Here is a 277,985-nt window from a genome sequence, read left to right on the forward strand (position 1 = left end):
TGCTTAGAGCCCACATGCCCATTTGCTACTGGCTGACAGTTACTTTTGGACTCATGTTCAGAGTATGCCTCCAGGAGAAAGAAGGAATGGAATTTTACTAAAACCCTTACAGAACACGCCCCATGTCAAAAAGGGTATTTGTGGGAAAGTTGGTGAACGAGCAGTGGGGACATGTAAAACAGAACATGACAATGGAACAGCGAAGTATAAAGGTGAGTCACAGTACAGTTGAATACAGTAGTTCTAATGTGCCTTCCAGCCCACTTCTCCTAGACACTCGTCATCAGCGTACTTGGCTTGTCTGTATTCACGGTGATGCAATGTCCATGTGTCACTGAGGACACCACCCAGTCCAAGCTGAGTTTTCCATAAGCTCTGAGCTTTGACAAAGGTCAAAAAGATATGAGGGAAATACTGCGTACATCAATGTTCTGGTGTGCTGTAAATATTGGAATATGAATCCCAATACATCAACAGACTGTCCTCAGAGCTTGGGAGAGTCCCGCAGCTGGGGCTGGGACAGGAAAAGCTGTCGAGAGGAAACCCATGAGACTGAGCTTTTCCTTAGGCATCTTCCCCTCTCTGCTCTCAGGTGCCTCACACAACGCCAGCCCCCAGGTCTGACAGAGGAGCCTGGGCACAGGAGAGGGAATTAATTTCTCCCATGCCAAAGCTGTGTATATGGGTGCAATGGTGGCTTTTACTTTTGTACATAGCCCCATTTTCAGCTTCTCCCTGACATGCATTGCATATCCATGCATTTCACAGGGAAGGAGTGCCTGAATCTCCAGCAAGAGGAGCAGGTTCTGCTTCCTCAGTACATCCCACTGGATGTACCCCTTTACTACACAGCTGTCAGAGCTGGAGGGCTTTTTAGAGGTCTCCAAAGAACAGCTTGTGCTAACATGACCCTTCGCTGCAATGAAGATTTGGGTCACATGAAGGGACACACTTTTCAGCTCGTTCTCCTTTGCACTCTCTTGAAAGAAAGAAATTCGGTGCACAGTTTACCAGCCTCTCTCCAGCCCTCAATGGAGCTGCACAACACCAAGCATGCATTGTGTTACATGTGTTAAGAGCAATTTGATGCAGGAACATCCTTCAGTATTTCTTGCTTGACATCTATGTGTCATCATATATATTTTGTAAATTATTAAATATGTATTATGTGTAAATGCATACACACAAGTTTACTAGCAACAGCAGAGGCTTGAGCAGACCTGTTTTCTACTAGGCTAGTGTAAATCCCATCCTACCTATGAATTTGTACCATTCCACTCCCTCCTGACTCAATTTAAGGGAGGGTCAGTACTTGTCACAAGCTTATCAAGCTCCGGGTACCAAAAATACATTTAGAATATGGAAGCAGCCACACAAATCACAAGAGCAAGGACTTATAAGCTCAGGTCATAATTGTCTAATGAGTTCAGTAATTGACACAAAAAACTGACCAAGACAAACCTATCTACAATTCCAAATTACTAGATACATCAAAATACAAAATTTGAAAGGTATCAGCACTGCTTACATCCTCCTGAAACTACCAAAACTGCGTGGCCTGATATTCCTATAATTTTCCACAGAAAAATTTGTCATTTCTCTTTTCTATACAGCATGGACTTTGTATGACTCAGGAGATGAAGAGTGAAGGAAACACCTTCCTCGAGTACACGAGAAAGGAGTGCCTTCCATTATGATACTACAGTTTCTATATACACGCTGCTCAAGAGGACAGGATGACACAACATTCAAAACTGGTTCCACCCCGGTTACCAGAGTCTCCAGGATGAAGCATTTATTCCAGGACTAGAATTGTGCCTAATGTTTGACAATGGGTCACTCCTCCCAAATAGATGGCCAGAGGTGGAAAACATGGGTGGCAATGGAAGGGAAGAGCCTCTTTCAGAGCACCTGAATGTGCAAGCCAGCCAGTTTTTCCCTGGGGAAAATGCTTGACTCAATCTGAGTGCTGCTTTCCAGATCAGGTTGGATGCCACTTCCCTGCTAAAAATAATGTGCAGCTTAACTCCTGACATAAAAGCTGGCAATAGTTTAAAAACTCCATGCATAAATGAGTGCAGTTGAACAGAGGGGTCTGGTTAGACTTCAGTGGCACCAGCAATGTTAGTGAGTGGAGGAAGGAAAAGTGCAGGAGTGCTGTGAACACCTGGCAACAACCTGATGGAAGCATCTGCCTTTGAACCACTTGCTGTGAAATAGGATGGCAGGGTGTTGGACGCAATAAAACTTAAAACTTTTTACTGCAAAGCCACGATTCACTGGCTGCAAAAAAAAAAAAGCCACATTGTAGTCAGATAGAGAAGGGGAGAAAGCCAACTAAGACTTATATTCCAGCTACAGGAAACATTTTCCCAGTGCCTGTTACCAAGCCACTGCAAGTGGGAGACATGGGGATCTTCCAGTCCCCCAGGAACAACCACTGTCACTGTCCAGGCTGCTCTGCTAGATCCGCACTTCATACCAAGAACCTGTTCACTTAATTCCTGTTGCATTATGCACCAACTTGAGAAGCCACTCAAAAATTTGTCTTAATAAATACCTGAATAAAACATTTTACAAAGTAAACTAGCATCATTTCCTCAGAAATCATGAGTCTGCTCAGCACTACAGACACTCCAGTTCCTAGGACTGGTCCTCACAAAAAAATCATCCTCTGATCTTCCTAATATAATAACAAATACATATGATTGGCAGTAGTGACAATCATTTCTTGCCATTCTTTATTGAATAAGCTTAAGTGCTATTAAATATTCTCCTATGAAAATAAAAAAAATGTGTGAGTTATCATAAAACATGGCATATGCCATAATTTCAAAATAAAATCTATGGAAAATACTGTCAGGTTTTTGTTCATCTTCATCATATAACTTAATATTTGGTGAAGAGAGCTATTAAATATTAGAGCATTTCTAATTCAGTCTTTCCTGCAGTCTTCCATCATGCAGAGTATGAAATTACAGAATAAATATAAAATCAATCTTTCAATCCCAAAAATAGAGAAGAAATGCATGCCCTGAGGCATAGTCAAACTACCTAACTTCAATAAATAAGTGCTTCTCATCTTGCTGCAACACAAGAGCTTTCTTGGGTTTCTGGATGTGTATCTTTACTGGTCTAAAATGGCTAATTTTTGCATTAGTTAGTTTCTCTACTGTTTCAATTACAGAACTGTCTCACAACATGTAAAAACTTGGACTATGAATATGTTATTCATATCAGCTGACTCATTATGCATTTTTTGTCAGTCCTTGCAAAGTAAGTGTTTTCTAGTATGAAGAAAGATCATGTGTTGTAAAAATGATGATCCAGAGCTGAGACACATATCAACCTATGACCTGAGCCCAGATTATGAAATGTGTCAGCCACCTTAGTAAAATATTAACCGATTTTGTGGGTTGTCATAGTAAAATGAGAGGCTGCCCTGAACGTAACTTCATTTACGGACGTTCAGAAAATTGACATCACAGCTGCAAGGACATATAAAGGACCAGCACAGTGCATTTTCAACTGACTGCAGGAACACTGACAGGAGCATTCTACAGGCTCAATTCCTCTAACAGCACCACAGAAACTGGATTTTGCAAAGTACACCCAGAAGCTTCTTTTTATAAATCAGTTCTGAGAACATCTGAGAGACTTTATCTTCAATTGTGTTTACAATTCCTTTAAAGAAGCATGTGCACGGGAGGCTGTGCCAAGTGCCTGGGAAGCACTCTCATCCCCCTGGCTGTGCTCTGCACCCTTGCTAACATTTTGTTGTTTTTCCCTGGAGGAAAAGTTGAAGAGAGTGCACACATTACAGATGAAGTTTGGTACTTTGGAGGGATCTTGGGATCGGGTGTATTGGTAAGTGTCTAAATTCAGATATTTATATCTTCCCCCCATCCACAGCCATGACTTGCGTTGTTGAATTTTCTCAGGACTGCAAATTCCTCTTGGATAAACAAATAAGTTATAAGCCATCCAAAGGTTTGGCAATAAGTAACTTAAACTAATGATAAGGAAAAAAAACCCAAATACATAGAATTACTATATTTAAAAGAAGATGTAATTTGAATTCATCCCAGTTCAAACTATATTTCTATTATTCATAGATGATCTTCCCTGCCTTGGTATTTTTGGGCCTTCAGAATAATGATTGCTGTGGATGCTGTGGTAATCGGAGCTGTGGAAAGAGGTTTGCGGTAAGTGAAAGGAAACATGGCAAAAAAAGTAAAAGCTGAATTGTTACTGATATACGTATTTTCCTCTCACTGCCATTGCGAGTCTACATAGAGGCTATCTTGAGTGTGGGACAAAAAGCCCTGCCATTTGTTTGAGTGCTGGGAAGTAGAAATAGCAGGCTGTAAAAATTGTATTATGCCTCTGATGTTTTACCTCCTGTACTAGAACAGTATAGCCTCATTGTTTTTTGCTATCAGGATAGCAAAAGGATATCAAGATACTTATAGTCACTATCAGAATTAAAATTTATTGCTGAAAGATCTACATTTTGTTTTGCAGAATACAACAGTCCTCTCCTTAACCATTTTTTGTTGGCAATTTTTAAAATCACTCTGGCAGTTAGGCACTACATTCCCAACTCACTGCAGGCCAACAAAATTAGATGTGTTTAATTAGATTCACAGGAAGATTTTCAGGAAGGAATAGACGTCAGGACATCACCTACTCCAACCTCCTACTTTAAGCAGTGTGGGTGAGGCTCCACTTTGGATTTATAGCTAACTGATTTTCACACTAGAAAAGCTTCCAAAGAATACTTTCAGACACTAATAAATACCTCAAGCATTTTAGTTTAAAAATTAAATTAGAAAAAAAATTATTTCTAGTAGGAAAAGATGTATTTTTGAAATAAATTCTCTTGATCCAGTAGATCATTATAGTTTTTAAATAAAGGAACAGATTTTCCACTGAGAATTAAAAAAAAAAAAGAGAGAAAAACAAATAGGAAAAGATTCATGCCTATGAGGTTGACTGAAGAACTTTCCCTAAATTCTCTCTTTGATGCTGTCTTCACGCAATACCAACAAAACAGGTTGAACCTTGAGAAGGAGGAAATGGAGCCATCTGTTTGTCTTTACAACACTGCATGATCCATTTTCTGCAAGCAGTGAAGAGAAGCTGGTTGAGTTTTGCAGAGCACATACCGCTCCACAGGCAGCCAAGAGCTGCGGGGCGGCTACTGCTCAGCCGGGAGTGACCAGGGCCACAGGCGGTGACCAGGACTGGCCACACGCAGTGACCAGGGCCACAGGCAGTGACCAGGGCCACAGGCAGTGACCAGGGCCGGCCACACGCGGTGACCAGGGCCACAGGTGGTGACCAGAGGCCACAGGCGGTGACCAGAGGCCACAGGCAGTGACCAGGGCCACAGGCAGTGACCAGGGCCACAGGCAGTGACCAGGGCTGGCCACACGCCGTGACCAGGGCCACAGGCAGTGACCAGGGCCACAGGCAGTGACCAGGGCCTCCCTCCCATAGTGACCAGGGCCTCCCACGGTGACCAGGACTGGCCTCAGGCAGTGACCAGGGTTGGCCACACGCAGTGACCAGGGTTGGTCCCAGGCAGTGACCAGGGCCTCCCTCCTGCCGTGACCAGGGCCACTCGCGGTGACCAGGGCCAGCACTGGCTGCGTGGGGGCCAACCTGCAGGTGTGTGGTGCTGCCTGCAAAGCAACCTGCCTTCCCTGCTGACAGCATGCTAGAGTGCAGCTGACTGGCAGTATTGACACTGTCCAGAGTGCCAAGTACACTCTACTCCAAGAGTCCTATGGACCTTATCAGCATCAGCGTGTCTGAGAACCGAATTTGGTATTTTAGCTGAAATCCATTATTAGGATGTCTACTACAAAATTATAATTTTTAAGTTAGCCCTGACAGATATATCAACATAAAAATGCAGGCTAGGACTCAAGACAAGACTCTTGCAATGAGGTCTGAACAAAAAATCACATTGTACTTGATTATATTAGAGGTAATTTCCAACCCAAATGATTCTGTGACATGAAAGTATTGGGTTTTTTTCTTCACCTGTATCACTTTATTCCTACAAAATACATAACCTTAACCTACAAATTGTTATGGCTACAAGTATTTCAGAATTCAAGCAGGGCATTAGTTCTTGCATGATTTTACTTACATATTAGTATAAATGGAAAATTCTGTAACAGAAACCAGAAAAATAAAGACATACTTTCCCATCCACTCCAATTGTAATACTAGGGCTTACACCTGTGAGGAGGTAAAGTATACTAATACGAAACCTAAAGGGAGACTTGGGAAGGAAAACTAATTATTTGGTCCAAATATAACCAAGATACCAAAGCCGACTTGTAAAGGATACTGAAGATTTTTTTAATGCCTTGAGTAGTCCAAGACTTTAGTTCTTGCTTGCAGTGTCCTGAGATGAACGTCTGGCCACAGAGGAGCAGGAGGCCCCAGAGGGGAGCAGTGCCATCTGCTGCCAGGCCCTGCCTTCTCCTCCTCAGGCACACAGGGCCAATGCTGCTAAAGCTTTAAAATACCAATACACATTTTCTATGCAATGAAAACTAATAGGCTTCAGCTGTTCAGGTGTTGACTATTTGACTATTAACAGCTGAATTTAGGGAACATTTCAGGGAACAGCTGAATTTAGGGAACCAAAATAACATTATTTTTCTTTTCATCAGATGTTTTCTTCTATAATATTTGCTGCCGTTGGAGTTGTGGGAGCTGGATACTGCTTTATTTTGTCAGCAGTAGCCCTAAACAAAGGCCCTAAATGTCAAAGTCAAGGAGTCTGGACCTACCCTTTTGAGGCTGGGTAAGACAAGGCAATCAGAAAAAAAGATATACATGTTTTAAGTTTGTGAGATGATTCAAATTCCAAATCCATTGTATAAAAATGAGAATGATATTGTTTGTCTAAATTATACAAGCTCTTACAAGTGTTTGCAGCACACAGCAAGACTTCATAAGGTTCAAGAGCATGGATTTAAAGAAAAGCAAGTACAATGAAAACTACTGAGTTTCAAAGGGGCCTATAAAGAGAAAGGTTATTCTTGGGATGATAAGCAACATATGGGGATAAATTCCACTTTGATGAATAGCAATGACACATTGAGACATCTCTCAGAGTCTTGAAGGAATTGGCTGATGTAATTGCTCCATATTTGAAAAGTCCCGGCAGCCAGGTGGAGCCCCAGGTGTCTGGAAAAGAGGAAACAATACACCCATTCTTTTAAAAGGGTAGAAAGGAGGAGCCTGGGAACCATCAACCTGCCAGTCTCCCCTCTGTGCCTGGGAAGATCACGGATCAGCTCCTCGTAGGAGGTCTGATGATGCACATGGAGGACAGGGAAGTGATTTGTGTCAAGCAGAATGTCTTCACCAAAGGCAAGGCCTGCCTGACCAACCCAGGGGCCTTCTATGGTGAGGTGACTCCATCAGTGGATAATGGAAGAACAGCAGAAGTCATTTATCTGGACACAATCCCCCACAATATCCTGCTCCCCAAACTGGAGAGAGATGGATTTGATGGTGAACTGCTAGATGGAGAAGAAAGTGTTTGGATGGTTGCATCTGGAGGGTGTTGGTCAGTGGCTCAGGATCCTTGGACATCAGTGACAGGAGGTGTCCCTAAGGGACTGGTGTTATTTCATATTTTCACTAATGACACAGATGAAGGGGGCTACCAATGATGATCAGAGGGATGGAACACCTCTTCTATGAAGAAAGGCTGTGAGAATTGGGTTTCTTCAGCCTGGAGAAGAGAAGCTTCAGGGTGATTGTGGCTTTCCAGTACCTGACGGGAGCCTACAAGAAAGATGGAGAGGGACTTTTTATAAGAGCACATAATGACAGGACAAGATAATGGCTTTAAACTAAGAGCAGGTTTAGATCAATTATTAGGAAAAAATTCTTCCCTATGAGGGTAGTGAGGCACTGGCACAGGCTGCCCAGAGAAGTTGTGGATGGCCCATCCCTGGCAGTGTTTGAGGCCAGGTCGGGCAGGGTGTGGAACAACCTAGGACGGTGGAAGGGGTCCCTGACCTTGGCAGGGGGATCAGACTGAGATGATCTTTCAGACCCCTTCCAACCCAAACCATTCTGTGAGTCTACGATTATATTGAAATTTAATGGCATTCAAATAATTACATAATATAATATAATAATATAATATATGTATAATTTTATTTTGGCTATGGCATTTCGAAGCTGCTTGCTCCTCATGCTGTGCAACTCAAAGATGTTCACTTTCATGTATATTTATCACTTAAATCCAGCTATCCCACTGCTGAGACTGAAGTCAAGACAAGTTCAACAAACAACAGGGCACAATGTGCTACTGAAGAGAGCAGGTGTGATCAGAACAGAATGGCAAGGGCTGCAGTAAACTCTCCATTACCTCAGAGCCTTTAATGTAGTCTGCCTCAGTCAAGAGTGACCTGGCAGCATTTCTTACATAATATACAAAAAAAAAAAAAAAAATTACCTGAAAAAAAAAAGAAAGAGAAAAAAAAGAAAAAGAAAAGAAAAAAAAAAAAAAAGAAAATGAGAAGTGTACAGGTAGAGGATTATTTGTTCATAGGCCACTGAGGGCCAGAAACCAACTCCCTTGGTCTCATTCAGAGTCTTTGGAAATATGCTGTTTCAAACATTGTTTTGATTGCAGTCCAGAAATCACTTGACAAAAACACAAGTCAGCACTAAGAATATGCAGATGAAATATAGCCAGTGGTTAAGTAGTTTACAATTAAATCAAAATGTGAAGGTAAAAATTATGGAAGTTATTACCTTTACTTTAGATGAGGCATCTAGAACAGCAAAAGCTGTTATTTTCAGCTCAGTGGACAAGAGGTGACATGCATGATTTCATTATTTGTTTTGATAATTCAGTTGTTTTGATTACAATGTACTCCCTTGTTCTCTACTTTGAGATACTGGATTACCTATCCTGATCACAGTCTCCCACCCACCCCCATACACAAAAAAATGCTGTAATCAAGTAAAAGCAGGAAAAATGCCCCTGACAAAACACTGTAACAGACAAAACCCATTTGGCACATGCTTGGCTAAGATCTTTTCTTTCCAAAACACTAAAAATGGTTCAATTGTATCAAACACATACTTGTCTCCAATTGCTCCCTTTTGATGTCTTGTTTTTTCCAAATCACTTGCTTCAGCTTATCTAGAAACTAAGCTGAAGTCAATTTCTAGACAAGTAGCACCAGTGTGGCAATGGAAATTCACCGAAGTGAGCAGAACCATGTCGCAGCAGTGACAGCCTCTCCGCGGTGAGAGACCCCTTTATGAGTTAATATGCTCTTCTTCCTAACTGTTCTGTTCTCATGCAGGGATTACCTTGGTGACCACGAATTGTGGATAAAGTGTACATCACCTGATAACATTGTCCCGTGGCACCTGACCCTCTTCTCCTTGCTGCTGGTGATGAGTGGGATCCAGGCAGTGCTCTGTGGCATTCAGGTGGTGAATGGCATCTTTGGAACCATCTGTGGCGACTGCAAATGCTGCGGATGTTGTGGGGTGAGCAACTGATGGCTCTCCTTTGTTATTCTGTGTACTGATGACTTACATACACACCTCTGGCTGACAGTCAGAAAAACTAAACTGCCCTTCCTCCAGCTCTGTGATCATGTTTTCTAACATACTGCCAAAACCATGCATTGCTGCCATTAGGAAATAATAAAAGCCTTTGAGAGTCACACCAATAGCAGCCAGGAAATTACCTCCATGTTTTTATTCTTCCAGGGAGAAGGAACTGTCTAATGAACAGGAATATTGCAGACAGCTCTCCTCATCCTGAGAGAATCCCTTCTGCAGCTACTCCACAAAGCAGCCCTCAGATGCACTGGCTCTGGCTAAGATGAGAATGAAGGGCTCCTCCTCCCACCAGTGTTATGAAGCCCTGACTCCCTTTCCAGCCTTCCTGAAATCTCTCATCATGGAATAAAATAAGTGAAATACAACTCTCACATTCATATTTATTTTTGTAAAAGAGCTTCCATTTAAAAAGAGGGTATTCTCAGGCAAAATACAAATTTGTGTTACTATTTCTATTCAGGTCAGTTAAGTAGCTTGTAAATCCCCAAAGTTTCCAATCTACACATGAGCACAAATGCTGTTTATTAATCTTTTTGTACAAGTTCAATTTGGCTGTATTTGGCACAATACTATGAAAGAGAGAGGAAAGACAATGACAGCTAGCTCAAAGGCAAAAATAACTTTTAGAAAGAACTTTTAAAACTTTAAAAGAAAAAGCTACTTCCCAAAGGAATCAAGGAGAAGATAGGAGGGATTGGAGACATTTGAGGGATTCGAATAAACTAATAAGCTTCTTTTAAAAATTCTGAAACAAATTTTCACATACCAGCTTGCCAGGTTGGATGTCTCAATGCTTCTCAATATTGGCCAAATCTGTTCTGAAAATTTTCCTTCTGAAATAATGATCATGTGGTCTGTGCTTTCAGAAAATGTATGTCATGAACTGTGTATTTACACTAGGAGATATCTGAAGAATCTAGAAGTACTTGAAAGCACTGGAAGCTGTTGAGCAATATGCAGAAATGTTAAAAAGTTTGATATAGGTACTGAGAATTATGTTGTACAAGATGATAAATTACAAAAATTACAAAAAAAACCTCTTCAGAAACAGCTCTCTATCCCACCTGTTCTACTGCATTGCCCAGGAACTTGAGAGTACCCCTTATTTCAACACAAACACACACTGTGCAACTATCTCACATCTATTCTTTCATCTGTGGTGAGCAGCTGTCCTGCACCTCATCTCACATTTGCCCTGTTTGATTTTTATGAAGCCTTTGGGAACAAGGAATGTTTCTCATCAGTGTTCAACAAGGGGATGGGTAGCTGCACTGAGTACAGCTTTGATATATCAATAAGCAGAGTACATAAATTTTTGTGGGAGATGGGGTAAGAAATAACAGGCAGCAAGCTATGATACCTAAAACCATAATCAATGAGCTACAGCTTCTAAGAGGCACCCAGCTACGTGATGGCTTTCTAATATGAGCTAATATAGAACTGATACACAAGGCACACACACTTCAACTTGTGATCCAGACTGCATTCACACCTTGGCCTTCAGGCATAGTGAAAAAGGGTAAATGAGCCAGAATCAGCAGCCCAGCTGAACCCACACTTCGGAGTACCACAATCACATTCCAAAATCTATTCAGTTAAACTAACACCTGAGGCTCTCCCTTAGCACTTAATTTCAAGCAAATCACACATCTGCAGTATCAATTCTGCAGTAACTGGAGATCGTTCTGTTTTTACTCAGCAAAGCATCCAGTAAAATGAAGGAGAGGGATTAATCCTAGAACCTCATAACAGAGGATTATGTAAAAAGCCAGTGTTAATTATTGAAAAGAAGGCACAGATAAAGAGAGTGCAGCACTAGGAAGGGACAGAAAGATGGTGGTAAGAAAGAAGGCACAAACAAGGATAACTGAAAGGAACCCTGACCAACTTAAAGACCACACTGTGTTACAGTGTGTAGAATTATGAACATACACTGATACAGAAGTAAAAATAATAGCAGTAAAAAGAAAGAATATTAGTATGCTTTGTAAAAATCTCAGAAATACCCATGCTGGCTGAAGCTTCATTATTCACCCATCAAAACTGTCTGCTGGGTGAACAGGCTGCTGAGAGCATGGCAACTTCAACACTGCATGGCACTGTTTTAGCTGAGAGCTGTCATAAAAGGATACACATTGGATTACAACATGTGGAGCATGAGCATGTGATTTTGCGCCCATGCATTTCAGTGGGACAAAATTAAGGTTAAGCCCCTGCACAGCTGAGCTATATACAGTTAGTCTTTTTTGACTGTCTTCAATAAACAGACTGCAAAAAATGATACATTAACCACAGGACAGGGTCATCTTTCAGGGAATGATGCATTAACTGGAGACTCTTTGCAAAAAGTTCATCTCTAAAGCAGGGAAGTAACACACACAATGTTGAAAAAATAGTTGCTCAGCCCAGAACAAGGGATGTTTTCTCACATCATTCCAGTCTTGAATGTTCATCACCTGTCTCCCATTCAACTTTAACTCCCTCTTCATGGATTGTACATCACTCATAGTATGACCAGTTGCAAGGCAAACAACCTGGAGACATTCCAGCTCTCAGAGGTTGGGAAGGCTGGCTTCTTCCATTATCCTGACATGGGTGGGGTCTTTGCCCCCATAGTTTAATTAAAATGTGTATCGAATATGTATATACATATATGAATAATTGACTATACAATATAAAATTGAATATTTTAATTCAAAATGCATGCCTTTTTCACAGAATAGTATGTCCACACCTTTATTCTAAGCAGTGTTCTACAGTTCCCTGGAAGCCTATACTAAAACCCTCAAACCCACCCCTCCCCTAAAGAAATTATTTTAAAAAAACAATATGCATCCAAAATCTTTTAAGTTCATTTGTATTTTTTCATGTAAAAGATCAAAGGAATAATTAAAAAAAAAAAAAAACAAAACAGAATCAAACACAGGATACAACAGTTTGATCTGACTGCCTCTAGTACAATCTATTGCAAGGTACTAAAAATTAAAAATAAATGCTCACACAAGTCATATAAAAATGAAAAAAGTAAATAAAATAGTTAAAGAACTAGCATATACATGGATGTATGTATTAGGAAACAAGTTTATTTGGACAACCACCCACATTTTTCTGTAATTAAAACAGATTTAAATCCTTCCTTTCCCCCAAACAGTATTTGTTGACAAAAAGTCAAACCCAATCCCTCCCCAAGTTACATTCTAACAGTATTACCAGAATACAAACTGTAATTAACCATGTCCCATTACTTCTGTATCACCAAGACTTACATATGACCCCTCAGGGATGGTCACAGCAAAATTGTCCCCCTGGCACATTGGTTGTATTTATACTACAAGCAGACAGTGTACAATTTAGTACAGTAAATGCTCAAAACCTGAAATAGTACAGTGAAATATTGTCAACAATAAATTTACTTTCATATTACATGTGCTTTGAATACTGAAAAATTCTGCCATAAGCCTGTTTAAAGACCGAAACTTTTTTAAAGATAACTTTGAAGAACAGATTTTATCGTCATTGCACTTCATTGGATACATTATCTCCGTAACAAAAATTAACAGCTGACAGTGTAAAGAATCACTTTTAATTTAACCAAGATTTGTTTCATGACTGAGTAAAGATCTAACCTAAGATTCTGGCAGCTCTTTCAGCCTGAAGTGCTGCTCCACTCAGTACCTTCCTGTTCCAGATCTACGGCTGGTTTACTATGGAAGTAACACAGAAACAGAGTTTATGATTGCTTTATCCTTTTAAGGGATTGCACCAAGACACTCAACCACCAGAAATACAAATAAAAAAGGAATCAAGCTTGCAGCTTCACAGTTATGATAAACACCCGATGTGATTTCACTAGAAAGCTGCATTCGTTTTCCCCATAGACAGAACAGCCTTTGGCTGACAACAATGCATGTGGCTGGGCAGGAATCAGCACCAGCTACCCACAGAGCTGCTAGCCAACCTGCTCAGAATATCTTCTCTTATGACAAGCTTACATGTTAAATGGTGCAGATTTGCCAGCAAATGAACAAACTGCATTCTCTGAAGGTGACCTGTGGATAGGCTCTGCCACCTGGAGCACACCAGCGCGCAGGTCCGAGCTGCTGTGGGTCACTCCAGCACCTGCGGCTGCCGGCTCCTTATGCCAAAAGAGCAGTGCTGGTGACACGGCCTCCAAAGTTGGCCAGAAAATATCCAATTCTTCACAAACATCAGTCATGGTACTAAATAACAAAGCCTTAGGACCATCTCTTTTTCATTTAGGCTAACAACCTGAAGAAATCCTTAAAAGGGAGAGATTAAAACCAATTACAGTAATATTGGTCAGCCCTGCCCGGTCCCTGTTTATTGAAAAGAAGTTTATGGTATCTCAACAGTTAGCAAAACTATCAAGAATAAAAAAAGAAAAACCCAACTAATAACCCCCAAAAGAATAAAAGAAAAACAATGCCCATTCAGCGATTAATTTCTGTGCAGACACAACTTTGCTGTTACACTTCTTTTTCTGTTAGAAAAAACCAAAATGAGAACATTTTTAAAAAGCTACCTTTTACTATGTCATAAAACCTCACAACTGTAGGTCTTTGCCTAATATCTTTTTTTTCAAAATTTTAGTGTGTGTTTTTTATTTTCCTTCCTGTGACACCATGTAAACTTAGAAGCTTATCACAGACATGGTCATTTACATTATTGAGTGCTTCTCTTATGTTTTTCACTGAACACCGGAGATTTATTTGCTATGCACCCCTGTCTGCAGCCATCCTTCCCAGCAGGGATCTACATTTACTAACTCATCATTTATCTTCCAAATCTACTCTGTATTCCCACCACTTCATCGCTGACCTTTTCACCTACCTTCACCCAACCAGATGGAAAAAAGGTCTTTAAGGGTCAATATTCTGATGCATCAGTAATATCTTGCTAAGTGTTATCAGACCTTGCAAACACACATTTACACTTAGTGCTACATCTCTTCTTCTCTTTACATAGCCTGGATTAAGCTTAGAGAAAAGTTATAATGCCTTTCATAAAATTACCTATTCTTCAGTACAAAATGCTTATATCCATTAATTATAAATAAGATAATTTCAAAACATTTAAGAATATTCAGGGCTTCATTTGCATTTCAGGAGAACTGCAGACTTAATGCACTTGATGTCTTCTCAGTCCCAAACCTCTGATAAAGAAGTTTTGTAGGATATATAGCAGGCAAAACCACACAGCACATGCCTCGTGTCCTGCGCACCAGTTATGGTAAATGAAAGACATAAAAACTAAGCAGCTTGACCAGGTGAGTCCCAATGCTGCTTTAGCAGTGCCCTGATAAAGTTCCTGGTTCTTTTTCATGTATAGAACTACATGTATTTTTACATTGTCAGTTATAAATATCACTGAAAACAGTATGAGGAAGGTTTTTCTCCCCCTATGTATGACATTAACAAGTTGTGCCACATTTTCCAGAACTGATTTTAAAAGAATAGTTTTGCACTTAAGATACTTGCCACAGATTTTATACATATAAAAAATTGCTTGTTCATGTGTTAAGTTACAAAACTGTAGTGCTTAATATAATAAACTAAAAAACTAATAATTTTTTAAAAAATGCTTGTTTATAATACATTTCTTTGTTTTTAAAAGGCAACAGTCAGTACCAGCCTGGTTTATTTTGTAACAATATTGTAGTGTAAAAATGTTGCTAAATAATTCTGGTATATTGAGACTAGACGCAATTATTTTCTGAAAACTATACAGTAATTTACTGAAAAAAAGAAACTGCTATAGTAGTGTTTGTGCCTTCACAAATATATAATGGGAATTACTATGCTTGATTGGATCATATTTGAACTGTATTCTATACAGTACAGTTAGTCACTAAGAACTAAAAAAGCTTTTTAAGGCTTAAGTAATTTGATTTTAAAAAAGCTTCTGATAGTATTGTCATAAACATAATAATGAAACTGCTCTCATGTCCTGATCCTTTGCACTTTTTTTGAACCAGGCAAGCTAGGAGTTAGCTTTTCTGACTCACAAAGGCTCTGTGATGTCAGTCAGTACCCAGGAGAGCAGTCAGGGATGTGTACAAACATCAGCCACTTTCTGTCCTAAAAGTGAAGTGTTTCCACCTGGTTTGAAAACGTAAAAAAGTACACAGATGTGTAAAGTGGTATGGGGTTTTTTTAAAGAAATATATATCCATGTATGTATTTTTTATATATATATATAAATGTATTTCATACTTAAATTAGTATCAATCAAATTCAGGCAGATATTAAACTGACCATAAAGACGATGTAACAAAAGTCAATATGGCAGTATGTTGTATCTCTTGAGGACATTCAGATATTCTATGCCTACCCCAAGAGGAAAAATAAATCTGAATTGCACTGTAGGCCCAACAAGCATTGCCTGATTACAGCCAGGTGTGGAAGGGCTCGTTCTTGTTAAGCACTGACTCCACGTCGTTGAGAATCGGGATCAAGTCCTCTGACTCGAGAGTCCCAAGATCAACGTTCGTCCCTGGAAGGCAGTCGAGGAAATCGGGGAAACGTGTTTGCTGTGCATTTATGTTCATTGCTGTCTGTGCTAGAGTTTCTCCTAGGAAAAGTAAAGAAGAACTTTTCAAGTACCAAAGTCTTATTGTGAGTAATTTAAAACAACAGAACTACATAAAAATGTATTCCCCCTTTCCTACAAGCACTCGGGAGCACTCCTACTCCACACAAATGTTATCTCAAAACTGCATTTAGATATAGGGTACATATCCCCCTACCAACACATTTCACACCCTTGCTTTGATCTCAGAAGCACAAAAAGTCCTTTCCAGCAGTGCTCAAAGCACCCAGCTCTGCTCTGCCACTTGGGAAGCACGACAGCTTCAAGTCTGAAGCAGCAAAGGGCCCTCATGCACACCTCCATCCTGTTCCCTGCACCAGGGGCAATGCTGTCCGCAGGAAATAACTGCAAAAAGTGCTTTACAGCAATTTAGATCTGTAATATTATACTTTTTTTCCCCATAAATTAATAAGAACAAGCATGAAAACCTTTAACAGATAAATCTTTCATTCTCTGCATAATACTGTACTTCTAATGACTTCAAAAGGAAGTTTAGGTGAGGAAGTGCTGAGAATTTCACTCTCTGAAAAAACCCTTGATTTCCTAGTAAATTATTTCATTATTTTAAACACCATGGACACTAACATAAAATAAATATGTATCAAAATGTAAGCTAGCTAAATACATTCTGTTTGAAGGCAAATGCAACTTTGCCAATGTAAGCGACTTACAAGCAAGACTGATTTCCCAGAGTTAGAAAATGTATTGATTTGTACATGTAACCCATAACAAGCTTTTTTTGTCCCCCTACCATGGACAATAGTATGAAAACAGAAATTAAGGCTTGCATTTGCCAGGTTTTATTTATTCTGTTTAATATCAGTCTGAGGTAAAAGAGCAGAATCTGGATCTAAGTTAAAGCTGAGAACCTTATGGGCACTAAGCACCTTCAAGGCATTTTCTCCCACAATGTCAGTCTGTTCTCTTGATTAGGAAAGCTGCAGATTATCGTTCAGTCGTGCAATCATAAAACATTACCAGCCATAATAGATGGATTGTACTTTAAGCTAAATCTGAGTATTCTACCTGTATCCATCTCATCTACGTTGCTGAGGAAATCTTCAGGTGTTGTTGGTATACTGTAGCATCCTAATCCCAAGCCACTGTCTGTACTCTGTTCCCTGGAGTGGTACGGCCCACTACAAATTGAAACATGAAAAACACTCAGTAAAGATCCTCTGACAGACACAGTTCCTGAGCACAGTGTCAGAAGAGAACACAGAAATAGATACTGAGTCATTAAGCTTCATCCTGTAACTGCTGGCCACTGATCAGACAACATAATATTTGCATCACATCAGCCCAAATAACAAAGTAATTTAAGCGAGGTCACTCTTAAATTTTGAAATACACATATGCATATATAACTCTCTAGCTGAAATCAGTTCCGACAGCCTAAAAAGCTGAATGTATTTACACGTAGGTAACAGACCTATTCTACCTAGTCTTCTACATGCACTAACAATAGAATTAAAACCACCTGTTACAATTTATTGCTTTTTAAAAAGATTCCTTCTTGAAGCATAAACTGAAAGATTTTGGGCCAGCCACTCAGCCATCCCCTGTTTACAGTAAGTAAAAAAAAAGAAGATGATATAGGGATTATTTTGGAGAGACACCTGTAACAGCCTAGAGAAGGCAACAGAAGCAATTGCCTAATGAAGAAGAATGAACTTGCCTGTTCAAGAAAGGATCTGATCCATTATTTGTGATAGCCCTCATGTCCTGTGTCATGGCAGGGGTGTTCACAGCTGTCTGAACTGGGACCATGTTTTCTGGGTCCATAGGAAGTTGTCTGCAAAGAGCAGCCTCCTGAAAAGACAAATAAATACCAGGGAGGGGTTATTCCAAAACTCAGAAACACTCTAGTCTTGTAACAACATATAACGAACACATAACATATTCACTGAAGGAAAGTAATTCTGAGTGATGTCACTATGAGCATTTGTTTACTCTGATATGAAGAAAACCATGACCGTGTCTTAAAGCACCACAGAATTTAGCTGTCAGTTCTACCATGTCTGGAAGCCATTCAGCTACCACAAAGTACTTAACATGTTACAAGAAAACCACTGGAACCAAAACTGTGATTCAATAACATTTAGAATGAACACTCTGCCTAATAATAAGCATTTGCTTAATGACCTGTCTCATGTCTATTATCTGCAGGATGACAAACAAGCAATCAGAGCCAAAGGAAACTTATTTTGCAACTCTTCCCGAAAGATAAATTCTTCCAGCATTATCTCTGTGAAACACATATGACATCTAGTGGTACAGAGTTCTATACACAGGTTGTCTGACCCCAACTGGATGTTCCAAACAAAAATCCTAAGACCTTAAAATAATAAAGCTATATCTATTTTTACCATAATTAACTCCACTTACTTTTTTTTTAATGAAACAAGCAAAGTAAATATTTAATTTAAATCCTAGTAGAAAACTTCTCTGACTCAATCATTTGTTCTCTCCAGCACAGAAAGGGTTAACAGGTCTTCAAGGCTAGAATATGATGTTTTACTATGTTTTCAATTATTTGTTTCATTGAGGATGAATGGTCTGGTCTCTTTGTGAATAGAGTAGCACATATTGGTGCCCATAAAAGAAATATTTCCTTTATAACAAAATTATCAATATATTCATTGATAAATTACAATTTACTTTAGATGGTGTCAGTATTTAGCAAGTGTTAAGAACCAACATTCTTAAGATTCTTAATAGCTTATGTATACTAGGTTTTTGATTAAATTTGTCAAGTGACAATTTTAATGGTGACATTTCTACTTAGAATTTAATCAGCTGGAGTCTGTGAAAATGTACAAACCTCTTAGAAGGAGAAGGTCGTTTTTTTAGCTGTCTACAGGCAGATATTTTCAGAACTTTTTAAAAAATATAAGAATGACATTTACAGCCACATGAGATTTCGACAGGCCATCCAAAACAAAACATCTGTCAGCTGAAAAGCCTGCAGCACCATAAAGAAAAACTCCCACTATCAGTTACATAATCTAACTTCCTGTCTCCTCTTTGTTGCAAAAAACACCATATTTATTATAGAGCTACTTGACTGACTCTCCCTTGGGGAATGGCTCACCTCCCATGTCTTTATTTCAACATATTGCCTGTTGCTTGTAATATGAACTCCATGTGTACTTTTAAAATGTGGAGGAACAGACTCTTGCACACTGGAGTCAGATTTGGCTGGGGAAGCAGACAGAGCACTGGCTCCACCATACATGACATATGTTCTTCAGCTGTAGGTCATTTGTTCAGAAGTCACATTGCAAGTTTATTACTACTACAGATGTCAGATTCCTTTGCTCCTCTGACATTATTACAGCAATGGTAATGGAGAAATTGATCAACCACACAATACCCAAAGCTTTATGATACCCTACTATGTCCTGTTCTCTATTCTAAGCATGACTACAAGGTTTTTAAGAAGAATATTTGTTAATCTTCTACCCTAGGATGAAAGTCTGGCAAAAAATGGCAGCGCTGTCTCGCAGCCCTGTGAGCAGCAATATCAGTTCAGCCACACCAGCGAGCTCCCAGTCTCTGAGTGTGGGAGGGTGCCTCCTCCTTGGCCAGCAGAGACCATCTCTGGCATTCAGCTCACAAAGGAACAGGTGCCTTTAGTGATCTGCTTGGCACTGTGACGCACATAAACCCAAAGAACACTTTCAAAATAAGTAACGAAATAAACTAAAAAACCCCACAGAATTCTAATATCAAAAAGTCATGTCAAATGCTTCATGAGTGGTTATCTTCAAAACCTTTTAAAGCTTCACAGCATTACAGTGAGCTGAATGATTCACTGCCTCAGAAAACGTAAACCCTTTTTTAGCTGTATGCCTGACAAGCACAGAAATTTCTTGTCAAATTTCCTAGAACTCTTCTTGGCAGAACTGACCTGAGTTCCACCCTTAGTTGCCAAACTCTCATTTCCAGCTGGGGGAGATGAGTGAGAGCATTTTTACAGCGGGTTTACATTGCTAGTAGATGCAATTCCTCAGGGTGGAAAGCAAGAGATGTAGACATTGCCTGTGCCACCAGAAAATCACACCCTCGGCCAGTCTGTGCAGTGGGAGGAGCACAGCACAGGAGCACAGGGGCATTTTTCTCTTCAGGTCGTAGCAGGCCAGTAAAGGTCTATTCTGCGAGGACAAAACAGTGATAAATGTTCCTCTACATGTTGCTCCACTGCTTCTTCAGCCTCTTCTAAGCCTCTGTAACATTCTGTGGACAATTTCTGCAACAGGAGCCCTGGACCAGAAAGAAGCCTCTGAGAAGTATTGCCTTTTTGGGACTATTTGTACCCTCCAAATGTATGCACAAATACAGTGCATAATGGCCCTGGTGCACACAGAGAAGTGCTGGGGCACCTTCTCTGCAGGACCTTTCAGAGATTTCTGACTGACATTACCTCTACCAACTTCCATTTCCAAGAAGCCCTTTAGTAGCAAGCAGATTCTCTCTTGTCCTTTGGAGAGCTGGCAAAACCACATTAGTGTAAAAGAACATTAACTCCTTATAGAATGATAAAACTGAGTAAGGAAACCTTTACGTAGATGCTATCATACTGGTTTTCTGAAACGCTGCCCTTCTGGAATGCACTCAATCTAGAGTTCTAGGGTTTTAGCAACTCCAGGAAGAGGAGGACAAAGAAGGAAAGAAATTCCCTGAGCCCAGAGCTTCCAGAGCTACGACCCCTTCCAGGCTGGGCACGCTGCTCCACCCCAGCAGCTGCTGCAGGAATGGCTGCAGGGAGCAGCAGCTGCTGCTGGGCTGAAAGATTTGTGACCCTCCAAAGAATCCTGGCCCTCGCTCAAATGCTCTGCAGCTCCTCACAGCTGCTGGCAGCAGCATACACCCTTACTCAGCATTTTCCCCTTAGGTTACACTAGAAAAGCAAAAACAGCAAGGGAGGGTCAGGACAGGAGTAACTGTACTTGGACACTGATGATCCAAGAGGATGATTGCACCCTCAGTTGCCAGGATTCAGGATTCTGAGGTTACTGGAAGGAAGTTCACAACACTCTGTTAGGAAGAAGAGATTTTGCATCTTGCTTTCCTCTCTAAGAGTTACACCAGTTGTAAAACTTCAGTAATGCAAAGTGACAGTGTGCTGCTTCATGCAATGTGGAGCTTCAACAAACACTACAAGGGCAGGGTGGTGCTGGGCTCAGTAAGTGGAAGTCTTGACTGAGTATGGCACAGCTGGAGAGTGCTGTGAATGTGTTGGTTTCAAAGTCAGCAAAGCAGCAAAACCCTCCCTTGTGTTAATGGCACAACTGTTCTGAAGACTAATTTGCTCACCTTGAAAAAAGAATAGAGCCAAAGAAAGTAAAAATAGCTAAGCATGTTGTTAGCATGATGACAATCATGACTAAGCTCGTACCAAATACCCTCACTCTCTTCTCACATCCATCTCTGTCATGAGCTCCTCATGGGAAAGGAGAAGCCACACAAAAGACTTGAGAGCACTGCCCATGTCAGAGACTGCCACCTTAATCTTGTGAAAGTTGCTGCTTTGAAAGGTACTTAGAACTGGTAACTGCAGCACTTGCAAGGCCACAAATAAGGATATGTTTCTTGATAAAGTATACTTCTTTTTTTCCATTAAGGAATCTGATTATTATGCCATACAAACACAACACCACTAGTGGACTTGACTGTAACAGGTGAAACACAATTCTTAAAACTTTGTTTTCTTAAGGCAGTATAAAGGACATTACATATCTATTTTGTACAGAATGAGTCATTTTATAGGGCTGAAACTTAAGATATAGAACAGTAAGCAAAACATCCACAAATAACCAACTCTGAAAAGTCTTTAGATCAGAGGTGTTCATGTAAGATGTGAATGTGATTTTATTTGAACTAAAAGGCAAAGGGTGCAAATTAAGAGAGTACAGACTGGAGTCAAGGACAATTCCGTACGTTCTTCCTTTATCTTCAATGAAGTATGAGCAGGGTCTCCTGTGCAAATCAAGTTAAACTGCACATGAATCAGTGTTGCCCTAGTTGCTTATGGACAGACACAGAACAGAATTTGGCCCTTACATGACTACTAAAAAAGACTGGTAAGAAAGATGGCAGGTCAGTAACTTCTGATGGATGGCCATCCTGTGTTCTGTTCAGTGCTAGTTTTGAGAAAAAAAATGAAATTATCTGTTTATATTAGTTTTTTGGTTACCCTTCTGTATAACCATGGTTAGTCTTGGCACACAGTAACAGAGCTACTAAGTGTACTTGTTAAGAATGATGCATTGAACTAAAAGCTCTTGAACAAAGTAAGACTATCTTTGGCGTTACCTGTCGCAGTAACTCCTCCTGGCGCATCCGAATCCGCTCCCTCTCCATCTGGATCCTCTGGAGCCGCAGTTTCTGCTGCTGCTGCTGCTGCTGCTGCTGCGTGGCCAGCGCGGCGGGCAGGGTGAGCAGGGCCGGGGGGCGGCCGGGGGGCGGCAGGGCTGCGCCGGGGGGCAGCGGCGGCGCGCTCAGCACTGCAACGACAGGAGCGCGTGGGGCCGGCTGCAAGCACCGACAGAGCCGTGGCACACACGGAGCCTGTGGCACCGACAGAGCCCGTGGGGCCGACAGAGCCCGTGGGGCCGACAGAGCCCGTGGGGCCGGCTGCAAGCACCGACAGAGCCCGTGGCACCGACAGAGCCCGTGGGGCCGGCTGCAAGCACCGACAGAGCCCGTGGCACCGATGGGAGCCCGTGGCAATGACACAGCCCGTGGCACCCACAGGAGCCCATGGCACTGACAGGAACCCGTGGCACACACAGGAGCGCGTGGGGCCGGCTGCAAGCACCGACAGAGCCCGTGGCACCGATGGGAGCCCGTGGCAATGACACAGCCCGTGGCACCCACAGGAGCCCATGGCACTGACAGGAACCCGTGGCACACACAGGAGCGCGTGGGGCCGGCTGCAAGCACCGACAGAGCCCGTGGCACCGATGGGAGCCCGTGGCACCGACGGGAGCCCGTGGCACACACAGGAGCGCGTGGGGCCGGCTGCAAGCACCGACAGAGCCCGTGGCACCCACGGAGCCCGTGGCACCGACAGAGCCCGTGGGGCCAGCTGCAAGCACCGACGGAGCCCATGGCACCAACAGAGCCTGTGGCACCGACAGAGCCCGTGGCACAGACAGAGCCCGTGGCACACACAGGAGCGCGTGGGGCCGGCTGCAAGCACCGACAGAGCCCGTGGCACCCACGGAGCCCGTGGCACCGACAGAGCCCGTGGGGCCAGCTGCAAGCACCGACGGAGCCCATGGCACCAACAGAGCCTGTGGCACCGACAGAGCCCGTGGCACAGACAGAGCCCGTGGCACACACAGGAGCCCGTGGGGCCGGCTGCAAGCACCGACAGAGCCCGTGGCACCGATGGGAGCTGTGGCACACACAGGAGCCCGTGGCACTGATGGGAGCCCGTGGCAACGACGGCAGCCCGTGGTAACGACGGGAGCCCGTGGCACCGATGGGAGCCCATGGCACCAATGGGAGCCCATGGCACTGACGGGAGCCCGTGGCACACACAGGAGCCCGTGGCACCCACGGGAGCCCGTGGCACCGGCTGCAAGCGCTGACCCACTGCACAGGGCCAGGACACACTGCTCTCTCACAAGAATGCATCCTTAGAATTGCTGCGCTTCAAATGACTGAGACAACTACTCCATCTGGCAAGATCTGCACTAGCAATTGCTTAATAAATGATTTTATATGTTCTGAGTGTATCAAACAGGAATACTTACAATATAATAATACTTATCCTGGTATGTTCAAATATTTACCTAATGAACTAGTAAATAACATTTTTTCAAATTGAAAATTCCTAGAAATGTGTTCCTATAATAGGCAGTAAGCTAGTAAAAATATTTCAATTTAACATTGTCTTTATTGACAGATTTAAATCAATTATTACTGGAAGTAATTTCCAATTAACAACTGAAACCTTTTCTGCTAGAATATGACCCATCAGTCCCCCACCTTTGGTAGGATATTCTAAAGGTAGACAGGGGAAGAACATCATAGATGACAGGGTCAGAAACAGGACCTTTAGTAAGCAAACCTGAGTTATACCCAGGTAAACCCCTTCACTTGCTGACAGAAGGCTGTTGCTGAACAAGTTAATACTGCTTAGATTGCTAATATTTCTTAAATCAGCATCATCTTTTCTGATCAAATTCAGAAACTATAAATCAGAGCAGAATTCTCTGTGAGACAGACATTTTTATTCACAGAACTGCTACAGAAGAAACTAAGTCTGTGTAGCTCTCTGTGTGTCACTCTGGTGCCAACATGTCACAAAGCTAATAGAATGCCCTGTCCCCTCAGACAGCAGGTACCCCTCCTAGCTTACCAAGAAAATTTCTTCCTGCTTATGGTGCTAAGAATAGCACCATAATCCAGCATTGAAATCCTCCAGACAAGCCAGGAGTGAAACACAGTGAATTTTCAACATTTTAACTCCATGGTTTGCTCAGGACCCAGGTTAGATTTATTACTGATGCAGATCAGGACTAGCTGCATGGACCAGGTGAGAATTAGTCCTGGGCTATCACAGGACCAGATGGACCTAAGGGCAGCTTTACTACCTGTAGGTGGTGCAAAGCCCACACTAACAAATCCTTCTGGACATTGTGGAAAGCATGCAGGCAGATCTAAACCATCTTTGCAACCCGCTTCCAGAAGCAGGTGTTCTGGAGAGTACTGCACACTCCAGTGTGTCATCCCACGGGAGGTTTAGATTGCAGATTAGGAAAAATTTCTTTGCCAAAAGGTTTGTCCAGCTCCAGCACAGGCTGATCAGGACAGTGATCCATCCCTTGAGGAATTAAAAAGCTGTGTGGTTGTAGTACTCGAGGGCTTGGGTCAGTGGTGGCCTTGGTAGTGCTGGGTTAATGTCAGACTCAATTACCTCTGAGGGCTTTCCCAACTCAAATGATTAGTTGATTCAAATTCTATCAGATCTGGGCTAGATCTTAATGCAATTTCATATGCAACACTATAGGTAATGTCAGGTAGAGTTTGTCCTGCAACCCTACCTACCTGGGCAAGCCCCAGGACCCCGGCAGAACGAAGCGTGGCAAAGTGTGATGACAGTTATCACAGGACTAAGACTTCTTACTGCTTTACCAATTTTCACGGTGTCAGTTTTTCAAACAACAAGAAAAAAAACTGACTAAACTAAATTGCTTTTCTTAACGGTAGAGTTGCAATGGTATGCATAGGAAAATGGAAAAATATTTTATCTGGAACACTTTTAAGCACGTTTGATAGGTTTCATACTGTCTAGACTTCAAACTAATAGTGCATCCTTAAATACACTGGTAGAATAAAAAGAATCACAACAATGGGCAAATTACCCTTGTGGTATATACTTGAGCTTGGTTTGTGAAAAATATTTTACCTAAGTGCTTCTCCTAGGACTGCTCAACTGAACCAGAACTGAATCCAGGCAGCAAAAGTGGGTTGGTATACAGCTGGTAACTTCTTGTCACTAACGCTCTGAACAAGGCCAGCGAAAGGAAAGTCTTGGGTCAGCCCTAGTGAGCAACTTAACAAACAATGACATTCTGCAAATCTCCGTTCCGTGTGATATAATCATATGGCACATCTGTTGTGATATTTATGAGGTTTTAGTAATTCCTGCTTTAATTTGTATTTCAGCTCTGAATTTGTATTTGAATGGTCTGAGGATCATAATGAAGTTTGGATTAAAAAAGAAAAACCTGCAGTTCCCACTCCCGCCACAGCCCCGCTGTGACCCCGCACACACAGCAGGGTCCCCACAGCTCCTGTCTGCGGAGCCCCTGACCAGCGGCTGGCTGGAGAGGGCAAAAAGTTACCAAATAAAAAACAACCGGTCTTCAGTGAGCTTCAGTTCACTGAGCAGGGTCTGGGACTCCAATGCAACATCTCTAAAGTTCTGCAAAGAAAAATATACTCAAAAGCTCAAATTTACCACTCTGTGGTAAAGGAGACTGGGTCTAAAATGAGAGGAGAAAAGTATCACCACTACAGCAGACAGACTCAGGGTGGCCTTAAATTCAGTTCTCTTGGGGAACTAATTATTTTGCAAAATTAAGTAAGTCTTTCAATAAACAGCCATTATGCAATTATCCAGCCCAAATGAAAGCAAGTAAAAACATGGAGCTAAGTTCCAAACCTGAACTATGCAACCACAGTTCCATTGCAGTTCATGAAATTGCAATTATTTTGTTTACATCAAGTTAGACCTATGCGGTTTTCTTTTTCCAGTTAGAAGAAAAATAAAAGAATTCTTTTATTGCTTTTGTTTGCCTTTAAATTAATAGTGATATCCTAGTGAATTAGGTTTTCTGACATTGTAGGAGACCTTTCTGTGGATGACTTTACTGGATATATACTAGGCAAGGATTATTTTGTGGGAAGAGACATGCAAGTTGCAGAAGCCAAAACATGCAAGTGTCAATCATTTTTGACATATGCATTGAACTGATTGCACCTACTTTTATTATTAACATAATGACATTTTTATTATTTAAGTGTCAGAAGTGCAACTGTGGGTCTTTCTGCTCTGTTTATATGCAGCCCAGACCCAAATTCAGATGAACTAGACAAAGTCAGGTCTCATGCAACACAGTCTGATGAAAAACAAATGTCTACAAAGGTTAAAAAAAACCCCAAAAACTGAAAAACCAGCCATACTACAGTTGAGTTAGTTGTGACACTGTAAAGAAAAAAAGACTGGGCTCCCCTCCTTTTCTCCCTCCACTTTAGCCAACAAAGAACTGCTTGTTTCATTTATTTCCCAGAAAGAAGCATTAGCCTTCTAACAAGGTCAGCAAAAAATGCTGCTTTTCAGTTCTGGTGCATTTTGTTCCAAAAATCTGTAAAGTATTAAAGCAAAAAGTTGCACTATCCCAGCGCACAGAAACTCCTTTATTCAGACTTCTGAGCTGAAAATAGCTATATAGAAATTTCTCATAGTTTTCAACTGTTAAGGCCTGTGACATCCACATTTAACTAATCTTTCCCATCTTCAATGATTTAAGATTTTAAAAATCAATACAAACAATGCGCAGGTGCAACATCAAAGCTATGTTTTAGCAGGAAGTTATTTAAAAGATTGGAGATTTACTCTGCAAGCACTTTTAACAATGAATCACTAACAAAAAGTGATGATGGGAGACAGCTTTAATGCTAATGATTAATTACTGATGACTGTTAGATTTAAAATATTTAATAAATTATTTTTACTTTTGCTTCATGCAGTCTTCAGCTTTTACATTTCATTTCCTTTGAAACTATGGAAATGACCCTCCACTCTTCCACTGGTACTTGTTTGGATTACTGCCCTTGAGGGGAAATGCTTACACCAACAGGAACTTCTTTGTGTCAAAATTAAAAATTACTAGGATTTGAAAAAATGCCAATCTCTCTCTTGAACACATCAACCTTTAGCATTTCAGATTTACTAGATGGTCAGTTGCTGGTTTAAAGGTTTGATTTAATTTACCTGATTTACTTTGATTTAATTTACCTGATACTGAAGTTACTTCCTATTAGACTCTGGACCTCTTAGCCACTGTCCTTAAACATAAATAAACTACTCCATTTGAGATCTGAGAAATCACTTGTTAGAGATTTTAATTGCAAACTACCAAAATCCCCTCATTCTTTTGAGAGCTGCATCACAAACCACTCATTCCCACAGATGAATGTGCAAGTCCTCTATAATACTTTCAGGTCTCAGCAAGTAATCATCAGAAGCAGGTGCCAAGATTATTCACACTGACCACAAATGAATTGTTTGCTTCTTTCAGGATATCCAGTAATTAAAAATGATCTGGAACAGGAAGCCTTTCCACCACGCAGGTGGTATGAGGGTATGGACTACAGAGAGGGAAAAACATATTCCTCTCAGTGTCACACATTTCTAGCCAAGGCAAACAAGACTTGAAAAATCCTGGACATTAGTGAACACACTTCATGGACATTAGGGAACACTAAAATACATATAATTTGGTTTTGAACACTTTGGGAGTTTCTGTGTTCTTATCTCCAGAGACTTCTTTGACATAGTTACCAAAACTGCCTTTTATCATCCCTAAACAATAGTAGCTACACCGCTTTTATCATGGCAGGATATGGAAACTTTGGTTCATGTGTTTATTGTTCCTAGACAGGACTTTGGCATTGTTTTATTGATTGGATTTCCTGGCTGGTTAAAAAAATTGAAAGCAGAGGCAAAGTGCTGTAACTCCCAGTTGTCCAGACCCATTTGAAATATCATTACCAATACAGCTGAAAGATAAATTTCTTAGATTCATGGATGATTTTCTATTAAACAACAAGCATCAGAGGCTCTTCACAATAAAAAATTCTAATCTGTAATACCCAATGTCCTATATCTTAGAGAACCAGAGAACTAATAGTGAAAGCCATCCTGCTTGTATCACTTGGGTCACACCTGCTTGTGGGTCTTGAAAGAGTACATTCTGAGGGTAAGGCTCTCTTCCTCAGAAAGGAAAACCAAAAATTAAATAGTTCTTCACCTGGAGTTTGATACAAGAAGTAAACGTGGTTGAATTCTCAGGATCAATGTATACAATGACCCTAAAAAAATTAACATCAGGTTTTCCAGTGTCTTCTGCCTGAACTGGTTGATTTATAAAATTAAGATAAATATTACCAGCTTCTACCAGAGATGAGTCACGTTATTTTTCTTATGGTCAGTATTTACACATAATCTGCTCAGGTGAAAATGGAGATGTCAAGAATAAACTAAAGTACATGTGGCACCCTTCTCCCTCTGCCAGAAATTCTTCTCCATTCTTGAGTGTGTGCGTGCGTGGGTGTGGGTGTGGATGTGGGACATGTTCTGACACTGCTCCACTCAGTGCTGCTGACAGAATTTTCTTCATGGTGCCAGTCTCCTTCCTGAGGAACATGTGAGAACTGCACCAGGAGCTTCTCCTCTGTCACAAAGGATTTCTACACCTGTGTGCACAAAGTCCCCAAGCTTCTGCTCTGGTCCCAGCATTGACCCTGCTTTCAGCAGAGGCTGGGTTGGAGCCCTTGCAAGGCCCTTTCCCAGCTAAGCTATTCCACGATGGACACGACCATAACTTGTGCAAGGCCTCAGCCGTGTGTGGAAACTCAGCCAGGAGAGAAGGCCTTACCTCAGAACAGGCATCTCCACCTTTGTGAGCTCACAACATTAACACTGATCACCCAGCAACTGTCCCTGCATTCAGTACACCTGAATTAGTCCACTAATGAGGTTCTTATCAAATCTCCTTGAGGATGTGACTAGCAGACAGCTGATAAACCAGTAGCACAGAGACAAAGTAATACAATTTACTCCAGATATAGAGTACAGGAACACTGAAAATGTCAGGAACTGTAACACTATTTATGATTTTTTTCCCTGTAAATGTGCATATTAATGAATTCATTCTGGCAGAACCTAAGAGAATATATATTTATAAGTTGCTATGTCAGTGTACAGAATTAAAAGCGATCCAGGTACATTTTCTGAAGGCAGCCTTATCTGGGCCAACAGATACTAAACATCAACCATCATTGCAGAACAGCCTCAGTCAGCAGGGACCTTGAAAGACCATCCGGTACAAACTCACCTGGAAAACAAGACGCTGCAAGGGAGAAAACAGAGAGGGTAACAGAAGATGGCTCAGCTCTAAGCAGAAGATCCACACGAACACAGCTTGCTCCTGAGCTCCAGACTTGTCACTCCCTCCCTGACAGCCAGGCCATAAGTAACCACAGCATTTAAAACCCTTTCTGCCCATCAATCCCATCTCTGCGCACAGTCTAATGAATCACACAGGTTCTCTTTTGTACCAGAAGGAGTGAAACCAGGCACACCTGTCTGTAATTGCTGCTGCAGGAGTGTCCACTGTGAGGAAAGGCGAAAGGGACAGTGGTGGCCGTGGGGAGCATCAGGGACACCCCACCCGGCTGGACTTTGGCAGCTTGAGTTAGACCAAACACCACTTTTAACCACGGTTAGATAAACTGAAATCCCCCCTATCCACACCCAAACAAACTCAGAGGCCTTTCACAAAGTGGCAGTGCCCAAATCTCTCAAACCAGCAAACTCTGGGCACCCCTTAACACACATTTCTGTCGCTCACACGGGACGTAGAGTAGCTGTGCCTTGCAGCCTGCAACTGCTATTTGCTCCAAGGCCCAAATCCCACACCCAGCTGGGCCACAGCGTGGGCAAGAACTCTTCTGAGGTTTTTTGCAGATAGGACGTTCTTTTTGTATGAGCTTTTTAAGGAACTCACATATAAATGCAAGCTAACTCATGCAGAAAATGTAAATACTATTAGAGGGGCTCATTATTTTATGGAAAAATAAGTTGCAAATTGTTAAATTTGGAAAATATTTAAATAAGACCAGATTGTGTTTACCCACTGAATGAAGAGTACAATCACAAAAGAAATCTGTTTAAAACACTTTGAAGGGAGAAGGATGGAAATAACAATGGTTTTGAGTGTTGCCTAATGTAGAATAGAGAAAGACTACAAAACAAGTAGCATTTAATTAAAAAAATCTTGCAAAAGAAGCTCCTGTAAGGACCTATTTTTTCCTCTAAACGTTGCTACATGTGGTGGAAAGCCACCCTCCACCATCTGTGGAGAGCAGGGAATGCCATGCAGGCAGCAGGGTGGGGGCTCAGGCTGAGGCTGCAGGGTGACCCCAGCCCGGGGATGCAGCTGCCTCGCCTGGCCCTCAGGCACAGGGGACACGCTCTCCTTGCCCAGGGACCTCAGCCTGACAGCCAAAACAGAGATTTGGAGTAACCCCACTTCCACAAACGGCCCTTGATTCTACTGCATTAACTGATTGGCAAGAGATAGGTAATACCTCCTCAACCAGCTGGAAAAGACTCTGTTTTAGAAGGGACGGAAAATTAGGATCTCTGCAGAATCAGCATCACGGTAAATGAAGTTTCTGAAGATGCAAGAAATACACTTTTTCTGCTTGTCTTTAGTCTGACACTGATCACTTGCCCTTTGCTTCCAACAACAAAACATACACTGAAAACATTCCTATTAATGCTGTCCTTTCCTTACATCTACAAATATACATATACAAATCATCTTAGCACAACAATAATGGTAAAATGAATAAGTCTAAATATACGCTAACCCGCAAGAACATGTTTTCAATCTGTGTGACAAACATTCCTTTTCATTCATGAAATCTCACTGAATTTAGCCATGGTGTTTAAATGAGCACAGAAACCTGCCTAGCATATATTACTTTCCTGTAAATTCAACAAGATGCATCAAAGGAAAAAACACCCGATGCCTTTGTTCTATAATATTTAAAAGGCAGTGCTTTAAACGTTAGTGTGAAAACTAATGCTAATGAAGTGTACGCTTACAGCTCATAAATAAGCAACATAAAACCATAGTAAGAGAAAAGCTAGAAAAATACAGCAGATTTTTTGTAGTATGACTACTAACCTCAACCAACTTTCACTATATGCTTTTGTATGCCTCCAACACAGGCATACTATGATTTGGTATCACTTAGTCCCACTCTGTGCTTTGATAAAATGTTTGTAAGTGCCCTTGTACAATTCCCAGCAAATATTGCTGAAAGAAGTTTATAAACCAAAGCAACAAGCTTTACAAAACAAAACATATTTTCCTCCTCTTCATAAGAAGTACAAGGAAAACACATGTGTTAGCAATTGGAAGTGCAGACCAGTGTGCGGACCTGAAATACTTAAATATTTTTCTTTTAAGTGGCACATCTTCAAAAGAAAAACTTTTAGTTCCTACAATACAAAAAAAAAAAAAAGCAAAAAAAAGCACTAAGGCAAAAGACAGAGGCACAGACTTCATTTGTGCAGCACACAGGCCCTGCCTTTTGGCCATGGCCATTTAAAAATAGAGGCATTCTGCTGCAGCACTGGAAACAACAGTCACAGGGATTTTAAACTGCCATGTCAAGTATTCAGGGGCTGCAGTGCTCTCTGCAGATTACTGCAATCTTTCTGTGTAATTCCTCTGTGTGTATTCACATGCATATACACAGTTTCTAGATTAAATCTTGCAAGATATATTTCTTAATAAAATAGTGTCACATTTAGTGTGCCTTTGAAAACCATCAAAATGAGAAAAAAGTCACCAAGACATACTGATGGAACGTTTTCCGGACTAAATAAATATGTACACTGAGCAGATTTTTACATACTATTTCTAGTGGGAAATTCAATCACACATCTGAACCACTACACCAAGAACTGCATATAAACCTACACAAAAAGTAGAACCTCATATTTTACATATATATATATAAATATATATATATATGAAGGGTACTGAATGAAATACAGACTGTATTTAATGGGACAGATTTTGAAGTCTGTGGAAATACCCTTATTGGGCACATGAAATATCTTCAGGAACAGACTTTTCATTAGGTATGGAATTTTATTTCTAATCCTTTGAATCTCAAGAAAGATCCTCCTCTAAAATTCAGTATACATGTGTTTTAGTCCAGGATTTGGCTTTCATTCACTTCCACTAATAAACTGAGGGGAAAAATGTTCTGTACACTGTCCTGATTTAGGGTACTGCTGTTTTTTAACCAGGGACAACGCAACAGATGTTAGCATAAGTGGAGGAGCTGGTATGAACAAAACCCCTGCTGTCCTGTTCTCACCTTTCAGCCATTCCAGCGCTGCTATAAACAGCCTGACCCACGCGCAGCTGTGGTCTGAAGCCACAGCAGAGCAATTGTTGGCTTCACCATGTGCTGCCACGCTCCGCAGATACCCTAGCCTTTCAGATGTCTTTGAAATTTCTTCTGCAGATATCCACTCTCACATTATGGTTTGCTACTGCCCACTGAATCTTGCAATGCGACCAACTCTTACTGCATCTATGCAAGCAAAGCAAAGCAGTTGATGAGACAAAGGTAGAAAAAAGAACTGAAGCTAATTACCTCAGAGGTCCTAGGTGTTTCTTATAAATTTAAGACCAAAGTAAATATTGCACTACTTCTATTGGTGATCATTAGCAGACAAATGTTCAGCGTTTTCTTGTCATGTGAAGACACAGCACTCATGAACCACGCTGCAAGTGGACAATCAAGAAATCATGAGATCAACTTACCAAAAATTAACCAGAACAAGAAACTGCTATGTGTTTTAAAGTCTCCCTTTTTGACATCTTGAGCCTGTAAGCTCATCTTCTTGAGCAGTAGAAAAGTTAAACTCCAGAATTGAAATATTAGGGATTATTTGTAACTCTCAATCATACGTGAAAATGTTTTCTTCCATTTACAAATTTCCTTTAAAATTTTTGAGTTTTAATGCCTTTATTTTCACTAAGTCTTAAATCTGGCAATATCAGATTTATGTAAGTTGACAATTAAATTTACACTTGAAGTGCTAAACAGAAACAGCAAGGGAACCACACCAGTTATAAGAATTTTGTGGGTAATTCATACTGCAAAGACTTTTTAGTAGTTTGCAAGTTGCTTACAGTGCAGAACCCCACTATGCAAAAGCCCCAACATCATAAACAAACTCACAAGCAAACCAGCTACACCTTCTGACCTGAAGAAACGTAGGACTAACTGTGCATAGGGTCTCCAACAGCCTGGACATGACAGGGAGGGCTTGTGGGGGTTTTATACCACCTCAGAACAGAAAAGCACAGACAGAATTTATTTTTCTATGTCTAACACTATGCCAAAAAGCCACGGAGGCTCTAAAATAGATCACAAGATGTTAGAACTTCTCCTCAAACAGTACAAATTCACTTGCTGCCAACTCTACAGAGGGGAAAATTAAGTAAATGAAGGGGAGAACATACTGTTAGGTCAGACAGCAGAATCAGAGCTACCTTCTTGAAGCAAAAATTACTTTGACAAACAAATCAGAAGGTGCGTCTCGTATCTCTTTTGTGTTTTCACCAGAGAGATGCCACCCAGTACTCACTGAGATTTGGCTGAGACATTGCCATGCTCCTCTGCGGTGCTGGCGTGGACGTGGCTGCAGGATGGTGGCTAACGTGACTCAGTGCCTGGTTCATCGGCTTTCGAGGATCTTGCCACGTTGTAATTTTTTCTATGTGACTGAGAAAGAAAAGATACAAGCTTAACATAAAATATCTGGCATGCTGTTTACACAGTTAAGCATAAGGTCATGAAAATCCTATTTGGTTTTCTTATTCCACATCTGCCCTTGTCATCTCACCCTCACCCACTTGAAATTATCTATCATCTGCTTGCTCACTTTTTCTTCTGATCTTCTGCCCCTGCTGTTCTAATTTCTTTTTGCTCTACTGCTGAATAATTACTTTTATTTGAACAACTGAAAAATTCTATTGTCGTACTGAAAATCTGTAGTACACACTCATCTTCAGATTATTGAATTGTCTGAAAGTTGTTTACTCTTGTCCTACCAGTGTTTTTCTAAATACACAATGTATGGCCATTCTTCACTCAGCAATGGTCATTTTCCTGCATATTGAAGAGACAAGTATTTGTCTTGCCAAATCCAACTGCTTTCTTGCTTTCCACATTATGAAAACTATGTCTCCAAGAGTACCAGCAAATATTCCCACTACCAAACCAGGCAGATTACAGCTTTATGACTCATGCGTAATCACCAATTTCTCTGTAAAGGCACTAAGAGTTTTTATTGCAATGTAGTTAACAACATACCTACCATTTCAGTATGCAAACACTCATAGACATGCATTCTCCCGAAAACAGCGGAGTCATGCACAAATCCACATAAATTTTACAGTGAAGTAACAATAACAATGATCCCTGCAAAATATGTTTGGCCACAGAATTCAGTGGTAAAAGAACTATGGTTTAGTTGCAACTGAAAGTTTACACTGAAATGCATCTGTTTTGTAAGAAATTTAACAGGACAAGCATTTTCAGGATGAGCATGTAATTCTACTTGAAACAAGGAAAGAAAAAGGAAGTGTGTTGAAGCAATCAATGGCCTACTGTCTATCAGGGGATTGCCTGGCTTCAAGCCCAACCAGCTAACCAGGTTCTGTCTGCACTGGAGCGAGCTCTCCTCTGTTAGCTCTTTTGTCACAAAGAGGCAAGTCTTTAAGAAGAACATGTCAAGAGGCATAAAAATTTAAACATTCTGTGTCTGGAAAACCATTTTGATTCAACTTTCATAAAAGATCACCCTAAAATTTTTGCTGAGCTCCATCTTACACTTATAATTGCTTTTGCAGAGCCCAGTGGCACGGCCACCACTGCTGTCACCACTCCACACCCAGCTCATCACCAGACCAATTCCACAACCAAGGTTCAGTCTATATTGAGATGCACATCTTGGGTATTACCAAAAATAGTGTGAATTACAGGAAGTTAAAAAAGAAAAGAACCTAGACCATTTTTTAAAGAACAGAAAAATGTGACATCTTTATGCAGTCTGTAGCCATTTTCTTCTCCTAATATTTTGCATTTAATGTACAATTCTCAAATGGAAGATCACACTTTTACATGATTGTTACTCAGCTTCAAACTGCTGAGTCAGTTCCTTTCTTCACAGCTTCTAGAGTATTTGTTATTATTCACAATGCAACCACTCACCATTGCTTCTCTCTAGGATTAAAACATTTAATACATTAAAATTTATTCTCCCGTCACTGTAAATTTTTATTACATTTTAGCTTTTATTCTCTTTACTCTTATATTTCAAGTATAAGAATTCTTGCATACAGTGCATGAAGTCACAGAGCCTCAAACTTTAACAATATCTTGCCTCATCTATAATATTGAAATGCAACTATGTAGATAATTAAAGAACTTCTACGATTTACTTCTATAAGTTTTATAAGATTCTTATTTGAAGCATATTCCAACACATGATGAGGCAGCCCCAAAATCCATACTAAAGTTCTCACTTTCAAGTTTTTCATAAGCAATTTTTGCATCTCTTATTATTATAAATCCTAATATCAGAGCTGGCCATTTCTCAACAAGGTCTTCATTCATAAACCAGCAGAACAGAAAAGCAGAGATGTCCACTTTAGCTTCTGTTTCTGCATCACGAGTGAGACTGATGAGACTGAGTGTATGCAAACAAGAATTTTACATGTTCCAATAAAATCAGGGAAAGTTAAATATTTACAAACTCAATGATAAAAAACCTCAAATGAGACACACAAGAATCTGACAAACAGGACAGAGAACATGCTACCATAACAGCTTCTCCAGCCTGCTCAGATCATGGCATTCCCACACATAAAGTTCTGCAGGGCTCCAATACAACAAAATTGTATCCCAACAGTTGACCCTCATTAAATGAAAATTAAACCAAAGCTCAGATGTAAACAGCTGAGTATTTTACTCAGACTTCAGAATTCTGTTCCACCTGTTGCACCTTAGCCCTTTGTTAAATGCCGCCTGTTTGGGTGTCAGTCTCCTGCTTTGAAATGTCAGCGTTCCTCTGAATTTGTGCTGCTGCTTTGTCCTGCATTTTGTAACTGCGAGGCTCTAATCCCTGACTCCCACCGCAGCCTTGCCAAGACGTCTCAGTGAGTTTGAATCAGCAAGCAGCAGCACTAGGGACACCAATTCTCTTTCTGCTTCTGTGCACTCCAACAACCAATGCATCTCAGTGGGCTCTAGTTTCAGACCTTTCTTTCGTGATTGTTTTGTTTTGTTTTGTTTTTTCTGGTATTAGGAAATTCAGAGCAACTTATCTAAAAAGGTTGTAGGGGAGCTGAGAAAGACAAACTGATTATTCTGTGAGTGCACTATCACCGCAAGTAACACAACCGTGGAGCTCGACCAACAGTGTGGAGCTTTTTCGGGGCACTGTCAGACTGGCCCAGGCACTGTCTATCTACCTGGTAATACTGGGAGCCATATTCCAACAGGGCACTTTACCAAAGGGGCACTGAGCACTGAGGGACACGGGCACTGAGCGTGGGCCGTGCGAGCGAGCACATCAGAGCCAAGCTCTGCCGAGGGGGAGGCGGTGACTCACCCCGCACGGCCCGGCTCTGACTCAGAGCCCGCAGGGACACGCCGCTCACCCTGCCCTGCAGCACCTCCAGCCACCCAAAGCAAACGCTGGGAAATGTGTTTGCATCTCCTGCAGCGCAGCCACGGCATTGCCCAACCTCCTCTTTGTCCCTCTGCTCCCCGTCAACAAAAACAGCGCACAAAGAAAGTGTACTGGAAGGCAGAGGCCATTCACGCTGCTCTGACACTGTGTGATGTGGAAGATACGCCTTTATACAGATGGGAAGGTTTTTAAATTTAAGAAAATTACCTCAGGGACACAACATTTGAGTCTATTGTCTGAGCTTGCTCAGGGTACTGCAGTGCAATTTCTGGTAAAACTACAACCAGAGCCAAGCCCCACACTATTCCAGTAATCACCATCATGCAGGATGCGGCAGCCAAAAGGGAACTGTGTACAAACTCACAGAATATTGGGCATCTGTAAAAGTCTAGTACCATCTACTTCTTAAAAAACTTACCTCTAGTATTCTTTTTTATGTGATCTTTTATTTCTTACAGTCAGAGGTAAAGGAAAATGCAAGATGTGAATGGGAATGATTTTTAGCTTTAGAAACAATTACCGTATGCGCACACCTCCAATTCTCCCAGAAGCTAATGGAATTTGTGAGTATACATGCCACTGCACTGTGAAACCAGCCTAAATGCTTACCAGCAGTAGTTACACTTGTTGGGACATTTAGAGACCTCCAAAGCCACTGCTCACCAGGGAACAGCTCCTCCCTAAGGACGGCAGAGCAGGGGTGCCACTGTCACACCCTCACGGGCCCTTGCCTTTGGCTGGTGAGTTTGGCCAAGAGTAGGACCAGGAATCTCATAAGGGGATCAAGAGGATCAGGAAAATGCTATAATTAGGTGGTACTTCACAGCAGCTCATGGCAGCTGTTGGGGCTGGTGGGAGGACTGGCTGGGGACGCCACAGCAACTGTGGCAGAGCAAACACAGCCTGTCCCGCTCAGCACTGCCCCTGCCTGTCCCACCAAGGTCACCTTGTGCCAGCGCCTGCCAGCCCCGCAGACCTGGCCGTGCCCTTCTGCTACTGCCATCCTGCTCATCCACACGCAGGAGGCATTTACTGTTCGCTAGAAATCAGTTGGTGAGAAACATTTTAGATTACCTCTTATAAAAACACCTGCACATATGCTATGTGCTTTCCTGGATATTGAAAGACAATCTGTGAACGAATGCCCCTTGCAGGGAAAGGCAGGACGTGGTCCAACAACTGCATGAGAATACAGTGTTCTGTCCTCAGATGCCTCCCTCTGCAACGCTGCTTTTCCCCTTCTCTCACCACAGACTGGAAAATTTCAAGAGCGAAGCTCTGCTCTCATTACAACATGAAAAGACTTCATGGGAAGTACAGCACCATGACCTAATGTTACTCATGCACCTGTACATTTGATAACTTTAACTCTTGAGGCAGACTGCAGCCATGCCTGTGATGTAGGAGCTACCTGCAAACACGGAAGAGACAGTCACTTCTCCTACGAGCGCTTGAAAATCCTACAATTTCAGTAGGTCAGCCTGATTTTTATACAGGCTTGTAACTCATTTACAGCTCTTTTAAATTCAAACTTAAGTGGAAATGGGACCGAGTTAAATTATGATCTGAATCACTTCCTGCTAAAGACAATGAGCTTCACGCTGGCATGAGCCCACACAGAAAATGTTTGGAGAAAATTCTTGGTTGGCATCAACAGTTTGCATGCCAGACTGTGCAGACAAAGCATCAATGTCATTAGGTTGGCACTTGTCTCAGACTTTTTTTCAGATTATATTTACATTACCCAAAAAATGTGAGTGGAAAGTTTAGCACAATGAACACAGCTAACTCAGTGCTAGCTTCTCTTCACTCCCTTGCAGTCATGCACTGTAAAACCACAGTTACTTATCTAATCACACGCTTTTTCTGGAGAGCACCTGTCTTACTCACTAAGTGCATTTCACTGTTCAAAGGCTCTGTTTCTGATGCACTATGAAGTATTTTCTTAAACTAACATGCAGCTTCATCCCAAACCTACTGCCAAATTTTCAAACTCTGCTCTACTGACAAGTGTAATAAACTATCTCTAAAAGATAATGAGAAAATCCTCACAGTGAAACTTCATTAGGTTTTGCAAGGCTATCCCCATTCTACAGATCAGGGGTACAAGATATTTAACAGCATTCAGCACTTTCAGGGAGTACTTTGAAACATCTAGCCCCTGAATCTACAAAATATGTATTGCTTTTATGTTCAAAATCCTGCTGGTTGTTTCAGATACATCAACAGAGTGATCTGCCTGAGCCTGCAGCCCCATGTGAAGAAAATGGAGAAAAATATTTGAAAAGAGGAGGACAGGGCCAGGCCACTGCTCTCAACAGTACCCTTTAGCCAGGACAGCATCAGCTGTGAAATGGCTGGGACAGTGTCAGCCAATTCCACAGTCAGCTCTGCTCTTGTGATTTTTGACAGAGAAGGAAAAAATGGGAGAGATTAACAAAAATCTACAGCAGTATTTTCATTTTACACCAAAATCAGACATCAAAAGTCACATGCTGTACTAAGGTTTTAGTGCACCCAGTGTGTCCACAGCTGCTGCAAAGCACTCAAGATGCCCCCACAGACACCTCAAAACAACCAAGGCTCAGCCCAAACAGCTGCCTCAGCAATTTAATTATATGCCAACATTACTCACTGTTAATGAGGAATGGACAAAATTTTGCCTTATTCAAAGCCAAAATGTTAATAATATTTTGCAAAAATCACATACCCAGTATATACATGTGAAACTAAAATACCTATTAGGTGGAAGAGCTTAGAGATGCATGCTCCTGATTCCATTTCTGCTGTTCCACAGTTGGGAAGAATGAGAATATATCATTCCTTACTATATCATCACTAAAAGCACACAAATATAAAATCCAGTATTCCTCAATCACTTTCCTTTAGAGTGCAGAAATTAATAACATTCAATAGTTCAGCCACTTGTTACTGTGGGAGCTCAAGTGATGCTCTGCAGAACTCCAGCTCACAAGTTTGAGCTAATCCAATTCATGGCACTTGCTTTTTAGACACCAGTAATGTTTCATGAAAATTACATGAAGCTTTAACAAAGAGCTCCAATGTAATTATTAAACTGATTGAACCGTGGACTTTGTTCTCCTGTTGCGTATTCATCCTCATCTCTGATCTTGAAGCTGGAACATTACATCTGTATTTGAATATTTATTACACTATGCTAAGTAACTCCTTCAGTGAAGAGAGTTGCTCTTTTCCTAAATTAGTTTCAGCATAATTTGCTGTGAAGAGAACTTTGAGAATGTCCTGCTAAGCTCCCCTGTAACTGACTGATTCCATTGTTGGTGTACATGGAGGCCTTAAAAAACATTAAACTTGTTATACAAATGGAAACAAAACACCCTTTGAGTTCTATTGACAACTTAACCTTTAGAATTTGGATGAAATCCCAATTCTTGAGAGAATGAAAAAGAAGGTATTGAATGAAGCTATTATATAGAACATTCTTAGGGTTTTTTAAAGTATACAGTATATAATAGCATTAATGCATTTGTTTATGTGATGAGTGCCTGTAGCAACTCATATTTAAAGAGACATATTATGATTTTATTAAAACCTTGTTTATTTTATTTAGGGGAATATGTAGCAATTTGAAGACAAAGTGTTCTTTTGTGAGCGATACATGACATTTTCAGATGTGTGCAGTTTCCGAAATTGTTGAACAGGTTATAAAATGAAAGGTTCTATCTGTCCTCTACTTGAGCTACAGGGCTATCACCAGGTCTTGCTGTGAATGTCTCACTTACCAGTATTAAATCCATGTCAAAAGGGACCATATTTATGAACAATCAGGGTTTGCATACATAAAACATAAATTGGTGCTGTCTTGTAACAAGAATGGGAGAAGTGGCCCAACCTAATAAACACTCCTTGACTACCAAGATGGCATTTCTAGACAAACTGTTATTATTTTAACATATTCTGCATTCTAGTAGAAATGAATGCAAAAACAAGAACTCCCCCTTCAACTACGCAGTGCCCTTAAAAGGACACACTGAAAATCTTCCCCAGGCAAGAAAAGATGTAGGATAGAAAAACAACCCAGAGCAAAACAGGACACAAAATACCTTTGAAGTTATAGAAAAAACACCTAACATTATATTCTACTGCACTGGCCAGAGGCAGAGAAATGCATGACTCCACAGAATTTAGTCTCAGAATTCTCCTCTGTAATCAAAATTTTTATTTCAGGTTTTGGTTTCTGAGTCTGTCACAAAATCAATGTTAATGTTTCTGTTAATTGTGCATTTTGGCATGTTCATTAACATAAAAAAATTAAATTCACTAAAAAATAAAAAAAAAATTAAACTAGGTTTTTTCCTAGTACTGGTGCCTTTTTAATCAGAGAATTTAGGGGGTTGAATTAATTTTCATAATACCAATAAGACTCTATTTTGCTATTTAACTAACAACTATGCACTGGTTTTCCTTTGTAATTTGAATAATTACTTGCTAAGAGCTTCAGATCATTGCAATATATTCAAGTGCACGTCTGTAAAAGGTTTTTGTTGCAGAAATAAAACAATTTTCTACTCTGTAAGTTGGCCCATCTGCAATCCTGCCTACCTTCGGATTTTGAAGTCATACAGAAAACAGCATTTCTTCAAAAGAAAACAAAATGCTGTTACCGCAGTCTCTAGAGTTTCTTTCCACAAATGCACAGCAGTTGTTCCAACTTTTTCCTATGACAAGCTCCTGAACTGCTTGGTCAGGATTTCCAAACAATAACACAGACTGGTTTGAGGAATACCTTTGCCAAACAGACAATCCTCCATCACTAGAAACTGAACACTGGCTCAAAATGCACACATTTGTGCACAGCAGTTCCTGGTACTGCAGCTCTCAGTCAGAGATCATTCTCACAACCTCAGCCTTCAGGTCAGTACATTTATTAAGCTCCAAAAAGGCCAAAATAATTTCTGTTCACTGAACTTCACAGACAGCAATACTTATATTTTAATATGAATGCCAATAGCTACAGCACAACAGACATGCAGAGCCAAACTAGATACTAACTTATTTTTTTTTCCTTCCATGACCCAAATCCCTAACTCTTCAGACCAAGATTTATATCTTGTAAATAAGACCTTGGTCTGCCAAAGAGCAAATGCAAAACATAACCAACTAAACATATTGATTAGGCAACAAATTTAATTCAATATATCACTGACCTAACAATTTAGATGAATAAAATTATTTTGGGTCTATATTTATCTGCCCCAATAGTGGTTATGAGGTAGATAGAATTATTTAAAATACCAAGCCGCTCAAATCTCTCAGTATTACAGAAAATAATTTCTAATTGAAATATCATCAGGAACAACTTTGTGACTGGTACCTGTAAACACTGAGGTTTTATTCACTTGCTCATGATTCACAACACTTCTATTTCCATCCAACCACAAATTGTGGTGCTTGGTCCCTGCTATCCTTTTAAGTGTTATATGATGCAGATTAATCACAGAATCATAAGAACCATTGTTTCAAACCCATGTGTTTAAAGTTAAATAAACAGATTTCTTTTCCATGTGCAGTATGTACACAAGGACACGAACACGCGGTTACTTGATGGAGTTGTGGTGCCCAAGCCTTTCTGCAAGGTCTGAAAAAGCTTGCCCTCAGGTCTCTGTGAGCCCCCGGTGACATCCTGACACCTGTCCATTAAACAGCCTGCACAGCTGCCTCTTGCTCCCCTCCAGCCCAGCCCTACACACCCAAAACCTTCACATCTCATTCCTAGAGCAGAAAAAAGGCTCCAGACACCACGGGCAGAGAAAGCGGCTATCAGGTTGCCTCTGGCATTTCCTCCGCAAAATAAACTCAATAGGAAAAAATCTGCTTCACTTAACTGAATGCTGAGGCAACCATGACCTTGAATGCATCAGGACTTATCTTACTTCCTCCATTTGGGCCATTTAATCACTACTGAGAATACAGCAAGGAAAACAGAGGATTCAGGAGATACATAATTCTTAAACAGACAAAAGGTAGAAAAGAATGTTGCCCTCTTTCTAAGTCCTCAGAAGGTGAGGAAAAGGAAATCAATCAACCAAACTCAGCTGCTGGGGCTAAGGGATGTGAAGCATGGCTCTTTCCCTACAAGATTAAGAAATCCATTAGGACTTCTGATACTCAAACACACCCCTCCACTTTCAGGCCTGAAGAAATGTCTGATGGATTCTATGCAAATAATGATAAAACCATTTATCAACATCAGCATCTTCTCTACTGTTCCCTACTGCCCATTTAGAGGGTTCCCTCACAACATGGAAAAAATTCTATGGCTTCAATCTCCTACATGGCATATGCACATTAGAAAATTCCCATTGCTTCTTTCAGCGGAGTCACAAGAAACAAATTAAAACTGGTCAAACTTCTATAAACATCTGTTGGTTTATCTGTTTTTATTACCCTCTTAATTTTGAAGATCAGCTTAGAATATTAAAAAAAAAGGTCTAAAAGAAATGGTTCTTTTCACAGTCAGTATAGCTATCCACTTCTCTCTGTTCACCCAGCTCGGAGTGATGTGCTGCGAGGGCCTCAGAACCTCACTCTAAGAGACAAAAATGGGATCAGGTTATGAATAACTTTTTCAGAAGCTTCTTACAAAACTCTGACTCCAAACATATTGGTTCCAGCTGTTCAGAATTTCAGTATACAAAGGTCAGGAGATGTCCTACTTGGATTATTTTTTTAATTATGATTCATGGTGGAGGTGATTAGCTAGCAGATGAATTTTTCTTGGACGCTATTTCTACCTTCCATATGAGCTGATTAGTTCCCATGGAAGAAAAGGCAGGACAAATAACCACACTAATCGCCAGAGTTCACAAAGTTGACCTTTTACTCAAATCTCAAAACTAATGTGTATCCAGGAAATCCTGCCAGACAGTCACTGTTTGCAAATGGTTGGGAAACGTGATCATTTGCCATGGAAAACAGACGAAAAGCAGGAGCTGGTTAAAAGACCAAGTCTTTTCTCAAACAAAACATTTCCAAAATAAAGAAACGATATCTCAAAACTGACAGTTGACCTGAGCTTAGGAAGGGTGACAGTTCTGCACTGGTGTTCTCTGTACAGGAGAATTTAAAAATGAGACTAGAATTTCAAATACGATTTAGCTGAACATAAGAAATTTATGTAATTTCTGACACTGCAGTAATATTCCAATCAGAGTCTATTTGAAAATAAATATTTTTAAGATTGAAAGGTTGGCAAGCAAGGTTTCCCTTAAGCTCAGAAAAATGTGTAAAAATATCAGATGTTTAGCAATGTAGGTGCATCTTACTAATGGGGTGCAAGGAACACGTGCCTGAGGATTACTGGTATGAGAAGATGGGCACAGGTCACAGGAATACGCTGTGCTGTACTCAAAGGGAATAATGCTGTGAAATGGAGGCAGCACAAATCCCACGTATTATTAGCAAGTCAAATGCAGTCCCTAAATCTATTTATTTAGGAATGCAAGAGAATGACTGATCAGGCAGTGTTTAGCCTAGACATTTAACTGGGCTAACAAATACAATTTTGACTGGGGAGTAGTGTGGAGTGTGTGTGTGTATATGGAGTGGTTGGAGAAAAGTGTTAGCTACCCTCAGAAAAGGTGTGATTTTTTTTTTAATACTAAAATGTTGTATCATAGCTACAAAAAATGCTGACACTGACTGAAAAATTGAATTTAAAAAGCAGTGTCCTAAGTGCTGTAAAATTTCCCAATACATCTTTTAAAATCTGGTACCCAACATCTGGTTTTTAAAATCTAGTAGGAATGAAATATTTCAGACCAGCTTCTTACCTGAAAACGTCTCCCTGTATTTCAACTGGACTTCTTATTAAATAAATGCAGAATTATTTAATAGAAACATATAATATCCTGAGCTGGAAAGGACCCATGAGGATTATCCAAAGGGGAAACTCAAAAGTTAAACCAGCTATCTGAGAGCCATCCAAACACTTTTTGACCAGCAATGGGCTTGGGGGCTCTTGCTGGGAGTTTGTTCCAGTGTCTGACGGCGCTCAGGGCAGAGCTTTGGCCCAGTCTGAGCTCCCCCAACGCAGCTCTCACCAACCCTCGTGTCCTATCCCCAGTGCACCAAAACTGAGCAGCAGGAGTGTGTCGTTCATCAGCCCTGGATTTAAATTGGTAGTAGCCCTTTTCCTGGCACAGTTAGCCCAGATATCTGAGGTTTGGCCTCATACAGAAAAGCTATGTGAACTGAAGAGCAATTATGCATGCCTCATCTATGTTTAAAGAGATCATCCTCTTGCTTTGGATTACTTTAAATAATAAGCATGAAGTGAAAGCACACTTAAATATTTTCAAGATTTATTTAGGCCTAGCAGAGATGATCTGGCAGGTCAAGACTCTTGCATATGCCATCTAGAATTACACTATCAAAGGAATAGTTATTCTAATGTCTCAAAGAAATAATTCAATTGTAAACTGTAAACTCCCAGGAGCTAACATTAAATAATTTTTTTTAAAAGCTGTGGTTTATGTAAAATGGCACATATAAATTAAATCTTAAAAACTGACATAGCTTTGTCTCAAAGACCCTATGATGAAACACCTTTGCAACTTTTCTTTTTGATAAAAAAAACGGAATGACTAGAAAACATTTCCATTCTGCCAGTACCTGAGATGCAAGCCACAACAGGGACCTGCCCAACAGAGCCAGGAAAAATTCAGGTCTGTATCAGATGGAATTCTTGCAGTGATATGTTCTTTCCATATGCCCCCAAGAGGAATTTTAGTTCAGAATTTTCTTCTTCTCTGCTGTTCCTAGTACAGTCATCAAGAAAAAAACACCACTTCAAATAAGAGGGAAGCATTGCTGATGGCTTTGCACTGTGCAGGTCCTTTATAAATAGAGTCAAGATAATCTTTCCACACAGTATTTTACTTATCTGCAGACACCAAAACTGAACTTCACATATTTTCAACAGAGCTGTTTCATTATAGCTCTGAGGAAGTTCATCTCCTATTTGTCAGTGCACAAAATGTGAGAATAACAGAAGTCTTTTAGCTTGACTTTTCCTTAGGATGCATGCCTCTATCATGGGGGACACGAAAGACAAATCTTCAAATTTTCACAATGCTTGTGCTAAGGGAATAATTTTTCAATAATTTCTAATTTCTGTATTTACAGCAACAGTAAAGACTACAGCTCCCAGAGAGAAAAGAACAGTAGCAAAGGTCCAGGGATGGAGGACCAGATTATTCACAGCAAGGTCCAGCCTAGGACCAGGGATACAGCACAGCATCAACACCTCAGCACTGAGTTAATGCTTGGGAACCATGATCCCACTGCAGACATTACTGTGGTGTGGGATTTGTAATGCTCCACTTCCCTTTCAACATGCAGTCATTTTGCTTTTTACGGGCGCAAAATGTCTGTGGATATTTCCAGCTCCCAAGAAGGTCATAATAACAAATCTGCATGCAAATCTGAGAATAATCTGCCTCTAGGATCAATAATTTCTGTAGTAAAAAAACCAAAACAAAACGAAAAAACAACCAACCAAAAAAAAAAAAAAAAAAAGAGCCACGCTTAGTAACCTGATTATGAATATGCAGGGCTTTTCAGTCTATTACAATTAATTGGAACATTTTATCCATTAATCATGTCATTCTATTTAAGAAATATCTCAACCTCATACATGACACAAAGAACTCCCAACTTCAATCTCCCCATCTGGTCTTTTCTCTTGCTTTGAAAAGTAGTTGTGCTGAAAATCTGTCAGACCCAGTGCAGCAATACTGAACAAGAGCACAGAAAACATCACTCACAAAAGTGCAGAGGCTGCTGCGCTGAAACTGCTTTCATCTGAAGTTTTCATATGAGTGAGTGTTTTTTGGGTTTTGGGGTTTTTTTAACAAGATCATCTTAAATTGTTCTTCACATGAGGTCCGGATAGTAGGAGAAAAAACAGTGAAACTCTAATATCCCTCAGAATCTAACAAAGACTTACTTCCAGTTTGCTTCATACCTTTAGAAATTACATTTTAGGTAACAGCATGCATTTCTTTTCCAGTCTGTCTACTTCACAGCTTCCTGTTTTTTCTAGAAAAATGAATCAGGCATTTGTTTCTCTAAGATAAAAAAAGACCACTGAAAATATTGTTCTAGTAGAAGCCTCCTGATAGAAAAAGGAAATGTTCATGAGACAATATCCTCAGTAGAAGGCATGCTTTCAGTAAAGTAAACCAGGCAGTACCACAAAATGACTCAAATAAATGCAAACATATGTCTGTATCTGCAGGAAAAGCAGCACAAAATGGAAACTGACAGTGCTTCTGTGTCTTAACTGCATCCCAGTTTGTTTTATCTGCAAACTTATGCTCTTTTGCCCTTTATTGTCCTACTCTCAGTTACAAGAAAGATCTGTCATGATTGCTAAAAAAATACTGTGCAAAAACCTCAACATTTAGTGAATGCTTTGAGCAGCATTTGACCATAAATACACAGCGTAAACACCAGGATCATTCCAATACCTAAGTTTTAGCAATTATTTGAAAAGAGAATCAGCACAGGAGCTGCTTCCTGGAACGCCCAGCACCTGAAACCACTTCTGCTGCAGCAGAGTGCTCCCTCATTTCCACCCTGCAGTACCAAACAGGGACCTGCAGGGCAGCACAACCCCTCGGCCAGATGTTGGGCAACGGAACATCGTGCCAAATCTCCCAATAATTCACAAGATATATATAACTAAACGGAGTATATGGAATCAAAGTTAGATCTTCCCTTTGTCTTCAAAGAAAGACTAACACAGGAAGAAAATAAACATAATAATGTGAATTATCCAGTCACTGCGGATGACTGTTTAAAATAAGATTTCTTCATATATTTGGTTAACACCAAGAGCTATTTTTTCATTTATGACTTATGGACTAAACTTGCTAAGGTTTTTATAAAGTTACAAATCTCAAACCAGGAGCTGTCCTAGCTTTGAAAAAGTATGTTTTGTAACATATACACCTTTACTGACTAGTGTCACTGCTAAATCTTTAACAAAACCTTAATTTCTTCTACATATCAATAATTTTCAGGAAGTTATAAACAGTCTCACTAGAAATCTCATTTACTCTAGTTATTAAATTTTACATTATCTGCTCCTTTGCAGTAGCATAATTTCATTGATTTTCCATTTCCACAAAGTCTTCCACTAACAGACAAAAAACAAAATGCAAACTATAGAACATAGAATAAAGAAGTAGAGCCCCGCACCACTTCTAATAAAAATTAAATTTTATCTAATATTATAACATACTATTGGTAATGTCAGGGCTGAGAGAGACAGTGATGGCAGCATCTGTGAAAATAACATTCCATGACTGGAAAAGCCTTTATCAAAGGAATGGCTGTCAAAGCATTATACCTTATGTACATTATACATTATACCAGGTACATCCTCTGCAGTGTGAAGGGATGGCAAGAGTCCCTGGCATCACCCCTCCTGCTGGCAAGGCTGCCAGGCCAGTTAGAGCTGCAGTTTGCAGAGACAAACATTTATTCAAAATGAAAATGTGATCCACAATTTCCTCATAAACTTCACTCACATCAAACTTTCAGTTTTGATATGCCAATACAATTCAGCCTGCTTTATATCTTTAGAAATTACATTTTAAGTAACAGTAGGCATTTCCTTTCATCATCTTTTCTTCATCATTCATTTTGCTTCATTTGCAAAAAATATTTTACCCAATCTCTGAAGCAAAAGCACTTATATTTCTGTTTAAACATATACAGTAGAATGAGTAAAAATGAAATGGGAAATGCAGTATCAAAACCAAACGTGAAATCAAAAAAAACCTTCTGTGAAGAATTCCCCCACCAAATTCTGTCTGTCAGCTCCAAAAGGCTAACCTTCCTAACCTTTTCTACATTCCCCACAGAGCTGCACGATGATGCCCACACAGCACAGGTTTACTGCAGCACTCATTTACTGATGCAAAGCCTGCTTTGCTTGAGTCCAGAGACACCCAGTGCAGGTGAGGGCACGGCAGGATGGGCATCCACAGGATGGAACTGCCTGAGTGCTCTGAGACAAACCACACGGAGCACACGCCAAAATAAAAAACGCTGCTTTTCTTCAAGCAGTCTGACTAAGCAGACAATCCAAAGCCTTTCTCATATGGCACTCACTTCTATTCGTGAAGCATTTGAAAATACAGGATTTTAAGAAACTTCTAAAACAACTTTGCCATTTCCACCTTAAGATTACAAAAGGCTGCTTAGGCAAACAAACAAACACCCAACAATTCAGTTTTGTTCTTTTTTTTCTTTCATTATTTTTTAAAAAAGGTGACTTACAGCCCACATTGGTCAGATGATTTTATCAGGTGAAGAGACCTTTGGAAATATGGTCTGAAAATCTAACAAACTCCAGCTGGGTAAGGTGCCTTCCTTGTACATACCTCTATGTGCTCTATCTCCAAAAGCCTTTGGGGAGTTGCTGCAGTTAGTACAAAATACAGCTAGCTTTTGCCAGTGGCAGAAATGTATTCAAAGAGCAATCTGTATTCTTTTCAGGGATTTTGAACTCCTGTTGCTGGCAGCAATCAATCAGGAATCACCAGCAACTGCCTGTGATATTCTGGTGATAAAGTCTGCGTTGATCCATGGGAACACAAAAGGGTGTAAAAGCTTGCATGGTAAGAAACAACATCCGTGAAGCAATATTTTATTACTGCCCACTGCCTGTTTCAATACAGAGAAGTTTTTCACGGCCAAGAACAGATGCTGCAACGAAGCCCAGAAAAGAAGGGCCAGGGAAATTTCGCCATTTCCGAAGAGCCGCAGTCGGCAGCACAACAGGAACCGCGTTTCCTCCAACCCAGGTCAGCTCCCAACCATTCCCACTTCCTGCTGCGCTCACAGAGACAGTGAAAACTAGGAAAATACATCAGTCAAGAAGTTTTAAAAACTTCTTTAAAAGCCCACACAAAATTTAAGCCTCACAGTTCAAGCGCTATCTTCAATAATTGCTTGACGAAGGACTATTACTGCATTTTGTAATGCTTACACCTTTTTTCACCAATCCATCACTGGAAAACAGGAATGTAGAACATTTAATAAAAAACCCAGCAGACAGACAAGGAAAATTGATCACAGGTAGGAAAAAATGATTACTTGAGGCACAAGAAAAAACTCAAAAGTACCATGGAAGCGTCCTGCTAGTCTCTAACCTGGAAGACTGTCAGAGTAATGCATCCAAAAATTATCAGGGACAGAGCAACACCTAATAAACAAAACGGAACATTTTGATCATGCAAACAGAGAGGGGTCAGCAGACATGAGAGAAACAAGTCCCTGCAGGAAAAGCTGTGTCTGAACCTGCAGCTCTGCTGCTGCTGTGCTTGTGCTGTGACTGCTGATGCACATGCTGTGAACCTCGAGGACATGCCAGCAGCCAACTCCTCTTTCACATCTCCCTTTATACTGCATTATTGTCTGGTGACACTCTAAGCAATTATTTCAGTTTTAACACAATATATTCTGCTCAATTCTCTTAGCAAGTCTGTGTCTGTCTGCAGTGCAGCTTCCATCACATTTGCCTTTAAAACAGTCATAGGTAGGGAAAACTGCAGGTCAGTGCAGTGTTCCCAAGTTTTCCATTCTTGAAGAGTTCTCTAGGTCTGGACTTTGAGTTAAAGAAAATAAAAAGATCCACAAACAAACAAGCAAAGAAACAAATAACCCCTAAATATCTCCACCCTACATCATGCTGACTTCTCTCTCCCTAAATGAAGAGGGAAAATGCCACAAGTCTTTATGTTGAAATTCAGCCTACATGACATTTCCTTTGGATTTAATTGCTTTGATACAATTTGTATCTGCCAATCAAGCAAGGCCCCAGAGCACCAAACACTGTGACAAAGAAGCTCTTGTCCTGTAACAGGCCCTGACATCAAAAAGACAGAATGCTCAACTTCAGCCAAAGCATCCAAAAGGAAACAAGCCAAAGCCCAACCACTGACTCTTCCAACACTATCTGAAGGAGTGAACAGCAAAAATCTTCAAAGTCAGACTTTACAGATTCTATATTGTCACGCCTGTTTAAAATTGAACACATCTATAACCTTCAGAAGCAGACATTTCTCCACACTGTCATTTACTAATTATGGAGTAAAGATGGTCAGGCAGACCAGCTTTTAGATATTGACTACAGCAGCTCACAAACATGATAAAAATAAACCTACTATTCTTTTTCTTTCTTTGCGCAACCCAAACCATTTGTAAAGACAAAACCCTTTCAGGTGGGATCAGAGAAAAGGTCTAGTTTTCATGGTAGCATTCGCAATTAACACCTGCATCAATCCTATAGATATCTTTCTAAGAATATGCTAATTGTTACTACTTCCTAATCGTTAATGCATAAAGCAATTGTATTTTCAGCTCATCTAATGAGATTACTGTATGACCGTTATTATCCATTAATGCACAAGTACTCAAGGACTTTGGGTTTAACACTATGCCTAAGGACTAACTTAAGACAAATTTCATTAAACCAATATTTCCATGCACACATTATTAATTCTTTATCTTAAAATTGTACATAAGTCCAATATATCAAATTCTACATGAACACAGTAGTTTGTACAGGACAGCTACCACTGATTCCTTAAATAATTTAGAAATGCATACAGCAAAATTCAAATTCTGCTTCTGGACAGCCCTTTACAAGAATTTTCTTAAATATTTCCTCAAAGGAAATTCTTGTAAATACTTCTAGGGTCAGTGCAGTCTTGCTTAAAGATTTCTTCACTGATGTTTCACTGATACTTTAGGATACAAAATGTAGCTTGTATCCTAACTCAGAAAACTCAACAGGAAGGGGAACTGGATCACATCCTGCAAATCAAATGCATCCCTGAAGCAATTTTATTCCATATCTGCTTCAGTCCTCAGATTTTATTAAGCTCCACATTAACCACCAAATCCTTTAAAGCAGCACTGATGACATGACTTTTAGATTCTGAAAAAAACAGTCTGTTCATCATGGAAAGACACCATCCTGGACCAGAAAATGAATAAATACCAGCCTTTGTCAGAAACTCTGTAGCTGGTTCTACTGCCAGATTCAGAGAGGAGCAGCTCATGGATCCCTGGTAGCTTTTAAATGGAACTCCAACATCATCAACATTAAATCAGCACTTGAGGAGCAATCAAACAGACCCCTACTGCTGTCAATTACAGGCTGAAAATTCCGTTTTGATGTGTGCATTCCAATCTCAGAACTTCTTAAGTGTCTCTAAAATGAGTCATAAATGTGAGCTACGGTTGAATTTCTGACAATTAAACTTCAGTGGTGCATCACAGCTTCTTGCCTGTTAAGAACTCTTTAATGCACTCAATTTTGGATAAAAGCCATTGGCAATAATACATCCTGGTACTGTCTAGCAGATTACAATTTATTTTTAATAAAGTAATAATGGCAAGGGGAAGAGTTCAGGCTCCAAGCCCCACTGGAAACAGGGAACAAAAAAAAATCACTTAAGGTGTGGACTAAATGCTCCAAAAGCACCATGAATGTGTGAAATGTCTCTCTCTGCTGCCAAGGCCAAAGCCAGCAGGGATGCACAGCCTCTTTCTCTATGACAAATGCTGCACAGGACCAAGCACAATGTAAATTACCAAAATAAAATAACAACAGTCTCTACAGAATTAACAGAAATGCTTTTCAAGGAAAGACCATATTAGAAAATCACTTCAGCAGTTCAGCTGTCTTAGTACTATTTGTTTTGTCATTCTCAGGAAAAAAGTTTTTCATTGTACTTGTATTACTTTTTATAGTATTTATGTTACTCTTCTGCTGTCCTGCTGAACACACTTAGTGATACAAAACTGATTCTGTGTTAAATCAAGTTCTATTCCAACAGAAACCAGTAAGAAAAAATCTGAACATTTTGAGTAAATGAAATATTGTAAGTAATTAGCTTCCTTATCCCTGAGCAGAACTTTCTGACAAATATGTCCTGATATGGCAAATGTTTACTGTAACATTTTAAAAATAACAGTGATAAAGATAACAGTGGCAAAAGTTTCACAAATCTGTTTATGAGAGTCTGACCAAGAGGATCTCTACACACATTGAGAAAATATGAAACCCTCAGTCTTCATTTGAAATATGAGACTGCGCCACCTAAACTAAGTTGGTATAAAGCAATTCTTTTTACAGAATATGTATACATGGCCCAGCATGTAGTTCAACATGCAACTGACATTCCCTGCTCACGGCCTAACAGCAGGCAGTAGGCCAGTCTCTACAGAAATGCTTTTTATCACAAATAAATCACACTTACATTTTTTTCCACACAGGCTCACACAGAAAAATGCTTTAGATAACATTGCTGCAAGTGTGCGTTCATTAGCCTGTTTTCCAGCCCCCACTTATGTGGTTTGGTATTTAATTACAGGGTGGAGTGGTCCCCAGGCTACTTATGTTTCTTCCAGTCACAGCCAGAAAATTTCTGCAGGAACTGACATGCAGGACTGCAACTGGTTCAAGTTGTAGCTGGCTCCCCATCAACAAGGTTAGCTCACTGTTCATTGAAACTCACACTAGTACTTCTGTCAAATAATCATTTAAAATATGTTTTAATACAACAAATTGCATTCTAAACTTCAACAGATAATAAAAGCTTTAATAGGACCTATTATGTCCATTTACTTTTAATTGGTTTCTCAATATTTATTTTGCTAATGCCAAGAAGCAAATCTTTATCATTATGCTGGAAAGCAATGGCTTTTTTTTCCCTTGAGTATAGGGAAATGTAACTTTGTATGCCTAGTTTAATCAAATATGACTTTTAGCACATCACCTATTATTTTATTGCACACAGCTTTAAATGCTGCTTCCCATAATCAATCTTAAATTGTATTTTCACCTGAAGAATATTACACCATTTGTAAAATACTATCATTCACATGAGAGCATTTTATTGCTAAATATTACTCCCCAAAGCATTGGGGCATAACAAAATACATTAAAGGTACAAAGAAATGCATTATTCCAATTAATTTTTATATAAACGAGAGAAGTTCTATTGGACAGATAAAACTGGGGAAATAAAACAAATATTAACTTAGGTAAGAAATTACATGCACAATGCATATTATATTTTATATTTAAAAGGATGTTATTAATCTGAGTATTACTGTTGACAGGATTAGGAAAAAAAAATAAAACCACTTGGAGTCTTTTACCTATGCTTTCCATTTACTAAAGGCCTTTTATTTTTGGCCTAAGCAACAAGAATCCATTGACTTGGAAAACTTTGTCTCTAGGTCAGAAATGCATGACAGGAAGGTGAAACCACATGAGCTCATTTTGATACTAGTCAAAAGACATAGAGCATACAAAGATTATATTATGCAATTTTTAGCCAGAGGTATCTGAAAACACTCCCTAGCCAAACCCTAGCAAGAATTTATATTGAATAATTATTTATGAATGGTCTGTTACACTGTTCCTGTCAGTCAGCTACTTCTCTGTAGCTTGTTCTACTGACAAAAATACATGCAAAGTGCAGAGACATGAGGTCTTCTCATTTAGGTGATAAACCAGATTAATAACAAACTTCTAAGTTTGGACCCTGGGACACATGCACACAGTATCATAAACAACGTACAGTGACATACAGAAAAGCATTTACACGCTTTGCTGTTAGCTCCGAGTGTCACAAAAGGCAAAAAATCTAAACTCTGCAGAGTTATTAGAGACTGGGCTCTTGAGTAATCCGTTAGAGATTCCAAACCCACAAGGCAAAGAAATCATTATACAATCAAGTAATTTTTTTTCACTTTTTTTCAACAGTTTTGTCTCTTTTTCCCCTCACACACTGTTTCTATGACATTTATGAGGGCTGAATACCCACACATGGGTGAACATATGTGAACTCAAGATTTTACTCTGCTGAACAAGAAGGTTGTTGTGAGCAAGTAAATGATGTTCTGGAGCTCCGGCAGTTTAACTCCCTCAATATCCTCAGGTAGATGCTTCATCAGTAAATGTTTTATTTCATTAGCAAACATTTTATCTTATTTACCAAGTTAATGCAGTATGACTTAGTTTGCAATGAATCTGTGGCTGACTTACAGAATCTACCAAAATAAGGCACTGCTGCCTTACCACTTACTACAGCTATAACGTATTTTCAGGCCTATTAAACGGCTTTGAATCAAGCGTCAACTGTCATAAATAAAACTCTCTGGCGAAAATGACTGGCCAGAAGAGATATCGGCAGTTGTGTTGGCACACTTGCCAAAGCCTGCCGCTGAACCAGGCGGCTCCCGCGCGTCCCCGCGGACGGGGATGCTTCAGACGCAGCGGCCGGGGCCGGGCCGGGCAGCTCCCACCCACGCACAGCCCCTTCCACCTCCGGCAGCTCACGGGCATGCGGAGCTCTGCTCCCACGTCCCAGAAACTCCCTGAAATAACTGGCTTTCAACTTTTTCCCATAAAAGTTAAGTTTCAGAATCTCGGACGTGTGACCAAGCAGGAAAGAAATTCGTTATCAACAAATACGGCAGGACATCTCCCTGCCTCTCTCCTCCCGCCGGGAAGGGATTTGGCCCCGGAACGCCGCACACAGCCCGGAGCCGAAGGCCACCCCGCCGCCCTCCGGCCAGCCCGCGCCCCGCGATGCCCCGGCCGCTTCCCCGCCGCACTCACTTGAGGAAGTAGCGCTGCCCGGTCTGCGTGAGCGCCATCTCCCAGCCCGGCGGCAGCGGCCGCTCGTCCGTGACATCGCAGGAGCGCTGCCGGAGGTGCCCGTGCTGCGGCGCCGCGCCCGCGCCGGGCAGCGAGGCGGGCGACGAGTGCGAGCGGACGTGCACGGGCGCCAGGCGCGGCGCGGGCCCGCCCGAGTCCGTGCTCGACTGCCGCGAGTGCGAGCCCGAGTCGGGCTCCCTGAAGAAGGACTCGGGCAGGATCTTCTTCCGCCAGGAGCTGGGCCTGGGGTTCATCACCGCGTTGAAAAGCGCCTCCAGCTCCGTGTCCAGGTCCTGCGTGACGTGGATGACCTGCTGGCCCGGCGGCGGGGCCGCGGCCGCGGGGTTCATTGTGCGCCGCTCTGGCCCGGCGGCGGGCGCAGCCGTCCCGGGACGGGCGGTGGCCGGGGCCGGCCCCGCTGCCGGGCCGCCGCCGAGGACGCGCCCTGTGGAGCGGGCGGGCTCGGCGGGAGCAGGGCGGGCTCGGCGGGCGGACGGAGCCTCTGCGCCCCCGCCAGCCGCGCCGGTGTCCCGGGCGGGCGGGCCGGGGCCGAGCCGGGCCGGGGCCGAGCCGGGACGGGGCCGTGCCGGGACGGGGCAGTGCCGGCGGCTGCAGCCCGGCCCCCGCGCCGCCCCGCCCGCAGTTATGCAAGCGCCGCGGAAACTTTGGGCACGGGCCGGCCCCGGAGGCCATGGCGGCCCGCCCCGCCCCGCCCCGCCCCGCCCGCGCCGCGCTCGCCGGGCCGCTCGCACCGGGGCGCCCCTCGGCCGCGCTCGGCTCTGGGCTGCGCTCGGCTCTGGGCCGCGCTCGGCGCCGCTGCCACCCCGCCGGAGCCGCCGTTCCCGCCCGGCCCCAGCGCGTGGTGCCCGGGCAGCCTCCGGAGCGCTCTGTCTCTGCCCAGCTAAGGAGCTTTGCTCCAAAACCATTGTTCAGAAAGTTAATGGGCGATACTAATTTCTGAAAGCAAAATGATGCTTAAATTAGTTCACGTACAAGTTGAATTGCGCGATTTAGCGATGCTATAGCTATGGGGAGGAATTAAGTATTTGTAGTGACATACACAGCAACCATTTCGCTGTGATTTGGATAAGGTTTGGCCTTTTGCTGGCAAGTAGGAGTCCTGTGCAGAGCTGTATGTTACGTCCTTCCAGCTCACTGTCCATAGGGGTAGTTTCAAATGCAGGCATGATGCTTTGTGGGTCTGCTGACTGCCCATTCAGTCATTTGTCTTTGATTTAGCCTATACTAGACATGAGAGCTGTCATCAAAGTGCATACCTGAGGTTTTCTATTATTAATAAATACAATTGTTTTGATCTTGTCTCATTGTTTGGAGCGTTTGGAATAACTTTTGCATAGCAATGTGAGCGAAAATTGTTTAAATTCAGAAGCTGTGTATATAAAGAATAATATTGTTCACATTCCAACACTTAAGTGTTGGTTTCTACAGAGGGAAGCATCCAGTGTTTTTATGACTACACACATAGAGATATCACACATTGGCTAAATGAACACAACTGTATTTTAGCAATGCATTTGTTATTTTATTTCTGTGTATTGGACAGACTCCAGGCTATGCTGATTGATAAGAATACACCCCCCTCAGTAAGCAGAATCTACACTAGAAAAGTCTTAAGTAATGTTTTTCTGAACTTTATTCCTTATTTCTTTAAAATAAGCATAACTTCTCTAAAGTTGCATTTGGCTTCTCTAGTGGAAAATGTGGGCCTGACTGAACCATCCTTGTCCCTCAAATGAATGTTACATATAATGTTGGTTATGTAGATTCTCAGAGTTGGAGTTTAAACCTGTACACAAACCACAGCTAGGTCTGTGAAACAGATCCTGTGCATTTCCTGATGGCTTTGCTTCAACAAATATTCCTTGTCAGTTACATTTCGTCACATTTCCTGTTCATATTTCCATTGGCTTAGCAGATCTCCTCGAGACTTGTTTTATTGTTCTTTGTTTCTATGGGGGTCTGGCGGTTTTGTTGTTTTGAGGGGTTTTGTTTTTGTTTTTTTTTTTTTTATTTTTCCTGACATCTGCTGTGTTTCTGGTCAGGAAACCCAGTATTCCTGAGACTTATGTTTCACTTCCCAAAGAATTTTTGTACCGTTCTTCTACGACTTCGTACTGGTTCCTTGCTGCAACAAGCTCAAAGAGCAGTGCTAATCACAGTACCTGCTCCAGGTATATGCAGACATCACATATTGTTTTTTCTTTCCTGCAATATTCTTATTTAAATCCTTTGCATATGAGATTCTGGGTATGTGTGCATGTGGTTATTGCACAGATAATGATCTGAACACGAGTGATTTTTCATACAGCCTTTAGAAGGGCTTTTTTTGCTTCCAGGCTCTGTTTCTTTGAGTAAAGACAAACCACACACCTGTTCCATTCCTTCCCAGGTGACATGTCCATTCAAGGGAAGGCTTTGACAGCCTCATGCATGGGGCCATCTCATCTATGTTCATTAGACCACTTTCATAAGCATGGCATCTCATGGGTGAGTACATACACATCTGTCCCAAACGTAAGCCACATTTATTACAGTCAGAACTGTCTTCCTCAACAAGATGTGTTTCAGCTGCACTTTTTACTCAATAATACAATTATCTGCTATTGTACCACTTGGTATAGGCTAAAGGATTTTTCTCCAATAATTTGAAAGTGATTAAAACTATAAGAATAAATTTTCATAGTATTGTTGTAATTAGTCTTTGTTTAGAAATACTAACTACCTTCTTTGGACAAAAAAATATGACCACCAGCTTTGAGGGCAAGTGACTCAATACGCTCAAGTCTGTGGAAGACAAGGATACTTCCATCACAATGGGGTTGGAGTAAGTGATAAAGGAACCAAATCACAAGTATGATGTAGAAAGCTCCTTATCATTATTTCTTTGTTCTCATTGCAAGACTTTACATTGTAAAAAAATAAGTCAATAACATTATTTTATCTCAATTTCACATGATGTTCAAATGTTTTTGAATAGTACAGAGATTTTGTGTTCATCTGAAGGATTTATTTTACTCAGAATCCCCAAGGAAAACCCTCCCCCTTCTCAGTTAGCACATGCTTCAGGATATGACCCATGTGTAGACTGCCAGCACTTACTGTGATGCCAATCAGCTCTAGAGCAGCTGGATTTTTTTAAATGTTTACAAGAGAAAAAGGCAAATGTGTTTAGATTCATCAGGCAATAGTGAGATGACACAAAAAGTTTCAAAGATCTCTATTTAAACCTTCTGCTTTGCTGCCCTGAGTTCCAGACTATGGCTGGAGTGAGGAGAGACAGAATGAGGGAAACCACTCACCTATGTATTGGCTAATCTTGTGTTTCACCTGAAAACACAGATCAATTACATAAAAAATACCAGTCAAAAATCCCAAGTAGTAATATTTGATCACATTTAATTACCATGTACTATATATGAAGATGATTGTGTGAAAAAGGTCACCACATATAGATGTGCGAAGCTGGTGGCCAAGGATATTTGACCGGTATATACTGGCTCAAGGTCCTGGCACAGGAAAACAGTTCATCTGATCCAGATGTTTATTTTTCCTCAAAATGTATTTGTGAGCAGTGTTTTGAGTTGTTTTACAAACTGCTTAGCAAGACAGCAGAGAACCAAGGTTATTTCATGTTGCGCACTATTCTTCTGCAGTGGTTCATCTTCATCTCCCCCAACGCCTGCTCCAGCTGCTGGATAAGGTGAAGAAGGGTAGCAGGGTCAGTTTGCAACACCTGGGCAGTTTGATCTTCATTTTGATTAAGATGTAGCTTCATAGTCACAGCAGGCTTGATCTGTTGTCTCAAACTTCTGCTTGCAAGCTGCAGGAGGGGTTCAGTGGAACAGGAACACAAAAATGACCAATGGTTATCAAAGTTTGTTCTTAACAGTTCTCAAGAGCTTTGTAGAACCTGTTCACACTAATGTTCAGAAACCCTTTGCATCTACATTAAAGATACACACAAGCTACTATTGTGTTTTATAATTAATACTAACCCGCTTTAATCTATGCTTTCATAATATTTCTGACAATAAGGTAATAATCTAGACCAAATATGTTTAGTATATGTTAATATTTTAAAAACATCAATAGAACCATGAATTCAATTTTCATCAGGCAACAAGTGCTTTGCATCATTGCATATCCTGTTCATTTCACAGCTGTCCGTCTGTGGGACACTAACAAAGTCATGCCACTTTTAAATACATGAAGTACTGCTGCCTCAATTGTTTTTAGATTGTTTAGTAGGTTTTAATTATGGAAAAAAAATGTGAAGGAAAGGATGGAATACTGAAAACATCAGAGCAGTCACCTGTACATCCAGTCTCCACTCCAGACTGTGGTAGCTGGGAAGCCTTGGTGCCAGCTCTCCAAGAATGCTCCTGATCTCTTTCCTGTTGTCGAGGTACAGCTGGAGCAAGGATTTGTTCAATTCATCTGAGAATCCCAAAACATTAATGGAATCTTGGAAGTCAACCTCAGAAATCTGGAAATAGCAATTTAGGCCAGGTAATCACCATTACTTCCTGAGAACCAAATAAAACTGTAACTAAACATCACTTATGCTATGGTGCAGTTAGTTATTTATTTTCCTGCAGGTATGTCCAAGTACAATTCTACACCTCGGACAAAACAAATATCCAGGTTTTAAGGATCTGCAAATGTTGATGTATTACTGCAGATTTGTATGAGATTCAGAAGCAGTTTTTTTTTAAGAACATTCAACCCCATCACATGTAAGCCTTCACATCAAAGACCAAAACAGCGTGAGGGAGCACCTCAGCTGTGTCACAAGGCACGACATGCTGTGTGAATCCATTTGTGCGGGTGCTGCTGTGCCACTGATAACCAGAGTACACATACCCAGCAGTGATCTGCACATGAGCAGCACACAGCACAGTGCTCAGGCTCCTGGCCCAAGGGCCCGAGAAGCTTCACAGGCCTTTGTGCTTACTGCAGCAGCCTGGCCCAGCACTGGGGAAGCTGTTAGTGAGTCCACAGAAAACACCACTGTACCTCTGCAATGCACCACCCCGCAATAACAGTCTGTAACCAACCACATCCTACCACAGCACCCTGCCACTCAAGACCCCTTGTTTCAAGGAAAGGCTCTGCACCATTTCCATTCCCTCCTCACCTACTCTTGGGAGCAACACTTGCCTGAGTTTCATCAGGCATTCCTTGTCTCTGCACTCCTTCTCCATGTAGTCATTGCTCAAATACTCTACTATATCAATAGTTACTAGTCTTTCTGATGGAAACAGTAATTGTCCAACTACTAATCATTTAGTATCTGCTTATACCCACTCAAACTTTTGGTGCCAAGAGCTGAAAAAGCTCTCAAACCCACCACACTGGACAAAGACAAGGAATGCTGAACAGAGGGCTAGTCTAGCCCACATCCTGTGCAGTAGCTGAACAACAAACTCTTCATTTGAGTTTTATTATTTAGAGTTTATCCTGAAGTAAGCTTCTCTATATGCAATAAATTACACTATTAAAACGTTGTTAAATTTTAGCATCAGACACTGAATACAAATTCCAGAGTCATACATGTAGACACAAGGTTTCAATAAGACAACAGCATGAGACACCTTTTTCTGAAATTAAAATAATACACGTCATTAAATTTGGAGCTATCTTTTCCCCATTCACCAGTATCTTTAGAGGTCTAAGTGTCCAGAAGACATCTCTAGAGTATCCCCAAATTCCTCATGAAAAAGTATACTTGCCATAAGCTTGGAACTCTCAGTAAGAAGATACGCTAGTCCTTCAACCCCGTGCTGAATGATGTCAACGCTCATGTTCAGCTTTCCTTTAAAGAAAGCACAAAGTGCTTTAACTTGCTAACTGTCACAGCAGCGAGACTCAAAGCTGCAAAGTTATCAAATGCTTAATGTGCAAAATATGCTTAGAAAAAGAAGAGGGTGTCACGCCCTTCAAATAATAATGTACAGCATATTAGCACAAAAAACTAAGAAAAACACAAACCAATTTCTTATGGCATGGTCCAGAGAACGGTTTGTGTTGGAAAAGGGGTGTCCGCAGCCCTCCCCACCCCGGGCACGAAGCACCGACCCCCGCGGCGCTGGAGCTCCATGCCGCCAGCCCTTCCCCTCGGCCCCTCTCCGCCGTGCCCCGGGGGCTTGGCAGTCCTTCGTGGCCGGCGCAGAGCCCACCGTGTTCCCGCCCTCCTGCCGCGAAATCACCACGGCCCGGCCGGTGACCCCGCTCCTCACGGCCCGGCCTGCTTTCCCCGCTCCCCAGCCCGCTCCCCGGCCCGCTCCCCCGCTCCTCACGGCCCGGCCTGCTTCCCCCGCTCCCCGGCCTGCTTCCCCCTCTCCCCCCGGCCGCGCTCCCAGTCCCAGTCCCCCCGGTCCCCGCGCTGCCCGGCCGGTCCCTCCGCTCCCCGGCCCGCTCCGCCGCCCCCGGGCCTGCTTTCGCGGCTCCCCCGCTGCCCGCTCCCCGGCCGGTCACCCCGCTCCCCGGCCCGGTCTCCCCGCGGCCCGGCTCTCACTGGCGGCGGACTCGCAGGCCCGCGGTGCCGCTCCCCGCCGCAGCTGCTCCAGCGCCAGGCGCCCCAGCTCGCCGACGGCTGTAAGGACAGAGAGAGAACAGACCCCGCTGCAGCCCCGGACCGGCTCGGTTCCGCCCGCCCGCCCGCGGCCCCGCCGCGGCCCCGCCGCGGCCCCGACCTGCGCCGCCGGCCCGCGGCAAACAGCCCAGGTGAGCCCGGTGCTCCGCCGACAGCACCAGCAGCATCGCCGCGGCTCCGCCACAACCGGGAAGGGGCGGCGCCCCGCAGGCGCCTGCGCGGGGCCGGGGCCGTGGGGACAGCCTGGGACAGCCTGGGCCTGCCGGGACACCCTGGGACCCGCTGGGACAGCCATGCCCCAGATGTGCCCAGCCCATGCCCCACCCGTACACCAGCCCGTGCCCCAGCCGTGCCCCAGATATGCCCCAGATGTGCCCCAGCCCGTGCCCCAGCCATGCCCCAGATGTGCCCCAGCCCGTGCCCCAGATATGCCCTAGATATGCCCCAGCCGTGCCCCAGCCGTACCCCAGATGTGCCCCAGATGTGCCCCAGCCGTGCCTCAGATGTGCGAGGCGCTCCCGGAGGCGCTGCTTTGGCCCCGGAGGCGCTGCGCGCCCCCTGGCGGCGGGGTGGGAGCCACTGCGTAGCCACGCCCCCGGCGGGGCCGAGCCCGCCCCGCCGCCACTGAGTGACAGCCCCCGTGGCCAATGGGCTCTCCCGGGCCACCGCCCGCGACGGAGAGGCGGCAGGCGGGACTTCCGGCGCGGGCGCCGATCGCACGGAACGCGCCATGGCGTCGGCCTAGGCCGCCCGGGGACCGCGGGCCGCAGGTGAGCGCGGGGCGGGTCCCCCGGGCCGCAGGTGAGCATTGGGGCGCGGCCGCTAGGCTCCCTGGGCGCTCCGACCGTGCGGCGGCCGAGCACTTTCGGGCCTGCTGCTCCATTGCGCAGTGCTTATTCGCCTCCACCTTTGGAGTGGCGGGGCGGGGCCCGGTTCCGTGGGCGGCTTAGGCCCTGCCGGGGCTGAGCCCGGCTGGAGCGGCCGCGGTCCCGGGCCTGCCGGGAACTGCGGGAGGGAGATGAGCGACGCGGAGCGGAGGCCTCTAGAGCGCTCCCCGAGCGTGGCGCCTGGCCCGGTGGATGCTCGACCCCTGGTCGCGCGTTCCGTCCCTGCCGGGTGTGTGGGATTGAGGCGGGCTGGGGCTGCTGGTTGGGCTTGCGGGATGATGAGTAGCGTCGAGTCTGACTAGCTGAAAGCCAAGTTCTTAGTAAAAACGTTAAAATTAATTGAGAGGAGTTCTTCCTGCATCTTAACAGGTGTAAATGCGGATCTTACTTCGCGTGCGTCAGTGTCCAGTTTTGTGGTAGGTCTGAGATGGACATTTTGTCAGTAATGATACGATGGCATCAAAATGCGAGAATTCAGATATGGGGAGATTAGAGAACGTGAATGAGAATTACTGTTATTAGCTGTCTAGTTTTTGTTAATCCTCTGCTTATGAAATTTTGGAAGGTGCAGCCCAGTCTACCAAAATATTTGGAATTTGTCACGAAGTTTCTGTATGTTTATATGTTTGTTTTTGTGATTGCTGTAAGATTTACAATCACATTTGGCTTTAAAAGAATGGAATTTAAGTTTGTTTCGTACAAATGTACAAGTTGGTTTTTTTTCAGAAGTGGGAGGGAAAAGCTGTTTTATTGAGAGAGTTAAAATGTAAACATAACCATGTGAATATAGAATTGCTTTGTGTTGTATTATGCTCTGAAACAGATTTTGAGTTGATTGAGGTACAAATATCTAAAAATTTCATATTTAGGTGTAGTTTGTGAAGCCTGACCTGTGAACATTTGCCAAAAGCTGTGAAAATTCCTGTCTGTGTCTCTGAGTTGTGCAATGCGTTTGTGACCTTTATCTTATATGTGCTTGGTGTGTTTACTGCAGGGGCGTTGTGCTGGTCCAGCACACCCCACGTTTTCCCCTCCTCATTTCAGACCCATGACAGAGGGATGCAGCACCTCAGGCACAGTTCGGTTTGTGTGTTCTAGCATGGAGAGTGCAAAGAAATACTCAAAGTTATTTAAGGACAACTTTGTCTATATACACACTGGTAAATCAAGTGTGAAGCGTGGAAGGTTACTGCAGAGTCACGTTGAACTTGTTTTGTTTAGTTTGCACTAGAGCCCTTTTCCACACACCTGCCTTTCTGTGTGCTCTGAGCTGCCTCCCTCAGCTGAGAGGGGCAGGCTTTCCAAGAGCCATGGAATTTCAGCAATTGTAAGGCTTTTTGGCTTGCATCTGAGACGTCAGATCCTGAGCACAGAAGAATTTGTGTGCATGTAGATTGATGGGGAAGAGTGCACTGTATATGCATTTTGTATGTCTTGTGTTTTCTAAGCTTGCTTAATACTCTAGTGCTTTTCTCTGTGCTGGACTTACTGTGTTGGTTAAAGTGCTCTGGTAGCTTCAAGTGTATTGTTGTTTCTGTCACAGTAAAAATGGCTGTGTATTTGAAACAATGGTTCTTTTATCCTCCCAGTTTCACTGATGTTCTCTTTTTTAGGGCAGGCTGATGAGAGAATGCGATAAATCTTAATTTAGTAATAAAAGTTCATTAGTTGTGTAACTCACTACTATTTCTTTCCTGTGAATGTAACTTCATTTCTGTGAACCAGTTGAAAATTTCACAAAGCATTATATGTCTGATGGCCAAGTTGGAATCATGTTGTTAATTAACAACATTAAGAGTTGTTAATGTCATATCAGTTTTGGAGAACAGCGTGACAAAACTTTCAATACTACAGTTGAAAGTATCACTATCAGCTGTTTCCTCCAAATACTACTAATAAATTCTAATTATCTTCATGTTAGCTTAAATCAAGTTTATCTCTCTGGTATTTGCTTTAATTAATGTTGAGAGCCCCACATTATGGGAGAATGCTTTTTGGTTGAAAAATCCATGAAGGGTAGGTCAGAAGGACAGGAATTCTTAGGTTTTTCTTGATTCTGAAAAAGAAAGTAGTAGTAGTAGTAGTGTTGGCTGTGATTTCTCAGTTAAGTCAATAGTTTTCAGAAGAAATAGCTACAGTCAAATTAAAACAAATTCACATGAAAGCAATTGTATAAGACGCCACAGCTTGGAAGTTTTTGACAAAAAATTGTTTCAACTAACATTTTGTATGACTAAATAGAGTTTTTTGAGAAGTACTTTATTAATTACTCCAGTAAAAGAAGTTAGTGGAGATCCAGATGTTCAGATAATTACATTAAGTGCATACTGTGCACTTTTTGCAACTTGTCTGTTAATTAATTTAATTCTTATAGCTATGTTGGACCCAGAAACAGGCCCATTATTTTGTGTTACAGCTATTTTATGTAATTTCGAGTAATTTCTTATTTTGAGGCTGGAAGAATCTCTAGAGACATTCAGACAGCTGTGAACCCTACAATTCTCTTCCATTCAGGAGTGAACGTGGTTACATTTCCCGCTGAACGTAGCACTTCATTGGTGCTTGTTTTGTACTCTGAGTATGAGGTGTAGTGGAGCATGTTTATTTAAATTCTGAATGTGAGGTTTTCTGGCTTGATCATGTTTTGGTGTGAGCTTTTGTAAAGGGAATAAGATACTTTGTGCTTTCTGTATTCTTAAGAGGTTGCTTGCCCACAGTCATGGTGTAGCTAAGCCTGAGAGAAATCTCAAGTTCCTTCAAGTTGGTATCACATTGCTTTTGTAAGTGTATTTTTGGAATCCATACTTTTAGTGGAATGTTTCAAGGTACATCAGGAATTTTGCTGGTTTGGATTTGTGCTAGAAGAAGGGAAGTTTAAAATGAAGTGTCTAAGGATGATTAATGTAATGTGAATGATCATCCCTCTGTACCCCTTGCATTGCTTTGTGGTGCCTGAAGCCTTTTCAAGTCTTGCTCTTACAGTTTTTGTTGTTTATGCATGCTTTCACTCCCATGGAGGGACATGCTTCTAGCAAAAGGAACTTCTAAAATAATCATATAACTTCTAAAATAACCCTGTAACTTTAAGATTACTTGTTTCTCAAAGGTATACATTGAATAATATTTTGCATATTAAGAGTTTTAAGTGACCAAGAGTCCTGTAAAATGACACAGGAAAGTATTTGATGTGTGCCTTGACTCTGATTCTTTTCTTGCAGGTATTGAATAAAATATGCTGTTATCAATAGGAATGCTGATGTTGTCTGCCACTCAGATATACACTATTGTGACTGTGCAGTTGTTTGCCTTCCTGAATCTTTTACCTGTGGAGGCAGATATTTTAGCAGTAAGTATAATAATACTTTTCTACATGGATGAAATATCTATGATACTGAATTCTCTTCAACTGTTCCATTAATGAATCAGTTGATACTATTCTGTAAAAACTTTTTGAAGAAAAAATACACAGAAACAATGCAGATAGATAATCGCTTTATCATGGCACTGACGTGATCATTTTATTGTGAAATTTTAAACTTTTTACTGTAAGCACAATTTCCTTCCCCTCTTTTCTCTGTCACCAAGTCTGAGCTTCCTCTTTTCACAAAAACCTAACTCATTCTTGCTTCTTCCTCTCTTAGAAAAGTTACTTAAAAGAAAACAAACAACTCACATCAACCTCAAAAAAAAAAAAAAAAAGAAAAACAGAGCACTTTGGAAATATAGTTGGGGTTCTTTTCCTATTTAAGCTTTGTGTGTAGTATTCTAAAACAATACTGTATAAAAATGAAGTGTGTTTTATTCTTAGATATTTGGAAGTTGCAGATTTATTATGAGAATATCTTGAAATAAGAAACTAAGAGATGAACTAGATACTAAACTGCTGTACAAAGGAGCCAGTGGAATGCTTAAAAGATGCTCAGAAGAGGGAATGTTTGTATTGTGTCACATGGAATTGCTGGTGCACAGATCACTTACAGTCTTGAGAGATTTCACCATTTAATGATTAACCATTTGTTAGCAAAACTCTGGCCAAAGTTTTTGGTTCCTACCAAGGAAAGAAGTTCTTCTTTTCCCTTCACATTTAGGAGTGGTCTTATGCTTCTATGTTCTCATATAGTTGCAGCCTCGAAGGATCATGTCTATGTAAAGTGCTGTTATGTGAGGATTGGTTATTTTTTTAAAACGGGGTAAAAAGAAATAGGCTTGTGTCAAACTCCTGGCTTAAGCTGGGGCTTGTCAAGTGATTCAAGGGCAAACTGGCAGTAGCCTGAGCTCAGGACATTCTGAAGAAGGTGAATGGAAGGTGGTGCACTGGTGCTCTCTGATGGAAGGCCAGGAGGAGAGATTGTGGGGGCACATTATTTACACAGAATAAAGAAACTTCTTTGAAATTTGGCTCCATTCCTACCTCTTGCCCCTCAAAGTCTGTGGGAAGAAAGCTCTTTCCAAACATTGCTCCTTTGGAAGACTTCAGCTAAATCATGGCAGTGTTTTTCTCTGAACTGTAGTTTGAACTCCCCTGTCCCAGCCTGGCTGGTAGGAAACATCCCTCTGAAACAAACAGGATCCTTACTTGGCTGTTCTGTGTGACAGTTGGATGATATGATGAATAGACAAACATTTCTGACTTACCAAACTGTTTAATAAAACAACCGATGCATGTTCAAGTCTGTTAACTGTAGAGTTCACCACTTTTGCAGGAAACTTTTTTTTAATTAAAAAAATATGCCATAAATACACAGTATTTTTTTCTGTTTGAATTCTGTATTGGTTCGGCATGTTATACAGCCAGAGAAGATGAACTAAGAAAGGGGAAACAAAGCTTGCACTTGCACGTATTTAGGGTCTTTTACAGTATTCCTCTATGTTAAAATTAAAACTCATAGTTATTATAAAACAAAACTAGAGATACTTTTCAGCGACTATTCTGAATGTATAGTAGGGAATTGGGAAGGGATGGCATATGGAGGCTACAGTAAAGCAACTCTTAAAAGTTTGCTTTCCCTGTATGCAGGTGAATTCAGGGCAAAAGACCCACCACTACCATCCAAAGAAAACTCCACATCCACGTGTCCCCGCTCTTCAGATTTTTGCTTGCTTGGTTTGTTTGTAGTTTCTGTTGTGCACATATGATAGTATTTGAATTTTATACAGTAGAAAGAAAGATTTGCCATGTAAATAGTTCAACAAAATATCTATTACTTACTTTCTTGTTTTGACAGCTAGGTAAGAAAAGAATGATGTTAACATGTGAGTAGAAGACAGGTGGAATCAGCAGTTTTGTGATTTCATTGACATAGTCACAAGATGTCCAAGTCTGATAAATACTTTAATCTAAAAAAATACACTGTGATATTTGGTTTGTTTATACTTGTTAACTATTTGTCTTGTTGCAAACCTAATTTTTTTAAAAAAAATTATTTCTCTTAGTATAACCTTGAAAATGGAACCCAGACATTTGATGATCTACCTGCTAGATTTGGCTACAGACTGCCAGCAGAAGGCTTGAAGGTAAAAAAAAACCCATATGTGTGTGTATGTGTATATATATATATATATATATATATAGTGCTTTTTTGAGCTGAGCTAAAGTTTTATTTTCTTCCAGTGTCTGGTATGGAGCTGTGTTTTGGCTTTGTGCTGAACACAGGGTTGATTGTACAGAGGTGATTTTGTTACTCCTGGGCAGTGCCCCCACAGCCAAGGCCTTTTTGCTCCCACCTGCTGCCACGCTGGTGAGGAAGGTGGGAGTGCGGTTATACCCCCACAATCCTTTTTGGCACTTGGTGTGAGGCACAAAGGGTTCGAGATAATGACAGATTTGATTGGGAAGTGCTAGATTGAATTTGAATGTTGAATATGTTTAAAGAGAACTGTATCTGCTGAGCATTTCCTCTGCAAGCTAAAAAAGGTAAAAATTAAAGGAATGTAGTGCCAAGGAAAAATAAAGACAGAAATTATTAATCAACTGCTCAAACAAAACAAATATGCAAAGGATCTGATGTTGTCTGTGAAAAGGCAGATTCTTTTGCAAAGAAGTGAATTTTGGTAATTCACTTTGTCTACTTTAGGAGATTTTGCTGGAATTTTTATCAAATATATTAAAAATAGATAAATAATGGAAATCTTACTAAGAAGTTTGATAGACCACTGTTTTCTGTGCTTTGATGGCAATACTGATACATGATGTCAGTTGCCTTGCACTGGAATCAGCAGAAGACAGACTAAATTCTGTGTGAAACAGTTTTTTGAAAAATCTGTTTGGAAGATTCATTGTCTCCCTACAGTCCGACATTGGGAAGCCCCTTCACCCTGTGAAGGGGTGGCATGGCAAGATAGAGGCGTGTGGCCCTGGTTAATTATGCTGTATAAAGCAACTGTAGCTCAGTTTTTTGGGAAGTTACAGCTGCTGTCTGTTTGCTACTCTTGTTGCATTGCTGAAGCTCAGGGGCTGCCGCTCTGCAGTGGTGCCTGTGGGCTGTGCCCAGTGCTGGGGTCCAGGGCAGGGATTGTGGTCGATCCTGTGCCCTCTACTTACATGGTTTCCCTTCAGTTGCAGTCCACACCCCGTAGCAGGTGAGAAGGTCCCCCCATTCTCCCAGTGCCCCTTAAGGCGTGGGTTACGCTCACGCTCTTTTATTTTACTCTGTATCAATATTTGAGGAAAATGCAGATACACATATACATTTTTGTTACTTATCTGTTGGAGTGTCTTCTTGAAATAGCATCGTGTTCGGTAGGGATGCTGGGCCATGACTTGAAAACTGGTCATAATAATATCAAGAGAAGGCACTAGGAAGTGCTGATCTATTGAATTAGCAGAAAATATGCAGGTGGCTTTTAATTATTTTTTAAATTTTTCTTAATCCCATTTTCATTGACATGGAAAAACGTATAAATATTATACCATATGGAATTGTAAACGTCACCTAGTATTAGAGAACACAGAAGTAAGATGTAAAGGTTTGCAAATGTTAGTGGAACTGGAAAGGGAAAAGTTGTATTGACTTCATGCAAAATGATTAATATGCAAAAACTGTCCAAGATGGATATGGCCATGGGAATACAGGTTAGGCTTTATCAGTATTTTGTGCTGGATTAGAAATTCTGAAGACTTGATGTCTTCTGAAATACAGCCGCAAGAATGTCTTTTACAGCAGGATAATTACTTTTCATGTCTTTAGTGTGGTCAGTACACTCACTTGGAAGACAGGAAGATCTGTAGGTGGACTGAGAGAAACTAACAGAAGAGATGAAAATAAAATGGGAAAGAACTGTGAGAGGTTAAATAAATGCATCTTCCTTAGACAGCAGTGATAAGGCGCATTTTGGTCTTTCTGGGTTCTGCTGAGGTAGTAGCTGTCCAGACATACGGTGACAGTAGTAACTGGTGTGAAGGCTTTTATTCATAACTTTTATCTCTGTAATATAAGATAGAGGAGGTAGAAACTAAATTATTTTAAAATAAACGTCCTATGGTGATGTTAATGCTGTGGACTGGTGTCACAGTTCTGTTGCTTAGAAAAGTACATAAAAGCCAGGTGAATATCCAGTTCAGTTCTAGTCTTCACATTCATGGAAGTAGTTGCTGAGATTATGCATTTTGGTGTGCTGTGCTGAGTTCAGCATCAAGGGGCAAGGTCTCTCTCTCTCTGGCTGCCTGACCTGAGGTGCTCTGCAGTGACAGGAACCGTTTGTTTCCTTTAGAGTCACGTTTGTACAAGTCAGTGTCAGTAAGTTTGTTCATTTTGGATAAAACGTATTTTCTGTTTCACTCTGGCAATTGAAACACTTGTGCATGAGAAAGGAGGTTGTGTCTGGTCATCCAGGCAATTTAGGGCTTGTGGAAAGTTCAGGCTTCTTTACTTTTTTTGCTGTGGCAGTGGCTACATGGAATCAGTCACGTGGCAGTGATTCATCTTGCTGTTCCCTTTGAACAGTGTATGAGGGTTTATGACTGAGTTGTGTTTCCTTTTACAGCTTAGAATTCTTAAACAAAAATTTAGGCAGACCACCTTCCAAGTTCTGGAGGAGAGGAGTTTGTATTGTATTAACCCCATGGAGACCGTGAATAGCCCGTGTGAGCAGGAAGTTGTTTTGTGTTTATTCTGTCTGTAAGCCTGTAGGGCCCCAAAAACTGCCTCTGCAACGTTGTTAATGTTGCAGTGTTGAACGTAACCCCTCTGCAAGGGAAAAAAAAAGGAAAAAAAGCTGGTGATAAGGTGAAAGAGTGGACTGCTCTTTAATTCCATGTTGCCCTTTTAATCCCAAAGGGTAATAAAGTACTGCAAGAATTCCTGTAACTCAGGAATTTCTGTGCAATTTCCCTCAAGCAAGTTTCATTTCCATGCCCAGTGAGTGTTATCATGGGGAGAAGGTATGTTAAAGCTGTGTAGTTGTTTACTGACTATATTGGGAATCAGAGGGTGATTAAGTGACCCAAGTAGTGAGCCAATTTAATACACCAGAAATAGATATAAGGAGCTTTGATTCTGACCTTTTTAACTCTTAGACAGCCCTGTGTCTTAATTAAGACAGATGTCATCACATGTGTAGAAATGGAGTTTTAGAACTGAATACTATACTAAAACTTTCTCTTTGCATTAAGATTTTACTTTTTAAATATGCTATGATATTTGTTATAATAGGATGAAATACTCTTTCAGATGGTCTGATTAAGATTTATTAGTAAGCAAGTTGTAAAAAACTATTTGTCAGATTCTATAGTAAGTGGCAATAGACTGTTGACAGAAGGCCACCATGTCAGCCACCTAAAAACTTAAAGATTGCTTCAAAGTTGGTATTTCCAGAGTTTCCTACTTCTTGAAGCTTTCAGCTATAGCTTATTGAGTGCTCTGTGCTTACCATAGCAAACCAGCTGTTTGGTATGCTAGGTCAGTGCTGGGGTTATATAGATGGAACTTTGCTTGTGTTCTGTTGTTAATTGGCGAGTGCTGAGTTTGTGTTGGTGTTTCTTAGGCCATTGTATTTGTGGTTTCCTGTATTAGTCTCATATGTCCTAGAACAATAGTTACACTATGTTAATGTAGTGTATGCTGTCTTCTTTTTTCTTGAATTACACTGCAGAGTCTGAGTATGATGGGATTAGAAAAACTGTATTTTCTTCTAAACTTTCTAATTATTTACAGATATAATAATTCTGATAAATCAAAATATATAGTCAGGGAAGTAGCAGAAATCTTACTATGGTATAGAACTGAGCTGATAATAACAATTTTTTTAGCTAGTGTATGAAAATGTGCCATTTTCTTTCCATATACTTGACTACTGACCCTTTTGTTAAAAAGAAATGAAACTTCTTTTTCTGCTCCTGTTTTCTAGGGATTTCTAATAAATTCCAAACCAGAGAATGCATGTGAACCTATAGCCCCACCTCCACTGAGAGACAACTCCTCTGGTGCTTTTATTGTGTTAATCCGAAGGCTGGAGTGCAACTTTGATGTAAAGGTAAGATGTGATTTTTCCCCCCACCCTCTGTTTCAAAGAGTTTATTGGTGCTTCAGAAAAAATTCTATAGCTAACAGTGGAATAGATATGGATATGAAGGGAAGGGAGAATTTTATTGTCTCCAGACAGATAAACCAGAGCTCACCAAGTCCAACCAATGGCTTACCTGTGACTAAACACCGCTATGTGAACTACACCAGAGCACTGAGTGCCATGCCCAGGCTTTTGTTAAACACCTCCAGGGATGGAGACTCTACCATCTCCAATGTTTTATCACCCTTTCTGTGAAGAAATTCTTCCTGATGTCCAGCCTGAGTTTCCCTGGCACAGCTTTAGACTATGTCCCCTTGTCTTACTGATGGTTGCCTGGGACAAGAGCCCTGTTCCCACCTGGCTGAACCTTCCTGTTGGAGCTGTAGAGAGTGAGAACATCACCCGTGACCTCCTTTTCTCCAGGCTGAGCCCCCAGGCTCCTTCAGCCACTCCTTGTGCTTTAGACCCTGCCCCAGCTCTATTCCCTTCTCTGGACATGCTCCAGCCACTTGATTTTTAAGGTCATTTCCAACCCTTAACGTTCTCTGATTTTAAAAATGCAAAATTAGAATGATTTCTGTTTGACTGTGGCTTTCTTGAAAATTAATCTGATACAATGAGGCAGCTAAGGATGTCTTAAAGAAAATAGGGATCTTCAGTTTGTTGTTGAGTTTCATGAACTAAAAGGAGATTTCAGCTGTGTTTGCTTTTGCTGCTGTGTGGTAGATTCAGTTATGTGGTGATTGAACCATATAAATTCTACCTAGACTGTAGCTTCCACCTGCAGAGGCAGGTTCACTGCATGTTGTCTGCCTTCACATCAGATTTGGGCATGGCACATAGTCTGTCCTGGGAATCCTGCCACTGTGTGTGCATATGGCTCAGTGGGAAAACAAAGGGGGCAAAAGTCCTCTACTTCTGTCTCATGTTGAAAATGACAAGTGTTACAAGTACAGGTATAAGTTATTTCTTGATTTGTTTATGCATGCACTATGGATATTTTCTGTGGTGATGCAATATTGGCCAAATTCTCAACCATGCATGTATGTTAACATCTCTAAGTGGATTTGCTTTTTTTTTTCAATATTGGAATTTCTCAAGGTGTCTACATTCTGCATCTTCCAGTATCATTGTTCTGCTGTTTGAAATAGTCATTACCAATATGGGAAGATAATTGGTGTTGTTGGGATGAAACCCAAAAGTTTCTCAAGGTGCTCTAAGTGCTTTTTGCAGCTTGTGCCGAGATTTTTATACTGTGATGGATGCAGTAAAAGCAGTATCCAAGATGAACAGTTGTAACTTAGCTATGTTTGTGTTGGTAATATCAGTAAATGTCATTTACATGGACCTTGGGTTTTCCTTGTATTGATGAAAAGGTGAGTCTATATTAAAAATGCAATTGGTACACAGGATGTGAATAGTTTTGTACCTATAGTTATAATTCTGCACTTTTCCGTGAGAGAGCTTCTTATACCTGGGCTTTCAGGTGAGATATTCCACATCTCTAAAGCACAGAAAAGATACTACTCATCTGACTTGATGAACTCTCAAGTGGTGATATCTAGATTACCAAAGTGAGTTAGTGCCTTTATTTTCAATTATGATGAAATATTTTTAACTATTTGTAGAAAGTTTTTAATTCTATTTTATATATGTGTGTATATATATATATATATAGTCTGTGTGCAGACAATATTAAAATGGCTTTCTGAAGAAATTTTTACCTGAGTGTAAAAATTTTTATATGATTTTGCTTTGAAAGGTGACACATGGTTTATAGGTGCAAATTATGTCCATATTAATCACTTTGTGGGAGTGCACCTTATCTCAGAAAGCACAGGCAGGCTACTGTATTTGCAAGCAATAGTCTTTCCAGTAAGCATTTTGTGTGGCTTACAGGTGTTAAATGCCCAGAGAGCCGGATACAAGGCAGCTATAGTTCACAATGTTGATTCTGATGACCTCATAAGCATGGGATCCAACGACAGTAAGTACAGGTATCACTTCTTCTCTCCTGTTTGAATATCATTTCACCCACTGGAAACAGCAGCACCACCAAAAAAGCCACAAGAGCATCAACAACGAAACCACCACCACAAACGAACCAAAACCAAACTAAACAAAAAACCCAGATAAATCCTCTTGCTTTTAAGATATAATAACAGGAAATTTTGTGCAAGAACAAATACATTGACTTGTGCCTTCTCTGAACATTTCTTTTGGTTTTCCTTCAAATTTCAGTTTAAGTGTTCTGGGCTAGATTTATATTACTTATATGGAAAATAGCTGATGTATTCTTAGTTAAGTGGAAAAGTAGAAAATGTGCATTTGGAAGGAAAGCAAACTTTATAATATGACATTTTAGTATTTAGAATCATAGGACCATTTAGGTTGGAAGGGACTTTAGATCATGAAGTTCACCTGTGATAGTCATTCCAGTTTGTTGATGCACTGTTGGATGCATCTTCCTGTTCCTCTGGACAAATGCATTCTAGCATATCACCTGCACTAATTTTCAGTTGGAAAGAGAGTATTTAGAGACCAGTGCACCATTTACCATTCTTGTGTTAGCTGTTCCAATTTTAACCTTCATGAAGTGGATATGTTTAGAACATCTTGAAATCTAGTCACAGTGCTAGGTTTGTTCTATGGTATGTGCTTTGTGTTTCTAGTGCTGTTACTGTTTTCTTTGTGGCATTTCTTTATTTTGTTCAGTTTTCAACCTGTTCAATATGGAACAAGAAAATAAATAAGAGGAAAATAAATTCTTTTCCAGTGGAAATGCCATTGAGTAAAGTGGGAGTGAACTTTGACAAGCTACATGGGAGCTGAGTAGTCTGGGCAGTTATGTGAAAGTGGGTTTAATGAATTTTCAACCCATGTGAATCTTACTTTCAGGTTTCACTGAGTAACCAAAATGTAGAACAAGTTCCCAACACACACAGACCTCATAGAGTGAGCTGACGTTCAGCCACATGTGCTTTTGCCTTGGGGAACCTGACTGCTTTGAGATGGACTAAACTCAGGTTACTTTGAGCTTTAAATGTGAAGTATTAGGGGGCAAATCAATACAATGTGAAGCTGAGGAGAAGGTTTTCTAGAATATGTGACTTATCTTTTGATAACTTTTCCTTTATTTCTGCCTTCACTGGTAGACAGAGAAGACAACAATTCATCCAGTTTCTTGAGACTGAAATATGTGTTGATTTTCTTCTTTCTTCTTTCTGACCTTATCTAGCCACAGTTGTTTCCAGTATGTTTATTTATGTTTGGGGTGAAAAGGAGGGAAGACAGATTAATTAAAACTTATAGAACCAGTTCACAAAATCATGTAAGTTGCCCGAAATTCTGGAAATCAATGGAGCTGTGTGACTTGCTTGAATCTCTGAGGGAAGAATGGTATTCTAATTAAAATTATGATCCTGTTTTGTCAACATATTTTGGTTTTAGGCTGCTTTTATCCCATTAGGAATTTAATTTTTTCTACCTGCAATAAATTCGCTAGAAATTGTGTAGGAAAAATAATAGTACTTATATGAAGTAAAGCTGTAACATGCATGTGCGTTGGGCTGGATGTCACTGTGCTAAAATATCGTTCTGTTGTGATAGTCTCATAATGTTCAGGTCTTGTATCTTGAGTACCCATAGATGTCCATGTAATAATACTTTTACTTTCCTGCTTTTTTTTATGCAGTTGAGATTTTAAAGAAGATTGACATTCCCTCTGTCTTTATTGGTGAGACATCAGCTAATTCTCTTAAAGAGGAGTTTACTTACGAAAAAGGGTAGGTTAACTCACATGCAGCTGTGTTACTCCTTGCATTAGATTGTTGTCTCTTTGGAATATTTATGGCTTTAAAGTAGGATGCTGTGATGACAGAGGTTATAGATGTTTCAGGTGAAGTCTTATGGCTGAGAGCAACCTGTAATGCTTTAGTGAATATTAATTTCGCTGTATGTTTTGATAGTCATGTAACATTTTTTTCATTCTGCTGTCAAAGCAGCTATGAGGTGGTTTTCCTGGTTTCTCTAGGTTTAATTGAGGTCAGTAAATAGTTTTAACTCAAAAAATGTTCTAAGAAACAGTGTTTTATACTTTTATGTAATTATCTTTACATTGTGTGGGTATGGACTGAATTTTGTCTTGCTGTGCACAGGTAGGGTTCCTGTAGGGTTCCTGTGTCTTGTGTGACAATCTTTTTAAAAAAAATTTTATTGTATTTGTTTGTCAGCTTGTTCATTAAGTTGTCATTAATTTAGAAGGTGTTATCTCTTCCTCCCCACAGTGGCCACGTTGTGTTAATCCCAGAGTTCAGTCTTCCTTTGGAGTACTACTTAATCCCTTTCCTAATAATAGTAGGGATCTGTCTTATTCTCATCGTCATATTTATGGTAAGTTTCTTCTTTTAATAATATTTTTTTCTTTCAAATCATCAGGGAGCTGTCACTGAAGTTAAAGGAAGAGTCAAGCTGTGTGTACTGCATATATCTGTACCATGCTTACATGTAATCCTTTAGTTTATCAATAAAACAAACAGGTGCAGGATTTTGTCAAAGGGATATCAGAAGCCTTTTGGATGTTCTCCTTAGCGTGTAACTGCCTGTAGGAATTGTCCTCACTGCACTCTTAACTCCACAAGTGCTTGTTTTTTGGCCCCATTCAGAGTGACCTTGTGCTCTTGTACACTGAGAGCATATCCTGCCTTACCAAACTTAATACTCATTAGTCCCACTGCTCCTGGGTGCAGGGCTCACTGTTTTGTACTGCACTCAGGTGTAGCTATGAGTGTGTGAGCACAGGGCCTCACAGCACAGAGCACTGGTCTCAGCACATGCATTGCTGTAGGGGTTCTCAGCTGGGACATCTCTCCTTGAAATGGGAAGGTAGCATAGTTACATATTTCATGATACTCAGTGTCCCATTTTTTTTTGTAATCTGTGCCAAAATTATTATTTTACCTTCTAAGAAAAAGCAAGTAAAGCATCAACTGTTGTATAAACACTTAAAATATTTTTCTGCATTAGTATTTTTTGCACTGGAAGTTACACATTTCATTGGCAATCCTGGGCATGTTTGGCACAATTGCAATTGTAGCAGCTCTGAAAACAAAGCAGAATGATCACCTAAAGATGAATTTCTTTTTAGCAAAGTTTTTGCTACTGTCTTTTACAGTGTCCTTCTGTGCAAAACCACCCCAGGAAAGCTAATTGTGTACACAGGACGGTGGGTGAACTGTGGGAAGGGTCAGGCTGAGGGAGTTGCAGCAAAGGGCTCACACCTGGCTGGTGGCTGGGCTGCCCTGGTGCTCATCAGGGGTCAGTTTTATGGCCAGTTCTCTGCTGTGTTGTTGTCAGCAACCGAAATACAGAGGAGTTGAATACACACTGAGTAAATATGCCAAGGATACTAAACTAGGAGATACTGATTCCCTTGCATATAGAGAGGTCTTCACAGAGACAGCTCAACAGACTAGAGCACTGGACAATTAATTGGTGCAGTGAAATTGATTTCAGGGAGGTTCCAGATTGGATTTGGTCCTCATTCTTTTCTGATTCTGTCCCTGCTTCTTTAAGACAATCTTGTTTTTAATTAGGAGATTTACATGAGACTCTGATTGCTACTAAGGATCTGCATTACAGCACAAAAACTGCAGTTTGTGCATACAGCTTATTTTTTAGTTGTGGTGAAAGAGCCTGAATGAACAGTTTAGATTCAAATATCCTTTGTTCATTTCTTTGCTTTTCATCATATTTGAAAAAATGTCATATCACAGGTACTAAAATTAGAAATTTAACAGAAATAGCATCCGGGACTATGAAGAAAATGGAAACAAAATTTTTATTACAGTTATTTGGACAGCTTTGTATTACTAGTTATTTAGTTGTTTTTTGTTTTACTGAGTGATCTTAGTATGGCATAGTATAACATGTAACAATAACTCAAAGTAAACCATTTACTCCTCAACCTACTCTTTTAGCTAATATTGAAACAGTTCTGATGAATGTGGGAATAATTCTCTAAAAGACATGTAATAATCTAAATCTGTAAGGAAAACTGTTCAAACTTACTGAATTGTGTTTTGCTCTGCAGTATACTTCCTGCTTTTTACAGGTCTCAGGAGAGGATTGCAGCAATGGCCATTATTTTATGTAGGATACATACCTTTTTGTTTCTCTTTCCTCTCAAAAAAACCCTTGTGTACTCTCAGTTCCAAGTGCCATGTTCATGGAGAACAGCCTTTAGGCTTGTTTGGCTTTATCCTTTTGTTCAGCCAAGGAAAGAAGTTATCCTGTGTTAGCTAGGGTTCCTTTTCGACCAACTTACTGCAAAACTTCATAAATCAAAACTTCTATTGTTCTTTTATTGGTGTAACTTACTGTTCATGTTATCTTGTCTGTTTCCAGATAACAAAATTTGTTCAGGACAGACACAGAGCAAGAAGGAATCGGCTTAGGAAGGATCAGCTTAAGAAACTTCCTGTACATAAGTTTAAGAAAGGCAAGTGGATCATTCTTTGTCTAACTCACTGGATCATATTGTTTTTAACTCTAGAAACCTTGTAAATCAAAGGGGTATTAAGTTTCAGAGATAATTTTGCGTACACTTGAAATAGGTAAAAGAGTTTTGAGTGAAAGCATACAAAACGTTTATGTTGGCCCTGTTCTCACTGAAATAGAGGAGTTCTAACACTTCCTTAATGGGAGCAGAGAAGGCCGTGGCTGAGCATTAAAACATTGCTTAAAAAAAAATCAGTGCAGAAATTGCATGCAAGTTCCCAAGCCCATGTGCATGTCAGGAGGGTGTGCTGCAAGGCCTTTAAAGTGAAACTAATTCTCAATTGCATGGTGTAGGAGATGAATATGATGTGTGTGCCATTTGTCTGGATGAATATGAGGATGGAGACAAGCTCAGGATCCTTCCGTGCTCTCATGGTAAGCAACTGTGTTTTAGGTTTGAATTTAGATTAAAAAGAGCTTTCCAAAACACTGTCCAAAACCTACAGTGCATATGTTTAGTAAGTGATTTATAAATCCCATTTTGCTTATATGCAAGCTAAAAAGCTAGCATTCCCACTTTGCATTTTCCTTGGATATACACATAAAAGAAAATCGGGACTAGATGCTGTCCCCTAAATATCAATATTTATTGTAATACTTTTACATTTAAATAAATAGGCCTTCACTTTCCCCAAGACAAATAAACCACAAAACTTAACTGAGCTCTTGGTGACTTAGAGGTGCAGCTGAAGGGATGGGTCTGTCCTGGAGTCTGCAGCCATGCACTCCACTGCCTGACTGCACTTGGAAGTCAGTTAGTGAAATATTTTCCCTGTCACAGTCTTTCTCGAGTCCAGCCCATTGCAGATGTGTTACAGCTTTCTATACACAGCCAGCACAGCAGGTGACAGGCTGAGCTTTTACAACCTCAGTCATAAAACCAATTTCAGACCAGGCTGACAAACAAGGATTTCTCAGAAGAGAAAGAACAAGTCCATGGTATCTCTCCACGTGGGGGACTGCAGAGGTAACCTAACTTGAACACCACCAGCCCCCAGCACCAGTCGTGTGTAGAACATGTTTCCAGTGTGCTTGACCAGGTACTAAACGTGGTGTTGCTGGCCCATGTAAACACAAGCTCTTTGCCAAGTAAAAGTCTCTCTTACCCAGAAGAGCTGAATTTTTAATACCATAAGTAAGACAAATACTTGTTTTTAAACACAGCCAGTCTAGTTGCAGTGCCAGTTACAGGCCTAATTTAAGATCCACAAGATCATGCAGTAATGTCTTGTAATAATGAAGTGTGTTGATACATGTTGATGTGGAGGTGAGAGGACCATGTGGGGATGATGATGATGGGCATGCCTGCTGCTAATTGGATGGAATTGGTCAAAAATCTTTAAGGTTTGTCATCAGATGTGGCCTGTTGTACTACTGCTCTCATTCACTCAGTAAAAAACACAGGTATTCATTGCATAAACCCAAGTGACTCAGATCCTAAGCCATCAGTGTTTTGAACAGGCTACATGCCAACAAATTTGGCACTAGAATTCTGTGTGAGTTACGTTCTAAAATTCTCCAGTGTTACTGAACAGAAATGGTTTAGCAGATTTCCCTGTCCTTTTCACTATTATAATGATGTCCTTGTATTTTATTTTCTAACAGCATATCACTGCAAGTGTGTGGACCCGTGGCTGACAAAAACAAAAAAAACCTGTCCTGTGTGTAAGCAGAAAGTGGTCCCTTCCCAGGGGGACTCTGACTCGGAGACAGACAGCAGCCAGGAGGAGAATGAAGTGTCTGAGAACACTCCTCTGCTCAGGCCTTTGGCCTCGGTCAGCACACAGTCCTTCGGGGCTCTGTCAGAGTCCCATTCCCATCAGAACATGACCGAGTCCTCGGAGTATGAGGAGGATGACAATGACAATGTTGATAGCAGTGATGCGGAAAATGGGATGAATGAAGAAAGTGTAGTGGTTCAGCTGCAGCCCAGTGAGGACAGGGAGTACAGAGTGGCAAACACTGTCTGAGACTACTGATGACCCATAGGTGTATGAACAAAAGAGTTCTTGAGGCTATTTACAAACCTTTGCATAGGGAATCTCTTTTAATCTGTAATCCATTTGGTTTCTTTGATAGGAGCAGCAGTTCATGTAGTAGTACTCTGGTTAAATCATTACAGGTAGATTATTTTTGATTCAGGTATTCAGTCACACATTCTGTCTTCTCAAAACCAACAGTTAAACTGGACTTCACAATGCTAATGAATAATGTTAATAGTTTATATCAATTGAAATATCGCAGAGACTGTCTCCTGTTGAAATGGGATTTCTCTGGAAGTACTTTTATTTCCATTTTGTAGCTACAACTGGGTCATCCTGAGAGCAATATTTATTATATGTAGATATGTGTTACCCCTTAGGCCCAACAAAAACTGTATTTGCATGTTTGTATAGTTTTCCTAAAAATTGTCACCACTGCTGAAAGGAAAAAGTAGAACAGACCAATATTCTATGTGCTGGTATGTTAAAGCAGAAGAAATTCCTTTTTTATCTCAACGCAGTGATTCCAAATTATCCTTTGGAGTTTGCCATGGTAGCTGAGTTTAAGCAGTTCTATTGGGCAATTCCCAGGATGAGGAAACTTAGAGTATATGTTTAGTTTTGAGCAATTCACAAGGTCAGGTCCACCATAAGCACATTATTATCCCTCCTTGCTGCTACTACCTTGTGTGGTTTCCAGTGAGGAGGTGGGAGCTAGGAGATAACCAAGACAGAGGTTTTGTTCCACACAGAAAAAAAAGTTTAGGGTAAGTAATATATTGATCCTTGGCTCATATACCTCTTACTAAGAGCATTTTATGCTGCATTAGTCTGCTAAACTGTATATAAAAAATTGTTCTTTTCAAATACCTGATTTGAAAACAAGTGCTTACACCAGTCTCACAGAACTCAGTACTTACCAGTGTATCACAAAAAAGGTAGATTCTATATAATACCTCTGTAACTATGTAGAAAGTAAAACCATGCATATACTCAAATGGAGATTTTTTTATATGGCCTTGACTAAGGAAAGCTTGAAAGAATGTTAATAAACATGTTTTCCACTTTAAATATCAAAAGGACTTATTTGAACTTTTGCATCACTTGAGGCCTTGAGTACTCACCTCCATTACTGAGGCTGAAGTGCTTTTGAAGATGTGTAACTTGGAACTATTGGGAGCCCAAGCAGATGCTTCCTGCATCATACTGTGAATCACAGTACAAGGGGTTGCACTGACCAGTGCTATGTGCAGGGGTCTTAGTTCTGCAGACAACCTTCATTTTTGTTCACTTGTAGCTTGAGGAGGAGTTTGGGCTGGCCAGAGTCCGTAGTTTCCCTGGGGGAGTGTGAAGGAGGACCAGGGTGCTCTGAACAATTCCTACCCAGCTGGCAGCACCTGCAGAACCACAGCCCAGTGCCAGAACCCTGGACAAGCGATGGCAGGTGAGGCTCCCACATGGGGTTTCTGACCTTACTCCATGCAGCCACATATTCTGCAGTGCAGATCAGTTTTCTGGGCCTGGCTGAGAGCAGGGAAAGTTTATTTTGCACAATAAGGCACAGCAAAAGGATAATAACAAAAGGATGATTCATCTCCAAACCACTGCTGCCAGCAGCCATGGGGTAATGACAGCCAGTGTAGTGGTATATTTTCACAAGGCAAAATTCCCCTTCACCGTGCATATGTCTAGGTGAGTCCAAATGGGAAAATGATTTCTGAAAATGTAATTACTACGCTGAAATATTTTTCTTAAAATAGGTCCCTGCTGTTGCTGTGAGTGCATATGATTATTCATTATTGTATTCCAGGAACGGTCCCCAAAATCTGAAGAGTTCCAGAACCACAAAGTGACCTAAACTTTTTACTATGCTCTTATGTAATTCTAGTGCCTGCAGTCAGTTGCAGACAGTTATGCTAGGAAAATTCACCAACAAATGCATTTGAAAAAGTAATTTGAACAACACCTAATTCTTAACCAAGCAGAAGGAAACAGGTGACAAAGACCTCAAGAGAGGGAAATTGGTCAGAAAGGAACAATGTCACAGTAAGGAATGTGATGACAAGTGCCTGGTGTGTGCTGCCAGCAGCTGCTCTGCCTCTGGGGTGCTGCTACAGTCAATTCCATCCACTCTGGCCTTACCATAGAATCCACTCTGGGAATACAATATCCTCATTCCTCCTAACTAGGGAGAAACAAGGTTCTGCCGTCAAAAGGTGAGTACAACTTTGTGTTCAGACACTGGGCACGGCTTCATGTGTGTTTTAAGAGGGAAGCAGATTTGCCTCCTCTGTACCAGTTACTACTGAAAGGAATTTGCTCTGTGCTCTGAGTGCGTTGGTCTGCTCCAACTTTGGCCCTGGGAGATCCAGTTCAGACACAGAGCCACTTGGCAGTGGGAGAATATGAACACTATATATAGGAAGGTTTTAGTTAGACCCAGGTCTAGTGCCAAACAGAGGAGCAGGTGCAGCTGACACCAGTTATGAAGGTGTGGGGGGAGGAGGGGAGAACAAAGTCCTGTCCAGAAGCACCTGAGTGGTTTGAGGGCCCAGGAAGGCAGATTCACCTCCCATGATTTGGGTTCAGTGGTCCTCCCATCCCACAAGCTCCAGGGTTCACCATCACATCCCCTTGGGCCGGTATTTGTAGGAGTTCTCAGCAGAAGTAAAAAATACAGATGCAATCCTTGAAGGTAAGGGAGACCTTACATCTGCCCCTTGTCTGGGTGAGGGGAGCACATTCCCACCCTGGCTGACCTGACCTGGGCAGGCCACCGTGCTCCTGTGCCAGGTCCAATGCCACGCTGCCTTCAGCTTGTTTAGGAATGATGTATTGGGCATTCAGAGGGCAGGGGAGCCCCACACCAGAGAGCTGGATAAATGTGGAATTAAGAGATGAGAAATCATCTCCTAATTTAAGATCTGCCCCAAAGACTGCCTGGCTTTTGACAAAAGTCATATTATCACACTACTTATCTTATTACCATATCATACTACTTATATTATCATACTACTGCTGTCCTGCCAAACTTAAAACTGCACTTAGACTTCCTGCTAGTGGAGCCAGTCATGCACTGAAGGGCCTCAGAGCATTTCCTGGGTGTGAGGCAGAAAAATTACCAACAGTCTGATTTTGTTTGGTTGGAATAAATTTATTTCATCTGTCTGTAAACAAGGTGTTTTTAATAGTTATGGCATTTTTTGAAATGCATATTAAATCAGATGAGTTAGACTGTATCCCAGATGTAACAAAGTGCAGGGAAAGAAATGGACAAATCAGCAACAAGAATTTGTTTAAATCTGTACATTATCCACAAGGCCCAACAATAGAAGCAAATACTAGAATGTCCCTAAGGTAGTGCCAGTCAAAAGAAACCCTCAGAGTCAGTTAAAATCCATCTCACAATAGCAACAGTTCATTTTTTTTTTTTAACAATAGTATGGCACAGAATACATATTAAAAAATTCATCACAAGACAGCCAAGTCAGTTATTCCAACCACTACCATCTCCCATTTATTCTTTAGTATACAGAGTTCTGCAGTTCTTGCAATGGACATACAGGTCAGAACAGTGCCTGAACTGAGTTTGGTTACAGACATTTTCAGATGACTCGTGCACAAGGCAGCTCACTCCATCATTTCTGCAGCAAGGGTGTGACAGGCCAGATGAAGATTTTTAAATTTGAAATGGTATTTTGACAGTTTAGCTTACAAACTACCGACCTTCATCCAAACAGTGGCTTCAGAGCAGCCAAACTCTGCACCACTAAGTGATCTGGCAGAAAGACTGAAGCCAGTCATAGCTCCCAGGGTAGCTGAAGGTGGCAGTTTTCCACAATGACATTGCAGTTTCATATTAAAAAACAAAAACACCACCCCCCACCCCCCGACCCCCAAGCTGCAAATTAAAATTGGTCCTATGAGAAACTGAAACCAGACACACTCCAGCTGGTTATACCAGGCTAGCTAATGGCCACAGTGGCAGCCTTGCACAAGTCAACTACAGAACAGGAGCTGGCAAAAAAAAAAAAAAAAGTGCCTGAGCTATTGTAATGATGGAATGTCTGGGGAGTCCTTAGGATGGTGGTTTAAGGTCATGGGAGGAAGTACATCTGTACCCTTTCATAGTTTTGTGATTGCACTTGTTAAGCAGTACAATCTTCAGACAACACCAAGAAAAAGTAAGAGAAGACTTAAGCCTACAGTGAAGTGCAATGACAAAACTAATGTGACATTAATAGCTTTTGAGTGGCAAATTGGTTAAACAAACCAGGCACTATAAAAATGGGTGTAAGCAAACACATGGGTTTAAAAAACAGAAACAAAGAGAGGGACAGAAATGAAGATATGCACACACTTTTTTCCTCCCAACCGTGCTCTGTGAAAGGAAGACTAGTGAGCTGTGACTTGCTCAAAGTGCTGAAGAGGCATTGATCAAATTAGATTGTACAATCGGCACCTTGTTTAGTATCTCAGTTGGTTTAGCTGTCAATATCATACTAATTGCTAAGACAAAGCAGAGCCTACACTTGGCATGTTCCCCTCCCAAGTTTCAAGTTATCATGCATATCATCATCATGGTGGTGCCAGATGGGCTCGGTTACCTACAGTGGTTACAGAGATGAACAAGGGGGAACTGGAGTTATGACAGTAGGAAATGGGTAAATAAAAAAACACAAACTACCATCTACGGTCTGGTAGCACTGAGCACAAGCGGGTGGTGCTGCAGACAACTGCTAGGTGGATGGGGAGAGGCTGCTCAGACATCAGACCTCCTCAGGTATAAAGCCAGTTCATATGCTTTCTTGTCGCGTGTCCCACCATGGACACCTTCCTTTCCCATGACTATAACCAATGCTGGAGTACACAAGGAAACAAAACAGAAATGAAAAGAATTAAAGGGAAAAAAAAAATAACACCTTTCCCCACCAACAAAGGGATACAAAGGAGACACAGGTTCATACCCCATCACCCTGCATTGCTAGTAAAGTTTCCAGAATGTAAGGTTTAAAGCTCACCGCCAGGAAAATTTAATAGCAATCTTCCCCTAATACTTAACAGTCTGCCTAACAACTAGAACCCAGAGTCTCTCAAGTATTTTGCCATTGAGTATGCCTTCTTATTCAATCCGCCTCCATGGACCCCTTCTTTGCCCATTACAAAGACCAAGACTGAAAGAGAAAAGAAAAAAAGTTTTAAAAAGAGTGTGTTAGACATGGAAATAATGCAACTTTTATTCAGTGCAATAAACACCCTCAAATTCAAGATTTAGTATTTGAGTATTAAGCTAATTTAACAGTTTTGTTAAAACACAGATGTAGAAAGGGCTGGGAGAAAGTTACCCTCAGGGATTTTATCTAACTGTGGAGGCATTAAGCCTGAGGAAAATGCCACCAGCTATCAAAACAGCATTACAATGCCTCTCACCATAACTCAGCACCCAGCAAGGAAATCCTGGCAGCAGTTTGAACACCTGTAGGAGCGGGGGTACAGTGCATGTGCAACTGTGGCAAAAGAAAATTCCCAGTATCTGGAACCAGAGTAACTGCCCTGATGCTGGTAAAAACCCCAAAGGGTGAGCTGGGCTGAGACTTTCCATGCAATAACACAGCTATAAACCACACTTTTTACATAAGACAAAACACAGGGACAATTGTCATACTGAGGCTCTCCCCAGTCCCCCAATTCCAGCAAGGTGTTCCAGATTATCTGCTAAAAGGAACACTGGAGGCTCACCAGCAAGAGCCACTGTGAGCTGCCGTGAGATATCCCCCAGCAGGGAGGGGGCACAAGGAACACTGGGCTGCCACAGGCCAGGGACTGTTCACCAAGCTGGGAATGCTGCAGCCAGTCCACCTACACGTGATCGGACACTGGGGCCTCAGGTTGCGCCATGGAAGGTTTAGGTTGGACATTAGGAAAACTTCTTCACCAAAAGGGTTGCCCAGCCCTGGCACAGCTGCCCTGAGCAGTGGGTGAGTCCCCACCCCTGGAGGGATTTAAAAGCCATGTGGTTGTGGCACTTGAGGACATGGGTTAGTGGTGGCCTTGGCAGCACTGGGAGAAGGGGTGGACTCCATGATCTTGGAGGGCTTTTCCAACCTTAATGACTCTATGATTCTATCCCCATAGCAATTTGCTCATAAAAGCTTAAGACAGTTCTCATTGTCATTTCACAAGTCAGAACTCTGCTTGTTTCATTTCAGTGCTGCCAACCCTCTTCCTGCATGCCTGCTCTGGGCTTTAGCCTACAGACATCTGCTCTGCCTCTGGTTTTACACCTATTAGCAAAAGTCTTGTCACTCATGAACCTGTTCTACAGCCAGCCCAAAAATGCTAGCCCAGGTGTTCCCAACATAAGACACACCACTACTGGACATTATTTCATATCCCAGATGAGTGCCTGCCCCATAACAGATTTTACTGGAAGTTAAATGAAGAGCACAAAGGAGCAGGTGTCTGAGAATGAAGCACATTTCTCAGTGGCACCAAACTGGACATGCTTTTTCTGCCTGGACTGACTTTAGCAGGCTCAATAGGAAGTGCAAGAAAAGTTAATGTAGAACTTTTTAGTAGGAGCAGCTCATACATGAGATTCACATCTTTGCAGAATAAACTTTCCATCAAGCAATTTACAATGAGAAAGCTTACAGTCACTGCCTGTTATTAACAGACTCCTTCTGAGCTTCAGGTATGAAGTGATGGAATACCAGCTAAGCCTGCTTGGAGCTGCAGCCTGCTTTTTCCTGCTTGTCACAGACCTGTGAACTACTGCACAGCCTGGTGCTGGGCTGGGATGCAGGTGGGAACAGGGATGAGTGTAATTCTCAGTCAGAACTCAGCTAGAGCACTGCCATCCACTCCCTTGCATCATTTCCCAAAATTAGCCATTAAATACAGGAGTTTGGTTCTCTTAATAGCTGGAGTCTATACTTAGGGTCACATTCCTAATTTAGCTATCTGAAGGTAGAGAAAAGGGTGCTTACCTCGTCCAGCTCTGCCTACAGCAACATTATATGTCGGCTCACCACCTTGACTCTTTGTCCTGATGTCCATTGTGCAGTCACCATCGACATACAGGCTATCTCTGATCACAGAGCACTTCTTTGCACCAAGGGTCAGACCATTGGTGAAGAAACCCTCTCGGTCTTTTCCTACAACCAGATCTATTTCTCCTGGCTGTCAAAGGAAAGAGCTCAGTTAGCACGGAAGGGTATATTGCCGTCATTTCTATTTAGAACCGGTCCCGTCTCGTGTGGAGAGGCCGAGGCCGTGATTTCCCCTCGCTACCCGCAGGAAGTGCTCCAGAACACAGGGCTTTGTTAGGCGCAGTCTGCGCTGCTCCGCGGTGGCTGCGCGCGGGGGAGCCTCAGCCTCAGCGATTGCGGGCCCGAGCCCGTTAAACGGCGCAGGGCGCCTGCCGGAGCCTGACCCCGGGCTGGCGCGGACTCTGTCCGCACCTGTCCCGGGAGATCAGCCCGGGGCCTGCCCGCGCCCGCGGCATCAGCCCGGCTGCGGCCCGCCCGCGGGGCCCGGGCCGCTCCCGCCGCCGCGGCCCCTCCGCCTGCCCTCGGGAAAGGCCCCGGGCCCGGAGCCTGGGGGTGCGGCGCGGGCCCGGCCGCACCGCGGCGGCCGCAAAGTGCAGCGTCACGGCGGGCCCGGCCCCCCGACCGCGGCCCAGGCGGCCCCGCTCCGCCTCGGCCGGGACCGGGCCCGCCGCGCCCGGGGCGGGGCCGCGTGGGCCCGGGGGAGCCGCGCCGGCGGCCGCGCACGGCCCCTCTCTCGGGGCGGCGGGGCCGCGGAGCCGGGCGGGCCGGGGGCGCGGGCGGGCAGGGCGGGGGAGCATCAATGGCAGAGCGCCATCTTGGCGGAGAAAACATGGAGCCGGCGGCGCGGCGGCGTCCGAGCCGCCTTCCTCCGCCGCCCGCCCCGCACCGGGCCCGCCGCCCGCACCCCCCGCACCGGGCCCGCCGCCCGCACCCCCCGCCCCGGGCCAGCCGCCGCCCCCGCCCGCGGGACCGGCCCCGCGCCGCTCCCGACGCGCACAAAAAGGCGGCGCGGGCGGCCGGGCCCGCGCCCCCCGCCCGCAAGGTGCCCCCGTCCCCCGGCCGCGGCCCGTGGGCGCCGCTCCCGGCCCCGCTCCCGCCGGCCCCGCTCACCGTGATGCTCTGGAAGATGCCGCCGGCCGTGGCTGCCCAGACGTACTTGGCGTCGCAGTAGCCCACAATGGCGGCCTCCTGGCAGCACCCATCGCACATCAGGTTGTCCACGTAGCTCTGCCAGCCGGCCATGATCGCGGGGCGGCGGGCGAGGGCGAGCGGGCAGCGGGCGGGCCGGGGGCGCGGGGCGGGCGGCGGTCCCGGCGGTGCGGCGGCGGAGCGGACCGAGCGCTGCGGCGGCGGCGGCGCGGCCCAGCCCAGCCCTGCGCTGCCGCGCCGGGGGCGGGGGGAGGAGGGGCGCGGCCGGCACCGCCCCCGCGGCCGGGGGGAGCGGGCCGGGGGCCGGGGCGGGGCTGCGGCCGCGCCGGCACCGATGCCCGGTGCCCTGTGCCCGGCGCTCGGTGCTCGATGCCCGAGCCCGGGGCCGCTCGGCCGCTGGAGATCGGTGCGGGCAGTCCCGGCACTGCTGCGGGGGCCGGCCCAGCCCGGCTCGGCCCGGTGGAATTGCGGAGCGGGCGGTGCGGGCCCCTCCCCGCGCCCGGCCGGGACCGCGCGGGGCAGAGCCGCGGCGGGGCCGGAGATCCGTGCGGCCGCCGCGATGCCCGCACCGGAGGCCGGCAGCGGCCGGGATCGGTGAGTACCGGCGGTGACGCCGTCCAGCCCGGCCCGGGGCTCAGGGAGAGGCGCTGCGCTGCGTGCTCGGCGGGCGAGCCCGGAGCGGGCACGGCCGGGGGCAGAGCGGTGCCCGCTCCCGTGCACAGACGGAGCGTCCGGCGCCCCGTCCTGCCCGTGCCCGCCGTGCTCTCACGGCCCCTGGCAGTCGCTGCATTTGTGTTGTTTCTATAATCTCAGGTCTGCCTTCGCGCCCCTCGCTTGAGCCCTGCCTGCCTCGCCCGTGCCCTTCATCCTCCCGGACCTCAGGGATGCGTCCCTGTCTCACACACCAGCATCTGCTACGGTTTTTTTCCACAAGGGGTTGTAACTGGTGATTTTGTGGTTTATTGTTCCAGGTTCCACCAAGTCTCTATTGCAATAATTTAGTTCCACATTCTTTACAATACCCGAGGCTGATGCCATTAGTTTGGTGCACTGATACTGGGCCCTGGGCAGGAGGGCTTGGCTGCTCCAAGGCTGTCCTGGGTCGCAGGAGTGTTGACCAGCACCTTAAGGGTGTGTTTCGAGGCAATTGTTCTGTTTTTCGTAACATTGAAACTGGTGGGGGCTCACCTTGCTTTTGAGCAGGGTGAGTTTGATTTATTGGGTGACTGTTGTGATTCTTGGGGCAGTGCAGACTGGGGGGATGTGGCCTGGCTGTCCATGTCAGTAGCTTTGTGGCTATAATTCAAGAAGTTAGATCTCATAGCTGAATATGCCAAGGCACAGTATACAGTAAATGAATCTGCCTTTACCTGACCTTTCCTTTACCTTTCCCTTTACCCTTCTTTACCTTAAGTCCCCAGGTATTTATTATGGATACCCCTACAGCACACTTCAGGTTTTCATTGTCCTTTAACAACCTAGTTCCGTTGTCATTGGATTGAGTGTTGTTTAGTACTAATTGCCTGGATTACTAGATACTTGGAAAAGAGCTCCTTTGTATCTTTTACCTTAACTCCATAAGGGTTTCTTTTCTCTATTTTGTTTTCACAGTGCCTTTACCCCTCTGAATTTGGACAGCCATCATCCATGTATCCCAGAAATATTTTCATGTCACTGTATCTACCAATGAGTTACAGTCCTTAAAGTTGCTTTTAGCTTTTAAAATAGCTAAAGCTTTTTGTGAAGTTTGACTTTTCTTCATAATCCTACCTCCAGAGATTCTTTCCATGGGAAGGAGAAAATGTTGTCTTCTGTCTGAAAGTGCCATTGAGGGTCGCTTCTCTGTTTACTCCTGGTCTGTAGGAGGTCCCAGTTAAACATTCTTACTAGCACAAAATGAAATGTATCCATCTGAAATTAGTGGGAAGCTGATGAGCCCATTATTTTAGAGTTCAACCAAAATATGTTTGATTTTTTGTTGATTGTCTTCAAGTTGCAATAAGGATTCCAAATTGTGTTACTTTAATAAGTTGATTTAATGGATATAGAGACAGACATCTCGTGACCCAGGGGCAGGCCTTGAGGATTTTGGAGCTACTTATTTGCTATGATTGTCCTTTTATTAATCATCATTATCCTTTGATTAATAAGAGGTGGGCTTCTCTTGGACAGCAGGCTGCTTGGTACAAGCATGCAGGTATCTCACACAAGAACCTGTGGGTTTGCAGGACTTTAGCCAAAGGCCCTCTTGCCTGAAGGGATCTCAGCCTCCAACACATTTGTCCATCCCTTGTGCCCAGTGAGCACCTGTGCCCTGCTGAGCGCTTGCAGCCCAGCCTGCAGTGCTGTGTGACAGCGGCAGAGACCCGAGCGGGGCCAGGCTCTGGGGAGGAGCTGCTGCTCCCCAGTGCAGAGCCACGCCAGGCTGCTGATCCAGGGCCTCTGTGACAGGTGTGTCACCTGCGTGTCACAGTCCAGAGCCACACCAGGCTGCTGTGTGCTGGTCCAGGGCCTGGCCTCTGTGACAGGTGTGTCACCTGCGTGTCAGGGACCCGAGCTGGGCCAGGCTCTGGGGAGGAGCTGCTGCTCCCCACATCCAGAGCCACGCCAGGCTCATGTGTGCTGATCCAGCGCTTTGCCTCTGTGACAGGTGTTTCACCTGCATGTCACAGTGCAGGGAGGGCCAGGTAAGATTGCTCCTGCCTCACAGGCAATACTACCTTTTAACAGCTGCACAGACCAGGTGATCAGTGGTGTAAGGGCTGTTTTGGTGTGTGGATTGTGTTAGCCGTACAGGGAATACAGACATCTGTTTTGAATGATTTGAATTGGAAAGACCTGCATGGAAGTCTGGGATCTCCTTAACATAAATGGTTGGATGAGAGTAGAGGATTTCACGGCTTGGTAGCTCAGCTTCTAGTCGTGTTATTTGTGAACTAACTCTAGTAATATATTTAGAAAGTGAAGTCTAAATTGGGTTGCTATTATTTAATGTTTCAAAGCTACCAGGTAGGTTGTATAATTTGCAGATTCAGCAGTCACGAGTCATGTTTCTGAAAATCATGATTCTTTAATTTTATTTTCACTCTTAGGCGCCTCATTTGGTTGTGTGCTATATACAATTGTTACAATACTGTTTGTGTAGGCACTACTGCAGCAGCACCTTTGAGACTGCTGGGTTTAAGAAAATGAGGGTATGCTCTGTATGTTAAAGATTGTAAGAGCAGAGACCTTCAGGGTTGTTGGAGTTGTTTTTTAGGTTTTTTTTTTGCTATAAGAGTTAAGTGGAATTTGAGACATTTCTGAAGCAAAATATTTATATATATATAACAATATCCTTGTTAAAATTGATAGATGTAGTAGGTCATTTTAACATCAGTGCCTAGACTCACATAGGAAGTGGACTGCTTTTAAGCTATAGCCATATAGTAAATAGTTGTGAAATCATAATTTCTTGCATTTTAGTCTCTTCCTACATTTCACCTGATAGTTGTTCTTTCTGGAATTTAATTGCACACTACAGCCACAGTTTGGTAGGATTTTGTGCAGCTTGTAACAATTCCTGGTCTTTTACATCTGTTCAGAACTTTGTCTAAAATTGATGTTGGATCACATCTAAGAAAAAGAATAATTTGGAAGAATTCTAAAGTACTGGCTGTGCTTAACCAGAGTATACTCAGTATTTACAGCTTTGTGAGAAACTTGACTGCTTTTATATTGTTAACAGAAAAACTGAAATTGGCCAAAGACTTGGAGGAGGATTATATTTTGTGAGTAATGTAACTTGGGTTTTTCCGTCAGGCCTTGTAGCTACCAGCACTGCTGCTGTGCTTGGAATGATGAGACAGCCAAAGGCAGGACTTCTCACAATAGGATTGTTTAGGTTGGGAAAGCTCTCTGGGATAATTGATTCCAACCATTATGATGTCACAGGTCTAACTGTCTTTGACCAAATTACTGTTTTTCACCATTTGAGATGACTGTAACCAGCACTTATGTACAGACGGGAGGGCAGTCAAGCAGCAGCAGAGTGCAGCTGGGCTCCCTTGTGGAGAAAGCCTTGCCAGGGGCTGCAGGGCCGTGCCCTGTGGCCGGGCCCTGTGTCTGTGCCCTGTGTCTGTGCCCTGTGGCCGGGCTCTGTGTCTGTGCCCTGTGGCCAGGCCCTGTGGCCGGGCCCTGTATCTGTGCCCTGTGGCCAGGCCCTGTGGCCGGGCCCTGTGGCTGGGCCCTGTGTCCATGCTCTGTGGCCATGCTCTGTGGCCGTGCCCTGTGGCCGGACCCTGTGTCTGTGCCCTGTGGCCGGACCCTGTGTCTGTGCCCTGTGGCCGGGCCCTGTGGCCATGCCCTGTGGCCGTGCCCTGTGGCCGTGCCCTGTGGCCGTGCCCTGTGGCCGTGCCCTGTGGCCGTGCTCTGTGGCCGTGCTCTGTGGCCGTGCTCTGTGGCCGTGCTCTGTGGCCGGGCTCTGTGGCCGGGCTCTGTGGCCGGGCTCTGTGGCCGGGCTCTGTGGCCGGGCTCTGTGGCCATGCTCTGTGGCCGTGCCCTGTGGCCGGACCCTGTGTCTGTGCCCTGTGGCCGGACCCTGTGTCTGTGCCCTGTGGCCGTGCTCTGTGGCCGGGCTCTGTGTCTGTGCCCTGTGGCCAGGCCCTGTGGCCGGGCCCTTTGGCCGGGCTCTGTGGCCGGGCCCTGTGGCCGGGCCCTGTGGCCGGGCTCTGTGGCCGGGCCCTGTGTCTGTGCCCTGTGGCCGGGCCCTGTGTCTGTGCCCTGTGGCCGTGCTCTGTGGCTGTGCTCTGTGGCCGGGCTCTGTGGCCGGGCTCTGTGCGGGCCCTGTGTCTGTGCCCTGTGGCCGGGCCCTGTGTCTGTGCCCTGTGGCCGTGCTCTGTGGCTGTGCTCTGTGGCCGGGCTCTGTGGCCGGGCTCTGTGTCTGTGCCCTGTGGCCATGCCCTGTGGCCGGGCCCTGTGGCCAGGCCCTGTGTCTGTGCCCTGTGGCCGGGCCCTGTGGCTGTGCCCTGTGGCCGTGCTCTGTGGCCGGGCTCTGTGTCTGTGCCCTGTGGCTGTGCCCTGTGGCCGGGCTCTGTGGCCAGGCCCTGTGTCTGTGCCCTGTGGCCGGGCCCTGTGGCTGTGCCCTGTGGCCGGGCTCTGTGGCCGGGCTCTGTGGCCGGGCCCTGTGTCTGTGCCCTGTGGCCGGGCCCTGTGGCTGTGCTCTGTGGCCAGACCCTGTGTCTGTGCCCTGTGGCCGTGCCCTGTGGCCGTGCCCTGTGGCCGGGCCCTGTGGCTGTGCCCTGTGGCTGTGCCCTGTGGCCGTGCCCTGTGGCCGTGCCCTGTGGCCGGGCCCTGTGTCTGTGCCCTGTGGCCGGGCCCTGTGGCTGTGCTCTGTGGCCGGGCTCTGTGGCCAGGCCCTGTGGCCGTGCCCTGTGGCCGGGCCCTGTGGCTGTGCTCTGTGGCCGGACCCTGTGTCTGTGCCCTGTGGCCGTGCTCTGTGGCCGTGCCCTGTGGCCGTGCCCTGTGGCCGTGCCCTGTGGCCGGGCCCTGTGGCTGTGCTCTGTGGCCGGGCCCTGTGGCTGTGCCCTGTGGCCGGACCCTGTGTCTGTGCCCTGTGGCCGTGCTCTGTGGCCGTGCCCTGTGGCCGTGCCTTGTGGCCGTGCCCTGTGGCCGGGCCCTGTGGCTGTGCCCATGCGGCGCTGCCCCGGTGCCTTCCCCTGCTGACCACACCGGGCCCTGGCCTCTGTCTCTGCACCACACGTGCTTGTGGAAGCACAGAGGGAAACACCAATTCACAAGTGCTGCGAGCCTGCGGATTCACTGCTTCTGGCGACAGCCGGGTGCAGTGTGTCAGCCTGGTGAGGGCCAGGCTGGGCCGGGTCCTTCCACGGCTACCCAGGGAGGGGACCTGGCCGAAACCCCAGGAAGCTGCCCAAGACTGGGATGAGTGTTAGCTAGAAACAAATTACGAAAATGACACATTAATGTGTGGAAAATGTGAAACTAGGTTTAAAAAATATGGTAATTCAAAATGCAACAATCATGAAGACCACAGTACAGGGTTTTATTGCACAGCTACTAGAGCTGTGCATGACGAAGGTCCTGTCCCATGTCAGCACAACTGTGGCTGCACTGCAGACAGCCTTGTACAATGGCACTTAAACCATCCAGAAAGTTCTGAAAAAAAGGTGCTTTTCTGGTGTACCTTGCATTGTTTGGATCAATGGTTTAACTCCATGTTAACTCTCCATTATGAGAGTTTCATCTCCTTAGAGGATTTTGGCCTGGTATTGTTTTACCAATAAGATACCTCAGCAAAACCTTTGTTTTCCTATGTAAGACAGTTATGTAAGCAGTTCTGAGAGGGTTCCCTTGCTTATTCTTTATTTAACCATCAAGTTCAAACAGAACAAACCCACAATGTAACTCTGAAAATCAGACGCAGGAGTAGGGATATGGCTATGTCATATAAGAGCATGAAATTGCTTCTGTCTCAGTGGCTTCCAGAAGTACTTAAAATAGGAGGAAGGACATTTCTTTATGATTTACAGACCAGCCAAAGCACTAAAAAAGATGTTTAAAGTCATGGAACTTTGCTCAACTTTAGGATTTTTAAGGTGAATTTTTTATCTTGCTGGTGGTCAACAGAAAAGAAACCTTATTCCTAGAAATTAAAGTACATTGTATATAAATTCTTACTTGGAGAGGTAGTCTGTGGTTCATAGTGGTGTCTTTGGTGAGTCCCTATAGGAGTAACAAGTACAGAATTATGACACAGCTTTCTATGCCTCACAGTTACCAAGCAGTCAGACTTCTCAGTGTGCTTAGATCCTGCAGTATTTTGTTTTGCTTAAAGTCAAGCAAACAGAACCCAAATAGGTGACTGCTAACTGTTCAGTTATTAAATAAAGGGTATGAAACTGTGAAATTCATTAAGTTTGTAGATAGCTTGATGCAGTCTTGAATAGGTGTAATCATACTCAGTCTAAGGTCTTTATGTTATTTTGCCCAAACTTGTGATGACTCATCACATGCCTCTGGCTGTTGCAGTGAGTGAAAGGCTGTGGGGAAGTTAATCTTAAAAGTCAAAACTGAGGCTAAGAAATGCAATAAGAGGGTTGGAGAAGCACAAAGTTAGAGGGAGAGAAAGCAGAAAAGTGGAAAATGAAGCACAGTAAGCACAGGCTCTTGACAGTCATTTTTAAATGGATATTTGTGCAGTGTGGTTTAACAGGGACAGTTAACAATCTTACTGTGGTGTAAAGTCTGAACCTGTGACCTCTGTGCACGCTTCACTGACCATAACAAGAAGTGATAGGAGATGAAAGAGAACATTTAACTTTTCACAGGCTTCATCTGCTTGGTTTTTTCTCTGTCACAGTTGACTGGTAGAACAAATCTATCATTTTCAGAGCTGGTCTGCATGTTTTCACTGTGCTAGCATGCACTAAGAAGAAAACCCAGTTCTGGCTGTTGCGCTGTGTTGTGATGCATGGCAGGAGCACGGAGACCCTGTCCCCTGGGACACCATGCCAGGCAGCAGCTTTGTCCTGCAGAGTCTTGGTGACAGCCCTGACAGACGGTTCTGTTTCTGTAGCTCACAGTCACTGTAGGTGATTGTTTCTGCACCGCTTTCTGCTGCACGTTCAGTCACCCACATGATGCAGCTGGGGAGCTCTGGAGTTTTGTTCAGGGCATTAGTTTCTTCATTCAACTTGCTTTCCCTGGTAAGATCTGTAAATGTGTTTGTCTGTGTGCGGTTTCCACCTCTGATCACAAATGATTTTGCTATTAATGCTTGTTACTTGTTAAAAATCCAAAGAATTTTTGAATCACAGATACATACATTTAACTATGATACACAATTTCTACCTAATACATTCACTGTCTTCAAAAGCATTTAATAATAATTCTGAAGTCTAAAAAGCCATATCTTCCCAGCAAAATTATAGCAGTCTAACCTTATACTAAATTTTTCTTTAGTCACAAAAAACTGGATCCTAGCTATAAGGAGCAGTCAACTTGCTTGATGTTAGCTCGTCAAAGAAGAGTCAGTGTATATTTAATATTTAGAATATTTTGGTGTGAATTTTTGGTAGTTGAAGTACTGCTTAGTTTCATCATGAAGAGAACTATTTCTGCCATAGGTGTAGTGCTTTTCTCTCATTTGCATCCACTCAAATAAATATCACATTTTTGGGGAACAATGTATATGAAAATTGTTCTGCTCAAAGTTGTCTTTGTAATCTTAGAAAAAGTGTATTCAGTCTGAAAGTGAAAGTCTAATACTGTGCAACTGTAGAGCAGCCACTCTGGTACGAGTGAAAGGAAACATGAAGAATATAAAAATGGGAGGAGTGGGGAAAAGTAGAAATGAAGGGGAAAATAGCCTAAGAATGATGCAGTTCCATTTAGAAGGTTTTATCTTCTTTCAAAATAGCTCTCAAGAGACAATAAGTCATTCTGTCTCTCAGCTGAAGTGTTCACTGTGGAAGGTGAGCGTGTGGCAGGCTTGAGGAGCAGAGTCACTGCCCTGGAGCTGGGGCAGCTCCTGCGGCCACACTCGTGAGGCATCCCCAGAGACCTGGGCAGGCTTCAGGAGCTCCTGATGTTGCTGCACCCCCATGCCGTGGGTGGGCAGTGCCCCAGCAGCACTGCTGTGACCACACAGAGAGTGCCTGTGGAGGAAATGTTGGATCCCGGGCAGGGAGCTGTTTTGGAGCAGACAGATGAGTTACTGCTGTCAGCCTTTACACAGCTGTGAGCAGGGCCATGGTGGTGGTACTGTGAAGAAGAAGAGTCCAGTCATGTGCTGTGTAACTCTCCATCCTCAGCTGTGTGTCCTGCTGCCATCCTCATGCATCAGTGGTGCTGGCGTGCCTTGAGCCGCTCACCCGCGCGTTTGTTCCCGCCTGCTTTGCATGGGGCCGTTCCCAGTCTGGGCTCAGGTTATGTGAAGACAAATGTGGGACAGATGCATCTAATACAGTTTGTCCGTACTCTGTGTCCAGTTGGCATAGTACTTTTTAAAGCTTTATGACTCAGGTGGGTTGCATTTAACTAGGACAGTGAAAGGATTCCTTCCATTACAGTCTTCTTTGAAAGTCAAATATAAAATGCGCAATGAAGACCACTGTTCTTGAATGAAGAAACATGACTTCCTCATGTAAAAAAACTTCCAACGTTACTGCTTTGACTGAACCATCTGAACAGCTGTCCTCTGCTACACAAACCTCCTCCTTGTTTTGGGTAAGAATAGTGTGTGCTTATAGGAGCTGGGACATGCAGCATGGCTTTGTTACAGAGCTAGAAACAGGTGCAGTTCTAGCACTTGCCATTGGGAAAAAACACAGAAGAAGAGAGGAAGGGAACATTAGCACCAGCTAGGCTATTCTGTGTGTTGGTGATAGACACCCATTTTATGTGCTACCATTAGTAGGTGTTTGTGGAGGAGATGGTGACTTGCCAACAAGGTCTCAAGCCATGTATTAAACAGCAAGGGCATTTCAGAACCACTGATGGCCTGATTTTGGATAGAGGTTAGCAGGGTGCTGGTTCCCTGGATCCAAAGAGAGGAGCCGTGTGGAAGGTGTTGGTGATGGAGCAGGGCCCCCTCTCCCCGCGGTGGGCTCGTGTTCTGGGTGCCGTGCCATGCCCCTGCTCGGCCAAAGGTACTGCAGCTTTTAGGTGAAGCCTTTGTGTTTCGGGTGCTGTGCCGTGCCCCTGCTAGGCCCAAGGTGAAGCCTTTGTGTTTTGAGTGCTGTGCCGTGCCCCTGCTCGGCCCAAGGCACTGCAACTTTTAGGTGAAGCCTTTGTGTTTCGGATGCTGTGCCATGCCCGTGCTAGGCCCAAGGTGAAGCCTTTGTGTTTCGGGTGCTGTGCCGTGCCCCTGCTAGGCCCAAGGTGAAGCCTTTGTGTTTCGGGTGCCGTGCTAGGCCCAAGGTGAAGCCTTTGTGTTTCGGGTGCCGTGCCGTGCCCCTGCTCGGCCCAAGGCACCGCAGCTTTTAGGTGAAGCCTTTGTAGCCCCAAGAGCCGCCCGCAGTTCCCTCCGGCCGGCCGGTGTGTGACAGCGCTGGCGTGCCGGGCTGGCCGCTGCTCCTCGGCCGGTCCCCGAGAATGGCTGCTGGCTTTGCATTGAAAACCTCCCCGCAACTTCCTGGCCCCTGGCACTAGATGGAGCTTCAATCTACTTGCACTTGGAAGTCTGTTAAGTTCAACGACAAGATAAAAATAGAGAAGAATACATGAAGATATTCATGCCTGCTGCTACACTTACAGCGCCTCTTTCCGTGTTTTTAGCAGAGCGGTGTAAATCATAACTTAAATTTAATCTAAATGAAAATTAAAACGTCGCCACAGAATCTGCTTGTTCTAGTGCGTGCATTATAATCATTAGCACCCTTTAATGTACTCTCAGGTTCACAGTGGAAGTTGCTGTGAGTATATTGGAACTGTGCTGCAGAATTAAGGTAATGCCTGGGCTGGGCTGCATAAAGGTAATACCTTTTCTGAACAAAGTACTTGGTTATATTTCAGGATGTAGTGAGGATGACCACCCTTTCTGTCTGCTGTGTTCTCCTAAAGAAAGCTTTGCTTGTTTTTTTTTTTAATAAATCTGTTATTTGCCTCAAGGATGCCTGTTATGCTTGGTCTGGGGCATTAGAGGAAGGTCTTTTGAAATCTCACACCTAAAGAGCTATTCTGTTATTTGCCATTGCACTATGTCTGTCACTCTGTAGCCTTCCAGAGAAGTGGAGCTTCAATACTTAATAATTTACAAACTGTTCAACCATTTTGGTTCATTTTGATTTCTCTTCAGTGAACAAATGAGGATATGAGCCAAAATCTTTCATCCCTATCACAGCTGAATATTAGTAGGTGAGCAAACAGTCATTTTGTCATGTTGTTCCCCTCTGGCAGGGACAAAACCACTCATTGAATATGAGAGACTGAAGCAGGACATGAGCACTGGACTGCCCTGCAACAACAGGGCAGATGTGCTTCCCAGGGTGTTCAGAAGATCTTTTTATGGTTCTCTGAAGACTGTAGTCGCAGAAACATGGGCACTTGGGAGTTGAGGCAGCTGGCAAACAGGAATGCTGGAGCTCCAAGTCCCTGGAGTGACCAGACCCTTCTGATGGCTGTTGTGAGGAAGAGGACATTTGCCAGAGCAGGAATTGGACTCAAGTGAGTCTGGTCCTGCAGCTTCTGATGGCTGTTTTCTTTGTTTTCCCAGGTCATAAACACCTGTGTTTGATCTGGTTCCAGAATGACGGGCATGAGAACAGCTGCCAGGAGCATGGAAATCCTGTGCTGTGGGTAACTTCCAAACCAGCGTTTTCAGGGAGCTGCCACAGGAGCTGCATGTGGGGCCATGGCGTTGCTGTTAGACACAGGTGATGAGTGGGGGAGCACAGCAGGTCTGCTCCAGTACCCAGGGATGTGCTCCCTTGGGCAGAGACTGCTGCTGGGCCTGGGGGAGCTCTCTTGGGAAGAGGCTGGAGCCAGCAGTGTGGCTCTGTGCACTGCTGGTTCCTGTTCCTAGCCCGAGCAGAGCATGGCTTGGTGACCAGGGCAGGAATTGAGGAGGCACCGTGCAGAGCCCAGGGGGTGGACAGGGCTCTGTGTGTGCCGAGTCCTGCGGCCACTGTCCTTTCCCTCCTCTTGGAGGGGCTCTGTCCTGGTGCACCCCCCTGGTGCAGCCCCAGGACAGAGCCATGGCAGCAGCAGCAGCAGCTGCCCAGTGCTGTGGCAGTGCCCTTGGAGTGCAGCAGCTCCTCAGAACGACAGGGACAGCCACGCTTTTATGAACAGCAAACCAAGTGACCTAATTCAGCTCTCATGGGCAGCCCTCAGCTGCTCCATGGCTGCTGCACTGGAGCTGACTCATCACTTCCAGAGTGGCACAGGTTGGAGCTTTCAGGCCCTAAGGATTTTGCTGATTTGTTATTAATTTTAAATTGATTAAAATGAATTTTTAAAATACCAGGAGACACTTGCCTAAAAAAATGGTTATTAAAAAAATGAAGGAAATAGTTGGTCTGCGGGAGTTAACTGTGTGCTTAACAGCTGCTGGCTCCTGCAGCTGAGGACACCCGTTGCAGCTTGGAGGAGTCTTGTGTCAGCTGTTCTGTCCTGGCAGATTAGCAAGAACAGGATTAATCCATCATTATTATAAAAAACTGAGAACTAGAAACTGTCCTTGCTTATACCCAGCACAACCCCCTGGTGTCCTTGTCCATGGCAGAGTGCTATTACAATATCACCTACACAGCTTTGCCCAGAACTCAAGATCTCCTGGGGATGTACATCCCTGCAGGAGCATCCCATTCCCTGCAGCTCCTCGCATGGTGCCGAGACTCTGTGGGGTGGCTGTGGGTGTCTGTACCAGAACAGGCTGTGTGTGCCCTGCTCGAGCTCCCGGGGAGGGTGCCATAGCCAGGCTGGGCAGGACAGATGGGTGGAGGATCCTTTTTACCACTGTCAGAGGGCAGCTCTAAATAAGCTTCTCCCCTGGGATGTTCTCAGCACTGTGCCCGCCTCTGCCGCGCCAGGGGAACTGCCTTACCCTGTGGAGCAGGGACATTGTTCTCTCCAAAGATTTCCATCTGCTGCAGTGTCACTGCACAAGTCAGGCTTATGCAGAGAGATGAAGCTTTTCCCTTCTGCCTCTCCCCTTGTCCTCAGGTGGGGCAGTGGGTGCAGCCCACCAGCCAGCCAGCAGCCCAGGGCTGCCCACTGCCACTAAGGATCCTTCTGTGCCATGGTGGGCTCCAGAGATGCAGGAACCCCTTCTTGGAGGCTACAGAAACAAGGTCAAAGCTCAGACTCCATAGGGATTTCTCCCTGACAGTTCATCCTGAGGCCACCACCCCTCAGCATTCTTGCCACTGCTCTGGAGGGGCTGCATGGTCAGGATGCCACGCAAGGTCTGGCCTTGGTGTATTGGTAGGGATGGTGCTCTGTTCCAATGAAAGTCAGGGTGAGCTCACGCAGCATAAACAGATTAATTGATGAAGCTTTTGGCCAGTAAATAATCGCCAACAAATGAAAAATAAAAATAATGTGGGTGGGGAGGTGGAAGGCTCCATGGTACTTCAGAGAAGACAGGGCAGGAAGGTGAGAGGTGTGAAGGAGCAGAATATGGAATCTACCTGAAGGCAGTGAAGCAGCAGACATTGTCTGTCAGCCTCTTTTATGTCTGTCTTAAAAAAGAGAGCTGTTCTTTCAGTGAAACCAAAGAATGAAAATTAAAAAGCAAAACAATACAGAACAATAGAAGTCTTCTGCAAAAACAATTTGACACTTCCTATTGATTGAAGTAATGGAGCAGCAAGTTTTACCAACTTGTATAAAAGCACCTTTGGTGTGCTTTAAAAATCCTTGTAAAAGATACAGTGATGTCACTCCTGTGCTGTTCACCTGTCTGTTCTCACCTCCAGATGTCAAAAGCTGAAGTGGTCTAACTTGATGTGCCAAGCTGAGCCTGTTTCTCCTGCCTGTGCCCTGCACCCAGCAGCCATGCTTGCCCGTGGTGCTGCACACACACGGCTGCTGCTGTGGCTCGTGGAACACCCACCTCGTGTCGCATGGGATGGCTGCAGAAGCCCGTCTCTCTCCTGCATCCTCTGAGACCAGGTAGGATGGGTTCCTCCTCGGGGCTGATGTCCCACCTCTGGCAGCAGAGCTCTGTCCTGGGTGGTTCTCACTTGCTGAGCTGTGCTTCCTTTGGCTTCACCTCGGGACTGGTGACCAAAGAGCAGTTTGTGCTGTGTGGCATGTGGACAGATGCTCTGTCATAGAACGTGGAGGCTTTAACAGGTTTCAATTTCTTTCCAACCAGGCTACTTTCCAAATTAGTAAATTATATGAACAAATTCCTTTTTGTGCTCAGACAGAATCAGATTTAGTGTTTAACACAAATTAGAAAATTATGAAGTCGAGTAGGAAGAACACTGGATTACAAAATGTTCTTGCTTCATTCATTTTGCCAGTTATAATTTTAGTTTTAATTATTTATGGCACTCCAAAATGTACTAGTTAATTTACTGTAGCATATTTTGGTACAGTATTAAAATTAGTGACAGGAGAGTTATTGCAACACTTGCTGTTTACCATTTGGTGAGAAATGTACACATTGATTATGCATATATTAGAATGGCTTTAAAGTATGTGTAGCTTCAGCTGGAAGGTTAAGGTGTTTTAGACATGTTTGTTCTTCATATAGTTAAAAATAGTGTCCTCTAAGACCTTATCCTAAAGTAGTACATGAAATCAGTGCCTATTCATGGAAGGAAGGTTCTGGCAATGTGAAAATTCTTTCAGTCTTTGTAGGGCCAGGCCTCATCAAGCTGACATTAAAGAGCACTTCACTGTTCTAGGGGCAATATTCTTATATAAAGTTATTTTATTCCTATTTCTTTTTAGATGAAAGGGTCTAATAAGCCTGCCTTCTCAGTCTGTACAAGCTGTTGCAGAATCTGTTTAAGCACTGCTGCTGTTTATGAGAATACAGGTGTAGGGGGTGGAAAAGTGCAGTCCTTGGGCACATGAAACATAACTTTGAGAAAACAAAATGCTGTCAGGTTCACAAGGAAAACAGACTTGAAAATAAAGCAAATATTTTTTCACACTTGTTTAAGTTTTATCACTCAGCTGTGCTATTTCTAGTAGTTGTAGACATAACATTTTGCAGAAACAAATTTGACAGATCTATTCAGCTGGCAGTACAAAGTTTCCCTGTACTGATACCACATCTTGCCAACAATCCTATCCTGTGGTGAGAATTGTGTTTGGTTACCTACAAGACAACTGGCTGCCTTCATTATGCATTTCCATTTTTTTAGCCAGAGATAAGACATGCCCAACTAGACCAGAAATTAAAACAACCCAACACGTCCTTTCTTGTTTGGTGAAAACGTGGCTCATGTTCTTAGAGCAAAGCAATTATATTCTCTGTATTTTCACAGGTTCTGCTATTTAGTGGTAATAGCTGCTGAGCATCAAAAAACCCACAACAAACAAACCAAACCAAACCAAACCAAGGATACTCTGCCTAGCAAGTGTCCTACCATACTCCCTATTTTACTACTTTTAGCCCCAGGTACTGCTCCTGAAACAAGAGTGATTCACCCCTTGAGCTCTACCCACAGCCAGAGTGAGGGTTGAGTTTTCCTGCTCACCCATAATATGCCTCCTTTCTGTCCCTCTGCCCTTGGAATCAAGCCCCTTACCCCAAAAGCCCAGTGCCCATCATGGGCATGGTGCTTCCCCAAGGAGGCTTGAGAGAGACACAATATGCATTTCCTTAAGTTTACACGGAATCCATGTGCAGGGTAACATTTGGCCCATGGTATGGTATGACACCAACTTGCAAATAATACTGCTTCTAAGCATAAAGGCTTGGGGAAATCAAAATTTTCCTGTTAAGGAGAAATCTGCAACACTTAATTTGCGCAAACCCTTCACCATAAACTTAGGCAGGACTTGGTCAATCCAATTGGGAAGTGCAGAGTCCTGCAGTGGCTGTTGTTTTCTATATTTCTTAAAGAATTTTGTGTGTGTGTATATTGCAGAAAGGCAGAAAAATCACTAAAGGAATTGCTCTTTTTTTTTTCCTTTTTATTTGCTCGTAACGAAATTGAAAGTAAGGAAATCTCACCAGGAGGAACACCCACATGCAGGTACCACATGCCTGCATGCACCTACATTCAATTGATGCAAATAAGCTGAATTTAAAATGTTCTAGAGAACTAAGTAGGGCCAGCTGGAGGATTTCCTGCTGGAGAAAGGAAAAGCCTGCGGAGGCAGTGGGTCGGAATGCTGAGCAGTGACACATTCCTGATGGCTGTAAATAGTGTATGGGAGGAGGGGAATGGGAATATCTTGATTTGGTTACTTGGATTAGTGAACTCTTCCAGTTAATGATTTTTTTTCATTTAGCATTCAAAATGCTTGTGGGGTTTATATTTCTTTACGTCTATTGAAAAATTTACATATACATGTACATGTACATGTACATATACATATACATGTACATATACATATATTTGGGATGAGTTTCAGTAATTATTCATTACAAGAGGCTCCAGAAGTGTCTCTTGAGCACACCAAAGCACCAGAACACACAGAAAAGGGTGTCAGGGTGGCTCTGAGCCAGGTGCCTGATGGCTGTGCAGGGTGTCAGTGTTCCACCTGAGCACACGGCTGCTGCTGCCATTCTCTTTTGACTCCGGCTTGCCCTGTTCTCTCACGCAGCACTGGAGGCAGGGGACAGTGACCAGAGAGGCACAGGGAGCCAGAGCCATGGCATCTGCCCCGTGTGGCTCCCGTGCTCTGCCACCACTGGCTTTCCTGCAGTGCTGACAATGGCAGGTGGCATTTGCTCCATGAAACACCATGTGGATTTGACTGTTTCACAGACTTTTAAAGTTTCTAGTATTTCATTTACCAGGGACTAATAAAAAAAGCTTGTTGGAGTCAAGTAAAAACACATTTAATTCAGTACTTCACTTGCAGTCTAAATCTCACCATACCTCTAATTTTAACTGTAGGCTGAATCATTTTCATCCTACAGCTTTAAAATCAGGGTTGTTCTGCTATGTTGGGAAGTACAATGCTTTTTTTCTCTCTTAGATCTGTCCTGCCAAGCTTCTATCGCTCGGTATTCTTGGATGTAAAAATAACATACAGCCAAGGATGATTTGCACAGTTAGTTTTATTACTGTAAGCAAAATTGAAATGTAAAGGATGCCAGCATACATTATGCAGATTGATTTATAAAAAAATATTAAATGCAAAGTATTAGTCCCGGTGAAATACTTAACCTTGTTCTGACATAATTCCTCAGGGCAGAATCTGCATTGGGTGTGCAGTACAATCATTCCTCAATACTTGTCTCTGGGTTTTGTTCCTCTTTGGCTTTGGCCAAACCTTCTGCTGAAGCTGCAGTGGCTAATGTTTGTCTAATTAAAGCACTGTCTTATTCCCTGTTCTTAAACTACCTGATTTGTTTTACACAAGTCCAAATACTTCCATTTGAGAGAGACTCTTGGCACGACAAATACAGGTGGAATAGTTGTAGCCTGGCAGTGCTATAAACCATGGAGAGAGCAGTGAGGTGAAGCCCTGAAGCAGGTAGGGCTATTCCAAACACCGCATCTGCAACACCCTTGTACCTGTGGGGAGAGAGAGCAGAAACACAAGGGGAGCACCATGGTATGTGTGTGATTGTAGCTCATCAGAAACATTGCTTCCCTGGGTCCCTGGCTTAGGATAAGCATGGCAAGACTAGAAAAACACGGAAAGTGGCACGAATCCAAGACTGAGCAAACTTGGTCTGTTTATGTACAAGATCTGGGTTGATCTAATTTTGCATTTAGAGTTTGGCTTCTTCACATGAATTTGAATTGTAAAGCAGTGACTGGTACTTATTTATTTTTACTTTGAGTTAATTTGAATCTGCATCTCAGCAACAATGTGTGTCTTTGGACAGCACAGAAGACTGTAGTGTTCACTTCTGTAACAGAAGTGTATAGAAATGCTCTAGTGATGTAGAGCTGTTTCACCTCTCAGTATGGAGAAAGTCTCAGTGCTGCCGTTCCACCTGGAAGAGGAGCCCTCCTGCCCTGCCGTGGAGCCAGGCTGCCAGAGAGAGGGCACTGGAAGCAGGGAGAGGAGCCTGGCTCTCTGCTGGGCAGTGGCAATGTTCCTCCCAGGCTGGCCATGTTCCACTTGCAAGCCTTATGTGTGGACTGTGGCCCATAACATCTTTCCTTGTGAAGCTTTGCTTCACTATCAAAAAGGCAGAACAGATTTCTGCTCACTTCCAAGTGTGAGTCAGTTTGCACAACCCCAAACCTCCAGTTTGCCAGGCTAGGTCTGGAGAGCCTCAGCAATAGTCCCTGCTTATGGAGACGGGCCAGCAGCTGTCAGCCCTGTGAGTGGGAACTACTGGTATTTTACATAAGAAAACATAACTTGGTTTTAGTTGGCTTTGTCTTTTCTACCTTTGAGTAGTTTCAACCCCAGTTTACCAGTCTGCTAGGGCAAAGTAAAGCACCTTTCAGTCAGGTGTATGCCCTGATCAGCCTGACATCAGCAGGACCAACAGCAGAGATCTGTGGTGATTATTTGTGCTTCCAGAGGCTGTGGGATCTCCCCAGAGATCAGCCCTGTGGGATGGAGCACTGGACAAACAAAGCAGGCATGTGGGCAACAGGAGGTTCATGGGTGGTTTGTTCACTGACTGAATGCAAGGCTGTGCTGATCAGACTTGTCCTCCAGCAGCTGCATCATCTGGTTGTGCCTTTCTGTCATCAACAAGCAGGTGCTAGCCACAGAAACAGGCTGTGCTTCATTGCCAGCTCCCTAAAAGCTGCCACCTGAAAAGCTAGTTGCATATTTGTAGGCATAGACTTATCTGTTGTTGCAAAAACCATGTGTACAACTGTATCCCCACCCAGCTAGGCAGACACAAGTGTCTGCTGCCCTAGTGACTGCTGCTCTGTTGCATCCCATATTGCCCATGCAGCATTTCCAGCTCTTGCAAACGGACGGTGGTGGAGCATAGAGCAGCATTGACTAATGTCACTTGTCAGGTGCTTCTGAAGGACAAGATGGGGCTCAGTGTTTGGAATACACTCCAAAGGATATCTTCACCTGAATTCCTCCGTGGCTTCAGCACAACAGTAGAAACACCTTAGTAGAAGCATCTCTTCCTATATTGAAGATAAATTTATTAAGAAAAATGTAGACTACAATGAAGTAACACTTAAAAGTATCAAAAAGAAAACAAAGATGGATTCAGTGAATAGTCTATGTCAGAGCAGGGCTTCAAATAGGAGTTCCCTTTGTGCACCACCTCAGTCTGGATGAGGTAGACAGTTTATCCAAATTGAGTTAATCAGGTAACTGATTTGTCAGATTTGTCCAATAAGAGGGACAACTGTGTGACTGATAAAGGGGTGAGATGAGAAGAGGTGTGGCTGTTCAGGGGCAGAGGGGAGAGTGAGTCACTGACATGTGCTCCGTGGTAAATGGAGAGCAAATGCAAGTAAATATTGGCATTCAAAAGCAGTTAATCTGGTCACTTGGACAGTGCCAGTTTGCATCCTTGTCTTCTGAAGTGGTTCATTCTCCTATCTGTAAAATGATTGTGACAGTCCCTGCTCAGTAGCCTTGCTATACCATGTGTTAGCAGTCATGGCTAATGTCACTGTTTGAAGTGACTTGTGGCTGTTGCTTTCCTTGGAATTGCACTATTTCTGCTCAGCAAAGGTACAGCTAACCTAGAATAAAGGAGTGAAATCAGCAAGTGTGAGATTATGTGGTGCACAGGAAGAGGAGGCAGCTCATTCCAATAAAGCATGCAGTGGCATGTTGAGGTGGAGCTGTGAATCCAGGCTGGAGGATGCAATCTAGGATCTGCCTGGGCTTTGAAACTGGATGTGGCAATCGGACGGCAGTCGTGTTCTCAGCTGTTGTGGCTGGCAGTATTTTGAAAAACAGCTTTGACACACACATGCATAACTGATGACAATGGCCTTGTGAATGTAGATACAAAACAACCAGCCCCGACCCCAGAACGCAGCAGGTGGTGACTGGTTTCTCCTTCGGGGAAACTCCCACTTATTGCAGCCTCTTCAGGGAGGCTGAGTTCGGTGTTCCAGGCAGAGCCGTCTTACTGACTCATAGAATTGTTTAGGTTGGAAAATATCTCTAGGATTAAATAGGCGGTTTCCAGGTGTGATTTGTGGTGTGTTCTGACTCTGAAGTATGGATGTGGGGGTAAGATGTGCAAATTGGAGCCTTCTGTCCAAAGCAATGAAATCCTGCTGTGGTGCAGCAGCAGAGCTGATGGCTTCCCGAAGTCACTCTTGGCTGCGGACAGCAGCCGAAGCACTGTGGGGGAGCCGGACAGAGCTGAGAGGGCGCGGGCCGTGGGTGCCTGCTGTCGGCGGGGAGGGAGCGGGCTGGCGGTGCCGCAGCCCCATGCTCTGCCAGCAGAGCCAGGGAAGGCCTGGCCGCAGCTGCCGTGAGCACGGCCCGACCCGCCGGGCCCACCTGGCCGCAGCTGCCCTCAGCGCGGCCCGGACCCGCCGGGCCCACCTGGCCGCAGCTGCCCTGAGCGCGGCCCGGACCCGCCGGGCCCACCTGGCCGCAGCTGCCCTGAGCGCGGCCCGGACCCGCCGGGCCCACCTGGCCGCAGCTGCCCTGAGCGCGGCCCGGACCCGCCGGGCCCACCTGGCCGCAGCTGCCCTGAGCGCGGCCCGACCCGCCGGGCCCACCTGGCCGCAGCTGCCCTGAGCGCGGCCCGGACCCGCCGGGCCCACCTGGCCGCAGCTGCCCTGAGCGCGGCCCGGACCCGCCGGGCCCGCTTCGCCGCAGCTGCCCTGAGCGCGGCCCGGACCCGCCGGGCCCACCTGGCCGCAGCTGCCCTGAGCGCGGCCCGACCCGCCGGGCCCACCTGGCCGCAGCTGCCCTGAGCGCGGCCCGGACCCGCCGGGCCCACCTGGCCGCAGCTGCCCTGAGCGCGGCCCGGACCCGCCGGGCCCGCTTCGCCGCAGCTGCCCTGAGCGCGGCCCGGACCCGCCGGGCCCGCTTCGCCGCAGCTGCCCTCAGCGCGGCCCGGACCCGTCGGGCCCACCTGGCCGCGGCGTGCCCCGGGCAGAGGGGCCTGCGGGCGGCCCCGGGCGTGCCCGTGAGTGCCAGCTGTCCGGCACGGCCGAGATGGCCTCAGTGAAGCTCTGGTGCCTGGCAGCCCGGCTGCCGCCCCGCGGGGCCCCGCGCTCCGGGACGGCCTGGCGGGACTGTGGCAGCGCCGAGCTCCGGGCCGCTGCGGTGAGCGGGGATCTCTCCTGCACGGCTGGGCTGTGTCCTGCGCTGTTACCGGGCGGAGCTGCGGTGAAACATCGCTCTGCACATCGCACATACTGCGACAGGGGCTGTCTTTAACTGTGGGAGTGTTCTGCTGTACACCAGCTCCAGACCAAACAGGGCTCAGCCTCCTCCTCCGCTCATGCAGGGATGTTGGGAGGATGAATCTCATCAGGTGTTGCAGCATCCAGACACCTCACAGGCGTTCGATTACAGTAGTATGTGCCTCATTCAATGCCCAGAGGGATAAAATAACTAAGGAGATGCTACTCTTTTTTTTTTAACACTACCTCTCTTTTATTACATGTGTTAGAGTCTTTGTTCCAAACACAGTCCAAGCTGCCTTTGAAATCAGCGGCGTAACTGCATCCTCATGCACTGCATCATTTCCTTTCTTTTTCATAGAGTCTCGCTGCGTTTCTCCCTTCCCGAAAGCGAGAGCCTGCGGGCGTTGGCGGCGCCGCGGTCTGACAGGAGAGCGGGGAGCGGAGCCGTGCCGGGATTAAGTCACTCTCACAAGGTCACGCGGTGAATCGCTGCTGCTGCCAAGAATAGCGCCCCGAGTCTCTTGGCTCTCTCAAGCCCACCCGCAGCACTCCAGCCTCCTTTCCTCGGTGAGCATGATCTGATTCATAATGCAGCAGCTCTGCTGTGAGGCTGGCTACCTCTGTGATCCTGCTGCGGCTACAGAGAAAAACAGCCAGGCTCAGGCAGCAGCAGAGATTTGCACATGCCTGTAGCAAAAAGTCTAAACCTCAGAAATGGTATTTAGCAGCTTATCTTATCTACAGATAAGCTCATAAAATGTACTGACTGGTTAAAAATAGGTTTTAAAGTTCTTGGCAAACATCTCGGGCTTTTTATTCTTTGTTTTTTGCTGCAGTACAAAAATACCATTTCAATTATTCTTATTAGCTTTTTCTGGTCTTTTTGGAAAAGGACCAAATTATTGATGGGTGTTTTTAGCTTTTAATTATGCCTCAAGTGCTAAACTTATTCCTGCTATTTGTTTGCAATATGTTTAGGCTATGTTTAGGCAAATGCAAATGTAAGTGGTTATTCAGTGCCTTTGGCACTGTGAACAGAATGTACTGAACTCCTGGGGCTTGGTACAAAGCCTCAGCCTCCAGCACTAACAAAGCCTGTGCAGGCAGCAGCTAAAATAGGAGAACTACCTAGGCTTGACAGAGGGGGTTCAGAAGAGCTGGGAAGACCATGAATCATGCGCCTAGCTTTTGTTCTATGGACTGGGTAAACGAAATAAGGGCATTTTTGCCTGTGTCCTGTTAGCTGAGGGTGAGCCTGCACTGCTGGGGCCTGTGGAGCCTTTGCAATGTGCAGCTCAGCAGCAAGGTTCCTCCGGGTGTCCTGACAGTCAGCGTCCCCTGGAGCATCGTGGAGGCTTTCCCTGGCCAGCTGGAAGTGAGCGAGCCTCGGTGCTGCTGCCTGCTGCGTGGGCACTGCCAGCAGCTCAGGATTTCTACACTTGTTTGCCTGTTACCCAATCTATTTCAAGCTGTGACGGAATAAGGATGGCATTTGATTGCAGTACAGTGCACAACTGCTTGGCTTTTGTAACCCGTGTTTTAAATGGGAGGTTTTTCTATGTGTGCTTTTGTCTTCAAATAACTTCAGGCTCATAGGTTTAGGCTTGGTGCTCTCTGCTGGCCTTTGCTGTGGCCTGATGAGACAGCTCACGACTCTCGCTCCAGAGGGTGCTGGGTTACTGAAGTGAGAAGCCCTCAAAGGAAGAGGGTAGTGATGACTGTGGGGCATGTAGAACAGAGCCTCCATCCTGGTCTAGGTCTCATGATGGAAATAAGGATGTCTTTGTAACTCTTTTTTTTGGCTGGGCTTTATTTATGTGTGTCTGTGTCTACAGTGTGTCTGTGTCTCCTGATCTTATGATCCAGAGGTGGCATGCTCTGTAAAGACTTCAGTATCTGGTGCTACAGGATAAATCTCTACTGGCATGGCATTGGTCAGCTGCTTATGCTGAGTCTAACACTGTTTTTTTGTGTTCATGTGCCTCTAACAGCAGAATGAGTGGCCTCCATCTAGCACATAACATCCACCTAAAACTGGTGTTCTGTTGTACCCCAAGTCTGAGACTTCTGCAAGCAGCCTGTCATGCAAACTTGGCCCCACAGTTTTCAGTGGATTAGGTACATTGGTGGTTATAGTGCAGCTTAGTCTCATGTCACTTGTTTCAGTGCTGTGGGGAGTGAGGCAGCAGGCTTGCTGCTTCCTGCAAGTGAGTGCAGACAGGAGATGGATGTTTGCCATCCGGAAGGAAAACCAGGACTGGCATAGCAGGTAGTCAGTCAGTCATGAGAAAAGATTTTAAAAAGCACTTGGTGGAAAGGGGGATGAAGTACAGAGGGGCAGAGAGGCAGTGATCAGTCATAGATGTCTTTTGTCTCCTTACATCATAACCTGAGAAACTCTGGAAAGCAAATGACCAAAGCTGCTGCTTTAGGCTGTCTTTGGGTGAAAAGGAAAGTCATGGGCCATCTCTGCTTTATTCTGAGTGCCTTTCAAGGCCTATGTTGATAGCTGATATCCATAAAACAAACATGCATTGGTTGTCATTTGAAATTAGATTTCTGCACATATATTCTTTTGCTTTCCTGTTTTGATGGCCAATTTTTTAATAAAAACTTTTGATTTTATATTTCCAAGCTGCCCATACAAATCCCAGATTTGGGGCAACTGTGTACCTCATTCATGCACACAAATATCTGATACCTGTGACACCCCAAGACTGGAGCCCTCTCCCAGCCTTGAGAGCCAGAGCCCAGGGGCTGCTGAGCCATTGTGCAGGCTGGTGCTGCATGTGTGTCAGACAATCACCTTCTGCACAAAGCGAAATTTTAGCTGATGAAACCTGCACCTGTGTATAAGGTAGGTCAGAGTGAAATCTGGAATGGCTGGTATGTTAGAGTGAACTACAGTTTCTGCTGTTGGGGCCCCAGGGATAGCTCATTACTGCAACTGCTATTTCCCCAGAAAAACTTCTCTTGAAGTAAAGAGGCAAATTGTAGCAATTTGGCCCAATGCAAGTACATGATGCCCCAAAATCTAACTGTGCAGTCACTAAAGAGAAGGCTGCTTGAGTCAGCTTTCAGTGAAAAGTGTACAAAGAATTTGATCCTTAGAAAATATAGCTAATTCATTTTCTAATTTTAGAGTACAGCTCCTCTACTACAGATGCTATCTGAGGGACAGCTCAGAACCATTGAAGCCAAGGCTAGCATCCTATCTTATCCTGGTTTTACTAAATCAGATTTAGGGCCAATAAGACCCAATGGGTCTTATTCTTACATGTACTTTATTGCTGTGTCCTTTGTGTTGATTTCAGGGTTATGAAGCTTTCTGCAGCAAGATTTGAAGCAGCCAAATTCCAGCTTAGATCAAAGTCCCTAGGATTCACTTGTGATTTCCGGTAAGGCTTCTTTATGGTATTCCTGATTCACATTTTGAAGTCATAAGGTTTTATTGTGTATGAAATGCCATAGGAATGTTCTGTTAACCTTTTAAAAACTTGTTACACTTAGTGTCTTTTCCTTGAGATTTCCAAAACAACCTGTGTTCTGTAAAAGCAATTCCTCACAAAGCTTTGGATGTGTTTTCCATCACTTCCTGAGGGTGTCCTTGATCCAAGCTCTGCTTTGGTGTGAGTGCATGAGAAACTGAGAAACTGATTGCTTTCTGAAGCTCACCTTCATTTTTCCTCTTGTGTTAAGGGCCATAAAGCAGAAAAGTAATTGAAAAATGGGAGCTGAAGCTAGTGCTGCATATGTTCTTGTGAGGGCTGGTTGCCCTTCTTACTCCTTGCCTCTTTACTCAGTTGTTATGTATTTGTATTGAAAATGGAGGGTTTTTGTCTGGCTGAGGCAGGTTGGCTGGTGGCCACCAGTGGCCCAAGGGCTCCTGGCCCTGGACAGGCCACTTGTCCTGTGGCACTTGCAGCAGCTGGCTCTGGGTGACCAGCTTGCTTTACTTAGAAGGCTGAAACATCCATGGGCTGTGACACCATAAACTGAGCAGCTGATTGCTTTGGAGCCTGCAAAGCACAACAGAGGGTTGAGTTTTGTTGCATTTTGAGCCTGTAGAAGGCAAAAGTAACACTCTGGCATTCTTTATTTGTGTGGTCCCAGGATGGAGTATGGCAAGAGCGTTGGTGGGAGCAGACAATGCTTGTGCTGATAGCAGAGGTTGAAGTGTTTCCTGTCATGGAAAAGACGAACAAGCCAGTTCCACTTCAGCTTTCTTTTCTGAGACTTGTGAGTACTGTCAGTGTTGCTGCTATTTTAATACATGAGCTGCTGCCCTGAGTGGGATTGACACCATTGCTGTGCATGGTCACCTGCCCAGAAATGGATGAAGGGAGAAGAGTGCATGAGCCTCCCAGTGCTCCCTCCTCCTGTCTCCTGCCCTTCACAGTTTGCTGTGTTGGGAACTGCTGGAGATACAGCAGGGGCAGGAGAGACCAAGGTGGCAGCAGACAGAGGCTCGTGCCAAAGACAGAGGAAATGCACGAGCCACGGGTAGAGAAGGCCAGGATGCCATCCTCTATTTTTGTCATGGTCAGCCTGTGCCGAGGAAAGAGAAGGCCTCCAGAGGTGTTCCCTGCTATGCCTGGCCACAGTAATCCATAGCTTGAGCAAGGAAAAAGCCATCCTTTCCTCCTGACAGGTGGAAGAACCTGTCCAGTCCCGAAGATATATCCATCCCAGGTGTGTCCCTGCAGTCAGTGCTGCAGGAGTCAAACTCCTGCTCTGGCCAGCTAAAGGAATGGTTTCAAAAGGCCAACAACAAACTCACCTGATGCAGCTCTGGGCTTTTGGAAGCTCATGTTCCCAATCAGACAGGATGTTAAAGCCTTATTCTACAGGCAGATGATGCAGTACCAGTAAGTGAAGTTTCTGAAGGGATAAATTGCCAGCTGAATTCTACTGCTGGAGGCCTTGCACACATGGAAGACAGCAGGTCTATTTGCTGGGAAAACCAATAGGTGCACGACCATCCCTCTGACCAGGAAGCACTGAACATTAAACAGAAGACCATGCAGATTCTTTTTGAGTTTTTATTTTCTTGCTACAGTAGCAGGTAAAGAGGAGTAGATTTTTCTGGAGAATACACCTACAGTGTGTATGCACTCTAGTGCATTTGTCATTGCTATGAGCAATTAGTATCAGGGTTGACTGAACAGCAGCTTGTGTGGATGCACCAGGTGTTTTATGCACAAACTTGGAGAACAAGATATTGATTGATCCTAAGACCTTTTTCCACAGGTGTTCTGAAGGGGGCAGCTGGGACACAAATCTGCTTTGGTGAATCTGAGACACTCGGGTCTCTTTTATTGTCAAAGAGGGAAGATGGCCTAATTAAGCGAGCTGTAGTCATTGTCAACACCCATGATACATCTCCTGAGCCAACAAATACCCCTTGCAGTGGATGTCAGTGGGTACAGAACTGGACTGCCAAGAATCTTCTTAGAATTTCATTTCCTTTTGCTTCCTTGGGAGCAGGATCTTCTCACAGCCACCTTTAGCCAGAATGAACTGCTCTTCTATAGAGTGGTGGATCCTTAACAGGCATGGTTGGTCTGTTTCCACTTGGTTTCACCTGTGCTATCCAGCTTGCTCAGCAGTGATACAGCTTTCTACAGCTTGGTACCTTCAAAGTCTTTTCAAGTATGAGGCAGGTACTTCAGGAAGAGAAGCAGTGATTCAGTGCTCAAGCTGCCCATTCTTTGTACTCAAGCTTGTTCCTGTGTGTGTTTAGACACTCACGCACATCTCTGCAGCATCTTAACATCCTTCTCCTCTTTAGTGTTTTATCTTGCTTCTGCTCTTTGGTGCTCCTTGTCTCTTGCCAGCTCTCTGCTGCAGAGGGGAGGACGCTGAGGGGAGTGCTGTGGGTCAGCCTCATCTGGCATCTGCAGGAGCGCTGTGTGTGTAGTGCTGGGTGCTTCAGGAGAGCCTCTTCTCCTCCCACAGCCCCACCATACATCCATGTTCTTGCTGCTGCCTCCTGCAGCACAGTCCATGCTTTGGCCTTGCCATCCCTGCCTGGACTCCCTTCTGCAGCAGCTGCTGGTGAGTAGCCTGTTTGCTGTCTGGCTGCATCCACGGCCCCGATTCTGTTTTCTCTGTCATTCATTGATGGGTGAATACCTTGTGCAAGCTCCATGCCCGTCTGTCTGGAAATCGTTCTCTGTCTCTGGTTGTGAGTGAGATCTGCGTGTTTGGTTCATCTTCCACTTCCTGGCTCTGATTCTCCTCCTATTCCTGAGCAGTGTGGCTCTGCTACACGCATGAAAATTGTGCAGGGGCCAGGCTGGAGTGAGCCAGGAACATTCATCCCCCAGCACCTTATACTCCTCACAGGTACTTGAAAGAGCCAGTGAAAGTGGCTGGTGTCCTGAGTGTGCAAATGCAGGAGTGTGACAGATGAGCCAGTTGCCCATTTTTTGGTGAGGTGAGTAAAGCAGGTGTATGCAGACAGGCAGGGTTCTACTGAGGAACCCTCCTTTGTGCATGAGGCTGCTCCAATTTGTCCCCAGTGCCACGTTACTGCTTGTGAGCCTCTGCCCTCGGCCTGTGGTGAGAGATGAGCAGCTGGCAGGAAGGTAGCAAGAATGTGCTACCTAAACATAGGTTGCTAATGGCTCTGTTCCAGTCTCCAGATGTGTGGCTGCTCTGGGATGCCGGGAGCTCCCTCTGTGCTGTGGCAGACGATTCCATTATTAGCTTAGTGGCAGCTTTCCATATGCCAACACTCGTGACTGCAGCACTGTTTAATTTTCACTGCTCCAAAGTATTTAATTTGTCAGTTGTTAGCTTCTGCTTTGTAAAGATCAAATGCCAAAGTCCTTACCTAGATTTTTACCCACTTAGGGGTGGGACATGGATTCTGTATGAATCCATGGATTCATACAGATCAGAGGCAGCATAAAGTCTTGAGTTCAGAAATTCAGTCACTTCTAGGCTAATCTGTAGAAACTCCTTGTCTTCATGGATGGGTGTCTAATCTCCCTTCTTCTGTTAATTTCTATTTGGAGAAATGAAAAATCAGTACTGCTAAAACCACTGGCCACTCACATTTTGAAGCTGGACTGTGCAGATGAGGCATGTGGTTGTGAGTGCCTGACTGAAGGTTTTGGCCCCTCTCTGGTGTGGGGAGCTGCTGCTGCTGCTGTGAGCAGATCATCCTGCAATTCACTGCTGGGGGCCTGTCTTCAATTATTGAGTGCCAGAATAGATGTACATTGAGTTACCTTGCTGGCAAATATAATCTCCAGCATCTTGTGTAACTGCAATATTCTCAGTTTTTGTACCGACATAACATGGTCTTCTTCAAAGAATCTAAAACAAGACAAAATATGGTTTCATATATTGCTTGTCTAGCAGTACATGTTTCCAGAGAACAACAGGCTGCACACTGGCTTTGAGGATAGCCTTCCCTGGCAGCATGGATTGCTCTTATATACAGTCAAGTCTGCACTTGGATGTGCAGCAGAATGAAGCAGGATGTGCACGGTGCACTTTTAAACCAACCAACCGAACCAAAAAACCAACCTCTGAAAAATTCAGAAAAAAGAGAGAGCAGTCTAAGCCAGCACAGCTTTATGAGAAGAAAGTCCTGCTTATCAAACCTGATTTCCTTTTATTACCAAGTAACCCACCTAGCTGATCAAGGAGAGTCACTTGATGTAATCTTTTGAGATTTCAGTAAAGCTTTCAATACTGTCTCTCATAACATCCTTCTGGACAAACTGTCCATCTCACTGCTGGATAAACATGTCATGGGATGGGTGAGCAGCTGGCTCACGGTCAGGTGCAGAGCGTGGCATGAGACTGGCACCAGTCCCTTAGTGGAGTTTTGAAGGGCTCCACCCTTGGCCCTGTGCTCTTCAACATCTTCATAAATTACTTGGGTGCAGGACTGGAAGGATACTAAACAAGTTTGCAGACGATAAAAACTGAGAGGAGTTGTTGACTCCCTCAGAGGCAGGGAGGCCTGCAGAAAGACGTCACCAAATTATAGGGCTGGGCAATCACTGTGAAGTTCAGCAAGGGCCAGTGCCAGATTCTGCGCCTGGAATGGGGCACCCCTGGATCTACGGCTGGCTGGGCAATGAGGTGCTGGAGAGCAGCGCCTGGAAAGGGCCCTGGGGTCCTTGTGACAGAAGGTTGAGGATGAGTCAGCAGTGCCCTGGCAGCCGGGAGGGCCAGGCGTGTCTGGGGGCTCCGGCTGGGCAAGGCAGGGATTGCCCTGCTCTGCTCCGAGCTGGGGCAGCCTCACCTCGAGGGCTGGCAACAGCCCTGGACACCACAATACAAAAAAGCATTCGGCTGTTAGTGTCAAAAGGAGGGCAGTGATGCTGAAGGGCTTTGAGGGAAAGCCAGATGAGGACTGCCTGAGGGCTAAGCCTGGAGAAGAGGAGACTGAAGGGAGACCTCATCCCAGTCTACAGCTTCCTCATGAGGAGAGAAAGAGGGGTAGAAGGTGATCTCTTCTCTGTGGTGACCAGTGGCAGAACCTAAAGGAATGGCCTGAAGTTGTCAGAGGAGGTTTAGGTTAGATATTAAAAGAAGTGTGTGGTCAGGCATTGGAACAAGCTTCCCAGAGAAGTGGTCACAGCATCAAGCCTGACAGTTCAAGGAGCATTTAGGCAATACCTTCAGGAACATTGTGTGATGCTGCAAGACTAGGAGTTGGAGTCCACGGCCCTTGTAGGTCCCTTCTAACTCAGCAAATTCTGTGATTCTGTGGATTTTGCTCTCACTGCTCTGAAATGTTCCATTTGTGAGCTGTTGCTGTAGAAGACCTGGCTGACATGTCTTGATGGAGCTGCAGTGGAAGTTCTGGCCAAGTGGTGCATGACTCCAGAGGCACCCGTGCAGCTGTACGGTGTCACTTGCAGGGCACTTGGAGATGGAAGTGGGGAGAGAAAATCAACGTACACATTTATAATTTTTCCCATCTTGCAGAGATGCAAATGGTGGCCAGTGTCCCCTCATCCCTTCTCTGTCCTGCTGTCACACACAAGCTGCAGGCACCCGAGCTGTGAGCCATGGATCCCTTGACCTTTGGTTCCTGTCAAATCCTCTGGGTAAGAAGTCTCCAGTGCTCACAGCCATGACACAAATTTCCATATGTTCTTTCTAAGTATGGCAAGCAAACCTTGCCCTTCCTTATTTTGCAAAAGAAATAAAACTGGTGAATTCCATGTAATCCTGATGTCACAAAGGAAAGAAACATTACCCAATGCCTAAATGGAAGAAAAGGCAGTACTGTGGTTAGTCGAATACCTTTGTTAGTTACAAGTTTGAGAGAATTCCACAAGTCGGCAGGAGCGGTGAGCCGAGCTGCCTGCTGTGTGACCCGCAGGTTTGTCCCTGCAGCAGCAGCAGCGCTGGCAGCGTCTCTGGCGAGAGCAGGGAGACAGGGCTCCATCTACCGCTGTGCGGGGAGAAGGCAAAAACAACCAGGACGGAAAGCCACTGGCTACCGTGAACTGCATGCGCTTTGCTTTTTCTCTTCTTTCTCTTTCTTCTTTTTTTCTTTTCCCCTGTGGTTTCCAGAGCCCTTCACTTCCAATCCAGTTCCCTGACTGGGACATTGTGCAGGTTTGTAGCTGGGAACAGTCCCTGCTTGTTCATCATGTCATGTGAGGCTGGAGAAAACAGCCTGGAAACAAAGTGACTTGTACACACACACAGAATTGGAAGCAGAATCTGAGATGAACGTAGATTTCCAGTCTATCTGACAGGATGGGGTTCATGCTCATGCTCTGTATGTTGAACACAGAGAGTTCTTGGGGGCTGCAGGAACAAGAACAGGATCAAGATAGTGCTCAGTTCTGGGGCTTCTTGCTTGATCTGCCAGTGCTGTGCTTCTGAATCTCCCGTCCTTGTACAGCCAAGACGTTTCTTCTATACTTACCTATGCCCAGGCATTTATATGAGAATGGAGCTCTACATGAGCCTTAGGTCCTCTTCTGCCAAGCGCGGGGATGCAGTGAGGGGTGTGAGCCCTGAACCCAGGCCTGTATGCAAGTTCTGCAAGCAAATTTGGTTCTCAATACTTTCAGCTAAAATCCTACTCTTTGCCTTGCAGATTGCAGCTGAATTGTGGACCAGGTTGTCCAGGGCAGCTGTGGCTGCCCATCCCTGGAAGTGTTCAAGGCCAGGACAGGGCTTGGGGCAGCCTGGGATAGAGGAAGGTGACCCTGCTGATGGTGGGGTTGGGGGACAAGATGGTTTTTAAAGGGGTCTTCCAACACAAACCAGTCTGTGATTCTATATTGAAAACAGAATATTTTCCCCTGCCCTTGATATCTGCAATCACCTGAGTTAACCCCTCTGTGCTGGGTGAGATACTGTTTTATATACCTGGTACTGCCCAGTTTGAATAACTCCTGAAGGATAATGTGTGCAGTGTCGTTCTAGAAAAAAAAAAAAAAAAGGCAGATTTTAGGATGTAGAATACTAGGAAAAGGTGCTAATTTCTATTTGTAAGTGATTTGCTGGTAGTGAGAACCCATCATTATTCAATGCTTGCAATGAACATAGAGAAGTGTCTGGATTCTTAGGCTTCCACAAAAAGTTAACTGGTAGTTCTGCACTGATGGCAGGAAGAGTTTGAGCTTACATTATTTGACTGGGAAAGCTTGTCTCAAGTTATGTGAACAGATGTTTCAGATTTGAGTTCAGCCCGGCAGAAAAGGGATATCAATCTAGTCCTCTGCATTTCCCATCTTTTGCTTGGGAAAAAAAAAATCATAAGTTTCTTTTTTTCCTTTTAACTGGATTTTTCTTTACTGCGAAACCAAAATGCAGACTCTCCTGGAAAGGAGGAGAGATTCACTTTTATCCAACCCAGTACTTAAAGCTTTTAACCTGTTTGCTCAGCTGCCTTGTATTTGTCAGCATTTTCATGTGTGGAACTGCAATTATCTCTGAAAAACATCACAAAGAATTAAACACCCCAAAATCTCCTTTCAGAAGACATGGTCTGCTTTCCACATTTTGGTGCATTACACAGCCAGGCAGCCCTTTGTGTAGTGGCTCGTGTGCTGCAGCAAGAGGAATGTAAAAAAAAAACCAAAAAATCTTCTTCTGACACAGCTGTCAACAATTAAACTGTGTGAGGCTTTGCTCACAGAGGTTAGGGAGAAGCCCAGGGAAATCTGAAAAAGCTTTCAAGAGGAAGCACTGAAAACACATGCCGGAAATCAAGGAATAGATTACAGATGACAAATACACATCTCCACAGACTATCGGGGAAGAATTTGGTTTGACAGTGGCTGTGGAGCCATGGAGCTGTGCTGGATGGGGATGAAGGTGGCAGTGAATGGAAATAATTAAGCCAGATAAGCATGCCCAATACTGACTTTTATGGGAGAATTCATCCATGTATTCAATGGGCAGATCCCACAGATGGCTGGAAGGTGGAGGGCCCTCCGCTCCTGCTGATACTGCTGTGCAGCTTTTATAGCATGCCTGCTGTCTGCAAACCTTGAGGACCTGTTTTGAGGCAGAAGATGGTGTTGTCACCCGCAGCTGGGGACAGGGCATCACAAGGAGCAGCTGGAGTTGGAGGGCAGCTGGAGTTGGAGGGCAGCCCTCATGAGTTGGAGGGCAGCAGGTGGTGGCACTGGAATGACGTGTTGTAACATGCTGGTCCTTGGCACAACCCTGCAGGCCTGGAGGAGATGGGCTCTGCCCTGAGCAGCGGATAAAGAGAGAAGAGGTGAGAGGAGCACATGCAAACATCAGCCTGGGTGCCACAGGGAGGCCCTGCTGCCAGGCATGTGGGCACAGGCTGTCCCACCTCCTCTCTTGGGCACAGTGAACTCCCATGGTTGGGTGTAGCCAGTGACTAAACCTGGCCTCAGCAGCGTCTCAGAGGCCATGAAATCTTTGGGACTGGAGGAAGGTACAGAACACCTGTATGTTCTCCTTGGAGTTGGCACAGCCAGTGCAGCAGAGCTGTCCCCACACTCAGGACAGCCTGGCCTCAGGTGGGAGCTCTCCTGGCAGCAGGGCAGCACAGAAGGCGTTGGTTGATTATAGTCCCTTGTTTACATGGTAGCAGAGTCACGCTGGAGGCATGGTGCAGACCCTGGAAGTTGGCTGCTGTTGCTGCAGCAGTGTTTGTAGCTTAGGCCCTCAGCTTCCCAGGGATTTCAGTGCTGTGTGATGTGGAAGTAGCTCACCCTTTCCTTGGCCACTCCTTTTTTCCACAAAGTGTCTGCTGAATTCTGCCAAATTAATAATTTATTCAGCTCTCTCACACTGCAGCCCGTGGTGATGCAGCCATGAGCAGAGCAGGTTTGAGCAAAGCTGGGAGTTCCCCAGGCCCCAGAGAGGACTGGAATTGTCCCGGTCTCCTGGGGAGAGCGTGAGCTGGTGGGAGATGGGATCTGCAGGGCGCAGTGAGCGGTCTGAAATCACATCTAAAATAGCTGAACCGTGACATTTTCTCTTGACAGCAGTGGTGAAAGGCCACAGACGCTTCCTTTCTGTGACTCAGAAACTTGCAAATCTTCTTTGATTCACACCTTATAAGTAAAATTAGCCTGTGCCTCACTGCTGCCAAGCTCTTTTAAAGCAAAGATACTTGTACAAAGGAATTCAGCAACAGAAATGCAATTCGCTTGTGGATCAGATTATTATTTCTGACTGGAAGCAGTACCAGAAATGCTTGCAAGGATTTCCACTTTGCCTTTGAAAAGATGTCCATATTGTTGGTAGAAAAATAGTTACTTGGGAGGATAATTCACATATGTTAGGGGACAGGGAGGGGAATGAGCCCCATGAGGCTGCTGCAGTGATGAGTACAAGAGTTCAGCTTTGGCTATAACATTCAGTCAGGGATCTTCAGCTGTTGTTATTGGGAATGTTGTGACATGAGCTGCAATTGCTGCTGCTCAGCAGGACATTTCCAGCCCTGGGCCTGAGCTTTCACCCAGCACATGGGTCTTTATGCTGCTTATGCCTTGGCATCCCAGAGAGCTGTCAGACACATTCCTTGCATGTGGGGATTCCTCAGGTGAGACTTAGTGGAGAGAAGGATTTTGTTGATTCTTAAGGCAGCGATTGTTTGTGACACTGATGAATGTGATGTTACCTTGAAATATGAACTCACCATCAGCTGTGAGCATCAGTCAAGAAAAGATCTGGCACTTAAAATCCATGCTGTTCACAGTCTGTGTTTTGCAGCCAGCTGTAACTGAAGCCTCAGTTCCTGTGATGATGCTCCTGGGACAGAGCCCGATGGCATCTGCAGAGTGGGGCATGGAGAACAAGGGACCCCGAGCCACAGAGAGGGACTGCAGCCCCTGTGCCCCTCTCCCCACGGAGAGACAGCAGAACATCGTGGTGCCCTCAGAGCCAGCACAGTGCAGACATCTCCAACAGGTAACTGCCAGGGACAGCCTGGGACAGCGGGAGCTGTGGACTTTAATGCAGAAACTCATTTGCTCATAATCTGTGGGGATGAGTTTTGGAACAAAGCCAAGAGTGCTCTGATCATAGTCGGAAATACTGATATAAATGGTGGAAGGAATGGATGTCTGTAGTATAATATATATAATACACATGCAGACATTTTTCTTCCTGGCACACCAAGAGTTGTAAACCAAATGAGTACTAAAGCAATTTACTTAAGAAAAAGTTAGGCACATTGCACTGGAAATAGGACTGATTGTACTACTTTACCCCAAAATAATATACTTGATATCTTTGGGTGTCAAGTGAAGCCTTTCTAAACAATGACATGTTTTTGTGGCCATCTTGGCCAGGTTTGTTCTTTCTGCTTGATGAACAGTGCACAGAGAAGGGGATCTCCAAGGAGTGAATTTTTTTGCCCTTTGGAAATGTGTGTGAAAGGGACAGCAGCATATGGACTTGGCATGCCCCAGGCATGGCTGTGGGAGCCTGGAACATTTCGTGCCTGCAGCAAGTGTGGGAGAAGGGAGCTGTGTGGTGATGGCAGTGAGTTACCTCTGAGAGCAGGAGCAGGGGGGCCAGCCCTGTCCCAGTGTTCATCACAGCTGACGTGGGGAACAGGCCTCATACCATGCTCCTTCCTTGCCTCATGGGCCGCAGCAGAACCGGGAGCTTCCCTTGAGTTGCCACAGGCAACATCTCGACCAGAGAGTGAAATTGCTGGCCACAGCAAAATCAAGCCAGGTGCTGAAGGAAGGGACAGAAGGTGGGCTGGCTTTGGAAGCACAGCTCTGTCAGCAGTCAGAGCCTTCAGCTGTGAGTGGAGGCAGAAGCATGCCGTGGCTTTTCCGAATGTACCACTGTAAGATGTTTTTATGTATCAGAGACTCCAAATATTGTACAGAACAATGAACTAGAAATGAGACCATAGAACTCTTGCACAAATTGCAGATGAGCACAGGGCAGGTGAGCACAGCACAGCCAGATGGGCACACACAGCACACATACACAGAAAGCCTGAAAGAGGCTGCACATGGCCATATCCTGCACAGCAAGTCTTCAGCACATTCTCTAAGGCAGAGCTTGCAGCTGTAATGGCAGTGTATTTGGTCTCTCATTATGGATTTTGGACAACAACCCATTCAACTTGAAAATAACTTGTACAGTTAAATAGGGTGTGTTTTTCTGTGCTCCAAATGTGTGATGCACCCCAGGGAGGTCCAGTGAAATGTTCATATGCCTTTCAGTAGGTGTTATTGCCCACCTTAACAGAAGATGTTCTGATTCACGTTCAAGGAGTACTGATAGAGGCTTGGGCCTGTGTCCCACTGACACCCTAAGCAGATGCTTTTAGTCCCTCACTTTTTAATGTTGGTATCTCCCTGTTTTTGTTGGAGCAGCAGCAGCAGCACTGGTCTGGCCTCACTGTCACACGTACCTGCACGAAGGTGCGGTGACACGGCGCCATGGCCTCTCCCGTTTCTGCTGAATGGCGTTGTGTCTGTTCTGCACTGGTGATGGTTCCCACACCCTAGCAGTGAATATCACATCCCATTTTTGTGAAATGACACTGATTTGCAGATACACAGTCCCTTCCTAGGGCTATGCCTGCCCCAGTAACTGCTGGGAACCCCACAAGCCCTGGCAGAGGTGGCAGAACTCCCCTGTGTGCAGGGCGGGCCAGGCGCACACAGCGCTTGCTCGTGGAGCAGGGAGAAGCATGAATGGGAGCAGATTTTAGGTTTATTTTAGTCAAGAAAACCCAGGGATGTTAATTACTGAGCTGTCATCAATTTCAGTAACTGCAGAACCCAATTAGCCTCTAATTTTAGTTTCATGCTAATGCCATTGTCAGCTCTTTCCGTAGCACAGGTGAGGCAGTCTTAGATGTGGCTCCACAGTTGCTTTGTGTGGGTGGCTGCTTCCTAGAACCTGACACACAGCAGGGAAATTGGGGCAGCATTTGGAAATGCTTTGAAAGGCCCTGGGGTTTTTATGCAATTTTTTTATTGCTGTCCCACTGCTGCCACACACACGGCTCACGTGGGCACCAGCCCTCATGAGGCACAATTTCCCCTTGGCTGACACCCCACCTGGCAAATGATAAGGCTCAGCACAGTCCTGCTGGGGGTCTGAAGGGGGAAGGCTGCTAATTGCAGGATGCCATAGGCATGCACCCTGTACCTGTAAGCAGCAAGGAAGGACTGGAGTGTTCTCTAGGCAGTGGCCACCTGTGGCTCTCTGGGACACACCAGGAAGGATGGCAGCTCTGTCCCGCTGTGCTGGCCTGGTCTGAGTGCTCTCCTGGACACGTGTGCTGTGCTCCATGCACCCTGCTCTGGGCTGCAGCACCACTGAGCTCAGCCTGCCCAGCATTCCTCGGCACTGGCAGGGGTGGGAGTTCCAGCTGTGGCTGCACTTTGTGGCATTCTTCTGCTTGCAAGTATTTCTGCACAGCTCTGGTCTCCCCATGTTATTCCTCATGGATCTTGTGCTGGTGTAAAAGTGGTGCCTGATGGAATAGCCTGGGCTGTCTGGAAATACCTGGGCACAGCTGGGTTTGCAGCACAGTGAGGAGGTTGGTTCTTTTCTGGAAAATACCAAGCACATAGAAGGGGATAAATGGGAGATGAGTGCCAAGATCTATACCAGGAGCTCAGCACTTTTATCCAATGGAGCCACGGCATGGGAAAAATGTCCATAGGATGTAGAAGTTTATTTAAACATGTATTTAATGTTAATGAGTGGACCCACAGCACAGCTTTCTGAGTTGGAAGCCAGTTGCTGAAGAGCAGCTGAGCTTGATTTGCAGAGAATTGTTGTTCTCCAGTGGATTTGCAGGTGCAACACAGTGACATTTTAACTGTTTGGGCTTCCCTGTTGTGCTCTCAGCCATCCTGGAGGGTACACAAAGGCTGGAGGATGACTGGAACGCCATAACGAAGTTGTCCACAAAGAAGCTCAGTGAGGCTTCAGAAATCTCCACTGGCTCATGCTGCTTGAGAGACATGTCCAAGCTGATGGTCACATATAGGTCCTTATAGCTCCTTTTGAAGGTTTGAATGCTTTGTTTTCCAGCAGAAGAGCTTTTCTGGGTGTTATTTGTGCTGGACTGACCTTCAAATAAAACTGTTACTAAGACCTGACAACACAGTAGGTATGACAGCCCTGTCAAGGAATGGATAATCTCCAGTCTTTAAATACACTTTCTATTTATGTTGACAGTGTAAAGGCATCTCAGGATTTTACCTGCTATCCCAGACTTACACTTCAAATGTGCCACCAAGGAGACTTCTCTGCATATCTCTTTCTATTTCAAAACTTCTAAACTGAAAAATATGAGTTGGCAGATACATCACTGCCTGTTGAAGCTCACAGCAGAAGAATGTTCAAAGGGAAAAGAAAATATTTGGAAAGTATTTTTTTTACTATCATCAAACAGACCTGGAAATTGTATCAACTGAGGGGATATACCAGTTGTTCCTGCAGCCTAATTTTTCATGGTTAGTTTATTTTTCATGTTTATCAGAATGTTTCAGTTCATACCTCAGACACCTCAATCTCTGCAAGTGTCAGGGTTCCCTGGAGGGGCTAGCAGCTCTGTGTGCCCCCAGATCAGCTGGCAGACATCTGCCTTGTGTTAGGAGAAACATGATCTTCCCACTGGCTTGGACCCATGGAAGGGGGTGGGAACACTGTGAAACTGCTGCTTAAACCAACACATAACCCAGCATTTCAGAATAAATAAGCAAAATTAGTTGCCTGCATTTTCTCAGGGAAAAAAAAGGTTGAGCGTTTTCAGGAAAAAATGATGCTTTTCCACACTCCCTTGGAGAAGCTGCTGTGGATGCCAGGTTGGTTGTTAGCCCTGGGCTTGGCTGCTGGGGACTGGGCCACAGAGGGATGGTGGAGACTGCCTTGGTTTTACCATCTGACTCCAGATCTGGCTTCTGGCCTTCTCTGACCCTGCCAGTGCAGTCAGCAGGGCTTGGCTGGAGTTAATTGAATTAAATGGGACACTTGCCAGGGACACCAGTTATCGCCTGCAGTCATTAGCACAAGAAGGGTGTAAGGATTAGCTCTTGTTTGCTGTCTCAGGTGTTAGTGGTGATACCAGCTGACATGTTAAGGTCTTGTCAGCAGCAGCATGTTCTGGAAGAGACAGCAGCCTCTTTAGCTGATAATACCTGTATCATTTCTTTTAAATGCATTCCTCATTGCAGTAATTTTTTTTTAGTCCTTGCTTCGAATAGTTTAATGAGTTTCATTTCATCTCTCATTTCAGGGGATCAGCAAACGTAAAGGACAGGTACACTCCCTTCTGAGTGACAGCACTTCCCACAGCCTCGCTCTCCAGCCCCTGGAGCCTGCTGCAGCAGCCCTGGGAGCCCGGCCATGGTGAGGGGTGAGTGCTGCAGGGGCGTCACTGGGCTGGCTGTTGCTGTGTCACATGAGCTCTGCACTGGGGGAGGAAGGACCTGAGCTTTTGATTTCTGAACGATATTGCCCTGATAAATAAAGAAAAGATTTAAATACTGCAGGAAAGTGTGGAGATTTGCTCTTTGGCATTCTGGATGAGAAATTCTGGTCCTGAAGTCTGTGCAATTACTGAGGCAGCACTGGGCACATGCCCGTGGTTCACCTGCCGTGCTGCCCACATCCCACGTGCCCAGTCCCACCCCTGGCAGTGCCCACCTGCCATGGCCCACGTTCCCCATGTCCCACCCACAGGGGTGCATCCTCTGGGTGGCTCCCCTGGCAGTGAAGCGCTGCTGCTTCCTGGGGCTGGGGAGCACTAATTAACACTAATGAACAGGCAGAACTGGTGATGAGGTGCTGAGCTCAGCCGCCTCTGCCACCCACAGTGTCTGGGCAGTGCAGCCTCCGCGCAGGGGCTCTGGGTGCCGGGCAGCAGAGCAGCCGTCCCTGAGCAGGCAGAGTCCAGCGCCTCTGGGTGCTCACATGGAGCTCGGGGTGAGTGTTCCTGGGCATGGCTGGCAGGGAGGCTCTGCCAGAGCCACGGCAGCCGGCACAGCAAACCTTGGCCTTGGCTCCCGCGGGGATCCATGCTCCCGGAGCCCCCTGCCACAGGCAGGCTGTGGGTGACACTGCCAGTCCCACACAGCCCCCTGAGCTCTGGCTGCTGGGAAAGGCCCGCTTCAAACTCGCTTTGGGCGGTCTTAGAAATTGCTGAACTTTCAAACTAAGTTCTTGTGATTGAATATTTATTGTTGAACTCAGCATGAAATGTAAAACAAAGCCTAAAACTAGGGATGCTTTTGATTTTAGTGTAAATGCTGACAGCATTTTTAATTTATACAGTATTTTAATAGTGAATGCTTAAAATTATTCTGGTGTTTTGTGTCCTCAGCTGTTTTTCTCTCTACTGTGGTTAGCCCTAGAGTGTGCATTGGAATGAGTAACATGCAGAGATCAGAGACTTACAACAAGCTCAGCCTAGAGTGGTTTAAGACACGCAAGTGTAGGATTTTCTGGCAGTGCCAGGGGTCAGAGCTGCTTTATGGTCCCGTTCCACATCAGAAGAACGGTTGAGGCATTCCTTTGTGCTCACAGCACTGTAACAGGGTCAGCTTTCACCTGGCTGGAGCCTGCCAAGATCACTAATTTGAGTCCATTGTGCCATTGGAAAATTGTTCATTTTCATGGATAAGTCAGAATTAATGTTGTGTGGCGGTGGGAGTGCAGGTCAGTGCAGGGTCAGTGAGGCCACTCTGGGGCTGCTGGCCCTGACCTTGGCACAGACTGCCAGGGCCAGTGCTGGTGCCAAGGCACAGCTGCCAATATCTCCTATACTCTGCCGTAGTATCAAGAAATACAAATATACAGGACTTGGGCAAACCTAAAAAAACCACAAAATGCCTTTTGGTCTCTTTTACAGAGTCCCATCAATATTTCTTTCATGTAAATGTCCGTGGGGCTTTATGCCTCCACAGTGAAGCGCATTCCAAACAGTAACTGCAATAACTAGTAAAAAGAATTATAAGGCACGGGGCAGAGCTGGACTCCTGCTCTCCTGCAGCAGAGGCACTGCTGGCTGCAGCTCTGGAGCTTGGCACTGATGCACTTGCACTGCACAACCATCACTTTCTCAAATGGATATGTCACTTACGCTTTCCTTAATTAAAATTTCAGCTATCCCTGCCTCTGTGCACATGCCTCTGTGCACATGTGTCTGCCTGAGCGCTGCCATGTTTGGAGCTGTGTGGTGGCTGCTGTCAGAACCCAGGAATGCAGCCTCAGGAACAGAACCCTGCACAGGCAAATGTGGCAGAACCTGGGCAGTGTCTGCAGCAGCAGTTAGGAATCCGGGACTGGGAGCTGACTGTGCTTGCATTCCCAGGAGGACAAAGCAGGGCCTCGATTGCCAGGTTTGCAATTTTTAAAAAGCCTTTACTTTAATGAATGTGCAGCCTGAGGGTCATTGTTCTTTTTTTGTTCTGGGTTGTTTTTCAGAAAACAAGATCAAGTTAGAAAATTTAAATCTCTGCTAAAATATAAATTTTATCTACAGAAGTCCCTCTATGTGCTTCCATTGTTAGTATAAAACAAATTTATTCACTTCTGTAGTTGAAGTTGCATTACTAAAGAACATAAAGTTTCTTTAGTGTTGCTTGATGGTTTTTGTCTGGTTTAGAATGGAAATTGGGATTGTATTACCATCTTGTGGCTGTAACACTTGTCAGTTCATTTAAATTAATGTTTTAGTTTCTTATTTATTACTGCAAAGTTTATTTGTTTGTTAGGAATAATACCCAGATTTGTGGTGCTGAGAAGGTGAAGCTGCAGCGTGAGCCCCCCTGGAATCCTCGTTGTAGGAGAAACGCACTGGGAGCAGCGTGGACAGGAGGTTCACCAGCACTCTGGAGCTCGCTCTGTCTGTGAGTCTGTTTGTGTGTCTCGTGATTTTCAGCTTGTTTTGCATATCCTGATGCTACTGAAAAGTCAAACTTTTTCAGAAAAGTGTAGAATCTAATGAGCAGTGTGTTTGAAAACCTCAGCCATTCCCAGGACAGGTGAGTGATACAAACGTGGCACAAGCAGGTGGAGATGGGCATCTTGGGAAGAAAACATCAAAGGAATCACAGGGCCAGGGAGCTGGAGATGTGTGCAAAGCCACCCTGCTCTTCCCTCGGTGCCACTGAGCTTCAGTTCACAAAGAAAGCAGCTGGAAAAGTTACCCAGAAATAGATGACCTTTCAAAAGGCCTCTAACATACAATTACCTGATGTTCACTGAAGTGGTTCACGTGCTTCCCACTCTAAATAATTTTCTAGGTTCACCCATGTGTGAAAAGGGGTCTGATTTTATGGAGGAGGGCAATGGAGGAAAGAAACTTCAGAAAGGAGAAAAATATGCCAGGGAATTTTACTGGTTGTTTGCTTCCAGGGAAGAAAAGGGCAAATAGTTGCAGCCACCTCAAAGTCACCTTTTGACTTTGAACTTTAAAAGAAAGGAGCATGGGAGAACTCTGAGGTATTGACAGCACTTGACAGAAGTTGTTCCATGGAGATAGGTAGTAAATTTAGGATCCAGTGGAGTTTGCTTTCTTAGCCAAATGACAAGTTCTTTTTTTCCCTACAGTACAACAGAATTATTACAACCCCTGTTTTCCTTACTGCCTTTTCTTTCCTTCTGCCCTGGGTCATCGGGCACAGGAGATCCTTTGCCTGTATGGCCAGCAGTGCTCACACCAGGGCTGGCCATGCCCCCTCTGCAGAGCTTCAGCTCTGATCCTGGACAAAGCAAGTGAGTTATCTGGGTCTGCAATCTATAGTGGGCTTTAGGCAAAATACTTTTCTAAGGAAATTATTTCTATGGTTGGAACAAAGTGTCTCTCCCCAGCACCTCTCCAGTGGCAGCTGTGCCCAGGTGCACGCAGCAGTCTGGCCTCAATAGTTCAGTGTTCTCTGCACTGCCCTGACCCCCAGCAGCCCAGGGGGAAGGGGGCAGAGACCACCCCCACGTGGGAAAGGAGCAGCATTCAAAAACCCAAACGCTTCTTGAAGCCAGGGAATGGCATTCCCACATATGATGAGAGAGCACACTGGGCAATAGAAACTATGTTTGTATGGAAGAAAATAATTTTAAATAACCTTGGAATGTAAAGATTTTCATGAACAAAAGGTAATGGCAGTCCCCTCCCCCATTCAGACAGACAAGAGCATCAATGTGGCACTTGTAGCACTGAAGCACTTTTCATTTGGTCGAGTATCTGCTTGTGGGGAAAAAAAATCCAAAGCTGAGCTTTGGACCTAAAGCATTAGACTTGCAATTCCACAGAATTATGTGACTTTGGAAATGTTCTATTGTTTTTCAGTATGAGCTCATGAAGCTGGAATGAAATTGTCCTTTCGGGACAAAACAAAATAGATGAAAAATAAATGCTCATGTCAGGTCTGGAGACCAAGGGGGTCCTGAGCCATGGTCTTTAATATGTTTCTTTTCCATCAAGTTCAGGAGCAACTTTGAGCAGGATTTGCTGCAGTTGAGGGAGACAAAAAAAATCATATTAAAAATAAAAGAAGAACCCTGGATAAGGTTTTTCAAAAAGCCATTTATATCTTCTGTAAGACATGCAGATGCAAAAGTGAATGGTGAGTCGGGAGTGCACTCGGGCACACGGTTCCAGCAGCAGCTCCCAGCTGCCTCTGAGTGTGGCTCTGCTGGAAGGCAGGTCAGCCTGAGCTCACAGCAGCATAACTGTGGGATGATCTGGAGCTCCTCATGCTTCTGCCTCCTCCTTTTGGAGGCCACACAGTGTGCACATGCTGTGTCCCTGAATTCATGCCTTTTCTGGCGATTTGTTTGCCTGATCCTTAAATTTCTGTGTTCATCTCCAGGGCCCAGAGCAGAGCCAGGCTGCCAGCAATTGCTGAGACCATGGGCAAGTGCCTTGGCCACCAGGGTGAAAAGAGTGCAGGCACACACAGCTGCACTCCCCATGCTCCAAGGGCAGTGTGCTGAGAGCTAACATGGCAGAGAGACTGAAAGATGTGAGAGTTTCTCCTGGAGCCTGCTTTTAACTCTCCATGGCCCTGTTTGGGAATGGGCTGTAGTCACTGCATGCCTTTAGCTTGAACTTGCACTTCATCAGTCTGGGAGGAAGAATGGAAGAAATGTTCTGAGAGAAAATTCCATTTATGTCTTCTGCCACCTGCTAATGGCATATGTGAGCTGCTGCATGCCAGTAGCTGATGGCAAAGATAACATCAGTGTGGAGAAAATTGTGCAGTGCTGAAAATGAGACTCATGTTCCAGATGACCTGATAGTTCAGTGCCTGCTGGGGCCAGGTGTGGGGCTCTGCTCGCCCACTCTCACACAGACACACGCACAGAGTGATGGCCTTGCTGCAATCCCAGAAATCAATAATTTAGGGCAGGCAAAAGGAGAAAAGCTGAAAAGCTTCTATTCACATCCAGCCCCAAATCAGGCTTTGCTGCATATACCTCCAGCCTAATTAGTGTGAGCCAGGATGAGGGAGGCTGACAGGAGGGAAGAGCTGTCAAAGTGCCCGGTAAAGCTGCTGGGCTGAAAACTGACATAATGGCAGAGTAGACAGTGGGCAGCTCTTCAGGAGTGAACATCCATTGACAGTAGTATCTTTGAGGCACTCAACAGCAAAATCCTTGTTGCTGTTCACCCTGGTGGCACCTGGAGATTTTGCTCAGTGAGGGAATTCATGGTGTTTTGTGTGAACCAAGAGGTAATTGTGAGCAACTACTTAAATAGCCTAGTTATGTTTAGAGAAGGCTGGTTCTGAGAGCAGCTAGGATCTGTGAATAAACATATTGACACAGGTGACCACCTGATCTATGCATTTGGATCTAAAAAAAGCCACTCTGCTAAGTTTGAATACCTCAAAGTAAAGCTGAGCAGACAGCAGACGCCACAGCCGTGCCTGCCCAAAGCAGCAGGGCATGGGGCTCAGCACGTCCTGCCAGCCCGAGGAGCCCTCCTGAGGGGACCAGGGCCTTGACTACCAGCCCTGAAGCGCCCTGTGCACAGAGAAAGGTAAAGGGACTGGGCCCCCTAAATGGGGGTGGACAAGCCCAGAGGCTTACCTTGGTTAATCCTTGGGCAAACATGCTCGGTGCCTGCTGAGTGCAGCAGCTGATCCCACCTGTGCCAGCACTGCCCTGCACAGCTGGCTGGGGCTCCCCGGGGACAGAGGGCACCTGCTCCCAGCCTGGAGTTCCCTGGCAATGGAGAGAGCCCCCTCCCCACCTGGGCATCCCGGGGGCCAGTGGGCCTCCAGCTTGGCTGTGCCCTTAGCAGTCAGAATTTTTGGAAGAGAAAGTCTGTGAGAGAGAAGACAAATGTGAAGCTGTTGAATGTGTTCAGCCCTTCAGCACAGGGGTTGAAGAGTTCACAGTGACAGCTGAGATGAGGCCAGCCTGCTGGTGGGCCCCAAGCTGCCCCTGCCCCACCAGTGAGCACCCAGCTGCCTCAGCCCACTGTTAACCATGGCTAGATTCAGCACAACCTAACAGCACAGAATTATAATGCCCTATGACATGGAAATGGGTCAGAAGCAAACTCTGTGTCTTTCTGTATTAACACAGGTGCCACTGCTGTCTTGGAAGGTTTCACAGCCCTGAGATTTTGCTGCTTATGACTTGAAGCAACCAGCATCACCTCAGGCTATAGGCAGAAAAATTTAATTGAACCACAGTGCCTCTCTGCTAGACAAACTGCAGAAAGATAACTTGCTCCCAGAATGCCAGGGTTGTCTGGCCACCTTCCAAACAATCGCTGCATTCCGTGCTTGAATGCCTATCAGTGAATTTCCAGTACAAAATGTGAAGAGAGACAACTAGAAATCAACATTGGGTGTTTCCTTTACATCTCCCCAGAGGGGAGGGCTGTTGGCATCATATATTCAATCCCTCAGCACCAGCAGACACAGGTCAGTGACAAGACAGGTGAAAGAATAAGGCCTGAGGTCAGTAGGTGCCCGGTACAGCCACTGAAGCTGCCTGCTTCCAGTAGCTGAGGCTGCTGCTCTTGGGGAAACAAAACTCCTGCCTGATGGTAAACATCTTCAGTTGCCATACAGAAGAACTTTAAAAGCCAACCAACAATCACCTAGCCAAGTAGAAAAATATGTCAAATCAATTTAGGGTGGAAAAATATCAAAAATCAAGATGAGATGGACATGGCACGTCTCCTGCCTGGAATTCCTGGGAAGGTCTGTTGGTGGCATGCCTGGTCATTAGTGCTGGTTGGACACAGGGCCAGGAGCGTGCTGTTCACCCAGCAGCCTGATCCCCATCCTTCCTGTGGCTGAAGGAGATGCAGGTGAAGCCTGGGTGGGGCAACTGCCAGCTGTTAGGAAAGATCACTTACGGCCACAGGTCACTTCCCCAGCAAGGTGTACCTTGTTCCAGGAGTGTTAGAGCCCTCCCCAGTGGCGTGGGACCTCCAGGGGGTTGAGAAAACCCTTGGAGCAAATAAGGTGAATGGCACCAAACTTTCTGGGGAATCCATTTTGGTGAATGTTGCCCAGCCATAATTCAGAGCCACTCTTTGCAGTGTGGGCAGGCAGAGCAGTGTTCATGTCAGGATGGTGCAGGTCCCCCTGCTGAAGCTGAAGCCCCTAACAAGGAGAAAGAGAGCCTCAGTTGCAGGGCTCAGCAGGCAGGGTCAGATCCTGCCACAGTTTTGACTCACAACTAGACGCACTCCGTGCTTTGCAAGTTCCAGATCTTAAGCTTTTTGCATTTCAGCTCTGCAAATGCTCGTCAGTGGTTTAGCCACTTTTCATCTGTTAGACTTCTTGGGTTTATCCATGCTCCATCCAGAGTTCCCACCCATTAAACTCTATTTTTACTGCCTTTTCTCACTTTAAGGGGAGGAGGTCACCTTCAGAGAGGCTGGTTCAGAGAACAGTGGTAGTAGCCATGGAGTGCCCTATCTAGTGAAGTCTCAAATTAAAGAGAAGAAGGCTCTGAAAAGCATGATAAAGTCTTTGAAAATTAAGATAATACTAGTGCAGGCCCAAACCTGCTGCTAGTGTGAGATTCAGAAGTGTTGCTGCTGAACAGCAGTTCCATGCCAGGAACCTGCAGCAGCTGCTATGGATGCAGATCCATCCTTCAGCTGATCCTACAGCATGGGTTCTGGACTCCTCCAGTTCTTGGACTCCTTCACCTCTGCATCACCAGGATTTCTTCAGCATGGTCATTAACAGCTCACACATAGCTGCCACACCTTGCAGCACACGCCTCTGCATTCCTCACCCCGCTCCAAGACATGCTTTGTTCATGGACTCAGCTCTCAGAGCTCCCACTCGCCCTGTTATTCACATGGGATCAGGTTATTTGAAGTGCTGGCAAGTTGTGGTCATGATGGGTTTAGCCCCAGCCCTGTCCTTGAAAGAACAGATCCTGTCACCTAACCAGTACTTTTGGGACGTATTTTACCATTTGTATAAAGAAAAAATGTACTGGAAATACTTATCTGTAGTGAGAATCTTTGGACCTCAGTACACATAGAAATCCAGCAGTGTCCGTTGTTTGACGTGCTTTTGTCTGTTCTATAAGCTGTGACCAGAGTTCACCAGCTTTCTCCCAGCCTGTGCTCAGCTTTTAAAGCTTTGCCTGCCGTCTCTCACATTTGCCAGGTCTCCAGTCCCCAGGGATGCAGTGCCTGGGGGGAGCTCTGGTCGACAAGCCCCTCACCCTGGAGGGTGCCTGCACTCTGAACCTGGCACAGGCCAGATGGAAAATGGTCCCATCTCCCCCTTTCTCAGGGATGTTCTTACACAGCACAGCAAATCAAAACCTCAGACCAGCACAACTCTTATTGTTGCTTGTTCTGCAGTCTGGAGGGGAAAAAAGGAGTCCCAGCTCCTATTCTCCACAGTAGTGGTTGGCAGACCAGTGGCTGGTTTCTAGACTTGGCCAAGGGAAAGATCTGAGTCCTTGCTTAATATTAAAAACCTTGGCTTAGGCTGATTTCATTTGCCAGTTTTTTTTAATTCTACTTTCAAATTTTATTTCTTTATTTTCAGTTTAATCCTTTCTTTTTAAGGTTTACATAGCATCATCTGCTTCTCTGATAGCTCTGTCCTTTAGCTAGACTTATGACCTGCACTTTAAAAGTGGACTGTGATCATCACAAAAATCCCTCCTTCTGGTATTTTTGCTAGCATCAGTCCCCAGAACATGGGCCTTAATGAAGGGAACATATTCCCTACTGATGTGCCAGACAAAAGTTCATGGCTTTGTCTTGCTGAAAATGAAGTCTTGATTATTCATGCAGTTCCCAATTAGTCATTCCACACCCTTGAATTATTTCTGACAGATGTGAAATGCCTTGTGCTGAATTCCTACTCCAAGGAACCTTCTGCATGACTGGTTTATCAGTGTATGCAAGCAGACTCATGATTTACAGTGCTTCATCATCATGGCATGTGTAACACTGAACACGATGACTAGGGAAACCAGACCCACCTATTTTGGTCATAGGTTCAGAGCCTCCCAAATCTGCCAGCAGCTGCACAAGGGGCGCTCACACAGGGCTGGTGTGTGCACGGGGAAAGCCAGCGTACACTGAGGATCTCAAGAACGGATTGTCTGAGGGCCTATGAACTCACTCTCAGCGGTGATATGGACACAAGTGCTAACCTGAAGGCCCGTTTCTGTCACTTGTCCCTTTCTGGCTTTGTCTCTGCTGCCAGGAGTGCTCTTCCCGCTGGCTGTGTGCTCGGCCGAGCTGCGTGCCGGGCGTGGGTCCTGTCCCTGGGCCAGCCCTGGGGACGGAGCTGCCCAGCCGGGAGGGGATGCCCAGCCTGTGCCCTGCCCTGCTGCTGGACAGCCCAGGCAGCCGTCCCTGCTGGCCCTGGAAGGGCTGACCTGCTCTCACTGCTGCGTTTCGGCAGCATGCCTGAGCACGTGGCCAGGCCTGGCTCCATATCAGGTTAAAGGCATTACCTATGCAATGGGAGATTTTAGACTGGGATTCCACATTTTTCTCCTGCAGAAGTCTCTGTCACTGCAAAACAAAATAATAGCACCCAAAGCCATGTTAAATCATTGTAGTGATTCCAAAATCCATGGTTCCTCTGGCAATTAAAAAAGCTCCAAGCTCACTCCAGGTCTTACAACTGTGAATTTTGTATTTGCAGTGGTGAAACTCCCCTCTTCTTGTTATCCACAATAACAATAACAATGTGTTATTGTTCCATAATGAATCATTTTTGTGTCATGTTTGACTTGGTTTGGGGATTTAAATTGCATGCCTCACTGAAGGGAATCTGTAATTGAGATACAAATCTGAGCACCTGTGAAAGACTTCAAGTTTTGTGTACATGCCTAAGTATAAATATCTAAATGTATGTTTTACTACTTTAAAGGCATCTACACAGGATGTCAGTGGAGGTTGATCTGTCATCACTCTGTCTTGTCAGCAGAGCCACTGGATTCTGACGGCTGAACAGAGGCCATTAATTAAAACTGCCAGGTTTTGTCAGGCCCTTGACATGCTCCCTAGATAATTCAGTCTTATGCATTTCAAGTGTTTGCAGCAGGAACAAGACAAAATCTTTCAATTTCCCTGCTCCATTCTATGCCTCTCTTTCCAAGAAAGAGGATTTATTCCTGCAGCAATAGCCCTTTGCATTTTGAAGCGAGGGTGTTGGTGTAACTTGGTTCTGCATTGAGAAGTGCGAGGGTTTGTGATGACTCCTCAGAGGGAAGCTCTGCAAAGGTTGTGGCAGTGACTCCCCACCCTCAGGAAGGTTACAGCGGATAATGCCACAAGTTTTGCAAGAATAAAGAGCTTTTTCTTACTGTTCTAAGAAGGTTTTTTGCTAGAATAAGCAAACAAGAATTGGACCTGACTTCAGGTCCCTCTGCTCCCACAGCTATCCTCACTGGGGCTGCAACTGCCCCTGGGGAGATATGGCTCTCAGCCAGTCGTCCTTAAAGGAGAAGTGTTAGTTTTGCATGTAACTGTGACCTATTTTAAAATTTTTGCTATATATACGAATTTACTCTTTATAACAGATCCATGGACCCTTTGGAGTGCATATGATGGAGAGCCAGTGGTCAGCCCTTAGAGTCATGTTTAGAAAACACCATCTTTGTTTGTTTTACATGTTTATAATTGTCTCTGACTATATTATCATTTGTGAATTTCCCCAGTAGCTTTCAAAGTAATGTTGGTTTGTCTTGATAGTAACACTGCTAAAAAGCGCTTAAGATGTCAAATACAAGAGCAGTTGTTTGCTTCTTCTGGCTACTACAACCTACCAGATATGTAAATCATGACCCATATTGCTACAGCTTCTGAAATCAAAGTAAAGCCAAATAATGCATAGCCCAGCATAGACATATTCCCTAATGACACAGAAGTGTGGTGCTCCAGCCCCCCATTTTATGGGAGAAAAGGAGCATGTATGATGAGAGGTCAGTGCCAACTTCTCACTTCCTCAGCAGTGACTGCAGTTGGTGTGGGACAGTCTGCTCCTTCCAGGCGTTGCTCAGAGGTGGATCCTGTTCAGAAACCCCTTCTCTGCCCCCATGGAACAGAGCGCTATGGCACCTTCACATGGAACCATGCTCAACTGGATTGTCACAGATTTGCCTCTGGGGCCAACCTGAGCTGCAGCAGAGCATGGAGAAGACAGTTTCAGGTAAGACAGCAGATGCACTTTGCACACTTGTGAGGGTTGCCGACAGCAGACTTCCATGGGGAAGTCACACCAGTAATGAATGTTCCAAAGGGAATTGGGCTCCCACGCCTGCAGGGAGGCAGCTATGGAGGCAGGTATCTGGTGTCTCAGTGTGCCAGAGGATTTCCCCACAGCTCACCTGGGCTCAGGTGGTGGGCTTAGAGACTCCGTTGCCCATCTCACTGTAGCCTCTGGGGCATTGTCTGCACAAACTAACACAGTAGTCAGGTCCCTTCTCATGGCCTGCCCAGGGAATGAGGACTCTGGGCCTCCCTGGGCCATCTCTGCCCTCAGTCAGCCTGCCTGAGGAGTTTGCTTTGTGCTGCATGGAGCAGTAGCATCTCCCAGGAGCACAGCACGGAGCAGGGTGAGGAGTAAGCATAATGCTGAATTACAAGGTATTGTGAGTAAGAGCATCTGCCAACGTCAGCAGATACATGAGGTCAGCAAGTTTGCATTCCTCCAGGTCAGAGAACAGAACAAGTGTGATCTTATCCCCATGGCAGTGCCCCCACACTGCACTCACTGCTCTGCAGGAAGGGACAGAGAGCAAACTGAGGGAACAAACAGGCACGGGCAGCCTCCAGGTGAGAATGCACACGAGAGCAAGCACACTGTTTTCCCACAGCACGAACAGCCAGGCTCGCAGCATGTACTGCCAAAACCATAAATGTTCCCTTGGGAAACCAGACTGCGTTTATGAGGGACTGTGAGATCTGGTGTCTGCTCACCTGGGGAGGTGAGGGAGGCATTCTCTTTAAAGTGATGGATCCAGTCTGGTGTCCAACCCTGCCACACCATCAGGGAGAGGACAGCATAACAGAGGAATTGCATTTTCCTTCTCCTCACTTGTTATTCTGTGTGGTCATGTATTAATTCTTAAACTCAACTCTTTTAATTATTTTTATAACCCTTACTAAGGTCACTCTGAATATTACTGTAATCCTTATAAATACAAAACCCCCTTTCTCTAGAAATTTTAGCCATCCAGCTAACATGCCCTATGACTTTGAAATCAGTACAGAGAATTTATCAACAGGATTTAAAGTTAAATTAAATTTAGGATGAAAGCTATACCTTACACCCTCAAGGCTTATAAATTTAGTCTTTTCCAAGATATAAGTGCATGTCCCCAAAATGAATATAATTCTGAAAATTTCTTATGTTGTCAGACAGAACCAGACAGTTTTAGAGGCATACATATGTGTGCAAAGAAAAGTTATGGTTACAAAGGCACATCCTGGATTACAGAAAACAAATGTCATATCATACAGAGATTTCCATAAGGGTGGGAATTGCTCAGGATTGGCATAGGTCAAGCATAACTTTAAATGCTATTCCTTGGGCAATATCTAAAGGATCAGACTCTATATTGAACACCTTTTCTCACTGTAAACTACTCAGTATCTAGATAAGTGCTGAATACATAAATAGATTTTTATATTGATGGCAAACCCAAACACCTACAGGTGACTGTAGCTATTGGGTATCAAAGATAGAAGTCAATTTCTGAAGACCTACTTGGATAACACAATTATCCTTTTTGATGCATAAAACTTGAATAGGGCTCTGGGAATTAGCAACATAAAAATAATGTCAGTGATGAATTTAAAATGTTGCCCAAACACGGAATTATAAGGAAGCCTTGGGAGAGGTCTTGTGGTGAGCTTGGATCTTTCCATAGTTTTTAATTCTGACTATTAGATTTTTCATAATCTCCAGTGGTTACTTGGCAACTGCTGTGGGCTATTGGATGACCCATCTGGGCAGCACAGGGCAGGACCCCACAGCTGCACGCGGGGCATCCTGGCTCTGCCCATGCTGCTCCTATTTTATAACTGCAGATCTCAAACAATGAACAATGCTTGATAGTCATCGACCTGATTTCAGAAATGGAGTAACTGTGATGCAATGAGATGAAGAAACTCACTCGATACCATTGAATCAATTGATGTCCATGCAAGGATTAGACACATTTCCTCATTCTTGATGCCATTTGTAACTTACCACAAAAGAACACTAAACCCAGTTCTTATGGCCATTCTCCATGCTTCAACAGACCATGGCATCAAAGGACTAAGCAATAAATCTTCCCTTCTCTCAGTTTGTTTTTTTTTTTAAGAATGACTGTTATGAGAGAAAAGAAGGCTTCAGCAGCTGCAGGAAAGAGCCCTCACAGTGCATTCTTTCACCATGTAGTTCTTCTCACATTCTGCCTTTCTGTTCCCTCACCGTGCTCCTGAAGAACCCTGAGTCCAACCAAGCGTTAATGCCTGCAGTGACATTGCTATGGATCAGATTCTGATCACTTTCATCATTAAACCCTTTTGTTAGTGAGAACCAGCATTCTGCCTAGTGAGATTGCTTATTGACCAGAACGTCACTGCTGTACAGCTTTGGATTTGCAGGTCTCCAAATGTCTTAATGTACCGTGTGCTACTCCCTGCAAACATGACGTTGAAAAAGAGGGATTGTCCTGCAGTCATGATCCTGCCAGAAGCAGCCTGTGAGAAAGCTTTTTCTCTTACAGCTGAGAGGGCCTGTGCCAGTGACCCCTGCAGCAGAGCGTGCCCGCGTGGAACAAGGGCCAGCAGGCATTACCAGGCTGTGGGGTTCATTTTAGTATTTCAGCAAGAGGAGTCTAAAAAGTGTTAAGTCTAATGATTTACAAAGTGAAATCAGGGTTACAGGGATCCTACCTGTGTGCAACTGTCAATGAGTCATAGGAGGAAGCAATCCACAGTCCATATTCCACAGGGAAAAGCCATATGGACTTGTGACTTGGGGTTCTTTGTGCAGAATGCAGGTCCCTGTCAGGTTCCTGTCACTGGCTCTATTTCACATCCCCCAGCTTGTCTTTGGGAGCAAAATGCCAGACGTACGCAGTTGTACCTAAACTGATTTCAGTTGGTGTGCCCTCAGTGGCCCTGCGGTGTCAGACCCCTGCCCGAGTGTGGCTCTGGCTCGCAGCCCTGCAGGGGCTGTGCTGGAGAGCTCTGACCAGAGCTCCGGAGCCCCTGTGGCACCGCTGACCATCCTCCCAGGGCTTGCTCTGAGCCCAGCACGTGCCTGCTGCCACAGGAGTGAGAAAGCAATTCTGATAGGGAAAGACATAAACAGAAAATGTGGGAGGGAACTGAAAGCATCTCTCTTTTCCTTGCACAACTTCAGCTCCAGCTTTCCAAGTTTCTGCTGTTCATCACCTCTTCTACATGCAGAACAGTACCATGTTTCCCTTGTCTGAGAAACACCATGAAGTACAGGCTTGAAAATCCTTTAGTTATTTAACACTCAAAAGCACTTTTTCACCCCATATCCTACATGGTACCAATTCATCTGCAAAAACACAGATACAGAAACAACAGGGTAATGCAACGTGCATTATACACTGCAAGATATGCTCAAGAGAGTTTACACAGGGCACTGCTCAGTGTTCACAGGACTAGGCAGGAGATCAAGAAACCTTCTATTTTAATTTGGGCACTGACTTGCTCTGAAGTTTTGAGTAAAGGGGAATAATTTCCAACTTAGGTTTCAGTTTTACTGTCTGAAAAAAACTAGGAGGTATTATTTATAAAGCTTAGAGAACTTCCACAAAATTTGCTTAAAATCCACCTGTTAATTACATTTCAACAGAAGCTGAGATGTGTCTGTGTACCCTTCACAGAAGCAGCACTTCAGAAACAGTTCATGGTACAGAAGAGATGGCATATTTCTTTTAACAATGGGGTGTTTAAGGCCTGGTTCTGCGAAGTACACTGGAAGAAAACAGGTATTTCCTTATGCATCATGCCCTAGGAAAAGATATTTAAATATGTCTGTGTTCTTAAAAAGAGAAATTTCAAATAAATTCTGTATGTACTAGTATGCTAATATGAACATCATGCCTGCATGCAGAAATTTAACTTTTAAAAAACCACCCCCTTTCTGCTGCTTGTATGTACATTGGTATTACTCAACCTTCAGGTTCTTACAAGGCTCACTGTGAGCCTTCCCACATGCTAAATCTATCCTACTAGGTATTTACTCACCATTATAAAAGTCTTTTACCACATGAATAAACACAGAAATATTTGCCCAGGTTAACTGTGATATTGGGCTATATAGAATAAAACTGCACTGTTCTGTGTTTCAGCACCCTGCTTCCACAGAATTTTTAGTTCTCTGGCTTGTTCTGAGCTCTGTGCAGTCCCAAAGGCCTGGCTGGCGTGAGCCCCTGTGCTGGGCAGGCTCCCCCTGAGTGCCACCCGTGCCTGAGGAGGCACCCCCAGAGCACAGAGCAGGCGCAGCTGCAGGAGCTGCTTGCTCCGCCGGGTGGAGAGAGCAGGCACATGTCCCCCCCAGCCTCCACCTCTGACAGGGATGTTTTCTCAGAGCCCACATCCTCTCCTTCAGCAAACCTGTACACAGCTCTCACCGTGTGCCCACCTGGTTTGCACCGGCTCGGCCACGCCAGCATTCCATCGGTGCTGACAGGGAGGGCTGCTGGCAACGGGCCACACGCGTCACAGCACCCAGCCCACGGCACAGCGTGGGCTCTGTCACACCGTGCGCCCTCCTGGGCAGCGCCGTGCCACCTCTGTCACCCACGGGCCCTGTCCCCCAACTGCTGACCCTGCCCTGGGCATGGGGCCCTGTCCCCCAACTGCTGACCCTGCCCTTGGCACGGGGCACTGTCACCCAACTGCTGACCCTGACCATGGCACGGGGCAATGTCACCCAACTGCTGACCCTGCCCTTGGCACAGGGCCCTGTCCCCCAACTGCTGACCCTGCCCTGGGCATGGGGCCCTGTCCCCCAACTGCTGACCCTGCCCTGGGCACGGGGCAATGTCACCCAACTGCTGACCCTGCCCTTGGCACGGGGCCCTGTCCCCCAACTGCTGACCCTGCCCATTTCATGGGGCACTGTCACCCAACTGCTGACCCTGCCCTGGACACGGGGCCCTGTCCCCCAACTGCTGACCCTGCCCATGGCACGGGGCAATGTCACCAACTGCTGACCCTGCCCTTGGCACAGGGCCCTGTCACCCAACTGCTGACCCTGCCCATTTCATGGGGCACTGTCACCTCACTGCTGACCCTGCCTTTAGCACGGGGCACTGTCCCCCAACTGCTGACCCTTGGCTGGGTGCTGGAGAAGCCTTGATGTTGCGTGAGCAGTGCACCCCTGGTGCCACAGGCAGCGCAGGCACAGACTGATCCTGACCCCACTGCCTGTCTGTGCTCCTGCTGGCCAGCTGCCCTGGCAGGACACGGGTGGGTGTGTGTGGGTGACACCGGGCACTGCACAGGTCAGTGCTGCTGATTCGGGCACCACCACCACCAGATTTCCCCTGAGATATAGCCAAAGCCCAGTGTGCTGTTCCTGTGTCTGGTTTGTACGTGCAGCACTTTGTGCCGATCCCTCCCCACCCTGACCTAAACGAGTTCCCTTCAGGTGCTGTCAGGTCCATGCAAACAACAGCAAGTGTGATTGTGGTTGGACAAACACCCAACAATCCCCCTCTCCTTGTTTTGGAGGGAGTCTCTATGTCCTGACTAGTCCCCACAGAGACCACAGCTTCTCTTCTTGGAGACAATTCCATGTTGAGAGCTTTTAATGACTTTCAGATGTCTTAACAGAATACAAGCCCCTGAAGAGAAAATTCCTAGTCTTAACTTGCAGAATTTATGAGCTGATTTTTATCCATATGGAATTATTTATAGTGCAACTGAGGAAAAAAATCCTCCGAAGGATGATGCTGAGTATATCACCTCTTTGCAATGCATTACAAAAGAGTTCCCACACCATTTAACACCTACAGGACAATTCCACTCATCAAAGTTCTCATGGAGAATCTGTTAGGGCTTGCCATGAAACAGGTAATTAGTTTGGGAATCCTAGTAGTGTAATTTAATTATTGTGGTATTTTTCATTTAACCCAGTAGTTTGTATCACTTCCATCAGTTTACTCTGACAAATGTCAGAACATTCACTTCCCCAAATGTTCTGTTTTCCCTTTTTTCTCAGGCTCCAAAACCTGACCTCTGAAAATGGTTTGAATTTGCAAACCCGATACACACTGAGATCACTTCTTCAGCATTAATGAAGGACAAGTTGTGCCTTTTAATCATGTTTGTAATGGAAATGCTCATTTATAAAATAATAATAACAATACAAAATGCAGGTCCTCATAAACAACTGTTATTTGTCTACCCCAAATGCTTTTAGTTGTGCTTAGCAAGCTCTCCGTTTCTGATGATTCTATTTTTAGTAGATTTCAGCAGAACTACTCATATAAGATTTAAAACAAAATTAACAGCAGAAAAGCGGAGATTTACATGAAGAGAATTTAGGTTTATATTCAACACGTCATTTTAGTGTCTGACAGCAGGACTATTTCAGTAGATGCAGTCACAGACGTTGATAGTAGCTGTACAGTTGGATGAGAAAAGCAAGAATTAGCCACAGAAGTACTATTTTTTGCTATGTATTTTGCATACAGATTCCATGTGGAGACAATCAATCCACTATCTGCTACAAACCCCACATTTCTGCTTTTGTAGCAAAGTTAGAGCTAATCCAGACTGTAAGTTTTCTGAAGCATGTTTATGCAGAAAAGGCCAGGGAACCAGTTTTGGCTGACTGCTGTCTCATGTCCTACATGATGTGGCAGCAATAGAGCTGTCAAAAATTGCTCAGAACGTAAATATGTACATGTTTCCCCACACCTTTATTTATCCAGCTCTGATCTCTGCTTTTGAATTCCTGCTTAGCAGGAAAAGGGGAAAGAGGGCATTGCGCTTCTGGAAGTGAAATGTGAGGGCTGCAGGTGCACATTCCCCCTGGAACCTGAGCATCCCACGGACCCAAGCAGTGGCTCCTTAGCACAGATACCACCACTCCAAACAACCAGGACTCCCTGGGAGCTACATTTAAATAGGCCATCGAAACATCATTATTGTGGAGTTGCAATGGCTTTAATGTCTACTCTGTAGACAAGTATTACATAAGTCCTTTAGGAACTCAGTCCTGAAAATGGATTTATGAGTACAGATCAAATTGTGCCACATAGTACTTATTTAAAATATCTGACAAGCTCTCTGAAGTTTGTCTATGTTCCCTTTTTTGCTTAGACAACATATTAAAAACAAATGCCCTGCCATTATTCATGCTTTTAACACTGAGATGTAATTGATAAAGCTGGTGAAAAGTCTGAAGAATAGTTTATATACAAAGCAAAGTGATTACTTACTGTTCAAAGCTGAAGTTTTCAAGAAAATGAGCAACCTAGATTCTAGGAAATCCAGCAATGAATTATTGAAAAGTCCATTAAAATAAAACCATGCCAAACAGAAATATTTCAGACACACCAAGTCTATCAAAGAGATGTGGATTTTCTCCAATATTGACACTTTACTTAATATGAGTTTGAAATAAATGAGAGAGTATGCTGCTGAACGCCACATGAGCTCTCTGAAACCGTTCACATTTCTGTCTTTACTAGGTTAAATGAAACCTGATCTGGATTCCACTTGATCATAAGACTGGAATGCTGAAAATGCTGTAATCTATTTATACATCAAATTGAAGAAACATTGCATGTCTTTAAATTTCCCTGCATTCCAGTGTATTAGCTAAACAGCAACAGTTTACAAACTGTTTCACGTTCAAACTGAGACAAAGACAGACCAATGCAACTTATTTATCCTAAAGCCAGGATTGATTTCCTGGCTTTAAAACTGTGGCCCAAACCCAGGTCTGCTCTGTGCCTTCCCTAAAAGCCTTGCAGCAGTAATTCATCATTAGTGCCAAAACATGGTGGTTGCCTTATGATGACTTCCAAATCCACAGTTCTTTTTTAGCATCAAGAACAATCCCAAACTACAATCCCAAACCAGATTTGCAGCTCGGATTTTGTCCATACTTCTCTTCCCTCTGCCTCTGAACCACAAATGGTTCAAAATACAGCCGACAGCAAGGCTGAGAACAATTGTGGTAAATAACAGCAGCCAAATCCCACAGATGAAATCCATACAGGGGCTTATTCAGCCCACGAGGTATTGGCAGTAACCCATCCACCAAGAGAACACCTCAGGCCCCCCAGTGGAACGCAGTCTCCACAGAATGCTGTCATTCCCCTCAGTTATTTACAGAATAATTTACAGAACAGCGGTGTTTGACCCATCATTCTGACTGGAGGAGCTGCTCCTATTCAAACACCACAGCTGTGTGCAGCACAAGATCTTCAGAAAAAGTAAAGGTGCCCATCATGAAGAAGAGCCTAATATGCTAAAGGCCTGTCTGTTGATCTGTGCAAATGTGCATTCTAGATTTTAACATCTCTCAGTAAAGAAAGACACACCTGCCACTGACATTTGATGGGTTTTGCCACTGACTTGAAAGGGATCAGGATCAGGCTAAAAACTGATGATGGTATTTCATAACATCTATTCATTTCTACTTGCCCTTTCAATGTGTTTCAATGTGTGAAACAGTGTCCATCTTTCTCACTTGTCATTCCTATGGTTTTTTTTCATTGGTTGTTGGATTTAGTGCTTATTATTTCCCATGTAGAAGACTATGAACACTACAAAGACAAAAAGAGCAATTTGTTTTAGAGTCAGGGGAGAGGAAAATTCTGTGCTCTTTGTCACATGAAACTTTAGGAGCCTGAAGCTAAATACTGCAGTACTATTCATGGTTCTCTGGATAGTTAGTGGCCTTTATAAATGCAAAAATCCCACTTAGACATTCAAATAACTGATTTGCCATTTTCTGTGCCCTTCTTCCCTCCAGCAGTCTGTAACCCGGTATTTGTCTTCCAGGTCTTGTGTCTTACAGCTTGAAATTCAAAAGAACTTGAAATTCAATTTACAATTGCATCTCAGTTGGGATTGAGACTATTTGGGCTACTTTAGAGGAGTCTTAAAAACAAGAATAATTTGAGTCAATGTCTTACTGTCTAGAACCACGAGTTTCATAAAAAGGAAGATGTACAGTTTACAGTAAGGAATTTCTATACTACTGTTTATTTTAAAATTTATAATGGTAATGCAGGATTTGATATGGGTCATCAGAAACAGAGTGCTCTCTTAGAATATCCAGTTTTTAGTAACTCCTAAATTTCTCCTCAAATTTGAAAAGACCCTAGGGAAAAATAAACTGCTTGTCACTTGTTCATTACTGTGCCAGTATGTTACTATTGCTAAGACAGTATCACATGGCCTGACTAAAATTTAGGTCTCAGTACTCAACACACAAAAGAATGGTAAGTGGAGCCCTCAACAGTTCTCTATATCTGCAGATAAGGCAGATGAGAGAGAAAAAAATGAAGATCAAAGAATGAAAAATAACTTGTACAAAGCCATACTGCAGATCAATACCAACTGAGGGGTGAGACTGAAGCTAAAAAACAATCCCCTAAACGTTTCCTACTGACTTCCCCTCAAACAGTCTCAGCCTGGACTCCTGACCCTTGACTAGATGCCCTTTTTGTTAGATCAATGGCATCCTCAGGCTAGATTTTAGTCTCTAACTGTAATCACCTAATGTTATTAAAGGCTGAGATAACTGAACCCATGCGCTCTGGATACTAATAAACTGACTCTTTTTAATATTCCTATCTCTTTCTTTTGAAAAACATCGTAATTTTAAAGTTTATATCAGGGCTTTTCAAAAGCTTAAATGTACACATACACCTATTAATACACATTAATATTAATGTATAATAATATATAATACATATATTGACATACATCTTTATCCAGCCATGCATTCATTTCTGGGTGTGAGCACGTATGGGGCAGTGTGCACTCCATAAGCATTCAGGGGTTTAGTGTGTGCTAGTGCCACACAGACTTCAGCCACCATCAGTGGAAGCACCACCTTTTGACCATTTAAAATTCTAGAAACAAACAGAAGATTGTAGTGCCATTTTCACTGGGTATCTACAACTATCACACTCCAGAATAACTTCTTTTTTAGTCTTCTATCACTTGTGGGGGCATTTCTGCCCTCAGTCCAGAGGCTGTGTGAGAGATACTTTCACATGACTGGTGCATGATCTTTAAATGGCAAAATATGTAAAATCACCCACAGTGAGAACAGGAGAACCACAAGGAAAGCCACTAAGTGTCTCACTGACACCTGTATGGGGATCCTCCTAGTGAAGAGTGTAATGGTGAAGGTGACGGAGAGAGCAGAGGAGAATTACCCAAACCCCTGTCGGGTGACACGGCAGCGGTGAGAAGGAGCCTGCGGCCCTTCCCTGCCTGCTCCATCTGGCCTGTCCAGGTCTGAACAGCCAGCACACGGACACCGGGAGGGTGCCGCTGAGCGGTGCTCGCACACGCAAACAAAAGGCACCTGGGAATTCCTTTTAGCTAACTGTGGCCAATGTTGTTCTTGAAGGAAAAAAGGAATAAGTACATGCTTGACACTTAATGAAAATATCAGTGTATTTGTGCCCAACATACTGGAATATTGTTCAGCACTAATTCAACATCGCAAAAATATTATCAGTGTAACGCTGGCAAGGCCATTGTGTGATTTACTGTGTGGATCTTGGCTAACATGGCTGTGGGCTGTAGCAATTTTCATACTTGATTTTTCAGAAACCTTTCTGGTTTGTTAGTGAATCAGTTCACCTTATTCATTCTTGTTCCTTATCCTTTGACTATTTTACTTTTATTAATCTCCCATTCTCTTTGCTAGACCACACTAGCCCGTTCCTTGTTGCGCTCCTGACGGCGGCGCCCGGCCGGTGCGGGAGCAGCGCGGCCGTCGGAGCGGCGGGGACCGAACCCTGCTGAGGGACCGTGCCCTGCTGAGGGACCGAGCCCTGATGAGGGACCGTGCCCTGCTGAGGGACCGTGCCCTGCTGAGGGACCGAGCCCTGATGAGGGACCGTGCCCTGCTGAGGGACCGCTGGGGTCAGGCCCGGGGCCCGCAGCCCGGAGGGACACGGAGGGGCTGGAGAGCATCCAGGGAGGGGAACGGAGCTGGGAAAGGGGCTGGAACACCAGGAGGGGCTGAGGGAGCTGGCAAGGGGCTCAGCCTGGAGAAAAGGGCGATCAGGGGGGCCCTTGTGGCTCTGCACAGCTCCTGATAGGAGGGTACAGCCGGGGGGGTCGGGCTCTGCTCCAGGGAACAGGGACAGGAGCAGAGGGAACGGCCTCAGGCTGGGCCAGGGCAGGCTCAGGGTAGGCACAAGCAGGAATTTCCCCATGGAAAGGGGAGTAAGGCTTTGGCACTGCCCAGGGAGGTTTGGAGTGCTCATCCCTGAGGTGGCCCAGGAAGGGCTGGACGTGGCACCCAGTGCTCTGGGCTGGGTGACAAGGTGGGCATAGGGCACGGTTCGGTCTCAGCGGTCCGTTCCAGCCGGAATGAGGCCGCGGTGCCGCGGGTCAGGGCCCCGGGCAGCGGGAGCGCTGCCCGGCCCCGCCCGACGAGGGCGCTCTCTCGCGTTCGCCGGCACTCCAGCGGGGCCGCGCACTCTCCGCCGGCCGGGGCTGCGTGCGGCCGGGCGCGACCAACCCCCGGGGGGGAGGGGGGAATTCGGCGTGCGCCGCCATATCCCAACTGTCCCCCGCAGGCCGCACTCCCCCGCCACCCCCGCGCCGCGTTGCGCTGCTTTGCGCCGGGCCGTGACGTCACCCGCCAGGGGCGTGGCCACGTCGCTCCCAGGGTGCAGCGCACAAGTTGAGCCCCATCTTGGGCGAGAGGAGCCGCGGCCCTACCGCGCTCCGGGAGCTCCGGGGCCGGTGCAGCGCAGCGGGTCCGCCCGCCCGCGGCCGCTGAGCGCCGCTCCCCGGGCCGCCGCGGCGCCGGCACCCCGCCCGCGGCGGGGGTTTGCCCGTGGGGCGAGCCCGCGGGCCCGTTGTGAGCAGGATGCGCCTGGCGCTGGTCTCCAGGTAGAGCGCGGAGACAGCGGGGGGGGGGGTGGGACACGGGGCCGCCCGGGCCTCGCCCGGCCAGCGCGGGGCCCCTCGCGCGGGGCGGGCCGCGGGCCCGCTGCTGCGGGCCGCAGGAAGCCGCGGGGCGCTCGGAGCGGCGGCAGGGAGGAGAAGGAGGCCCGGCCGCGGGAAGAGGGCTGCGGAGAGGGAGGAAGAGGAGGAGCCCCGCCGCCCTCCGCCCGCCGCAGGAAGCCGCCGGAGGATGTACGGTAGCGCCGGGGGCCCGGCCGGCACGCCGTGACAGCCCGCCCCAGCGTCCCGCTCGCCTCGCCACGGCCGGCCGAGCCCCTTCCTGCGGAGGAAACATGTCCAAGATGCCGGCCAAGAAGAAGAGCTGCTTCCAGATCACCAGCGTGACCACGGCGCAGGTGGCCAGCAGCATCACCGAGGACACCGAGAGCCTGGATGACCCGGATGAGTCCCGCACCGAGGACGTGTCTTCTGAAATCTTTGATGTTTCCCGAGCCACCGACTACGGCCCCGAGGACGTCTGCGAGCGGAGCTCCTCCGAAGAGACTCTCAACAACGTGGGCGAGGCCGAAACTCCCAGCAGCGTCTCTCCCAATCTCATTTTGGACGGGCAGCTGGCTGTGGCTGCTGCTGGGGTGGCTGCAGGCCCCAACGGGGGGGCTGTGCCCAAAAGTTCGGCTGTGCCCCTGCCAGCTGTTGCTCCTGGCACTGCTGTGGGGGGAGGCAGCAGTGCTCAGGCACCCACTGCCCCCGGGGCCATGTCTCAGACGGCGGCTGCTGCGTGCAGCTCTCGCTTCAGGGTGATCAAGCTGGACCACGGTACTGGGGAGCCCTACAGGCGAGGCCGATGGACGTGTATGGAGTACTATGACCGGGACTCTGATGGTGGTGGTGTTCTGGGCAGGACTGGAGATTGCATTAGGCACAGCAGCACCTTCGAGCAGACTGCTCAAGAGAGGGACAGTGGCCTCGGTGCCACAGGAGGCTCTGTTGTGATCTCGACTGTGCCGGCGTCAGCCCATGGCCCCGATTCTATAGCTGACAGCTCCCTGGCTGCTGTGTCACAGCTGCTTCAGACAGAGAAAATGAACCAGTCCTCTCTACAGCAACCTAATTTTGTCATTGGGCAACAGCCCGTAGGTGGGGCCGTGCCTCAGAGTACTGCTCAGCCTGTGTTTTCTGGGGCTTCGGGAGCAAGTCAGCAGATGATAGTGCCGCAGCAACCACAGCCACAGGTAAATCCACAGGGTGTTTCACAGGCTGGACCCAACGGGAAAGGCATGGCACCGTCAAATGTGACAGTAGGGCAGTCAAGCATTCCTGTGGCCCAGCAGCAGGTGCAGCAGGCAAACATACCAGTGACTCAGCCTCAACAATTTGCTTATTCTCAGTCCCAGATTCCACCAGTGCATCTACTGCCGACGCAGCCCCCTGGGCAGGCTGAATACATGCAGCACATGACAATTATGCAGTCTCAAGGAGCTATTCAGCAGGCTACTACAAGCTCTGCTCCAAGTACTGTGGCCTCCAGCCTTCCTGTGGGGCAGGTGACGGGCCAGAACCCCTCAGCTGTGGGAGCGCCAGTGATGGGGGTGTCAGCGCAGCCCAGCGAAGCAGTCGGGCAGGGATCCGGGCTGCTGCAGAGTGGCCAGGCACCAGCGAGTCAGCCTGCCCTCCCGCAGCAGGGAGGTGTGGTGCAGCCAGGCCTTGGGCATACGGGGGTTGTGCAACAGAAATCTGTGACTCAGCATCCAATGGGGGGAAGCAGTCAAGTGTCGGGAATGCCTGGTGCTCCCCATGCTGTGGTCCCTGGAGTTCCGAGCGTGCCTGCGGTTGTGCCCGGTACAAGTGTGCCTAGTGCGTCCACCACCGCCTCTGCTGCTATGCCAAACGTCCCTGTTACGCTGGTGCAGTCCCAGCTGACGAGCCACCCTTCTGCCAGCAGAAGCACTGGCGCAGTCCAGTCCCAGCACGTCGGACACTCGATGATGCAAGGTGCGCCCAGCGCACCCGCCAGTCTGCCTCAGGCCAGCCTCGGACAGTTTCAGACCCAGGCCCAGTCCTTAGCAGGCCAGATTGATGATACTAGAAGAAAATCGGAACCCCTACCTCAGCCACCACTTTCTCTTATAGCTGAAAATAAACCTCTTGTGAAGCCTCCCATTCCAGACACTCTAGCAAATCCTCTTCAGTTACCTGCAAGTACTCCAATGAACAGTCTTGCCAGCTCTGTTTTTGGCATATCCATTCCTGTTGATGGTGATGAAGACAGGTATGAATTATTTTATAATGCCATAAAAAAGAACTGTGTTTTTAGTGGGGGGGGAGAAGTCAACTTTCAAGTTATTGCCCAGTGTTTTTTGTAAATTCTCATTTTCAGAAGGTCATGCTGAGGTTCACCTGAACTATATTTTTCTTTTAAGAGCACAAACCATAGCTAAGTACTTAGCCCAGTAGTGAATTGTACTTGTTTTTTGCAGGGTGTGAGTGTGATTACTTTTCTCCCAAAATGGGGTACAAAGTATCCTGGAAGCTGCTTAATGCATGAATAATATTACCTCTTCCAAATCAGAAGACCGAAAGCTGCCTTTCTGTAGCCAGTGGCTGAGGCTGTGCGAAGGGCTGTTCTCTCATTTTTCCTGAATGCATTATAAAGCACTTCAATGGCAGTTGGGTTAAAATGACACTGTAATGCAGTGTTAAATCTGTGTGGTGCTGTCTCAGGGCTTTTAACATAGAGTCTTGATTTTTACTCTGCTGTAGAGTTGACACTTTATAGTGTCAGTTAGTAAGGAAAGTACTTGGATTTGTATGTGGATTTGTGTGCAAATCCGTATGCAGGGAAAGCTCTGCAGGGAATGGTCCTTTGTGCTGAGAAAACAGACACTACTTGGGCAAAGATGTGGACACGGTGGGAAGTACAACCTTACAGTGAGTTTTTTTAAGTTGGAAAGTAATTTGGAACTCTAACTTGTAACAGAGGGGTGTGGTGTGAGCAGACTCCGAAGAGGGCCTGAGAGAGGGAGTGGGTGTGTGGCTGCTGTTCCCATGGACACGTCGGACTGCTCTGAAGGCCAAACCACTTGATTGACTTCTTTGAGGGAAAGAAGAATCAAGCCGTGTTTGAGCACTGAATTCAAGTCCCGACATTTGCTGTCAGAATTGCTGCAGTTTGGAGGAAGGGAATACATGTGTGTTACTTGTTTTTAAAAACAGGCATTAGTCCATCATGAGCAGATCTTGTGGTGAATTTCTCTGTAAGTCTTCTCTCACCTTGAGGCAGCACCAGACATGAAGATAATATAGTCAGAGTTGCTTTGAGGATGTTTTAGTGAAGCAGCTGTGTCTGTGGAGTTGGGGTGCGGTGGATGGAGAGAGCACCTCAAAGTGGATGGAGAGTTCGGGCTGCAGGTTTAATGCAGGCCTGTGCTCGCTGGAGCACTGGCTGACGCTGTGTCTGAGAAAGTAACTGCTGTGCTTTTCTGCAAGGAAAAGCTGTGGTTTGGAAACCTGTGCTGCTTTTGAATAAAGGGGTGAAGGACTAACTAAAAGTTTAAAATTTACTCTTAGTTTGCCCACCTTAAGAAGGCTGCTAATCTGGCTGACAAACTGCCTTGTGCAAGTAAGGTTTGATTTCAAGCTGGTGGGTTCTTTTCATAGCTCAGTGTTTTTTGAGAAGACGATTTGTCTGGTGTTTAATCATTCTCTTGATTCAGGAATCAGAAAGAAAGGAATACATTTTGCATTTGTTTTCCATAGCTTCTAATACTTAATATAAATTGTGGCAATGAACATGATTATCTGTGACAACTTAATAACTTCTGTGTAAAGACAGAGAAACACTTATTCTGCTTACTCAAATTACGGGCATGTAACTTTGTGTGGCACTCCAGTGGGTCAGTTCTTGGTACTCTTACCAGAACAGTGATTCTTAAAGTTAATTTTCTAGTTTAGTCCTTGCAGTGGTGCTTTACATGGTGTTCATGTCTAAAGAGACTCTTACAGACACTTTGCCATGAGAACTATGAGTAAGAAATGGAAATGGGGTGTGAATGCAGTGTGCCGTTTTTGGTAGGCCATGCTGTGGTGTTCAGTAGAGAAATGAAAGTCTGGTTATCAGTGGAGGAGTGCCTATGTGTCGTTTGTCAGCTTCTGCACTGGGTGATAAAACTGTGCCGTGTGCTGGGTTGTCAGAAAGCCAGGAGCACATGTACGGTGTGAGAGTCTTTCCCAGCTGGGAAGGTGATTCTGGCAAGCCATGAAAGCTCACCTTAAACAGACCTAGACCTCATACATAACATAGGAGATAGATACAGACACAGTAGATGGGAGTTTATTCTTTGCTTCCCTCAAACAGTAGCCTGATTTGCACTGGCTTCAGACAGAGAAAGGTGAGAATGAAAACCTAGCAGCTTGTTAAGGCTGTTTTACCTTTGGTTTTTATTTGCTTTATTCTCTGAGATGGCTTTATTGTAAAACTGTCTCCTGCTTGTCAGCTGTTCTATTCTTGCTCCTGCTTTTTTCCCCTTTCCAGCCATTTAAATTGTGCTGCCACTCCCATGGGCTTTGCCCAGCTGCCTTATCTACTGGAATCGGTGGTGAAATAGTTAATGAAGACCTTCAAGTGTCATTAATAGGCTGGGGGTTGACACTGATAAAGCTATTAAAGCACAAAGGGAGCTGATACATCATGAGTCATGGTTTGTGCTGGCAGGTCCAGGAAGTTAGCGCACAGCTCAGTTCAGAGAGGTTACTTGGTGGTCATAGAAGTTATAAATCTGTGGAAAGCATTTTTCTCTTTGTCTTTTGTACTATTAATCTGTAACATTCCCCGAAAGGGGGCTCAGTGTGGAGGCAGGTATCCAGGTTTCTTCTGGCACCTGCAGTTATACTTCAGTATTTGCACATACTTGAAGCTTCACAGACTTGTGTAGATCATTCTCCTATAGTCATCTTCTAAAGCAGTGACTCATCAAGGAGTAGTGTATAGCTCTCAATACCCTGGATTTACCTGGAAAGTTACCATTCTGAATATGAAGAGGAACTGTTTTAAAGGTAAAATAGTTAGGATGAAAGTTCTTTGAAAGCAGCATGTTGGTAAAACAGTAAACATGATGTAAAAAGTTGATCAGTACATGTACTTCTGAAATGGTTTTTTTATTACTCCTATCTTATAGTCTGCTGTTTTAAATTGAGCAGCATCTAAGGTTATTAGGGTGGAGGTGATCCAGTATGATATATAAAGAGAACTATGTTTATAGATTGCTTTCTTCCAAGCCATTGCCCAAAGACTTTTAATTTCATGTTCCCATAGCCCAGTACACTTTGCCAGTAGTCCATAAAAACCTGTGGTTTCTTGCATTGCCCTGATAAATAGTGAAGAATCAATTAATTGGAAAATCTTGTCTGTGGGGGAAGAAAGGGTGGATAGGTGGCCCAAAAGAATGAAAAAGAAAAAAGCCTTTGGTGTGTTATACCTTCCTTGAAAAGCAATGCCAGTATTTCAGTTGATGTTTCCAAATTGCTAAGCTCTTAAAAAGAAAAAGTTGTGTGTGAAAGTTATGAAATATTTACCGCATAACACATTTTCCTCTTTAAATGTGGCTGCAAATAAAATAAGCTGCAGCAGTATTAAAGGATGGAGGAACCAGTACTGGTACTGAGGCAGATGCGGGTATTGCTGTGTCAAACAGGGAAAATACTAATTGTGTGAAAAAGCTATTGGAACTAGGTCTCAAAATTGCTCCGACTCTTCTTTTGTTGGACTTCAGCACTAGTAGTAATTATTTTGAAGGGAGGGCAGTTAGAGCACCTGAGAGGATGTTGGTATCAGTGTGTGTCAGGTTCTCCGCTTGCCCTTATGCCCATGTATACACAAATTTGTAATTGACAAGCAGAATATTTCATCTGGCTTAATAACTTTATTTTGGCTCTTGAGGGAAAAGAAATATGTGGCTTCTGTTAAAAGAATGTTACTGAGAAAGCTTGTTCAAACCTCCTACATGTTTGGCAGACTTTTGGGGCAAAATATTACTAGGGCTGTTGGAAAAGGCGCAGAGTATAGATCATTTTCCAGAGATAACTGCCCGGCTTGAACTGTTCCGGCTGTATTCCAGGAACACTAATGAATGGCTGCAATTGTGAGCTGTCAGCTATGGCAGCTGAGCTGTTGAGAACCTGATTGTGCAGGGCTCTCTGCAGCGTGGCTGCGAGCTCAGCTGAATCACGGACTCGTATGGAGCACTAACTGCTGTGGGAACTGTGCTCTTGAGACCATGTTCATCACATGAGACAAAACTGGGCATGGGATCATTTAACTATTGCCCTGCATGCATATTTTATTGTGCTCCTAAAAAAAAAAAGTAAGTTTTCTGCAAGTACCTACCAGTACATGATAGTTGAATTGCATTAGTTTGCAGTGTTAACCCTTTCTTCCCTTGCTCCTAAACTTTACAGAGGCTTGAGCTCTCCTACAGCTGCAGACTTGTTCTCAGCTCTCCTGCTGAAGGCCTGTGTTTGTGAGTGTGTGTGGGAGCAGGTGGGAATGAAGCCTGGAGAGACACGCTCCAGAGCCTGGAGAGCCTTTGGTTTGACGGGCAGTTCGAAAACTGAGCTGGGCCTTCTGGGGTGGCCCCTGCAGCTCATGGCAGCAAACGATGGTTAATGCAAAGGAACTCCAGTTGGTTGTGTTCACTGCTTGCTATACTTTCTATAACAAAAATTACCAAAGGTAACTGCAGCACTGCATGGGTGTCTGCACAGTAGAAAGCCTGTCGTGCTTTGCAGTCACTTTTAGAGTGGTGCAAGATAGCTCAACAAAACTGTCGTTGCTTGTTTGACAGTACTGTTTCCCAGTTTAAACATTCAAATGCCTTTGTTAAGGAGGAGTCAATATATTCTTAAAAATTATGAGGTACATTAAGCGTTTCAGATGAGAGAGCTATTAAAAGGAGGGAATGGGGAAAGTAGTTGAAAGAAATTCACAGTGATACTCTTCAAGTTGTTTCAAAGACTGTAGTGACCAGCCCTGACAGGAGAGGTTCCCTGTACCTCAGACTCACAAGTGCTCTGCTCAGCTGCTGGGGGTTAGTTTTTTCCTCATCTCCTACAAAAGATGTTCCATAGCTGATTTCTGAGTACTGTCTGCATGACAGAAATAACTGCATATGTTTTATGGAATCTATTTTAAACTTCTTGTTAAAAGCTGAATATTGAAGTATTTGGATGTTTTGATAAGGCAGGACTACCAAACTGCTCTCAGACACCAGACGGGCTGAAAGTTCTCAGAGGCTGCATTTTTATGGAAGCTGCTGATAATTTTTATGACTTCAGGTGACACTATAGTAAAGAGGAGTTGCTCCCTGTTACTCTCCTGGATATTTGAGTTATCAGCCTGTTGCGTGTTGAGGCTGTATATTAATTTTCCTGCTTAAAAGCTAGCAATTAGCAGTTTCTCTTGCTCAGGAAAAGTGCAAATCTTGTTTATGCTTTATGTGTCAGCAACGATTCCTTAAACTTTTGTGACACTCCTCCTGCTAAAGTACATCTGGATGGTTCTGTTCAGTTAATCTAGATTGTCAAGCACAGGTGTCTGCTTTTATTCCTATATTTGACAAAGTATAAAGATAGAAATATTTATAGCAACTGCTAAAGCCACACTGAGAAGATTCTCCAGACATAAGAGGTCAGTTGAAGTGCAGAGTAAGGTTGTACTTTCATTCCTCTTGAAAATTGCTCCATCTTTAAACTTCACCTTCATAAATATGAATGTGTATTAAGTGTCAGGAAATGTTTGCCTTATGGGATAGTCTATTTTCACTCAGGCAGGGCAGGTGAATTACTTGGCCGCGTGAAGGACAGCTATACGCTTGTCTTAATTTTCTTTGTCAATCAAGACAAAATTAGTCCAAGAACGTGTATATCTGGTCTCCCTTTGAAGCCATAAAGGATGTATTTGAATTGTGACAGCCTGCTTGAGTGCTTTTGTCAGTGTGGAGAGAAGGTAGGAGCGTTAATCAGCGCCCTGGAGAGGCGTCAGCTGTCAGTGGCACTGACAGCTGGTGGGTTTGTCCGGTACACTGAGGGGCTGCAAGTGGCGTGGGGATGTGGGCACAGCCCCGCAGGTGCGGCCTCGGCCGTGCGGGGGGAAGGAGGGATCCCCTCCCTCCCTCCCTCCACCTGCTGCACTTTGCCCTGGGCAGCCCGGGAGGGCAGAGTCTGACCCGTTTGTCTGGGAGGGGATGGCTGTGGCGGGTGTGTGAGCTTCGGATAGGAGATGGCATACTGCTTGCAGTCAAGTGTCTGAAGCTTTTGCATCTCAAGCAGATGTAATATCCAATAGAGGATAAGGTGGTCAGAAATGAGGGTTAAAAAAACCCTGCTTGCTTCTCCATCAAGTTACTGTGGCTATTTTTGTACGGGTGTGGATGAGAGCTCTTGGGAATGTCTCCTATGTAGAGCGCTCTTTGGTGAGTGCAAGGCCTGTAAATACCTTGACCAACCCTTCAAATGCATTTTTAAAAATACTTTTTCTGTAAACCAAGTGGTGAACACTCACTGACAGCACAGGCTGGCCTGGAACTTGAGTGGTGGAGACTTTGTAAATGTTGTGGGAAGGCAGACAGATTTATAATATACTGTGTAAAAACAAAGTGCCATACATGGCCTAGGATCTAACATCTTTTTTTTAAAGCCAAATGCGTAATTTGAAACATTTGCTCATACATGCATTCCTGACCATTATCACATGAGTAGGACAGGTGGGATTCATCTGAGTCTGCTTGAAGCTGTTTTATCCGCTCATTCCCCCCCCCCTCCCCCCAGATACTGAAATATTTTGTTGTCAAAAAACAGGACCCATTTGTATTTATAGATGACTGAAATAGCTGAAAGTGTCACTGCAACTTAGTGGGGGGGGGGAGAGGGAAATCTCATTTTAGTGCAGTTTTATTTGAGAATGAGTATTCAAGCCCTGTTCCACTATGCAGGGCCAGTTTTCATCAGAAATCATGGGCACCTTTCCCTTTATCACTGTGTTTGAGAAAATCATGTTTTGTGGGCATCACAGGCAGCAGGAGCCTGATCATCTTCAATAACAGGTTCATACATACAAATACATGCATTTTCTTTACCAGCCATGTTGTATAAAAGTCAATAATTTTGAGGAGTTTTGCAGATTTTTTGACCTATAATGCAATACTAGCAAATGTGATTTTTTTTTTTTATTTCAGAAATGCTGAATTTATTATTTTGCTCCCTCCTTTATACGAGCATATCAGGGTCTGCTGGGTAGCAGCACTCAGAGCTTGCTCTCTTGAATGGATGGGGTAATTTGCAGGAGAGTATGATGGCATAGTGATATTCTTTGGCAGGTATCAGTAGATGCTGAAGGGCTCCACTCCTTATGGAGTTCAAGGTGTTTGTTGTGACCATGGGTGTTATTATCAATAAGACTTTGTTTGGTTTTTTGTTTTTTGGGTTTTTTTTAACTTTTCTCAGTTCATTCAAACATGGATAATATTGGTGTGTTTTTCTATGGCTTTTTTTGAAAGCTACTTGATAGAGGCAAGAATCCCTGACTAGACCAGGCAGACTTTCTGCATTGCTGTTATCAGCTTGTAATCTATAAGTTTCTCTCTGAAAATGTGATCTGCTGTAGATTTTTTTTGCCTGGAAGCCAAGCTGTGCATCGTGTGAACTACTTTGTTCTGTATCCTCCCTCCAAGAACTGAAGGTTGATTATGTCCAGTGAGAAGACAAATCGTTAGTACAAAAAATCTTACACTTGTTACATATTTTGATTTAAGAACAGAAGCTCTCAGATTAGTCCTCACACAGTTGGTGAGATGAAGTAATTAAAGTTCAGCCTGACTGGCAGCCTTCACAGAAGAGCCGTGCTCCATTAGCAGGTGCTGTGTTAATTACCTTGTCTGTGGCAGTGCTGTCTGGGACAGGAGGAGCAGGAGAGCCTGAGGATGGAAAGGGTCATCACTGGATCTGGAAATCATAAAGCTGTTGTGATTACAGTTGTGTGCAGCACTCCTGAGCCTTGGGGACCAATCTGTGGGACTCAAGAGAACTGGACTCCAGAGCTTTGAGCTGCAGCTGTTGAAACCAGGAATAACAAGATACTTAGAAATTGTTGTATTCTTTCTCTGATTAGTATTAAATAGTCATACTAGAATTCACTATTTGAACTCTTCAGCAAAGCTGCTTCAGAATTAGTGTAGGGTTATGACCCAGTATAGGTAATAAAGAAACTTTTTTTTTGTTATTTATTAAAATCACATAATTACATCAAGCAAGTAATAACCTTGGTAGGATTTGGAAAATATTCCTGGTATTGTTTTTAAATACTCAAGCCGACTCAGAGCAGGGGAAGCTTGATGCCAGTGTTTCAACAGAGCAGGGAAGTGGTCAGTGAAATGCCTCTGCCAGACTTCATATTCTGTGTATTTGAGGCAGTTGTCTGTGTTTTGTTCTCCTTAGAGACTTCTGATCACTGCAGGAAATTATTTGCCAAAATCTTCTTTTGAGAGCAAGGTGAAGAAGTATGGGCTACTGCTTTTGGTTTATCCAGTGAAGATCAGTTCCCTGCAGTGTGCTTTCTCTATGCTGTTACAATATGTTTGTTTTGTAGTAGCATGTGAAGCCCCTTTAAATCCATTGTGGTATTTGAGAGCCGCTGTCCCAAAAACTGTCATGTGGGTTGGTCATTGAATCAGCCCTTCCTCTTATCTGTAGCTACAATACACCTAAAACTGAGTGTTAAATCTCTGAATTCTTGCTGGCCTTCTGGGTGTGTATAGCAGGTATAATGGCTTTGAGGAACTGCATGAACAGAATATGCAATTAAACACCGCTTGAGATGTTATTTTCCTTAGTTTTGCACTGACTCCCCCACATTTAGTCCCTGCTAGTTTTCCCCTGCAAAGCTTTGTGCTCCAGTTACTGTAGATCGAGTCTTACGAAAGAAAGCTAATTCAAAGTTGCAGCTGCTTTAAATAGAAGGTGCTAAAAATAAAGTGAAACACCTTTTAAAAGGAGATGGAGAAGGATAGAGAAGGAATTATGTTACTAGTGTAAACATAATCTCAAAATGCCATAAACTATGCTGCAAGCTTCTTGATAAATTGTGATCAAGTGATCATCAAATCCCTCTTCCAGATCTCAGATGAACCCTGCCAAGTCCGTAATTTTGAGAGCAGCTGTAATCAGTGTCCATTGCAGGTCATAGTCAGTACCCCAGTAAACAGCCTTTTGTTACCAACAAAAATGTCACGCAAGGTGGCATTAAAAGTGCAACTAATTTTATGACACGGTCACATCTCCTGTGGCTTTCTATATGAGACCTGTTAATTGTTCTCAGAGGGAATTATGGCTGAAGTGAGCTTCTGTAAAGGTCACCCATGTGTGCTTGCTTCTGTCTGGGTTGTGAATATGTGCTTCTGTTCTTCTTTGGTTTTCCTTAGAGGTACTGAGTGTGGATGGTCTGACCTGTTGTTCTCGTGTTCTTCAAAGACAGGTGGTTGGGCCTTTTGAATGTTTTGCGTCATTCCTATTCTCAAATCTAAAGAAAATAACTCAGGTTGTGAGAGAACTGTCTGAATTGATATTGATTTTTTACTGGGAAAAATGTGCTATTTTACTTGTGTTGTTCTTGTTGTTGCCCTCAGTTTCTGAGGTTGGTCAGTAGTTTGAAGACTGGGACTTGTTCGTGGACAATGATGTTACTATTTCTTTCAAAGGAAGTAGCTGGTCAAAAGGCATCTGTGGTCAGGCTGATACACAGTCCAAAGCCAGTATCATTACTTGAACCAAAAGGCATTTATCTGTATACCTGATGATTTGCCAGCTTTCACAGGCATGGTTTCTAGCAAACAGAGCCTTCAAGGATGAAGTTTGTACTTGGCATATTGTCCAGATGATTTGCAGTGGAAGGATACACTTCCAACAGTGACATGAGACTTGGGATGAGGTCTAGGCTTCCCTTTTAAAGGGACAGCTTTATGTCCTGGGCATTCAGAGAACTGAGTAAGGTCTCCTTCTTTAAATTTGGATCAAATTTTCTGTTGTGTGAAAACTGTTCTTAGAAACAAGAGTGTGGGAGTGAGTTGAGAATATTTGCATTCATGAGCTTTTAAAGAACATAAATGCAGTATATGTTGTAGGACTTGTTTAGAGAGACATCGAGGCATTTTTGGCCACTTGAAATACGCTTCAGATGTTTAAGTGTACTAAGCTGGGAATGAAATCAGCCCGTGTACCCTTGGGGATACCTGATCTCTCTCACCAGAGATGGAGGAAGAGAAGTTCTGGAGCACCTTCTGTGGAAGGTGCTTGCTCTTTCTCTGGGTCAGCATCTGGGACATTTCTGTCCTGTGTGGCTCTCAGTTCCTCTGCATCAATCTGCAAGGAGTGGGACTGAGTCCTGCCCTCAGCCCTGGCATTCTGCCCGGAAGGAGACCTAGGCAGTGTGCTTTTCTGGTCCAGGCTGTCCCTGCATTCACTTAGGGCAGTGTCAGCACGACTTGTGGGGCTCCAGCTGTGGCACAGCAGCCGCAGGCTAGGCTTTAGTGCTCCTGTAAGCTGTTTTCTCAGTTGTTCCTTCAAGCAGAAAGGCATTTTAGTTGTTCTCTAGCCTTTCACTGTTTCTTATGGTTAAACTAGATGCCTCAGCAGTCTGAAACTCAGTCATATTAGTTCAGATCTGCATGTGAGGTATCGTTCATGATGCCTCTGTGGATTTACTTTTCCTGTTTAGGTACACACACCCCAATTAATTATTTTTAAAATATATAGCTGTGGAGTAGAAAAAATTCTCTTACTTGTCAGAAGTAATGCAAAAGCAATTTCAACAGTAGGGGTTACAAATAAGAATCTAATAAGGAAAATTTTCCCATATCTTTTCAGATGCTTGCTTAAAAACAGTACACAAATACAGAGCATAGAGTGTATCAGTACAAAAATAAACTATATGGAATACATGCTGTGTGTTATAAACCACTTTTTATACCTAAGAGTAGCAACGTGACTTTATATGCTACAAGTAAATTTATCTTGGAAGTTGAATGACTTTCTATTTACAGCCTCATTCCGAGGAAGGGACTGTACATGCTCCTGACAGCTGCGTTAGAAAGAAGAGCCTGGGCCTGGAGTGCTCTCCTGATCTGCAGATGCCAGTTGTTTTCCACATGTAAAGTCCTATTACACAAATGTCCTTTAGCTATTGTGTTGCTCTTCCTGTAATTATTTGTTGAGTTGTGTGCAGTGCTTCTTAGGAAAATGTGGATATTACCAACATAGAGGATGGTGTTTATCAGTTTCAATCAAGCAACTTCTGTAGCAGGTTTTAAGCTAAATTCCAGACTTGTGTGAATTTTCTTTTATTGAAGGGTACAGTGCTGAAGGTGGGAGGAGTGACAGGCACTTTAAACTCAGACACTTGCTGATCATTGCTGATACACAAATACCACTATCCTTCCAAGATTTTTGGTATACACCTGCCATGAGAATCTAATTACTTCTGATAGTGTTTTGTTATGGTGCTGCCTCTGTGATGTTTTTGTTTTATTTTATGTGATTTTTATTATGCAGTAATTGTATTTCAGTTGAAATATTAGAGTAACTTGAAGACTGTTGTTTTTAGAAATATTCTTGCCGTTAACTTAAAAAAGGGATTGATACCTGTGCTTCCAATGTGATATAAGCATCCTGTTTTAAAACAGATTCTAAAAGGAATTTGAGCTTATGTTTGCATTTCTGAAGATCTTTCAGCAAGGCTGTTGCATTTGTCTCTAGGACTGGTGCAGCTCTGCCCATGTGAAGAAGAGCAGTTGAGGAAGGGAGTTTCTAAGCTTCAGTATATCGCTGCTGCAGCCACTGGCAGCAGAGAAGTGTGTGCTTCATCCAGTATCCACTTCACAACAAATGTTCAGATGAGGCTTTGGAGAAGTAGAATTGTCTAATTCCACTGTCAGTGTAGTTGCCATGGTGGGGCTGAGGCGGGAGGGCCGGGCAGCCTCAGTGTAGGGTTTTCAGTGAGAAGGGGACTGTGCTCTGGGCTTGTGGCTGTGAGAGCACTCTGGGGAGTGCAGGGCAGGGGCTCCAGCAGCCCTTGCCCTCTTGCGCCTCGGCAAGGGCAAGGTGGCTGATAGGTGCTTACAAAGGTACTTGATGTTCCATTTCTCATTTCTAGCTGGATCTGTTTGTCAGTTGTAACTTCATCTGTCATAGTTTGAATGTGGTGTATTGAGCTCTGACTTCCAGGTCCCCTTGAAGGAATCATCTGTTTTGAGTACAAAGCAGGGGGTTAAGTAGGATGGAAACACTGGGCACTGTGTGTAGAGGTTGTCTGGAGCATACCAAAAATGGGAAAGGTGTCTCTTGGGTTTAGGTATGTTTGGCATTAGGGTGGTGGTTAGCTAAACTACACAGTGTTGCCAGCAGGACAGGAGAGGTCTTATTGTTGACCTTACAGTCTCATCTTTGTAAAGGAGCAGCTTGCTATAGCCTGAAAATCCATAGGGCTGGAGAATTACTATTTTGTTTTGGATCCTTGTGTCCTTAATGCAAACTCACAGAAACAGTGGGGCCTTTCAAATATTAGTTTAACCTGTCTGGACAGCTAATTCACTTTGTAATGCAGGTTGAATGAAGTGTGTTGGTATTTTTATTACGTACCCATTTTCAATATGTCTGTCTGATTCTTGGATCTCATAGGAATCCGTCAACTGCATTCTACCAAGCGTTCCATTTCAACAAGTTACACGAGTCAAAGACCACCGGGGATAGGTATGGATGCTTGAGTATGGAATGCATACATGCTGAGGTATGCATGAACCGCTTTGCTCTGTGCAAGTTTCTCATTGTTGTTGTTTGCACACAACTGCTGCCTGTGTTCACAACTCCATATTGGGCTTCTGCAGTTTGAAGAGGTGAAAGCGGTCATGGAAGTGAAGTGTTTGTTCTGAAACATGGAACTAAACTCCAAAATATGACATGACTTTTTTTTCTTCTTCCTTCCATTATGCATGTATCATACATGATGTGTAAGCTCAGAGTTTAATGCTAGTCAGCTCCTAGGCGACCTTTGCCTAAATATTCCGTTTCCTTTTCCAAAAGAGGAAACTTTTTGGCATTGAGTCCTATGTCAGAAAACATATCGTGAAAATACTACATTTAAACACAGTTTTGGCAAAGTTAAGATATATGTGTATATATATATATATACATCTTTAAACCAGGAAAAAAAGCTTTCTGGCTTACTTTCATTCTGCTCAAGTAAAGCTGGATGGGGAACATAGGTGAACTGTGACAAGGACAAAGTAAATCTCCAAGGTTAGCATTGAACTCATGGTGAGAAACTGCAGTGAAGTGCAACAAAGTCTTATCTGGCATGGATAGGACTTGAGAGAGGTGCATTACTAATTCATCAGTAGCTGCAAACTGTTTCTCTCCTGTGCTTTAATGATTTTGAGGGATTTTTTTTTTGTCAGCATTAAGTCAAAGTCCTAGTGATGATGTGATTTAATGCCTTGTGCTGCTCTGGCTTGTCAAAACTTCTGCTTAACAAGCTGTGTAGAATGTAAATTTTGTTTGGCTGTTGAAGTATTGATAACCATTTCGTCACTGTCCTGGCTGTATTTGACTTGAAAGGCTTCTCAACTTGCACAGCTCAACTGAATCCTTTAAAGTTTGCTTGGCAACAGTTTGTATACTGCACAATGATGAAGGTTATAAGTAATGCTTAGTGTTCTGCTCTTTTTTAAAAAATTATTTTGTATTGCTGGGGTGCTGGCATTAAGCTCAGTTTCAAAGCGCATCTTCCTTTTTCAGCAGTAAGTTGGACGAATTTATGTTTTTGCTTCAAGCTCTGGATGATGCCACTTCCCTGTATTTATGGAACAGAGTTGGTATTTAGGTTTCAAGGACTTTGTTATTTCACTGGAACGAACTTCAGGGCTTAGAATACACATTTGGTTTGTAGACCAAAAGGTCACTTTGTGGTCTAGCCTTCAGCTGTTTTCCTATTTTCATGCCTCAACATAAGTCTTAAGATGAGGAAGCTAATTCAAAAGACCCTAAAATCAAATAATTAATTATTAAGATAGAGGATTCACAAATCTGATGTTTATGAACAATGCCTGAAGCAAATGCTGGAAATGCGGGATATAAAACATTAAATTCAGATAGAAGAATGTAAATGGTTACCTTTAAAATAACCTTGCATCTTTGCCAGTGAACTCTTTGTGTAGAAACAAGCATTTGTGAGAACATAGAATGCAATTCATCAGGATAGATACGTGTTTTAAACTTATAATCCATTCAAATTCCAAAGTCTTGGATGGGATTTGGCAGGTTTTGCATTTATACCCCAGTTACTGGATTTTAAGGTCACATTAGGCAGCTTTCCTTCACTGGATGACTGAAACTGAGAGGCTGTCAGCTATAAACTTGCAGTAAAAGCTGGTGGAGGGAGCACCAGGGCCATCAGTGAGCAGTGCAGCTGGTGGTGGGACCCTTGCAGGATGGAGCTGGGCAGGACACAGTGGGGGCTCTAACAAGAACATGGCCTGGGGCTTCGTTTTGGCATCTCTGGTTTGGGAAAGAAAAATTGCTGCTGTGAAAACAAGAAACTTGTGTGACTTGTCCCTTTGTTTGCCCATCACAAAATGTGGAGGTTGACACACTGCAGAGCACCAGGACCATGAGGCTGCTGGCAGTGAGCTCTTAATTACATTTTGCAGTTCTTTCAGAAGTACTTTGTGAACCTGAGGGGCTTGACTTAGGAGACTTCAGGGTAAACAGAAAATCTTTCTGTGTAATTCTAGTATTTTTTTCTAACAAATATGGATTATTCCCCTATGAGTCACTGTCTCCAGGGACCTGCTGAAATCGGCATAGGTAGACACATGATACTGCAATAGAGAGAAAGAGATTGCTGAATTGCTCCAGTGAATAGAAACTATTTTATTTTTCACCAACACGCTGTGGCAGGAAGAGCGCTGGTGGCACTCAGACCAGTAAGTGTCGGGGAGATGCTGTTGTTACTGACACATTAGCAGGGATGTTTTCATGCGCAGTGCTTGCATAGGTGTTGCTGGAGGCACAAGTCTCACGTGTTGGTTTTTTCAGCTGATGTGATTTAAGAAGGGGAATAGTGGCTTCTTGGCATGTCCACGTGAGTCTGGGTGGTTGCTCTTCTGGGCCTGGGTTGTCCTTGCACAGTAAAGGTGCACAGCTTTAGGTGGGTCTGCCTAAAGCACAGACATTATTAGGAATCTTGAATTTAAAGTAGTAGGATTTATGTTTCCATTGCATTTATGTGTGAAGCATTAATCCTTCACAATATAAATTAACTCAAAGTGTGTGTGGGAACTCCTGAGGCAGTGAGTTCACTGCCTCAGGTTGTTGCACATTCTCACATGGCTTTGACAAAGAACAATAATGGAAGTCTGCAATAGTCACACAGATTCTCTTTCCAGGCTGGATAGGTGATTGGACTGCTTGGGATGCTATCATTATAAAATCTCTTTATGGGATGGAGCTAATTAAATAGACATTAACTCTTTCAAGAATAGAAAAGATTTCTCTGGGTAGACTGAATAGCTCACCCAGTGCTAAGACAGTAGCTCATAAATGAGTAAACAATGAGGGGAAGGAATAAATGACCACAGGGCTGGAGCTCCGGCCTGCCCAGTGTGGCAGCACTTCCTGGGCACCTGCCAGCCCAGGCACATAGAAGTTGGTGGCTGTTACCAAGTGTTGCAGGCACAGCAGTGAGGTGATAAGGAGCAGTGTGGCAGCAGGGAGAGCAAAGGATGGCCGCTAGCAAGCAATGGGCTCTGAGAGACTCAGGCAAGCAGGCCCACGGCAAACACAGGAGCTTCCAGGCAATAGCTGCACAGAAGGAACAGCAATCCATTCAGTCTAGAACATCCCAGTCAAATCTATCCTTACCTCAAACCCTTCCAGGCCCATGCTGGGTGCCAAAAAAGGCTGTTTCGGTTTAATCCTGCTGGCACTAAGCCCCGTGCAGCAACTCGCTCAGCTCCCCCTTCTCCCACAATGCGAAAAGTGAGAGAACGTGTCAGCTGAGATAAAGACAATTTAATAGGTAAAGCAAAAGCCGCTGAGATTTTTTTTAAACCATCGAAATGAGGATTTCTCTGACAAAATGGGGTTTTGTCTACCTGGTGTTTAAGGTAGGAAAACACTGGGATTACTCTCCATCTCTGGGAATGACAAACTGTGCTTGGGGCACCTTTGATGTTATTGCTGATTGTAAATCTTGCCATGTACCTTGTGGGCTTCAGTGTGAACTTGGTGTAACAATATAGCATCCTTTTGGGTCGAGCCTCTGTGGTCGTGGCCTTAACTGCGAGGTCCAAGTCAAAATGAAGTGTGCCATGTTCAGTGTATCTGATACTTTGTGGGCTGCAGAAGCTCAGTATGGGATGGGGGTTTTGCTGTTAAAAACAAGTATTACATGCCTAATGCACCCCTTAATCTGCCCTGTGGTACTTGATGTGGAGTTTTTTGCAGTTTTGACAATAGTTGTCAGACTTCTGTAGCTCTTGGAGCAATCAGCAATTGGTCTTTTTTTACAAGAGCTAAATGGTGTCTTTCCTCTTCTGATTCCAGGATTTGCAAGTTGAGGCATTGGCTCTGCAGTGGATAGTGCACTCACAGAATGTGTCAGACTCTCTCTCCACTCAGTCATCCAAAAAGACTTGTTTAAGGGGTATTTTGGATTTCTTCCTGGCCTTTTCATAAGGACTAGATTGTATTTATAAATGCCATTCTGCAGACATGGGATAAAAATATTTTTATGCAAACTGGAATTTGATGTCGAGAGTTTAGGATTTGAGAAAAATATACAAAATTTTAAGATTTGGCAGCGTGTTTGGAGTTTCCCATGAGAGCAGCTGTCACTGGAGGGCTCTGCTCATGAATGTCCCATAGGAGCTGCTTGGTATTGGGAGCACTGTCAGATGAACAAAATCCTGTGGGATTGTGCGACCATAGCATCTAATTCTCATCTGCTTTGAGAAAGTGACATGAAGAATAGTCAGCTGTTTTTATCCTGATTGCAAACTGGGGCACCCGGTGTCAGTGTGGAGCTTCTCCTGGGTGGGTGAGGAGGGGTCTGCGTGGTGCCAGCCTCTGCCTGCTGCAGTTGGGACTGAGGACGTGTACAGGGAGCAGGGCTGGAATCCAGACTCAGCTGCTCTGGGAATGAGGGCAGCAAGAACTTTACGGAGTAGTGTATAAAGCTGCTTAGAGCTTTCAGCACTGTGGGTGTGTGGGGTGTGTATGGTAAAGCAGTGGTTTCCCTGGCTCTTTCCAGTCACACTGCAGGGAGGGACAGCTCCTACACCCACCCAACAGGCAGAGAGCAGCTCAGAGCACAAGGTACACAGAGGAAAGGTGCCTCTGCAGTGTGCCATGCAGCTACAGCTCTTTGGGAGGCTGAGGGAAGGCTGCCTGTCTTTCTCATGAAAGCGACTGCTTGAATGCCTTTACTTAGAGTCATGTAGTGGGGTTTGTTGTTTTAAATAATCACACTACAAAGTAGCTGAAACAGGGATAGAAGAACAAAGTTCCAATCTCAAGTTTGACTAGATGGATCTTGACAAAAGTTGTACGATTATGGTGCAGAGATGGGGAAGGAGATCCCACTGCCAAGTGTGCAGTTTGCTTTAATTGTCCTCCTCTTGTTACCTCTTCAGAGCTGCCTCATCTGATCTGTAGAGTGGTGCCCATGAAGGACTGTGAGAGGACATGGGGTCTTGGGGATTTTGTGGTTCATGAACACAGATACTTCTGACAGTGTTAGATGAGTCTGACATATGTTAACTCAGCATAAAAAGGCATGCTTCCCTTGGCATGAGTTATAAATAGCTTTTATTCTGAGGAGGTTTACCATAGATAGGGTTTGGAACAGGCTTAGAACACAGTAAGAGATTGGAACAATTTTCTTCTGAAATGGATATTCAGTGCTTTTGCTTTGGGTTTCAAGATTGGTTCGGTAGAAATAGAGGCTGTTACTTCCCCAGTCTGCAAACCTGATGCCCTCTGCTTGTAAAAGCCCAGTTCTAGTGCTGATGGTTCTGTGGGAGCCCTTAAAATTAACTTCTCTGGTCAGTATCACTTTTCAGGAGCTGAGCTGTGTTTCGCATCTGTGACTAGTACTGCTGAGCACATTGCCATACTCTTTGTAAAAAGCCTTGAGTGATTTTTTTTCTTAACACTTGGTTTTGGTGAGAGGTGAGTTTTCCAGCATGACTGCAACGCTTGCAGTTTCCCCGTGTTAACTCTACTGAAGGTGGCTGCGCACTGCTGATAGCCATGTGCGTGGCTGGGAGTGTTATCAGCAGCTCTCAGTGGTGGGGCTGTCACAGCCCAGGAGCTCCTGTCTGTGTCAGACCGGGGCTGGGTGGGAAATGGGACCCTGAGACCCGGGCTGGGAGGCTGATGTGGAGGGTGGGGCGGTGGCTGCTGCAGGCTGCAGCCCTGCGTGCCCTGGGGAGAGCCACAGCTCCTCTCTGAAGGGAGAAACCAGCGTCTGTGGGGGAGCAGGGCACCCCCGGCCTGCTGAGATCCAGCTTGGCTTCTGTGCCTCTGGCGTGACTTGGAAACGGACCCTGGCTATTGAGGGCTGCGTTTCTGTCGCACAGGCTGCAGAGATCCCAGTTTGGGATCCTGTTGGCGCAGGAATTAACATCCTCACAGCGTGCTGAGGTGTGCTGGTAGATGCCCTGCACCAGTGTGCCTGTGGAACAAACCTGGCCCTAGCTGTGACCCACGGCCGTGTGTTTGTCAGCTGTCAGACAGGATCCAGGCAGAATTCACTGCAAGCCGGGAAGTGGCTGCAGGCTCAGGGCTCTGGTCCTGCCTTGCCCTCCTGCCGGCTGCTGCCACAGACTGCAGGGGCAGTGCTGTGCCAGGAGCTCCTTACCTGGAAGGTGGACTCTAGTGAGTCCAGAGAACAGATATTAAAACAGGGTGTTTTCTTCATTGCTTTATAAAAACAGTTGGGAAGAAATAATGCTAGTGGTAAGAATCTGATGAATATCCCATGAATTTTTTTTTCCCTCAGTGAAGAAAGCTGGTAAATGAGGCCAGGAATTAAAGCAGTTGATTTAGTGTTTATTCTAATGCATTTTTATGGTTATGGGTGTCATAAGCCCAGTGTGACAAGATATAAACTGAAGGAGCAGTGTTTCTTGTGAGTCACAACTGTGCTGGGCAACTGAATGGGGGTGTGGGAGGGACATGGGACACCCCCCTGTGAGTGTGTACTGGATTCTTGACTCTAATCTTCAGCCTTCCAGTGACAGCATGATCTAGGAGCCCTGCAGGTGCACAGTTTTACCCGAGTGATACAATAACACTCACGGAGTTTTCTCGTTGTATTTACAGTGCCTCTGGTGCAAGTGTTGTTGCCATTGACAACAAAATAGAACAGGCAATGGTAAGTAAAATATAAGTTGTTATTTCTAATAGAATTAATGTGGCTCATCACTGAACATAAGTTTCCTGCTTTATTGTGCTTCTGTGAGGCTGTGATATCCCTCCAGGTGGGTAAGACTGAGAGCATCAATAAAGGATTTTCTGTATCATCTGTGAATGACCACAAACCATTATTGCTTTTACTGTTGGCCTAGAAATGTTTTTCAGTTAATTTTCTTACAAATTGCTGTGAGCAAGGTGATTGAACTTGTAGGAGTGCTGAAAATAGAGTGCATATTACTCTAGCCAAGTTCATTACTAGTTTTTCTGAAGGGTCATCCTTAACACACTGTTCAGCTTCCGTTAGAGCTGTTGGATTTTTGCTTGTGATGGTGTAAAAGCTTTCTTGTTGATTTGGTTCTCACACGCCTCAGTGGCTGGGCCTGCGTTCCACAGACCCATAACCCCAGGTGACAGCATCAGAGCAGGTGCTTTCCTTCTGAGGAGCTGGCGCATCACTCTTCTCCTTGGCTTCCGCAGAACTGAAGTGACTGGAGTGCTGGAGACAAAGCTTTTCATATCAGGCCCACTTCACATAAGGGCTGGGTTGTTTGTGGTCAAAGGCTGATTTATTCATAAATGTTTGGTGATGAGTGCTTTTTTCTCCCAGGCTTACTGCAGTGAAAGCAGTAAGTTCTGGGGCTGGGGTGAAGGAAACTTGTTCTTCCCCGTGGTGTAACCGTCCACTTGTTCTTTGCAGGATCTAGTGAAAAGCCATTTGATGTATGCAGTGAGAGAAGAAGTGGAAGTTCTGAAGGAACAAATAAAAGAATTAGTTGAAAGAAACTCTTTACTTGAACGAGAAAATGCACTGTTGAAATCCCTTTCCAACAACGATCAGTTATCGCAGCTGTCAAGCCAACAGGCCGCCCCCAGCAGCGCGTCGCAGGCGCAGCCCGCGCAGCCGCCGCAGCCCAACGTGTCCTCGGCGTGAGCCGGCCCGTCCGCGCCAGCGCCGGCCCGCCGAGCGAGCAGCCTGCTTGTGTGTGTGTTTGGCCTTGTCAGTATTAGACAATCACCCGCTGCTGCGGCGCAGGCCGTGCCCGCACTGCGCACGGAGCCCGCGCCGGGCCCGGCCGCGCACCCAGCTCTGCCACGGCCCGCGCGCTCTCCGAGGGTCCCATCGCTCCCGGGCTGCTCTGAGCCTCGCTGGCTGGTAAGGAGCAGCAATTCCTCTCCAGAGCCACTGTTCTTTTCATATAAGTAACATTTGCCTATGTTAGTTTCCTTTATTTGTTTTATTTATTACAGGGCTGCTATTTTCATAATGTACATGAACAATGTCACAGAACTTTTGAATTTTTTTTTTTTAATAAACCTCTGTATGGGTAAAATGATAGATGGGATTGCGTTAATAGATACAATGTCTAGGCAATAATTGAACAAAGAATCCTGGCGTATTTCTAACACTAATGGCAATTGACCTTTGGTATTTATTTACGGTAGTAAAGATCCAGCTTGAATGTAAATTTTGTATAGAGTGTAAGTATGAAGACCATAGTGCATCTGTACAGGTAGTCACCAGTCCTTGTGATATAATAAATAAGTGATGGGCTATTTTGATGAAGAAAACTTTGCTCATTTCTGTTTCTACTTTTTAATAGAGAGAAGGGGGCCATGATTCCTCTGCTTTTTGACATTTCGTTTTTGGTTTGGTTTTTTGGGTGGGAATAAAAAGCTGTGAAATTGTTCAACCTACTTTGTAACCAAAGAAGCAAAGCTGTATAATTGAGTTGGTTGTTGGTTTTTTGTTTTGTTGTTTTGGTTTTTTTTTTTTTTAAATTTTATAATGCACATTCTTTATGTATTTTTATTTAGTGTTTTCTCATTCACAACTTTCTTTGCTGTCTCGCATGATCTGCATGACCTGTAATCTTTGAACCACTTCCGTACCTCATGTTTTTATCCAGCACTCTTAGTGTAATATGTACTAGTCTGTGAACAATGTCAATAAAGAGAAAGAACAGCTGGTGTTGGTGGAGCTAAGCTAGTGTGCTAGGCACTAGTTGTTAAAACAAATAAATGAAGTGAGCCATCTTTTGTTCATTTAAAATGGTGTTTTGAATTTCGTATGCAGAAAACGTTTTGTTACATTGCAGATTTAATGTATTTAATAAATGCAACATGCAGATTAAATGCAGTGTATACTGAGTATTTAAATTAAAAATGTACATTTCATAAATACAGTTTCAAAAAAGACCATCATTTGTGTAAACTAATGCAGTGTGTCAAATCGATGTACAAATATATATATATATTTTAACACATTTTCTGAAATTAAACCAGTTTTGTTGAATTTTTTGGCTGTAGATGTTGTTGCAGTGTAATTAAAATCAGTAGCTCTTTTCTGAACAAAATGGAGAAATGTAGTGTCAGTGAGGCAGTAACAGACCAATGCCAGGGTTGCCACTTTTCATGCAGCAGACTGGTTTCTTCCCTTCTAGGAGAAGCATCTTCTGATGCTGTCAGTGGCTGCCTTAGGGGTTTGGGTTCACACTGACAGCTCTGAATAAACATCTGGGCCTGCTCAGTCACTACTGTGAATGTCTGCTTCAGTACTGAAGCCCTGAGCAGCTCTAACTCTGCTCAGGTTTATGTCTAAGGAAGAACCGAGGAAGCATTGGAAACTGCAAGTTTTGGTGTCTTCAGATCTCAAAGACGTGTCCATGTCCTGGAAACAGAGAAGCATCTCCTCCTGGTAAGCATCAGTTCAGCACAGTTCAAACAAAGCCTGTGTTGTGTGCTTATTGAAAAGTTCTTGCTAAAGTAACGCCAAAATGATCTTTCCATTAGCTGTGGATTGGTATTTTCTGCCTGCTGCACCCCTGTGCTGTGAGCACTGCTGGGAGACTTTAGTGCCACAGATTAGAAAGCAAAATATTCCAGTAGCTATGTGCGTTTCCTCTGCAGTGTGATCAGTGGTTCACTCCAGCTGTGCAATGAGGATGATGCTGGTAAAGTAAGAAAAAAGGGACAAATTGGGGATTTCTGGGAGCCAGAGTCCCTCAGGTGAGTAGTTGATTAAAACTTCTTGGAGGATTCTCTGTACCTGTCAGTTCACTTTTGAGTGAAACAGAACAGAGGCACCTTTCTGAAGCTGCCCCAGGTGGTGATTGATTGTTTTCCTGCTGGGAGCAGAGGGAGCAGCTCTGCTCCCCTGGGTGGGAATGCCTGTTCCTCCGTGTGTGAGAGCTGTGGGGCAGCGATGGGTGCATCCTTCGCACCGCGGCGCAGCAGAGGCGCTTTCTTAAAAGCAAGAAGCATTTAGTAAATCTGAAGAAGGGGATGAAACAAAGATTGAACTGATGCTGTTGGAAAGCCTTCGCTTTGCTCCTGTCAGGTTTGCTTTGGGGGTTTGTGTTGAGTTTTCGCGTTGAGATAAGCTGTATTCAGCTGTGGACAGCGGCTCGGCTCGTGAGAGCCCTGTGAACTGTAGGAAAGGGTCAGAGAATGCTGCGGGCTCTTGTCGAGAGGCTGCCTGAGGAAAAGGAGCAGCAGTTCTCACAGGGACACGGCCGCGGTGTCGGCAGGTGTGCGGCTACCAGTGCCGGGGAGCCTCGGCGGCGCTGCTGGGACCGTCCTTGGCCCGGCTCCCGCCGCTGGCCGGGCGCGCTTGGGCCGGCCCGGGGCCGAGCTGGCTGCGGGGGCCGGCTCTCCGCGCCGGGTGCGGGTGCTCTAACACGTGTCTTGAACATTGTTCCATAGCTTTGGTATAAAGGATTCAGCTGCTGTGTTCGCGGCAGCGTGTGCTTTGGCACGGGTGGGGAGCGGGCTGCAGTCGCGGTGTCACAGAACGCTCTGAATGCACTGAAGCTGGGCAGAAGAGGCTCCGAGTTAGGCCCGGCGTCTCAGACCGGACGTGACAGAAGATGAGGGGAAAAGCTACGGAAACAGTGGAGGATGCGGAGGAAATGCTTTCTGAGGAGAGCTTCAAGGCCGCGGCCCTGGCTCAGAGGGGAGCGCTTGCAGGAGGAGGCTGGCACAGCAGTGAGGCGGCTCTGGAGCAGGTTCGGGGTGAGGTGAGCACGGAGCCGCACAGACCCTTCCCTCCTCCCGAACCTTTCCCCGAGCCTTCCCCGGCTGCGGCGGGCGGGTCCGCCCATGGCGCGGCGGGACCTGCGGAGGCCGCGAGGCGGCGCTGTGGAGCGGGGCGGGGCTGTCCCCGCACCGCCCCCGCCCGGTCCTGTTCCCGTTCTCGTTCCCATTCCCGGTCCCGGTCCTGTTCTCGGTCCCGTTCCCGTTCCAGGATCCGCTGCCTCGGCCCGGTTCCCCGTCGCTCGGGCCCTCGCGCCGTCACTGCCAGCGACGCTGCCGCCGCCTGTCCCGGGCTCCCGCCTCGGCGCAGGGGCTGTCCCCGCTCCACGAGGCTGTTCCTGGAGAACGCGGCTCCTGTCGCTGCCGGGCCCCCTCCGCGCTGCGTGTGCGCAGATGGGCGGGACACGGCGCCGGGGACGTGGCTGCGGCGCTTTGTGCAGTGCCAGCAGCTGCGAGAGGCCTGGCAGGACAGCAGGGAGCTCTCAGGGCCTTGGGAAGCAAACCGTGTGCCCCTCCTGATGCGCTGCTGAAGCGCAGTCCTGCAGCCAGCCTTGAGAAGGCTTCACAGGGGAAAAGAAAAAGCAATAATTGAGAGACAAGTGTGTTGCAGGTGGCTGGTGACGTCAGCTGAGCAGGCTCATCTCCGCGGAGGAGCCCGAGCAGCCGCGGCTGTGGCGCGGGTCAGGCAGCGCCTCAGAGCGCCTCAGCTCTCGGGGCCTGGCAACGACAAACTGCATCTCACGAGGGGAAACAGACGGGCATTGCTCTGATGGGTTTCGGAAAGAAACAAGTGTGGTGTTCTGCAGCATTTGTTCCTGGATGTGTGCAGCCAGAGCACAGCTGGGGCCAGAAGGGCCCTGCAGAGATGCCCCCAGCCCCAGCTCTGGCACTGCAGCTGCCCACGGCCCTCGCAATGCAGGCACAGTGCTGCTCGCACCAAAGCAAGGATTCACCGAACTTCCAAGAACCAACTCGTACAACCACCCTGAAGGCTCCCACAGCCCGGGAGCAGCTGCTGCGCTGGCACAGCCGGACCCGGGGCCGCCGTGCCATCCCCGGGAGCAGAGGGGCAGGGGATGACAGGAGGGCGCCTGCCGAGCCCCTGGGGGATGGCCGGGCCCGAGCGAAGGGCAGCGGCAGCTGGGCGTACCCAGAGCCTCGGCAGCCCCGGCTCGGGCCCCTGGTGCCAGCCTGGCCCATGGCACAGAGGCTCCTCCCAGGGAAAAGCCAGTCAATCCCTGCTCGGTGTGAATGGTCGAGCCTCAACAGCCAGCAGAGCCCTGCCTTGCCCACAGCAGAGTGAACACAGCTTGCGTTTGAAAAGAACTTTATTTAAAATCAGCGATGATACAGACTGCCCCCGCTGTCACAGCACAAGGTGTCCCAGCACGAGGTCCCCGTGCCCTGGGCAGCCCCGGCTCACAGCAGTCCAGTGATTCCATATGGAAATACAACGCGTACAGATCTGCTCCTTCACGGCTAACAGGCAATTCAGTAACCTCAACCCATTTTGTTTTCTATGATTTCTAGTGTAACCAGACTTAAAATTTGTCTTCTAAGAAATCTGGAGAAATCTTCCTTTAGCAACAGCGTGCACCAGCTGAGCAATTCCCACCACCTTTGTCACCACGCAGACAGCAGAGCCAGCAGGAGTCAGGGCCATCAGCAGGGAAATATGATCAATAGCAGCATTTTCCACGTGATCTCAAGTTACAGTCGTCTACAGAAGAAGGAACTGTGATCACCAGTAGGGAAGCAGTTAATTATTGAATCCATTGTTAAAAGAAATTGAGTTGAAGGCAGGTTTTACCTTAAATAGGATTAAATATATATTGCAAGACACACCACACTCTGCAGGAGCTGCACATACAGAAGCAGAACCGTGGGCAGGGAGGCAGCGTGTGTCCCCCCCCCGCACCCAATATTCCCACACAACATTGTCAAATTTAAAACTATCGCCACTTGTTGAAAGTTGTCCAAGAAGTATTTACAGCACAGGCAGGGCCGGGAGAGGCTTGGGGAGCCGCAGGTCTGGCCAGGGTGCTCCCGCAGTCCACGGAGCTCCAGTGCTGGTCCTGCCAGAGCAGCTGCTGCCCGGCCGTGCCAGCTCCTCACACCCCTCTACCCCTACACAGACAAGCGTTTGGCGTGGATTAGGACAAAGCTACAGGCGGTGCCGCAGCGTGGGCACGGCGAGCACTGCCCATGCTGCAGTGGGCCCGCCCGGCGCACACGGGAGGATGCACGGCGGGGTCGGAGCGAGAGAGGCTCCTCGGGAACATGCTGCACAGTCGGGCTCCAGCCTCTACAGGAATCCTGGCTTCCAGCGTCAAATAAAGCCATTTCCAGCTATACAGCGAGGGTGGCACTGATCTGGGAACGGTGTTTAAACAGATGCCAGTTCCTACGGACCTACGTCGCGTATAGCTCCACGTATTACAGAGACCAGGCCGGATCTTCAGCGAATAAGTAGGTCCACGATTGTAGATCAACAACAGACTTTTATTGCTTTATACATGTGGTGCTGTTCAAGGCACTGTGGCACGGGCTAGAAAACTCGGAATGACTCGTGAAGGGACCTGGAATGCGACACGGCCGGAGCCGCGCGCCGCTCCTCGGCAGCTGCCGCGGCGGCCGGGGCCGGCGGGCCATGGCCCGACACCGGCCCCTCACATGCCCATCCGGATGCTCTGGATGATCTGGAAGATAGCTGCAAGAGAGCGGAGAGGGGAGCGCTCGCCGGGCAGCGCCAGCAGCGGGCTCGGGGCCCCGAGGGGCAGCGCCCGGCCCGGAGGGGAAGTACCGGGCCCCGAGGGGCAGCGCCCGGCCCGGAGGAGCAGTACCGGGCCCCGAGGGGCAGCACCTGCCCAGGAGGGGCAGTACCGGGCCCGGAGAGGCAATGCCCGGCCCGAGCCGCCGCCGGACCCGTCCGCCCGCGCGCGGCCGCTCACCTGATCCGCAGACCACGAAGATGAAGAGAGCCAACAGCCAGGGCCCGACCGACGCCTTCTCCTCCGGGGCCGTTCTCTGCGAGCACAGCACCGCCGTCAGCGCAGCGCGGCCCGGCCCCGCCACCCCCGCCCATGCCCGCCCGGCTCGGCCCGGCCCCGCGCACCGAGGTCTTGGCGACGTTCCCCCGCTGGGTGATGTTCTTGCTGTGCTTCTCGTTGGCCATGCGGATGCGCTGCTTGGCCACCATGTCCGCGCTCGGCCCGGTCCGGTCCGGCCCGGCCGCCGCTGCCGCGTCAGCACCGCGCGCGCCGCACGCCGGGAGCGCGCCGGGGGCGGGGCCCGCGCGCGCCAACCCGCGCACGCGCCCCGGGCCCCGCCCCGCCCGGTAACGTGGCGCGCGCTGCGGCCGCTTCGCCGCCGCCGCCCCGGAACCGGAAACACCGCTCCGCCCGCGCCCTAAGATGGCGCCGCCCACGCCGCTGCTCGCAGGTGCGTCTGGCCCGGGCCCGGGGCCGGTGCGCGGGAGATGGCAGCCGAGTTGGGGTGGGGTGGCCCGGGGCCCCTCCGGTGCCCCTCCGGTGCCCGTCGGTTTCCGCCGCGCGGTCCTCCCCGGCGTGCGCTGCCGCGGCGTGGCCAAGTCCGGCCCCGGTCGTGGAGTTCTTGGCGGTGCCGGCCCCGGCGCTGGTCAGGGCTCGCTGGGCCAGGGCGAGCAGCGGAGCCCCAGAGGAGGCCCCGGTCCTGCCCCGAGCAGCCGCCCCGCCGCCGGCTCCCTCGCCCCGCGGAGCCCTCGTGGCCCCGTGTCGCGGATTCGTTCTCCGGCCGCGGGTGATTCACTCGCGGGTACCGGGGCGTGCGGGCAGCCGCTGCCGTGTCCGCTGCGCTCCGCGGGCTTTGGCTGCCGCTTCTCGAGAGGCGTGTTCCCTTTCCGTGTCTCACTTTTTAAACTCCCTCAACATAAGGGATGCGTATTGTCCTTTTCTGTATTTGTGAGCTTTAAACACGAGCCCGTTTCCCCGCGCTCGGGCCCGTGGGAGCGGCAGTTGCTCGTGGGATTTTTGGCTGCTCGCTGCCGTCTGTTGTGAGTTTGGATCCTAACGGGGAGCGTGACGGGAGGGCTGGAGAACACGGTCCAGCAGGGCTGCGCTGGTCCTGGGGCACACCTCAGGTGTGTCAGGGGTTCCCTTAGGGTCTCTGGGGGCTGTGCTGTGCGTGAACGCTGTACAGTTGTACTTGGGCGTGAGAAGAGCTGCTCTCCTGTGGGGCTGTGGCTGCCCACCCTGGGGCCCATCCTGCACAGGGATGGCAGCTCCAGGGCCGTGTCCCGGCTGTGCCTGGGAATCTCCTTGTAGCAAGGCTGGGAAACACTGTGCATGGCTCAGGGTTCACAAGTTAGAAAATCACCTGCTTTTCCAATTTCCTGCATTTGAAATGAGTTGTTTGTTTCCCCTGCAGTGAGAGGCTCCGAGGGGCTGTACATGGTGAATGGGCCCCCCAGCTTCACTGAGAGCGTGGCATTCCAAAGGTACTGCTGGCACTGGCACTAAAGAAATTGCTTTCTGAAAAGTGAGGGTAGACTGTGGGATTGAAAAATGTGTGAGTATAAGTGAGTTCAGAACACTGATGGCTTGGAAGGCTTTGCACTTGCCTGAGCTCTTGCTGCCAGGTGGCAGTCCCTGGGCAGGGGGAGCAGGGGCTGCACTGTGACACACGGCTCCTCAGGAGCACAGCAGGAAAGCTCTTGGGTTGGTTTTTGATGAGAAAACCTTAACTGTGGCGCTGTTGGGTACTTATGTACGTTTCTCATTTCTTTAGGGATTCTGGAAAAAATTGCAAAGCTGTTGCTTTTAGCAAAGATGGCTCCCTCTTTGCCTGGTGCAATGGAGAAAAGTGGGTGCATTTTATTATCTTAATGTTTAGCTTGTATGAAATGTAATCAGTTATGCCTTATTTACTCTTGTCTGTGTAAAGATGATTGCTGTTAATGCAAGTGTTTGCATGTACACTTGAAATGGAGTTTATCAGATGAAATATTTTGTGTTCTTGGTGCAGCCACGATGCACCCATTCCCATGCAGTCTGGTATGCTCTCTTTTATTTGGTTGTTTTTTTATTCATGGCTCCCAGTACCTGGTCTCTGGGATTAATCTATTAGTAGAGTGCCCAGAAAATAATGAGTCTATTCACCTTGTGAACATTACAATACAAGGTTCCTTTTTTACAGGTCAGGGTCAGGTGCATTATAGAGTTCACTCTCATATTTAGAGCTTATGTGCTGCATACAAAAATACATATTATGTTTTGACCAGTGGTTTCTGTCAGGCTTGGGTGTCTGGTTTTAAAATGTGCTCTTGGAAAAATTTTGTAAAAACAAGGGGGGCAGGGGAAGCTCTTCCAATTTTGTTCCATTGGCCAAATTTGTAGCAGATCTAGAAGAGTCAAAGACTTGAACAATTCTCTCAGCATTAATTAACTATTGTAAGCATGTTTTATTGAAATAGCATCTTTTGGTTCCAGAGTCAATGTTTTTAATGTCACCAGAGCTGAGTTACTGCATTCCTTTGATCTCCCAAAGACAGTTTGCCTTGAATTCTCGCCAAAGAATAACGTTCTGGCAACGTGGCAGGCCTATGCAAGTGAGTATTGTACCAGCTGGGGGGGCTTTGTGCCAGCTGGGAGGCTTTGAGCCCACGTGTGTTGGCCAAATGAGCAGTGCAGGAAGGCGCAGGAGGTTGTGTGGGCAGTCAGGAGCACAGTGCCGAGGGAGGGGTGCCTCTGAGAGCAGCTGGTGTGGGCCATGCTCACCCACGCTCGGTCAGTGCCCGTGCTCACAGTCCCTCTGTCACTCAGGCATGTCTTTCCTGAGCTTTGGGAAGTGGTCCTGATGCCGTGTGCCCTGCAGGCAGCTCCTGTTCTTGGGCAGGCAAGGGACATGGTGTGCTGTCCTGGAGAGTTGTGTCCTGCCTGGGGCCCATGGCTGGAGGGTTCTTCCTGTCCAGAGCTTTATTCCTGCTCTGCATCCCTGGGCGGTTTGAGATCCTGGTTCGGAGAGCTGCAGTCCTGCCTGAGGCACAGGCAGTGTGAATGCTGCCTTGGGAGGGAAGAGCTGGGCAAGGCTGGGCCTTGGGAGCTGGCCAGGCTGTGGGGAGACTGGGAGCTGGGACAGGCTGTAGGGTAAGAGAACATCACAAGCTGTGAGCTGCTCTGGGGCTGCTGTGGGTCACTGACAGCAGCAGGCAAGCTGGGCTAGCCTGGGTAAGGAGGAGAGTACAGACAGCTTAAAGGCAGCAGAACCGTTTTGCATGGCTTGCAGAGAGAGCAGCAGTGACTACAGTGGAAGGGACAAAATCACCTCATTCCTGTGAGAGCAAAACACTGGAGTGGAGAACATGCCTCTGTTGTTTGCCCTGAGGATGGTTTTGGGTTTGGATTAAAGAGCTGTGCAGGTGTTGGTTGCAGCCTTGCAGTGGGGAGTAGAAACCCTGCTCTCCAAATGTGAGTTCTTTATGCAAGCAGGCTGAGGTTAATAGGTGCAGCAATCAGCATTCATGGGTTTGGTCCCTCAGGGGCAGAAGCTGCATGCTTGCGAGATGTTCATGCAGAACCATGAGGTGGGATGTTGGGGTGAAGCAGATTTAAGCCTCAAATACCACTATGTTTTTTTGCAGCTGCTAAGGATGGCACAGCCGGGGTGCCCAACCTGCAGCTCCATGATCTGAGAACTGGAAAATGCTTAAAGTCTTTTGTGCAGAAAAAGATGCAGAACTGGTAAATAAGCCTTCCAGATGCTAATTGTTTACAAAGAAATGTGGTTTTCAAAATCTGATCCAGGTAAATGGAGCTGTTAGTGTGGTGTTGGCTTTCAAAGCAATGCCTGCTGCTAACTGAAAGCCAGAGTCTGTGCCTGTGAGTGTCTGTGTGTAGTTTATTGTAAATTCACTCTCACTTTCACCACAGAGGAAAGCTGAGCAGACAATAACTAAGTCCACTTGTATATTTTTGCTATGCAGATGTCATTTATCCACATTAAATGTATCGTGTTTGAACATTGTGGGTTCACAGTAGAGGGAAAAAACAATCCTGGAGTGCTAACGATGAGCATCATTTCGTGTTTCTGACTTTCCCCTTAATGTGCAGGTGTCCTTGCTGGGCAGAGGATGAAAGCATTTGTGCCAGAAATGTGAACAATGAGGTGCACTTCTTTGAAAACAACAACTTCAGTATGCGAGTATTTCTCTACATTTAATTCCCTCTATAAATGCTGCTTCTTTTGAGGGGTGGTTTTTGTTTTCAGGTTTTTCTTTGTTTCTTCATTTGCTTGCCTTTTTTTTTAAATACTGCCTACATTTTATTTCAGTTTGGAATTCAGAATCATTATTTCACTTTCTTATTTATCTTTTCACTGACTGACATGATGTGAAATGCATCTGATTCTCAGTAAAAAAGGCCTTATTCTATATAGTTACTCATTTAATGAGATCCGTGAAATTGTTTTGTAGAAAATGTGATCTGCCATTACTTCCTTGGGTTGTGCATATTCTGTCAATAGATTGCTAAAAATGGCTCATTAAAAAATTGGTGGCAAAAATGAAATAGTGAAGCCTGAAGATTTTTACCACAGAGATTTACTGTTGGTGATAGAATATTTGGAGTCGATAGGTGTTTAAAAGGGAAAGGGGAAGAAAAAAGCAGAAAGATAAAAACTAATTAGAACAAAAATGTAAAGGAGTGAAGAGAAAACTGAGGGGAGAACAGCAGCATGTGGTTTTAGTTTTGTATTTAGTTTTGCATTCTTTGTTTTGTTTTAAATATAAAGTTGATAGAAGAATTAGGGCTACAAGAGGTTCAGTTTCCTGAGAATTAGCCCTGGTGATGTTAATCAAGCTGTGGGAAGCATGGAATGTCAGCCTCAGCAGGATGTCTGCTGGCAGTGCACATTCCTGGCTGCAGTGGAGCTGTGGGGTGATGCTGTTGCCATCAGTTGTGCTGAGCCCTGAGCAGCCTGTTGGGAAGAGTTATCCCATGGAGGTGTGAGGGGAGAGCCCCTGCCTCGGTGTGATGGCACCTGAATGTGACTGAAGCCAGCACAGATAGGGTGAAGAAGATCTGCTTCAAACACAGGCTGCATTCACCTTGGGTTCAGAGGCTTCCTTTGCTTTTTGAACTTCTAGATACTAAGTGCTGAGTTTCAGGCATAGGCTTGATTAAAGCTGGTTTTGTAGGTGAAATGGGAAAATAATAGTTGTTTGCCTAGAAAAAGAGATCCTTTGTGATTGTCTTTACTGGTCTGTGTTATGCAGGATACAGCCCCACAGCAGGATGTGGTTAGGACATCCAGGTAACATGGTTTGTCATTAACATCAGACATCTGTGGCCTTTTTCTTGGCAGATACCATTGCAAACAAGCTGCATTTGCAGAAGGTCAGTGATTTTGTGCTGTCCCCAGGAGCACAGCCAACCAAGGTACTTCTGATCCAGCTTCCAACCGTTTTTTTTTTTTTTTTGTTTTCTTAAAAAAAAACACACTGTGATTTTAGTACTAGTGTAACTGTTTTAGTAACTATGCCCCGGCTACCAAGGCTTTAACCTGCAGTGAAATCTCATGGCTGTTTCAGGTTGCTGTTTATGTCCCAGGCAGCAAAGGTGCTCCGTCCTTTGTCAGGCTCTACCAGTACCCCAACTTCGGGGGCCCGCAGTCAGCACTAGCCAACAAAAGCTTCTTTAAAGCTGACAAGGTGACAATGCTGTGGAACAAAAAAGGTATAGCAGCTGTGTACTGACACTTTTATATTGTGCTCGTTTGGGATTGACTTTGTTTGCTGCGTGGGGTTTGTGTTTAATTTGCATATGTTGATAAATCCTGAGGGCAGCCATTAATGCTTTGCTGAGGTGCATTTCTGCACACCCTGGAGTGCTCAGCATTTATCCTGTGACTTTCATCATTTTTTGTGTTGTACTTGAAAATATTCTATACATGCTGGTAAATTTTTCAGTTGAATGACAAATTCCTATATAATTTTGCACTCTGTGTCGATAATGAAATTGGATTGTAAACATAACAACAGTTCATGTGATGATATGATCTTTACCTGTAGAATTATCTGTATGCATACATATGATAACTGGGGTGAGCTGAGAGGCCTCTGTGCTTTGTTGTTTGTCAGCAGTGAGCTGTTTCAGAATGGTTTTGTACAAATCATTTTCCTTCAACCCACATAGTTTGGAATGTAAAGGAAGGTGTTGAAACCATGCTTGGGGACTGTGAGAGACAGCAAAGATTGTTGCTTGAGACATTTTGGGGTGCGTGTGTCTGTGGGAAGGGGCAGGCTGGGCCTTGCCCTGGTGAGACAGTGCCCTGCTCTGCACCCCCCACAGCTTTGGATAACAGATGTGCATACATAAGATGTTGAAGAAATGTTTCAGTCAAGGATTGATCAGGATGTTTGGTTTCTGCCATAGTTTAATTTTTTTTTAAAAGCCGCAAAGGATGTTCACTTGCTTGTGATCTAACAGTAAATGAATAGAGAAAGGAATGTGTTCAGTGCTTTTGTGTTCGCATTTAGGAAAAGCTCAGTTCAAAAGAGACCGATACCACACAAGCACCCAGCAGGAGCTCATGGCAGAGCCGGTTGTGCTCTGTCAGGTGTTTAGTGCAGCGGCTGCCGTGGTTTCCAGCAGCTGTGCTGCAGTAACTGTGTGTGTGTGTTCGCAGCCACGGCCGTGCTGGTGGTTGCCAGCACCGAGGTGGACAAGAGCGGTGCCTCGTACTACGGCGAGCAGACGCTGCACTACCTGGCGGCCAGCGGGGAGAGCGCCGTGGTGCAGCTGCGTGAGTCCGGGCGGGGCCGGGCGGGGCCGGGCGGGGCCGGGCCGGGCGGGGCTCCGCTGCCCTGCAGCTCCTGCCTCTGCCAGGCTCCTCAGTCTCATCAAGTGACTGTTAGAACAAAATCCTCTAAACAAAAAATCCTTCACCTTTTTTTTTTTTTTTCTTTTTTTTACCTCTGCAGGGGGATGTTGCTTTTTTCTGGGTTGGTGTGGGGTTTTTTTCAGTAGCTGGATTTTATTACCTATGATAGACTTACCATCTTAATGTCAGTGGCATTCAGTTAATACATGCATAAAGGTTCCAGTAAATACATACTGATAATTTGACTGGGAAGGTGTTCAGGTGCACAGGGAGGGAACTATACTCATTTTCTGAGAAAACACCTGGACAATGGAGCCAGGTTGATGTCTGAGAATCCATAATGGGCAGGAATGTGTGTAACCAAACAGAATAGTCCTACCTGCACTTAAACACATGCAAGATACTGCCCTCAGTGAGCCAGGGCAGAGTGACAGCAGTGTTTCGAAGTCTGTGGGAAAATAAAACTCCTTTATTTTGTATTGTAATACTGAAAGTGTTTTAAAACCTAAAAATGACATATTGGAGGGCAGCAGATGAATGTGCTTAATTCCAGTGTCTAGCTTTAACTGGAAATCCATGCCTGAACTTCTGCTGTGGGGGTCTTTTTTCCTTCTCTCAAGCTCTTGCTCTTGTGTGCAAACATCTGGCCTGCTTGGGATTGTAGAGGCTGGTTTGTTGGGAGTGCTTGGGAGCACTGGGGTTGGGGTGACGTGGACTGCCTTTGCTGGGGGTGAATGTGACTTCCATAACAGTGCTGGCTGGGAGCATTTCCAGTTTGCCTTCTGCTGCAAAACTTGTGGATGAGTACTGTGCCCCGTTTCCCCTTGATAGTAACTCCCCTGGGGAAGGAGAATTGGGGTCATGACTCAGTATGTAGAATCTCTTTGGGAGTACTTTGACCCAGCTTACAAGTAGAGCACTGCTTGTTTAACTACATACCTACTAAAATGTTCTTTATTTCTACTGCATCTGTATTTAACAGGAAGTCTTTTCATTTAATTTAGCTATTCCTTTTCAAGGAAAAGTCCAAACTGATAAAAGCAAGTGCTGGCACTTGGACTGAGAGTGCCTGTGGAGTTGGATCTTTTTTGAAGTGCAATTTTGAAGCTTTTTTCCACTCTGGCATTTGCAAAGGGCTTTTCATTTTCGACTAAGATGTGGTGCTGCTGCAGGCTCTGGCAGAGCTCTGAAGCCTGCATGGAGCTGTCCCCATCTCTCCACTGTTGCTGTCACCAAGTGTCATTTTCTGTCACCTCTGTAGCTGAGCTGCATTGGGTTAATATCACTGAAAAGGTTTTGAAGGGGAACACACAGTGTGATCCTTGTTTCTAAAGATAATGAGACTTCAGAGTGACAACAGACATGAACCATTTAACTCAGTTTGAACATCTTGGGTCAAGTCTGAATTTAAGGATTCAGTAATGCATTTGGCATTTATCTGAACTATAGGTGAATATACCCAGATGATAAAAAGTTATATGGTTTGTATTTACCTCGGGGTATTTTACCTGAGTTTTCATCACTAATTCATTATTCTTCAGTATATCCTAATGTTCCAACCCCCAGAATAGCTTCTAACAGTAGCAAGTTTTGATCATTACATGTAAGGCCGTTTTTGTGTGCTCACCCACATTAAAGTCTGACTTATAAAATATTGTGCATGGGCATGGTCCAAAGATAACTCAGGTCACTATTGCTGACCTTTACAAAGCTGAACTACACAATATTTCTTAGATTAAAAGAAGAGAAGCTATTATCCAGCTGGTATAAAACTCCTGTTTTTGCAGGTTTCCAGTGGGACAATTTGAGAAGGCCCTGAGGTCATACTTGAGGAAAAAAAAAACGGAATTTTTTTACATGTCAAGCTATGCTTACTGTTAAAGTGTTGGTGCTGGCCGTACAGAGGTAATTTGGAATGACTGCAGTTGTTGTTGCAAACTGTAACTAAAGTTATCAGAAGATACAAGGTTGTTTTTCCCTCTGTTGTTAGCAGAATTAATTTTCACCGTCAATAATTAGAATGCATCATTTTAGCGAAGCATGAAGAGTCACTATGGATTTTATTTTGGCATGCTCTGAAAAAACAGTGTCTCCCAACAGCTGCATGTTCTTCCCTTTCCTTTAGCCAAAAACGGCCCTATTTACGATGTTGCCTGGAGCCCCAATTCTGTCGAGTTCTGCGCTGTGTATGGTTTCATGCCTGCCAAAGCCACGGTTTTTAACCTGAAGTGTGACCCCGTGTTTGATTTTGGCACCGGGCCTCGCAACGCTGCCTACTACAGCCCCCACGGACACATCCTGGTGCTGGCAGGGTTTGGGAACCTCAGGGGACAGATGGAAGTGTGGGACGTTAAGAACTACAAGCTGATTTCCAAGCCGGTGGCCTCGGATTCCACGTACTTCGCGTGGTGTCCCGACGGGGAGCACATCGTGACGGCCACGTGCGCCCCGCGGCTGCGCGTCGGCAACGGCTACAAGATCTGGCACTACACGGGCTCCGTGCTGCACGCCCGCGAGGTGCCGGCGGACCAGGAGATGTGGCAGGTGTGCTGGCAGCCCTTCCCGGACGGCGCGTTCCCCGAGAGAGCGGTGCGGTACCAGGCGGTGCCCGGCGAGCCGTCCCGCGCCGCGCCCGGCCCCGCGCAGGCGTACCGCCCGCCCGCCCTGCGCCACCGGCCCGCCGCGAGCTCCAAGCTGGTGAGTGCCCTGCCCCGGGGCTCTGCCTGCCCGCCCCGCGGCGCCGTGGAGCTCGGCCTCGCCATCTGCGCGCTTTTGAGAGCAGCCTGAGAGCAGCAGCCAGGCTGACAGCGCTGCGGGGGCTCGGAGGGGTTTTGGTGACTCCTTTGGCACTCTGCTCACAGTTTGCAAGAATGTATGCTAGAAAGCTCTCATCTCTTTGGCCCAAACACTGTCCTTTCACAAAGCATTTGCAACCTTCTGCAATACTCTTTGCAACATGCACTGGAACACTAAACTCATGTGCTGAAATTGAGTACTCTGGTTAGGAAAGAAGCCTCTGATCTGGGTGACTTGACCCTGTCAGTTCTGAACCCAGCCAGCCTGGGGCTTGAATAGCCTCCCAACAGCCATTCTTTCTTGGGTTTTTTTGTTTTTAATGAGGTAAATGTACTTACTGGAGATTGGATCATCAGCAAGTCAGCTGCAGCTTAAACACATTTCAGTACAGTGATCTGCTTGTATAATTAGTTTCTTTCTGCAGGTTTCCAGAGTAGGCTGAGTTGAACTAATTCCATGTAACAGCTGCACCCTTAGTGTTTGGGTCCCGGAGAGCTTTGATTTTGAGCCCGGTGCTTTGCAGCAGACTGTGAGCAGTCTGTTGTTAGCCATGCTGAGGGCTGCTCTCACAGACCATCCCTGAGCAGAGGGAGTAGGGAAAAGATACAGTCAGTAAAATAATTCTCCTTACTTATATGGGCAAAAAGTTTTGTCACACGCATTAAAAAAATACAGTTCCACAGTTGAGAGTTATCTTAAAAACACCAAACAGCCCCCTTCCTCAGCCCTCACTGCCTCCCAAGTCCCCTCCCAGCACTCAGCCTTCCTCTCTGGTCATCAGGAGTTTGAACTACAAAGCTGTCAGCAGCAGCAAAATGCCAGGCTTCAGTCATTTTGTGATTGGTTATTCTTCTTGGATTTTGTTTCCTTCCTGAGATAGAAAACAGTGATTTTGTTTACTTACTGGAAAACTATGAAATCATTGGGGCACATGGGGTAGTCCCATGCATACTCGAGTGGATGAGTTTGAAACCCTTTTCACCTTTCTTTGGCTGTTCCAAGGAGTGTGTACTTTTTCTTCCACTTTCTTTCTTTTTTCTTTTTTCTTTCTTTTTTCTTTCATCTTTGCATATGATGTTGTCTGAGGTAGATTTTGGGGTTTCTGTGCCAACATGGAATGTGGGGTTTTAACCATTTTGCATGTCCTGCAGCATGAAGATGAGCCACCCCAGAACATGAAACCCCAGCTGGGAGGCAGTGATAAGCCAGTGTCTAAAATAGCTCTCAAAAATCAGAGGAAGCACGAAGCTAAGAAAGCTGCTAAACAGGTACTGCAAAAGTCGTCGTTGTAAGAATCACGTTAATTAGTTAATTAGCTTCCCCAAAGGCAGTGGTCAGTCTTATGTGGCAGTGTGGGAAGGGCAGGAGAGTTTAACCAGAGAAGAGCAGCTACAGAAGGGTGATTCAGTAGTAACAGCTTTGCTGAGCCGCTGCAAATGTTAGCTAAAATCAGTGTGGAGACAAGGTGATTCTGGCTCCTCACATCCTGCAGAATGTGGTTTGGTTTTAGGTAGGAGGGAGGAACAGGTGGGTGCTTTGTGTTCCCTGCAGGTCAAGGCTGAGGTGTGTATTTAGGGCTCACCAGAGACAGCCTGTCTGTCACTTCTGTACTTACTGTTCATTGACTAGGTAGATAAAAGTCAGCTTTTGGTATTAGCCTTCCAATTACTACAAACCTCTGCCACAATAATTTCTTTAAATGCTATTCAAAAAAATTTCTAGCACTGCTTTTGAGCCCTTTCTTTTTGCTTCACAGACAATGACCCAGTCTGCTTTGTAAAATATTTGTGTATGTATTTGTCGTATCACCCTTAAACTGGTGTTTCCCTGTGCTGTGTGTGGTTGGGACCTTGAGGAAGTAGAAATTAAACAAGAAACAGCATGTGAGCTGTTCCACATAAGCCTTTGTCCATGGAAGGCAGATCAATAGATAATGCAGTACCTCAGAGCAAGTCATCCTGGATTTTGGAATATGTCCAGCAAACTGGGGAAAGAATGAATATTAAATGGATCCTCTAAAGTGATTAAAGACATTTTTCATTCTCTTTGTAATCAAAGGTATTTTCTATATTGTGTTTATGTGTCTACAGGAGGCCAAAGCTGATGCCCCCCAAGGCCCTGCCCAGGTCAGAACCCCACAGAATGCCCTACAGAACACTGTGCCAGCCATGACAACGGGAGATCCTGAAGTGGATAAGAAGATAAAGAATTTGAAAAAGGTGCGAAGAGATTCTTAGATTTCTAACAGACAGTATTCCTGCAAGGGCTGGTCTGTCAGACCTAGTGCAAGTGTAAGGTGAGCTGAGTCCAGGAGCACGCAGGAACCTTCACGGAATTGTCCCAGATTTGTACCCCCTCCCACCTGTGCAGCCATCGTGTGCCAGGGCTCCTGAAGGTCCCATCAGAGGTGGCAGCACAGGGAGGAGTTTCTAAAGCTGACCCTCAGGAATGCTGTGGAGGTGCAGCCAGTCCCAGCTGAGGGTCAGGGTGCCCTGGCATGTGTTGGTGCTCAGACAGGAGCTCTGTGCCTTCCGTGGGTGTTGGGACCTGCATCTGCCAAGGGAACGATCTGCCAAGTGCCCTTGTGGCCTGAGTGCAAAGTTTACTGCCAGTCCTGAGAATTCTTGCATTAAATAATTCCAGAACAGGAATTGTTAAGTTCTGGCTAGAGAATCTTTCTCATTTATCTTGCTGCCTCCTGCTGCTCATAGTCTCTGGATTAACTTTCCAGGCTTTTTGAGGAGAATGTGTGGTGAAGAGGGATGGTGATGGAGTAATTTCCAGTTTTGGATCTAGCCCTTCAGTGAGACAACGCCTGGTGTTTGTTTCTGAGATGAAGTACTGCTGTTCCTAAGTTCTATTCCTGAAAGAAATGTGGGTTGTGGGTGGGAAATTCTGGGTGAAGCATCTGGAGATGGTCAAGGGATTGTGCTTTCCATAGAGACCTGCCTCCAGACACATCAGCAACTTCTAAGATTTATTTTCTGTTGTTGTTTCACCAATATTTTTGTTTGTTTGTTTGTTTCAGAAACTAAAGGCAATTGAGCAGCTGAAAGAACAGGCTGCTGCTGGCAAACAGCTGGAGAAGAATCAGGTATGATTGAGATCTGTACAATTTATTCCAGGTTCATTTTATAATAAGCTACATCTATGACATTTTCTGCTCTAGGTGGAGAAGATTCAGAAAGAAGCTGCTCTCCTTAAGGAACTGGAAGACCTAGAACTGGGTGTTTAAATCTTCCTCGAGCTCCAGTGTGGTGCTATCACAAAGTTCATGCAAAATGTAGTTTTGTTAAACATTTCAGCAGATGACCAAGGGTTCTACAGTCCACAGATTTTCTGCTCATTTGCCTTTAAAAAAGAGTTTTCCTAAAGATTTGTGCACATGAAGCTGTAAGCAAGCGATGAGTATCCATCAGCCAGTTCTGCTGCTGTTTCAACGAGAAATGCGCTCCTTTTCTGAGAACATACTGCCTAGACCAGATTTTTTTTCCTTATTTGGGTGGGAGAAGGGAAGACGACAAAGACATTTGATAGCTTTATGATATTTAAGAAGAGATGCGATCTTTATGCGATGACGGGCTGTAGATGAAATAAAGAGCCTTTATAACAGCGAGCTGTCGAGCGCTGTGTGCCCGCCAGGGGGCGCCAGGGGGCGGGGCTCCGGCCCTGGCCCCGCCCCGCCGCGCGCGTGACCTTGGCGAGGCGGCGCGCGCGCGGTGCCTCAGCGGCGGCGGCGAGATGCGAGCGGCGGGGCTGCGGCGGCTGCTGCTGCTGCTGCTGCTGCTGGCGGGGCTGGCGGCGGCACCGGGCGGCGGCGGCGCCGCGGCGGCGGAGCACGGCGGGCTGCCGGCGAAGAAGCTGCGTATGGCCTACGCCACCGGGCCGCTGCTCAAGTTTCAGATCTGGTGAGGGGCGCCCGCCAAGATGGCGGCGGCCAAAATGGCGGCGTCCGCCGGGCCGTCGCCTCTCCCTCCCTCGTTCCTTTTTCTTCCCTTCTTTTCCCTCAGCGCTGGCGCGGCCTCGCTCGCTCTTGTCCGTGGAGGGGCCTCCCCCAGGGCCAGGGGCCGCCTCGCCCCAGGCGACCTGTCGGGGTGCTCGGCCTTGTTGGAGCGTGGGAGGCGGCACCGGGCCGCGGGCGGCGGCTCTTTCAGTGGGTCCCGGTCTATGGCCACCCGCCATAAAATCGCGCTTTTCGGGCCCTTTAATGCCGTGTATGGCGTTGTGCTAGTGCGGGACTAGCGTTTGGGAGGAACCGATGTCTGTAATGTACTGTGTTGGTGCAGTGCCCGTATTGCAGTCGGTGCCTTGGGGCACCTTTGCACCATTCCGGCGGTGTTGCCGATGGTGTCAGCAGCTCCGAGCAGGTTCAGGCAGCCCCGGAGCAGCACGGAGCCCGTTGGCAGGGCGAAAAAAACTCCGCAGGCCCGGAGCACTCGTCACTCCGGTTCCCGGCCGCCGGGGTGCGCAGGGCCCGGTGGAGGCCGGCGCCGAGCCTGGGCGGGCCCTGCGGCTCCTCGAGGCACCGCAGAAACGCTCAGCGGAAAGTGCCGCGTTCGGGGTCTTCGGCGGTTTACCGCAGTTTTATAGAGGCGGCTGCCGAAAGGCGAGGCGGAGGACAGCTCGGGAATATTTAATATTTAACTCCTGCACTTCCCGTGTCGTGCTGACATAGATGGCGCTGGGAGAGACATTGCCTGTCTGGACAGTCCCAGAGAGGGATTCAGACGGCTCTATGTGAAGACTTTTTCAGCACAGAGCAAGGGATTGCTTACATTGACTTCCTAAATTAATCGTAACTTAACAGATTTTTACAGGGAAAGCGAGTGATTTGATGCTTAAGTGGGTATTTCCAGAGCTCTGTGTCTGCTGGGATGTGGAGCAAATCAGTGTCACACCCAGGGTTTACCTGTTGGGATTTGTGATGTGTAATTTCACTGCAGATGAGGTTTTCTCTGAGCCATAAAAAATGTGAGTTCTGTTTTAGCTTGGCGGGGTTCTGCGGAGGGTGAGTGCTGCTGAGCAGCGCGGCCCTGGAGCTGAGGTGACGGTGCTGTCTGTGTTCAGTGTCTCCTGAGGCTACAGGCGGGTGTTTGAGGAGTACATGCGGGTCATCAGCCAGCGGTACCCAGACATCCGAATCGAAGGGGAGAACTACCTTCCTCAACCTATCTATAGGTGAGCGTGTGCCTCCTACTGTGTGCTCTCTGTCTGCTTTCCACTGCTAAACACATGCACTTACACTGAAATAATACTGAAAATGTCATCTTGAGGGGATTTTCTACTGCGATTGCATACAGGGATGCTTGTATGATTTTCTTGTATGTGATTTTCTGCCTTCCAGGTAGCTGCCTTAGTTTTCCATACAAGTATCACTATCCATATATCTGTATGATGAGGCCTGTCATATCCAACCTAAAATAAATTACATAAGTTGTTTTTGAAATAGTGAATTTTCCTAGCTTTTCTTCATGCTGTATCTGGACATAAATTCAGTTTGTTGCTCAGGCTTATGCACTTAGTGACAAATGCCTGTAATGGATTCAAGGACACAGAGGAAGGGAAAGTTCAGTGTTAACATCTGAATCAGGGAGAGCTCACCTCAGGTTAGGGGCTGCCGGAATGGCCTTTGCTGCAGCTGTGGGGGGAAAGCCCAAAGAAATTCAGAAGGTGGCAGAACAGTGTCATTCCTGTTACTTAAAGCAGTGTGCCCACGCTGGAGAGTGATGCCATAGTTACTGGGTGGCTCCTGGAGCGCTCGTTGGCCTGATTTCTGGCAGGGTTGTGGTGGTGGGAGGCTGCGGGGCGCAGTGCCTCCGTGTGGGCTGGCTCTGGGGAGTTGCACATCACTGGGAAATGCTCCACAGGAAGGGTGCTCGTCAGTGTAATATGGAACAGCTTTAGAAACTGAATCTGTTATCCAGGCATAAAGGCAAAGTCCTATTTGAAGTTTGAAGTCTGCTGAGGAGCAAAAGAATCTCTCTGTGGTTTACAGGAAGGTAGCTTTCTGGGGGGCTGTGCAGAAGCAGGGCCTTATTGGAGGTGTTGTTATGTCTGTTGCTTTTTTGTTTTGTTGGTTTGACTTGGTTTGGGTTTTTTTTACAGTGAGATAAACCTTGGAAAGTTTTGTACTTCCCTGAAACATTTGATTGTACTGTCTCCTAGTGATGTGAATTACAGTTGTGTGTGGTGAAGTAGGAACTGAACCTTTCAGTCACTGGTGTGTGTTGTCTCCAACAGGCACATAGCATCCTTCCTGTCTGTCTTCAAACTAGTATTAATTGGCTTAATCATCGTTGGCAAGGACCCGTTTGCTTTCTTTGGCATGCAAGCTCCAAGCATCTGGCAGTGGGGCCAGGAAAACAAGGTAAAGGACATACTTCTTTTAATCTGAAAAAGCAGCTTCAAAGTTACTTCATGAGGGTGCACTCTGGGTCCCTCAGTTCTGACTGATTTACCTTTCATATGCTGCAGCCTTATGGTAGAATAATTCTTACCAGTTGTGCTTTATGCTTTTGACAAAGCCAGATGTGCTTCTGTGATCTCTTTCCAGGCTGCTGCTACTGTAGAGGGGCAGCTGAGGTTAAAGTGCTGACAAAGACAATAAAAGAGTTCTTTATTTTTTAGGGCTCAAGAAGAACATTTCAAGCCAATATTGTTGATGTTAAAATTACCATTTCCCTTCTCTATTGTCTCATAATGGTTTTGCAGTTGATGCTTCCATCAGACTCCTGATAGATTAGGCAGCAATTAGAAGGGCGTTAGAGAAATGAAGTTGAAATGTTGTGGGTGTTTTTGGAGAGCAGACTGGCATGACGTTGTGGGAGAATATTCCCATGCGTCAGTACTGATGATGCCAGTGGATTCAGTGTTTTGTACTCTGATTTAGAGTAATCTTGTTCTAGATTTATTCCACTAAACTAAACTAATTTACAGACCTTCATGCTGAGCTGCCCAGTGCCCCGGGTCTTTCACTGGCCAGTTTGTATGCCCAGAAGCTGTAATATTTCCATTTGAATTAAATGGGCCAACTGCGTGCCTGGCTGCAGTGCGTGGCTGCTGTCCCTGTGCCAGGTTGTGTGAGTGTGCCTGTGAACTGGAAAAGGAAATTAGAGAGATGCTGTTGGTGAGGGAGGAGCTGCACTGCTGAAGATGCTGTCCTTTCCTCCTTAGTCACCCATGCACAGAGAAAATTCCAGATGAAGGCTTGGAGGTGTGCAGGAGGGTCCTATGCACGTGACTTGCCTTGCTCTGCTGTTTGTGGCTGGGCCCTGGGCTCTGTGATCTGGAGATTGCTGTGACAGTGACAGGCTGTGTCTGGGGACAGTGGAGTTCCCGTGTCACTCTGCCAGCCCCCTGCAGCTGCCTGTGCTGGGTCCAGAGGGGTGCAGAGGGCTGTGAGTTGGCTGGGGTTGGAGCTGGCTTGGTGCTTTTCTGGGGAAGGCAAGGTGCAGTTTGTAAAAGGAGGAAGGGGAGGTGTCTGTAGATGGGAACATTCCTTGAGCAATGACACAGGGAGTTCAGAGGCAGCTGTGGACAACAGCAGGTGTGCCTGACATGGCTGAGGTCTGTGTGGGTCTCTTCCCTTCCAGGTGTACGCCTGCATGATGGTCTTCTTCCTGAGCAACATGATTGAGAACCAGTGTATGTCCACTGGGGCTTTTGAAATCACTTTGAATGGTGAGCTGAGACTTTGTTTGAGGGGTGTCACATATGTGAGGGCTGTGGGGTGTGGAGAATGAGGCATGATGTCAATAAATTTGTCCCAAATGTGATATGTGGAAATTGCCATCCATTTGGATCTTCAGGTGTTGCCTATCAGAATAAATAATGAAAATCATAGAAGTCTTATAAAGCAATTTATACACATGTCAGATATTCTAGAACAGGTCTGTAAAAACTTTCTCAGAGGGATATTTGGTGCCTTGAAATAACTGTGTTATATTCTTTCTTTGTGTGTGATGGGCATTAAATAAGAAACCATCAGCTAGGGGCATATACTTTCCAATTAGACGCTTTTCCTGTCTGTTCTGCAGCATGCTTTAGCTTTGGAATCCTAAAGAATCCATTACTATTGCCGGATTATCAGTACTGATGGACAACAGTACTGATTTTTCAGGTAGAGGGGAACATCAGTGGATGTTCTGCACCTCTCCATCAATATGATACACTTCTGAATGGAAGCATTAGACACTCTGCTCTCCTAGTTGGGCTAGGATTCAGCATAGCCAGAGGTTGGAAGCATTGTTGATTCAGATGCTTTCCTCAACATAGATCAGTACCAGCTCAGAGAGTTTCCTGGCGCTTTTCAATTCCGTGTTTACAGCAGCTCTGCCTGTTTTCTGGTGCTCCCAGTGTAATGGTGTTTCTCTCCCGTGTGTGTTCTGCACTAGATGTCCCAGTGTGGTCTAAGCTGGAGTCTGGCCACCTCCCCTCCATGCAGCAGCTTGTACAGATCCTTGATAACGAGATGAAGCTCAATGTGCACATGGAGTCAATGCCCCATCATCGATCATAGCCCCATCAATCAGCACTGAAACTTCTCGTAAGTCTCCTCCAGTCTCCTCCAGTGCGTTTGCCCACATAAGACGGGCACACTGGAGACTGGATTTTAGGATTGTGTGTTTGTTCAGTTAAATGTTTTCCTGGAGAACCAGCTCCCATGATGTTAAACTGCCACATGTGGTGTCACAGAGGCTGTTTGGGTGGGAGGTTTTGGGATGTGGCTCATTCTGCCTGTCTCAGAGCAGGAAGCTGGCATTCCATGAGGCAGGAGAATGTGTGTTACTACAGGCAGAAAGCCTCATGTCAGTGAAACTGTGGTGCAGGCCTAATGTCAGTGAAACTGCTTTGTGCGTTACAATAGCCTTTGTCCTGGGGCTTGAGGTTTCCCTGGCTTTTAACCCAGTTGAATTCCAGAGCCTTGGGGAACAGGATGCTGTCTATTCCTTGCTTAACCCTGGAGAGCAGAACAATGTCATGCTCTGGTGTCCTGCCCTGTTCCTCTGCAAAAGCTGCACGGCTTTTGGTAGCGTGGAGTTCACATCCTGTAGGTACTTTATGACCAAGTACTTGCACGTCCCTGTGTCACCTGTGGCTTTCAAAATGCATGGCTTACGATTCCCCATCCTGGGGCTGGCTCAGTGCAGGTGTGCTGCTGTGCTGCAGGGCTCTTGCTGCAGGACCGTAACCCAGGTGTCTCTCCACAGGCATTGGGTGGTGGTTCCCGGGCCACGTGGTGCAGACCCATGAAGGCCTGCACTGAAGACAGCTGCTGTTGGTGCAGGCTGGATGCCTCTCTTGCAGCCACGTTGTGCCTCCTGGACAAACACTCAATGAGCCCTGTTTCAGTGCTGGCCAGTCCACACTGCACAGCCACGAGTGCAATAATACTGTATAGTTTTTTTAAGACTTCATTCGACCAGTTCATAGATCAGCAATGCAGGCATTACTAATGGTAACTTATTTTATATTCATGTTTCACACTATGGCAGATTGAGTTGATACCTAATTTTTCCTTGGAAAAAGAGAAGTTTGTTTAATCTGTTGTATTTTATATGAATTTATGTTCTTTTTGTAGTTTAAAATGAAGTTATAGGAGTGTCTGATATTGTCCTAAACTGTTGAGTAATTGATAGCTGTCTATCAAATCTCTTTAATGTGGTTAAAACAGGTTTGTATATTTTTCAAAATCTATGGCAGAGTCGAACAGTGCATTATATACTGAATTATATAAGCAAAATTATATGCAGAATTGTTACATCACTTGGTGACTTCAGTGAAAATTAAGATCAGCTGCTCTTTAATCATGTGGACCAGCTCCAGCAGTTCTTCCTTGGCCATTTGAGAGATGAGCTGGGCCATCCTGCTGTCCTGAACAGAACCCAAGAACATTAATTGAAATAAAGAGTTCCCATTTCCTGTGTGAAGTACCTTGTTTGTCACCGATGGACATTCTTGGAACTGCAATGGAAAAACTGCATAAAAAGCCAACTTTCCAAAGTTACTGACCTTGTATTTGTCCTGTGTAAGCCCCTAAGAACCTCCAGTGTGGGGAGGGGCACATGGGGCATGGTCTTATCCTTCAGGCACCTGCCACAGTTGAGGTGTGGCCTCCCTGGGGGAAGCTGGCCAGGTGAACCCCTAGTTTCAAAGGCAGCTCTGAGAGGCTGACTGGGGCACCATGAGCCTCTGAACACCCACTGACAGCTCTGTGTTTGCAGTGCTTGAAGCAGAGCCCGTCCCAGGCTGCAGCTGGTGCTCCCTGGGCCAAGCATAGGTGATTGCTTTGGGCACTCTGAGGGCATTTGTCGCTCTCTGCGCAGGGAACCACCTTGCCTTGTACCTGCAGCTGGCTGAGCTGCCGTGGGCACCAGCAACACCTGGGGCTTCCTGCTGACGCCACCTTCTTGTCAGGAGTGGCAGAGCAGTACCCGTGTGGCTGTGCCTTTGTGCCTTCCCGAGGGCTGAGGTGAGTGCTCAGCTGGGCTGCAGACAGAAGGGAGCCTGCTCAGGAGCAGTGCACTGCTGCGGAGCACGGGGTTGCCTGAGCAAAGCCCTCCCGTGCCTCCATGACCAAGGTGCTGTCAGTGCGGGCTGGTACCGCCTGCCCTGAGCAAGACCCATTTGGGGCTGTGTGGATCAGCCCTGGACTGCCCTTTGCTCTGCACCAGGGCACGCAGGGCTGGAGGAGAAACCTTGCTGAGCACATGCAGGTGCCACAGTGTCAGGGACACCTTACACCACACACACACTGGTCAGAACTACTGGGCATTTACTATCGCCTTGATGGAGTTGGCCAGCTCATCACTTATGTCAGCAGTCACGCTGAGCTCCAGGATCTTCACAGCCTGGCTGATGAGGTACATGGGAGGCTGCATTTTGTTCCACTGCTCACTGGAGGGGAAGGTGAGGCAGCCCCGCATCCTGTCGAAGAGCTGCAGGATCTTCACGCGGAAGGCAAGCAGCAGCAGCTCATCCTCACCCAGCCGGGCTGGAGGAGGCAGCTGGCTGTCAGTGCTGACCTGCAGAACAGAGGACACGTGTCAGCAGAGCCACCCGAGCTGGGCATGGGACTTCCGTCTCCAGCAGACAAACCTGTCCCTGGGACAGGAGCCTGCGGAGGAAAGGAGCTGCTGTGCACCCTGCCCACATGGATCATAGAGTCAGGGTGACCTTGGGGATGTTGCCAGGCATCTGCCTGGGAGTGGAGTCCCACACTGTGGCCCCTTGCAGAGAGCTGAGGCTGGCAAGTGTCCCATCTCCATAGGAGTGGCAGGAATATGTGCATCTCCACAGCTTTCTTTTTGGGGACGGAGCATGGGACAACATAGGGAGCATCCGCCACAGGATAAGCACAGAGGGAGGGGAGCTTCCCTGGCTGCCCCGCTCCCGCTGGGGGGAGTGGCTCAGCACAGGAACAATTACCTGCACTTTGGTTCCCATGTTGAGTTTTGCTTGTCGCCCCATGGCGAGGAAGGAGACGAAGATCTTGTCCTGGGCCAGGATCCTGACCCCCACGTAGTGGTTCAGTGAGATGAAAATGGGGCTCAGTGGGACCTGGGGCTCTGGTAACAAGTTTGGCCACATCCACCTTCTTACCCTGTTGCCTGCTTGGTCCAAATACTGCCCACCCTGCATACTCATATTTATCCTAAAGAAAGGGAAATGGAAGGTCTGAACCCTGTAAGCTCTTGTGGCAGAAGGTCTCTTATTCCTCTGAGGGATGGGACAGAGGCACAGCAGGGGCAGGGTCTGTTCCCCACCTCTCAAGGCACAGCTGGGTGGCCTTGCTGCTCTGGGGGCACCTGAAGCAGGGCCTATGAGCTGCTGAATTTGTCTATTTTTGGATACTGTTAAAAATAGCCTTTATGGCCTTTGGGATGTCAATGCACAGAGGAGACAGCAAAGCTGCTGAACGCACCACTCATCTCCGGAAGGGTAATAGCATGTGCTCCTGCCATCAGACTGAAACAGTGCTCGGATTTTGGCTGTCCTTGGCTCGTCTTCCTGTACTATGCACATCAGCTGGTCGGTGGCTTGTGCAATGATGATGGCCAGGTTTCCAGATGGATAGCTGCTGCTAGGTAAGGTGTTTGTAACGCCCTGCTTTGCTTGGTTGCTCTGTTATTACACACTAAATACTTCTGGGTACTACTTTGGAGTGTAAAAACTGATATATTACCCAGAGCACGGTGTTAAAAGTGTGGGCTGGGTCTTGGAAACTAGTGCTCATTGGAGCTGGCTGTTCTTTGAAACCTCAGCCCGGGAGCTGTGTCAAGTTTCACTGCTGCTGCTCCTCAGAGCAAGTGGGATCAATGAGCTGGGTTGTAATAAAGCGGACTGGGACACACTTAAATTAGCAACAGCCCTGGACTAAGGCAGGCAAGTGAACCCTGTAAAGGATACAATAACTGCGATGTTCCGTCTGGGAGCATGGTAAGGAATTTCTTTCCATTTTTGTAGTACTTCTGCACCAGTTTACCCTTCCCCACCTAAGATTGGAAGGATAAAACGGATGAGAGCAGTCTGGCACAGCTGCCCTGTGAAAATGGGCACTGCCAGGCTCTGCCAGCGCTGACATGTCCAGGGTGCTTCCGTCGCTGTCGGCCGCAGGTACCTGCCTTCTTCCCCAGAAGACTGAATTCGTAGCAGAGGACGCTGCGGGACGCGGGCTTCTTGTCGTGCTTGGGCTCTTTCTTGGACTCAGGCTCCTCTTCGGGCTGGGACTTGGGCTCGTTCTCCAGCTCGGCCTCGTTCTCCAGCTCAGGCTCCTCCTCAGGCCAAAGCTCCAGCTCAGACTCCTCCTCGGGCTGGGGCTCTTCCTCAAGCTCCTCCTCGGGCCGGGGTTCCAGTTCAGGTTTCTCCTTAGGCTGGGATTCCAGTTCAGGCTCCTCCTTGGGCTGGGATTCTAGTTCAGGCATCTCGTCGGGCCAGGGCTCGAGTTCGAGCTTGTGCTTGTCCTTGGCCCAGGGCTCGGGTTCGAGCTTGTGCTTCTCCTTGGCCCAGGGCTCGTGCTTGGCTGCGCTTGCAGGAGGCGCTGGTGTCCTGCCTTTGGGAGACGTGCGTTCCTGGGAAGGCTTGTAGGAAGCGGATCCAGCTTGCTGTAACCCTGCAGGGCATAGGGAGGGCCTCTGTGCAGCAGAGAGGGTCGGCAGCGCCCACCGCGGGGCTGCCCGACATCGCTGCTGTAACTGGGGGAGTGGGAGTTCCTGGCTGAAACACTCCCTCCTCACAGTCTGTCTCGGGCTATTTTCTAACAAGAGCAGTCCAAAGTGCTCAGCTATTTCAGAGCACAGGATTATGATAAAAGATAGCATTTTTTTCAGTTACATATATACACACACATTTGTGTAAAGAGCAACTTTTTGGGATAACATTTGGCTCCACACACTGGAACTGACCATTTGAGATCCCAGTGCTGCAGAAGCCTCACTGCCCTGCCATCCTCTCTGAAAACATGCCCATATTGAAAATCTGGTTCACCTGTCAAAACTCCTCTATCCAAAGGATGCTCAGTCATCTACAGCCTGGGCTAGGAATTGGTGGAATAACCACCTGATCAGGCAAAATATGGGCAAGACTCATTTTGGCAGTTCCTATTTCCTAAGGGCTTGGCTTTGCCAGCTTAGCCTCTCAGGTCAGGTTCTGTGCATCTCAGCTGGAAACATCACAGATACATACTGAAAATCATGACAAACTCTGTGCAAAGATGTGCCTCCTCTTGTGCTCATGTATGAGGGATGATTTGTATCTAATTTACTGAGATTGCATGTCTGACAATGAATGAACGTGTCACTGTATAAAATACCCCAGCTGGAAACCAGCAATTCCACTGAATGCACTGTTGAGATAAATAGACAAATCCATAAGGAAATACCAGCTCACCTTTAGTGGCACTCAGCCTTAAAGACTGGTCAGCCAACTCTCTAGCCAGGTGTCTCTTCTGCTGCCTGGAAAATAGAAGTGTTGTTGACACCTCATGTATCATGTTTAGAAAGCTGCAAGTAGTGGATACCCCTGCTTTAGGAACACAATTTCTGAATCTTTCTCCCTGCTCACAATTCCAAGTAATAAGCAGCAGAATGTCACCAAAATACTCATACCTCAACAGAAAGGAATTGTGCCCACACAGATTCCAGTGAACAGACTGCCACTGCAGTGAAGGAAGGAGAGCTGAATATTGTAATGGGGTTTGGATCAGTATTTCATGTGAAAGAGAAGGACATATGCCACAAGAGCAAGAAAACAGCTCATCTCCAAGAATATTTTCACTATTGCGTAGCTTCCTATGAATCTGACAGTGGCTTGGTGTGTGCTCTGTACATAGTAGGAGGCACTTGCACCCTCAGACTGTGAAGGATTTTTGAGGAGACCAACAGTTTACTTCCAGGTGTACTGGTTTAGTTTTCCTTTTCCTTAGGGAAAAGGAAAACTAAACTAGTACACCTGTGGCTTAGACTTTCCCTGGAGGCTTAAACTCTTGCACAAGCTTTGGGTCTCCTGCTAAACAGCCTGAGAACTTGCAGGGTTCTTGTGTGTGCCTCTGGAAACTGTAATCCAAACACAGTTTATAGATCAAAACAGAAATACAAACACCAGCTTTATTTCAGAGGTGGAAGCTACACCCAAATACTGTCCCTTCCCACAGCTGTGGAGATTTTGGTTCTACCTGTCTCTAGATAGTTCATCTGTCAGGATTGGAATTAACATTTCACTCAGCACATGCCTTGCCACCTCCTTGTGCAGCCTGGCAATAGAGGAGCCAGGAGGGACCAGAGAGAATCAGGACTGGTGCCTAAAGCAAAGGTTTTTTTTCTTTTGTTCCTCTCCCTGCGGTTTCTTAACGCTCTTTTCCCCCTCAAACTCCCTGTTGTTCATTACACAGACCTGATCCCCAGTCCTCCCAGTACCTCTGGCTGTCTTGCTCCTTTGACAGCAGCAGGTTGGCTTCAGCGCTGAGGGATTCCTGGGTGCTGACAGCTCTGGGAAGGCTGCTGGCATCCTCGAGCCTCTTCTTCTCCTTCATGATGAACTCATAGAGCTCCCGGCTGCGCTTGCAGCAGAATTTCTAGAGGTGAGAGAGCAGAGCCGTGAGCGTGGCTGTTCCACAGCAAACCCCTGCTCATCCTCCCTGCCAGCTTACGTCCTCCTGGTCTTCGGAGAGAGGCACATCCTGGGAGAAGGGGAACGGCCTCAGCAGGTTGCCACAGTACTCGCAGGTTGGCTCAGCATCCTCCTCTGCCTGCAGCGATGGTGAAACGATGAGGGGCACCAGCCCCCAGATCCCCGGTTAGCACGGTGAAAGTGAAACACATGTGACAAAGCACCTAAGGGCACTCACAACAGATCCACGTCTGGGATATCTTGGAATGACTCAAAACATTAGGTTCAGGAAACCACCAAAGAGAATAGCAGATGTGTTATAAATAAATCAATAAATGCCCCCAAACAAAGGGAATGATTGGTATTTGTGAGTTCTGCTCCTTCCCAGGGAAGCTGAGAGCACAGAACACTGGAGCTGAGGATTTGAGTGCATTACAGAGAGAAAAACTCCAGTTGTGGGAGTTTCTGAGGAAGCACCAGCAGACTTGGTGATACAGAGCTGGTCACATCTGACCAGATGCAAACCAGGCTGACAGCAGGTTGTGCTTTGAGGATGAGTACTGATGTCCTGAAACAAAATTGCTCCCCACCTCATGCTTTGAGTTAACTCTTTGGTAACTTTGCTCTGCTGCGGGGAACTCTGTGCCCTGCTTGTATTAGGTGGCTGTATCTATTTATATACATTTTTTGTCTGATTTAGACAAAATATTCTGCTGGGAAATTCTCAACAGAGGATGCAGCGGGGGTGGGTGCATAGCCTCTTGCTGCCCAGGCTGTTTCAACAGCCTCGCAGAAGAAAAAGCTGTCATGAAGGGGCTCCTTTGCGGGCTCGGCAAAGGGCGTCGGTTCCCTGTTTTCCACGTGGAACCGTGTGCATGAAGCAGCGAGGAGCGCCCACTCCAACTGACCTCGTGGTGTACGTTTGCCTCCGAGGACTCGGGTCTGTAGGCCAGGAGGGTGGGCAGGACCGTGGGGGGGGGGGGTCGGCTGCGGGCCGGCCGGGGGTGTCTCGGGGGGTGTCTCGCACTGCGGCTCTGCCAGGGGCTCTGCGCCCTCCTCGGGGGCCGGGGACCAGCGGGGCCCGCCCGCCGCATCGTCCGCCCGTCCGCTGGGCTCCGCGGCCCGGCCCGGCCCGTCCATGCCCGGCCCGCTGCGCCGCCGTCTCCAGGGCGACGCCGGGGGCGCGGGGCACGCCGGGACCGCGCGGGGCGGCTCCGCCCCAGCCCCGCCCCAGCCCGGCCCCGCCCCAGCCCGGCCCCAGCCCCGCCCCAGCCCCGGCCCCGGCCCCGGCCCCGCCCGGTACCCGGCTCTGGCCGGGCCGCCGCTGCCCCGCGGCGCTGCTCCTCCGGGCGGCAGCTGCGGCTGCTCCGTGCCCCGTGCCCGCCTCGGCGGGGCTGCGGGCGCTGTGCCGGCCGCACCGCCCGGGGGCCACGGCCGGGAGCGGAGCCGGGGCAGCTCTCACGGGGCAGCCGGAGGCCCGTGGTGCTGGTGGGGCCCGTGGTGCTGGCGGGGCCCGTGGTGCTGGTGGGGCCCGTGGTGCTGGCTGGGCTCTTGGTGCTGGTGGGGCCCTTGGTGCTGGCTGGGCTCTTGGTGCTGGCGGGGCCCGTGGTGCTGGTGGGGGCCGTGGTGCTGGCTGGGCTCTTGGTGCTGGTGGGGCCCGTGGTGCTGGCGGGGCCCTTGGTGCTGGCGGGGCCCTTGGTGCTGGCGGAGCCCGAGCCGCCGCGCTCGGTCCCGGTCCCGCCGTCCCGGCGCAGCTGGGAGCCGGACTGGGGGTGACACGCGATACCAAACCCGGCGTGACTGCCTGTTCGGACACGACCTGTCTGCACCTGGAACACCTGCCCGAGTGGATTTCTTACACCTGTGTCACACGCTTGTCACACATCTTCCCGATCTCTCCCGTAGGACTTGGCGCTGTCGAACCTCTCCAAGGAATCTGCACATAGAGCTCGGAGAATAAAAGAGAGAAAACCGTCTTGCACAAACCCAGCCAGGTTTGGATTCCCCTCGGGAGAGCAGGTGTGTGCTACCTTACCTGTGCTGTCGGTAAGAATTCGCAATGTCTTACTAGCACGTGAGTTCCACAACGGAGAAGTCAGTTTCACGTACGTTTCAGACAGAAAGAGCATGTTGAGGTGCAGCCAGTGTCTCGGTGGCTCACCTGGTGTCGAGAACTCCCCATAGCACTGCGACATCACTTCCATGCTCCCGACAGCAGAGGGCCGGCAGCACGGCCGGGGCAGGCCCTCGAGGTGAGCTGTGCTCGTTCTAAACTCATCAGTCCCTGGACAGGCGCATTTTAATTTCTGTCTGAAGTGGAAATAGTTTCTAGGGAGAACTCTAGATCCACAGCAGGTGCTCCTGGTGGGCTGGAGAGCAGCCAAGGGGCTGCAGGGCACCTGGCTGGGGCTCTGCCCGGCATGCAGGTCTGTCTGCTGCGAGCTCTGTCTGGATGTGCTTCACCCTCCCTTTCCAGTCTGAGGGCTTGAGAGGGGTCAGCTCTGTTCAGAGAACCAGGCAGGCCTCAATAACCTCAATGTCTTGAGGAACTTTTACTTGGCAAGTCGTATCAGCTGCCTTGGGAAGAAAACTTGAAACCTGAGGGAATCCTGAAACGAATGTCACTTGTCTGCTCAATGACCTGAACTGGAAACACCTCTCTTCTTGGCAGTGCCAGCTGAGGTATTCCTTATCCTAAACTCAATTTCAGTCAGAAAAGACACAAGGTGATGGGTTTATTTTGTGTGGGTTTTTTTGAAGTGAAATCTAACAAGAGTTTGCCACTTCTTCAGAACTGAGTGGTCTGGACAGACCTAATGATAACATGTGTTAACTTATCTAATGTGGATTATAGGTAACACTGGAGTAATTAATCCTGCTGTATTCAAAGACACACTCCGGAATTCTGCTTTATGCAAAAATCCTCTCATGTCCCAGCTGTCAGTAAGAAAACAACCTTCCGCTACAAGTTTTGCTGAATTACAGAAAAGTTAATCAAATCCTTAGGAATTCTTGCTTGATGAATCCTGATGAAAGCACAGGTGGTAACAGGTGTTGGAACCATGGCATGACTTTGATCCTGCTTATGCAGGAGGCAATTAGTTCACCAGGCCAGAGTTCTGCCAGAGCACAGTGTGAGACCAGGTGTAGAATCTTTAATTGTTGGTGTTCAGTGCCTAGAGAGTAAATCCTTGGGAGGTTTTTTCCATAGCTACTTGCAAGTTCTTGCAGCCAGACTGAGCTTCCCTTCACTGAGGCTAAACTTGTCCTTGTGCACTTTTCTGAGGGCTGGTGAAGGCTGCTATGGGCTTGGACATAGAGCTCTCCCAGGAAGAACAGTCAGGACTGGTTTTCCTCGTTTGTATTGTATTTATTCACACCGAGTCCCTGCCATTTTCCACTCCTGTGAGGCTTCCCCTGGCAGTGTCACCCCGTGGCTCACTGCCTGCTCCAAAGGGCACACGCAGGGACGAGCTCTGGCACAGCCTACGGGAGCTGCAGTTTGCTGTCAGTGACCCCGTGGCAGAGCTGGGAGCTGCAGGCAGAGTCAGCTGTGGTGCCAGCACGGTGCCAGGGGCAAGGACCCCTCCAGGAGAGCCAGCCCATGCCAGGGGATGCCAGCTGATCCAGCACGGCCGAGCCCGCGGCGTAACCGCGGAGCAGCTGCCGCGCACTCGTGGGTTAGCACAGCTCCCCGGCGCAGGTTTTGCAAAATATTTATTGCAAAATAAAAGAAATATGGCAACAAAACTTAAATACCAAATGACAAGACACTGGCCATAAAGCTGTTGCTATATTATGAATCTTTTACAATAATCAATAGTAGAATGTGTCCCAGGGCAGCTGCACATGGACAGCCCTGTGTCTCTGGCTCCATCCATCTGCAGTCTGTGGGACTTGTGCCTCCTGCTTGCACCTGTACCTAGCCTGATCCCCCTAAAGCAGACAGGAGCCAGCAATTCCATGTGAAATGTACCATGCCATACCCCAGCCCCTTCTCTCCTTTTTCCTGTTGAAGCCACCACCACAGCTGACCCAGTGCCCTTCCCTTCCGTAAGGTAGCAGGGAATGGAGAAACATTGCTGAAGTACCTACTGTTCCCCCCACGGCTTCTCCTGTGAGAGGTTCCTTGGATTTCTTTCCTTTCTCACCTATCAGGAAAGGACAGGCAGCCAGGGAGGATTGTGAGCAGCCAGGGATCAGGTTAGGAATGCTAAAGCCTGAAAGAATTAAGTCTGGCCAGGGGCATCAAGGGCAACAAGCAAAACAACCTCTATAGGTACGCCGGTGATAAAAGGAAGACTCGGGAGAACGTGGACCCTCTAAGGAAGGAAATGGGAGCCCCATTTCCCTGGGATGTGGAGAGGGCTGAGGTACTCAGCCATGTTTCTGACTCAGCCTTCGTGGCAAGCTGCTCCAGCCACTCTGCCCAAGTCACAGGAGGCAAAGGCAGAGAGTGGGAGAACAAAGAACTGCCCGCAGCAGGGGAGGAGTGGGGTCGAGGAGGTCGAAGGGACCTGAAGGTGCACAAGTCCATGGGACCTAATGAGAAGCACCTGCAGGTTCAGAGGGACTGGTGGAGGAAGTGGCTTGGCCACTATCATCCATCGTGTTTGAGAAGTTGAGGCAGTCCAGAGGAGTTCCCACTGACTTCGAAAGGGGAAACATAACCCTCTTTTGTTAGAAAGAGGAAAAAGGAAGATCCAGAGCTACAGGTGGTCAGGTCTCACCTCAGTGCCTGGAAAGAGATTGGAGCATATCCTCCTGGAAGCTATGCTAAGGCACATGGAAAACAAGGAGGTGATTGGTGATAGCCAACGTGGCTTCACTAAGGGTAAATCATGAGAACTTAGAGCTCCTTCCAGTGCCTAAAGGTGCTAAAAGAGAGCTGGAGAGGGACTTTGGACAAGGGCCTGGAGTGACAGGACAAGGGGGACTGGCTTCCCACTGCCAGCGGATAGGGCGAGATGGGATATTGGGAAGGAATTGTTCCCTGGCAGGGTGGGCAGGCCCTGGCACAGGTGCCCAGAGCAGCTGGGGCTGCCCCTGAATCCCAGGCAGTGCCCAAGGCCAGGCTGGACAGGGCTGGGAGCAGCCTGGGACAGTGGAAGGTGTCCCTGCCCATGACAGGGGGATTGGAACAGATGATAGTCTCTTCCAAACCAAACCCTCTTGTGATACTAAAGCCTTTTCTTAAAGCTCACCAGCATCACAGGGAGTCTGTACTGCTGATGAAAAGGCTTATAGGTGTGCTCCAAACAGGAGCCTCTTAAGCCATATATCCAATGGAAGCACTCTTCACATAAAATATAATTAAATTATAAAAAGTAACTGTGTGTGTAATCTTCCTAAGGCACCCAAGAATTTTAAAAGACCTTGTCCTGCTCACATTACTTACAGCACACTCTTGTTCCTCTTCTGCCCAAAGTTGCAACCGTTGGCTAGTCAGAAACCTTAGCATACAAGATGACGCAGCTGAACAGCGTAAAAAACAGGAACCAAAACCAAACCCCAGTGAAGCACTACCTCCAGCCAGCTCGAGTCTGCCAGCAATGCATCACGGGCAACACATAGAAATGGTCACGTTGATGCCGAGGTTTCCGTTGTCAGCAAAGAGGTGCGCGGTGGCCGTATCAAAAACGAGGCAGTTGCTGTTGCGGATGGCCACGAGCACGCCGTCGTGGATGGAGCAGGGAGACGCCTCCCAGGTCAGCCGGTGGCAGCTGCCGTGCAGCTCCAGTCTGTACTGAAAGTTCTCTGCCTGCTTGCGGGTGCCAATGAGCAGCACGGTGGCAAAAAACTGCTGGTGACCTTCGCACTTCTCCTGTTTCTTCAGCACCAGCATGAAGTGGTGACCAAAGCACGACTGCATCATCACCCAGTCCACTGCCCCTGGCAGGTTAATGTCTGTGGCAAGGAAAATGATGTCTTCTCCCTGAAGGGTGGTAATGCTTTTGTGGGCATGCATGAGGTGGGACATCACGGCTTCCAAGGATCCCTCCCAGTCACAGGAGGTACCGGGGCACGGGCAGGAGTAGGGACGGTACTCACAGATGGCTTCATGTTTTGGCTTTTCTGTGTGGTGGAGGGTCAGGGAGCAGCCTGTTGTGGCATACTGGAAAGAGACCAAACACAAGCCGTCAGGAAAGGCACCAGCACTGGTATGCGCTGCTCCCACCCGTCAGCTGCAAACACAGGTGATCAACCAGAGCTCCTGTGCTCATTGCAAATATTACATTACTTGTACGGAGCCCTGGATTCAAGCTGAGCTTTACTTAGTTTTAGTTTCCACTTAAAATGGATTCTTCTTGTCTTTTGTGGTTGTTTTTTCCTAACGCAAGCACTTAGATAAAATGGGCTGTATGGCTGAGTTGTATTTAGATCTGCTGCTGCAGTTAGACCTGATCCGTCCAGATCACCTGGAGAGGTCCTGGCTTGGATATTCCTTTTCTTTAAAGGAACAGAGGATTCTAGTTTCAACAACTGGGGTGGTGGGTGAGTGTCCTCTGCAGGGGGATGTGGGGGGTGGTCTGGGGATATGGATGTGGGGGTGATGCCTGGGGGTTTTCGGCAGGGGTGCAGGGATCAGGGTGATGCCTGGGGGTTTTCAGCAGGGGTGCAGGGATCGGGGTGATGCTTGAGGGTTTTCGGCAGGGGTGCAGGGATCGGGGTGATGCTTGAGGGTTTTCGGCAGGAGTGTAGGGATCGGCGTGATGCTTGAGGGTTTTCGGCAGGGGTGCAGGGATCGGGGGTGGTCCGGGCCCGTCCCCCTACCCAGCCGCTCATCCTTACCTTGCACGGGAAGAGGACAGCCGAGGCCACCTTCTCCATGGCCAGGTTCCTGATGTTGGGGGTGAGGGAGCCCCGGCAGGTGGGACAGAGGCTCAGCTGCTGCCGGCATTGCTTGCACACCAGGTGCCCGGCCTGGCACTGCAGGATGGGCGGCAGGACATAGTCGAAGCAGATGGGGCACTCGAAGAGCGAGGTCAGCTCCTGCTGCTGCTGCTGCTGCTGCTGCTGGGGGGGAGGAAGAGGAGGAGGAGGGGGAGGCGGCGGAGAAGCCCCGCCGGTCCCCGGCAGGACGGCGGCAGGGGACGGGGCGTGCTGCTGCTGCTTTCCGCAAGGCTTGCTAGGGCCGGGGCCGGCGGAGGACGGGCGGCTCATCGCGCCTCGCCACCGCCGCCACCATCGGGCCGCGCTGGGGACGGGGCGGAGGCGGCGGCTCAGGAGGAGGAGGAGGAGGAGGAGGAGGATGGACGGGGCGGCGCTGGGCGAGCGGCGGCTGCGCGCGGCCCCCGCCCCGCTCCCGGCGTGCCCCGCGCGGGCCCGCCCCGGACTGCCGGCGCTGCGCGGGAGCGTCCCCTCAGCGGGACCGTGTCCCTGTACCGGCACCGTGTCCTTGTACCGGCACCGTGTCCCCTCAGCGGGACCGTGTCCCTGTACCGGCACCGTGTCCCTGTACCGGCACCGTGTCCCCTCAGCGGCACCGTGTCCTGTCAGCCCCTCACCGGGACCGTGTCCCTTTACCCGCACCGTGTCCCTGTACCGGCACCGTGTCGCCTCAGCGGCACCGTGTCCCTGTACCGGCACCGTGTCCCCTCAGCGGGACCGTGTCCCTGTACCGGCATCGTGTCCCTTTACCCGCACCGTGTCCCTTTAGCGGCACCGTGTCCTGTCAGCCCCTCACCGGGACCGTGTCCCTTTAGCGGCACCGTGTCCTGTCAGCCCCTCACTGGGACCGTGCCCCTTTACCCGCACCGTGTCCCTGTACCGGCACCGTGTCCTGTCAGCCCCTCAGCGGCACCGTGTCCCTGTACCCGCACCGTGTCCCTGTACCGGCACCGTGTCCCTGTACCGGCACCGTGTCCCCTCAGCGGCACCGTGTCCCTGTACCGGCACCGTGTCCCCTCAGCGGCACCGTGTCCCTGTACCGGCACCGTGTCCCCTTAGCGGCACCGTGTCCCCTCAGCGGCACCGGGTCCCTTTACCCGCACCGTGTCCCCGTACCGGCACCGTGTCCCCTCAGCAGCACCGTGTCCCTGTACCGGCACCGTGTCCCCTCAGCGGCACCGTGTCCCTGTACCGGCACCGTGTCCCCTCAGCGGCACCGTGTCCCTTTAGCGGCATCGTGTCCCCTCAGCGGCACCGTGTCCCTGTACCGGCACCGTGTCCCCTCAGCGGCACCGTGTCCCTTTAGCGGCATCGTGTCCCCTCAGCGGCACCGTGTCCCCTCAGCGGCACCGGGTCCCTTTACCGGCACCGTGTCCCTATACCAGCACTGTGTCTCCTCAGCGGCACCGTGTCCCTTTATCGGCACCGTGACCCCTCAGCGGCACCGTGTCCCTGTACCGGCACCGTGTCCTGTCAGCCCCTCAGCGGCACCGTGTCCCTTTACCGGCACCGTGCCCTGCCAGCCCCTCACCGGGAGCGTGCCCCATAGCGGAACTGCCCGCCCTCAGCGGGCCCGTGCCCCTCGCCGGGCCCGTGCATGCCCCGCGGCCCTGGCCCCTGTCCCTGTGCGGCGGGAGCTGCGGATGCCCGCGGCCCCGCAGCGCGATCTCAGACCCCGCGTCTGTTGTAACCAGCATCTCCTCATCCTGGCCCAGCATAATCTCGGGCCGGGTGCCGCGGCTTCTTTTTGGTTTTTGTAAAATTCAATAAATTGGAACCAAGTTTCTGGATCACTTGCAGAAGGTTTATTGTTCTCAATTGTTGTTAGCAACACAGTAAGGGTGTGACTTACAGGTCGTTCTGGAGTGATGACAATGAAAAAGGAAGTGGACAGTGGTTTCTGTCAGCTAGAAGCAATATGCCCTGCCCATGCTTGCCAGGTGAACGTAGGGTGCCAGGATTTGGCAAAGGCAGTAAAATCACTGAATCACAGAACCCCAGAGCAGTTTGGGTTGAAAAAGCCCTCTAAGACCCAGTAAGTTCAACCACTACCCCAGCACTGCCAAGGCCACCACTAAACATGTTCCCAAATCACACATCTGCACAGCTTTTGAGTCCCTCCAGGGATGGAGACTCCACCACTGCCACGGCATCTTTGCCAGCGCTTGACTCTTTCCTTTTCCTGCCAGCTGTCGTGGGGAGCAGGAGAACCTGCATCCTACCACGTGGAAAAGGCATGCAGTGGCACAGGGTTGCGAGTCACTGTTCCTGCAGTGCACGCTTTTGCAGTGGGTGTGATGCCTTATGGACAGGGTGTCCCTTCAATGCACCAAAGGCTGTTTGACTGGAGAGAGCTTTTTGTGCTCCAGAGTGCAGTGACCAGTGCAGCTGGTAGTGTGTGGGAGATGGCAGTGCCCGGCAGGAGCAGGGGTCCATCCTGCTCCCTCCTCACAAGAAGGGGTCTGTCCCGTTCCAGCTGACGGTCGCACCTGGCCACTTGGTCCTGATTGCCATCTCCAGGGCTGGGCGCCTCCTCCCTGGGCTGCAGAGGCCTTCCCTCTGAGCCTCTTCCCAGTGATGCGAACGAGTGTCTGAAGAGGAAGTGAAAAATAAATGTCTAAAAAAATCTTAACAACCCAACCCCACTCAAAAAGGCTTCAGTGACAGCTAAAAGCAGAAGCCTCTGCAGCTGTATTGGTGTAAATATGCTGCCATCCCGCCCCGGGGAGCAGGTGGAGGCTGAGCAGGGCCTCCCGGGCTGGGGACTGCCCCTGCACCGAGGGCCCCTTGGGAAATTCCGCTGCTCTGGGTGCGGCTCTGGGCTCCGTGCACGATGTGTTTGCATATTGCGTTTCTGGGCAGATGCTCAGATAGTATCTGTGGCCACACCAGGTATCATGACAGTTATCTCAAATCACTCTGCTTCCTTGCAGATTTACCCTTTAGTTTCAAGGTTCTGACTTGGCTTTAAATGGTGCAGTGAAAGGAGAGCAAGGAAGGAGGCACCCAGTGAGGAAGGTAAGTGATGCACAGCAGCAGAGAAACACGAACCTTGCACCCCAAGCACAAAGCCTGGTTCACAAGCCAAGCATTGCTACAGGAGCAGTTCATCCCTCCTGAGGGGATATGAAACTCGATGGGGAACACGAGGGCTGTGGTGGCAGCTGGTGCTGGGCAGGAGGACAGACTTCAGCCGCAGTCAGCCAGGCAGGTGGCCCTGCTGCGTGCCAGCCTCGCTGCCTTGGTGGGCAGGTTTTGTCTGGGATAGAATTCATTGCCTTCCCTGTGTCTGGTATGGAGCTGTGTTTTGGCTTTGTGCTGAACACAGGGTTGATTGTACAGAGGTGATTTTGTTACTCCTGGGCAGTGCCCCCACAGCCAAGGCCTTTTTGCTCCCACCTGCTGCCACACTGGTGAGGAAGGTGGGAGTGCATGGCAGCTGGGAGAAGGCACAGCCAGGACAGAGGACCTAAAATGATCAAAGGGGTATTGCAGACCCTGTGACATCATGCTCAGTATATGAACAGGGCAAGGAAGAGAAAGGCCTTTTGAGTGTGGTGTTTGTCTTCCCAAGTCACTGCTGTGTGCGATGGGCCCTGCAACACCTGCCTGCCTATGGAGGAAGCAAATTCGTTCTTTATTTTCCTTGGCTTATGTGTGTGGCTTTTGCTTTTCTTATTACCCTGTCTCTATGTGGACCCACAAGTTCTTTACCTTCTGCCCTTCCAATTCCCTCCCTGATGCTGTGGGTGGGGGTGTGAGTGAGTGAGCAGCTGCATGGGGCTTGAGGGCTGGCTGGGGTAAAACCCCAGCAGCTGGAGAGAATGTTATTATAAATGTTGAACTAATCATGAAACAGTCCAGCTTCCTGGTGCGTTTAAAGTTTGTATTGAGTGTTTAATGCAGGAACGAGTTATCTGTGCTGCCCACACCTCAGTCCCTGGTAAATCTGGGTCCGTACCTATCGTCAGGCGGGCAGTTTGGGTCTGCTCCTGCTGCCCACTGTAGAAGTACAGGTGGAAAATTCTCTCGGCTTTCCAGTCGGAGAGCAGCCGGCTGTCGGTGCCAAAGAGCACGCTGTGCCTGCCCAAGAGGCTGCACAGCCACACGGGCAGCCGGGGCGTCCGCAGCCCGGGGCTCACCTGGCCAGGAGGACACTTGTCAGGAGCCTGGGGGTCCCACTGGCCGTGGGGCTGCCCTGCGCTCACCTGCGCTGTGCCGGGGGGGTCCCGCTCTGTGCCCTGCGCTCACCTGGCTGTGCCGGGTCCCGCTCTGTGCCCTGCCGGGTCCCGCTGTGTGCCTTGCTCTCACCTGGGCTGTGCCGGGGGGTCCCGCTCTGTGCCCTGCGCTCACCTGCGCTGTGCCGGGTCGGTCCCGCTCTGTGCCCTGCGCTCACCTGGGCTGTGCCGGGGGGGTCCCGCTCTGTGCCCTGCGCTCACCTGGGCTGTGCCGGGTCCCGCTCTGTGCCCTGCGCTCACCTGGGCTGTGCCGGGTCGGTCCCGCTCTGTGCCCTGCGCTCACCTGGGCTGTGCCGGGGGGGTCCCGCTCTGTGCCCTGTGCTCACCTGGGCTGTGCCGGGGGGGTCCCGCTCTGTGCCCTGTGCTCACCTGGGCTGTGCCGGGTCCCGCTCTGTGCCCTGCGCTCACCTGGGCTGTGCCGGGTCGGTCCCGCTCTGTGCCCTGCGCTCACCTGGGCTGTGCCGGGTCCCGCTCTGTGCCCTGCGCTCACCTGGGCTGTGCCGGGTCCCGCTCTGTGCCCTGCGCTCACCTGGGCTGTGCCGGGGGGGTCCCGCTCTGTGCCCTGTGCTCACCTGGGCTGTGCCGGGGGGGTCCCGCTCTGTGCCCTGCGCTCACCTGGGCTGTGCCGGGGGGGTCCCGCTCTGTGCCCTGCGCTCACCTGCGCTGTGCCGGGTCCCGCTCTGTGCCCTGCGCTCACCTGGGCTGTGCCGGGTCGGTCCCGCTCTGTGCCCTGCCCTCACCTGCGCTGTACCGGGTCCCGCTCTGTGCCCTGCGCTCACCTGAGCTGTGCCGGGTCGGTCCCGCTCTGTGCCCTGCGCTCACCTGGGCCATGCCGGGTCCCGCTCTGTGCCCTGCGCTCACCTGCGCTGTGCCGGGTCCCGCTCTGTGCCCTGCGCTCACCTGCCGCTGCCGCCGCGCCCGCTCCCAGCGCAGGAAGCCCACGCGGCCCCGCGGGCACGCCGCCTCGCCGCCTCCGCCGTCCCCAGCGCCGGGCTCCGGCTCCCGGCCGCCGCCGCCGAGCAGCCGCGGGCTCGCCCGGCCCGTCAGGAGCAGGCTGAGCACGGCCTGCGGGAAACAGCCCGCTCGCACCGGGCACACCGGCAAACGCCCGTGCAGGCCATGGTCTGCTCCCAACTTGTGGCAATGCCAGGCTGCCAGTGGCATTTTAGAAATTATTGTTACCATCACCATCATCATCATCATCGTCATCATCACCTGTTTTTTAAGTCCACAGTTATGATTAAAATTGCAAAATTTTTTTTTTATGAACTTAGGCTTATTTTTTCTTTGGATTAATTACCAAGTGATATTTTTTTCCCTAAACTGGATGTGGGAATAATAAAACCAGAACGCTTGATACATGCGGCTGATCCTACCTCCGTACAGGTGATATTTCCAGAACTGATGTTCAACAGAGGAGCTGCATCACCCAAATCCTCTTGGACCCTGTGTGGCCAAGCAGAGATCATCAGGGCAGCGCTGGGCCCGTGCCAACACTGTACCTCCCTGCCTGGCCACCAGAAATGGGAGGAAAGGAAAAGGCCTTTCAGGTGATGTAACCAAACTACAGGAAAATGTTTAAAAAGCAAAATATACCTTTCAAGTGTCCTAGAGAAAAGTAAACTGTATAAAAATAGGATCACTCCATGGCTTCCTTCACCTTTGAACTGAAAAAAGAAATAAGGCATCACAGCGGAGAAATTATGGCCTGTAAACAATATTTAATTAAAACAATTCCTCTGCTTCAATACAGCCCTAGGTGAGGGTGTTAAGTTAGACGAGTAAGGTGTTATTCCAGGAAGATTTTGTAACTAATTTTGTTTAATAAGTTCAGGTAAAAAATGAAAGAAGAAACTTCCAGTTATTGGCTAAACGGGTTTTGTACATTTTTTTCCCGTATTTTTTCTGAGGCTGCAAGGAATCACATCTTTGAATGATGTACAAAATACTGCCCTGTTTACCCAGTGTTTGTGGGCTGAAAGATCTGGAATAATGGATAAAGTCACAGGGGTTTACATGGGAGCAGAATTCCTTCCCATAGGAAAGGCTGGAAATGAACTAACTGTACCTTAACTGTGTGAATGTCCTGATGATGTTAACACTGCTGTGTCCAAAATGCCCAATTTGAATGGGAAATAAGATGTAATTTAGCAAGAAAATAACTTGGATAAAGCAGTTATCCCCACTTACAGAGTTTATGTGATCAGAGATGAACTCCTGAGCAGCAGCTTTCTCTGAGAACTCGAACAGCCGGATCTGCTGGGCATGGACACCGTGAGGGTGGTGCAAAGGAGACACGAATTATAACAAAAAAGCTGAGCTTTTGAATCTTGTTGTCGGTTAGTCAAGTGAAAGAACAGTGCAAAGGTTTGCTGTGCCCCTTGCCCAGCTGTGGGCTCTGGCGCTGTGCAGCGAGTCAGGGCAGCAGCTCTGTGCTGACAGGATTCTCCGTTTTGCAGGAGAAGGAAGGTGGGCTTTGGTGAAGGGGAGGTGGAGGTATCACGGGCTGCAGCAAGACCTGGCTCTGGGGTGATCCCTGTTTGCAGGGCAACATTGGTGGGGGAGCAGGTGCAGGAGGTTCTGTCTTTTGGGCCAAGGTATCTCTAAGGAAAACCCCGTTGGCAGAAGACAGTTCCATACTCACTCTCTCTGTGAAGCTGTCGGCCCTGCAGCCTTCACATGGCATCGTGGTGACAGGGGCAGTGACGAGGCACACGACAGCTCTGCCACCTCCTCCTGCTGCCCACAGGGTCTCTGCCAGGGCCGTGGCCAGTGCCTGGCCCTGCTCCCTGTGCCCGAGCCGGCACAGCCTGTGCCAGGGGAAACCAGGGGCTGCGGCTGTGGCACCGCAGAGGAGGGGGCACGTGCCACTGTCCCCAAATCAGAGGATTTGGTGGGAAGCAGTCTTGCCAGGGGGTCAGCCAAGGCTTCTCTCCCAGTGCATATCCCCACCTGAACCTGGATCCGGTTTGCCTGAACCCAGAAGCTGGCACTGACCAAGCAATGCATGGAAATCATTTTCATGCATCCCATGAGGCCCAGCAGCTTACCTTTCCAGGTGAGTACATTCTGTCTCTCTTGTGAAGAGCAGGAATGTGATGATGTGTGCTTGTACAGCTGCCAGAATGGCTCTTGTTCCTCCCTAGGAACAGAAAAACAGCCCCTGCCATCTGAGGAGTCTGAAGGAGCACTTGTCACACCCAGCAGTCCCTGGCGGGGGGACAACAAGAGGCCCTTATGGAGAGGAAGCTGCAGGGTAGCCCTGGCCATGTGCATGATCCTGTGGGTGGGTGCCCTTCCTCCTCCGTCCCATGGAATAGCCCCCAGCTCCAGGGACCCTCTGTGCTGGGAAGCTCCAGGGTTTGTTTTTGGCCTCGCAGCAAAGGGACAGAGGTGCTGGGGCAGCCCAGGGCTGATGTGAGGCTGCACACAGGAGTGCCTGTGCCTGCTCCCCACCGTGCTGGCACCCTCCAGGGCTGTGCTGACACCCACCCGGGCTGTGCTCACTCTCAGGGCTGTGCTCACCCATCCAGGGCTGTGCTCACCCATTGTGCTGACACCCACCCGGGCTGTGCTCACCCCCCCGGGCTGTGCTCACCCACCAGGGCTGTGCTCACCCTCAGGGCTGTGCTCACTCTCAGGGCTGTGCTCACCCACCCAGGCTGTGCTCACCCTCAGGGCTGTGCTCACTCTCAGGGCTGTGCTGACCCATCGTGCTGACACCCACCCGGGCTGTGCTCCCTCCGTGAGCACCGAGCTCTGGAATGCAGGGAGTGGCACCCGTGGCTGTGGCCAGCGTTCCAGCCCCCGGACAAGGTGGGGGGATTTACAATTCGAGTGTGTATCTTGGCCTTCTGCTGCAGGTGCAGTGTTGTGATGGTAAATAAGGAAGAAGAAAACCTCCATCTCAGAAAATTATAAATTATAGTCTAGGTGACTTCACTTGTTGGATTTTTAGGTGGAGCAGGAATAATCGGGTAAGTCTAATTCTCTGAAAAGATATGAGCTTTTTGCAACCTGCTGCATCTCTCCTGAGCAGGTGTGTGAGGCACAGGTGTGCGGGGTACAGGTGTGTGGGGTATAGATGTGCACGGTACAGATGTGCAGGACACAGGTGTTCAGGACACAGGTGTGCAGAGTACAGATGCGCAGGGCACAGGTGTGCAGGGTGCAGGGGTAGAGATTTGCAGAGTACAGATGTGCAGGGTACAGGTGTTCAGGACACAGGTGTGAGTGCTGCCGGGGCCCCTGCCCCGCTCCCACGCTGTCGGTGGCAGCAGAGCTGTGGCAGGTGCTGTGTGGGGTCTCACCTGTCCTGCCTGCAGCGCGTAGGCCAGGTGGGAGCGTGGCGGGTGGAAGCTGAAGCGCGCTGCTGCCCACTCGCAGCTGAAGAGGGGCGCCGTGCTGCCGAAGAGCAGCTGCTGCAGCCTCTGCGGAGCAGGAGGCAGAGGGGCCGGGGTCAGAGCTGCGGCCTGCCGTGAGGGTCTGTCCCCCCGGGGCTCTGCAGGTGCAGGTGCTGTGTATGCCCTCAGCCGGGGCACGGCACCTGCCTGGAGCCAGGCCTCTCAGCTTCACAGCAAGGTGATGTTTGAGCTCAGTGCAGGCACTGCACACAGCACTCAGCCACTCTGCTGGAGCCTGGTTGTACATTTACATTTCACATTTGGGTACAGTGCACATTTTGGGGAAGATTGCACAGGGGCCAGTCCTGCCATTGCCTGCAGGTCTGCCGAGCTGCTGGACAGCAGTGCCTGGCAGCAGTGCTTTTGGGGCCAGCCACTCAGCGGGAGCTGAAATCCCTCCCTGGTGGTGTTAAAGGCCCTTTCCAAGCCAAACAATTCTAAGATTCCGTGATCCTGCCTCCTGTCCTGAGGCTGTTTGTCAGGGAAGCCCCCGAGTGCAGGCAAATGTTGCCTGTTGTCATTGGACTGGTTCTCTCCCGAGAATTATTGCGTATCAGCTTTAAGGTTGCATTCCAGCCATATTTGTTAAGAGTCTCCTAAATAATCCATCCCCATTCCACACCCTGTTCAGCTGACAGCAGGCTGAACCCTGCAGTCAGGGCACCAGGAAAGGCTCCCCAGTCTCTTTCCCTGCAGGAGATTCAATTACAGCTCATGCTTAATTCAGCAGGCAGCTCACCATGGCCGTGTCCGGGGAGATGGGGCAGCCGCCCGTGCCCCGAGGGAGCAGGAGGGGCCGGGGCACGGTGGAGGGGGGCTGTGACCCCGGGGGCTCCCCGGCTCCGGGCGGGCCGGGGCCAGCGCTGCTCGGTCCTTGCTGCGGGGAGAGGAGCAGGCAGGGCATCCATCGCCGGGGCTGCTGCTCCGCCGGGCAGCGTGCCCCCAGTGCCCCCAGTGCCCCCAGTGCCCCCAGTGCCCCCAGTGCATCACCCGGGCCAGCGCTGCTCGGTCCTTGCTGCGGGGAGAGGAGCAGGCAGGGCATCCATCACCGGGGCTGCTGCTCCGCCGGGCATCACCGGGGCTGCTGCTCCCCAGCCAGCGTGCCCCCAGTGCCCCCAGAGCCCCCAGTGCCCCCAGGTGGGCACAGTGCCTGGGCTGGCAGGGGGCTGGGGGCACGGGTTGCTCTGGAACGGGGGTGCCCTTGAATTCCAGCTGTTTTCAGACATCCCCAACACATCCCTCCGAGCCGATGACTGCCGCAGGTAATAGTGCTGTGTTTGTCTGAATTGCAGGGAATAACTTCATTGTCTCCCAACCTAAGGGCACAGCGGGCTTTCCAAATACTTACATTTTAGAGATCTTAGTTTGTTTTCTAAAACTCACCGTTAGTTTTTAATGGAAAGGTTAATCAAGTGCAGGACTGGTCTGCCCCTTTGACTTCAAAATATCTGAAGTCTGTTTCTCAAAGAAGCAGCATGAGAAATGAATCTCCATGGATACCTGGGCTGCAGGTGTGGACGTGTGCCATCTAAGGACAGCCCAAAACTCACCAGACAAACAGAAAATATTACCTTTGGAAAAGGAGTTACCTGATGAGTCGTGCTGTTGATTTCCAAGCTGAAAGCATAAATAAAGTACAAATGAAAACACCCAACAGAGGTATTACTAGCATGTGGGGAAACCGGAGTCCAGCCAGAAGAGAACCCCAGAACAAAGGAAGAATAAGACCTGTAGCATTTATATTACCGGGTGCACAAGGACCTTTTGTCATTGTCACATAAGTTTTGTAATAAAACATAACTTGAAAAATTGCGTTAAATAACCACCTGGAATTAAAACTGTGTCAAAGAAGCAGAATAAAAACCTTACCCACAGGAACTAAAGATTTCCCTCCACTTGCTGAGGTCAGAGATTCTGCTGGCGATCTCCTGCAGCGGAGCGGGCGCAGCGTGCCCGGCGCCCGGGTCACCCATGGTCCGGAGCGGGGCCGCGCTGCCCTCGCTGCTGCGGGCACCGAGAGGGGCACCGAGCCCTGCCGCCCGCCGCGGGGAGTGAGACAGCCCGGAGCATCAATGATTAATGCGGCGGGAGCGGCTGCTGGGGAACGCGGGGCCGGAGCGGGGCCGGAGCGGGGCTGGGAGCGGGGCCGGGAGCGGGGCCGGAGCGGGGCCGGAGCGGGGCCGGAGCGGGGCCGGGAACGGGGCTGGGAGCGGGGCCGGGAACGGGGCTGGGAGCGGGGCCGGAGCGGGGCCGGAGCGGGGCCGGGAACGGGGCTGGGAGCGGGGCTGGGAGCGGGGCCGGGAGCGGGGCCGGAGCGGGGCCGGAGCGGGGCCGGAGCGGGGCCGGGAACGGGGCTGGGAGCGGGGCCGGAGCGGGGCCGGAGCGGGGCCGGGAGCGGGGCCGGAGCGGGGCCGGGAACGGGGCTGGGAGCGGGGCCGGAGCGGGGCCGGAGCGGGGCCGGGAGCGGCTGCTGGGGAACGCGGGGCAGGGAACGGGGCTGGGAGCGGGGCCGGAGCGGGGCCGGGAACGGGGCCGGAGCGGGGCCGGGAACGGGGCCGGAGCGGGGCTGGGAGCGGGGCCGGAGCGGGGCATTGTCCAGCATAAGCAGGAATCCGGCTGTGTCCCACAGCGGGGCAGAGCGGCGGCATTGTCCTACAGTGGGGCAGGAACGGGGGCATTTCCCAGCACGGGGCAGGAGCGGGGCTGTGTCTCACAGTGGGGCAGAGCGGGGGCAGTGTCCCACAGAGGGGCAGGAACGTGGCTGTGTCCTACAGTGGGGCAGGAACGGGGGCATTTCCCAGCACGGGGCAGGAGCCGGGCTGTGTCTCACAGTGGGGCAGAGCGGGGCTGTGTCCAGCATGAACAGGAACGGGGCATTGTCCAGCATGAGCAGGAATCCGGCTGTGTCCCACAGTGGGGCAGGAACGGGGCTGTGTCCCACAGAGGGGCAGAGCAGGGGCATTTCCAGCACGGGGCAGTAACAGGGGCATTTTCATGGATGCAAGGGGGTCCAGGGTCCATGCTGGGGCTCCCCCAGGCTCCTTCCTGGGGTTCCCTCAGGCTGCAGGGTGGGATGTGGGGGTGGTCAGGCCGGGCTTTGGGCACTCTGTGAGCACTCCCAGACCCCAGGCTGGGGCTGCTCTTGTCTGCACAGTAAAGGAGTGGTTTTGGGTTTGCTGTATAGTGAACAATACCATGAGATGCAACGCAAATGATGCTTTAAGAACATACATTAACATCAGGAGGACTATGCATATAGTTTATGAAGAAAATGATGAAAGAAGCTGGGAGTTGTGCTGACTTGCAGAAGCCCTTCCACATTGATGAGATCCAGGGAGATGAGGAGGCAGAGCTACCTTGGGAAAGATGCATCTGACAAACCTTTGCAACAACCTGGCAGTGTTTTGCCTTTCACAGTAAAAAAAATGCAAAAAAATGACATCAAAGTCAGTAAGGCCTTGTGGGCTGGTGGATCCTGAAGTGCAGAGGGCTGCGATACCTGGAACCTGGGTCTGATCTGTACCTGGGCACTGGGTGGATGCTGGCAGGGATTGCCCTCACCACAGCTGGCAGGGATTGGCAGGGATTGCCCTCACCCACAGCTGGCAGGGATTGGCAGGGATTATTCCTCACCCACAGCTGGCAGGGATTGCCCTCACCCACAGCTGGCAGGGATTACCCTCACCCAGAGCTGGGCACAGCCCCCCCAGATAATAAATGGGGCAGGGGCTCTGTGCCTCCGTGTGTTTCTGTGTGCTGTGAGGAGCAGCTCATCTCCTGGCGCCCAGGTAAGCCCACGGGGGCAGCGTTTGGTGCTGTGATGCTCAGCCTGGGGAGCATGCTGTGCTCTAGCTGGCTTGGGGCTGTCCAGGGGCGAGGGTTGATGTGTCCATCCATTCTGGCTTCCCACGCCAGACCTCCCGTGTTTGTTCCTCGGTCCCTGCTGGGCTGCAGCCTGCAGGAGAGCCTGTCTGCTGTGCTGTTGCTGCCCCTCACCAGGGGTTCTGATGGGGCTTGTTGGCATTGCTTGATGAGAATCTGCAGGGCTGTTCTCTGGAGGGGGCAGCGGAAGGTGGCGGTACCTGGGCTCAGTGCCGTGGCTCTGCCCTGGGAAATGCCCTTTGCCTGGTGAGCTGCAGAGGGTTTGCTCAGCTCTGCCAGGCCTGGCTGCCTCGCTCAGGCCAGCAGCAGCTCGTGGCATCTCCCCTGCGTCTGCCGTGCTGTGCCAGCTTTGTCACCAGCTGCAGCAGCTGCTGGGGAAACGAGGGCTCCCAGGGCTTTGGGTTTGGAGCCGTTTGGTTTGTTAAAAGGAAAAACCCAGAGAGTTCCATGGAGAGAAACGATGCTGTTGCCATGCATGGGGAGCCAGATGGAAGTGCAGGTGTTTGGGTTGTGCCCTCTGAGCGCTGCAGTTGAGCTGAGTCTGGTGTGCTGGGGCAGAGCCTGGGCACTGCCCTGTGCCTTGCTGGGTGTCCCTGGCCCTGCTGCTCTGACCCAGTCTCTGCTGCATCCTTGCCTTCACCAGGGCTGAGGGCAGAGCTGCTGCTGGTGAGTGTGTGCTTCCACTGAACCCATCGATTGGACTTGCCAGATTCAGTGCAATGCTACTGAGATTCCTGGTTTTCTTCTTACCAGCCACTTTTTAAACAGTTTACAGGAAAAAAATGTCTTAGAGGGCTTTTCCATCCAGGCATTACCATACAGCACATCTTCTTTTGTTCACTGCTTACCCCACATTAACACTTATTTGAAACTTTCCCTTTTTTTACCTTCTCTAAGGCAATCGTTCACAGGTTGGTACATCTGGTGGTTGTTGATGTAATAGTGACAAATTTCTTTGCTTGAAATGTTTTTAAATCCCATCATTTTAATACATCAAGTCAACCGCTCCTGTGATTGTCCCTGACTCTTCTGATTTTGAAAAGGGAAATTCAAATCCAGCAAATCGGATTAGCAGGGCATTGAGGAAGTGCACCAGGGAGCAAACCAGGATGGTCCAGAAGGAATTTGCAAACTGCTCACTGTGAGTCTTGAATGTAAAAGTTCCCTCTTTGAAGTTAGCAATTTTCTCTGAAAGGTGGTGGAGCTTCACCTCTGAGGAGAAGAGAATCATGATGAGGCAGCCACAGGAACCTGGAAGGGAGGGGGAGATGCTCGTTACCTCAGAATCCCTCAGCTGTGCTGCGCGGTGTGTGCTGCAGCCCAGTGCCACAGGGAGAATGTTTGTATGGCCACACAGCTTTAACGGGGATTATTTTCGGAATCCAAGCCAATGGCTATTGAAATGGGTAAGCTTTTCTAATTGAGTTTGGCTCAGGACCAGGAATATTTAGCATGGCTGCTTTAGTGCCCTAAGCTAGTGAGGTGCCTGTGTTCATGTTCAGCTTTAAGTTGCTCATTGTCCCGTTGAGCATAACGGAGCTGTCTGCGTGCCTGAATGTAAACTTGTACTGAAGTCCTTTGTGAAATTGTGGTTGTAATGAGTAGCACCTTGTGAGGTCGGGGTAAACCTGCCTGTCAGCCCAGGGAGCAGGTGTGTGGCTGCTTTCCCTGCATGGCAGTGCTGCTGCTGCTCTCCTGTCCTCGGCAAGGCCGTGCTGCTCTGGGTGCTGGCTCCGCTCACGTTGTCTGGACCCCTCCTGTTGTGGAACCAGCTGCATCACTGTCATATTTCGGTTGTTTTCTCCCCCCTTTCCTGCTCTGGGTGTGTGTGGGGTGTCAGCGATGCCACCCCAGCTCTGGGTCCCTGCCATGGCTCTTGCAGCTGCCTGCCCATTCCCATCCTGCCACCCCCCTTGTGGGGGATTTTTCCAGTTTATCTCCCAACTTCACTTTGGAAAACACGTGTTTTGACGTGGCAGAGCCCCCGCCTTCCTGCCTGGCTTGCTTTTGCCCACTGAGAGCCCAAGCAGGCCCGGCTCAAGCTGCCCCTGTGCTGAGCAGTGGGTGCTGCTGGCAGTGCCAGCCCAGCCTGGCACTCACAGGAGATGAAGCTCCACAGGTACAGCCCCACGGGGCCGTGCAGCGTCTCGTAGGGGCTGCCAAAGGCATTGAACATGAAGAACCCTGCTCCCACCAGGGCAAAGACAATCAGCACTGTGCAGAACAGAATGACGCTGACATGGATACTTGCAGGGATAATTCTGAGCAAATCTGGAAAAACTGAAAACAAAACAAACACAACATTAGTATACACATTAGGCAAAGTTGTCTCTGATGTCAGGCTGGGGGTTCCTGCTTGTTTGTGATATTTGTTTTGATCCTGCTCTTCTAAATGCAACCAGATGTAATAATTCGCTAGAAATGGTTTTTCATGGATGTTTGGAGGCAGAAAAATTCTGTGGAACTCAGAGGCATAGACTGGCCAGGAGGGAGAGAGACCAGCTCCAGGAAAAGCCTCTCCTCCCCTTCCTGAGGGTGCTCTTTGCTCCTTAATGTGACAGCATTTTGGGGGACAATGCAGGAAGCTGTGTTTGGGGAGGCAGGTCTGGCACAAGGTGTCACTGAGGTCTCTTCCAGGGCCAGTGTTAGGGGCTGATCTCCCTTGGCTGAAGGCTCGGCCATCCCCTCTTCTCTGGGAGTGGGACAATAAATATTTCTTTAGACTTCTTTCATTCATGTTCATGAGGTCCCGCAAAGGGTTGTGACATGGGAAAGGAAACTGTGCTGTGATTGTGGATGCACAAATTCAGGAATAATTTACTCTAAATATTTTTGTGCAACTTTTAAGCTACTGTTTCAAATTGCGGTCCCGTTTGTCTAGGACACAGAGATAGACATTCAGAGAGCAAGAGAGAATGATTTTTAAAAATTCCTGTCTGTTTGGCAAAAAAGAGGTGTTTTGGAAGGAACTGTGAAATATACTTCACTGTTCCTGATCTATGGGGGCATGACTAAAGTGAGGTAATAATGCCTGGTGCTGTTTTGCTGTAATGTGTGCAGAGTAAAGCAGCCTCACATCAATTACTCCTCTGTGTAAAGTCTGTACCAGCAAACTGCCCTGCAGCTCCATGCAGTAGTACAGGGCAGCAGGTAACGGGTTATCAAATCCAATTATCCCCCTGACTAAATGAAAGGGAAATTAATGAAATAAATGTCTCGGGAGGCTGGGCCAGGCCCAGTGCGAGGTGCTGCCTGTGGGATGGCCAGGGCAATCCCAGCACAAAGCCAGGCCAGGCTGGTGGGGAACGTGCTGGGAGCTGCCCAGAGAAGGACGGGGGTGCTGGGGGTGAGCAGCCCCCCATGCTTGGGCCGGGGGCTCTCGAGCAGACCCTGCCCTGGGCTCAGCCCCCTGTGCTTGGGCAGGGGGCTCTGGGACCCAGATCCTGCCCCGGGCTCAGCCCCCCGTGCTTGGGCTGGGAGCTCTGGAGCCAGACCCTGCCCTGGGTTCAGACCCTGCCCTGGGCTGGGCTCAGCCCCCGTGCCTGGGCCGGGGGCTCTGGGACCCAGACCCTGCCCTGGGCTCAGCCCCCTGTGCTTGGGCCGGGGGCTCTGGGACCCAGACCCTGCCCTGGGCTCAGCCCCCTGTGCTTGGGCCGGGGGCCCTGGGACCCAGACCCTGCCCTGGGCTCAGCCCCCCATGCTTGGGCTGGGGGCTCTGGGCTCAGACCCTGCCCTGGGCTCAGCCCCCGTGCCTGGGCCGGGGGCTCTGGACCCAGCCCCTGCCCTGGGCTCAGCCCCTGCCCTGGGCTCAGCCCCCTGTGCTTGGGCTGGGGGCTCTGGGCTCAGACCCTGCCCTGGGCTCAGCTCTCCGTGCCTGGGCCAGGGGCTCTGGGCTCAGACCCTGCCCTGGGCTCAGCCCCCTGTGCCTGGGCCGGGGGCTCTGGAGCCAGACCCTGCCCTGGGCTGGGCCACAGCGTGAGCAGCAGGACAGGGGGATTCATTCTGCCCTGCTCGGGGGGCTCCCTCTGCAGAGCTGCCCCCAATGCCCAAACACAGAGCAGAGTGAGCCCTAAGGGGCCAGGCTGGGAGAGCTGGGGGCGCTCAGCCTGAGGCCTCAGAGCCCCTTCCAGTGTTCCCTCTGCAGGATTCCTACAGGGAATAGTTCCTGTGACACTATCTGATGCTTTGGGAAAACATGCAAAACTGTGTATTTAATAATGCAATTTTTAATGGTTTGTTTTAAGAAAACAAGTTATGGCATGGTATTAATTCCTCCCTTGGGCACCTGCGTCTACAGCTGGTTCTGTTAGTAACATTTTCTATGCGATTTATCTGGAAAACTTAATTCCAGAAGCAATGTTATCTTGAAAGTAAAACATTCCTCATGGTCCTGAATGAACCCATGTGTGCTGTGCATGGCAGAGACCTTTAGAAAATGAACCACTGACCTAGAAACTGATGGGAATGAGTGGGAACAAATGGAGCAGAAGTTTTCCCCAGCTGAACTGGGTTTGCTGGCAGAGCAAATTCATATTACAATTAAAAGAGATACAGTGGTCAGAGGGGAGCACTTAATGGGAACAAGCACAGAGCTAAATCACGTAGCCTATTTTCCGTGTCTGTTCTCCTCAGACGTGCTGCAGCACAGTGAGTGCATTGAGCTGTGGCTGTGTATTTTATAAGTTTGTCCTGTTTTCCGGAATGCTCCTGGTGAGCTTTCGGAGGTGATGGGAGGGGAGCAGCCCTGGGGAGCAGGAGCAGCACCTTGTCCCAGGGCTCTCGGGGGGAATGCTCCTGACCCCTCGCAGCTGTCACTGACCCACCCTGAGTGTCAGCCCCACAGCTGGGCCAGCCCTGGGTCACAGCTGTCACCTACAGCAACCCAAACCCTTGGGAGGGCACAGACCCCTCTGAAAATACAGCCACGGTGCAATAACACTGGGATGGCACACAAAGCAATCAACAGGGAACTGCAGTGGTATGAACAGACTAGTGATGGAATTCAGAGAGAGCAAATTCTAGTACTATATCAAATTATCTTGGTTTACTATTTTTGGAAAACGTTATATAGGAAATAATTTCTAGTACCTAGTCTGGCAACCTTCCCTTGCATTAAATCACGGATGTGAGGAGTTTACATGTGCTGCTGTAGCAGAATCATTGTGATCTGTGTGCTGTGGTAACTTCAGGGGAGGTATTGTACACACAGCAACTGGCTTTTACTGCCTGCTCTGCCTGCTGCTGGATACTATTGTGTCTCACTTCATAATTTTCTCATTGATCTTCTTATCCTTGTAGATTAATATGTTATGAATGTAAAGTGAAACCATTACTAATACTTTGACACTCAGTGTCAGGTACCAAGTCAGCCAGCATTCCCCAGACAGCCTCCCCAGCCCTTCTTCCCATTAGTGCCACAGAGCGCAACTTTTGGGATGCTGCTTTCTCAATAGCAGCCAGTGCCCCGGCTCTTTCCTGATGTTCTTGCTGGTTTAGCTCATTCTTTTTGGCAGCACAGAGGTAATGTTGTAATGCCGGCACACGTGACAGAGATTAATTGAACCCCCAAAATATTCTTTTAGAAGAAATATCATAAATCTTTTGGGATGTGGCTACCGGTGTAACGGCAGTAATAGACTCTTGAAGGCATGAGGCAGGCTGTATCAGTACCATAGAACAAGTTACTGGCCCTGCCGATCGGCGCGCTAAAGGGCTGGGTGTCGGAGCGAGGGGCAGCCCCGTCCCGCCGGCCGCAGGGTGCGCGCAGCCCGATCGATGGATGGACGGATGGACGGCCCGCGGTACTCACATGAGAAGTGCAGCGGTCTGCCGCCGAGCCCGCACTGCCGCACCCGCTGCCCGGAGAAGAGCCCGTACTGGATGGCGCCGATGAACTTGTGCAGCTCGGGGCCGCTGGCGTTGACGAGCAGCGCTCCGGTGCTGCAGAGGATGGAGCCCCGGACCCAGAGCTGGCTGCCCACGGCCGCCGCCGCGCCCAGCGCGCAGCCCAGGCTCAGCAGCCCGGCCGTGCAGAACAGCAGCTTCTTCTGCGGCGCCGGCATGCTTGGCTGCGAGCGCCGCTGCGGCTCCCGAGCGCCCCGAGCCCGGACTGACCCGAGCGGGAGCCCCGGCCCAGCCCCGACGCTCAGAGCCCCGGCACCCGGCCAGACCCGGTGCTCAGAGCCCCGGGCGGGAGCCGCAGTGCCCGGCCAGCCCCGATGCCCAGAGAGCCCCGGCCCAGCCCCGATGCCCAGAGCCCCGGCACCCGGCCAGCCCCGATGCCCAGAGAGCACCGGGCGGGAGCCGCAGTGCCCGGCCAGCCCCAGCCCAGCCCCAGCCCTGGCTGGAGGATGCTCTAAAGGCTCCCTTTCCCCGTGCCCTTCTGTACAGCTTGCAGACGTTGCAGTGCATCCCCTGTCACTTGATAGCGAGGGTTTAGGATGACAGATCTCTGTAATTTGATGAGTGCTCTCTCGTCCCAGCCCCCGGGCAGTGGATGAGTTGGGGGTTCAGAGACGAGCTTGGCTGCTCTATTTGATTGTCTGCTGTCCATAAAGGAAGCTTCCAGAGGGCTTATTTTTGCAGTTTTTTTTTCTAAAGCCAGTAATGCCAAGGTGCTCTCTTGTATATTTTGGTTGTTGTTTTGTTTTCTTGGTTTTGGGATTTGTTTTTCTTTTTCTCAATCTGGGTGCATTTCTTTTTTTGCTGTTTTTTAAGGTAATGCCCAGCACCCTGCCAAGGCAGGAGGCCCCAGTTCAGTATCCAGTTGCATTTGGGCACTTTCTTGCACTCACTTTCCGTGTCAGGGTGTTCTCTGCCAGGGACAGTGTGTCTGTTATGTACACTGCAGTGTGCAGAATGCTCAGCAAACTGTTCAGTCCAGGTTTCAAATATACACAAATAGGTTTTCTCTTACAGCTTGACAGAAGGCCCAGCCCACCCTGAGCTCAGGAACGCACAGCTCCTGTGTCTCATGTCCTGCTGCTGCTGGCTGCCACAGCAAGCACAGGGTCTGGTTTTTCTCTGAATCACACCAGCTGGCTGGTATGCACACACTCTACAGGTGGCTCAAGAATTTTGTATCATCTGGGCTTAAAGACTGAGTCTAGTTAACTATGGAGGTGCAGAGTGCTTGATGGATGGTGCCTGGGTGCCTGTGCATTTTGACATTTGAACTTCCAAAGCACCAGAGAATGGTTTGGGTTGGAAGGGACCTTAAATATCATCCAGTTCCATCCTCCTGCCGTGGTCAGGGAACCCACACAGCCACCTCAGCAGCGCAGGTTCGGGTGTCGCCTGCGGGGCAGGCTGTGGTGAGCGCCGGGCAGCCCTGCCTTGGCCGGGGCAGGGGTGTCCCGGAGCCCGGGGCAGGGGTGTCCCGGAGCCCGGGGCAGGGGTGTCCCGGAGCCCGGGGCAGGGGTGTCCCGGAGCCCGGGGCAGGGGTGTCCCGGAGCCCGGGCAGGTTCCCGGGGCTGCCCAGCCGCCCCACGGCCGCTGGATGTCGGGCGCTCCCCGCTCTTTGCGCTGCGGGGATGTCACCACGTGCGGTGCTGCTTGTCTTCTTTTTGTCTCCTGCTTCCTTCCCCTTCATAAACTTCTGCTTTTCCCTGGCAGAGGAGGCTGTAAGTCACGAGGCTGTGCGCGCTGTTTTCAGCCGGCAGCTCACGTAAGCCTGTAAGGATTTTTGTTTTGTAAATAGCATGTCCACTGCTAGGACATCTGCCTAGTGACATTGTTATTGTTGTTAGAAATGTTCTTTGAAGGACAGCTGTCCGCTGCCTGTGTTTTGATGTGAGCCCAAGTGAAGCATGTTTGGAACCTATTTCCTGTCTGTTTTTCCAGTTTTGGTACTTGGTTTGAGCCTTTACCCTGGATGACACGTGTTTTAGTGGTGGTTGGCAGTGCTGTCCCGATGGTTTGGTGTGATGCTCTCAGGAGCCTTTTCCACCCGGGACGATTCTGTGATTCTGTCCCAGCTGGCTCCTGTGGGGCAGGTTTCCATACAGGTTTCCATACAGGCACGGGCTGCCAGCAGGCTGTGTGCAACCCAAACCCAGCACTTGCTGTGGCCGACAGAGGCTCAGCTCCTTGTTCATGAGGTTTCAGTAATGATAGCAACTGTTGAACTGTTCTGGTGGCCCATAAAGCTGTAACTTCACAATGAACACAGGGACAGGGCTGCTCCTGGTGAATGTGGCCATGTGCACTGAGCAAGGATAGGACCTCTCATTCCTGGTTCTCTCTGACTTGTGTGGGTTCCTCGGGAGATTTGCCTGAGTAGGAGGATTCAAAATCTAGAAACCTATTCTGTGTCATAAAGCAGTAAATTCACTTTCTTTTTAGATAGTATTGCAGAGAAAACTACTGACCTTATTTCTGGCCACAAGTATTTTCCATGTGACATTTCCTTGACTCAAATCATCTCCTGTGCACAGCTCCAGAATGATTTTCACAGTGGTGGTTATGGTCAAGGTGTAAATCCAGTAAACAGTCTGTATTGCTACTGTACAGTTTTCAGTTGGAATAAATTTTATTACACCATATTCTTGGAACACGTGTGACTCACCTGCAGCCCCAGCTGGGCAAGGAGTTGATTTGGGCAGAAACAGAGTCCTCGGAAGGGTGATCTGGAGCATGCAGTAGTGACTTTCTCATGTCTGTAACAACTCCTCTGTGAGTTCACCTGTCATTTTCCTAGGGCTTAAACCCACTCAAATTTCCTCTAACACGTGAACTACGCGTATTGTATTATCCATCATAGTCTGTCACAGGTACCACCTTGGAAGGGAACTGAGAGTGAATGGCTTTTTCACCTCTTTAATCCATTTTAAGATGTTTAGAATGGTTGGTGAAACCTGAACTTGCCAGTCTCCTGTGTAGCAAAATACAGCCTGGTTAAGCACAGCTCAAAATACCCCTCAGCAGTGGGGGGATCCCTGGTAATGCAGCTTGGTAGAGGATTTTCCAGCCAGTGAGTGCAGGAGTGAATGTGATGTGACAGAAGGGAGTGATTGATGTTTTAAAGGATTGATGTGGAATTTCTTGAAATCACTATTAGAATCCTGGAACTCCATGGATATTTATGCACTTAGGTCTCTGCTTTTAAGGCTTAGGGATGTGTACTTGTATTTAGTCTTGTTTCTGATGCTGTCTTTGAAGTCCATCTGAATTCTTATGATGCCAAGAGATGTTTTTCACTTTAGAGTGAAAAAGTCCTGTTTTAAATGTGGTTCTCAGGAATGGGGCTTGTGACAAGTGTAGAGAGTTGATGTTTGTCTTTCTGAGGTCACATTTCTGGAAATGACACAGACAAACAAAACTCCCCACCCTGCTGTGGGAAAGGAGCTCTGATGGGTCTTGGAGTCACAGAGCTTCAATTTAACATTTGTAATTACATTTGTGAGGGACCCAAATCTGAGTGTGCTGGGCTGCCTGACAGGAAAGAGAGACAAGATGAGCAAAATAATATCTGCAGACTCAGTCTGTTTTCCCAAGCACTGAGAAAGTGGAGCATTGAGAAAGTGGAGCATGTTCTGAGCAGTCTTGTAATAGTTTTAATAATGCAGTTAGCATTACTTTGGTTGCTCAAATTGCTTAGTTACCTGTCTGGGTGTTTTCATCCTTAACTGTTCCAGCAAATCCAACACCAGGTTCCTGCTCATCTAAAGGAGTCAAAGTGCAGAATCTCTCTGGAATGTAAAAATTTATTCTGTGACTTGGATAACTGACAGTGACCTTGAGAGGAGCACACGGCTTCAAGCCTGCTTTCCTTGTGACCTTGCTGCTGCTCTCTGGGGCAGCAGTTTGAGCCCCTCTGGTGAGGGGTCTGTGCTTGTCCAGGCCAGACCAGCTGCAGTGCAAGACCCCAGGTCAGACACACCCAGAGCCTGGTTATTCTGAGAGGCCGATGCATTCTGAGTGTGTGTACAGGTGGTGCTGGAAGGGAGGAACCCTGAGCTGCAGCCTTTGTGACACAGGAAGCCTTTGCATGGCTCCACATTTGTTATTTCCAGTCAAGAGTGAAATGACACGTTTGGTGGTCAGACCTTGCAGCTTCTCCTGTCCCAGCTGCTGCCGGGGCCCTGAGTTCCAGAACCCAGAGGGAATGGCTCTGGCCGTGCCCAGCGAAAGTCTGCATCAGTGGAGAGCAGAGTCTTTGTTCTGCATTGTCTTCAGAAATGTGCAGCATCCCTGTTCTGTTGGTAGCTGACTGATCTCACCACGGCAGTGGTGGTGCCATCGTGTTGCTTTATTTGGGCAAGCAAAAGGCATTTCCCCTCCTCTCTCCAGCCCCTGCCCTGGTTCTGTGTCTGTGTGTGCACAGCAGCCTCGCTCAGCACAAACCTGTGTTCTGTTCTCCTGAGCTGGGGCACCTGTGAGGTGTGTGTGTGTGTGTGCAGCAGCCTCGCTCAGCACAAACCCAGGTTCTGTTCTCCTCAGACAGGCAGCTGGGGCACCTGTGAGGTGTGTGTGTGTGCACAGCAGCCTCGCTCAGCATGAACCTGTGTTCTGTTCTCCTGAGCTGGGACACCTGTGAGGTGTGTGTGTGTGCACAGCAGCCTCGCTCAGCACAAACCCGGGTTCTGTTTTTCTGAGCTGGGGCACCTGTGAGGTGTGTGTGTGTGTGTGTGTCTGTGTGTGTGTGCACAGCAGCCTCGCTCAGCACAAACCCATGTTCTGTTCTCCTCAGAAGGGCAGCTGGGACACCTGTGGGGCAGGAGCTTCCATGCCCTTGGGTCTGTGATTCCCAGCCACTCTGGGGAAGTGCTCCCTTGCTGAGGGAGCTGTGCTGGGCTCCAGCCCCTGTGGTGGCCACTGCTCTCTGAAGCTTCCATTGATTCCTGGGCAAAGAAGGAAAAGCACATCTCTTTAGTTTGCAGGTTGGTGTTTTGAAGTATTTTGAAGTCTTCAGAGATGGTGGCCAGCTTAGGAGGGACAAGTGAGATCAGCAGAGCACACAAGGAAAAAGGACTGGATATAATCACATTACATCCCATTACTGCTCTGTAAATGCAGGGTTCTAAACACACATGGTGTTTCTTTAGAATGTCAGAAATAAAATGGAGCTTTTGGGGAGTTTTTCAACCCTGCCTATCTGACAGATAACATCTTTAGAAGTCGGGGGTGTTTTGTTTGCTGTAATGTGTCAGTGTGATGCAAGTCACAGCCTGGAAACAGACAGAGGAGGGCTGGAGGAATGAGTGTGTAAATCCTGTGGTGAGTGGGCTGGAGGGTCTGTGGGTACTGCTCCTCTTGCTCACAAAGCACATCACCCTTCACTGATTTTATGAGGCAACTTTGTCATCAGGTAAAATCTTGATTTGACTATCAGCAGTATGAAAACTGGAGACATGAAAACTTTCTCTCTTTGGCTTCCAGCTTATATTTCATATGAGAACATTGCAAAGAAAGCAAGTGTGTGCAAGTGACAGCGATGTGTGCCCTGGGAGCCCAAGCCACAGCTCACTGGGCTTTTCCTCCTGCAGGGCTGCAGGCTGTTGGGTCAGACCAGCTCTGGGCTGTGTGGGTGGGGGGGATTCTCTGTCCTGCCCTGCACAGGCAGCCCCAAACCATGAGCCCGTGGTGATGCTGCTCTGTGAGGGAGCTGTAGGAGCTCTGGGAAGCACAGGGCCATGGCCGTGTTCCAGCTGTAATTTACACAGACAAGAGAACTCCTTTTGTATTCACAGTGGTCCTGGAAGTTGCTTTCCCATCAGTAAGCCAAATTGATTAAATAAAACACCTTAGAACTAACCAAACTAGTTAATAGGAAAAACATGTCACTCTAGAGTGAGTCTGGACTCGATGCAGAGGTAAGAGAGTGTGGTGGCCTCAGATGCAAATGCTGGGGATATTGTGTGCATTTGTGTATAGAAATATAGTGAATCTGAAATCCTGGATGAAAAGAAATGATGGATACTTACGCTTTTTATCTTCCTTTTACAATTCACTTGAATTTTATGCAATAACCTGCTTTTAGCTTTTCTTGTATTCATTGAGGCAGCAGCAGGGATAGACAGTGGAACTTGGCAAGAAGAGGAAATTTATTTATGAAGCCTTGCAGGTGTGGTGTAAGCAGATACAATAATTTTTAACCAGTACAGTTTAAAATCCCTTTTTGGAGTAAATAATGCCCTCTGAAATGCTTTTTGGTTAGTCTTGTCAAATCAGCTTTGCAGCTGAAGAGCTGCTGTTTGCTAATTTCTTCACTTGATAGCACCAAGTCCTTTAATATCAAAAATGCACAATATTTAACTTAGTAAAGGTGAGTCCAGGTGTGTGCCATAAATAATTCCAAGGTGTATTTGAGTCTGAACGTGTATTCTCACGCGTTGCTGATGCCTGGTGGGTCAGCACTGTTCTTTGGGCTGTTGGTGAGGGCATCTCTGGAGGCTGTGAGTGCTCAGGGCACAGTGTGAGCAGTCACTCAGCCAGAGGTGCTCCTTGGTGGTGTTTCCCTCCTGCCTGGGCTCATGGCTCCTCAGGAGTGCTGTCAGCACTGCTGCCACAGCTGCAGTCCCCCAGCAGCTGCTGGTGCTGCAGGTGTGCTCTGCTCTGCTGCTGTTTCACAGGCAGGGCTGCAGCGCTGCCCTTGGTTTTGCTGCTGTTTCACGGCCAGGGCTGCAGCTCTTCCCTTGGCTCTGCTGCTGTTTCACGGGCAGGGCTGCAGGACTGCCCTGGGCTCTGCTGCTGTTTCACAGGCAGGGCTGCAGCGCTGCCCTTGGCTCTGCTGCTGTTTCACGGGCAGGGCTGCAGCTCTGCCCTTGGTTTTGCTGCTGTTTCACGGGCAGGGCTGCAGGACTGCCCTGGGCTCTGCTGCTGTTTCACGGGCAGGGCTGCAGGACTGCCCTGGGCTCTGCTGCTGTTTCACAGGCAGGGCTGCAGGGCTGCCCTTGGTTTTGCTGCTGTTTCACGGGCAGGGCTGCAGCTCTGCCCTTGGCTCTGCCGCTGTTTCACGGGCTGGGCTGCAGCTCTGCCCTTGGCTCTGCTGCTGTTTCACGGGCAGGGCTGCAGCTCTGCCCTTGGCTCTGCTGCTGTTTCACGGGCTGGGCTGCAGGGCTGCCCTGGGCTCTGCTGCTGTTTCACGGGCAGGGCTGCAGCTCTGCCCTTGGCTCTGCCGCTGTTTCACGGGCAGGGCTGCAGCTCTGCCCTTGGCTCTGCTGCTGTTTCACAGGCAGGGCTGCAGGGCTGCCCTTGGTTTTGCTGCTGTTTCACGGGCTGGGCTGCAGCGCTGCCCTTGGCTCTGCCGCTGTTTCACAGGCAGGGCTGCAGGGCTGCCCTGGGCTCTGCTGTGCCATCTCTGTGGCCGTGAGCGCCTTTGTCTCCTTGGGGGCCGCGAAGGCCTCGGTGAATTTCAGCCGGAAGGCCTTGGACAGGTGGTAGTAGAGCAGGGGGTCGAGGCAGAGGTTGCAGACGGCGAGGAGCAGCGTGGCCTCCTTGGCCTTGAAGAGGGCGCGGCGCAGGGGGCAGGCGGCGCTGGCGCGGGCCTGGCTCAGCGTGTAGGGGATGCGCACGGCGTGGTAGGGCACGAAGCACAGCAGGTAGGCCCCGGTCACCAGCAGCACGTGCGCCAGCGCCCGCCGTGCGCGCCCTCCGCGCTCCCCGCTCCGCCCGTGCCGCCGCAGCTGCCGCACCGCCACGCAGTTGGACACCAGCACCACCGCCGAGGAGTTCAGGAAGATGGCTGTGCAGATGAAGTTGGTGAACACGTGCCAGTCCCTCCCGAACTGGGTTTTGAGGTCGATGCAGCCGACGCCCGGGCGCTCCTCGATGTGCCGGATGGGAATGGCCATGTTGGGCACGGTGATGAGCAGGAGCATGGCCCACACCACCGCGCACAGCGTCTTGGCAAAGCCCGGCTCCTGCACGCGGTACATCTTGGAGCTGTGCATCAGCTGCAGGCAGCGATCCATGCTCACGAATCCCAGAAATACGATTGACAAATACATGTTCAGGTAGATGAAGCAGGCCGTGACTTGGCAGTGGAATATTCTCAGACTCCAGGATGCGATTCCTAGGTCAACAATAATCTTCACTGGCAGTGTCAAAGTCAGCAGGAAATCTGCGATGAGGAGGTTGATCAAGTAGATGCTCATGCACTTCTGTTTCTGTTCCTTCTGTGTGAATGCCCACAGTGCAAAACAGCTTCCAATAATTCCCATAAGAAAAATCAAGTAGTAAAAATAGGTAAAGGGTTCCATTTCTTCATAGAGATGACATTCAGAAATGTTGCTTGACATTGTAAACTCCTTGTGTGAGTTAGTTTTGCTGACAGGAGGTATCACAGACCTACAAAAGAACCAAAAGGTCATCAATGCCATCAGCCTTTCCTCAGCAACAGTAGCTATTCTCTTAGAATTTTGCTTGATTAATTCTAAAAAAAAAAAAAATACAGTTCGGAAGAAATATTTTTCTCTCTCTTCATGGTGCTTCCCAAATATTCAGGAGAGTTTTGTTCTCATGCTGGAAGAATCAGGAGTGTATTAGGATTTGTTTCTGAAAGAATAGCAGCAGCATTTCCACTACAGCAGCTTTTCTGGCAGTGTTTGCTCCAACACCCTCCTCCAGCCAGAATGCTAGAGAAAAAGGTTTGGATCTATTTAAGCATCTAGTTAATAACAAACATACAGAAACATCATAACCTTTGAAAAAAAAAAGGTTTCCAGGTTCTATCATAACCTGGAAAAAAAAAAGTAGTATTTGTAGCATCCCCTTTCTGTAAAATGCATTGGGAGTTCAGAGGGAATGCACTGTCCAACCAATATACAGATATATCAGATGGGTGAGCAAATGGTCCTCATCAGCCCTAAGGGGAGAGCAAACCGCTCTCCATTCCTGCTTGAGCAGAGAGCTCGTATTTTTGTGAAGCCTTTAGGAAAAGCACATTTTGAAAGAAGCAGATAATAAATAATTTTGCTCACTTCTTTTGTAGGCTTCAGTAGAAAAGGAAAGTAGAAAATTTTGTTCCTAATTTAACTAAATACCGCTCAAAGACAGAGGGGTTTTTGTTTGTTTGCTGCTCTGCATCAGCCTGCTGCAGAGAGCGGCTGTGGGAAAGGCTGTTCCTTTCAATTTCTTGGAACCAGCACATTTCTGCCTTCAGTGGCATCAGACTGCAACACTCTATTTCTATGTATTGCACAGAATATTTTATACAACATAAGAGAACTACTGCTCGCACAATTTAATCTGTTAAATTCTATCCAGATTTGCATAGTTTGTAAAGCAAAATGACTGCAGGTACTCGGGTGGTTTAAGATGTTGGAGAAAGCAGCCTGGCCCCTGCCCTGGCTCTGTGCAAGTGTCCCTGTCCTGGGAAGGGGCTGAAGTGGCTCTGGGTGAGGGCAGCAGTGCTGCTGGGGCACAGGGCAGCCCAGCTTGTCCCCGTGCCCCGTGGGCAGGGGTACCCGGCTGTGAGCAGTGCCAGGGCCTTGCCAAAAGCTGAGCCCGACCTCTGACAGCTGGATTTTGGGCTGTCCATCCACGGAGATCTAAACAGGCTGTAACAGAGAGAGACTGAAGCCACTTACCTGTGCTGGTGGCCGGGGGTGTCCTGAGCATGGTCTGCAGAGCTCTGGTGTCCCCGAGGGCTGCTCTGCAGGGCTGGTGTGTGACCTGCTGCCCAGGCTGCTCTCCTCTCCCAGGCTGGTGTGTGACCTGCTGCCCAGGATGCTCTGCAGGGCTGGTGTGTGACCTGCTGTCCAGGCTGCCGTCCCAGGCTGCTCTCCTCTCCCAGGCTGGTGTGTGACCTGCTGCCCAGGCTGCTGTCCCAGGCTGGTCTGTGACCTGCTGTCCAGGCTGCTGTCCCAGGCTGGTCTGTGACCTGCTGTCCCAGGTTGGTCTGTGACCTGCTGCCCAGGCTGCTCTGCCGGCCCAGATGAGGCTGTGGTTTCCAGAGGGGCTGATTGACGCAGTTAAACCCAGATTCAAGCAGCTGAATCACGTGGGGATTACCCAGAAGAGCAGTGACAAAAAGCAATAAGGGCTCACGGAACAGCCCAGAGCCCTCGCTTTCCTGTTCTGGGGGAGAGGTGTGGGGGCTGTATCTGCGTGGCATCAGCTCCTTTGCTTCTGTTTTCATCAGTCTGGAGCTCTCCTTTCCCCCTTCCCCACGTGTATCTCACATTTGAAATCTGTCTGAAATCAGGACTTTGCAATGGAGCTGTTCCTCAAGGTTCTGGGGATCTCATGGCGTTTGTTTTAGAGTTTCACCTTAGCTGGCAGGTCTGAAGACACCTTGGGGTTCTGCTGATTGCAATGAACATTCTAAATATTTGAATATTTTCCAAGGACTATTAAAATAACATGGCACATTAGGGAAGTCAGGGAAATCTTTATTTTTTGTTTGGTTGGTTTGGGAAACCGTGAGAAAAGCTTTGACCTGTGCTGGGGGTGAGGAACTGACAGCAATACTGAAACTCCAGCTGGTGGCCCTTGGTTGTAATTGAGAATCCACAGGAATTTACAAACCCTGCACCAGAGCTGTGTGGAGGAACAGATGAAGAATGTCTGGTTCTAGGTTTAGTCATGAACTGAAAGTTCAGACCATATTTGTCAAAATGTTTGCAAAGCTTAATAATTGGAATGATCCCGTGTCCAGCTGCAAGCAAACATGGACTCATTGTGTAGTGTTCTGCTCATGCAAAGCTGATTTCCTATACTCGTAGGGGTTTTTTGAGCCCAAACTGCAGCACTGGCAGTTGTTTCTGGCTGTGTGTCTCTGTCAGCCAGTCTGCCCTTTTCTGCAGAGTCAGTTTACAGAGCAGGGAACTTTTCCAGGCCTAAAAAGACAAAGTGATGGTTCAGTGAACCTTTACAGTGTAATGGTCTGCCCTTCCTGCAGAAGTGTTCCGGGAAGAGAGCAGATCTTGGAATGTGAGCAGCTCCCTGAGTGTGTGAGCAGCTGGCTTGGGCTGTCTGACCCCAGCCTGATGTGCTGGGAAAGCACCGAGTTTGTAAAAAATGTTCACCCTTGGATCTGTTTGGACTAGAACAAAAAGCAGTGGCAGAAAGATATTTATGTTCCTATAGCTTCTTTATTAAGTGAAATGAAGACATTCAGCTCCAGAGCCACTCTCAGAAAGCTTTAGTGATACTTTAGGCCCTGGTATGTTTTTCCTGTACAATAATAAAATCAATTTTAAAAAAGCTGCTCTGAAAAAAAAAGCTGTAACAGAGATTATATTTGTATAGAGCAGGTTGGTGGCTTTCAGCTGTTACCTTGGTACAGACAGAAATGCTTTGTTGCTGTGTAAAAATCACGGAAAACCAGCAAACCTTTCTTTCTGGATTTAAATGTACCAGAGTTTTACACAGCTGTACTTGAATGTTCCCAGACGGCTCCGTGGTGCTCTTGCCTCTCTCTGCACCAGCACTGAGGGAGTGGCTGCAGTTTGGTGTGGGGATGTTTCTGTTCATGCAAGTCCAGAGAAGCATATTGCTGTGGCTTTGGGTCTGTTGGATGGTCCTGTCACAGACCCAGGGCCTGGAGCTCCAGGGTGTGCTGTTCCAGGCTCTGCCCTCTGTGTTCCTGAGATCCAGCTGGCTCGTGTCACACCCCGATGCCATCAGCTGGGACAGTTGGATGGTCCTGTCACAGACCCAGGGCCTGGAGCTCCAGGGTGTGCTGTTCCAGGCTCTGCCCTCTGTGTTCCTGAGATCCAGCTGGCTCGTGTCACACCCCGATGCCATCAGGGCATCAGCTGGAACAGCACACAGTGAATATATTGCCACATGCAATACTGGGTTTAGGCAGGGAAGTAGCACCTGGTGTTTTGCTGAGCCCCTCTCCTGCTTGCTGCTGGTTGTCCTGTGCTCTTGTTTCTCTGTTTCTTCTCTGTTCATGAATAATTTCCTGAAATGTGTGTTATTGTGGAGACACAAAAACCTACACTATGTTTATGCTTTCCCCAAGCGTATTTGATCTTCTGGATTTAGAAATTTCAACCTCACTTGAAGCTTTCATCTTGAGGTGCAGTTTTTGATACAGCTTTTCTCTAAAGGGGAGGCAGAGGAAAAAATAAATAATGGGGTCAAGGCAGACGTTTGCTGCAGACAGCATCAGAGTGAACTCCTTGGCGTAGAACAGCGATTTTTGGGACTGGCAGGTGAACTGGGAGCTGGTCTGGCTCAAGGTGTATGGGGTCCTGCAGAGGTGGTAGGGCACAAAGCAAATGACAAACACAAACATGATGGTGAATATGTTCCGGCTGGTTTTTCTCTTGGCTGTGTCTGAGTTCCTCTGGAATTTTTTGTAGGAGCTGTATATTTTTTTGGATATAGAAGTGTAAAATATGATTAGCAGGAAAAAAACAATCCAGAAAATCCCTGTGCAAATATAAGTTGTTGCCTTGTGCCACTGTCTGCCAAGCTCGCTTTTAAGACCTATACATTTTGTGGAGTAACTGTCCTTAGTGATTTCATTGGTTAAAATCATGTTTGGAAATGACATAATCATTAGTAACAGCCATATGATTGCAGAGACCACCTTGCTGTAGGTCACTGTGTGGACGAAGGAGGTGAACAAAGGCTTGACGATTTTGTAGTACCTGTCGAAGCCTATGAGGCCGAAGAAGGTGATCCCGATGTACATGTTCATGTAGAACACAACGGCCGAGTACCTGCACACGAACAGGCTGAGCTGGGCAGGGGCGAGCCCCGAGTCAGCCAGGATTTTGAAGGGGAACGTCAGGCTCATCAGGAGGTCGGCCACGGCGATGTTCTTGAGATAGACGATGAAGCTCTTAGTGCTGGGCACGTAGAGGAAGAGCCAGGCTGCCAGGGCGTTGAGCGAGAGCCCGGCGAGGAAGATGAGGCAGTAGAGCAGCGGGATGACCGTGGTGGTGACCACCGTGCTGTGGCTGCAGTTGTTGCCCGAGGGGCTGCTGCTGGAGTTGAGCATCTTGCAGTATCCTCATTCCTGGAAGCAGAAAAAGAGACTCTGAGCAGGGCAGGGTGGTGCTGGGCTTTCTGCTGACTGCTCTGAGTGTTCTGCCCTCGATGCCGTGCAGGCTCAGTGTGCCCCTCACAAACAGCCACGTTCCACAGCTCAGCATTGCAGCAGGGAATGGAGAGAGTTCTCTAAGCAGGGCCATCTCACCTTCTGGTGATGCTCCAGGTTGTTGCTTTGAGCAGAGGATGCATTTCCCTCTCTGTTTGACTTTAACCCCTTACCTTCCAGCCCGGGGCTGCCCCTTTCCTGCAGGCATGAGCCCCTGTGCTGGGAGCTGGGACTGACCCATGGCAATCTGGTGACTCAGGGTTAATGAGATGTGTTTTTTAAATGTTAAATGTGGATTTTAACATTGATTTGCCATGAAACATGAGGGATGTGAACATTCCTGGTCAAAGTGTTCTGTAAAAGCTCCTGTTAGTCAAGGCTGGAGATACCCAGCTATGGCAATATACCCCAGTGTTCCCTTCCAAGGAACTTGCATGTGCAGCTGGCAGAGCTCACTTCAAAATTCCAGCAGCCCAGCAGCGTGTCTGTGTTAGTTTGTGATGTGGGAGTTTGAGCTGGCTTCTCAAGTCAGTCAGATTTACATTTTAAAGAGTCTCCAAGAAGAAATCACATCTGCTGTCTGCTTTTCTTTGCCAGAATGTTTGTGGGGGTGGATTATCCTCTGTGGGGAGGGCAGAACAAATATAGATATAAATATAATGCTGCTGTATTTGGCAAGTGAAACCCTGGGCAACTGGAAAATATGTGCCTTGGAGCTGGGAAAAAACCCACCTTGTCTTGTAGAAAATAACAAATTTCCTTTTATCCCCATTCTGAGTCGGTAACTGATGTCTCTGTGGAGTGGGTTGGAGCCTGAATGCAAGCTTGCAATAGCTAGAAATTGACATTTTTTCTCAAATAGGTAAAATGGTCTCCTTTGGTGTGTTTGTTTCCTGTACCTCTTGCAGATGGTGTGAAGGCTGATCAGCTCAGGTGTGCTCTGGAGCGTGGGGTGGGAGTGTTGCCCTGAGACACCCAAAGCCTGCACTGAACCTTGTCCTGGTCACTGTCCTGACAGAGCAGCAGCTTTCCTCCTTTGCCATCAAGGCATTTGGTTTTGTTTGGCTGGGGTTCTAAACGATAAAGGTGGTTTGGAGAGTAGGTATTAAACTACCACATGTACAGGTGTGTTAGAGCTGGGAGGTTTTGAGGGTAGAGCTTGGGGTGATACTGCTGAAATCAGAAACATCTTCTGGAAAGGCACTAATAGCAAATGGCATTTTAAATTAAATAGCAACACACTGTGTTTAGAAACTGTTCTCTCCTGCTGTGTCCCTGCTCCCTTTCTCCCTCCAGGCTGTCTCTGCAGGACCCTCTCTCTGCACGTGGTGCATTAAGAACTTGCTCCTTCTCTGCAGGGTTTTCTACAGCCAAGAACCCCCAGGTGGGTCTGTCTGTGCTTGGATTTGGGGGTAGGTATTAAATTGTTTAGAAGTTCACGAAGTGTGTTTTGTGCTGAGGCATCATACAACAAAGGAATTTTCAGAACTGTGTGACTGCAGATGTGGACACCAAATCTTTGTGACGCCCACTGTGTCTGCGCAGCACAGAGGACACCCTAGATGAGTTTTACATCTGAAACCAGCAGATTGATCAGCTGTGTGTCACTGAGAGGGGGCCACAGGCCAGGCCAGGCTCTGTCCATCCTTCCCTGTTGTTGGCACGTCCTCACCTCCCCTCAGCTGCCTGCTGTGGCACTTTGCTGAGGGTCTGGAGCGCTGCCCATCCCCAGGCACGGGGCTGTGCTCTTGCTGGGACACCTGTGGGGGACACAGACACAGCCCTGTGTCCTGGCAGAGCACACCTGTGCTGCTGGGGGGCTCCCACGGCACACGGGGGGGGTGTCAGTGCCAGCATTTGGGAGGGGGGCACCCAGAGTGTGTCAGTGCCATTTGGGACAGGTGTCACACAGAGTGTGTCAGTGCCATTTGGGACAGGTGGGACACAGAGTGTGTCAGTGCCATTTGGGACAGGTGTCACCCAGAGTGTGTCAGTGCCAGCATTTGGAATAGGTGTCACCCAGAGTGTGTCAGTGCCAGCATTTGGGAGGGTGTCACACAGAGTGTGTTAGTGCCAGCATTTGGAATAGGTGTCACCCAGAGTGTGTCAGTGCCAGCATTTGGGAGGGTGTCACACAGTGTGTCAGTGCCATTTGGGACAGGTGGCACCCAGAGTGTGTCAGTGCCAGCATTTGGGACAGGTGTCACACAGAGTGTGTTAGTGCCATTTGGGATAGGTGGCACACAGTCTTTCGTACTCAAGCAGCTGTTCTTGTTTGAATGCTTGGGCCAGCATAAAGTACATCGATTCTCTGCGAATAATGTCAGCTAGTTGTGCAAAACCAGCAAACTTGATTCACCATATGGCCAAGATGGATTGGGTAAAGTATAAAAAAGTTCTGAACTTTTTCAGTGTGTAAATCATGTTGTCTTGGCACAACACACCAAAGGGAAGCTGCATAAACCATTAGAAGAGCTCTGTCCCTTCTGAGGTCAGGCTTGTGCTGTCCCCTGTGACTCTTCCACAGTAGCATTAAGGCAATTCTTGACTTCTGTGACATGGCTGTCAAGTTTCAAAGTTCACCCTGCTTTACTGAACATAAGAATAATATTTATAAGTTGTTTTTTAATTTATTTACCCTGGCCTTACCAGAAGTTGTGTTGTTCCAAGTACACATTTTAGCTATTTATGGAAACGAATGCAGCTATTTAATAAATATTAATACAGTTACTGGGTCAGGAACTGGTGACAGCGGTCACTATTGCCAGAAGTGTTTTTGAACTGCAAAATGGAGTTAATCAGGGGAGGCAATCAGGGTGGATGGTACCTCTGATGTTAGGAGGAAGCTGCAGGAGGAAGAGGCACCACACACACCACAGCCATTGCAAGTTGTGCTGAGTGTGCTAAAAGAAAAACCTTATTTTAAGATTTTCTCTCTGATGTGGTTGGAATGTTGGTGCTGTGGAACTTGCAGTGCTGTCCGTGCTGTGCAATGCAGTGGAAGGCAGCTGTGGGTGAGGCTCAGGAGTGTGCTGGGCACTGCCCGGGGCTGGCACTGCCCGGGGGGAGCCTCCCCCCAGACCCCAGGGCATCTCCCAGCCTGGTGTGGCCAGGGCTGCTCTGAGCCTGCCCTGTGTGCCCAGAGAGGAGCCCAGCCCGGGGCTGTGCCAGGGGGGCACGCAGGGCTCCAGCTGGAACGGCTGCTCTGCTCTGCAGGGCACTGCTCACCGTGCCTGTGGCTGGGGCACTGGACTTGTTGTGAGTTTGCCAAGAGACTGAAATTTTGTTATTTACTGTTCTTATTATGACATTTGTCATAGGGCAATGTCTGGGCTTTAATACTTAAGAGAATAAAAGAATGCAAAATAATGGGATATTTTAGCCTCTGGAAATGGCGTGTTGGGTGGTAGCTGTTCTTGTTTGGTGTAGAATGTAGTGGAGGAAAACGGGACGAATGCTGGAATTAGGATGGCAGAAAAAACCAAAGGCATTCCTGTTGCAGGAGGCAGTGAGGGAGGATCTGCTGTGGGGAAAGTGGGATGAGTTAGGAGGGCATAAGGAACGGGTGGCATTCCCACTGTAGTAAGGGAGGATCTGCCGTGGGTCAGGCAGTGCCCCTCTGTGCTGCAGGCAGCAGTGCAGGGCTCAGTGCAGCAGCGCAGGGCTCAGGGCAGCAGCGCAGGGCTCAGGGCAGCAGTAACCACCGCTGTCTCTCACCCGTGCCCACCAGCTGCTGCTGTCTGGGCCCCTCGGGTGTGCTGTGCAAGGACAGAGCACACCCAGAGCCGTGCCTCTCCCCAGCTGCTCCCTGTGGCAGGGCTGAGAACAGAGTGTGTGTCCCGTGCTGTGGCCCTGGTGACACGCGTGTGCTCTGTCTGCGCTGCTGGCAGAAATGGGAAGCAGGGACAGGTGGGACTGCCTCCGTGCATGTTAGCAGGACATCCCCCTTGCGATCCCAAAGGCCAAATGCAGAGTGCCGTGGTGAGGAGGGGCAGAGGGTGGGATGGTGTCCCCGCAGTGTGACATCAGGGAGAGGATCTGTGATGTTCTCCTGGCACCTGCAGAGCTGCTGGAGCTCTCAAGGACACAGGGACAGAGCCAGCAGGTGCACAGAGAGGAGGAGATAAGGTTCTGCATTTCCATTACAGCATGAGGTCAGGACACCTCAAGGGCAGAACTGTACTTCTGTCTGGCAAAACTGCCAGGGACTGTTTCATTTCTTCTTCCTGTCCAGCAGCCTCTGTGCTCTCTGGTATCTGAAATTTAACAGCTTTGTCTTCCTCATCAGCTGAATTTTTCATTCTCTTTTTATGTCTGACTTTTAGACAAGAGTATGCACTATTCTGAGCACACATTTAACCTTAAAAGATTGTAGACTGACGTATTCGCGCAAACCCTGATACTCAGATGGAAACTTGGACAATGCCTTGAGCTCTTCGCATACAGCATAATCTTCAGAACTAATTCAAATACTCAGTTTTTTAAATTAAGTCTCAAAATTCCTCCCCTGAGAGCCTTCCTATCTCGCATCAGTTTTCATACTGGAATTAGGGAGTGGTGGATGTGAGAGGAAATGTTAGGTCAGGTAAGAGTTGCTTAAGAAGGTAATAATAATAACAATGACAATAATAATAATAATAGATTGTAATGAAGGAAAATAACAAGGAGAGAGATAAACCCCAAGAAAAACAAGTGGGTCAGCTTTCCTGGCATGCCCTTCTGCACTGGCAGGGCATGAGAAGCTGCACCTGACGGTGCAAGCCCTGCTTATCAACAGCTAAACCATCAGGGTTCATCAGAGAACCATCGCTTTCATCCCAAACCCAAACACATTTCTGTACCAGCTACTGGGAGAAAATTAACTTTATCCCAGCTAAAACCAGAGCCCTGCATCAATAAAGCATTTTAATGATTATTAGTTACATTGTCCTAAAACTGGGTTTTTAAAGTAGTAAAACGTGGCTCAAGAAAATTTTCCCCTTTAATATCATATTTTAATGGTAGTATTTGTCGTTCAAATATTTTAAATTCAATTTTCTGATGTTTTAAACTATGAGTTTCATATAGTTACATTTTCTCAGCCATAAATGAAAACAAAACTAGTTGCTTAAGAAAAATATCTTTTTAAGGCAGACAAGAAGAATCCTTGCCTGCAGGTTCTCTGTCTGCTGGCACAGCTGGAGCCTGCTCCATGGCTGAAACAGTAGTTTCTGTACCGGTTTCGTTAGTTAGTTAGTTAGTTAGAGCTGCTCGTTTGTGTTATTAGTTGTTAGTGGTTGGCAGAACGCGCGGACGCTCGCCTCATTTGCCAATTTAAACAGTAAAATTGCGGTGGCGGTTACTCAAAAACACGCGAGGGTGTTGGAGCGCGTTTGCGGGGGACGGGAGCGGGTGCTGGAGGCAGCGTCTCACCTGGGCAGCGGAGCGGGGCGGCTGCGCGGTGCCTCCGGTGCTGCGGTGCCTCCGGTGCTGCGCCGCTCCGAGAGCTCCGGCCGGGGATGAGCGGGGATCGGTGGAGCCGCCCGGGGATGGATGGGTCGGGGAGCCGCTCCGGAGATGGATCGGTCAGGAGATCGGTCAGGGAACCGCTCCGGAGATGGATCGGTCAGAAGGATCGGCCGGGGAACTCCGGGGATGGATGGATCGATCAGGGAGCCGCTCCGGGGATGGATGGGTCGGGGAGCCGCTCCGGGCGCGGATCAGCCTCGGAGCCGGTCCCGGTCCAGCCGTGCGGAGCCGCTCCCGGGAGCCTCAGCCGCTCCTGCCCGCCCGCCGTGCCCGCGCCCCGCCGCTGCCCCAGCGCAGCCCTGCGAGGATTGCGGAGCAAAAGGGGAAGGGCTGGCGAGCCGGGCCGTGCCCCTGCCCAGCTGTGCCCCTCTCTGGCTCTGGCCGTGCCCAGCTCTGGCCGTGCCCCTGCCCAGCCCTGGCCGTGCCCGGCTCCCGGCCCGCAGCTGTCCCGGCTGCAGAGCAGCGCCGAGCGCCTTTCGGGACAGAAAGCGCAGCTGGCACAGCGGCCGGAGGGCTGGGCCGCCGGGCTGGATGGAGTTTGCTTTTCCTAAGCCGTTCCCAGGGCTGGCCGCGACCTTTGCTGTGACGCATCCTGCCCCGAGAGCCGCGGCTCGGAGCTCGGCAGGGCTTGAAGCGGAGCCGCGGGCTCGCGTGGTGCCTGCCGGGGCTGGGACGTGGACTCTGGGGATTCGTGGTGGATCCTTGGTGCTTGGCTGTTTCCTCTCTTCTTTTTTGTGCTTTATTATTTTCTTTTAAGCTCAAACACCTGCTTGGCTTCCTCCCCTCCTCTTCCTCCCAAAAGTTTTGACATTGAGCACAGAATGAGTGGAAATGTATGGTAATAGAAGAGCTAATATCTTCTCTGTGGAAGTAGGAAAGGAGTATATATTCTGAGAGAGAGCTGAGGTTTGAGGAGATAGATAAATCAAGGTTTAAATGTTTATTTAAAAACTGTGAAATATGTACATTGTGTACCTTAGAACAAGTAAACATTTAGTGCAGGACTTGAGCTCTGCTTGACAGTGTGTCACCTAAACCCTACAGAAAACACACAATTCCTCATGGACTTTGCTTCTGTGAGAGTTTATCTGTGTAAAGAAAGGGTCCAAAGCCATGGGGAAACACATGCACCTTCTCCCTGCGTGCTGCTGCCATATCCACATGCTTTACATGGGGCCACTGTGAGCTACCCTGAACCCCCAGTGCCTTCCTTCTCCAGATTTCACTGAACATCTCTCAGTGCAATAAGGAGTATCTTGAGAGGCAGAGCTGTCTGCACATTCTTGTCCATACTCTTGTCCCCTCTCCATCCTGAGACTCACAGCCCAAAGCTGCAGTGGTCAATCCATGGCTTTGGGGTTGGGTTTGGGCGTTGGCTTCAGTGACAATTTTGTACTTTCCCCATGGATCAGGCTGAACAAATGGGGCACGAGGCTTCTCAGGGGCTCCCCAGAAGACACCAGGCAGCCAAGCTTCTCCTCTATTTCCGTGCACCCTGTGGTCATTTCCTGAAGCAGGGATGGGGAGGAGTGAATCAGATAAGGCTTTGGTTTAAAAGCCACAGGCTCTCTAAGAGAGAGAAGCCCCAAAGAAGAGGATGTGCAGTGTTCTCCAGTGTAAGATGCCAGTCTGTGATGGATTAAATGTTGCAGCACAGTTAATTTTTTGCAGTGAGAAGTAAGCAGTTGTCCAGGGCAGAGGATTAAGGGCTCAAAGAGAGGGTGAGGAGCCTGAGCTCTGTGTACAGCTTCACCCCATTGGAATGGCTCTGGGCAGCTGGGCAAACCCAGGGGTTGCTCTGTTGTACAAACATGGGGATTTTTCCAACATGCCAGCCAAATCCAATGTTTAAGGATCTCAAGATATGGCTGCTGTTTCCAAAGGGTTATAAAGTGGGCAGTGAGCATGGTCACTAGAAGGCCCTGCACTCTGCCATGCACTTTAGGTGGCTGAAGAACAAACTGATAATGTATTTTACCTTTAGCCATACAAGTCTGCTTCTTCCCCCAAACACCAAAATTTCCAGCTGCTGGCTGTGCTATTGAGAGGAGCTGTCAACCCTCTGCCTGAGCTGAGGGCCCAAGAGGGGAATCCTTTGCAGGGTCCTGGTGGTGGCTATTGAGAGAAGCTGTTAACCCTCTGCCTGAGCTGAGGCCCAAGGAGGGAACCCTTTGCAGGGTCCTGGTGGTGGCTATTGAGAGGAGCTGTTAACCCTCTGCCTGAGCTGAGGCCCAAGGAGGGAACCCTTTGCAGGGTCCTGGTGGTGGGTTGTGCCCCAGCGAGGGGAGAGCGCTGCTGGCGTGTCCCAGCAGGTCTGTTGTGCTGGGCTGGTTTGGCTCCTGCCCTGGCTGGAGCAGCAGTGCAGGGAGGGCTGGCAGCTCTGCAGCCCTGGCTGGGCTGATGGGTCCTGCCGGAGCTCTAATGCAGGGGTTCCAAAGGCAGCCCCAGGCCTTGGCCATGGGGAGGGGTGTCTGTGCCCAGGGCCTCTCCTGTGCCCTCCCCAGCCCAGCTGGCAGAGCTGCCAGTGCTGCCAGCCCTCCTGAGCACCAATCCATGCAGGTCCTGGGCTGTCAGTGGCCAGCGCTGGGAACTGCTGAAAGCAGGATGAGCAAAAAAAAATGTTTTTTAGGATAATCCCCCCAGAAGCCAGCTAATTACAAAAGTATTGCAGGACTTCCAGCTGTGTTTTTGCCCTGTCAAATCTGCCAGCAAATGTTTTCGTCTCGGTTTTGTTTGGGTGATGGGTGGGTGCCTGCTGAGCCCTTACAAGGATCTGTCTGGGGCTCTCTCATCAGGCTGTGCCCACGTTTGGGTGGCACCACTGCTGCTCCAGGCTGGTGTTTGCCCTTAGGGGGTGGCAGGAGAGGGGCCTGGGCTGGACTGAACTAGAAAACCCTTCATGCGGGATCTGATCGAGTAATTTTCCTTACTTAGTCAAAGCAGGCTTTCCTGCAGATGGTCCTCTTGTCCTTCAGGCACAGACAGCAGTTTTTCTAGTTGCACATTTGTACTTCAAAGGCCATCGACATAATTTTTGCAATTTCTCCCGTGTCTCTTCCTCAAAAGACAATTGTGTTTAAAGCACCTCATTTTCTGACTTCAGAATAATGCATTCTACATCTGCAGCCTTTCCAGGAAATGGGGATCTTTTGATTTCATTTTGTGTGCAAGATAAACTCTCCTCAAAAACTGCACAAATAACTCCTTTATCTTTTCCACATTTTTCTTTCTTTCCTTTTTTTTTTTTTTTTTTTTCCTTTTTTTCTCCTGCCTCTTTCTCATTCTTCCACCATTTCTGGTCACAAGGTTAATATCTGTCACAAGGTTAATATCTGGTCACAAGTGTCTTGATCACAAGCCTATATCTGGGTGAGCACTGGGCATAGATGAGGACAGAAATCTTGTGAAATGGTGTCTCTTGTGGGGAGGTGAGGAGGACAAGCCCGTCCGTCTGTCCCTGCAGCGTTGTGTTGGATTCTCATGCCCCAGTCGGATGCAGAATTGGGGTACCTTTTATGCCTCAGTAGCCCCTGGTGTGTGAGGCTCTGTGGTGGGACTGCAGCCCAACCTTCCTGTGTCTGTGGGTGCTGTGACAGGACAGCTGTGTGGGTAGGGGTGGGTTTGGTTTGCAGAGCGTTTCTGGTTAACACAGACCACAGGGCTCCATCCGCCCCGGCGCCTGCACCACGGGCCCCTTGGCAGGTCGAGTTTTGCATTTTCTTCACTGCTTTATCCTTCCAACCCTGGCCTCCATGCCATGTTGAGTTTTGCATTTTCTTCACTGCTTTATCCTTCCAACCCTGGCCTCCATGGCAAGTTGAGTTTTGCATTTTCTTCACTGCTTTATCCTTCCAACCCTGGCCTCCATGCCATGTTGAGTTTTGCATTTTCTTCACTGCTTTATCCTTCCAACCCTGGCCTCCATGCCATGTTGAGTTTTTGCATTTTCTTCACTGCTTTATCCTTCCAACCCTGGCCTCCATGCCATGTTGAGTTTTGCATTTTCTTCACTGCTTTATCCTTCCAACCCTGGCCTCCATGCCATGTTGAGTTTTGCATTTTCTTCACTGCTTTATCCTTCCAACCCTGGCCTCCATGCCATGTTGAGTTTTTGCATTTTCTTCACTGCTTTATCCTTCCAACCCTGGCCTCCATGCCATGTTGAGTTTTGCATTTTCTTCACTGGTTTCTGCTTCCAGCCCTGACCAGGCTGGGTGAACCTGCCACGGCCACCCTCTTTGTCAGTGCTTTCCCACTGCTTCATCCACCTCGAGAGTGGAGGGTGCCAATGCAAGGACAGATTTTTAGAAATTTGGTGGGTTTAGTTTCCTTTTTTAGGATTCCTGTGAAGCTGCATTGGTATAAAGTCACAGGAAAGGTCATTAGTAGAAAAACCACAGAAACCGAGTGCAAAATAAATGTGATGACAAAAGTCCTGCAGCAGTAGTGATCTGGAGCTGGCTCTGAGTACAGGTTCAAATCACATTTCTGCCACAATAATGCCCTGGCATGGAGAGCTCTGCCTTGGCTATTCAATCAGAATATGAAAGATATAATTGCATTTGAGTTACAAACACTGTAATGCACATCTTCCTGAATGTAAAAAACCCCAAATGTTAATGAGTTGTTCAGAAATTGCTCCTTGCATTCTTGGATCAGATCTGCTGTTGTAGTTCCACCAGAAAACTGTGTTTCCTCTTAAAAATGGGACTCTGGGGCTGAAGAGCCAGAGTTTATATCCATGTCTGCTCTGATGAGGCTCTCTGAAAGGGCAGTCACAGGTCAGAGACTTTCCACACAACCTCCTTGGGGCTTTTTCTTTCACGATGAACTCTTAGCGACCAAATTTCCATGTCAAATCTGGATAAATTAAATATAGTTATCTGGTACTTGGGGATTGGGATGTTGTTGTACAATTCATATTTAGCCCTGGGAAAATACTTCCCAAGGAGCATCTTCAAAGAGCCGTCATGCATGTGGGTGTGCACAAAGCAGCGACCAGATTGTCACAGATATATACACCAGTCGAGGAGAGCGGGCTGCTCTGGGGCGGCTGTGCAGTGCAGGGCTGCATGCTGCATGTGGGGCTCGGGCTGCAGGGCTGCCTGCATGCAGGGCTGCTCTGGGGCGGCTGTGCAGTGCAGGGCTGCATGCTGCATGTGGGGCTCGGGCTGCAGGGCTGCCTGCATGCAGGGCTGCTCTGGGGCGGCTGTGCAGTGCAGGGCTGCATGCTGCATGTGGGGCTCGGGCTGCAGGGCTGCCTGCATGCAGGGCTGCTCTGGGGCGGCTGTGCAGTGCAGGGCTGCATGCTGCATGGGGGGCTCGGGCTGCAGGGCTGCCTGCATGCAGGGCTGCTCTGGGGCGGCTGTGCAGTGCAGGGCTGCATGCATGCATGGCTGCATGCAAGGCTCAGGCTGCAGCACTGCCTGCATGCGGGGCTCAGGCTGCAGGGCTGGGTGCATGCAGGGCTCAGGCTGCATGCAGGGCTCAGGCTGCAGCGCTGCCTGCAATCAGGGCTCAGGCTGCATGCAGGGTTCAGGCTGCAGCGCTGCCTGCAATCAGAGCTCAGCTGCATGCAGGGGCTGCTCCTGCCTGGCCTGCATGCAGGGGCTGCATGGCTGTGCCTTCCCTTCCCACATTTCACATGGATTTCCCTTCTGGGACCCGTCCCAGACGCTGCTGATTGCTTCATCCCTGTGTCCCTGCGCAGGGGGAATATTCAGGCTGAGCTTTGGAGGGCACCATGCCATCACCTGAGTGTAGCTGCTTTGGGTGACTGATTTTTTGGTGGAAAGCTCTTATGTGAGGGTTCAGCAGTTTCCCTCCTAGGGGGAAGCACCATGAAAATCCATCCTTCAGGTGAAATTTCGTGGGCAGTGAGAAGGGCGGTGAGCGTGCATCCCGTCGGGAGGGCACACGCACACCGGGGGATGCAGGCTGTGGATGCACACAGCACACCGGGGGATGCAGGCTGTGGATGCACACAGCACACCGGGGGATGCAGGCTGTGGATGCACACAGCACACCGGGGGATGCAGGCTGTGGATGCACACGCACACCGGGGGATGCAGGCTGTGGATGCACACAGCACACCGGGGGATGCAGGCTGTGGATGCACAGAGCACACCGGGGGATGCAGGCTGTGGATGCACACAGCACACCGGGGGATGCAGGCTGTGGATGCACACAGCACACCGGGGGATGCAGGCTGTGGATGCACAGAGCACACCGGGGGATGCAGGCTGTGGATGCACAGAGCACACCGGGGGATGCAGGCTGTGGATGCACACAGCACACCGGGGGATGCAGGCTGTGGATGCACACAGCACACCGGGGGATGCAGGCTGTGGATGCACAGAGCACACCGGGGGATGCAGGCTGTGGATGCACACAGCACACCGGGGGATGCAGGCTGTGGATGCACACAGCACACCGGGGGATGCAGGCTGTGGATGCACACAGCACACCGGGGGATGCAGGCTGTGGATGCACACAGCACACCGGGGGATGCAGGCTGTGGATGCACACAGCAGCACACCAGGGGATGCAGGCTGTGGATGCACACAGCACACCGGGGGATGCAGGCTGTGGATGCAGGCTCCCTCTGGTTGGGTTTGCAGCCCCCCTGCCCTGCCCCAGCAGCTCCCCGCGGGCCAGGGCCGGCCCCAGCCCCTGCTCTGCCTCCTCAGCTGCCTTGGGTGCCCTCTGCTCGGCACCAGCAGGGACACTGCCCCTGAAGGGGCTCTCGGGGCTTTGCTGGGCTTGCGGGGGAAGCCCCCCGCCCACCTGGGAAAAGGCCATTGTGGATTTAACACAGCAACCATCAGGCACAATTTAACAAGCCATAAACCCTCCGTGATCTACACTTGAGAAAGGGAGACCAGAAGCACTCAGCCTTGATTGGCTTTAACCATATAAGACCTGAGGGGACAGACTTTGGTTAGGAACGTCAGTTCTGTGGGCAGATCTTCCAGTCCTCAATGCTATCATTCAATTTCATCTGGTGCTTGTCAGAATTTAAGCTATGCAACCCAGTCCCCAAGCTGGCTCTCTTAATATGGTTTTGTATGTGCATGGACTGCTCAGGGTGCAAGATGGCAGATTTGGTCCCAGAACTTGTCTGCTGTGTGTGACCAGTTTTCTACAAAGCTGATTGGGAAACAGGGTTTATCTGTGGTATTTTAGCTATTTAAAATATTTTTATTTAAAGTAGGATAAATAGCCAAAGTATTCTGACTTCCTTACCAGAAATACTCTCTCCTAATCATGTAAGTGGTTTCATAATACTTGTATTAATCCAAATATTATCATACTTACATTTCAACTTCTTAATTATTCATAAACCAAAATCTAAACCTAAACCGATAGTGTTAAAAAAATAGAAGAAAGAAACTGCTCTTTCAGTGGAAAGCTTTATGAAAGATGTTCTCATGCAGAGCTTAATTTTGTCATTTGGGTGCTGCATTTTGAGGATTTTCTGGTGTGTTGTTTTTTTTGTGTGTGTATGGGAAGGGAAGTGGTTGGAGTGTCAGACAGTGGCCGATGGGCTGTTGCCATCTCCTGCCCGTGCGGCTGCACTGCACGGGGCTGGCTGTGAGCACGGGCTGCTCAGGGCTCCCGACAGCTCCAGCCTGCCTTTGCCAGCTCCGGCAGGCTTTGTGCCAGCAGGTTTTGCTCTAAACAAACCTGATTTAATCCCAGCGAGCCCAGGACAGACTGACCCACGTGGGCATCACAGGGTGCAGAGGGCTCAGTGCAGGTGCCGGGTGAGGGACACGGAGCCCCGGGGCTGTGGCACAGAGCCGAGTGGCACCAGAGCCCTGCCCTGGGCACACCGAGGGTGCCCACGGGGCCTGTGCCACCTCCTGCCCTCCCCTTCCCCTGCTGCCTTCTGCAGACCTGGGGAACAGGGTTCCTGCCAGTGGGTCTGCTCAATGCCAGAGAGCCCATCCTGGCTGCAGCCTCCCGGCCCGGGGCTGCTTTCTGAGCCCAGGCAGCCTCGTGGTGGCCCCAAAGCAACCAACCAACCCTAACCGGCCAGTCTGCCCACCCACCCAAACACCCCAGCCCCACAGAGTGATGACTTCCAAACCAACCAACCAACCGTAACCAGCCAGCCTGCCCACCCACCCAAACACCCCAGCCCCACGGAGTGATGACTCCAAACCAACCAACCCTAACCAGCCAGCCTGCCCACCCACCCAAACACCCCAGCCCCACGGAGTGAGCCCGATCCCTGCGGGGATGGAATCTGAGGTGGATGTTGCTGAGCTGGCACAGAAAAGCTGAATGTGTCTGCACATCCCTCAATGAGATTCCGTGGTCAGAGACTTAGAGACGTTTTATTTACATGATATACAAGCACCCTCCCAGGTCAGCGCAGTCTCTGGGGTGCCCTCAGACGTCGGTGTACTCGTGGTAGATGCGCACCTCCGACCTCCTGACGCTCTGCAGGGACCTGATGCTCTCACTCCTGGTTCTCATGTTGGATTTCCTGAACAGCCTTCGAGAGAATGATCGGCACATGAAAAAATAAATGATGGGATCCAGACAGACGTTGCATGCGGACAGGAACAGGGTCATTTCCTTACAGTAATACAAGATTCTATGTGCAGAGTCATCTAAAATTTTGTCCAGATGACTGAAAGTGAAGGGTATTCGGCACAAATGGTAGGGCAAAAAGCAGGTGAAAAACACAGCCACGACAACCCTTATACTCTGGTTGTGCTTCCTCTTCCGGCTGGAGGAGCTGATGAACTGTTTGCTGGATTTGTAGATGTACCTGGAAATGGCAATGTAGCAGCCTATCAGCACCACCAGCACCACCACGAACATGCAGGTGTTGATGTAGATGACGGCCGCGTGCCACTTGACTCCCAGGGGAGACTTCAGCTTCAGGCAGTCGTCCACGTTGCGCCTGGTGGGGTAGCCGTTGGTGAGGATGAGGTTCGGCAGCGCCAGGAACGCCATCACCACCCAGACGCAGGCCGACAGCACCTTGGTGAAGGTGATGCTGTACATGCGCGAGTCCCCGAAGGGCTTCACCACCTTCAGGTAGCGGTCGATGCTGATGAGGCCCAGGAAGACGATGGTGGTGTACATGTTGGCGTAGAACAGCACCGTGCTATAGCGGCACAGGAAGGAGTTGAAGTGCCACGGCCCCAGCCGCGAGTCCTGGATGATCTTGAACGGGAACGTCAGCGTCATGAGCAGGTCTGCCACCACAATGTTCTTGAGGTAAAAGATGAAGCTGGTCTTGTTCCTGATGTGGAAGAAGATCCAGACGGCCAGGCCGTTGAGCAGGAGGCTGGCCAGGAAGATGAGGAGGTAGAGCACGGGCAGCACGATGGTGGTGAACTCGTCCCGCGCCGCCGAGCTGCCGTTGGGCCAGCTGCTGTTCTCGGGGCTGGGGCGGCTCTCTGCGGGACAGGGACACCACGGCAAGGGTTTAGGGTGCTTTACGGGTGGGGACAAGGGAGGGACACAATGGTAAAGCTTCATGGGTGGGGACAAGTGAGGGAAACTACAGGTAAAGCTTCATGGTGCTTTATGGGTGGGCCAAGGGAGGGAAACAACAGGTAAAGCTTCATGGTGCTTTTAAAGTGGGGACAAATGAGGGGAACAACAGGTAAATCTTCATGGTGCTTTACAGACAGGACCAAGCAAGGAAACAATGGTAAAGCTCTATGGTGTTTTGCAGATGGGACCAAGCAAGGAAACAATGGTAAAGCTCTATGGTGTTTTGCAGATGGGACCAAGCAAGGAAACAATGGTAAAGCTCTATGGTGTTTTGCAGATGGGACCAAGCAAGGAAACAATGGTAAAGCTCTATGGTGCTTTACAGACAGGACCAAGCAAGGAAACAATGGTAAAGCTCTATGGTGTTTTGCAGATGGGACCAAGCAAGGAAACAATGGTAAAGCTCTATGGTGTTTTACAGATGGGACCAAGCAAGGAAACAATGGTAAAGCTCTCTGCTGCTTTACAGACTTGGCCAGTTTGGAGCTGCCCTCTCTGGCAGTCTGAGGCTGCCGGGTGAGCCATAACTCAGAGCTGCGGGTTGTCAGCTCTTGGCTTTCTTGACAGAGTGTGACTTGTGAGCTGAGATGTTTGTCATGGGACAGGGCTCTGGAGAGACTCCTCAGGCCTATCAAAACGTGAATTTTAACTTGGTTTACTTAAATGTACTCAAAAGTCACAGTCTCAGGGGGATTTTAAGATTTCATATGTAAATGTTTGCGAAAAGCTTATAAACTGTGCCATAAATGTCAGTATGTTTTGTTTCATGCTGTTTATGCTCTGACCTTGTCTGGTGAGGCAAAGCAGGCTGGCTGTGGGGCAGGCTGGGCAGTGCTCACGCAGCCGTGCTGCAATGACTGATTTCTTTCAAAAGCTGGTAGGAACTACAGTAATAGAATAAACACTTATCAATCTCTTGTATTTCCGTTGTTATTTTACCTGGCAGTTTTCCATAGGACAAATTGTACCCCATCCTTTGTGTTGCTGTAGGTTTCTGGCTGAAATGCTCTTCAGGAGTCCCACTGGCAGCCGTGGGTCTGGGATGCAGCAGGGCCTGTGCCAGGATGATGTTCTGGGGAAAGAAAATCCAAATTGAAACCAAAGGAAAGTAGAAGAGCCCACCTTGGAGCTCCTGTCCATGTCCCCTGCATGAGAGGAGCCCTGTGAAAGGAGCTGCCTCTGGAGTTCCCAGAGAGGGAGGTGAGGTGGCTGACGCTGCACAGTGGTTCTGCTGTCAGGGCTTCACTATTGCCCTCTTCTTGCTCATTTCAGTGAGTAGATTTTTTTTTTTTAATCATCATTCACTTCTTGAAGCAAAAAAGTTTTATCAGTAATTATGAGATATGTGTGTATAAGTTCATAGTGTATTCCCGAAATTGGGGTGGAAATGACAAGTTCCTGTTCCTTTTTCATAGAAACTGGCACACAAGGAGCAGTTTCTGAAACCTGCAGAAACTCATTAATGCCATATGGCATCACAATGTTTGATATTGTCAAAAGGGATTTTGCCAGTACCAGTTTGTAAGGCTGTTCTCCAAATTGTTCTTGCCTCAGTCAGTATGCAAATGCAGTAACTTTTCTGGGATTCGTTTTTTGCTTACAAATTTTGCTAGGAAAACTGGCAAATGGTTCAGATCTCACCAATTCCACAAGACCCAACTGCTCTCATGGGAACAAATAGAGGATGGGATTCCTGCAGCCCTTTTGCAGATCAGAACTGTTCTCGGTGCCAGCCCCATGTAGGAACTGTGTTGTGTGGCACTAGATGGCACCAAAGCAAGTAATGGTGCGTGAAAGCATCAGTAAAAACCTTTAACTTGGGTATTTTAACCTTTTTACCAGTCTGGCTTATTGGCTGGCACTGTTTGCTCTGACAGTGACGAGGCTGTCAAAGGGGTTGCAGGTGTTGTGTTTTGAGTAGCAGTAATCCATCATTGCTGTAGTTGTAATAGTCCATCCACTGCTGTTGTTGAGGAGTTGCAGCTCTCTTTTCTGCCCAGCAGGCAGAGATCAAAAGAGTACGTGATTTTATGAAAAGATGCATATCTAACTCCTTATGTAAATAAGGTGCTTATTTCCCTGCTTTTCTGGGTTTCCTTTAAGTCTGCATAATTCCTGGCCCCTGGAAATCTCCCTGTTCTCAGGCTCTTCAGGCAGGTGCTCCATGAAACCCTCAGCGCAGGGAAGGCAGGAGGTGCTGGTACCTGGGGTTGGAGCAGAGCAGGAGGGGCTGCTGTGTGCCCTGAGTACCCCTGGGAATGCTGCAGCATGGCTGGGGCTGCTGTGTGCTCTGTGTACCCCTGGGAAAATGCTGCAGCATTGCTGGGAATGCTGTGTGCCCTGCTGTGACCCTGGGAATGCTGCAGCAGCATTGCTGGGGCTCTGTGTGCCCTGTGTACCCCTGGGAATGCTGCAGCAGCATGGCTGGGAATGCTGGGGCTGCCTCTGTGTGCCCTGGGCTGCACACAGCTGCTGTCCCTCTGCTGTCCCTCTGCAGTGTCCCCAGAGCCATTCCTGTCGTGGCCCTGCTGAGCCCTGCCCAGGGCAGACCCTGCCCTGTGTCCCTGCCCAGGGAAGGTGTGACCACCCTTGGGGACATCCAGGCCCCTGGAACCATCCTGGGGGCTGGGTGCTGGTGTGCAGGCCAACCATCTCTGTGTCTTCTTGTTCCAGATGGTTTTGGTGTCAGGATATGTCCCAAAATGATCTCAACACACGTGGCTGGGAACAGAAAGCAGCGAACTGTTCCCCAGTGTGAGCTGTGCCAGGGGGCTTTGGGGCCTGTGCTCAGCACTCCTGAGCTCAGCGTTGCTCTGGTGGCTGCAGGGCGGAGCAGAGAGGCTGCACCTGCACCTGCCTGCCCTCCCCACACACCAGAGCAGCTCTGCAGCTCAGAGCTTTGGAGGCTTCCCCAAACAGGGCTGTGCAGCAGTGCTGGTGGGATGCTCCTGCTGCAGAGCTGCTGTGTGATGGAAGGGATGCACAGCCATGTCCTGTACCACAGAGCTGCTGTGTGATGGAAGGGATGCAGAGCTGTGGTCCTGCTGCAGAGCTGCTGTGTGATGGAAGGGATGCACAGCCATGTCCTGTACCACAGAGCTGCTGTGTGATGGAAGGGATGCAGAGCTGTGGTCCTGCTGCAGAGCTGCTGTGTGATGGAAGGGATGCACAGCCATGTCCTGTACCACAGAGCTGGGTGTGTGACAGAAGGTGGGATGCAGGGCCATGGTCCTGCTCAGACTCAGAGTCCAAAGGAGTTTCCAGAGTTCCCTATCAAAGCCTGCCAGGCTGAGGGGTGCTGTGGTGGGCAGAGCACTGAGAGCAGTGTGGCTCCATTATTTACACACTGGGGTAGTGATCAAGTGTAGAGCTGGGGTATCTGTCCTCTGTAGCTTCATTCTTTCCAGCAAAGCCTGCTACACTGCAGATTCCAGGAGTAGGAACACATTTGTTATATGGAGAATTCACTCTTTTTCATGTGTTTTATTGCAATGGGAGATGAAGACTGTGCTCTCTTTGAAGAGTATTTTAGGGTATTTTGCAGATGCTCGCTGTCTGTGTACTCTAGTTGTGGATTTTTTACTTGTCTGAATACAGTATTTTTGTGCTCAGCAGGGCTGCCTTTCCTCTCCTTGTCCAGTTTTCTGGACACTTTCCTCACCAATTTTATCCTAAGCAGCTGTCTCAGTCTGCTATACAAATATATTCTGCTTGGAAGGCTTTGAAGATGCACTAGAAGCTCTCTGCTTTATCCAGCAGCTTTGTAAAGCAGAATACATTTTACTTCTTGTAGCTTCTGTACTTTGTCAGTGGTTGATGAGATAATCTCTTGCTGCTGATGCGGACAGACTGGTTTATGTGCATGACTGATGTAACCTCAGAGAAGAAATGAAATAATAGGCTGCGTGGCAGCCTTCAGTGTCGGGTGGATAGGGAATGACTGCAGAGTTCTGGTGACTAAGGCTTTAAGTTACCTTCCTGTTTAAAGAAATTGTACATCCTCAAATCTAATATTTTTTCATCTTATTTAGAACTTTTTAGAGTTAGAAAACTCCCTTTGTGGCCTAGACCAGCTGTTCTAGGTCGTGGGGCTGCAGAGTCTCAAGCAATGTTTTTTATTTGGGCCCATAACTTGTTGGTGTCTGCCTCCTTGCCTCCTGCTGCACTCATCACCGTAAGGATGGGTAAATGACAGGGTTGGTGCAGCAATAGACATGTGGGGCAGATATTAAACCTGCCCTAGGCTGCTGCAAAGCCTTCTTTCCTTTGCCCATCAGAACCACATCACAGAGTTGTTGGTAAAGATGCAGGGGGAAAGCACTGGTGCAGGGCAAGAGCTTGTGTGCTGGAGCTGCTGCAGGCAGGCCTGAGCCTGTGCCTCTGCTCTCTGTGTCACCCACACCTGTCCCACGTCCCTGTCCCTGAGCAAGCCTCCATGCTCTGTTTGCCCTGCCTGCGTCCCTTTCTTTGTCTGAGTGCTGTCTCCTGCTCCCTGCAAGCCCAGTCCCAGCTGCCATGGCACTGCCGCCTTTCCCTTCCTTGGAGGCTTCTCTCAAAAATGGTCCAGCTCCCTTTTGGTGGAGGAGCATGTTAATGTGCTGGTAATGCACAGTGGAATAACCTGAAATTCCTGTTTAAGTCGCTGCCTGCCTCGGTGAGTTGCCCTCCTTGCTGAGCTGTGCACACTCTGAGGTTCTGGTGTTTTGTAGCACACTCTGATGGTTCTTTCTGGTGTTTTTGTAGCACACTCTGATGGTTCTTTCTGGTGTTTTGTAGCACACTCTGATGGTTCTTTCTGGTGTTTTTGTAGCACACTCTGATGGTTCTTTCTGGTGTTTTGTAGCACACTGGTTCTGGTGTTTTTGTAGCACACTCTGATGGTTCTTTCTGGTGTTTTGTAGCACACTCTGACGGTTCTGTTGTTTTGTAGCACTCTCTGATGGCTCTTTCTGGTGTTTTGTAGCACTCTCTGATGGTTCTGGTGTTTTGTAGCACACTCTGAGGTTCTGGTGTTTTGTAGCACACTCTGATGGTTCTGGTGTTTTTGTAGCACACTGATGGTTCTGTTGTTTTGTAGCACACTCTGAGGTTCTGGTGTTTTTGTAGCACACTCTGATGGTTCTGGTGTTTTTGTAGCACACTGAGGTTCTGGTGTTTTGTAGCACTCTGATGGTTCTTTCTGGTGTTTTGTAGCACTCTCTGATGGTTCTGGTGTTTTGTAGCACACTCTGAGGTTCTGGTGTTTTGTAGCACTCTCTGATGGTTCTGGTGTTTTGTAGCACACTGATGGTTCTTTCTGGTGTTTTGTAGCCAGAACCTCCTGGTGCTGGCCCTGCAGGGTGGGGTGGGAGCTCCTGGGGTCCCCCGTGCTCTGAGCAGTGCTGGAGCCCCCCGGTACTGAGCATGGGGTGTCAGACCCAGCAGGGTCCCTTCCTTGGCTGGGAGAGGGTGAGAGCAGTGCCCCCCGTACCCCCCGTGCCCCCATGCCCGTATAACTGTCCCAGCTGTGCCTCGTGCTGCCCCTCTCCTTAGTCCTAGCCAGAAATAGGAACCTGCATCTGCTCGGAAAGCTGCTCCAGCATCTGGCACAGCACCCCTTCTGTGTTTCAGGTTCCTCCTCGGGCTTCCCCCAGCTCTGCTCCCACACGTCTCAGAGCAGCATCCTGCCCTGGGAAGCTGCTGTGCAGCCGGCTTCCCTCTGCCTTTGGCTGCTCTCTGGGACCCTGGCCCTGCCCTGTCCGTCTGTCCTCGGGAGGGACAGGAAGGGCAGTGCCCAGGGGCACCCCTGCCCGGCCCTGAGCTGGCATCCAGGTGGGGATGCCCACGGGAGCAGCCCTCCCTGGCTCTGTGCTGGGACACGCTGCTGGCGGGGAGCAGTGTGGGTCCCCATCCCTGCCGTGCCAGTGTCACCTGTGCCCTGCAGAGCCCCCGCACTGGCACCGAGTGACAGCGCGGCTCAGAGCTCCTCTGGGACAGCTGGGACTGCCACGGGTGGCTGTGCCCGGGGTGGCCGTGCCCATGCCCAGCTGTGCCAAGGGCTGGCTGTGCCCGGGAGTGGCAGTGCCCATGCCCAGCTGTGCCAAGGGCTGGCTGTGCCAAGGGCTGGCCATGCCCATGCCCAGCTGTGCCCAGCCTGGCTGTGTCAGGCCCTGGCTGTGCCCAGCCTGGCTGTGTCACCTCTGAGGGTCATGGCAAGGTACAGCTGCACTGCTCCTGAGGACTGCAGTGGCTTTTGCATGGGGCTGAGTGCTCTGCCCACAGAGCTGGCATCACCTGGGCAGCAGGAGAGCAGCTGCTCTCGCTGCAGGAGAAGCTGGCTTGCAATCGCTGGCTGATTTTTGGAGGGGATAGAAAAAAAGAGAGCTCAGCACAGTGGTTGGCAGAGCTGGGATAATGAATGTTTTCTCATAAGGCAGCCTCTAATTAGCAAGGAGGAAAGGAGCTCTGGAATGTTTCCTTTGCTCCTTTGCAGAAGATGCTGCTGTTGGTTGTGGGAGCAGCCTGGGCCCTGCACAGAGGCTTTCCTTGGCCCCCACCCAGGATTCACCCCTGAGCTACGACCACGGGCAGGGCCCAGAGCCCCTGAGCAGGTGAGCAGGGGGCCCTGGCACTGCTGCAGAGCGCGGTGCCACGCTGGCAGTGCCATGGCACGGGTGGCATGTGCCTGTGCCCTGTCACTGGTGCCTGTGCCCTGTCACTGGTGCCACAGCTGCCATGGGAGAGCTGTGGCTGCCACACTCTGCTGCCCACCAGCAAAGGCCACAGTTGAGATGGTCAGGCTTGAGTCCGAGGATTTTACTGAAAAGATCCGCTTTTAGGTTTGCTTATTTCACTGCACAGCAAAAAAACGTTAAGTAAAAATTTCAAAATGACACTTTAAAAGAATCAATATGTCTGGGGCACAAACACAGAAATGCAGTGTGTGATTGGTAGCACTGCACCTTCATCTGTTGGACCTGTGTCTGTTGTGCCTCTATCACATCCCTCAGGGACCACTGTGAGAAAATATCTTGGGAAACAAAAGTAATTATTGGTATGTGCACATAGCCACTGCCATTTAAGCCTTTCAGTAACTCCAGTCTAACTTTCAGGCATTTTTCTTTGTGCTGAAGCAATTTCTATTGATTTTTTTGTATGCAGTCCTAATTCACATGACAGGAGCACCAAGAAATCCTTGTGTGCCTGTTTCTCTGTGCTCCAGTCCATCCTGCTGCCACACCGTGCTGTTTGCCACTCACAGCAGCACCACTGCCTGAAAGAGGAAGGAAAGGACACGGGGATTTCAGGGAGAAGTCCAGCCTGGTGCAAGGCCGTTATTTCTGGGGAGTTCTGCTGGCTCTGGGCACGGCATTGGGCACAGCTGTGGGAGCTGCTGCCCCTCCTGCCCCCAGCTCTGGCCCCTGGCACCGAGCAGTGCCTGCTGCTGCAGGGAGGGTGACACAGGCTGGTCCCAGTGCAGTTTGTGCTGCTCAGCATCTGCTGTCCCTTTGGATGCCACTGACATTGCCTTGAGCAAGAGCCAGAAGCAGTGGTTGCTGCAGCACCCTGTGTGAGGTTCATTGCTGGTCAGAAGTGGAAACCCAGCTTCTGATGGTTGACAGTGCAATGTTTGAGTTCATTTAGGGTGTTGCGGTATTTTTTTCTGTTGGAAGGGAATAATGTTGAAATGTAGGGATGGATCTTGCCTCCTTCCTCTGGAGTTCTCCGGGCAGCCCCGGATTGGTGTCTGCTGCAGCCTGGGCTCCCGTGGAGCTGATACAGGTGTGCCGAGGGTCTGGAGCTCAGGGTGTGTGTCGGGTGTGTTTCCAGCAGCCCCACTCTGTTGATAAGACTGCACAGTTGAGGTTCAGTGCTGTAGCTGGGGCACAGGAGGCTTGCCTGGCTTCTGCTGGTGCTCGCTGGATCAGAGAGGAGGCTCTTCTGGAGCTTTGCTTTGGGAAGGTGAGCAAGGGACTGCTCACCAGGTGAGGAGAAGGAGCATTCCCAGTGCCTGGTTCCTGTCCTGACCGCTGCAGGGCTCTGTGCCGGGGGCTGGGGAGGAGCCTGTGGTCTCTGCAGTGCCGCTGTGCTGTGGAGCTGTCGGGATGGAGCCTCGCTGCCCTGGCCCGGGGCTCCCGTCCCGTTTGGCCGTGCTGCCCCTGGGTGTCCCAGGGTGTGTGGGGCCAGGGGAGTGCCCGGGGTCGGGCTCTGGAGCCCGGCATGGGGCCGTGTGTGCCGGGCCGGGCTGTGTGTGCCGGGCCGGGCCGTGTGTGCCGAGCCGGGCCGTGTGTGCCGTGCCATGCCGGGCCGGGCCGTGTGTGCCGGGCCGGGCCGTGTGTGCCGGGCCGGGCCGGGCCGTGTGTGCCGTGCCGTGCCGGGCCGGGCTGGGCTGGCCGAGCCGGGCTGTGTGTGCCGTGCCGTGCCGGGCCGGGCCGGGCTGGGCGAGCCGGGCTGTGTGTGCCGGGCCGGGCTCTCTGGGCTCCGAGCTCCCTCCCTGCCCCGGGGCTGGGACACGGGGCTGAGCTGGGACAGCCCCGAGCAGCTGACCAGGAGGAGGAGGGCTCGCTGCTGCTGCTGCTGCTGCTGCTGCTGCCCCAATTGCGGTTTGTCTCCCCCAGCCCGGTGCGCACACACGCTGTCCGTGCGGGACGTGCCCGCGCACCCTCCAGCCCCGGTGCCCCCGCTCGGTCCCTGTGTCGGGGCTGTCCCCGGCGCTGCCGTCCCTCCTCCCACGGATGGGGAGCCAGCAGAGGCCCTGCCGGAGCCCCGGGGCTGCTGGCCCACCCAGAGCAGAGCAGGGGAAGCTTCTCCCAACCAGAAAAGTGCTGGTGGCTCCGTGCTCGGGGCCAGCGCCTGCGAGTGAATCAGCGACACCAGCCAAAGGCTGCCTGGGCTTCCTGGTTTCCCTTTCTGAAGAGGGTTGCAGAATTCTTTGAAAAGATGGAAAGAAGTGTGAAGTGCTGCCAGTTTCCAGATGCAGCACTCAGGAGGGGCTGCAGGCCCCAGAGTGCACAAAGTGATTTTTAACAAACCCTCGAATTGCGCTGCTCTCCCAGTGCTCTGTAACCGACAACAACCTTCCCAATACGAGATCTCCATAAAAGACAGAGGTTTTTGCAAGCACCTCAGATATTTCCCAAGCTGCGAGACTCATCAGATCAGTCTGCTCATTCAGAGCTATGTGGTTTTTCCAGTGAACCTGACAAGTTTTAACATGACTTGAATGAAGTACGAAGGAAGAGAACATTTATTCTCCTCATATAGCGAGAGAGCTCAAGTTTGCTTTCCTGTACTGAAAGAGGTGAAAGGGAATACAGTAAAAACCCTTTTAAAGCAAATTCAGATACTGTATTTGCTGAATCTTATTTTATATGACTTGAGCTCTGTCAGGAAGCGAGTTACTGAAACAATGGACCCACCTGCACTTTGAGTCGTATCTGAGAAGGAAGGATCAGTAGAAACCGAACTTTTTTGCCACCATGAATACCATGTACGAGTGAATAAAAGGTTGGTAAAGGCATGCTATTTCGAGAATGTTTCAGGCTTCGAATTGATCCGGCATTAAGTTTATGGTTCCAAGTCTGTCTTTCAGCACTATATCTGAATTCCTGTTTTTCCAGCCAAGGGTGAGAAAGTGCTAGCAGATTCACTGAACAACTTATCGAAATGCTTTTCGGATGATCAGAGCTCGCTTACCTGTCACCATCGTCGCCTTCCGCTCCCGGAGCTGCATCCCAGAGGTGCCTCAGACTCCTGCAGAACCCATCCTGGAGCTACACTGGGCAGGAGAGAAATTCCTGGGAGAGGGCAGCCGAACCAACCATGGCTGCCAGCAGGATTTTTGGGCTTCCGATGGCTTTTTTGGGGGGGATACCTGCTCAGAGAGTCAAAATTCCCCTGGCCAGGAGCAAGTGGAGCAACTGGCTCTCTCATTCCTGGGAATGACTCACATGCCAGGCTAGGGGAGCTCCTGCTCACTTCCTGGCTCCAGCGCAGCCGGGACGCAGACAGTGATTCACCTGGGAGGGGGAGCGCTGGGGAGGCTGCGGAGCCCGCAGGTGCTGCTGCTCTGCACTCACTGCCAGCCTGCAGATCTGGCGCTGGACAGATGGAAATACCTACTGATCGAGCTTATCTTGTCAATTATTAATTTGATTGTATTTATATTGCCTTTAGTGTTGGGCTTTGAACCGATGCTTCCTCCTAAATAACGTGCAGGGTGAAAATGGAGCTCCAGGTCTGTCAGGAGTGTTGCAGCTGAAATGCCCTGTTTCCTGCCATGGTGCTCCTTAGGACTGGCTGAGCCCACTGCCTCTCACAGCCCTGCCCTCCGTGGTCCTGCCGGTACACATGTTTACAATCAGACTATTTAGTGCCTCTAGAGCACTGAAACAATCATGGGGTAAAATTGGGACATATTATACTGGGACTGCTCTATTGGGACAAAGTTCTGATTCATGTCAGTGGAGGATGAAGTGGGTAATTTTCCATATCTGCTGCCTTCTGTAAAAGAAAGCAAATTCCCATTTCTCTCATTAAAAATTTGGGAGAAAAGAAAGAATAATCCCCAGTGCTCTGAGAGCAGTGGCTGCCAAGGCCATTTTCTGTCTGTTCTGCCTGGCCTTTTCCATAGACATGTTCAATTTTTTTCCCAAATACCTGAGGGGCCGAGCCCCTATTGCCCCTGTGCACAGGAGCCTGCGAGGGGCTGAGCAGGACCCACCCGCTGCCCCACAGGGCTGAGCAGCTTCTGCTGGGCATCCCTGTGCTGAATCCCACTCTGCTGCTCGTGGGCAGACTCCAGAATCTCCTCTGGCCCCGGGACCTCTCCCTCGGGTCAGGCGCAGTCCCTGATCACACAGACTGCTGGCACAGCTCGCCTTTGAAGCCCAGCTTTGCAAGGCAAAGCAGGCCATGCAGATGAGGCTGCAGGAACACGGGCCCATCTGCTGTGCTTTCAGCTCTGTTACTGCAGGCTCACCCCGGCAGCTGCACGCCCTGCCAGCAGGGATGGTCCTGCTCAGGCACCCCTGAGGGTGGAGGAGGCTTTCCCTGCAGCGAGGGACAGGAGACCTGATGAAGCCTTTGCCTTTGCCTTGCTTTGACTGTGCAGGACAGTGTGTGCTCCCCTTGCCTTCCCTCAGCCGTCCCTTGTGCTCCGGGCTTTGGCAGCTGCCTGCTGGGGTGGGGGAACAAAGCTCAGGGGGTCTGGGGGCGTTTGTACCCCCTGGAACGACGCCCTGCACGAGACACCGAGCTCCAGAGCCGGCGCTGTGTGGGGCACAGCTCCTGCATCCCTGCCCGGGGGCACAGCTGGGCACAGCTGGACTCTGTGGGCACAGCTGGGCCCAGGGAATGCAGCCACTCCTGCAGTCCAGCATGGCACAACAACATGTGTTGCCTACATTTGTGCTGCTGCTTTTCATCACTGCCAGTGCTGGTGGTCTCCCAGGCTGGGGTCTGAGAACCAGTGCAGCAGGATGTGCCGTGGGGAAAGAGGGAAGAAATTTATAGTGGAAACTGAAATGCTTAAAAAACGTGATTTAATTGCTTACAGAGACCCAGGTGTTCAGGGGTTGGCACTTTGGCAGTGGAGTTTACACACCAAAATTGGTGTGTTAGTAACACTCAAATAATAAATAAAATCTGCGCTGGAATGGGGTTTTAATTTTAGTTTTTGGATATGGTGCGAAGGCACATTAACTTTTCTTTAAAATCTCTGTATTTTGGCGTACAGAAGGATGTGATGGGCTGGCAGCCGGTGCCCTGGCATCCCCGGGCAGGCGGGATGCAGACGTGCAGCTGGCAGCTGCCAGGCTGAGCAGGCCAGGACGAGCTGACACACGAAACCTGCAATGGGGGAGCCTGCCCTGAAACAGCGCAGGAGAAGTGAGAAGGTCTGATGCAAAGAACAGCTGAAGGTAACCTGTAACTTAACTATTGTTCACGTTATTTACAGGCTGGATGTCCCTTTTTGTGTTTTGATGATTAGAGAGCAACTCTCAAATTTCATAAGAGCCCGAACAACGTTATTACAACAATTACTGTGTTACCTCATTCTAAAACGTCTTCACTGCCATATTTAGCAATGTGAACTGCAAGGTTGTGCTACAGCAGATTCATCACCTGGGTAATGCACAGGACTGGCTGTTTCTGCTTTTTAAGCAGAAAAGTGTCAGCCAGACCAGAGCTTGCATCACGGGGAGGATTCTGCAGCGTTGGAGCTGCAGATGTGCAGGTGGAGGTGCTTTTGTCAGTCCTGGAAGAGCTGGCGTTTCCCCTTTCCTGGTGTGGGTTACTCCAGTCACTGTGTGGTGCCTTCACTCACAGGGAAGGAAGGAGGAAAGTCTCTGACCAAGAGCTGACTTTCAAAGCTCAGTTCTTTTCCCCGTGAGCTGCTCGCTGTGTGCTGATAGGGAGCCTGGAGCTGCAGGCCTTGTCTGGCTGGTGCTGCCTGCAGGCTCAGCTCTGTCCTGGTGCCCCCAGTCCCCCCTGTGCCCTGCTGGCTCTGTGCATGTGCCATCATGTGGGTCAGACCGTGGCTGCTGGACCTGTCTGCCCAGCTCTGCTTCAGGATGCAAATCATTGGTTTGCATTTCTAATTAATTGAAGCACGGCTCGGAGTACTCAGAGCTGGGGAGCCTGGATGGAGGGATGTGGGTAGCTGTGCCAAGGGTCAGGATGTGTCTGTGGAGGGATGTGTGTAGCTGTGGAGTGATGTGTGTAGCTGTGCCAAGGGTCAGGATGTCTCTGAAGCGCAGTTTGTCTCTGGGCACCCAGGAATGACCATGCTGTCCCTCTGAGGTGAGGCAGGAGGCTGCATGTGAGGGTATAAAATACTTCCTTTTTCTGAAACATGAGGAAAATGAAACATTTGTATAAGCCTCTATGTACACAAATGAGTGATTTCCTACTAAACTCACCTGCTGAGTGCCCTGTAGTTCCCTTTCCAGGAACCCAGTGACCTGCAGAGATGCTTAGGACAAGTGTCAGTACTTTCTGTGTGGAGCTGGCCCATGGGAGCCTGTGACAAGGGTCATTTCTGCAAAGGGTTCAAAGCCTTGTGCCAGTTTTCAGTTTCTAGGTTGTCTGGAGTGAGGACAAACCATGTAAGGGAATATTTGTCTGTGGGAAGGGAGAGCCCTGCTGCTGCCTGGGATGTGATGGGCTGGAGTGAGCATAGGTGGGATGGGAACGGTGGAATGGTGCTGGTGTTTGCTGTCCTGTCTGTGGGATGGGAATGGTGCTGGTGTTTGCTGTCCTGTCCATGGGCTGGGATGGTGCTGGTGTTTGCTGCCCTGTCCATGGGATGGGATGGTGCTGGTGTTTGCTGTCCTGTCTGTGGGATGGGATGGTGCTGGTGTTTGCTGTCCTGTCTGTGGGATCAGAATGGTGCTGGTGTTTGCTGTCCTGTCCTGCACAGATGGGATGGTGCTGGTGTTTGCTGCCCTGTCCATGGGATGGAATGGTGCTGGTGTTTGCTGCCCTGTCCATGGGATGGGATGGTGCTGGTGTTTGCTGTCCTGTCCGTGGGATGGGATGGTGCTGGTGTTTGCTGCCCTGTCCATGGGATGGGATGGTGCTGGTGTTTGCTGTCCTGTCCGTGGGATGGGATGGTGCTGGTGTTTGCTGCCCTGTCCATCTGCTCTGTCAGGGAACAGCGAGGGGTTTGCTCAAGGCAGCACCAGCACATTCCAGGTGGGCTGGGACAGAAACCAGGTTTGGGAAAATGGTGACGGCTGTATTGAATATGCTGGTAAACTTTGCAGAATTCCACAAATCCCTGGGCAGCCCTGCAGGAATGTGGGGAGCCCATGGCAGCTGCTCTGGGCCTCCTGCCAGGGCAGAGCTGCTCTCCAAACACAGCTCTGTTTGATCACGTGCAAAGCTAAATTCTCCTTGGGGTGTTTGTTTGAGCCTTAAAAAACAGAGAGCTAAACTTTGAGCCATTTTAACTGCTGTGGTTTTTATTCCATCTGGAGGCAGTGATCTAAAACTTTGTAGAAAAAATGTGCAAAATCCCAAGTGCTGGTATTTAGGGACTTTTCCCCTAGGTGCACCAAGCAGGTGTTCTGTCCTTGCAGTCACCTTCACTGCTTTGCCACAGAGTTTGGTGGCTTTGGCTCCCTTTTACCTCCCTAAGAAGCAACAGCTGAAAAACAGATGATTAAGACTGCTCAGAAACCTTTGTCACACCCTTTATTTAAGGACCAACTCATCCCATTTTGTGGTTACACCCACCCTACCACGGGCTCTCAGCTGTGTGAGCTGCCACTGTGTGTGCACAGTGTTGGATGAGCCTCGGTCACGAGCAGAAATCACAAAGTACAAGAAATTTCTGGTTTTCATCTTGTTGGTTCCTCAGTGCCCGCCTGCTCTGCCGGTGCAGAGCTGGATGTGCTGGCAGTCCCTGGAGCTCTGTGTGAGCTGTGCTTTGGGGAAGGCCCGTGCACAGACCCTCCTCTGCCAGTGTCTGCTCAGGGCCCTCTGTAATTGTCAGGCTGTGTCAGCAGGTTGGGAGGAACATTTCCAGCCTCCTGCATGCTCCTCCAAGAAGTTATTAAAGGGCTGGCTACTTCAGCAGCTGAGAATTTATTATATTTACTTTTCCTAAAGGCGCAAAGTTTATCCTGATAACAATGCATGTGTGTGTGGGGAGAGCCTTTAATGCCACAGCATTTAATGTAAGAGGTAGACAATGGCTGAGATAACACTGATTTATAGGCAGATTCAGAACCAATTGAAAGCTGTTTGGAGATAGTTCAGTTTCCAGTTAGGAAGGGTGTTCCAGCTGCGGAAGGTGTGTAACATGCCTGGTGGAGGAGATGTAGTGGGTAGAAGTTGCTAAATAAGACATCCATCTCCCTGTGTGGCACAGGCTGGGGAACCCCAGGGGCAGAGATAATTAAAGCACAGCAATCTAGAGCAGCTTTGAGAAAATCTAGCTGTATGGAGCAACCTGCTGGGTTGGATTGGGCTGCTGTGAACAATGAAATTCTAAAAATAGCAGTCTGGTGGTGATCAAAGTGTCTGGCACGTGTGAGAGAGAGTAAAGCTGGCAGGAGAGCAGGAGGGGAAGGGGTGGTTTGGGATGAGGGACACTGCAGTCTTGAACTAGTGAGATAAATTCCAGAATCTGGGGTCAGTTTCTGCGCAGGCAGAGTCCCCGTGGGATAGGCAGGGAGAGCCCTGTGAGTGGTCTGGTGAGCTGGGTGGAGGGGAGTCTCTGCATGGGGAGGCTCTCAGGGCCCCCTGCTCCTGGCCTGGGCTGGCACTGGAAGGGCGAAGGTGCCACCAAGGGGGCATCTCTGGGTGTTCCTTAATGGTGAGGGCAGCGTGGGGCCGAGCCCCACATGGCTCAGGGTGGGGATGCAGCCCTGGCTGCTCTGCTCGCCGGGGCAGGAGCATGTCCTGGGAAAATGGGGTGCTGAGCTGGGGTGCTGCTCTGGAAACTAGGGTGCTGAACCGGGGTACTGAACTGGGGTGCTGCCAGCATTGTCCTGGGAAATTGGGGTGCTGAACCGGGGTACTGAACTGGGGTACTGCCAGCACTATCTGGGAAATTGGGGTACCGAACAGGGGTGCTGAACTGGGGTACTGAACTGGGGTACTGCCAGCATTGTCCTGGGAAATTGGGGTGCTGAGCTGGGGTGCTGCCCTGGAAACTAGGGTACTGAACTGGGGTGCTGAACCGGGGTACTGAACTGGGGTACTGCCAGCATTGTCCTGGGAAATTGGGGTGCTGAACTGGGGTGCTGAACTGGGGTACTGAACTGGGGCACTGCCAGCACTATCTGGGAAATTGGGGTACCGAACAGGGGTGCTGAACGGGGGCACTGCCAGCACTGCCCTCCACCAGGCGCTGCTGCTGGGAGCAGAAGGAAGGGCGGTGAAACATTGTGGGTGGCAGCAAAGTAATTACACGTGTGAGAGAGGCGAGGCGGGCTGGGAAGGGACCGAGTCCTTGCCTCTGTTCCTCCCCTTGCCTGCTCTTGGTGTGCAGCCAAGCTGACGCTCAGGGTAGGAATTACTGACATACATGGTCACCAGCTCTGGGGTTCACTCCCAAATAAAGCTGGGTTGCCCTTCAGAGCAGCCAGAGTCAGTAAGCTGCTCAGGTGTTAGCAAGTGAGTTGGTTTAGTTTAAAGGAGAGAGAATTAACCTGTGGATTGTCTTAGGCAGTTTGAGCAAAGCCTTTTGGCCATTAAGGCTATGCAGTGAGTGTACTTAAAAAATCCATTTTGCTGCATTTATTGAGTGTTAGTATTGCTTGGCAAACACCCTTTTGTGCTCTTCAGCAGAAGTAAACCAAACTGTTTTTCAAGTTCTCTATGCGGATGCAGAGCAGAGTGTGCAGCTGCAGAATCAGGACTCAGTGGGAGATACTCGTGTGTCCAGCTCTGTTTTTGGGTTTGCCTGGGCTGCTCCCTGCAGAGCCCTCACCCTCCTGTAGAAGACCTTGTGCAGGAAGGGCTTGCAGAGGAGCAGGTAGATGAGGGGGTCCATGCAGACGTTGGTGGCTGCCAGCCACAGCGTGCTCTCCTTGGCCACGAACAGCCGGTTCTGCAGCCGGCACTCCATGTGGGCCCTCGTCTGGCTCACGGTGTAGGGCACCCTGCTGAAGTGGAAGGGGGCAAAGCACACGAAGAACACGGTAAAAATGATGAATACTTTCCCCTTGATCCGCTTTTCGCTTCTGTTGCCTTTCTTCTGTGTTTTTACATAGGACTCATATACCTTTCTGGCAATGACTACATAAAATAGCAGCATGAGGATGAGGACAGTCCAGAAGATGAACTGACAGACGTAGTTGACAGCCTCGTGCCATTTCAGCCCGAGGTGGCTCTTCAAGGAGGCACACTTCCTCACGGACTGCGGCGTTGCTGCCTTGTTGGACAGGACCATGTTGGGCAGGGACAGGACGAGGAAGAAGAGCCAGACCAGAGACGCCAGGATCTTTGCTGAGGTCAGGTTTTGCACCCAGAACTTCCCAAAAGGTCTCACAATCTTGAGAAATCTGTCGAAAGCAATGAGCCCCAGCAGCACGATGCTGATGTACATGGTGTCATAGAATATCACGGCTGAGAAGCGGCAGACAAAGGCCTTGAGCTGCCACGGCGCCAGGCCGGAGTCCGTCAGGATCTTCAGGGGCAGCATCAGCGTCATGATGAAATCAGAAACCAAGATGTTTTTCAAGTAGATGATGAAGGTTGATGTGCTTGGGATGTGGAAGAAGGCCCAGCAGGCCAGGCTGTTCAGCAGGAGCCCCAGGAGGAAGATGAGGGTGTAGAGCACGGGGAAGAGCAGGTGGGTGACGGTGGTGTCACGCTGGCACGGTGCAGAGGAGGGAGCTCCACTGGTGTTACCCACAGAGCTCGTGTTTGCAGAGCCTCCCATGGCTGGGAACAGACTTGGGGGAGAAGGAGGGAGAGAACACAAAACACACCCTTCTGTAGTAGTATTACATGTTCCTTACTGTGGCAGCAGGTTTGCATGAGTAAACACCAAACCCGAGTGTGGCTTAAGCAGCCCGGCCAATTTCTCTTCTGGTTCATGGAAAATCTAAATCTTTGCTGAAATTTAAATTGTTTGCAGGCTAGCATCCACTGAAGAGTCAAAAGGGTTCACACTTATTTTGGAGGCCTAGGGTAATGTCAGCAGGGTATAAGAGCAGACTGCCTGGAGCACTGCTGGCTTTTCCATGGAAATGTATTTCAGTGCTGAATAGAAATGTTAGAGATATTCTGAATATCTCTAACATTCAACACTAAAATAGAAATAGTTTAGTGTTGAATATAATATAGAAATAGCAATGTTAGAGCTGTGGTCCAAAAGCCAGCCACTCCTGGGCACGTGACTTCTGGTAATTCTTTCCAAGCACCCACTCTTTCCCTTATCAGCACAGCTTCAGATAGCATTTCCAATGCCAGCTGCACACAGGTGGCTCCCAGCCCTGAGCACCCTGCACACCCCGAACACTCCGAGTACCTGGGCAAGCCTGCAGCAGCTGTCACGGGGCCCTCTGTGGCTGTCCCCATCTCATCCGCTGCTCCTCTGCCAGCAGAAGCCTCGAGCAAAGTGTTGGGAGTGGGGAAATGTGGAGAAAGATGAGACGTTTTTCTGCTGGTGTGTGGTTTCCTTCCTCATTTCAGTGCCGCCTGAGTTGGTCACATTGCTATTGCTTCTGTCTCTTCCCTTTGCTCTGTGTGAGAAAGCACACCATCTGCTCCTGAGCTGGGATAGGAAAGCTGAGCCTGCCTCTCAGGACAGCCACATTTCTGGGTTTGTGTGTGCATGGGGCAGACAGACCTGCTGCCCCTGGGCTGGGAGGATGAGCAAACACAGAGTGTTTCCTGACAGCTTTCCAGGATAACCCTCCAGCGTAGCTCCCGGGTGTTGTTTGTGTGTGAATCCTGGATGGCACCAGTCATTGCCAAAGCATTACAAGGGTCTGCCCAGAGCCTCCTGACAGTGGTGCCAGGGCCTGCCCCCTCTCCTGCCCCTGGTGTCCCTGACACAGGGCCTGGGCTGGCTCTGCCTCTCCCGGGGGTTCCTGGGGTTCAGCCCATGCAGGCAGGGATTGAACCTTGCCTGGGCTGGCTCTGCCTCTCCCGGGGGTTCCTGGGGTTCAGCCCATGCAGGCAGGGATTGCCCTGGGGGGCTCCTGGGGTTCAGCCCATGCAGGCAGGGATTGCCCCCTTGTGCAGCTCACAGCCCCTTCTGCCCGGGCAGGGACTGCTGCGTGGATTGCTGGTGTGTGTGTTGGGTTTGGGCTGCAACTGGGTGCATTTCTCTGAGAGCAGAGCTGTCTGTGTGAGCTCATTGCTGCCTGCTGGTGGGACAGCCCTGGCCCAGGGCTCGCTGTGGGCAGTGCTCCTGCTCAGGCCATTCCTTGGGCTGCAGCAGTGTCAGGGGTTTGTGCATCAGCACCTGGGGCATTTTGGCTAACGTAGGTGCTGGTGTCAGTGCTAATGGCTGCTGAGGGCAGGCAGCCCTGGGGATGGCTGGGCTTCAGTCACGCTCAGCACTGCCAGCAGTGTGGTGTGTCCTGGCTGTCCCTGCCCTCTGGTCCCCACTGGTGACCATCACAGTCCACTGCAGTGCCCCAGCACTGCTGTCCAAGGCAGTGCCTTCCCTGTTTTGAGCTCCTGATGCTGTTCCCAGCTGTCAGCAGGTACCTGTGCACACCTGGTGGCTCTGGGGGACAGGTGTGTCTGTCTGGACAGGCTCACCTGGCCAGGGAAAGCAGCTCCTGCCTAATTGCCACTCTCTCTGCACGTGTAGGTGCAAAATGTGTGCAGGATGAGCTCTGGGTGGGAGTGGGGCTCGTGGCACTGCCCTCCCTGGGCATTAATGGGGACTGCCCTGGCCCAGGGGCTGTGGGCTGCTGGGGGAGCACGCTCTGAGGTGGCACAGTTTGAGGCAGGGTGGGTTCATCCCAATGGATTATTAGAAATGCACAGTTTGAGGCAGGGTGGGTTCATCCCAATGGATTACTAGAAATGCAC

General features: G+C 47.9%; 17 protein-coding genes and 2 long non-coding RNA genes across 32 annotated transcripts; 7 read left to right on the forward strand and 12 right to left on the reverse strand.

Annotated features, from left to right (window-relative positions):
• The first annotated feature begins 3,530 nt into the window (after positions 1 to 3,530).
• On the forward strand, positions 3,531 to 9,989 carry TM4SF4 (transmembrane 4 L six family member 4). Its single transcript, XM_058031259.1, has 5 exons — positions 3,531 to 3,867; positions 4,116 to 4,205; positions 6,693 to 6,826; positions 9,360 to 9,549; positions 9,775 to 9,989. The coding sequence occupies exons 1-5, from the start codon at positions 3,697 to 3,699 to the stop codon at positions 9,790 to 9,792; spliced, it is 603 nt and encodes a 200-aa protein (XP_057887242.1). The 5' UTR covers positions 3,531 to 3,696; the 3' UTR covers positions 9,793 to 9,989.
• Positions 9,990 to 12,563: 2,574 nt separating this feature from the next.
• Positions 12,564 to 56,422, reverse strand: WWTR1 (WW domain containing transcription regulator 1). The gene is made up of 6 exons (XM_058031496.1): positions 56,034 to 56,422; positions 34,226 to 34,362; positions 22,555 to 22,745; positions 17,915 to 18,048; positions 17,263 to 17,375; positions 12,564 to 16,218 (listed from the first exon to the last, which is right to left on the reverse strand). Exons 1-6 carry the CDS (start codon positions 56,420 to 56,422, stop codon positions 16,034 to 16,036), a joined length of 1,149 nt encoding a protein of 382 aa, XP_057887479.1. The 3' UTR covers positions 12,564 to 16,033.
• Positions 56,423 to 59,462: 3,040 nt separating this feature from the next.
• COMMD2 (COMM domain containing 2) lies at positions 59,463 to 62,872 on the reverse strand. Its single transcript, XM_058031068.1, has 5 exons — positions 62,789 to 62,872; positions 62,611 to 62,688; positions 61,826 to 61,908; positions 60,406 to 60,579; positions 59,463 to 59,913 (listed from the first exon to the last, which is right to left on the reverse strand). Exons 1-5 carry the CDS (start codon positions 62,853 to 62,855, stop codon positions 59,716 to 59,718), a joined length of 600 nt encoding a protein of 199 aa, XP_057887051.1. The 5' UTR covers positions 62,856 to 62,872; the 3' UTR covers positions 59,463 to 59,715.
• A 496-nt stretch (positions 62,873 to 63,368) lies between these two features.
• RNF13 (ring finger protein 13) lies at positions 63,369 to 82,698 on the forward strand. Of its 2 annotated transcripts, none has more exons than XM_058030850.1 (10): positions 63,369 to 63,458; positions 66,794 to 66,921; positions 69,009 to 69,089; positions 72,921 to 73,046; positions 74,979 to 75,066; positions 76,774 to 76,864; positions 77,366 to 77,471; positions 79,485 to 79,578; positions 79,932 to 80,012; positions 81,243 to 82,698. In XM_058030850.1, the coding sequence occupies exons 2-10, from the start codon at positions 66,808 to 66,810 to the stop codon at positions 81,605 to 81,607; spliced, it is 1,146 nt and encodes a 381-aa protein (XP_057886833.1). In that variant the 5' UTR covers positions 63,369 to 63,458; positions 66,794 to 66,807; the 3' UTR covers positions 81,608 to 82,698. The 2 variants fall into 2 exon arrangements, with proteins under 2 accessions (XP_057886833.1, XP_057886831.1); XM_058030848.1 differs by having other exon boundaries at positions 63,385 to 63,489.
• Positions 82,699 to 84,752: 2,054 nt separating this feature from the next.
• Positions 84,753 to 89,968, reverse strand: PFN2 (profilin 2). 2 transcript variants are annotated; one of them, XM_058030852.1, is made up of 3 exons: positions 89,782 to 89,968; positions 88,609 to 88,801; positions 84,753 to 86,479 (listed from the first exon to the last, which is right to left on the reverse strand). In XM_058030852.1, the coding sequence occupies exons 1-3, from the start codon at positions 89,911 to 89,913 to the stop codon at positions 86,382 to 86,384; spliced, it is 423 nt and encodes a 140-aa protein (XP_057886835.1). In that variant the 5' UTR covers positions 89,914 to 89,968; the 3' UTR covers positions 84,753 to 86,381. The 2 variants fall into 2 exon arrangements, with proteins under 2 accessions (XP_057886835.1, XP_057886834.1); XM_058030851.1 differs by lacking the exon at positions 84,753 to 86,479 and adding an exon at positions 86,594 to 86,793.
• A 356-nt stretch (positions 89,969 to 90,324) lies between these two features.
• LOC131087305 (uncharacterized) lies at positions 90,325 to 131,002 on the forward strand. Of its 7 annotated transcripts, XR_009114880.1 has the most exons (11): positions 90,331 to 90,414; positions 101,036 to 101,195; positions 103,242 to 103,437; positions 111,082 to 111,290; positions 114,038 to 114,121; positions 114,837 to 114,962; positions 116,561 to 116,780; positions 123,915 to 124,112; positions 128,428 to 128,547; positions 130,296 to 130,531; positions 130,907 to 131,002. It is a non-coding gene; the product is annotated as an uncharacterized LOC131087305 (long non-coding RNA). The 7 variants fall into 7 exon arrangements; XR_009114881.1 differs by lacking the exon at positions 116,561 to 116,780 and having other exon boundaries at positions 123,901 to 124,112; XR_009114879.1 differs by lacking the exon at positions 116,561 to 116,780.
• Positions 131,003 to 138,763: 7,761 nt separating this feature from the next.
• On the forward strand, positions 138,764 to 150,374 carry LOC131087306 (uncharacterized). The gene is made up of 3 exons (XR_009114886.1): positions 138,764 to 139,801; positions 143,477 to 143,612; positions 149,924 to 150,374. It is a non-coding gene; the product is annotated as an uncharacterized LOC131087306 (long non-coding RNA).
• A 1,498-nt stretch (positions 150,375 to 151,872) lies between these two features.
• On the forward strand, positions 151,873 to 175,561 carry TSC22D2 (TSC22 domain family member 2). 3 transcript variants are annotated; one of them, XM_058031217.1, is made up of 4 exons: positions 151,873 to 154,021; positions 166,471 to 166,579; positions 173,176 to 173,227; positions 173,966 to 174,053. In XM_058031217.1, exons 1-3 carry the CDS (start codon positions 152,085 to 152,087, stop codon positions 173,203 to 173,205), a joined length of 2,076 nt encoding a protein of 691 aa, XP_057887200.1. In that variant the 5' UTR covers positions 151,873 to 152,084; the 3' UTR covers positions 173,206 to 173,227; positions 173,966 to 174,053. The 3 variants fall into 3 exon arrangements, with proteins under 3 accessions (XP_057887200.1, XP_057887199.1, XP_057887198.1); XM_058031215.1 differs by having other exon boundaries at positions 151,874 to 154,021; positions 166,471 to 166,542; positions 173,966 to 175,561; XM_058031216.1 differs by lacking the exon at positions 166,471 to 166,579 and having other exon boundaries at positions 173,966 to 175,561.
• A 1,591-nt stretch (positions 175,562 to 177,152) lies between these two features.
• EIF2A (eukaryotic translation initiation factor 2A) lies at positions 177,153 to 193,567 on the forward strand. 3 transcript variants are annotated; one of them, XM_058031116.1, is made up of 14 exons: positions 177,153 to 177,284; positions 181,705 to 181,774; positions 182,065 to 182,139; positions 182,766 to 182,884; positions 183,917 to 184,016; positions 184,386 to 184,468; positions 185,638 to 185,711; positions 185,864 to 186,008; positions 186,961 to 187,077; positions 189,281 to 189,852; positions 191,103 to 191,219; positions 192,042 to 192,170; positions 192,980 to 193,045; positions 193,121 to 193,567. In XM_058031116.1, exons 2-14 carry the CDS (start codon positions 181,728 to 181,730, stop codon positions 193,184 to 193,186), a joined length of 1,710 nt encoding a protein of 569 aa, XP_057887099.1. In that variant the 5' UTR covers positions 177,153 to 177,284; positions 181,705 to 181,727; the 3' UTR covers positions 193,187 to 193,567. The 3 variants fall into 3 exon arrangements, with proteins under 3 accessions (XP_057887099.1, XP_057887098.1, XP_057887100.1); XM_058031115.1 differs by lacking the exon at positions 177,153 to 177,284 and adding an exon at positions 180,663 to 180,741; XM_058031117.1 differs by lacking the exon at positions 177,153 to 177,284 and adding an exon at positions 180,663 to 180,741 and having other exon boundaries at positions 189,281 to 189,699.
• SERP1 (stress associated endoplasmic reticulum protein 1) lies at positions 178,611 to 180,560 on the reverse strand. The gene is made up of 3 exons (XM_058031119.1): positions 180,416 to 180,560; positions 180,252 to 180,327; positions 178,611 to 180,010 (listed from the first exon to the last, which is right to left on the reverse strand). Exons 1-3 carry the CDS (start codon positions 180,497 to 180,499, stop codon positions 179,970 to 179,972), a joined length of 201 nt encoding a protein of 66 aa, XP_057887102.1. The 5' UTR covers positions 180,500 to 180,560; the 3' UTR covers positions 178,611 to 179,969.
• A 125-nt stretch (positions 193,568 to 193,692) lies between the features above and the next one.
• Positions 193,693 to 199,880, forward strand: SELENOT (selenoprotein T). Its single transcript, XM_058031497.1, has 6 exons — positions 193,693 to 193,859; positions 195,019 to 195,129; positions 196,192 to 196,318; positions 197,544 to 197,631; positions 198,345 to 198,496; positions 199,161 to 199,880. The coding sequence occupies exons 1-5, from the start codon at positions 193,693 to 193,695 to the stop codon at positions 198,467 to 198,469; spliced, it is 618 nt and encodes a 205-aa protein (XP_057887480.1). The 3' UTR covers positions 198,470 to 198,496; positions 199,161 to 199,880.
• An 823-nt stretch (positions 199,881 to 200,703) lies between these two features.
• Positions 200,704 to 206,196, reverse strand: ERICH6 (glutamate rich 6). Its single transcript, XM_058031316.1, is given in 10 exon segments — positions 200,704 to 200,975; positions 201,379 to 201,604; positions 201,875 to 202,027; positions 202,360 to 202,445; positions 202,575 to 203,062; positions 203,839 to 203,903; positions 204,864 to 205,021; positions 205,097 to 205,195; positions 205,965 to 206,036; positions 206,038 to 206,196. Coding segments are annotated over 10 exon segments (1,767 nt in total). The 3' UTR covers positions 200,704 to 200,714.
• A 2,555-nt stretch (positions 206,197 to 208,751) lies between these two features.
• Positions 208,752 to 212,266, reverse strand: SIAH2 (siah E3 ubiquitin protein ligase 2). The gene is made up of 2 exons (XM_058031032.1): positions 211,849 to 212,266; positions 208,752 to 211,171 (listed from the first exon to the last, which is right to left on the reverse strand). Exons 1-2 carry the CDS (start codon positions 212,218 to 212,220, stop codon positions 210,614 to 210,616), a joined length of 930 nt encoding a protein of 309 aa, XP_057887015.1. The 5' UTR covers positions 212,221 to 212,266; the 3' UTR covers positions 208,752 to 210,613.
• Positions 212,267 to 214,395: 2,129 nt separating this feature from the next.
• On the reverse strand, positions 214,396 to 222,561 carry MINDY4B (MINDY family member 4B). The gene is made up of 13 exons (XM_058031356.1): positions 222,458 to 222,561; positions 222,178 to 222,205; positions 221,328 to 221,465; positions 220,496 to 220,615; positions 219,236 to 219,327; positions 218,830 to 218,995; positions 218,376 to 218,441; positions 217,782 to 217,852; positions 217,562 to 217,631; positions 217,368 to 217,400; positions 217,086 to 217,250; positions 215,909 to 216,089; positions 214,396 to 214,538 (listed from the first exon to the last, which is right to left on the reverse strand). Exons 1-13 carry the CDS (start codon positions 222,559 to 222,561, stop codon positions 214,396 to 214,398), a joined length of 1,377 nt encoding a protein of 458 aa, XP_057887339.1.
• A 2,894-nt stretch (positions 222,562 to 225,455) lies between these two features.
• Positions 225,456 to 230,532, reverse strand: CLRN1 (clarin 1). 2 transcript variants are annotated; one of them, XM_058031456.1, is made up of 3 exons: positions 230,280 to 230,532; positions 226,571 to 226,750; positions 225,456 to 225,721 (listed from the first exon to the last, which is right to left on the reverse strand). In XM_058031456.1, exons 1-3 carry the CDS (start codon positions 230,530 to 230,532, stop codon positions 225,456 to 225,458), a joined length of 699 nt encoding a protein of 232 aa, XP_057887439.1. The 2 variants fall into 2 exon arrangements, with proteins under 2 accessions (XP_057887439.1, XP_057887438.1); XM_058031455.1 differs by having other exon boundaries at positions 226,517 to 226,750.
• Positions 230,533 to 236,795: 6,263 nt separating this feature from the next.
• On the reverse strand, positions 236,796 to 238,710 carry GPR171 (G protein-coupled receptor 171). The gene is made up of 2 exons (XM_058031357.1): positions 237,729 to 238,710; positions 236,796 to 236,863 (listed from the first exon to the last, which is right to left on the reverse strand). Exons 1-2 carry the CDS (start codon positions 238,708 to 238,710, stop codon positions 236,796 to 236,798), a joined length of 1,050 nt encoding a protein of 349 aa, XP_057887340.1.
• Positions 238,711 to 242,124: 3,414 nt separating this feature from the next.
• On the reverse strand, positions 242,125 to 248,926 carry P2RY14 (purinergic receptor P2Y14). Its single transcript, XM_058031336.1, has 2 exons — positions 248,883 to 248,926; positions 242,125 to 243,389 (listed from the first exon to the last, which is right to left on the reverse strand). Exon 2 carries the CDS (start codon positions 243,369 to 243,371, stop codon positions 242,358 to 242,360), a length of 1,014 nt encoding a protein of 337 aa, XP_057887319.1. The 5' UTR covers positions 243,372 to 243,389; positions 248,883 to 248,926; the 3' UTR covers positions 242,125 to 242,357.
• Positions 248,927 to 257,375: 8,449 nt separating this feature from the next.
• On the reverse strand, positions 257,376 to 259,470 carry GPR87 (G protein-coupled receptor 87). Its single transcript, XM_058031372.1, has 2 exons — positions 259,437 to 259,470; positions 257,376 to 258,397 (listed from the first exon to the last, which is right to left on the reverse strand). The coding sequence occupies exons 1-2, from the start codon at positions 259,468 to 259,470 to the stop codon at positions 257,376 to 257,378; spliced, it is 1,056 nt and encodes a 351-aa protein (XP_057887355.1).
• Positions 259,471 to 274,716: 15,246 nt separating this feature from the next.
• P2RY13 (purinergic receptor P2Y13) lies at positions 274,717 to 276,615 on the reverse strand. The gene is made up of 2 exons (XM_058031317.1): positions 276,466 to 276,615; positions 274,717 to 275,887 (listed from the first exon to the last, which is right to left on the reverse strand). The coding sequence occupies exons 1-2, from the start codon at positions 276,513 to 276,515 to the stop codon at positions 274,843 to 274,845; spliced, it is 1,095 nt and encodes a 364-aa protein (XP_057887300.1). The 5' UTR covers positions 276,516 to 276,615; the 3' UTR covers positions 274,717 to 274,842.
• Positions 276,616 to 277,985: the final 1,370 nt, after the last annotated feature.

The sequence above is a fragment of the Melospiza georgiana genome, chromosome 10 (assembly GCF_028018845.1).
Source record: "Melospiza georgiana isolate bMelGeo1 chromosome 10, bMelGeo1.pri, whole genome shotgun sequence".
NCBI classification, from domain to species: Eukaryota; Metazoa; Chordata; class Aves; order Passeriformes; family Passerellidae; genus Melospiza; species Melospiza georgiana.

Coding starts and splice junctions, on each gene's coding strand:
- PFN2 (XM_058030852.1), bottom strand. CDS start 89,913: ATGGCCGGCTGGCAGAGCTACGTGGACAACCTGATGTGCGATGGGTGC. Junction 88,802..89,781: donor GCATCTTCCAGAGCATCACG/GTGAGCGGGGCC, acceptor TTCCTTTGACAG/CCAGGAGAAATAGATCTGGT. Junction 86,480..88,608: donor TGTAGGCAGAGCTGGACGAG/GTAAGCACCCTT, acceptor TGTGTACTCCAG/CATTGGTTATAGTCATGGGA.
- RNF13 (XM_058030850.1), top strand. CDS start 66,808: ATGCTGTTATCAATAGGAATGCTGATGTTGTCTGCCACTCAGATATAC. Junction 73,047..74,978: donor AGTGCAACTTTGATGTAAAG/GTAAGATGTGAT, acceptor TGTGGCTTACAG/GTGTTAAATGCCCAGAGAGC. Junction 75,067..76,773: donor AAGCATGGGATCCAACGACA/GTAAGTACAGGT, acceptor TTTTTTATGCAG/TTGAGATTTTAAAGAAGATT.
- CLRN1 (XM_058031455.1), bottom strand. CDS start 230,532: ATGCCGGCGCCGCAGAAGAAGCTGCTGTTCTGCACGGCCGGGCTGCTG. Junction 226,751..230,279: donor CAGACCGCTGCACTTCTCAT/GTGAGTACCGCG, acceptor TTTTGTTTTCAG/TTTTTCCAGATTTGCTCAGA. Junction 225,722..226,516: donor ACCCACTGCTCAGCACAGGG/GCAGCTTGAGCC, acceptor CCTCCCTTCCAG/GTTCCTGTGGCTGCCTCATC.
- SERP1 (XM_058031119.1), bottom strand. CDS start 180,499: ATGGTGGCCAAGCAGCGCATCCGCATGGCCAACGAGAAGCACAGCAAG. Junction 180,328..180,415: donor GGAACGTCGCCAAGACCTCG/GTGCGCGGGGCC, acceptor CTGTGCTCGCAG/AGAACGGCCCCGGAGGAGAA. Junction 180,011..180,251: donor CTTCGTGGTCTGCGGATCAG/GTGAGCGGCCGC, acceptor GCTCTCTTGCAG/CTATCTTCCAGATCATCCAG.
- P2RY13 (XM_058031317.1), bottom strand. CDS start 276,515: ATGGGGACAGCCACAGAGGGCCCCGTGACAGCTGCTGCAGGCTTGCCC. Junction 275,888..276,465: donor GCTGCTGCAGGCTTGCCCAG/GTACTCGGAGTG, acceptor TTCTCCCCCAAG/TCTGTTCCCAGCCATGGGAG.
- TSC22D2 (XM_058031215.1), top strand. CDS start 152,085: ATGTCCAAGATGCCGGCCAAGAAGAAGAGCTGCTTCCAGATCACCAGC. Junction 154,022..166,470: donor GTTGATGGTGATGAAGACAG/GTATGAATTATT, acceptor TGGATCTCATAG/GAATCCGTCAACTGCATTCT. Junction 166,543..173,175: donor TCAAAGACCACCGGGGATAG/GTATGGATGCTT, acceptor TTGTATTTACAG/TGCCTCTGGTGCAAGTGTTG.
- GPR87 (XM_058031372.1), bottom strand. CDS start 259,470: ATGGGGTACAATTTGTCCTATGGAAAACTGCCAG. Junction 258,398..259,436: donor GTCCTATGGAAAACTGCCAG/GTAAAATAACAA, acceptor CCTGTCCCGCAG/AGAGCCGCCCCAGCCCCGAG.
- EIF2A (XM_058031115.1), top strand. CDS start 180,714: ATGGCGCCGCCCACGCCGCTGCTCGCAG. Junction 181,775..182,064: donor GAGAGCGTGGCATTCCAAAG/GTACTGCTGGCA, acceptor TCATTTCTTTAG/GGATTCTGGAAAAAATTGCA. Junction 184,017..184,385: donor CAGAAAAAGATGCAGAACTG/GTAAATAAGCCT, acceptor CTTAATGTGCAG/GTGTCCTTGCTGGGCAGAGG.
- COMMD2 (XM_058031068.1), bottom strand. CDS start 62,855: ATGCTGCTGGTGCTGTCGGCGGAGCACCGGGCTCACCTGGGCTGTTTG. Junction 62,689..62,788: donor GCCGCGGGCCGGCGGCGCAG/GTCGGGGCCGCG, acceptor CTGTCCTTACAG/CCGTCGGCGAGCTGGGGCGC. Junction 61,909..62,610: donor GGCCTGCGAGTCCGCCGCCA/GTGAGAGCCGGG, acceptor CTTTCTTTAAAG/GAAAGCTGAACATGAGCGTT.
- TM4SF4 (XM_058031259.1), top strand. CDS start 3,697: ATGTGCACGGGAGGCTGTGCCAAGTGCCTGGGAAGCACTCTCATCCCC. Junction 3,868..4,115: donor TCTTGGGATCGGGTGTATTG/GTAAGTGTCTAA, acceptor TATTATTCATAG/ATGATCTTCCCTGCCTTGGT. Junction 6,827..9,359: donor ACCTACCCTTTTGAGGCTGG/GTAAGACAAGGC, acceptor GTTCTCATGCAG/GGATTACCTTGGTGACCACG.
- WWTR1 (XM_058031496.1), bottom strand. CDS start 56,422: ATGAACCCCGCGGCCGCGGCCCCGCCGCCGGGCCAGCAGGTCATCCAC. Junction 22,746..34,225: donor AATGTCTCAGCCAAATCTCA/GTGAGTACTGGG, acceptor CTGTCGTTGCAG/TGCTGAGCGCGCCGCCGCTG. Junction 16,219..17,262: donor CGTAGATGAGATGGATACAG/GTAGAATACTCA, acceptor TACTTTTCCTAG/GAGAAACTCTAGCACAGACA.
- SIAH2 (XM_058031032.1), bottom strand. CDS start 212,220: ATGAGCCGCCCGTCCTCCGCCGGCCCCGGCCCTAGCAAGCCTTGCGGA. Junction 211,172..211,848: donor CTGTCCTCTTCCCGTGCAAG/GTAAGGATGAGC, acceptor GTCTCTTTCCAG/TATGCCACAACAGGCTGCTC.
- MINDY4B (XM_058031356.1), bottom strand. CDS start 222,561: ATGGGTGACCCGGGCGCCGGGCACGCTGCGCCCGCTCCGCTGCAGGAG. Junction 218,996..219,235: donor GAATGTACTCACCTGGAAAG/GTAAGCTGCTGG, acceptor CCCCTGGCACAG/GCTGTGCCGGCTCGGGCACA. Junction 217,632..217,781: donor TTCTCTAGGACACTTGAAAG/GTATATTTTGCT, acceptor TTGGCCACACAG/GGTCCAAGAGGATTTGGGTG.
- P2RY14 (XM_058031336.1), bottom strand. CDS start 243,371: ATGCTCAACTCCAGCAGCAGCCCCTCGGGCAACAACTGCAGCCACAGC.
- GPR171 (XM_058031357.1), bottom strand. CDS start 238,710: ATGTCAAGCAACATTTCTGAATGTCATCTCTATGAAGAAATGGAACCC. Junction 236,864..237,728: donor GCAGCCCTGCAGCCCTGCCT/GTGAAACAGCGG, acceptor GAGCACTCACAG/CCTCCAGAGATGCCCTCACC.